Below are 288,358 nucleotides of genomic sequence, written 5' to 3' on the forward strand. Positions count from 1 at the left end.
TGGAATGCTTTGGTAGGTGGGGAAACAAAATTTGTTTATTGCACAACTGATGTTCAAAGGCAATCCAAACATTAAAAGTGTATCATACGAATCAATTTCTAATAATAATTAGAGACAGGCTATTTCAGAGAGAAGGAAGAGGGAATTCGGGTGTTACATTAGGACAAGTGCAAAATTATTTTCCTGATGTAAAACACTTCTAAAGAGAAGCCCTGGTCGGTTTCTGACAAAAGTTAATGTGGCATGACATAGCATGGCCTAGTAGCACATGTCAATAAGTGCACAGAGAGGGTCTATCCTGCTCCCAAAGTCATAGCAAAGCTCCCCTCAGCTCCAGTTGGCACAGTATAGGATCCTCAGATAGTTCCATGCAGATTACTTAGCCTCAAATTTCCCCTTAAAGGGCCCAATCCTGCAAGGTGCTGGCATCCTCAGCTCCCCACTGACTTGTGAGGTATGGCGCACCGGGCAGGATCAGGCTCAAATTACATGCGTTTCTAAAAGGATTTAAAGGAATAGATTCCACCACTATGCCCCACGCTACTGTGAAAAGGGGAGGTGGGGGAAGAGAGTGGCAATAACGGGCGAGTCCCTGGCCATGCGACTTCGTTCAAGAAGTCATAACGAGACAAAGAACATTGCTTAGGCCCAGGGTCCTCGCACCAACAATCCCTGACTCTGGTGACTCCTCCTTGCCATTTGTCTCCCTTCCCACCAAGTGGATCTATCGGGATCCACAGTGGGTTTAGAGAGTAAATCCTCTGGTTTCTTCTACTGGAGGAGGTCAAATCTCACTGGAGGAAATTATGAGGAAACTCCGCAAGTTTCAGTCTGCTGCATTTCCACTCCCTTGTCTCTGCACAAGCCATGCAGAGAAAAAATGTAGCTTTAACTTCAAAGACAGCCAGACTAATATGTTTCCAGTTTAGGTAAGAAGGAAGACTGGACCTCCAGAAAAGAAAACAGCTGAAAAACATTAAAGTTGTATGTTTCAATGGATTGTGTGAAATGTGGGCATTAATTCTGGATACTTGTGGGGAATGGAATCCAATTAGAAGAACAACAACAAACACTAAGCATAAAATGAAGAGGTTACACCAGCGCAGGGCTATATATGTAGATTTATGACATGTTCCCTGCATGATCTACAGGGGCCAACGGCCCACCTGCAACATTATTAAAGTGCTAGAAGAACTGGTGATGTGGAGAAACACTATGGGCAGGTCTACACTTAAAGTGGTGCAGTGGCAGAGCTGCACCCATGCAACTGTAGCACTTCAGTGAAGATGCTCCTACGCCAACAGGAGACTCTCCCCCATCGGCGCAGTTAATCCACCTCCACAAAAGAGGCAGCAGCTACGCCGACAGGAGAAGCCCTGTCATTTTCCTGTAGTACTTTCTACATGGGGCAGCGTTAGGTCAGTATAACGGATTTTTCACACCCCTGAGTGATGCAGTTATACTCATGGAAGTTTGTAGTGTAGACCTGGCCTATGATGCTAACTGATAACAACAACAACAGTCTAGAGACCAGGACGTTAGAGACTTGGAAATGGCAGAAGAAATGCAGGCTCAGTTTTTCCACTTTGAGGCTTTATGTCTCAAATGTAGGTAACAAATTATTCAGTGAATGGAGTGCCCCTAAGGAATCCTAAATGAATCACTGGTGGAAGAGAATGGCTCAAAGCTACACACTTGCTATTCTGTGGCCATAATTTTCTGGGATGGTCTGTTTGAACATTGTGTGACCCCAGGATACAGGTATTTGAAGGCAAACTTTTAAGTGCAACATAAATTAGCTTACATTATAAGATGTGCTGCCACACAAGAAGATCTTACCAGAGGATTTTAATCAAGCTGTAAGAAAGTTGAGAAAATAAACGTAAGTATTAGTAAAGATCTATGTCAACTTGGACTGACTAAGCTGCGGTGTCTAGAATCATCACATGGGAATGGAAAAGGCATCAAACCCAGCAGGCTGTATATTAGCATCAACCCAGATCTCGTACTCAGAAAAGCTGCTGAGTAAATCTGAGTTTTTATTACACACATCACAATGGCATATAGACACCGAATATAAGCAAGAATAGCATCAATTCTGCCTCACAGAAGAGCACAAGAGCTGCAGAGAGGCAAAGAATTATTGGATACATTAAAAAAAGCAGCTGATTACCTTTTTTGAGATGGGTGGCCCTGAATGGTACCTGTTATAGGTACATAGCCAGGACAACTGATGGGTTGTGTAGGTTTTCAATAGACAGCTGGTGTTTGGCTATCTTCAGTCTTTGCAAATATTTAAAAACAAATAGGGCATGCTCAGATACAGGAAAAATCCTTTTCATCAGCTGCTGTTGCTGTGAATAGCTCAGTCAATATGTTTGTAAGCACTTCTGATCCTGTTTGCCGATTCCTGTAATGCTCACCCTGAAGAATCAAAGATTTTTTAAAAATGTAATTGCAACTGATTGACATATGCCTGCTAGAAAGGCAGTTACTGATTGCTGTAGTTCTCACTCCACCACAGTTAAAAAGATGAACTAAGATTACTTGTCAAAATGAATGAAGGAGAAACCCAAACAAATACCCCTCAGCCATTCATTCTGGGGCAGACATTAAATGTCTGAAACGTGACGAAATAATCAGATACTTTTGGAAGCTGATAGATACCAAGCAAAGATAAAGGCCCATTCAGCCAATAAACTCCTGAAGCCAAGGTGGCCATAATGGTGGTAAGCAGCTTAAGAGTTCCTGAAAGCCCAACAAAAAGGGGTTCACTCATCAACTGCTGATCTTTAGATTTGCTTCTGACAGATACCAATGCAACCCTCAGGCTTCCAATATAAGAAACAGGAAGGAGCAATGCCAGACCAGTACCCCACTTTCTGCAATCACAGAAAGCTGGGCACGTGGGATACAACTCTGTGTTCCTTGCTTTAAGTGAAGGTGTGGCTAAAATGAGGGCTGACTAAAAGTGCAGTCTTCTTTCTTGGCAGACTTATTCCCTCTGTACAGTCCAGGTCATTCTACTGACTTCACTGGCCAGAATAAGGTTTTACTACTCTTTTCCCTGTTTAGCCTTGCAAAGCCTGTATAGGGATGAGAGAGGAGGCTGCATTCTGTTCTTACTCACCCATCATCCACCTAAGTGTTAGCTAAGTTCCAGTTGCAGAACGTTTGCTTCTGGGGATTACGCACAAACCAGAAAAAAGAAAACTAAGCAGTTTGATTTCCAGATTCTGGAGTGAATTGGGGATGCTGGCATTTAGAACAAAAAAAATGTTCTTACTTGTGAATTGATCTAACAAGGAGTCACTGAGGGCAAAATTCAACCCCATGCAGAGAATAATACAAGCCTTGCACTACTTTAGTCTCACTTAAGTGTTGAAAACATGGCTTACGAGGTGCACAGGCCTTGTACTACCTCACAGCAAAGGGGTGAACCTTACTTTATGATTCAAATACAGAACCCCATGATATAGCAGTGTTACACAGAAACCCTTCAGAATGCCATACTGATGGGGTGGCATCTTTTACCCTGTTGCGGTGGCATCAATGACTGCACAAGATACAAGACAATGGAGAGATTCAGACCCTTAAATCTCCTCAATTACCCTAAAGCATGTTGCGCACAGAAGTCCCTTACATTGTACAGTTCCTGAGCAATACGTTTCAGTTGTCAAGCCCCTTAGTCTTTGGTGAAAACACAGGTGCACAGACAATTCCCTGCATACACTCTTAATTATTTGAAAAACAAAACACTAGAAAGGTGCAGCAATTGGCACCATATGGGTGTTGTCTGACCATTTCAAATGCAAGCAAAAGGACAATCTATTTAGTAAATGTACAGAGCTATCACAGAATGACCTTTTCTTTCCGCCTACTGTGTCTAGGGCTTTATGTTAACCCCCTCAGCATGGCGTCTGAGTGCTTTGCAGAGGTGTCATAATTAGAATTGGCCAATAATGTGATTTTCCTCCCTAGTTCACCCAAGGCAAAATGAAAATGTGTTTTTAGAGAACTCTAAGTTTTATAGTTGAAAACAACCTTGTAAGTCATCTGTTCCCTCACAGGCTCTGCTGCACTCTCTATGCAGAGGATCATACTAAATCATAGAATCATAGAACCAGAAGGGACATTGAGAGGTCACCTAGTCCGCTCCCCTGCACTCATGGCTGGACTAATTATCTAGACCATCCCTGACAGGTGTTTATCTAACCTGCTCTTAAAAATCTCCAGTGATGGAGATCCCACAACCACCCTACGCAATTTATTCCAGTGCTTAACCACCCTGACAGGAAGATTTTCCTAAAGTCCAAACTAAACCGCCCTTGCTGCAATTTAAGCCCATTGCTTCTTGTCCTGTGCTCAGAGGTTAAGAAAATCAATTTTTCTTCCTCCTCCTTATAACAACCTTTTACATACTTGAAAAAGTATGCCCCCTCTCAGTCTTCTCTTTTGCAGACTAAAACCCAATATTTTCAATATTCCCTCATAGGTCATGTTTTCTAGACCTTTAATCATTTTTGTTGCTCTTCTCTGAACTTTCTCCAATTTGTCCACATCTTTCCTGAAATGTGGTGGCCAGAACTGGACACAATACTCCAGTTGAGGCCTAATCAGCGCGGAGCAGAGCAGAAGAATTACTTTTTGTGTCTTGCTTACAACACTCCTGTTAATACATCCCAGAAGGATGTTCACTTTTTTTTTGCAACAGCGTTACACTGTTGATTCATATTTAGCTTGTGGTTCACTATGATCCCCCGATCCCTTTTTGCAGTACTCCTTCCTAGGCAGTCATTTCCCATTTTGTACGTGTGCAACTGATTGTTCCTTCCTAAATGGAGTACTTTGCATTTGTCTGTATTGAATTTCATCCTATTTACTTCAGACCATTTCTCCAGTTTGTCCAGATCATTTTGAATTTTAATCCTATCCTCCAAAGCACTTGCAACCCCTCCCAGCTTGGTATCACCCACAAAATTTATAACTTTTTAACGTTTACTCTCTATGCCATTATCTAAATCATTGATGAAGATATTGAATAGAACTGGACCCAGAACAGATCCATGCGGGACCCCACTCATTATGCACTTCCAGCATGACTCTGAACCACTGATGATTACTCTCTGGGAATGGTTTTCCAACCAGTTTTGCACCTACCTTATAGTAGCTCCATCTAGGTTGGATTTCCCTAGTTGATTTATGAGAAGGTCATGTGGGACAGTATCAAAAGGTTTACTAAAATCAAAATATACCATGTCTACCGCTATCCACAAGGCTTGTTACCCTGTCAAAGAAAGCTATCAGGTTGGTTTGACACTATTTGTTTTGACAAATCCATGCTGACTTACTTATCACCTTATTATCTTCTAGATGTTTGCAAACTGATTGCTTAATTATTTGCTCCATTATCTTTCCAGGTCCAGAAGTTAAGATGACTGGCCTGTAATTCCCCAGGTTGTCCTTATTTCCCATTTTATAGATGAGCACTATATTTGTCCTTTTCCAGTCTTCTGGAATCTCTCCATGACTTCTCAAAGATAATCTCTAATGGCTCAGATATCTCCGCAATCAGCTCCTTGAGTATTCTGGGATGTATTTCATCAGGCCCTGGTGACTTGAAGACATCTGATTTGTCCAAGTAATTTGTAACTTGTTCTTTCCCTATTGTAGCCTCTTCTGGTCCTACCTCATTTTCAGTGGCATTCACTATGTTAGATGTCCAATCACCACCAACCTTCTTGGTGAAAACTGAAACAAAAGTCATTAAGGACCTCTGCCATTTCCGCATTTTCTGTTATTTTCCCCCTCTCATTGAGTAATGGGCCTACCCTATCCTTGGTCTTCCTCTTGCTTCTAATGTATTTGTACAATGTTTTCTTGTTACCCTTTATGTCTCTAGCTAGTTTTGTGCCTTGGCCTTTCAAATTTTGTCCCTACAAACTTGTGTTATTTGTTTATATTCATCTTTTGTAATTTGACCTCGTTTCCACTTTTTGTAGGACTCTTTTTTGAATTTCATATAATTGAAGATCTCCTGGTTAAGCCAGGCTGGTCTCTTGCCATACTTCCTATCTTTCCTACGCAGTGGAATAGTTTCCTCTTGTGCCCTTAATAATGTCGCTTTGAAAAACTGTCACCTGTTTTCTGTTGTTTTTCCCCTTAGACTTGATTCCCATGGAATCTTATGTACCAACTTCCTGAGTTTGCTAAAGTCAGCCTTCTTGAAATCCACTGTCTTTATTTTGCTGTTCTCCCTCCTACCATTCCTTAGAATCATGAACTCTATACTTTCATGATAACTTTCAACCAAGCTGCCTTTCACTTTTAAATTCTCAACTAGTTCCTCCCTATTTGTCAAAATCAAATCTAGATGTAAATGTAAATATTCATGAATACTTTCTCTAGCCTGCTTCTGAATATTTATAGTCAGGATATAGGCGCTTCCAAGGCTGCCTTCAGGAGACTAGTCCATGTTCTAGAGGAACAGCCGTGTTAGTCTGTATTCGCAAAAAGAAAAGGAGTACTTGTGGCACCTTAGAGACTAACCAATTTATTTGAGCATGAGCTTTCGTGAGCTACAGCTCACTTCATCAGATGTTTACCGTGGAAACTGCAGCAGACTTTATATACACACAGAGAATATGAAACAATACCTCACGAAAGCTCATGCTCAAATAAATTGGTTAGTCTCTAAGGTGCCACAAGTACTCCTTTTCTTTTAGTCCATGTTCTAACTCTTTATGAAAACTTTCCTAATCTCAGCTTATTAATTTCCCCTTAAGGAATTTCTTCTCATTATTCATCATTCTCCTTGCCTTCACCATCCTGAACAGGAGGACTGGTTGGTCCATCAACACCTACTAGCCAAGAAGGGCAGGGATTCAACCTTGTTCTGGGTGTCCCTAAACCTGGCTGCCAGAAGCTGGGACTTGATGACAGGGGAAGGATCACTTGATAAATTGCCCTGTTCTGTTCATTCCCCCTGAAGCATCTGGCACCAGCCACTGTCAGAAGACAGGATACTGGCTAGTTGGACCATTGGTCTGACCCATTTTGGCCATTCTTACAGGTGTTTGCCTTTCTCAACCCTGATACCTTTCAGAAATCTATAAGGCTTTCATCATGTCACTTCTTCCTATCCTCTTTTCCCATCAATACACATGCAGTTCTCTTCTTCTATCTGCATATGTCAAGCCGCTGTGAGGATGTATTTCTTGTATTGTATCCATCAGCTGCAAAGAGGCTGTGTCAGCAATAGCAAGTAGGACAAGCTAGTGCACAGCACAGGAGAGCTCTACTGCTTCATATATTGCAGGTCTCAGTACTCTAAAGCAGTGATGGGCCCATGTTGCAAAGTTTGCATGCAGATCCAGATGTTCCTATAGTTTGAGGGTTGTTTGGATGTGGGCTCATGGTACAGGCCCCATCTTTACCTCTGACAGCTGTTGCCTCAACCTTCTGCATTGTTCAGGCAACTGCAAGCTCAAAAAGCACCCTCTGATATCTGTAATGAAATCCAATGGTTTTGCATTTTCAGATATTTGACAGACTTTGAACGGAGAATTTAAAATCCTTATTATGTATATCAGGTTACAATACAACATGATGGTTTCTGGAGTAAGAGTTAATTCAGGAGTGGAAGCTGAACATCCATCAATTCTGTGCATTTCATATATTAGCAGAACAGATGCTGAAGAACCATAACTGTTTTGCATTAAAACAAACAATCTATATTTCTGAGGTTTTGGAGTTTATCCACTGTAAAATGGAGCTCTACTTCAGAGGGTTAGATTTTCCCAATACAGGAAACACAATAAATGCTAGAGAATTGGGATTTTTTCCCTCACTACTTTACACATTTAGGCAAAGCTTTTTATAAATTCTATATCTGACACTGTTTATATTTCTTGACATTCTCTTGAGTTTTTTTGTCTTAATTTGAAAATACTTAGGGACCAAAAGGTAAATCCAGCCCTAGAATAAAAGCAGGTAAACTTCCATTAAGTTAATGGAGTAGGACCTGCATATGCCAGGGATGAATTTTGCCCTATTATAACCCATTAAATTATTAATATGTAGAGAGAAAGTACTTACCTTCTCTTGGATCGAAAAATAAGAGCATGAACTGCACTTTGGCTGGGATATGACTTTGACTATACTGTGCTCTACCAGGTGGGTGATTATTAGTTGAGAAATTGTGAGTAAAAGCTATGAATAGAGGTTATGAGGTAGCAGAAAGAGACTGAATGCATCCGATGAAGTGAGCTGTAGCTCATGAAAGCTTATGCTCAAATAAATTTGTTAGTTTCTCAGGTGCCACAAGTACTCCTTTTCTTTTTGCGAATACAGACTAACTTCGGCTGCTACTCTGAAACCTATCAGAAAGAGATTATTGTTTTCATGGTACAGTTAGGTTGGGGTTGCACTCAACACTCTTAGAAGCCCTTCTTTTATCTAGCAAGCAAATAAAGAGAGTGCTGATGTTCCTATTACAAATACTGCCTCTAAAAGCAGTCCTGCAACCACTTAAATTACTTGAAACAAGACTGAGGCAAGCCGTAACTCTTGGCCTGGATGTAGAATGGGTTCGTTAATACAATGTTAATTTCAGTGGTCTCAGAGTTTATCATATTTTTCTTTGTCTGTTAAGTTCAATAGTTTCCTTGTATTTTTTTAAGTTTACTTTAGTTCCTGATCATCATTTACTGAAATCCCCTGCTCTAACCTTTCTCCAGCATCAGCCTATTTCTCTACAGCATGCTCGAGAAGCAGGGTTTGCATTTTTAAGCAGTTTAGCAGTAAGTGGTTTTACATCATTAATGGGATCTGAGCAATCTTCATGAAACCTGACAAGTTTACCAGTTTTATTCACATGGATTGGGGTGGATCAAATACCCCCATAGTATATCCAGTTTCCTCCCAATAACTGTAATCCACTGTTCCATTCTCCTAAAGAGCCAGCCTGTCCCATTCCCACCACGCTACTGTGTTTTCCCAATCATTCCACTACTCCGAACTGGACATCAGTTAAAGAAGCAGTGAAGTGCCTGGAGAAATGTAATAAATTAGCATTTAGAGGAGCAGACTAAGATCACAGAGCAGAGCTACAAAAGACATATTTATGTATAGAATTAAACTTCCTTACAGAATACCGAAAGAAAAGTCTGTTCTCCAAGACCAGATGCCCACTCCGATAATTACTGCCTACCCCTCTTGCAGGCTTTGGTCCTTTAGGTAATTACAAGACTATCACACTCAGTCTCTTCAGAGAGAAACAATTTTCCATCACGACTGACCAGAGATGGATTTTAACCAGGTGCACAGAGCTGAGCAACTCTGTGTCCAATCCCCTCCGATTGTACAATTGGAACTGGAAGAGGAGAATGACAATGGAGGAAAAGATTTGAGCTATAATTATAATTTGCCAATTGATTTTATTTATTTCTAGAGATCAGTTTCTTGTCCTGAGAGGACGAATAAACCAAAACAAGTCCAGTAAATTAAGTGAAACTAATGAATAGGGAAAAAAGTGAATTATTGCATTTTATTAGGAGAGGGAATTTGCTTTTGACAAACATAAGTACTGTTTAACTTATTCTACTTTGTAATACTGTACAAGTGTTAAGTTGTCCCCTCTACTGTGATTAACAGTATAGTATTTTTACCATATTTAGACCTGTCTAGCACTTGTCAGTAAGGGTAGACTTTTTTTTTTTTTAAGATTTGTTATTTAAAGAGTTATATTTATACAACTTTAAAACAAAATAACATATCTTAATACAAAGAATACGCAAGAAATAATCTTTACCCATTAGGAACTTTTGAAGGAAACGGATTTGATAGTTCTTTTTAAATTATTCTGTAGAAATGTGTGTGCAGTTAAAACACAGGAGCCAAAACAAGCTGTTCTTCTGTAACGTGTTTTCTGGGAAAGAAATAAGCTCAGTTTTGGAACAGTATCAGAGGAGAAGGTTGTTCCAATAGGTTTTGCATCACTACCCAAAGTACTGCTGTAGGTCTAAAATGAGGAGCTTTTAGAATCTGGAAAAAAAATTGGCAAACGAGAGAAACAGGAAATTTGGGAAGATAGGAAGGATTGCAAGTTAGACTAAAAGTGTTTAGGGGCAAGAACCTCTATGGCTGTACAATACATGGTACAGCCAGAACCTGAGCTCAATTGGGGTCTTTCGGTGCTACTATAATATAAATAATAAATAGTTTGAGCAGATGCCTTTCCTAACTTGATTTGAAACATGTTCAAAAGACTGGATAGAGTCCAAACTCTTCCCCTTCCTGGGGATTGGCTTTACTAATAAAGAAATTAACATTACATTCATCATGGTCTTCTCTTGCAGGCTTGGCTGTTTCTAGGGTCCCTCCTTCCTTCTTGCGCAGCCCAAGTACGCTAGATCTTCTCTCCCTCCAGCTTGCTAGTATCTCCTCCTTTATATCTGAAAGAAGTTACAAGTGAGCCTTAGTGAGTCAGGAGAATGCACTTAACCCTTTCCCAGCAGAGTCACCCCTGCTAACAGGGTGGGATATTTCAGGCTAACATTGTCAGTAAAATCCAGATATACACAACACAGCAAGTAATATGAACACAAAATAAATGATAAAACTTTTTAAAGAAAGCTTTCCCCAGCCATAATTACAGCTCATATTGAAATAAGCTGCTTGCACTGTCATCTTAAATTAGTTTGCATTTTAGTACAAGAAGCTATATAATGAACACAGATGGAATTGACTTCACCTTAAGGCAGGAACATCTAGATAATGTTATCATAGCTTAAGGCTTGTTGAGAAATTTGCTTAAGAGAAAAAAAGCTTTGTAGGAAGATTTAGTTTGTTCTGTCTTGCTACTCAACAAGTCATCAGAAAGCAAAAGGAGTACAAGAATTAGGGCACCAATTCACTTTCCAAAATTACCTCTCTGAAAGTGCAGGCTCTTGCCTATTAATGATGCTGCTCTAAATTAACCCCAGGAGTTGGGTGGTTGTTCCACTCAGAAAGATTAAACTGTATCTCAACAAGCTAGTCACATGTTGCTCTATCACCTAACCTCAGCAATAGTGCCGAGATATTGAAAGGCAACAACAAAATGAGTCATTTTCTAATCCCTTGCTCGACTTTACAAGCGATTTGCACCCAATGAGCCTTTTAAAAAAGGGACCAATTTGTGACACGAGTTAACTGTAAAAGAACAGTAGAAACACAGTTGCTCCAGCATTGCTAAGTCAAAGATGCCACTTTCATAGCTACTAAGGAGGCTGGTTCTTATAAAGTACGTTCTAGGCAACGGTGTATTGTACCATGCTGGATTTCACTGTAAGCTCTAGAAAAGTGCATTCTCTACCAGGGCAATCTCTGAAAGAGGTAGTACATTTAAAGATTGTTCTAACACAGTTTAACCATATTTCTGGGAGTGCTAAAACACCATTCTCTAATATGTTTAAGCTTGTCCACAGAGGCAAATGCTGTAGTAGCCATGTGACTTAAAATATGGTCAAAATGTGTTGAAGTAATTCATATTTGTGATGTAGATGAGGGACCTTTCTCCAGGGAGGCAAGTCAGACAGGACACTGGACTTGGACTCAGGAAGGCTGGGTTCAACTCCTTGCTCAGTGGCATGCTTCCTATGTGACCATTAGCAAATTAACATTTAATCTCTCTACATCAATTTTCCCATCTACAGAATGGGGATAATACTTCCCTACTTCAGTGGGTACATGAGTGCTAGGCTAGCATACCAATCCACTAGAACACAACATGATCACGTAGGAGGGCAGGCGTCAATGCAGTGCTCTGTTAGGAAGTGGTCTACGCTACAAGAAAGTTTTAGAACCGCAATTAAACCTGTTTTTTAATACAGAGCTTCAAGCACTGCCCTCAGGAGACCTCCATAGATTCTAGCTGTTCTTATGCAGTTTAAAAAAAAAAAAAAGACATACTTCAGTTAAGAACAGAGGCAAGTGTGCTTAAATTATTAATGTTTACTTGCTGCAGACCACTGGATAATTAGGAAATGAAAGCTTTGCATATTTTCAAGGCTCTTACTGTGCAGCCCTAATGGCTGAGAGTCCATTTGTACCGAACAAAAATCTGAATCTTTCCATTATACCTCAATTGCTTTTCAGGCAAATATCTCCAACTACCCTTTCAATTATTTGTTTGACGGTACAAATCAGTATAGATCCGACTGGGGTGAAAGACATGGACTCAAGATCTGGACTGACTTTGTGCATCTGCCACAGACAGCCTTCATATTTTGAAGTGCTCAGATATAACAGTACCCACTGCCATAGGATAGCTTATAAACAACACAGAAGTCAATTTTCAGTGGGTTTAAGAGGTTCTCTCAAATTCAGAGACTATCTGAAAATGTCAGCTGTAGCATCAAAGAACATGGTCAAAGCATCTTTTCCTAATTTTTTTTAAATCCCTTGTTTACAACAACTTTCCATAAAATGTAATCACGCTTTTCCTCTACAGCTTGTAGGGCAAAAATGTAGCTGGAAACCTATGGCAGCTCACTGACTGACGGGAGTTTCCATTAAAAGCTGCAAAGGTAAATTAATGGAGGAGGGAAGATTTGAAATTAAGAGGTAGGATGTCTGTGTAGATTCCACCACGTTTGGCTGAGCAATGAACCTTCTTTAGACATAGGATTTACCCTAGTAATTCGGATCTGTTCGACCCACAATCCAGAAGTAGCTCTGCAGCTTATCGAGTGGGATTTTCCATTCTTAGACTTGCATCCTTTCTCCAGATAAATTGCCCCATGTACTTTTTCGTTTAAAAATAATTATGCTCATGACAAACAGAAAATAGATTCTCTGGACGGTTAGAAATAGCGAAACTAATGTTTGTAAAGTAACATGTATTGTTATATGTCAAAACATTGCTTCTACCTCTGTTTTTAAGACTGCTTTGGAACAAATGAGATGTAATATGTGGTTCCACAGGTTTTCCATTGTGAAAACCATTTTACCGTTTAGAGCTGGTTTCTTTTGCAGTCATTAATGAATAATGACAATAATAATAATAATCTTCAAAGCTCACAATGCTAGAACCAACCTTTCCTCTGAGCTTATAATTAAGATGTCAGAATTAATTTGTCTCAGAAAGTTGAGATTTTTTTCTGATTGATTCTAAACTCAATTTTATAGATATCAATCCTCAGCTCTTCTACATTAGCTGTACAGCTAATCTTCACCGTAAAGAACAAAGCACTGGAGTGGAAACAAGGATCTGTTTGTTCTTTTGATTTATGTAGATGTCAATCTGAAAATGTCAGACCTTTAAAAAAAATCATTCTTGTTAAAAGAAAAAATCTGCAATCAACAAGGACACAAAGAACCTCCACTTTCTTAGACACGTTAAATGATTTTGTTGCAGACTAAAAGAATACGGTCATCTGGGCTTATTTTTTATAGTTATTTCCATGTTCTATATTCATTCTGAGAGTCTCTTTCTCTTAGGAATTCATGAAGAGCTATTCAGCATAGTATGTAGGGTCTATACAACTAAACTAAGACACATACAAGACAGACAAAAGTGGGTTCTGCTCCCATCTTTCTGGGGTTTAGCTGCTTGCACTTGGATCTTCATGGTTCTGACCAGACATTTTTATATTCATAATATATCTATTGAAATATTATTGGGCCAGATCCTCAGCTGGCATAAGCTGCTCCATGGCACTTAATAGTTCAATAACTAAATGAACTCTGAATCCATGAGAGATTTTAGGAAGTGGTGTAATTGCACACTTTGAGGTGGGAATATTCTTGTTTCACTTTTGCTGGGTTAGTTATTTGTTCTCAGTATAGCTGAGGGAACACAAGAATGGTAAATAGGGATTGAAAATTATGGTTCATCGTTTAATGGAGATGAAAGGGATACATAGTAAGAGAGGCAGCTTGGTTCAGCAGATATGGCTCCTGAGCCTAGTTCAGTGTCCTGTGTTTACTTCTAGCTCTGCCAGTGACCTGCACTAACACTTTGGGCAAGTCACTTCTCTCTCTGCCTGTTTCCCTCACCCTCTCATCTTGAAAATGGGGATGAAGATACCTGCCTTCCTTTGCAGAGCACTTTGACGTCTGCAGATGAAAAGATCTATATAAGAATTGAGTATTGTTGTTATTCCATGTTTTATGTTCAGTGATATTCCTTGGACCATCTATGAAATTGCACACTTTCTACTCTCCTCTTATGAGCACTTGCATTCTACTTAAAACTACTCATGTAATAGCCTTAACTTAATTGCAGTCATGAACCCTTTTCATTGTAAATACTGTGCAATCACATTCTTATGCGCCTGTACTTCTGCTAATCTCAGTCATTTGATTTCCCTGGGTGATCCTGAAAGGTTACTAGCTCTTTCTTACACATTTATTAAGGAAATGACTTTTGTTGTATAATGCTGGAAAAAACAAACTCTCTTTATACCATAAAATCCTGACTATGAATCAGACTTCACAGAAAATCTCCATCTCTGCTCCTTTCACCATTCTGGGTCAATTGTTCATCAGTGATTTTTTTCCTCTAGAATTTGGAATTCATCTCAACATTCACTCCTTCAAACAGTGCAGACTACTGCACTCTGAACACTTCTAACTAAGCCTCTGTCCTTTTCAGAGTGGGGAGCTTTCATTCACAGTTTCTTTATTCTGTCAAATATGAGGTCCCAAATGACATGACATATTATCACAATTTATGTTCTTAATATCAGACCTCAAGAAAATTCCCTGTGAGCAGTGTTAACCAAACAGCCAATTACTGTCATTTTCCTTTGTCCAAATGTTTTTCTAGCTAGACCTTAAAATACTCCATGAACGGGACAAATGTTACTATAGCCATACAGGTATACAATGGGTTTTGGATCAGCCCCTGTGAAGTCAAAGGGAGTTCAGGACCACATAGCTAGTCAATGGCAGAACTATGAGTTCCTGGATCCCTTTCTGTTGCTCAGTCCACTAAAACAAGACAAAAAAATAAGACAAGCAGATGGAGAAAGAGACAGACCTAACTGATCTGATCTACCGAAGGAGTCCATGCACACAACTGAGAAAACTTAACAGTTGACACATAAAAATCCACTTGCCCATCTAAAACTCAAAGCCAAGGGTATTTCTGCCATGTTGTTGTAGCTGTGTTGGTCCCAGGATTCTAGAGACACAAGTTGTGTAAGCTCAAAAGTTTGTCTCTTCCACCAGAAGAAGTTGGTCCTCACTCATCTTGTCTCTCCAAGGGCATTTTTAAGCATTTGGTTCTGGATTTGTTCAGTGCTTAAATGTCTTTTAAGAGACCCAACAATTTAACATTTCAAAATCCCTTCTCCCTGCCGCATTCAATGCTTGTTTTCAAAGTAATGTAAAGATCAAAATGGAAGCCCATAATTTTGCTAAGGTCAGGAAGGCTGAGCCAGTGGTCACAAGTCCATAAGAAAAGAGAAGGTCAGCTATTGAATGGATACTCTGCGAGCATTGGTTTGCTTGGATAATCTAATGCGGCACGCGAGGGGAAGCAGTAACTCATAGACAGAAGAACATGAAGGCAGACCACTATAACTAAGGACATATCTCCACAGCATGACTAGACAGACACAGAAGAAACCTAAAATCATAGAATCATAGAATATCAGGGTTGGAAGGGACCCCTGAAGGTCATCTAGTCCAACCCCCTGCTCGAAGCAGGACCAATTCCCAGTTAAATCATCCCAGCCAGGGCTTTGTCAAGCCTGACCTTAAAAACTTCTAAGGAAGGAGATTCTACCACCTCCCTAGGTAACGCATTCCAGTGTTTCACCACCCTCTTAGTGAAAAAGTTTTTCCTAATATCCAATCTAAACCTCCCCCACTGCAACTTGAGACCATTACTCCTCGTTCTGTCATCTGCTACCATTGAGAACAGTCTAGAGCCATCCTCTTTGGAACCCCCTTTCAGGTAGTTGAAAGCAGCTATCAAATCCCCCCTCATTCTTCTCTTCTGCAGGCTAAACAATCCCAGCTCCCTCAGCCTCTCCTCATAAGTCATGTGTTCTAGACCCCTAATCATTTTTGTTGCCCTTCGCTGGACTCTCCAATTTATCCACATCCTTCTTGTAGTGTGGGGCCCAAAACTGGACACAGTACTCCAGATGAGGCCTCACCAATGTCGAATAGAGGGGAACGATCACGTCCCTCGATCTGCTCGCTATGCCCCTACTTATACATCCCAAAATGCCATTGGCCTTCTTGGCAACAAGGGCACACTGCTGACTCATATCCAGCTTCTCGTCCACTGTCACCCCTAGGTCCTTTTCCGCAGAACTGCTGCCTAGCCATTCGGTCCCTAGTCTGTAGCGGTGCATTGGGTTCTTCCGTCCTAAGTGCAGGACCCTGCACTTATCCTTATTGAACCTCATCAGATTTCTTTTGGCCCAATCCTCCAATTTGTCTAGGTCCTTCTGTATCCTATCCCTCCCCTCCAGCGTATCTACCACTCCTCCCAGTTTAGTATCATCCGCAAATTTGCTGAGAGTGCAATCCACACCATCCTCCAGATCATTTATGAAGATATTGAACAAAACCGGCCCCAGGCCCCTGCATATGTATCTACATGCACGCACCTTTCCTATCATGGCAAATGTGTGAAATGTGCTCCAAGGAAAAAGGCAGCTCTGAGATTACATTTTAACATATCTCCCTTCGTACACCACAGTCACGCTGTCAGTCTTGCTGGGAGGGAAAGAGACAAGCAACTATGTAAACCCAAGCACAGCCGAGTCCTGGGTCAATGATACTCTTTGAATAGGAAATGCTTTTGTGTTGTAATGTCTTTCCTTAGCTGGAATCTAGCATGCACTTTCCAGGTAGGTCCCTTTGTCTAATCTAGATGGGTTGACTAGTCCCCACCCCACCCAACAGCCTCATGCTGCTGCTAACAGATCAACCCTTAAGAGCATCATCCAGGTTACTACTCTCCATTGCAGAGGCAGCAGCCAAATCTTGCTCACTTCAGCCACTCATCCCTGCAGGACCATGCCTAGCCTCCAGTGACAGCTGCCATCCAGCTTCCCAGCCTCTCCTCATTAACACTCCCTGCTGTGTCCTTTACGGTCTTTCAACTTCTTGCTCCCCATTCGTCCTACCTCTTGGCCCCAGTTAGACAGTGACCGAGCAGCGCCATTCTCATGACTCCAGCTGTGTCTCTGCAAGCCTTACGAGTCTGGGCTGAGCACAGGCCACTAGGATCACGTATCTGTAATGTGGCCAGATGATTTTTAAACCTGAATCCCTGGAGGGAGCAGGATACATCACCTTCAGTATGTTTTTTAATTATAGTTGACGGAAAAATCTTGTGCCATTAAAGATTGAATTTATTATATGGACGTCCAAACACCAAAGTAACCTAATTCCTTCAATCTACTTTCTGCTGTCTCATACCCTGTGGGAATGTGGCAAGATATTACCCGTCTAGGCAAGTCTAGTTGTACCTAGGCTCAAGCAGACCAGATGTGAGCAGACAGAGTGCTTAAGGAACAATTCCCATTTACCAAAAGAGCTTTTGAAATCAGCTCCCCAAGCTCATCCCCCTCATGTGAAAACAAGTGTTAAGAGGATAGGATGCATTCTGCATTGTAAGACATTAGGAGGAGCTGTCAGTGTTTCACTGGATGGCGAAGACATTGTAATCTTTTTGTGGAGATAAGCAGCTTACTGAAAATGGTAGAGAGAAAGTACTGTATGTGCAGACAGACAGAGAAACGGACGTGTATGTTATATGTAAGAAGCAACCTGAACAAAGATAGAGAACAACCAGCACTCCAAAGGGAACAACTGTGCCTAGATAGGAGAGAATGTCTATCTCTAGCCCTGCAGTTGTTACTTGCTCACTAAAAATATTTTTGGTGGACAGGTATCAGTGATCATTGCAAAGGGCAGGAAAGTAACCTGACAACCTTGCAAGGCTGTGAAGCAAAGAGCTGAGTTGTTGAGCACGGCTCGGCAGGATCTGGAGACCTCAGGAGGCTGATAGGCTTATGTTGAAAATACAAAATTAACCCCTCTTGGGAGGCCGACAGGCAGGTGATATGCATTAGGGACCAATTTTAATTCCCTGCACTGAGTACAAGTAACTGGCCTGAGTTATGAAGATCTCCCCTTCCCTGGCTGTGGTGCAGCAGCAGAGCTAAGACTGGGAACCTCCCATTCTTTCAGAGGTAATAGCTGGTGGACCAGGCTGTACACAACTGCTGCACATTCCAGTAACGGTCAGCTCTCTATGGAATGGTGCACAGGGAGCCTCTGGCTAGCTCCCAGAATCTGCCTGCATTGAAAACCCCTGCACCCAGGTCTGTGATGGGGAGGGAACAATGGGATTTGGTTCCTAACCTTCTGCCTTTAAATTTAACAGATTCCTGTTCTAAATTTTATATTCTGCGAAAAATAAGCTCCCCAGGGCAATTCTTCCTTTTTCAAGAAATGGAAACCCACTAAAATCAGAGCTGTGAAATTCAGGTTTGGAAAAAAAATTTAAAACCAACTTAAAGCCAAAGTCTGGGATACTTGCGCTGCTTGGGACTCATCTCTCCCAGACAAGTTGAATTCTCAGACATCTGATGAAGTGAGCTGTAGCTCACGAAAGCTCATGCTCAAATAAATTGGTTAGTCTCTGAGGTGCCACAAGAACTCCTTTTCTTTTTGCAGACATTTCAAGCTAGCCATGAAAACAATCAAGTTATTTACAACAGAGTGGCCACTGGAAGATCCCTGCTAGAAAAAAGCTGGATCCAAACACAATCTTCAGGACTGAAATTCACAGCTGTTTACAGGGACAGCACGAGGCCTGCACTCCACTTATGTCCTCAAAATAAAGCTGGAATGGTGCCAGGCCTCAGGTTAGGCCTCAGCACAGGGGCGCATTTCACCCTTAAATGCATTAAAAAGCCCCAGTAAGAGATCATAGAATCATAGAATATCAGGGTTGGAAGGGACCTCAGGAGGTCATCTAGTCCAACCCCCTGCTCAAAGCAGGACCGATCCCCAATTAAATCATCCCAGCCAGGGCTTTGTCAAGCCTGACCTTAAAAACTTCTAAGGAAGGAGAACAAACACAAGCCGCGCGCCGGGGGGAGGGGGGGGCAGGGTAGGGGAGTATATCTCAAAGGATGTCCTTAGCAAATCAAATATTCATGTCATCTTACTTCTTCGTGTGTGTTTTTATTACTAACAGATTTTCAGCTGATAACATACCACGTAATAAATTATTTAACCTAACTTACTAACTTCTACTCCTTAATTTTTCCAGTACACTAACATACTTCTTTCAGAGGAACAGCCGTGTTAGTCTGTATTCGCAAAAAGAAAAGGAGTACTTGTGGCACCTTAGAGACTAACCAATTTATTTGAGCATGAGCTTTCGTGAGCTACAGCTCACTTCATCAGATGTTTACCGTGGAAACTGCAGCAGACTTTATATACACACAGAGAATATGAAACAATACCTCCTCCCACCCCACTGTCCTGCTGGTAATAGCTTATCTAAAGTGATCAACAGGTGGGCCATTTCCAGCACAAATCCAGGTTTTCTCACCCTCCACCCCCCACACAAATTCACTCTCCTGCTGGTGCTAGCCCATCCAAAGTGACAACTCTTTGCATAATCAAGTCGGGCTATTTCCTGCATAGATCAAGGTTTTCTCACATCCCCCCCACCCCCATACACACACAAACTCACTCTCCTGCTGGTAATAGCTCATCTAAACTGACCACTCTCCAAGTTTAAATCCAAGTTAAACCAGAACATCTGGAGGGGGGGGGGGGTAGGAAAAAACAAGAAGAAACAGGCTACCTTGCATAATGACTTAGCCACTCCCAGTCTCTATTTAAGCCTAAATTAATAGTATCCAATTTGCAAATGAATTCCAATTCAGCAGTTTCTCGCTGGAGTCTGGATTTGAAGTTTTTTTGTTTTAAGATAGCGACCTTCATGTCTGTGATTGCGTGACCAGAGAGATTGAAGTGTTCTCCGACTGGTTTATGAATGTTATAATTCTTGACATCTGATTTGTGTCCATTTATTCTTTTACGTAGAGACTGTCCAGTTTGACCAATGTACATGGCAGAGGGGCATTGCTGGCACATGATGGCATATATCACATTGGTGGATGTGCAGGTGAACGAGCCTCTGATAGTGTGGCTGATGTTATTAGGCCCTGTGATGGTGTCCCCTGAATAGATATGTGGGCACAGTTGGCAACGGGCTTTGTTGCAAGGATAAGTTCCTGGGTTAGTGGTTCTGTTGTGTGGTATGTGGTTGTTGGTGAGTATTTGCTTCAGGTTGCGGGGCTGTCTGTAGGCAAGGACTGGCCTGTCTCCCAAGACTTGTGAGAGTGTTGGGTCATCCTTTAGGATAGGTTGTAGATCCTTAATAATGCGTTGGAGGGGTTTTAGTTGGGGGCTGAAGGTGACCGCTAGTGGCGTTCTGTTATTTTCTTTGTTAGGCCTGTCCTGTAGTAGGTAACTTCTGGGAACTCTTCTGGCTCTATCAATCTGTTTCTTTACTTCTGCAGGTGGGTATTGTAGTTGTAAGAAAGCTTGACAGAGATCTTGTAGGTGTTTGTCTCTGTCTGAGGGGTTGGAGCAAATGCGGTTGTATCGCAGAGCTTGGCTGTAGACGATGGATCGTGTGGTGTGGTCAGGGTGAAAGCTGGAGGCATGCAGGTAGGAATAGCGGTCAGTAGGTTTCCGGTATAGGGTGGTGTTTATGTGGCCATTGTTAATTAGCACTGTAGTGTCCAGGAAGTGGATCTCTTGTGTGGACTGGACCAGGCTGAGGTTGGTGGTGGGATGGAAATTGTTGAAATCGTGGTGGAATTCCTCAAGGGCTTCTTTTCCATGGGTCCAGATGATGAAGATGTCATCAATATAGCGCAAGTAGAGTAGGGGCTTTAGGGGACGAGAGCTGAGGAAGCGTTGTTCTAAATCAGCCATAAAAATGTTGGCATACTGTGGGGCCATGCGGGTACCCATAGCAGTGCCGCTGATCTGAAGGTATACATTGTTTATAAACAGAGTACTTTAGCCTGCCTCTGCATTTGGGTTGCTGCCTACTAAAAGGAATCTCTCTGTTGTCTCTGGGAGGCAAAGGTGAGACTCACCCAGCTCAGAGTGTAGTGCAATTGATAATTTGCCCTTTCAGGTTCTTGCCTGGAATGAAAATGATGGAAGATTCTCTCTCCAGGAGCTTGTTAGCCTCTGGTACAAAGGAAGTTAAACAATGAAGAGACGTACAGACCGGTGATTAGAGGCAGGACTCCCAGGTTCTATTCCCAGCTCACCCATCCTTTATGTAGATTTGCTCTGTTTTCACTGTGAACCACTGGGGCAGGGACCTCTTAGGGGTTTAAACTACCAGACATGTTTCTGGCACCACCACCACAATAAATCCCTCTTTCTGTCTCCTGATATGTGCGATGAGACTAGCAATTATCTTTGTACCTCACAGGGGGGTTGTGACGCTTAATTAACTCATGTCTTTAAATGCTTTGTGCTCTCAAAGTGCAATGTATTTAATTCAAATGTTAGCGCATCGTTACTATATACTTATTATTATTTATTTGTACTGTAGCAGTGCCCAGATGCCCAGAGGAGAGCAGGGCCCCATTGTTTTGGTATTACACAGACACAGAGTGAGAAACAGCCCCTGCCCTGAAGAGCTTTTAGTTTAAATAGACAAAACAGAAGCAGAGAGAGAGGAAGGGACTTGCCCAAGGTCACACACCAGGTCACTGGCAGAACTGGGAACAGAATCTCGGTCCCATGAGACCTAAGCCAATGCCCTGTCCACCAAACCAACTGGCTTCCTTCATATAGAATTAAATTCCATCCCTCATACCAAGCGAATATAAGCAGAGGATGAACAAACAGAGGAAGAAATAGCCTCCAACATGCTACCCTTGGATACTAGTACAGCAGTCCCAGTCCCACCCCATGGCCCTACTCTAAGAAAGAAATTCCAGCGGGTTCATGTAGCAATTTCTGCCCTCCCACCTTGATTCTCATGAGGCAGAGAATACATGCAGAGCTGAGCTCGGTGACACACAGGGAGTATGGACCACTGCCTCTCCATGTGTGCTCTGCAGCTTTTGCTTCGCCCCTTCATGCCGCATTACTTCTGTGACAGGTTTCAGAGGAACAGCCGTGTTAGTCTGTATTCGCAAAAAGAAAAGGAGTACTTGTGGCACCTTAGAGACTAACCAATTTATTTGAGCATGAGCTTTCGTGAGCTACAGCTCACTTCATCAGTGAGAGCTCACTGATGAAGTGAGCTGTAGCTCACGAAAGCTCATGCTCAAATAAATTGGTTAGTCTCTAAGGTGCCACAAGTACTCCTTTTCTTATTACTTCTGTGGTTTCATTGCATCTGGGACTGTGTGTGACCATAGAGAAGCATGCAGGATTTGCCCTGTTAGCACATGGAAGGGGAGGAGGCAGGAGGTCAGCAATGAAAAGAAAATAATAAACGCAAGCTAAAACTACTAGGTATCCTGTGGAAGAGGGACTGGCCCATCATGTCCTGCAGGTCCTCAGCTGGTGCTAACGTGTGCTGCAGGAAAGAAGGGAGCTCCTGGAATGCACTAAAAAGCACTTGCTAATCAAGGCAGACCAGGAGCAGAAGCATGGCAGGGGGGCCAGAGCATTCCTGTTCATCCGGCTGTACCTCTGAGCTGCTGTGTGACCTTAGGGAAGTCTCTTCACTTCTTTGTCCCTGTTTCCCCTCCCAGCCTTCACCCATCTTGTCTATGACTGTAAACCCTTCAGGGCAGGGACTGTTTTTTGCTATGTGGTGTCAGCTTCCTGCAGCACCTAGCACAACGGGGCCCCAATCTTGGCTGCAGCCTCTCAGTGCTACAGTAATAGAAACCCCAATGAAAACTCACCCTTGATCACACAAGAGAGCCCTGAGGAGTGCTGCTGTGAGGCAACGAAACTGTGTCAGTGTCAAGGAGCTGCAGAATGCTAAGCGGGCGTTTGAGGCCTCATGCAAACCACGAATGTCTAGTTCTACCCTCTGAAGAACCACACCGGGCTTAAAGCTACAGTGGCCGCTTGGAGATGGTGGTGTACCCAGCTGATCCAAGGTCCCTGGGTATTATTCTAGCCTCAGGAAGATCAGGGTCAGAGGTGCTCTTGGAACTCTCCAGCTGGCAGGTTTGGTAGCTTTCCCAAAGCAGGAGCTGGCAAGGAGAGACAAGGGCTGCTCTTTACCCATAGAAAAGAGCCCAAATGGAATGAGGGATCTAATTGCTTCCCTCAGGAGACTAGACCCATCTCCCCAGCTAGGGTTTCTGGTAATAGAGCTCTTTACCACCCTGAGGTGCATTGCAAATATTCACCCGCCCTCAGCCCTGTGAAACAAGCAGGTTTCATCATCCCCATTTTGCAGACAGGACAACTAAGGTGCAGAGAGGTGCAGCGACTTGCCCCGGGCAGTGCAGTGAATCAGAGAGCGTGCCAGGACTGCAAGCACCAGCCCTGCACTTAAACCCTCAGCTCCTCCGATCACTTCCTATCAGCCAGGGACAACAACAAACTGGTGCACATGGAGATGGTGAAGTACGTGCCTAGCCTGCCACCTACAGGAGATAGCCCTGGCCATGAATTGAGCCTCTGGGGCCATGGAATGAGCCAGCTGCCCCTAGCACCCCCACACACACACACCTTGCTTCATTACCATGGGCAGGGCCTGAGAGGTAAATGGTTTCCAATCAGGCACCTCTAGCTGTGCAAACTGTATCTTAGGCAGCTCACCCCTCCAACCCTGCCTGGATTTTGCAGGAAGTTTTTAAACTCAGCAGTATTTCTGCAGTGGAATCTACAGCTATAAAAAACAAACATTTAAATGACACCACCCTCTCACAGCTCGATGCCAAAGTCTGTGTCAGACACCAACCTTCTGCAAAGAATCCAGCTGAGTCACAAGCAGCCTGGCCCTGCCTTGTTCTGAATCCATACAGCATTTCAGTCCCCGGCACAGGAACCCACTCTCCATACATATCCCTGCTCCACCACGGTTTCCATCACCCCAATTTTCCATTCTTTTGCTTTAAAGAGGCACTTGCAACATTTTCCCCTCCTCTGGAAGGGAAACCCTATTGTTGTGAAGAGTATAGCTGCACCATTCTAGTGAAGTCAAATGATGATGGGGCATAAGCAAGACCCTGCATTCCACAGCTCTCAAATACGAGGACAACCTGTTTTCCCCTCAGAGTAGAGCATGGATGGTTCTGACACCTGCAGTCAACAGTCCAGTAAATGTGCCTGCTAGATTTAACTGACAGCTTCCTCTGACAAGTGTGTGGCTATGGGGCCAATTGGATGAGCAGTTCACCCAAATATGGCGATCAGCTGAACCCTGAGCATATGGGCAAGATTCACCAGCCAGATACCCAGGAAAGAATTCTCTGTAGTAACTCAGATCCCACCCCATCTAACATCCCATCATAGGCCATTTGTAGTAACTCAGATCCCACCCCATCTAACATCCCATCATAGGTGGGATGTTATTTGGGGTCGGGAAGGAATTTTCCTCCAGGGCAGATTGGAAGAGGCCCTGGGGGTTTTTTGCCTTCCTCTGTAGCATGGGGCACGGGTCACTCACTGGAGGATTCTCTGCACTTTGAAGTGTTTAAACCATTATTTGAGGACTTCAGTAGCTCAGACATAGGTGAGAGGTTTATTGCAGGAGTGGGTGCGTGAGGTTCTGTGGCCTGCGTTGTGCAGGAGGTCAGACTAGATGATCATAATGGTCCCTTCAGACCTTGACATCTATGAATCTAAGTAATTATACCAAGCACAGACTGCAACATAGGAGGGTTGCCCTCCCTTCTGAGTGCGTCTGGAATATCAAACTGCGGCATCATCATCTAAAGGCGATAATATGCTAAACCTATTGCCTATATCAGAGCTGACTGCTTTAGAATCCTTGCTTATTGAATGCTGCACAGGGATTCCCATTCATAAGCTCTGTAGCTGGTGCTAACAATTGCTCATGCTGTGGCAATTCTAACTCGGAGCTCAGAGTGTCTCTGGACACTTTCAAATCCTGATTCAGTCCTGTGTCATTTTCAGAAGCTTTAAAATGAAAAACAAAACAGTGACATTCCCGCACCACCTTTCATTCTAAAGGATCTCAGAGTGTTTTACAAACTTCACAGAAATATCACTCACCCGTCACTGAATAGCAGCTTCCTTTGGGTTGGCACACAGCAGCCATTCTGGAATGTGATTGCTCAGAATTAACAACGGATTGTTCATTCTGCAATATCAGAGCGAAAAGTCACTGAGTGGGACAAGAACCTTTATTGGTTAGCTTGCAGCATCGCTGCTACTGTAAGAAAGATATCAGTCTTCATTTGCTCCCTACACAGGTCATGCAGGTGAATGAACTCCTTGTGCTTTTGCAAAAGCTGAACAAAAGTTGTAGTACTTTTTCATTCTATTCCAGGCAATGTGGCTCCTACAGACTGAGAATCTGTCACTTAGGAAGATGACACATGGAATGGGGCAAAAACGTGTCGGAAACTTGTTTCCAAAAGAGGAGGAGGGGGGAACAAAAAACTACACACACTAGAGGAAAAAAAGGCAGATTTGGCAACCCAAATATTTTGCAAATTCATATTACTTTTGCTGAATTGTTCATTTCAAAAACAATCAAAAATCTAAATGTTTAATTTTGACATTTTCAAAACATTTTTCAGTTTGAAATTACTTTGTTTCAAACTTTCCTTTCATTTTATTTTAAAAAAATTTAAAACATTAAAAAATGGTCAAAATAAAAGTTTAGCTTGACCCAAAGTGACTGAGTCACCAAAATTTTTCATTTATGGTCCAACCCAAACAGATTCTATCCACCTTTTAAAAGTTGCCAACTAACTGACAAATCCATTATTCGCATGGCTTAATCCACACCACCAGGCCTGACTGGCAATAATATGTCCGGTCCTCTTGTATTTGGGCCCAAATTGCTGGTTATGACCATGCTACTGAAATGTACTATTCTTGACATGACACAGAGATACCCTGTGCAAAGAACATAATTAGCACACATATTTTACACACCTTTTTATACTTATAGTAAAGCTGCCAACTTTGCTGCAGCCAGCAATTGTTGAGAATGAAATGTTAAAATCCTGCTAGCAGCTCTGCATGACAAGCCTGTGGGTCAGGCTGAAAGGGAATGCTTGGTTAAGGTGGGATGTCATAGCAGAAGCTGTAAAAAAAGAAATAGCAAAGACTCCAGCTGCAAGGTGGGAATCTGCTGCTGTTTTGGAAGGTCTGATTCAGCTCAGAGCTGAGCACCTTCCTGCAAGGCACTATGCATTTCCCACTCCCTTGAGCTTTAACGCTCAGCATCTTACAGGCCCAAGTGACAGAGCTGCCCTTTTAAAAGATGACACCTGTATGTGAGGGAGATTAGCCCAACAGTGTATGGAGGATGTGATGCCTGGAGGTAATTCTAAACCAGTGCTTATCTGAAGACAGCCTTAATGCTTAGCTGCTTATTAAAGACCTATCAAGACAAAAGTTAAACAGGCCATTAAGCAGCACTCCAGTGGATTAACGTCAGGCTGTCTCCCTTATGTTGTAGGTTTTCAAAATTCCTTTGAAGTTTGTGAATTAGAAAATCACTTTCCAAGCCACATAACTTTGAACCTTAGATGTTTCCTAGCAGCTCCGTGGTGGAGGAACAGCTGACTAATCAGTTAGGATTTAATGAGGTTAACAAACACACACAGTTTTGTATGGGCACTGTAGGTGGTATTTTGGTGATTAACATGAAAAACAACAACAGAGTGCTACAGAGATCAGTCAGAGGAGGGACCAGCTGTATAGTTTCTGCAGAAGATGCTCTCTTCCCCCACAGGACACTTACGGGGAATCTGCTCTCTTCCTCCTTAAATAATAACGATTAACAAGTCAATAGGATTCTGCATTTCATTTCAAGGTGTTCATTTTTGATCTGTAAACCCCAATATATAGTTTGTATCCTGACTAAACCAGGAAACCACCTCCCTTCCCCCACGTACCAGCACGACAGGCGGAGCATTTACACTGACAGCCCGTAGCGTTTAGCATATGGGAACAGGCGGGGTACAGAGTAGGGCCCCTGACTCCGGGACTTGCTTCCTGCTGTGAGTCCATCAGAGCCTGAATCTACTGGCTTTCAGAGGATGGCGTGAGACTCCGTGCATCTGAAGAAATGAGGTTTTTATCCATGAAAGCTTATGCTCAAATATATCTGTTAGTTTTTAAAGGTGCCACCAGACTCCTTGTTGTTTATCTATTCATTCAGACACTCAGGGAAGTGAAGAGAGCATAGCAAGGGTACTACTAACATTGAGCTATTTCAATTCTGGACACCATTTAATTTGACATTGTTAATAAGCTAGGTGTTATTTATTTAAACTTCTGCAGATGTACTTAGAGCTTGTTAGATAAGTTTAGAAGTCCATAAATAAATGATTGGGCTTAGAAAACAACCAGCATTCCCTTGTGGGGGTATAGGCAGGCTATCTGGAACTTATAGGAGGGACGTATCAGTGCCTTTCCCAGGTGCTTTTGGGATGTTTCTTTGACATTCCAGCTGCTGGCAGTACATTCCCTCTTCAGGGGACAGGTAGACTGTTGCTTCCTAACCTGCAGGTGGAGTGGGAAGACAATGGACAGCCAGTGATTTGTCTGCATTCTTATCTGTTCATTCAGGAGCTGTGCAAAGCAGCCAGTGAAGTAACTGCTTCATGAGCTGGAGGCTGTACGATGAACTTACCTTGATGTTTATCGTTGAAGTTGGAGCGGGAGTCATGTAGCTCACGAAAGCTTATGCTCAAATAAATTGGTTAGTCTCTAAGGTGCCACAAGTACTCCTTTTCTTTTTGCGAATACAGACTAACACAGCTGTTACTCTGAAACAAGTTGACACAAATTCATTAGGATGGAATTACAGTGATCAAAACTTAGGCTGCCCCATTATTTTTAGCAAGGAATTAACGAAAGGTTCACCTCAAATGCTGCCTGATGCCACAAATCAGGTTCAGAGGGTCCTCTGAAGAGTGCATTATTTTATGAAAGCCCAAAACTCCCAGGTGGGAGAAGGAAGGCAGGATCAACACAATAGCAGACCAGGGAGTGACGGTTTTGTTTTAGTGGAAGGTGCTGGTCTGGCCTGGAAGAAGCCAACCAGCAATACCTGCAGCTTTAGGCATGTAGAACAGAACACCTGTCTTGATCACCTCCCTGATGAGAGAGGGTTAGGGGACACTCACCACTAGACTGCCCCCTAGTGCCAAGGTGTAACCGTTACATTGCAGGCATCCTCCTCAGCTCCTGCACGTCCTGCAGGCTGTCTGCCTCTGTCTGGGTCCTCCATGGCCAAGCCCTTCAGCCAAATCACATACAAGTTCAAAGTTCAGTCCCCTTCCAAGGTACTTAAAATGTCCATCACAAATACTCAGACTAATGCTTCTTTTGCCCCTCCTGGGCTCAACTCACAGCTCTTTCTGGGCTTCTCTCCAGTCCCCTGGTCCTTATAGGCCCTAGCTCTGGGCTCTCACACAAAAGGAGCAGTTCCCGGTCCCCATTCTGACCCAACAGCCCCAGGACTGCCTCCCTGGATGCCTGGCCCCATGTGCCAGGGCCTCACCACAAGAGCTGGCTCTCCTCGTGTGGCTCAGCTCTCCAGCCAGCCCACAGCTACTGGACCTTCCTCACCACTCTCCCTCCAACTGAGTTCCCTCAGCCCAAGGCCCAGGTGACTCACAGCTCATTATCTAGTTCTGCCCCAGCCGGGAGGCAAACAATCACCCCAGATGTGTGTGGAGCATGCCTCTTACTGGGGTTTCCCCTCCTCTAGCAGGGGATAGGGAAAGAAGCCAGGCGAACTGGCAGAGCTGTGTTGGGAAGGGAACAATGCTTAGAGGAGTTTCTGGAAACCCCGGTTGTGGGTAGCTTATGGGCTCAGACCTAGCCCATGAAGGTTGTTAGAGTGCTGAAGGCAGGGTGACCAAGTACATAGCAATCTGGAGGGAGGGATGAGCAACAGGGATAATTCACTGTAATTGGTATTTAAAGCAAAAAGAGAATGCTTTTTAATTAAGCATAAAATGAAAAGAAAGAATAAAAGGATTATTGGAAACTCTAGTGCAAGTAAGGTTCTTAGCTATGACAGTCTCAGCCCTTACAGACAACATCCGCTCAATTACTATTCCAACAAAGAGATTTCAGTCCCAGCTCACAATGTGGATTCAAGACCAATTTTCTGCAGGTAAGGAAAACCCGAGTAGCACAGCTGTTCTCTGTTACTGATGTGTAATCAACACTGAGCCATGCCCATGCTCCTGGAGCTGGAGGGGCCATGGAAGTTAAAGCATGTGTGCGCAGATGATACGAGTCTGAAAGGTTCCTGCAAGCAAGCCCTCTGCCTCTCCCACACCTCTGCTCTCTTCTTAACAAGGCAGCATGGGCAGGGTTCAAATGTCCTCTCTCCATACCACATGTGACTCTCCATACCATACCTGCAATAGGAACTAGAGCTATAGTTATAGTGAGTCATTTCAGCTGAGAGAGGGAGGTGATCATCTTAATTTCAGAAGACCTGCCATTATTCCCATCCATGACAAGGTTTCAGTCTCAGCTGCAGCATTAGCTATGGATACCTCACCATGGTGCCATAACAGATTCAAAGCCCAAACTGTCCATGAAACTTTTGGAACGAACGAAGCTTTCAGGCGGTTCCAATGTCGCTGGGGGAAGGGCCAGCCTATGGTGGGGCAGGAGCATACTGCAACTTTTGGGGATATTCTGTAGTTTTGCTGCAAGCCTTTACCCCACATCCTAAATTCTAAGAAGCTTCCCAGAGCCCTGTTGAGGCTGCTGCCCTAAACCTTGCACTGGAGGTTTCCTGATTAATCAAAACTGTTTAATTAAAACCATTAGATAAGGTAGATAAAAGGAAGCTCAGCTTGTTAAGTCTCTTCCAACAAGTCTAGATCCAATTAATTGACTGATCACCACATCCAGTGATCACATTAAGTGACTTCCATCGCAGTAAGCACTAATCCAGACTATTCCCCGGGTGGTTTGCTCTGACACAGTGAACCAGAATTTTCAGAAATAGGTACTGAGGGTTAGGCCCTAATTTTCAAAACTGCTCCAGCTCCTGTTAGAGTCAGTGGGAAGGAGGCTTATAGACTCAGCACCTCTGAAAATCCAGCTCCAAGAGTTCATATGTAGTCACCTAAATGAAAGAGCCTGTTTTTTTAAAACTGCTGAGTACCCACAGCTCCCAGTGAGCTCAGTGGAATCTGAGGGGTGCTCTCCACCCCTCACTTCCACTGCCACTCAGCACTGCACTGCCCTCCTCACCTCTTGCTCTGGGGTGGTTGTGGTTACAAACTAAGATGATAGATTTGCTTACTGGCCCATGGTGACTGTCATGGGCTCGTCAGAAGAAGCCTTGGGTTATGCTGAGTCTACACAGGGGGCCTTCCTTACCTGGGCATCAGACACTTCGAACATTGGGGCTGCCATTAGAGCTGGTCAGGGCACTCACCTGGGATGTGGGAGAGCCAGGTTCATAACCTACATCACACAGATACCCAAGCCTGAAAATGCACAAACACAAAATCAAACTGGGATCTGGCTGCTGATAGTAGTCCCAGCTCTGCCTGGCTGCCAGGAGCTCTTGTGGCCTAACAGGCATACAGACCAAACCCATCATCTCCCTCTTTTTAGCGCTTTGGCCCCTTTGATACGGGTGGTGGAAAATTCAGCACCTTCTGCTCTGAATTCTAGCATCTCTTGTAAAGAAGGAATTTGCAGCAGAGGATGCTCCTTGGCTGAGTCAGTGACTCTCTCCCCAGCCTGGTCCAGGGCTGCGATGTCCCTGCTGATAACTGCAGTGCCATGCCTCTCTCCTAACCCAGCTCACATTTACTCCTACTGTCTCGCATGCTCTCATGCCAGTCTTTGTCCCACTCACACTCTCTAGGCAGCATGGAAGGACGAGGCGCCAATAGCACAGAGAGAGGGACGAGGGGCCTGTTCAGCGCTGGAAATAAAGAATGGGCTCTTTCTTACTCCTGGGAAGTATGAGGAGTGCATCCTAACTGGGTTGAAAATTATTTCTTCTGCTCTATTGCTGTTTCATGACTAAATACCATAAATATTTATGATTTATTACAGCTGCTTTGGAAGAGATCGGCTTGTGACGGCTCATAGATCACAGTGGCACTAAATGAAAATAAAACTATGTAAACCTGCTTCCCTGTTGCTTATTTATAACCCTCTCCTACAGCTCATGCAAACCAAGAGACAGCGGCACAGGCTGCTGTGGGCTAGCTGGGCATCAATGGCAACGCTTCCCCTCCCCCACCTTTCCTTTACCTTTTCGTCTTCTAGGAAAAATTCTTTTAATTGGAGTTGAAGATTGCACTGGTCAGTTAACATCTCACTTGTCTCCAAGCCTTCAAAGACACTGTAAAACCTCACATGCAAGTCAAGACTCTGAGAGTACCAGCCAGACAGGTTCCAGCTGGCTGCAGTTATGTGATTCATTAATTAAATCTTGCAGGGTGTATTTACCACACAAAGGAGGGGCTGCTGTTAAGACACTGGATAGGGAGTTAGGAAATCTGGGTTCCAGTCCTGCATGACCTTGAGCAAGACACAATCTTTCTGGGTCTCAGTTCTCCATCTATGCAATGGGAACAATAAATCTTTCCTTTCTCTCGCCTTTATCCGTCTTTTCTATTTAGAATGCCAGCTCCTCAGGGCTTGGGCTGTAACCTACGACCTGTTTGTAGAGCACCTAGCACAATGGGGTTCAGGTCTGTATTGGGCACACTAGCTACTGTAACAAACAACAGGGCACAAAACCTTTAGGCTGTAACAGTCAAGTAATTATGGAAATTCTGCGCTTTGTTAAACAATAGCTGACAACCCCTTTGTGCCAGATCTGCTGAAGGCAGCTGTTCCTTAAAAATAAAATTCAAAACTCAGTGTTGGTAGCAGCTTCCTTACATAAACAAACAGGCATGCACGTCCTGGAGAAAAAAGTGTTTTGGTAAAGAACATTTTCAGGTTAAAGCTAGCTTCTATAGAGCTCTCGTATGCAGCGATGAAATGAAAGGGTTTTAAAAACATATGGGAAAAATACTTTGACAGTGTCCTGTTAAAATTCATTCCATTTTGGACTATAACTTATCTTGGGTTGGGAAAAAGGTGCAACAGCCAACGCAAAGTACAATGACGGGCATGCTATAGAGACAACCTCTGCATTATTCACCACCTCAGTGAGGCAAGTAGCCGAGGCTCATCCACACTAAGTGCCAGGAGAATACAAGAGAGAGATTTCAGAGTAGCAGCCGTGTTAGTCTGTATTCGCAAAAAGAAAAGGAGTACTTGTGGCACCTTAGAGACTAACCAATTTATTTGAGCATAAGCTTTCGTGAGCTACAGCTCACTTCATCGGATGCATTATGCTCAAATAAATTGGTTAGTCTCTAAAGTGCCACAAGTACTCCTTTTCCTTTTACAAGAGAGAGACACGCCCACAGACTTCAGACCAAGCAGCTCTCATGGGTGAGCTGGAAACAGGAGGAACGCACCCAGCAATAAAAGTTTGTGTGCCAACCGCCAGCCAGCTTGACTCAGATCCACAAAGGCAGGACCATTCAAAGCTAAATTACAGCTTTATGCAAGATGCCTTTGGGCTAGCCAGCACTGGTGATTCTGAGGAGTTTATACACCACTAGCCAATGTATTTCACTGCTGCATAATTCATGCCTTTTTTAGCAGAGGATAAAAACTTCTTGATTGCTAATGTGCGAGTGTTTATTAATGTGGAGCCTGTCAGAAAGACCTTGGATTTGGAGAGAGCTTTTGAGAAAGAGCCGAAGTATTTCCTCTGTAAGCAGCTTAGGAAGTCTCTTTTCAAGTGGATGCTATTTCCATTAGGTAACAAGCGCCAAGTTGTTCTCCAGAGGCAGCTATGCTACCAGGGCATCCTGGTGCTCCTTGAAGAATTTGAAGCATTGTGGAAATAAGGGAGGGGGGGAATTACTGCATTTTTTTCAGTGAAGAGAGGTGTCCGATGAGCCATCTTGTTCATATTTCTCTCTCATATGGAGAAATAAACTAAATACAGTTGGGTGAGATACGAGTGTTCATTCCTACGTATGTATTCCTGGATGGGAGGAGAAGCAGGTTGAAGTCATGCTCTCTATACAGCTCTTTATAATGCCTGTGACTATTTTTGAATCAGGAAAATAAAGGGCAGCTAAGTCCCAGGAAACCTGGAGGGTGCATATATTCACAGATGAGCAAACAAGAGTGGACACACGGCCTCCTGCATCCAACAGAAAGGAGCCTACGTCAGAGCTATCTCTCACCTTGCCTTGAACATTTCCAAGGTCGGGGCCAGAATTTCCCTGCCAGGCAAATAAACTGCATTTGAAGATTATCCATTATGATGAGAAATTTCAGAGTAACAGCCGTGTTAGTATGGGGTGGGGGGGATGTATTTTTTCATGCTTTGTGTGTATAAAAGATCTTCTACACTTTCCACAGTATGCATCCGATGAAGTGAGCTGTAGCTCACGAAAGCTTATGCTCAAATAAATTGGTTAGTCTCTAAGGTGCCACAAGTACTCCTTTTCTTTATGATGAGAAAGTTCTTCTGAGTCTGATTCACTGTAATGGAAAACTATTGATGCAGCGAAACTCCCTTCCCAAAGGCGCTGGCCAGGACCGACAGCAGCTTTAGGAGAGATCTGGGTGTGTATTAAAAGTTTATAGCCAGAAAACTGCTCGGCTTGTTTCACTAATGTCCAGTAGTTCTGGGCAGTGTCTTCCTGGATGCTAGAACACCGGCCGAATGCTCCTCCAAGGAGGGATTAAATAAGATGCAGCTCTAAAGGAACTAGCATTTGGGAGCTGTGCCCAGCCCACCAAGATGCTGGGAAATGCCACACTTGACCAAGAAACCTCCATTTATAATTGCCTCTGAAATCCTGAGTCTGGTGCAAGAAGGAACAGGGGTGCCCTTGGAAAAGAGAACACTGAGCCCCAAGGCTGCAAAGGAACCTAGTCACACAACACAGGCACCACAAGCAGCAAACCCAGGGACATGGAGGCAGGGATGGGTCTGCTGCTGGTATAGGCCAAAAAAAGAAAGACATTGTTTACTAACTCCGAACCTGGATACACAGTGAGAATTCCATTCCCAAAGCCAGAAACTTTATCGCCAGCTTCTTGAACATGTCGTAGCCTAGTTATGCTCATGGTGTAGGATATCAAGACACCTTGACCGAGTTACAGCCCTGTAATAAGAAAAGGAGGACTTGTGGCACCTTAGAGACTAACAAATTTATCTGAGCATAAGCTTTCATGAGCTACAGCTCACTTCATCGGATGCATTCATGTATGTAGCTCACAAAAGCTTATGCTCAAATAAATTTGTTAGTCTCTAAGGTGCCACAAGTACTCCTTTTCTTTTTGTGAATACAGACTAACACGGCTGCTACTCTGAGCCCTGTAATGACTCTTTCTAAAGCCCTTATCAGAGAGACTCCAACAACTGGATATTTAGCACTTAGCAATTGCACTGCTACAGGAAAATGGCCCAGCTCTTCACAACTGCTCCCTTTTTCCTGAGCAGAACTGGTTCATACAGAGGTCAGAACTCAGTCTGGAAACTTCAGCAGATAGGACCCTAGCCTCCTTTAAAAGAGACATTGTCATTTCCTCAAAGGTTGAGCCTGATCACCAAATTGAAGGAATTAAAAATAATACTATAAATCCCTTAAATTAATTGGATCCATAAACACTTGGCTGGCAGTAGTAATGCAGTGTCAGTATATATATATACACACAACATTACTGATTAAATAAGTTAACTTTGCTCTGTAAATTAAAAAAACCTTATTGAAATGTAGGCTGATTAGAAGGCAAATTTCTTTGCTCTAATTATCTTAATTACAGGCTTTTAATGGCAAGTAGCTGTAGAAATAAAAACATGTAAATGGCAGCTTTTAATGATAGCTGCACCTGGCAGCACTTCTGCACAGTTGATGGGGTTAATTAATGTCCTGATTCTTGTTGAAGCAGGAGGGATAATGTATATGAATAGAGGAAGGCTGAGTGCAAGTATGTGTGTGCATGCCTCTAATGTGAGGTCTATGATAGGACCACAGGGAGATTCCACTGTCGTGTCACCCAGCTATTAAAAATAAAAAAAACTGCTATGCCAGCAGTTTTCAGAAATCCAGTGTGGGTCCAGTACAGAAAGAACAGTCAAAGGAAGAGTAACTGGTAAATGCGTCTCTGCAGAGAAGATTTTCCCTGCCAGTACTTAGATTGTAAATTCCTGGGGCGGGAACCGCCTTTGTTTGCATGTCTGTGCAGCACCTAGTGCACTGGGGTCCAGGGCTAGGTGACTAGGACTCATAGGCACGACAGTGAAACAAGGGATTGATAGGTGGATGGCAGTGAAGGGACCCAGCCCTGAGCTCTCCCACACAGACAACAACACTGCATTCAGCAAGGGCTATTGCCCTCAGAAGCTTGGTTTATTTTCTGCCCAGCACGCTCCATTCTTTCCCAAGACTCAGTTTGGTTACTCCTCTCTCTCCCCCACCAGCTGATTGATTTGGCAGAAAATCTGGTGTCTTGGAAAGGTGTTTATTTCTGAATGTCCTATTTTGCATACAGCAGTCCAGACCTGGGGAGCTCGCCACTAGGAAACAGGAGCAGCCATCTTGGAGTGAATTGGGAAGCAGTTAACAGGCTGTTCCATTAGTTTCTTCCTCAACGTTTTCCCCTGGGCATCCTGCTGACCTTTTAACGTCTTTCTCCATCCTCATACTGCGTTTTGTACTGTGGGTGATCCCAGCAGCAGGGTGTACAGAATAGCACGTGTCCCTCCCTACCCCATTTCCCAGCTTGCCCAATGCAGGGAAGTTGCAGAGGAGGAAGAAGCTGAAGGGACAGATCCTCGTGTTCCTTTCCTCTGTTGAACTCACACAGCTTCTCCACATTATTCACCGTTCGCGCTGATCTGAAAATGGATTTTCCACCCTGTGAAAAATATGTTGAGGTTTCAAAATCCTAAATTGGGACAAACTCCCCCCAATTTTGAAAATTTTCACAAAATGAAGGTCCAGAAAATTTCTTGTTTTGGGTCGATCAATATGTTTTGATAAATTAGAAACATTTTGGTTTTATTTTTTTAAACATAAGCAACCATGCCACAGAGCTACTAAGCGCCCGCCCCTCTCTCTAAGAGGGATAAGCTTTCACTTGCCCCTGTGACAGGATAAGCTGGGCTCAACATTTTACTATAATTAGCTAATTAATTCATCATCTCAGCCTGACTAGCGGGTGCCCTGGCATGGATGCCGCAGCCTACCTGGTGGAAACAAGGCCATGTGACCTTTTGGCAGCAGAGAGGAAAAGTGTCATTTTGCTTGAGAATTAAGTACAGATTGAATGCCCTCCCTGCCCTATTGCTGCACGGACTCAGTGGGGCCCTGCCAGTCTTGTTACTGTGTCCTGAGTAAAAAGTCACTTTTTCTGCACTGATTGCTAGGAGTTATCGCAAGTCAGCTCTTCTCATTTGCCTCAGCTGGGGATTTGTCATACATGCCATGTAATGTAGAAATGTCGTTCCCCCCCCCGGCCACCATTTCAACTCCATGGGCTGCATCTGGGGTTTGTGGCAAAGTAATAAGGACGTAAGGGTGCAGCGAGGCAGCCAGATCTGTTTGGACTATGAAGAAGCTTGAATATTAATGGATTCCTGGAAGTAAATAAAACTCCCTCGTGAGTCAGCTCCAAGGCAGAGATGTGAGTGAGGGATTCTCTCCCAGAAAGCGTCCCACGGCGGAGTCTCCATTTGGATGTTCCTGTTGTTCTTGGTGCTGGCTGGTACCCTCATCCCAGTGCAGTATCAAAGGAAAGAGCCATCCCTCTGTTATTTTGGCCTCCATTGCAAATGTTGACAGCCCATGCTGTACCAATGATATTTCAGCTTGTTGGATGGAGCCTAGCACATGGTCCATAGCAGTTTCTCAAAGATGAACGAATGGATCAGGATAGCTCCATTTGCCCCTCCTCTTCCTGACCTGAGTGCTGTATTCATAGCTTTCCTGGACACTGCTTGTATCAGTCCCCAACCTGCATGGTCTCATTGTCACCCTGGGAGCCCAGGCAGATGGTTCTTATAAATAAACTGTCTGTAAATGCTCCTCCAATCTGTCACAGATCACACCTCCTAGAGTTTTTACCATCAGACAGCAGTAGTCTAGCAAGGCAAAACCAATTCTTCAACATGCGGTGAAGCATTCAACACCTTGCTAGGGCTTCCAGATCCTGGGGCAAAGAAGCAGGACTCGGAAATAGAGTTGTCACTAAATGTTCTTCTGGCTTATTTTCCCCCTATGACCATCTGCCACGTCTTCCCTAAAACATCCCAGCCTGTTAAGCAAGTGCTGATTGTACTTAGAGATGTCTGAGTGAGTTTTGCTGACTCACCAAGTTAAGGGACTCTGATACACAAGAGGTGGAAGTACCTGGAGGATAGAGAAGATGTCGGGTGTGGGCTGAGCAGTCCTGAGAGGAACATTAGGAGCAGCCAAACGTGGGAGAAGGTTTAAGTTTAACTGCATGTTGGGGTGGTGTTACCTGTGAATTTGAATCTTTCTTGCACCATTGGCCCTTGCTTAGGGCACACATTGCTCCACCATCCCAGGCTGTCTGGGGCTGCTCTTTGCAGGTCCTTTTTGCTGTTAAGTCCTGAAGGTTTTCCCTCTCTGAATACTGTTTGATGGGAGGGGGGGGGTCTTTTGCTTGTCCCAGCTACGTTTTGTCCCTGCTGCCCCATGGCATACCTGCCATGGCAGATCTACTGGCTTCATTCTTGACATCTGCCATATTGTTACTTCCTGTATTAACAGCTCAAACAGAGCCCAGAGTTAGGGCTCTGCGGAATGAGTGGAGCAGAGTGCATTTAAGAACAGGTTGGGAGAGCGACTTACTCGTGCTCTCTACCCGAATTCCAGAGAGAAGCCTGTCAGATCCTGGCACCTTACAGCTGCTCGGGGTCTTGTTCACCATCCCAGTGCAACAGAGAGCTCCTGTAACATTCACGTTCCTCATTTGGAAGGAAGATGGATTTCTATCCAGGGGCCCGTAGCCATTAGGTGGGTTCAGTTCTGAATGAGGCAGCTTGGGACATGGACACTTCCATTTGATGTGGCATGTTCTTGTTTTGTAACTAAATTATCCTCTACCATCTCTCTGGGGCCTTTGACTTCTGCATTCACCACCTGCGTCTGACATACTGGAAAATTTCCTGATTATTTGTCTGTGCTTTCTTGTGCAATTTTCATTTTATTCTCCGCTTTAGCTCCTTATCTTCACACTCTCTTAGCTTCAGCCTACAAATGGCTTTGGGTTATGTGCTTCTCACAGGCTTTTTTCTTATCTTTGAAAGAGAAAATACAAAAAGTAATCATTGACTTTAGCCTATTGCTGCCCCCGTGGCTAGGCAGGATTGGCCTCACTTTGGGATAAGACTTGGCTGATCGGTGGGTTGTTGGTTTTTTTCGTTTTTATCATTTTTTAACTGCTAATGAAAGCGCAAGGCTGAGGACGTGGGCTAGAGCCAGGGATAATGCCTACACGCACCACAACAGCTTCCCTTGCACAGGTCTGCCAATGCACCACGGTCCTCATGTGTAGGCCCTCCTCCTGTCCCAGTCCTGGGCCTCACCCCTAGCTCTCTCAATGCGCCTCAGTCCTAATCACTAGCAGCCCTGACTGCTCTAGCCCTGTGTCCACTGCCCACTCTGAAGGTTCACCTCACGCCTGTGCTATAGCCTTTCCACCTACTCCTGTCCTACCTCCTTCCTCAGATCTGAACCCTGCTCTTCCCGTCCCGAGTCGCACACTGCCTGGGTGTATGCGCTCGTGGCCAAGTGCAATAAATCAATCTGGGTTTGAAAGTGCCGCAGCAGCACAGACCGAGAATAAGGGATGGTGCACGTCGGAGTGCCAGGACGAGGCCCTTATAAGAGCAAAAGTTAAACAGCAACTGCTTTTCATACACAATATTCCCCAAACGGCCCTGTGAAAGGCTAGAGGTGATTTTCAAAAGGGCCTAATTGAGTTAGGAACACAAGTCCCATTGGAAAACGCACCTGTAAGTCCCAGGCCTACCTTTAAATCGATACTTAGGGAATATTTTAACCTACATCCTAGACCCACTGAAGCAACCTGTGGGCCCCCTTGCCTGGCTCCACAGAAGCCATTACCTACCATGCTCTCAGAACAACGCACACTATTGCAGCTATCACCATGAGCGCCGAGGCCAGTGCCAAACAAGCCAAGAAAAGAAGCAATGCTACCGTCAACTCCATCAGATAAATGGGGCAGAGGAAGATCCCTCTGCCTGCCAAATGGAAAAGGGCCAAGCTGCCAGACTTGACACAAAGTGCTGTCAAATGAACAAAGTCACTCAATGAAACAGTTTTTCTCTCTCTCATCTTTCAGTTCTAGTCACTTTAGGTAAAAATATTCCCAGACAGAAGCATCACACAAATTTACAGTGAGCCTCTAGAGCCTGTCTGTACTGGCAAAACCTGGGACCAGGACTTCACCGCTAGTAGCGCAGGCTGCAGCGCAAGGCTAGAGTCATCTACTAACCCTTCCAAGCACCGCGTTAAAAATGCCTGAGCCCCTTCTACTCGAGAGCTCCCATTGGTGGAGCTGCCCTCATCCAACGCAGTTGGTGAATATGGCTCCCATTAGACACAGAACAAGAAAAAAAGCCATAAATAAATATCCAGGCAGCCTGGATGGCCCCACACAACAGCAATGGAAAAAGCCTTATTTGCAGACTGGAACCTCCCTCTGCTTTAAATGCAACTCCATGCTCCAGAGGTTCCTGGAGTGTAACTAGGAGAGTTAAAGGGAGCTTTAGTTCCACCTAGGAATCTATTCTTGCTTTGCTGTCCTGCCACATGACTGGTCAGTGCCAGGGGTTAGCAGTCCTGAGAATGTACCTAGTGTTGGGGTGGCTCGCCCTGCGTACCGCAGTGCCCAACACTCTATTTTAGCACTCTAGCTTGATCAGAGTTGAGCGCAGGCATGTCTTTGTGTTTCCAAAGCAAACCTGTACCATGCCAGACAGGAGAACAACTCATCCACGAAACCCAAATAGCCCAGCTGGCTGCAGGCTGAGGAGCCAGAAACCTGCATGTCACTGAGCAGGACTTAATGACAAATGGACATTATGGTCCAAAATGAAAAATATTGTCACAGGGGCATTAAAGATTCCCAGCTGGTGTAATGCAGTGCAGCTCCATTGAAGTTAAGCTGATCTGCACCATCTGAGGGTCTGGTTCACTGGGAGTTCAACAGCAGTTTTTATCTTGCAGGTTTTAAAGATTCACATACATAAGATTCAAATACAAAATATTCCAGACTGCCCTGGCTGGTGGGGGCACTGTAAAAGGAATTCAATTTGGGGTTAAAACAAACCATCAACAAGGGCTACTCTCCCGATTACACGTACTACGGGAGGGAATGCCACGTTACTCAGGTGATCTAGCCACAGAATGCAGGTTAACTCGCTGGGCAGGGCACAACCTGTATCCCTACAGGGGCTCCTGGAGGTTGGGTTCTTCCTAAGTAGGTGATCAATAGCAGCTCTAATGAGAAGCTGTTTGGGACCTAGCTTTATGAAATGAAGCCAGAGGTAAGAACTAAGATAAAGCAGCAGAGAAATAGAGAGCTGCTGAATATATTTAAAGAGTGTGTACAGGGATGGATCCAGTAGAAAACTCACGTGTGCGTGCACCCACATCTGTGTGTGTAAGAAATATCGGAAGGGAAAAGGTATCTCAGGCACGTGTGCAGAGATTAATATTGGCAGTGAAGAAACTTCCCCTAAATCATGTTATAATAACCACGCCAGAAGACGACAGCAGCACCATGCCACAGGTGGCTGCTGCTGTAATAAATGGCTCCGCTACCTGAAGGTGCTGGAGTGTGACAGTCATCAGTTACAAGGGCTCAGTTATTCTGTCTGCAGAGGAGCTGGTTTCAAAAGCAGAGAAACATGCCAGGGTCAGCAGGTGCAGGATCCAGGTGGGTTCTGGTGTTGGGATGGCAGGGCGCATGGAGAGGAACCAGCCAGTCAGGCATCCTTGCCAGCTCTGTGGGAGTGGACCCAAAGCGCTCTTGGCTGGCACAGAGTTGCCGGGTTTCACTTAGGAGAATATGCCCAGAGCCGAGCCTCAAACCAGCTATGCTAGCACTGAGAAAACAAAGCAGTCACCAGCAGCCAAATGGCTGTAGCTGCACATGGCCCTCCCCGTTCCAGCTGGAAGCTTCGGTGTTGCATGTGTGCCTAGTGGAGAGGAGCAGCAGCACTGACCTACAGCCAGAGACGGGCTACAGCTGCCAACCCAGGAGTCTTTCTGCCTTGCTCCCATCCCTGCTCACTGCTCCACAGTGCACATCGGACACCTATTCACCACACACAGGTCAAGCCAGGCCAGCTGCACCACTGGCCTCCTTACGCAAACCCAGGCAATGTCAGATCCCTCACTTTGTGTGTCCTGCACCTGACCAAACCCATGGTTATCCTGCAGCCAGAGCTACAGCCAAAAGAGTAAAACGCAGGAGAGTGCGAAGCTGATAGGAAAGGTTATTTGTGCTGAAGAAATTAACCCTACAGACTCAGAGCTGCCTGCACTGTTGTATTCCCCATGTTCCTTCAGGATGGGGTGCTTCCCACACAATGTCCCTGAAACTGTGAGAGGTTTGGGCAGGAGACGAAGACTACCAAGGGCAGGGGACACTGGTTGGCAGTATCACCTCAGCACCTCATTCCCCTGGCAAGCTCTGGTGCCTGTAGTGTGCCTCACTCCCAGGCAATAGGAGGCTGACAGCATACCAGGGGCAAATGCTCCTCTGTCCAATTCAAAGTGTATGCAATATTTGATGGTTTAGGTTATTTTACCCCTGGGGGGGAAAACACTCACCCACACTCAAACACCACTCCAAAACATCATAATAGTCATTAATAACTAAGCACGGCTTTCCACTGCCACTTCCCCTGATATGGGTGACCCACACGCTGATCATAACACGCTCAACTGTACACTGTGCTCCAGGTAGCAAAGCAGTGTACATGCTTTCACGGCTACAGCTGGCCTATAAAAGGTTTATGGCCCTGCTCTATACTCATCAGTCTTTGACAGATTTTCTAGCTGGTAACAGGATTGCCCTGAAACCTTTTGTGGGAATCTCATTTTTCAGTTATAATAATGATGTAGATATTTAACTTCGATTACATCCTACAGACATCGAGACAGTATTCTTGTACCTTTTCCAGTTAGTCTGCATTAGCAAGACTACAATAATGTACTTTTAGGCTCAGGAAGGTAGCAAGATTCATTCCCAGTGCACCTGATAAAGCCATTAATATTTCAGAGGCTTTCTTACAAATGAAACTAGAGCACAGATTTGTGGTGGTCTGGCAGCTGAGACTTTCTGCTTAATGAAAGTCAGAATTTCTCAACAACACAAGAAATATTAGCTGGAATAAAGTCCCTCCCTGTTCACAGCTCAGTCTCTCCCAACAGTGGGAGGGCTACAAAATGAACCCCATTACGTTGCATGTACACACACACATTCAACAATTTCCCCCCAAGAACAAAGAGTTTAATTTCTGCAAATAGATGCAGCCAAACAGCCCTACAAAAAAGCTTGAGGAAACTAGGAAGACTGATCTATACAAACTCTGGATAAGCATGGGGTAAACTGGAACTTCATGCAGCTTGTAGGGGAAGTAAGTGTGGTAATGAGACCTTCATATGTCCCAGTCTCCTGCTGAAGGTAAGCCAAGAGCAAGTGAGCTATTGCTATTATTATTCTTTATTTGCATTGCTGTATAACTGGTTACTATATTCAACACTGCTGCCTTCTTCCATGGAAAGTCAGCTCAGTCCCTCTGCAGGTATGTTTTCACTTGGAACTGGGTGTGTGATTCCCAGCTCCAGGAAACATACCTGTGCTCTGACCAAGCTAGCCTGCTAAAAATAGAATGTCCCTGTGGCAACGTGAGGGGGTAGCAGTCCTGACTACCAACCTAGTGTCTTGGATGCCCTGAGTATGTACCTAGTGTTGGGGTGGCTCGCCCTGCCTACTGCTGCCCCAAACTCTATTTTATCCCTCTAGCTGGGTCAGAGTGAGCGTAGGCATGTCTGCTCAAGCAGGGTATCACACGCCCAGCTGCCGATGGAGACATACCCTTAGGAGCTCAGATTACATTCCCGACATGGGAGTGGCATGCTAGGAAGGGGATTTACCGCTGCCCACAAAACCAAGCAACCATCTCACGAGAAGATGCAAAAACATCAGTATGTGTGTGGCCTGTGCAGGACTGGGGCCTTGGTTAGCAAAATCTCTGCTGATCTGGGACAGTCTCCAGGCCAGATGAGAATTTGTGTGTATAGTGTATATGGATTTGAATCTGTCCCTGTGCTGATGAGAGCTCGAAGCTCAGGTTAGAACATGGAGGTGGTTTACCAAGATCCTCTTGCTCAGCCTTCTCTCTTGCAAAGCAGGTCAGTAAGGGAAGGATGCACTGGCAACATGCCTAAGACCATGGTCTTCCTGCATGTCATTTCTCACCTTGACAGGTCTCATTTATGGGCAGGTCTTCTGTACCACAGTTAACATGACAGTGCTGCGAAAGTGCTGTACAGTCACTGGTAAGAACTGTTTGCTTCACTGCATATTGCCAGGCCCAGGGATACTTGCAGCACTCTCCTGGGCTAGAAACGCCTGCAAGAAGATCAAGTGCCAATCCTGCTCATACTACTTCCATAATATGTCCATCAGAAATCAGCGGGGTTTGTTTACATGAGTACAGAGAGTCAGCTTGAATGGTTGCACTGTTGCAACAGCTGTTCTAACTGGTACCTCTTTCTGCTTAGCCTTGATTAGAAGTTAAAACTTTTTTGTTAAGGAACCCAAGTAGTTCCTTCATGAAAAGGGAAAAGTGTTCTCTCTTTGTTAGCAGCACAGATGTAGTTTCTGCAGTGTATGAATAAAGCCTATGTTGAGGATTTGTTTTATTTATTTATTTCTAGTGTTATGCAGGCATGAAAATTCTTGCTCACCAGCTATCCATTAACCTTGATGCACTATGAACATGCAGCTCAGTCAAGCATTTGAAATACTAAAAGAATTAATGGCAAAGTGCTTTAATGTAGATATTTTCATAGCAGTCACATACATGCACTGCTTGATAGCCTAAAATACAAGATATATCCAAGGATCTCAGCCTTGTCTGAGGGCCAAAGGTCATCCGGCCCAACTTACTGGGGCTCCACTAGGCTAGATAACTAGCTACCCTGGCCTAGCTTGAATTTATTCTAAAGTTAAAAATGTATTGCTCATGGATTCAGAAATGTGTGCTGTATATTTACATTTCTCAACTCGATGTTGATGTTAGTTTGTGAAACAAAACAACGAACAATTCCTAAAGTAAAAGATGTAAAAATGTGAAGCCTATGCTTTTTAAAAAAATCCATGTTGAAATTCTTGCACAATCAGCATTCATAGGGTCTGGGAGGCACAATTTTCAGCTTCAAGAGAAATATGACAAACCTTGCTAGATGTTCCTACAGGTCATCAATCAATGTCATGTTGGAGAAGGGAACTTCCTAGGCATCATCCTTCAAGCTGTTCTATCGATTATGTTTGCAGCAGAAGCCTGAGTATATACCAGTGAAGCCTTGACTCAGAGCTGCCCAGGTACATTTAATATCCTATTTGCATTGTTCAGTGGCTGTACACAGTGTAGCAAGAGAGCAGCACTGGAGTCCATCAGGAAACTAGATCACATTTGATTTTGTTGACACTAAGAAAAACAGAAGAAAAACTAAAAATAAAGATCTGTTAGGCAATGCTTATTTTACAAAAGAAAAGCTTTAAATCTTCCCATACAAGTTACATTTTATGGCCAAGATTTTCAAAAGTGACTAATGATTTTGGGTATCCAAGAGGAGACACCTAAAAAGGGACCCAACTTTAACAGGGATAGTGCTCAGTACTATGTAAAAATGAGAATTCATTAAGGAGTCAAGATGCTCCCCCCCAAAAAATGGTGGTGCCTTGATTTGTGTTTAAAAGTCTGTGTGTGTGTGTGTGCGCGCTGTGAGTAGGAAGAAGGGGCACTTAACAGTTAACTAAAATATTTGGTAAGCTACATGTGAATCATTCATTTCTTCAGAGATAACTTATTTGGCAGGGTAATATGTTTCTAGCAACCAAACCACAGCCCAAAAATTCTGACAAGTTTTTGACAGTCATTATTTTAAAAGGATTTTTTAAATATTATGGCAAGTTTTAAAAATTCCTTTAAAATAATGAATAAACTCAGTCTCTCATTAGAACAACAACAAAGCAACATTCTGGAGATGTGAGAGTAACTGGCTCCAGCACGTCTGTTCATTTGGACGGCAAATGATCCCTCTGTTCCCCAAGCACAGAACAATGACAATGTGTGAGAGTCTTCAAACACACAGAGCCTAACAGAGTTGAATGAAGTTCCTCTGCTGTACCTCAGATCCCTGAAAACAACCCTGAGCACTGTACATGGCTTGGGAATGCACGCTGAACATAATTAGTCTATGGTGAGAGCAGAAGGGCAGAAATTGCTCTAAATCTGCCTCAGATCTGAAGGTGGCTTTTTTTCCCCTCCTTTCTCAACATATGGATACAGGAAATCTTTGGAGACCCTGAAAGAGGAAGCTGGCTTGCTCTGAATTCCTAAACTGACTAGGCGTCTAAGGATAGACTCTAAAGGGAAACTCAAGACAAACAAAATATAACACAACTCAGCACCTTCACATGCTGTGCGATACTCTTGCAATTTCAGAAGTAAAATATGATACAGAGCAAACAATGATGAAGCATGTGAAGGACGTTTGGAGGAGCGTGCTATTATGTAAAGAGTGCTAGGGATAAGGTTAGTGAATACCATTCCTTCCCCTGGGAGTTTTCCTTCTGGAGGAGTCATTAATGTACCAGAAGGATAACAGATGCCATTCTCTAATACTCTAGGTCATAAGCAAATTAAGATAGGAAAGCTGATTCACCATTAATCTGCATTAGGCATGGTTGACCAGTTCACCCGTTTGATATTCACTCCGGATATGCATAAATGGAAGGGTTTAGGAGGTTAGGGCTTGGAATGTAAAACCCTTGTCACCTTTACCCAGAAAAATAATCTTTTCACCTGACTGGTGAAAAAGGGAAAGAGAAAAGTTTCTAAGGGCTTGTCTGCACAGGGAAAATTTCCTGGTATAGTGCCCTGTGTGGGCACTCTTATTCCAGAATAGAAGCGTGGCCCACACGGGGCGGTTTCCAGCTGAGCCAGGTTCTCGCCACATACAATTCTCCTAACTGAGACTTACCGCATCACCTCTTTACAGACCAGCTGCATGAAGTGTTTCCACACTTACGTGCCCTCTCCACTCCTGCTATCCCTGCCTATGCACGGATCAGACTGCGGGATTGGGTCCTTTCACAATCAGACACACACACATACCTACTCATTGCTGTGTGTCTCCTTATTAGCACCCATTATTAGCCACAGACAGGGGGCTCTGCACACAACACTGGCTGGCCCTTTGAACATTTACTCCTGGTTAAACAGCAGTTTTGGTGCCAGCAACACATTCGGCAGGTCTGGCTCCCCTCAAGGACTCTCCGTCTATAAAAAAGGTAAAACAAGCCATTCTCACAGGCTAACATGGAGTCATCCTGGAATGCCATCAGGATTTAAGCCTGTTTTTCCTCTGCAGAAAACAGCCCTTAATCCCTAAGAGCTTGCAGATCTTAAAGGGACAGGGCTATGAAACTAACCATCCACGTGATTGTGAGAAAACTCGGAGTCTGGGCAGGAGGCTTTCAAAGCAGGCCATCTCCCTCCCTGCGTGGGTGCCGAGCACATTTAATAACCAACAATATAAACTGCTCAATGGGATTAAGACAACCCACTCACTGGCCAGGATTAAAAACAGAGTTGTTCTCTCCTGCACAGATTCCCAGCTGCTGCCGGAGAGGATTCGGGACATGGGAGTACCTAGTGAAGAGAGATTTCTGTCAGGACTGAGAGGCAGAGCACTCGTGTCTGTTGGGTGCAGTGGAGCGGGGGTGCTTCAGGAGTGCTCAGTACGAGCGAGGTCCAGATAGATGGAACAGCAGGCCACGCTAGAAATACCTAGCACGGTTCCTGGGGTTTGTAGAACCAGCAGAACGTGGGCACTGCAAACAGCTTCCAGCAAAGCACCTTCCTCCTTTTGGCTCTGCTCATCCTGCACGGGGTGGAGGGCTGTCCCGGGATAATGCACAAACACTGCTGACCCAAGGACCACGTCACGTCTAACTTGCATAAAATGGAGCGGGCTCTCTTCTATCCCAGTGGCATGGGACCATGGAGATGGAAGAGCCCAGTATGCAATGCTTCCAAGGTGTTATGCCAGATCAAGGTGGGACATTTCATGAAGGGAATTGTCTCCATAGGCCACAACTTCTTGCTGAAGAGGAGGGCGTGCTTGGGCCCCCCCACAGAGCCCTGCAGGCCACACCTCGGCCACTCCCTGCAGGAGGCAGAGAAGCCAAGCATAGCTGCTGCTCAGACGGGGGGGAGTGGGCTATGAGAAGCCTGGTCCAAAAGTGCCAGCCTGGCTCAAAACAAACAGAAAAACCAATCACATCTGTCTGGCTCCCCAACAGCATGAGATCCTCAGGCCCCGCGGCCGTGTCTGCGCCACCCATGTGGGGTCTTTGGTCCGTTCTAGTAGGGGGCCCACACGGACCACCCGAGTCTACTGCCGCTGCTGCCAGCAAAGGGTGCTACTTCTTTCGCTCACGCGGTACTCTCACTATTGAGACTTTCAAAGCCAACCAGACACAAACTCCTATTCAAATTACAGGGTGCTCTAGTCACCACTGAAGTCTCAGCCTGCCCACGCCTTTCATGCCGAAGGACCCAAGCTGAAAACCTGCGCCAGCCCAAGCAAGTTCATTACACATGCAGTGGGAGGAGCTACCATCGAATCAACACTCCATGGGGCCATCCCCTTGCTGTGAACAGAGATCAAGTCGGGAATAAAGAAACAAACCCAACCCTCATCACAGAATCACTCCTGTAAGGAGCAGCACCCGATAAACCCATAGGTGGAAAAATATCCTGCTTGTCATTTCGGGGCTGGCCGATTGCCGCCTTGTCTTTCCTTCCTCTGCTGCAGCCTGGCATGATTCCCCCTCCCCTCTCCACACAACCAGCCATTTCCTTAAGCTTCCAAGCCACCAGGAGCTGGGACCTTTGGAGGGTCATTAAAACCAAACCAGCACACAGTTCATTGTATTGTTTTCACTTTGAAAAAGGGACAATCTTTCTTTTCCTTTTCCCGAGGTTCCTCCAATTATCTCCCCCTGCACTTCGTGTGGAACCCCTTAATCCCCTCCACAAATCTGCTAAGAATGGCAGAACCAGTTTCCAACACAGTCACTGTCCATGAAACCTCCCGAGTCACATTCAAAATGAAGGGGGGGGGGGGAGAATCTAAAAAAACAAACTAAAAATGCAACCACACACACGCACTTCCACCACCAGTTCAAATTCTTCTTTTAATCTCAATACAATACAACCACCTCCCCAGCCCAATTACTTGTCTTGCCACAGACATCACAATATTAAACTCCTAAGAACTAAACCACTTTGAAAGTATAACCTACTTTTAAAGGCGATAAGATTTACACTAGAAGTATTTACTTTCTAGTCCCCGGCACTGTCAAAGCCACTGATGCATAATCAGCAGCCCTTTAAATGAAGGCTCCCTAAAAAGCATTCTACACAGCTCTTGTAAGACTCATGTGGAGTTTGTTGTTTTTTTTAAAATGCTAATTGATTGTTAAATACACATGTATTGACACTGGATAGCTGCAGCATATAACAGGCACCTATCTGTGAAAGAGGTGTTCATCCTCCAAAGGTTGTGGTTTTATTTCAGATGTAGAGTGAATTTAGCACTGGTGAAAGAAGTCCGACTGACAGCTCTGGAAACCAAAATCCTCTCTCTTTATTCCTAAAACAGGAGTAAAAAGGAAGCAGTTATATAAGCTTCCCTCACCCCTACCACACCTCATCTGTGACTCCGCTCTCTGCAGCCAACTCAGACTTTGGATTCTCTGCTGAGACTGCAGACAAGAGCCCAGCTGTGATATTGTCTAGAAGCCAAACATAGCAAAACAACTGCCAGCTGGTAAATCAGATTGCAAGCGTCTCCAGGCAGGGACCAATACGCCTTGCTTGCAAGGCGCCATGCCCCCCAATTCCTACCAACAGACAGTACTGCAACAGCTGTTGGTCTTTCCCACCTTGTCCAGAGACCTAGAGATGAAACATTCCATACCCAATTCCCTAGAGCCACCCTGTCACCCTTAAGCCTTGAGGCCTCCTTCATGCATGACAGTTCACCCAGGGTATGTTTTCTAAGACATTTTTAATGACTAACAAATGAGAACAGGCTCCAGTGGAAAGACTGAGGCCTCAACCAGCAGCCTCAGCATTTGCAGCATCTGAGAGAGAAGGAACATATATTACTGCTGCCCGACAGATTCTGGCGACGCTGTAGAAAAAGCCCCTTCCCTAGTGCTGTGAAGCTGGGATGCTCTGTTGCATCCTGGTTTGGGGTACTTAAGGACCGCTGCTGGCTACTAACCCCAGAAAAATACCTAGCCCTGTCGCTTCCATGGAACCCAAAGCCACTCTTCACTGCTGCAGTTCATGCAGTGGCTTTGAAAGGTCACCCATACACAAGGGGATGCCACCTGATTTTATACTTTTTCAACAAGCCTGTCAAATCCGGGAAGGTAAGGAGCATTTCAGAGCAGAGAAGTTTTCCTCTGAACCTGCTATTTTCATTCCCAGGAGCTACTAAAACAGCACAAAACTAGTCATCTCTTTGCTCTCTCTGCAGTTAAGGTGCCTTTCTGCATGACCTGACAGCTTTTTGAATGCTCCAAGCAGTAAAAACAAACAAAAAATCACCTTATTTTAAAAAGCAACCCAAGCCCCAAAATATCAATGAACTTGCTTGCTGAACATATGTGCATTGAAGCGCTACTTCCCCAGTGCCTAAAGACAGATACTTTAGCAAAAGCAGATACATTCTGGAGTATTTACCATGGGATGCAGACAAAGGCATGCTACAGCCGAGTAGAATGGCCTGGATGTTTTCTGAAAGACCGTAAGACAGGAGAGATCCCGGAAGATTGGAGAAGGGCTAAGGCAGGGCCTATCTTTAAAAGGGGGGGAAGGAGGAGCCAGGGAACTACAGACCTGTCAGCTTGACCTCGATACCTGGGAAGCTACTAGAGCAATGTATAAAACATTCCATGTGCGAACACCTGAAGGACGAGGGGTGATCACCAGCAGCCAGCCTGGATTTACCTAGAATAAATCCTGCCAAACCAGCTTGATTTCCTTCTTTGACAGGGTAACTGGTTTGGACTTCAGCAAGGCTTTTGACACAGTCCCTCATGACATTCTGATAAGTGAGCTGGAGAAAGGCGGGCTCGGCAGAACTACCATTAGGGGGTACATAATTGGTAAAACAACTGGAAACAATGAATAGCTATTAATGGAATGATGTCAGATTGGAAGGAGGTTTCGAGTGGGGTTCCACAGGATCTGTTCTTGGTCTTACGTTGTTTAAACACCTTTATTAATGACTTGGATGTTGGAATAAAGAGCATGCTGATCAAATTTGTAGTGACACAAAGCTAGGGGGAGAGTTGCAAATGCATTGGAGGATAGACCTAAAATTCAAAAGGATCTTGATATATTGGAGAACTGGACTCTAGACAACAAAATGAAATTCAACAAAGACAAATGTGAGGTGCTACCCTTAGGGAAGACAAACCAAATGCACAAATACTGAATGGGGGCTAACTGGCTTGGCAGCAGCACTGCTGAAAAGGATCTGGGACTCAACCTCAATGAGTCAATATTGTGATGCTGTGCCAAAAATTCAAAGGCAATTTTAGGTTGCATTAACAGAGGCACAGCATGCAAGTCCTGGGAGGTGATGATAGTACCGCTCTACTCGGAGCTGGTGAGGCCTCAGCTGGAGTACTGCGTCCAGTTTTGGTCACCAATTTATAGAAAGGATGTAGAGAAACTGGAAAGGATCCAGAGGTGAGCAAAGGCTGAAGGAACTGGGTATGTTTAGTTTGGAAAAGAGGAGATTAAGGGGGGACATGATATCGATCTTCAAATACTTGAAAGGCTGCCATAAAAAAAGATGGAGAAAAGTTGTTTTCTCTTGCTACACAGAGGGCAGGACAAGAGGCAATGGGTTCAAACTATAGCATAGCAAATTTAGATTAAATCTCAGGGGAAGACTTTTTAATTGTAAGAACAGTAGGACAATGGAACAGACTAGCTAGGGAAGTCATAAGCTCCTTCACTGGAGGTATTCAAAAGAGAGGCTGGAGCCATCTGTCTTGGATGGGTTAGACCCAACAAATCTTGCTTCTTGGCAGGGGGTTAGACCAGATGACACTTGCAGTCCCTTCTAACCCTATGGTTCTGATTCTACACCACAAACCCAACAGTTCTCCAGGAGGTACTGTGGGTTCTAGAAGTACTCACATTCCAAATGGTGCCCAATTCTTTTGCTCAACATAACCAGAGTCATCTTTAGTCAGACAACAGGGACCTGACAACCTCTCAGGAGTAGAGCAAGTAATTTATAACTTAGATGAATTTAAACTCCTTTCATTCATAGATCCGCTGACAGACTGCACTTCTCATATTTATTCATTATTCATAAAATTTCTGCTAATTATTTGTCTACATGCAACTTGTGAATATTTAATGCTCAAAATGTGAACTTTTTCACTGGACACAGTTCACGATATGTTTCTGTTATCTGATTTGATGTGCATAGTTCTTAAGAGCAGGTTTCCATTGCAGAGCTGCTTTGTAACAGTCACTTAAAATTTATCTTGGTCCTGTGAACAGACTCATACATTAGACAGCTTGTGGAAAACTCACACAAGAGGAGCATGAATGCAGTCAGAGCTCATTAACAATCTGAATGAATATTCACAATTTTATTTTTTAAGCAGCAGTCTCCTGGGTTTCAATTCTGGTTCAGCCATCCATCACCTCATCCTCAGAACTGCAACCCCACCTACAAAGAGTTCACTCAGATATCTGCTCTCTAACACTGGGCTTGCTTGGAAGGTGTCAGGCATCGGAAATATTAATTTAACCTTCCAGTCCTTTATAATAAGGAGGTTCCAGGGCATATTCAAGAGAAAGCTGACCAAAGAGACAGCAACACATTACTCGGAAGCAATAGGACACAACTACAGATAGTTATGCCCTCTACTGAGGGAAACAATTCACTTCTGACTAAATAAAATGAGAAGTCAAATGCTCGTAAGTCAGGCTTTCATTGATTTTTTTTATATAATCATGTTACATTACAGTGCCTGCCTAATCACTTGCAATAACCTAGGGGATGTGGTGGAGACAAAACTGTACAGTACAATAACTTACATTTTATAGCATGTCCATAAAAAGGCAGAGCAAGTACAGCCGGCCGTGGTGGTGCTCCTGTGGAGAAAGTGCAATTGAGGGCAGTTGAGGAGAGAAAGGCAAGATAAGTAAAAGAGTTTGGAGCTGCAGTGAGAACTCACTACCATCCCTGTGCTCATTCTCCCACTGTACTGGTGTAGATACATTTTAATCCAGGCACAGGATTCAGTGTAACATCTTCCCCCCGGCAGGCACTTAAGCTGGATAGCAGCAGGACGAGGGGCTCAGTTAAGCAAGAAAAAGAGTTTGCAGAAGGGATATAAACCCGCCTGCTTCCAAGTATTAGCCAGGGTTAAGAAGGAGCTTCCCCCCTGGGCGGGTGTGCCATAACTTGTACTGTTCCCTGAAGCATCCAGTACTGGCCATTCACGGAGTCAGGGTACTGGGTTAGCTAGATCATTAATTTGACCTCATACAGCAAATCCTCAGTGAATTGTCCCAGTGGTGTCAACTGAGTCCCAAAGACCCAGTCAGTAGGACTCCTTGTGTTAAAGAAGCTTTGCTGGACTGGACCCAGACTACTGGCATTAAGTACTGTACATAGAGGCTGCTGTCCCATGTCTCATGGGACCATAATGTCACCAAACAAGTCGATCGATAAAACAACCCCTTAAGACAAACAAATGAGTTGAACATTCAGAAAAGGGAGTCATCACCTGTTTAGATTTAGAAGAATGAAGCAATCACTAGAGACAAGAATAATTTTTACTAGCTAGCCATTTGTCAATATCGATTCCACTCATGAAAAAGGAAGAGCTTCCCTGGCTAGACGGGGGATGATTTATACTCCTGTCCGTTTGCTGAGTAGTAGAAGGTTTTGGTGGCTGGCAGGCCAGTTGCTCACTGGGGGAGAAATCGATGATGTAGAGCCAGGTATTGTCTTAGTATGATCTTAGTAGATGTCTGTCTCCCTACTGCCTGATACAGAGGTGGTCACAAATGGTGCAAAGGCAGAAGAAACCTCAAGTCAGGCATCACTGCCCTGTTCCCAGAAGCAACTGTCCTGCCTCTGTCTCTCAAGTCAATCTTTTCTTCCTGCACCAGCCCCCGAACTGGTCACCTAGGAAACATTCCTAGCCCAAAATGCTTTACTGGGGCCACTTGGCCTTCAGAGGTAAGTCTGGGTATCAAGCCTCACATTCCCTCCCCCCCCCTCGCCCTTCCCTTGTGCAGCTACTGTGCTGTTCAAAGGAACCTCAGCGCTTTACCTGCTAGAGTGCTTTAGCCCACACAACTTCCTTAACAAGGGGGTGTGTGCTCAGAGATCAACCATCCCCAGTGGGCAAACTACTGGCACCTTTCACCACCACCACCAGAGCTTTTCCATCTAGGTCAGTAGGCTAGGTTATTTGATGGTTACTTCCTCCCTCTTTTTTATTATGACAGGCCGCAGAATAAAGGAATGGCCATTCCTACCCTCACTTTCAAATAGCTCCCAAAGTCAAGGCTCAGCAATTTCCAATGGTACTTCTCCTAAATGAGCTCTAGACGAAGTTTGCTCGGATTATATAAAAGTGAAAGGCTTTATGGTTCAGGACAGAGGTTCCCTGAAAAAAGGAACTGCATCCTAGTATGACTACAAGAAACTTTACTCTTTTGCAAACCTTCCTTTAATGTCACAGTCACTTCTAGATTAATGGCAGCCTGCTGTTTCTTTACCAATAATAAATAAATAAATACGTACAGACATACCACCTAATTCTTATGTCTGCTCTCACATATTTACAAGCTATTTACCAAAATAACAAATAGACTCTCACAGAATCTGGACGAGCAGCAGCTGAGAGAGCAGGCAGACTTTCGAAGGAATTTCAGCACATCGCTCAAAAGGAATACAAATTCTCTTTATGAGTTGCCCTCGTCGACTATAAAAAAGCATTTGACAGAGGAGATCAATGCAGTGCTGAAAGCTTTTGCAGAGCAGGGCATCGACACAAACGATATCAAACTACTAAAGGAAGCAAACTCTGACTGCACTATAGATATAACCCTATTCGATACTCCCCTTCACATCCTAGTAAAAAAAAAAGGTGTGAAACAAGGAGACAGGGTTTCACCGAAACTCTTCATAGCCTGCCTCTAAATGGTAATGAGGTGAATGAACTGGAAGGGTGGTATCAGCGTCAACGGTGAACATTTAAAACCACCTCAGATTTGTGGATGATATCATGTTGATTGCAGAAAACACTATCCAACTACAGAAAATGCTGTGAGAACTCAACACAAAAAAGTGGTCAAGTCACACCAAAAATGAACTGCTCTAAACGAAATTTGTGCGGTCTGATGCCTTGCCAAAAGCCCAAATAATAGTCAAGGGAGAACAAATAGAAGAAGAAGTTGAACAATGTGTCTGTTTGGGCCAAGAAATTAACATGCGTCATGATCAGGAAGGCAAAGTCTCGCGAAGAAAGAAAGCTAGTTGGCGTGCATTCAATTCTATCAAGGATGTCCTCCACAGAAAAATCAACAAGGCAACACGCACCAACCTCTTCAACTCTCATAGCAGGGTTGCGAGGCTGCAACATTCATTCCCTTTGCATCAAACATGAGGTTGGATAAATGCTAAGTTACCAACCTCCGCCTGAGTGAACCGCTGAGGAACCCAGCCAGGAGCAACTGGCTGAGGAAGGGCCATTGCAAACAGCTTTGAAACATTCCCATTTCAAAAGGGGTGAGGAGTCAAGCTCCTGCTGTGCAGAACTCTGGTTTCGGAGAGCCCACAATAGCCAAAGCCAAGGAATCTGGCAGAGAGAGAAAAGACCCGACACTTATACTTCTCGGGCATGACCCCTTCTAGAGGCCCAAAGCACGAAATAAGAACCAATCCCTATTTCCTAGGAAGTGTAATGTCACCCTTATTTTACAAAGGACTGAGGACAGAAAAGTTAAAAATATGACTTGTGCTAAGGCCCACAACAAGTCAGCAATGGAGCTGGGAATCTAAGAGTCCTCATTTCCCTGTCCCATGCTTTAACCACTAGATCATGCTCCCTCCTAGGGCAGGGAATAGAATCCCAGAGTCCTTGGTCCTCTTCCAACCACTAGGTGCCATTCCCTCCTCAGAAAGGGACCATGATAGATTTGAGATAACAAAGGACCAAAGACTCTTGGAGAATTCTAAAAGCTGGTGCTTTGGTTTCTTTTCAAACTGGAGTTTACCAAAGCCTTCATTTTCATCTGCCAGGTTTTTCCATCACAGACAAAGCAGCTGCTCTCAGTAACAAGATTTCAAAGATCGTTCAGGAGAAACACATTCCTGTGAGGCAGTCAGTCCCAAGGGCCTGTGGAAAAATGGATCAATTTAGGTAAATGAGGAACAAGAATTCTCCAGCATCACCTGTGCACCTGAGTCTAACTGGGCTGCAGCTGCTGACTGCACTGAAGTTTAAAAAACAAACAAAAAAACCCCACCCTGTCTCTTTTCTGCTTCTACTGGCAAAGAGCAGGGACTTAACCACTAATTAGGCATTTCCTCCACTAAATTCCCACACTGTTCCTCATTCCCACTTTTCCCCTCTCGGATTTGTAAGGCGCTCCAGAGATCCTTTGCTTTTCAACAATCCTGGAGACAAACTCACTTTTATTAAAGTCCTGGTTTTTTTTTAAAGGAAGTGGATCAATATGAGTAAAGCAGGTGTGTACGCGTGTGTATGCCAGTGCCTGTGGTACTCCTGGGGGAATTCAGTGCCAAGAAACTAAAAATTCTGTGCACAATATTTTAAAATGCTTCATATTTTATTTGTCAAAATAACACAATATAATCATGCCATTTCAATTATTTTGGTAAGTTATTTCAAAATGCCTGTCAGTAATTATGTCTGTAACAATACAGATAAAAAAGGTTCAGGAAATGTTTTGACAAATAGATTCCTTATGAGGCATATTAATAAAGAATTTTGAGTAATAATTCATTTAAGCTACAATACAGAAACTTATTTCCCGCACCCCTCAGAAGTAGTGTAAAGGCTTGGGGGAGTCCGCGGTAATGGAGGAGCTGATAGAGAGGGAAGTAATTGCTGGAAAGTTGCCTGGAAGTGATCCTGGAGGATTGTTGGATGTGGGTGGGAGAAGTATGGAACAGATGGGGGGGGGGAATGTTAGGGAGTTGGGGAGCCTCCCACATGCAGACCGTGACTGACCCCCTAGCCTCTCCCACTCAGTCAGGAACATTTGCCCCTGTCCCCATATGACCCTGCACCCCACCCAGCCACCCTCCTCCCCCTGTGGCTCTGCACCTCCCCTCCCCATACCCATGTGTTCCTGCATCCCCACTCCCATTCAGCCCCTGGCTCAATGCTGTCACTCCACTCGCCCCTGTGCCCCCACCACCACAGTCTGTTCCCCCCACTAGCCCTTCTGAACCCCAGCCTATGTGATCCCCCCAGCAGCCCCGTGTGCCCTGCTCTGTCCAACCCCCTCATATTCCGTGCCTCCTCACCTGGCCCTGTGGGCAGGGTGCTGTGAGGCAGGCAGGCAGCCTCTCCCCCTCTCCACAGCTGGCTGCTCCGGTGGTGAGGCAGCTGCCTTCTCTTCTGGCACCACATCAGCCCTTAGTGGGCAAAAGGTGTAGTTGCAACTCCTCCCTGGCAGAACCTATTATTCTGCAGAGAAAAAAATATCTGTGGGGCACATGAATTCTGTGCTTGTGCAGTGGCGCAGAATTCCCCCGGGAGTAACATGGGCACATGTGTGCTCCTGTTAGAGGCTGCATTTCAGGGCGACAGCTGGTACTATGCATTCTGTGTTATGGAAGGCACTAAGCAAGCTTCAAGTTTCAGAACACATGACAACTGCAGTTACATTTTCTTTGTTCCCTGCCACCAGGTGAAGTCGGGCCGGGACCCGTTGGCTTCACCCCGCACCAGCAGCAAGCTGCGCTCTGAGAGGTTTACAGAAAACCACTACCCAGGTGTGGGGAGTTCGGGTTTCATAATACCAAGATGGCAGCAGCACTCAGCATGCCAGATACCGAACAGGTGACATGTTCCCTGCCTCACAGAGCTTCACAACTAAACAATGACCCACGAGAACACCACAAAGAGGATGAAGAGGGGATATGGGGGGTGGGGTGGGAAGTGTCCTTTAGTTCTTATGCACATGACTTGGTACAAAGAACACATTTCCAATCCCATCCCCAAAGTCTCCTTCCGGGGCAAGCTGCCCCCTCACTCCACACATCCCATCCTCTGCACTATCTAGCTGATCTCTGTCCTCATCCACATGGTCACTCCAAGCCAGTCATCCTCAACCTCTCACAGTAGCCAGCCCCTTCCCTTAGCCCAGCTCCCCCTGCCCCCCACATTGCTCCTGATGGGAGAGGCTCTGACGACTCCCAAGGCTGTTTCCGTCTTTCCCCGGCACCCAGCCAAGCTGCCTGAACAACAGACTTGTTGGCTGCGCTTCTTGGGCTGGGACAGTCTGACCCTTCACCCCATGAAGAAGTTGTTCCATGGTCTAAAGAGATTTCACAAGACCTGGGCTGGGCTCTTCCTCTCTTCCCTCCTAGTCTCCAGTGGGTAGGGAACGCTGGCTGGGTTGAGCTAAGAGCTGGCAAAGGTACCAGCAGCACTGGAGGATGAGCCCTGTCAATATTGCCAAAATTTGGATAGTGACAAGACCAGTGTCCTCTTCCCACTCTGCTCTGCTGCTGCACCTCAGTGCAACTGCCACCTAAAGCAAAAAGAAAAGGCGTACTTGTGGAACCTTAGAGACTAACAAATTTATTTGAGCATAAGATTTCGTGAGCTACAGCTCACTTCATGAATGCATCCGATGAAGTGAGCTGTAGCTCACGAAAGCTCATGCTCAAATAAATTGGTTAGTCTCTAAGGTGCCACAAGTACTCCTTTTCTTTTTGCGAATACAGACTAACACGGCTGTTCCTCTGACACCTAAAGCAAGACAGTGCAGCCGGGCAGGAACCAGATATTCCAGTCTGTTTCCAATTTTTAATCCTTTCAAAACAACAAAACCAAAACAAATAGAAATTTCATGCACAACAAAATTCTGAAAACGTTTTGTTTCAAGTTACTGGAAATATTTCACTGAGAAAACCATATTTAGTTCCAATTTCATCCTTTTAAACTTTTTAAAAGGTTCATATAGATTTAAAACAAAATAATTTTGTTCAGAGAAGTAGTTTTGAAATGAAAAATCAAAATGTTCTATTGCAAGAATGTTGAAATGGGATGTTTCAACATTACTGAAACACTTCATTTAGTTTTTTTCTAAATTAACTTTCATTAAGAACGTAAGAATGAACATAAGAATGAGCATCTAGCCCAGTCTCCTGTCTTCCGACAGTGGCCAACACCAGGTGCCCCGGGGGAATGAATAGAACAGGGAATCATGAAGTGATCTGTTCCCTGTCGCCCATTCCCAGCTTCTGGCAAATCCTGAAATTGTCATTTTTAATAAATGTTTTGAATCTCAAAAATGGCATTTTTCTTAAAAGAACCTATTCAGAGGAACAATTTCTGACCAACCGTTCAGGAATAAGTCCGCTGGTGCCAGCTGTGGTGGTGAAGTGAACACCTGTCCATCAGGTTTCAGAGTAACAGCCGTGTTAGTCTGTATTCGCAAAAAGAAAAGGAGTACTTGTGGCACCTTAGAGACCAACCAATTTATTTGAGCATAAGCTTTCGTGAGCTACAGCTCACTTCATCGTATGCATACTGTGGAAACTGCAGAAGACATTATATACACAGAGACCATGAAACAATACCTCCTCCCACCCCACTCTCCTGCTGGTAATAGGTTATCTAAAGTGATCACTCTCCTTACAATGTGTATGATAATCAAGTTGGGCCATTTCCAGCACAAATCCAGGTTTTCTCACCCTCCGCCCCCCCCCCACAAACTCACTCTCCTGCTGTCCATCAGTAACACTGTTCTGGTCATTAGCTACCAGCCTGGAGCCTGTCTGAACTGGCCACCTAAGAATGAATGGCCAGGGCACAGACTGGCTGTTTAGCCCTCCGTAGCCTGGGCATCAGTGCTGGGTCCAGGATTTCCATCCCTACGGATTGGAATTTGGGATTTTTTACTTCGATTTATGAACTGTGTCCGGTTACAGTGCACCCTAAAGAGCAATACCACGTTAATTTCCAGAGGAACACTGCAGTCCTGCTATCTGAGTACACGCAGAACCAGCTGACAAGGAGTCTTGCAAATACATTTTAACCTATGTGAAAGCTGGAGCATAATCCCCTCTGCTTTTAGCCCATCTCTGAGATGCAGCTAATGCTGCATGAGGCAGTGTGCAAAAGGCTTTAGCATTCCAAACAGCCTCATTATGACACAGATGTAAAGCTCAGGAACAGCTTAAACATAAAAGGGGAAATGTTTTCCTTGGTGCAAGCCAAAAGACCCTAGACAGCAAAGCAGACAGCGGTAGCCCCAGTACACATTTGTCTGGTCTGGTCCCTAATTAGATTTTACTGTCCTAGCCTAAATGGATAGGCATTAACTAACTCCTGAACCAAGGTGCAATTAGTTGGGCATAAAAGAACACTGAAGGGATACTAATTACATTCTAAGAGATGAATGGAATTGAGTCAGAGAAGCAGAAAATTACCTTTGTGGGAAATCAGCTTAATAGTTTAAACTGAAGCAGCAGCAGCTGCATGGACACCACTGAGATTCAGTGCTATCTCCCCACCTCCTTATATTTATTGGCTACAAAAGCCATAAGCCTGCATCTAGGGAGAGCCAGGGCAACAGCAAGGGCTGCAACAGATGTTGCATCTTGCTGGCGTGTCACACTGCAGCCACCTCTCGTTAGTGGGCACGTCATCATTCTGGCATCTTACCAGCACAGCTCACAGGCAGTCAGGTTCTAGCCACACTGCAGACTGTTTGCTAAAGTGGGGATTTCCCACCCATGCGTAGGGAACCCCATGCAATTGTCTCTGTTCAGGTGCCCAGGATATGAGGAGATACGAAACACATTTCTCAGCACTGAAAGAAAAGTCCTGCAAACCCGTATCTGTACCTGTTTGTGAGAGACTGTTCTGGCCTTGAATTAATGAAAATGAAAGTTGTTTTTTCTGCACGTAGAACAGAGGACTCACCCACTGGCGTGTCCCTCATGATAAGGCATGGAATTCCAGGCTCTTTTCCCATTTAATGCCCCTGCCAACTACTGGTTCAGCCCTGCTGAGGTCTTTCCTTCCCTAACTTGGCCCTCTGGCAGTGTCATGATTGGTTTCCAGCCCTTCCAGAGTCACAAAGTCGTTTACCAGGTCCAATGGAAATATAAAGTCAACTGAATCTTCAGTCCCAATTGGGCCCAGCTGTCTGCTCCTTTGTCTTACAGGCGGGCCTCACCTATGTCCTCACCTCTGTCAGGCTCCATACCTCAATCCGCCCCATAGTCTAGGACTGGCACTGTGCTCAACCTTCCCAAGATTTCATCCAGCCTGCTCTCCCTCAGAGGTTTCTGATCTTCCTGCAGCCTTGAAGCTCAGCTTAGGAGCAAACCATCTGCTCCTCTGCCCTTCCTACCTTCTATCAGGCCCCTTCCCAGACAAAAGGCACTCTCTACGCCAGCAGTTCTCAAACTGTGCGTCAGGATCCCAAAGTGAGTAGCAACCTTGTTTTATTGGGGTCGCCTCTGGTCTACACCCTCACGCTTGGGTCTCCTCCTCCTAGCTGACCTCTAGTTTCACCTCTTGTAAGCCCATCCCCTTCACCTGGCCACACCCTTCCCAGGTATAATCGGTGAGGTTACCAGCACTCTCAGGTTTCTTTAACCCTTCTGGTGTCAATATGGGGCCTTCACCCATCACATGTAGGCAGAAAGCAGTTCTCCAGGAATGCTGATAATATTTCTGTATGTGACAGAGTCACAAAAAATTGTTATCTGCCTCCAAAGCTGTATTTGAAATGCTAATATTTCTCTCTTCATTAAGTTTGCAAAAATACTTATGGGGTGGGGAAAAAAGGGGGTGAATTTTCACTGCTCATATCTGTGGGCATCTACTTAGCTCAGGTGTTTTCTCATTCCTCCTCATTGCCATCACCTGAAGTATAAACCCAGATGAGATTGTCGCAGGCCTACGGTTTCACTGGAAAACACAGTCAAAAAATGCTGGCTTGTGTGCATGCAAAGTTAAAAGGAGAAAGTTTTTTTCTTTAAACTTTGTGCCACTGAAACAAAAGCCTGAAGAGGCCAATTCCTAACCTCTTGTGGTAACGACAGCTTCTTTTGACGGAAAGAAGAGAGTTCCTGGCTTTTACTGACCTCATTCATGACTTTGCATTTGAATCAGGAAGCTTTGCAGCCCTCTTTCCACTAGCAGCAAAACCGAAAGCACAAGAAAGACTGAACTCTTGCTCTTCTGGAGCAGGAATGAAACTGCAAAGGGGTTTGGGGGAGGATACCTTTAGGAAGGTCAGGTTCCCCGTTCAGACTCATATCGCTGTGGAGATCCCCCATCTGGGAAGTTTTCCCATTTACTCTATTTCTGCTGGTTATTTCTTGGTACAAGCACTGAACCAAGAGCTTTGATTTGTGTAAATCCATTTGATTTCAATGGAACCAAGCCAAATTTGGCCTTTTATGCCTTAAAAGACGCTACTTACCAGCTGCTTTTTCTGGTTGAGCCATACCCATTCCAGCAGCTCACAGGGCATTCACAGATATGTTAATACCCCAAGTCTCTAATACAGATAATTGCACAGTCTCTCTCCCCCCCCTGGAAGTGATTGTAGTTCAAACCTGCACTTGGATAGCGACTCTTTACCACCCTCTGCCACTAAGACTATCAGGGTCTGCTAATAATCTGTTTCACACTGGATCTGTATGTTGCTCTTTGCAGGGCTTGCTGGGTTTCCATGTCATGAGCACAGAACAGCTTTAATCTCAACATGTACCACTGCTTTCCTGAATGAGGTCATTTGGGATTCTTGTATGTATCTGGATGAAGTGAGCTGTAGCTCACGAAAGCTTATGCTCAAATAAATTGGTTAGTCTCTAAGGTGCCACAAGTCCTCCTGTTCTTTTTGCGGATACAGACTAACACGGCTGCTACTCTGAAACTTGTAGGACTGAGTAATTCCAGCCAAAGCCACAGGCACGAAACCAGAGCCACCACCTAATGCTATCGACACTCACCAGTACTTCAGCCAGCTGGATCCTGAGCAGGCTCTCCTTCCTTCTCCAGATGCTCAGTATCAGCCAGATGGCTGGGCTGGGCTCTTGTGGAAACAGCCCTTTGCGATGGGTGCTGGAACTAGGAGTGCTGGGGGCACCCCTGGCTTGAAGTGGTTTCCATCATACACAGGATTGAGTTTGGTTCCGTGGCTCTCAGCACCCCCCTGTACGCAGTGTTCCAGCACCACTGCCCTTTTGCGAAGATTAAATGGCTCAGCTGGCCACACAGCAAAACCGATGATATTTTTTACGGCAAGGAACAGAGGAAGAGAGCTGGTTCCAGGAGGTAAAAATAGGCTATGACAGCAGGGCCCAGTGGGGAAGAGCTCAGGAGGCCAGGTTTCGTGCCGTGGCTTGCATGGCCTTGGGCAAGACCCCGCATCTCTCTGTGCCCCGCCCCTCAGCTGACACACTCCGGAGAGCGACACTTCCTCCTCTCGTTCAAAACCATGGAGACTGGTGGGAAGTGCTACATAATTCGTATCATGCAGAGCGTGAGCCAGGGTTCTGTGTTCTTATTCCCCTCTACTCAAGGTGTAGACAGAGCGCCCCTCACCACAGGAGCTCGGATTATGAGTCCAGGCTTAGGTGGTGCAAAAGACTCAAGTGCTACGCCCCTTCCTTATATACAGCTGCTCTGCAAGGACTGGGCTGACACAAAGAAAAAGGCATCAGAGGGGGCTCTGTCTGCTATCAGTATTGGGGAAGTGCATTTTAACAGCAGAATGCATACAGGATAGGCTGTCCTCATTGCAGTTATTTACAGCAGCCCTTTTAATTAGCTGTGCACTGCTAAATAGCATGTGCTTGTAATGCAATGCCCAAGGCATTAGGCACACAACTGCTGTTAACACCATGAGAAAAACACTGCTAAAGCCTGATCAAATTGACATTCTATCCTTTTCTGTAGTACAGATTCAAATCCATGGGACACTAGTTTTCCACATTTAAGTCACTGCTGGCTAAAAGCCAGCCAGTGCCAGGCAAGGGGATGAAGACAGGGATATGAAATTTTATCTTAGGTCTCTGGTTTTAATTTGATTCAGGGTGATCTCAGCAAGCATCTAGGTTCTTATGCCATGCCCATCACCATGGAATCTGCATGCTCACCATTGTAATGCCTTCTCCAGCGGGACCTCAGTCCAGACCAATAACCATTCTCCACTGATGGCACCCTTCTCGGTAGTGTGAGCAGAGGGCTTTGGGGATATAGACAGGGCTTCATGCTACAGGGATGGAAGTCTGACAGCTGCTCAGCACTAGGTTTGATTTACAGACACACATTAACATGAAGATCAGCTAGAATGACAGTCAGCTAAGGACAATGTGCACAGAAGCATACACCACAGAGCACGCCGCCTGGCCACCCCTTCAGCTGGAGACCTGCGTTGTGCTCTGAAAGTCCAACAAATGCAAGCTCGACCAGACCAATGAACCGTGCATGGTGGAGAGAATTGTGAGGAAACTGCACCCAGGGATCGTCATTTCAAACTCCCCGGCTGACCGTGGCTCCCGGGATGGAGCAGAAGGGGCGAGGTGCGCTCTCAATCAGCCACAACTGAAAGCATGGAAGGAGTCACAGACCAAAGTCAGCACTTTGAACCACACCCAGAATTAACTGGAAACCAGGGCAGCCTCCAGAGCACGTGTCACCTGCTCCCTGTTTGCTTTGTGTAACGACATCCCTGGCTGGGACACTGCAGGGACCTGGAAGCAGGAGCTTCTGGTGCTTGAGCTAAGGAGGTGGCAGCAGACTCGTAAACCTCTATATGTGGCCTAGCCAACAGAGGGAGCCAGACAATGACCCACATGATGTCAGTATGGCTTACAGCTACTACAGGAGGTGAAGCTTGAGTGACCTCCACGGGCAGCCCCACATGGAGGGCACTGCAATGACCCAACCTGGGAGGTGACAAGGGCAAAGAGGAGAGAGGGAAGCGAGAAAGAACATCACTGCCAAGTGCAGATAAAGAACACTCCGAGCGGCTGCTACTAACGACAGATCCAGGAGCGGCCCACAAGATGGCTCTACGGCAACCCCCATTAATTGCAAGGCATCCCTCTCTCTGGGAACATTTCTTTAGTTCCTCTGCAGTCCATTCATGCCCCAAGTCAACTCCATCACATTCCTATTTGCATAAACCTTCTTGTATTAACAGCAATGGCAGAACAGTTGGACATGAAAAACCCACTTCAGAAGCAGCAAAATCAACAGAGGAACAAGGTTCCTGGTCCTCCTTGAGTGAACATTACGTCCATGGCGATGGGAGCATTATAAATTCTTAATGTACATAGCCAGCCTGAGTTTTAGTCAAGCAAGCTTTCATCTAGTCACTGGGAGAGTGTAGAGACCCCACTACTTAAGTGTGCTGAACAAGGGGCAGAGACAGTGCTATCGGCATTGCGGTAATTCTGCTAGAATGTCCACAGGGCTTAGGTATCTCGGAGATAGAAGGAGACAGGCTCGGTTTTAAGATTTGTTGTGATGAGGGTCTGCCCAGCATACAATCATCTCCTCTGACGCTGAGGCACACATGCAGGGCTCTAGGACATTTGTGGAATTAAATGTAAAAATAGAAACTAAGCTAGGCCTTCTCTGTAAAGGCTGATCCCAATCTCCTGGAATGGAATTGAATTCTATACAGTAGCCTTTGTCACAGGCAGCACGGGGGTCATTACTTAGTCCTCCAGGAAGAAAACAGATATTTCAGGTCGAGCAGAAACTACATACTGCATAAAAATCATAAAGCACATCCCAGGAGGTGAGGAGGGAGGGAAAAGAAGAAGAATTTTAAAGATGATTTAAGAAGGAAATCCTACAAGCACCCTTAAGGCAGATATGTCCGAGTGTGTGTTTTCTAGAACTTTTCATCTAAACCCCACAAGTGCAAATCTTAAGTCTTTCTTTTAACAGTTCACAAATACCTTGACTATCCCCTTTTGATTATTTTTGGAATCCTTCCAGAATTCTACTTAGCCCTTAAGTATTCTCTAACCATTTAGCAATATTCAAAAAGACTAAGATGCTGTGTTCACACTTTTCTAGCAAACTTCCTGATATTAGCTCTTAGCACCTTCCTGGCTGATAATTGCTTGCAATAATGGCAGCTAATTCTTCACAAATGAAAATCTCCTGATTAAGACTCATTTAGAGATCACAGGCAAGTAGAGATCCAGTGTCATCAAGTTTCCTTCATAGGGAGTTTCTGCCAAACAAACCCAAATCCTCAAAGGTTTGCCGCTACTTAACTGTGCTGCCACTTAAGAGCCATCCAATCTACCAGCTGACCATCTAGCCATTTTTTACCCAAGCATTGCACATGTCCTATGGATCAGCCATGAAATACCTGGATAGCAGAAGAATCCCCTGAGCTACAGCACACAAGGAGCATGCTGTGGGGACAGGAATTCCAAAGCAAACTGCAGTGCGTCCTGGGTTTATTGAGCACTAGGAATGCTCTGACTAGGGATCTTTTCTGTATGGTTTGTTACAGGAGTGCTCTGTATCTGTACATACATAAACAGCTAACCTGCCACTGGATGGCTCTGAAGAATATAGAGCACAGTGCCTGGGGTTTGTAGGACCAGTAAAACACATGGTTGATGTGCACTGCAAATAGCTTCCTTCGGTTGCTATTTATACCAGCTCTTACTGGGGTTTTCAAGTCAGAGACATGGCAGAGGGAGACACCACAACACTTTCCATTTAATCATCCTGTTGGGTTGGTCACAGCTGGAGCCATCAGGACCATTCCCGTGTCTCGTACTGCAGAAGAGTTCTACGTTGCCTGTAGGCAGAACTCTAATCAGACACCATAGGTAAAATCTCGGCCCTATTGAATCCCCCCATAACTCCACAGGGGATTGTGCCTACCCTTCTCCCACCTTTTACGATCTACGACATCCCCATCAGCACAGCAGCTCTTCATCCAGGGCCATTCCAACTCTCAACCCTTGGTTCCAGCACTCCAGGGCCTCCTTTGAGGAAGGGGTGTAAGAAGCAATGAGGTCATTAGCACTCAGAACAGTTCTGCTCCCTCTTGGACCTGCCAGATGCAGGACTGGATTTCCCCATGCAGAACAGAAGTGGGAGGCAGAAGCTGTGCAATCCAACCTGCCTCTCATGTCGTGCTCCTGGGCTAGACCGCACGGGAACAATGCTGCTTTAATGCATGCTGTCACATGGAGCAGATTACAGGCATCAGCAGCAGTTGCCCCCAGGAAGACAGCACATTGTACAGTATGGTTTTCTTGGGCATATGCTGGTACAGTAATTAACAATCCGCTTTGCTTGACTCCATCTCTAAGAGGCTACTAGGGTCTGACAGATGGGATTTGGAGCAAAGCATGTTACCTAGTTGGAAGTGCTTCCTAGAGAAGACATGAGTGAGGTTGGCCTCTCTCCTTTTCATGCACAGACTTCACCCTGTGCAGAGCTCTCAGCCCAGTTCTCCAGCCTGGGGGAGAGGTCCCTGTTTCTAGGGTTTTGGCAATTAGGAATTACATTTAAATGCAGTTACCAGAGTTGGGAATTTCTCAGGACTTTGGAAGAGGGTTTGAGATACAAGCCCTAGCTTTGCACTCTTCTCCTCTGCATTCAGACAGACACAATCTTTATGTTCATATTAAAGCCTCTGGCTGATTTGTGCTTATGTGAGACGCGCATAGTATTTGTTAGGTTTCAGAGTAGCAGCCGTGTTAGTCTGTATCTGCAAAAAGAAAAGGAGTACTTGTGGCACCTTAGAGACTAAAATTTATTTGAGCATAAGTTTTCGTGAGCTACAGCTCACTTCATCGGATGCAAACTAACAAAAAGAATTTATAAAGCAATCCAGGAGGTGGTGATCTCCTCGGCACTGCTGCCACTTGTTACCTAGCTGCATGAGACCAGGGGCAGCTGCAGTTCTGATGTTTGCTCCAGCCCTGATTCACATGCTGATTTTATTTATGGGATGCATTATTTACTGCTTTGACATGCTGCTAATTTAAAAATCAGATTTATCAGCAAAGCACACTGCTTCCTTGCCATGCCAGGGAGCAACTTGTTCAGCAGAATGTTTCCAGAGCATGAATGCTGAATAGGCAGATTCTATCCCAGTCCATCACTATTTGGCATTGAAATCAGACTAAGTATAGATTGTATCTGAGTCAGAAGAGGCGAGGCTGCACTAGTACAAAATCAGGTTTGTGAACTGACTAGAAGGGGACCTGCACTGCTCACCCCCTCTGCTCCTACACTGGGTCTGAAGGAAATTCTCATTAAAAAGATCAAATGTGACTTTTGGAGAAGAGTAGCCTGTCTGCTCAGTCAGACCCCCTCTGCCCGTTGCTCACTGGGAATGTCCGGGACAGCTGTGTGCCTGGGGTGGCTAGCTGCTCCTCATACCACTGTGGCTATGCTCCACCTTTAGGGTGCTAACTTGATCACAGCTAGTGCGGACACATCTCCTTGAGCTGGGAATGCCAACTCCCAGTGGAGACATGCCCACAGTCAGCGGGAACTTTGCCCCAACCCTGGCAGGGGAAGGGCTGATCACAAGCTCCCACATTCTCCTGTTCCTTTCTGGGCTTGCAAGCCCAGGAGAATGTACCATCTTTGCTCTAGCGCTCATCACAGGTGGAGAGAAACAGAGGTTTTTAATATTCTTGGCATCTCCTCAGGGGCTTTATGTGATGTGGACACTTTTTGCCAAGGACTGAATATGAATTCCCTTCTCAGCGCCCGCTGTGGTGGGATGGAGTGACTTAATGGGGCCATGCCCACCAGCTGCTTTTGCTGCATAGTCAGTATCCAGGGAATTCAGCCCAACCCTTTCACCAGCACCCACTGCGCTGCTCTGCCCCCTACAACACACACGTGTTGTTTAATCCATTTTTTTCCAAGGTAGGAAATGCAGAGGGGAAGAGGGAGAACCTTGAAAAGTCAGAGAAATACTCCTCTGCAGAGACTCCAGGGGAACAGGACACTCTCCAGCAGGTTCAGTTATATTCCTCCCTCCTGAGGCTCCCTGGCACTATGGTGACAAGAGAGTCTGTACATAAATAAGTACATGGGCTTGATTTCTGCTGCTCTTGGAATGGAAGATTCATGACCCAGGACATAGAGTTACACCAAAGAGAGGGGTTCTAATAAACTGGAAGAAATAAAGCTTCGTTTGCACCATCTCAGAGAAGTATCTCTCAGACTGGAGCGTCCAGGTATGGTAACTCACATTTATCTGAGGAGTCGTAACAAAGGCAGCGGGAAGGCTTAGATGTGTGAGGTTTATGACTTAGGAGGGATTTTCCCAACATAGGAACCAATTCCACATTAACACACAGCATAGGCCTTGAATATTCAGGCACCAGCATGCTGCAAAAGCCTCAACAGATGTTCTAGCACATCAGTGCACGGAAATTTGAAAATATGGTTACTGACTCCTCCTGTTCTTGTCTGGATTCCAGTAGTGCCTGCAAGCCCCATGTGTGACCAGGGACCCCTGGGGCTAGCAACGTACACACATGGACTACAAGACAGGCCCTGCCCCGAAGTGTTTACAGTTTCAACAGGCAAACCAGGCAAAGGGCAGGCGGGGAAACCGAAGCAGAGAGAGGGGACATGACTTGCCCAAGGTCACCGACCAGGTCAGTGGCAGAACTGAACCCAGGTCTCCTGAGTCCCGCTTCAGTGCCCCTTCCATTAGGGCATGCTGCCTCCTGTGTGCTCTAAAGGAAACCAAATGACGCATCTACAGAACAGTGAACCGAGTTTGGGAGGAGTTTACAACATGGTTAAAGTCCATTACGGGGAAAGATTGCATGCTAACGATTGATAGCTATGTTAACCTGCTAAACGTAGATTCCCCCTTCCCCATTACAAAGGAGAGCTTGTCACCAGGCCCTATGGCTCCTTTGCTATGACCACAGAGTGTAACAGATCTCCCCAGCCTGTATCTGTGTGCATGTGTAGGGAATGGGGGGGCAACAGTTAATATTTCCCCGCTAGGACCTAAACTGTGCCCTCTGTCCCCAGTGGCTGTGATGACAGGACCCCCCACACAGAGGGTTCTATGCACAGCTGCCATCAACTCCGAGGAAAGAGGGATGAGCAGTGGGAAGGTGAGCTGCCCATTAACCACAGCAACTGTCTATTAAGAGAGGGAAGACAGACATTAACGATGCACCTGGATGACATCAGACAGTTGTGCAGAAAGCTGTAGCAGGGAGTTATTTATATACATCCATGTCACATAGGTAGGGCCCTATCAAATTCACGGCCATGAAAAACATGTCATGGATGATGAAATCTGGTCCTCCCCCCCGCGAAATCTGGTCTTTTGTGTGCTTTTACCCTATACTATACAGATTTCATGGGGGAGACCAGCATTTCTCAAATTGGGGGTCCTGATCCAAAAGGGAGTTGCCTGGGGGGGTTACAAGGTTATTTTAGGGGGGGATCCATGATATTGCCACCCTTACTTCTATGCTGCCTACAGAGCTGGGCGGCCAGAGCACGGTGGCTGTTAGCCCAGCACCCAGCGCTGAAGGCAGTGGCCCAGCAGCAGCAGCGCAGAAGGAAGGGTGGCGATGCCCTACCAGGCCACCCTTCCTTCTGCGCTGCTGCCTGCAGAGCTGGGCAGTTGGAGAGCGGCAGCTGCTGACTGAGGGCCCAGCTCCACAGGCAGCAGCGCAGAAGGAAGGATGGCGATTACCATCCCAGGCCACCCTTCCTTCTGCGCTGCTGCTGGCAGGGCTCTGCCTTCAGTGCCGGGCTCCCGGCCAGCAGCTGCCGCTCTCCCGTTGTCCAGCTCAGAAGGCAAAGCCCTGCCAGCAGCAGCGCAGAAGGAAGGGTGGCCTGGGATGGTAATCACCATCCTTCCTTCAGCGCTGCTGCCTGCGGAGCTGGGCCCTCAGTCAGCAGCTGCCACTCTCCAACTGCCCAGCTCTGCAGGCAGCAGCACAGAAGGAAGGGTGGCCGTACCGGAACCCCCCGACAATAACCTTGCAACCTCCCCCCACAACTCGTTTAGGGGTCAGGACCCCTACTATTACAACACTGTAAATTTTCAGATTTAAATAGCTGAAATCATTACATTTATCTTATGTCCGTGAAATTGACCAAAATGGACCATGAATTTGGTAGGGCCCTAGACATAGCGTTCCCCCATCACCAAGATTCATCTGTTCCCATCTTCCTTATCTATCCCCCTAACACAAAGGACCAATCCAGAGTCGGACAATTCCCATTTAACAGTAGGTGGTTCCCCTGCCCCCACCTCACATGACAACCTGTCAGCAAACACTTCAGAAACCGCTAATATGTTTCCTGTACTTAATGCGTTATCAGTCGATACAACATCCTTCAACTGAACAGCCCTGGAGGTATATAGTCTTAGTGCCAAGAGGTTTTTAGTATGCAGCAGGGAGTGTCAGCCATTCTACAAAAGAGGCCACTCTGCATAAAGAGTTGAATGCAATCAGAGCTCATCAAGAAATATCCAAATCTATCTAGCAACTGGGGTGCCATCTCCCCTCTTCCTTTCCCCATCTGCTGACCCCCCCTCACCCCAATTCTTTTCTCATTCATACATGAATCCTTTTCACCATTCATCTTTCTCGCTTAAAAATAGAAGCGGCATTATCAGATCAGAGCAGGATCCTTTCTTGCTGTGATCCCCTTCTCTTCCCCAAAGATTTGCTGATTGCCTCCTTTCATGCTGCCATCTGCTATGTACCAGGCAGATGCAGTCAAACACCAATAAAATATAAAGAAGATAAAAAAATCTCCTTTAGGCAAACAAACAGCTGTTGGCTGACAAAACCTGCAGCCTCCACTGAAGCCAAATGCTGGCGATGAGCATTGGCTGGAAATGGAAAGTCGTCCAGCTTGGGCAACACTCCTGACCAGCTCCAGGGAGAGCCAAAGGGAATGGCACCCACTGGGCAGGATGAGAGGAGCTGAACCCAAGACTGAGACCCCACTCACCAAGGGACAAGGTTTTAGCAACACATCACTCACTGCAGAGCAGTACCCAGCCTGGAGTAACTGAACCCATTTTCCTATACACCACTTGGAATGCGAGAATGCCTCCCCGTCCTCCCCATGTGTCCCTTTCCTATCCCTCTCCTCTTTGGTTTGGTCTAAGAAGAGTCTGGCTTAGCTGGCCAAGATAGCATATTTTGCAACAGTGCTCTAAGCCAGTACAAGTTTGCCAGGCTGTGGAGAGTCTGATCAGACCATGTGCTGGGCCTGTGTTTCTCCAGCAGCGAGGCTGCAAATGAGAGTGAACACCAGAGACAGAAGCTGTATTTTCTAGCTTTGCTGTCCCCCCCCTACCCCTTTTTGTGTGGGTTTGTCTTGTTCTTCATTCTAGTAAAGGGCACTGGCCTTTAAGAAGAGCAGCAACAGTGACAGCTCCAGCCCATCTCAACCAACGTTTTCTCTTTCCCCCAAAAAGACCGTTCTTACGCTGAGAGACTGTCAAACAAGGGGGACTTCCCTTCTCAAAACTCCCTCCAGCTAGAGGGAAAGGGAACAGGGGATGTTCTTGTTAAACCAAAAGCCTAATTTAATACTTTACATTTCAAATGCTTTAACTTCTTCCTTCTTTTCAGTGTCTGTAACAGAAGGCTAAAGAGATACTAAGCAGGCTGAGGTCTCTGTATCCCAAACCCTGAACCTTGTTTAACACTGTTTAATGTTGGACAGTTACAGGGATACCTCTGACTCTTCAGGCCCTTTATTCTAGCTATCTGAATCAATACAGGAAGACCCAGCTAGGTCCAGGCACACAGGGTTGAATTTCTAGCACTGGATGATGGACTGACGCATGCTGTACATGCTTGTATGCAATTGGAAGTGACCATGTCAGGGACAGCCACAGTTACTAGACCCACTGGCAAGTACCGGCCTGGCACCTGGCACTTCAGAACTAAACAAAAGCAGTGGGCATGGAGCAGATGCTCTATCCCAGCTGGTAAGTCACACCACGGATGAGCTCTTTCTGGCCAACAGAGGCAGGACACTGCCCACAGCATGCTCCCACAGAACGGGCTGTCATTCGTTGCGCGTCCTGAACCTGAAGCCCAATGAACAGCCCCAGCAAGACTGGCTGTGGGGCGCCCTGCCTCCTCCATGTCTCTGCTCAGCGAGTGGCAAGCAGCTCTTGCTCCTGTCTGCACGCGGGTCTGTCACACCGGAAATGGTGCACATGGCTCAGGCGTGACCCTCACACCGAGGCAGCAGAAGCATTAGCCAGTCTCCTCACCCTGCTCGCCTTTCGCATCACAGCATGTGCTCGCTGACTAGGCAGAGCAGCTTAAACATGGGCACAGGGAAACGGGGCTGCTGAGTTCTGATCCCAGCCCTAGAACTGACTGCCTGTGACCTGGGCTTCGTCACTGCCTCTCGCTGTGCCTCACATCCGCCACCTGACAGCAAAGGCCCACCTTGCTGGGCGTATAACTCCCCCCCATCTGGCCACACCTCCCTGAGGGGCAGGATGGAGTCTTTTACACTGTGATTAAAGTAGGGGCTGAAACAGGAGGGCAGATCCCACTGCACCAGGCCAGGAGGAGCTGGAGTTGGTGGGCATTTACTCACACTCAAGCCAAGGAAGGGAGGAGCTGTGGGGGTGGAGCCTACGGCTTACCCTCCCCGTCATTTTAACCCCTGCTTTCAGATCACAGCCTCAGGGGCTGTTATGGCTAAAATGGCCGCCCACCACAGCCAGTCTCCATCTCTCCCGGCGGGTGGCTGCAAAAGGCAGTTTCCCGCTGGCTTGAACTGGCCTGTGCCTTGCACTGCAGCCTGCACACACAGCCCCACATCCTCCCTGCCAGCACAAGCAAGGGGCTTGGGTTAACACTTCCTTACTTGAGGGAGGAATAAAACCCTCTTCTCCACAAGCCCCCTTGAGTCAGCCCGCACTGCAGCTCCATAAGCCAGCAGCACTGGCCATGCTGTGGATACAACAGGGGCACAACAGAGCTTGTGCGCCCTTCCAACGTCCTTGAAATGGGTCTCATTAAAGGGTCCCTGCCAGAGTCACCATAGTGAGGCAATCAGTGCCTCTCAGCAAGATGCCCAGCTCTGATTGCTAGCCTGCTAGTCATGCCCACCACCCAGTCTGCATTAGCCTGAATGGACCTGAATGAAACCCTGACAACGGAGTCCTGACCTGTTCTAGCCTGAACATTTAAAATCTCTCTCTGCCAGGAGAGAGAGGGGGACGGCACCTCTGAAGAGAGTCGAGGAGGAGGTGAGAATCTGACACTGTCTTATTCTATTCCACTCGTTGTCTGGAGTCTGCACAGCACGCCTGTGGGGGGTTATTTTCTTTTACATTTCAAAGAAAATGTCCAGGCTACAGCAGTCTGTGGAGAGTTTTAGGCTAATTGTCAAGATTTTGCAAGCTAGCAGCCTTGGGAATGAGAAGAGAGAAGCCCCGGAGCACTGCAGTTATTTTCATTCCCACCTCTTTCCCCTTGTCCTCCTAGCCCTAAGACAGAGGCTACTTGCTAGTGGGAATGCTCAAAGCACTTTAGACTCAAGGGACAGGCTGAGAACATTACTTCAACAGCTCCAAAGCTCTGGGGCACGATGGGAAGGCTGGCTGCGGAGTCTCCAGGAAGGGCTCGGTCCAGAGGTCTCAGATCTCTCAGACTCAGGCTACAGGCACGCTGGGCTAAGCCATGGAACCCTGCAGGAGGGACTGCTGAGGAACACAGGCTGCTATTACTGCATGGTGGCCTCAATACTCTCTGTACCCAGAGCATTATTTTGCCTGGAATCACATAGGCCATCCTCAAAAGGAAAGCAGGGTAGCTATCAATGTCCTTAAAGAAGGATGGGGAGCACAACACAGCCCCATGCCCACCAAAGGTCAAACAGCCTCGTGTCACCAGCTCCTCCTCCTCAGCCAAAGGAAGCAGCAGCAGCCAACCTGCAGTGACCCGTAGCCCAGTTCCTGCTGGTCCTGTCCATCATGGGTCTTATCGTTGCAGCTGGGAAGATTCCTTCTGCTAACAATGCCACCTCACTTGTCTTCTGCTAGCCTGAGATTTCTTGACCTGTACTTGGGTTGGGTGGGTGGAATCTGGGGTGATTTACCCCAGTAGCCTTTTCCAGACCATTGGTCATCGTTACTTACTGGACAAGGTAAGCCTGGGGTCATCACATCCAAGACAGTCCATTCAGAATGGCTGCATTATTCATATCCAAGGTCACACTGATGCATCTAATTGCACTGAATCAAACTGAAAACTGAATGCCAAGTGCAATTTAAACTATTACTGTGAGTTCCTCTTGGCTAATTCACCTTCTTCAGCACTGATGAAGAAAAATAAATCACAATCATCATTCGATCCCAAGCAGAATCTAGTGCATTATGCAGAGGCAGGCACAGCAAGGGGGGGTCAGTGTGAACAACTGCAGAGAGCAGTGACTGTTGGACGTAGGCAAGGTGCAGCACCCACCCTTCCTCCCCAAGTAGCGATGTGATACCCCTCCCACCCACTGCAATACCACTCATAGTCAGGAGTGGACAATACATTGCTGTTCGTCAATTCCCTGCAATAACTCCCACCCTGTGTCAGGCACCTTCCAGGTCTGAGGGAAGGGATGGCACTGGCCCTGGGGAGCTCACAGTCAGAGACAGAGAGAGGTCAGAGCAGAGAACAACACAAGGGGATTTACTCTAGAAGCCAGCAAGACTCACTCTGGGCAGCAAGTCAGTAGTGGGTCTGCAACAGAGACTTATAGGTACTCCAAGAAGGGGCCTTGTGGCAAGCTTAGGGAGGCCGTGCCACACTGTGCCTCACCTCACAAGTTACAGCTGGCATTGCAGCAGTGCCTAACAGCTCTGAATCAGGACCCCCCTGCACAAAACACACAATGCGACAGGCCCTGCCCTGGAGAGCTTCCATCTTTTCTAAACACCTGGAATGGCATCTCTGCCTCTGTTCATGGCAGATTGCCCCCCGTGCTCAGGGCCGACGGAAACTTGCAAGGAGGAGGCCAACACAAGACAGGCTCCCTTTTTTTATACTATGCTGTGGGGGAAGTGACCTTATTTGCAAAGAGGCTTTGCTTCTCCCCCCTTTGGACATTTACAGTCCCGGTTCATTTGTGGACTGGGTGGTTTTCTTCCTACTTGCTATCTCACTGGGGACATCTGGCCCCTTCTGTTTAGTTTCATAGATCCATAGGCCAGAAGGGACCATTGTGATTCCTGGGCTAAGAAACTCCCCCAGTGGATCTGTCAGTGAAACCCTTGATTAAAAATGACAATGATGATTCTCTCATTCTGAAAAGGTTATGACACCAGCCAGTCCAATTTGCTCACAGAAATGTGAGTCGCAGCTCCCAGCTCCCTTCTATCCAGCTGCTTTCCTGTAAAATACCACACTGAGAAAGCACCAGAAACTTTGGGTGCTGTGAGATGAAGGCAAGATCATGAAAAGAGGAGACCGATGGGAAGGGATTTTTATCTGTTCCTTCCCCCCAGCCCACCTCTTTTCTCCACTGTCTGAGCCACTTCACTTTGTGTGTAATGGGAAGGAGATTTTATGATGTTTCCTTGGCATTCTAGGGCCTGTATCGATTTCTTTATAATTGCATAAAGTCTGAATGGCATGATTCATGATCCCATAGTCTCTTCTGCACCAGATGGGAATTTCATAGAACTCCCATCACAACTTTAAAAAAAAAGTTTACAGTATGAATTGTTTAATGCATTAAGTGCCTGCAACAGAAACACGACCAAGGGCAGAACAAGCAAAGGCTGTGGTGGAATGGATCCACACATTGGCCTCTGAGTCCAAAACCATTCCTAGGCTCAGTGCCATCATTCACAGAACCCAGTTCTACAGCAGCATCGCTGCCATTGGTCCGTCTCAGACTGACAGATAATGTTTCTCCAGCTCTTGAGTTTCCTGAAGAGCGCTGCAGCTCTTAAGAGTTCCCTCAAGAGATTTCCAGTCCCCCTACTTGAGCTGAAAAGCACACACAACAGGCTCTCTCCTAGCACACCAGCCCTTCCTCGGCTGTTTGAAGCCAGACCATGCTGGGAATATATACTTAACCTTCAGAGAATGGTTCCTCTTATTTTAGCTGACGGGTCCCAAGAAAGCACATTGGGACCAACGGAGAGTCTTCAGGGCAGAAATGTGCTCAGAACCATATAAATGACCTTAATGACAACAGCAACAACCCAAACCCTTCTGAACATACAATTAAAGTTAGAGAACCTCTTCAGACTGACCCATTTGCATTGCATTTGCAAAAGCAGGAATTTGTATGGTGCTTGTCACAGTGGTTTGTAGGTGCCACTTTACACAGTCTGGACTGGGAACAATGAACCCCAAAGCAATAAATGAACAAAGAGCAAATTCACCATGACCCCAGCCTCCTGCACTAGAACCCAAAGGGCAGACATGGAGAAACATCAGCGATTTCAGAGCGCTTAGAGCTGAATCTGGGCAGGGAGTGGAGAGTCTTTCAATGCATTCTAGATATGGCAAGGTTTGGGCTAAGCCAGGTTTCCATGGGGGACTAATTCCAGAAGGAAAGGCCTCCTGCTGAGAGCACTCTAATCTGTCTCTCTCATCTCACTGTTTACAATGCCATGCCTTTCACCACCTGTTTAAACACCAGCAGCATGGTAACCATGTTCAGTACAATTTAAATGCATCAGCTCCGATAGCAAATATTTGCCTTTGCTGCATCCTTCACTGCCTGTGGCTGACTAACAGGTGCTATTACCCCAACCTGAGCTGGTCGTGGCTTGGTCATCTCTTGCAGGAGTCGTCCTTCCTGATGCAGAGCCAAATTCCCCAGCAGTGGGAAGACTGACAAACTGCCCAGAATCAGCAAGTCAGAGTCACCAACTTATTTGCCTCACCCCTCCCATGTGGTGCTCAGGGCAGAGGGACAGGCACATAACTCGCACTATGCACATCCAGCCTGGTGTTTGGGGTACCCGCACTGACGCCTGCTTTGCACTAAGAGCTGCTGCAGTGCGGGAAGTCCATGGCCAGAGGATTGGTTCTCTGGCTCTTGACCTGGATAAGCAGCAGTTTCACATTCTCCCAGAGCAGCATTTTATCATCAATAATAAAAGGCAATTTCCCCATATAGGGGGTGGAGATGTGTGTCCATTCATTCTCTTCAGCTGTTGCCAACAGGATGGGGAGGAACTTTAACAAGATGCGATTTGACAGTAACACGAAAACAACAACAACATTAAGGAAAGAATAATGGCAAAGGCAGTTGTCAAAAACTTCCTGTTCTGTAACAGTGAGAGTGAAATCAGCTGTCAGGCTTAAGTAGTGAGTGAAGGGCAGCCAAAAGGAAAGGAAAGATCATGCAGGAAAGGCCAGGTACTACCAACTGCAAGGAAGAGAAGAGCACTTAGGATTCCTGTTCCCTCTAGCATGACAGCATTAGCAGCAGGAGACACTGCAGGAGAATTCCACTGTGCTCGGTGGAAATCTCTCCCTGATGTGTACTAACCCTGAAAAATCTTCCTATAAAACGTCCTTCACATCTCTAGTGCCTTCGTCTCCAAAGATCCAAAGGGATGTTCCAGTGATATACACGCAGTGCCACTGAAGCAGTCAGCTCTGGGGTAGACGAGTAGCAGTCAGACAGCACAAGCATCACATTGTGCAGGGAACAGGTGCTCTATGGCTTGGCCTCCTAGGCAAGTGTCACTACCTGGTGAGTAAGAGTGAACAGAGGAGCAGTGGAGCATGAAGCTGAGAGAGCTAATGCCTTGTTCACAGAAGGACTGGACATTTATATAGATTATACCAATATCCAGAGACTGAGCTGTAACTGTTAATGTTTAAAAACATTTTGGAAAAGCTGTAACACCTCATGATTCCGGGGTTAAGAATCTGACTACTACAGATGAGGAGGATCCCTTAATTCCACATCTCCCCACTCTACAGTTCGTGCACCTTCCTTTGGAGCATCTGGTGCTTTCACCATCTGAAACAGGCTACTGGGCTTGGGTCTGACCCAGTCTGGCTACCACTGCGTTCCTCTCACCTCTTCCAAATGCCCTAAATTCTGTGCCTCTGGCCCATTGTCAATTTCAGCCAACTAGACGTTAGACCCTGTGCGAAGCATGTGGGAGGAGGGCAGCTTTTGCTGGTGTGTGTTTGAAGCACCACAGGCATTGGGGCCTCATTAGCCATTTCTTGGTACACTGGGGTTCCTAATGGGTGTTGGTTGAAGCCATATAGCTAAGAAAGTCCAGCACTCAGGTTTCTGATCACTCTGCATCCCACCTTGCTACCAGCCAAGGCTGAAGGGACAGAGACGTCATTGTATTTAAAAGAGCTTTAGCAGCAGTAGCATTTGCTACTAGACCAGTTGAATGAGTCAGCACTTCCCACCTGCTTCACTGGACCCTGGAAGGAGGGAGTGAGAAAGTGTGGGATGGAAGAAGAGGTCAGGGAGACGTGTGATGTCAACTAAGACACAACTAAGGCCTTGAATCTGGGGTATCATCATAGCCGGTAATTACACATGGAACATGCTTCTCCTCCCACAGAATCTCTCTATAGATCAGATTATTGCTAAGTAAGTAAAATCCGTTTATTCACATCTGAATATCGGTGACATCACAGCAGAATTTTTGGAAACCTTCTTGACCCAATCTGTAGCTTCAAGCACTCAACAGCTGATCTCCCAGTGGCCCACCACACATCATCTACCCATCTCCCTCACCGATCGTCCCCTACAATGACCTGCCACCATTCCTTCCATGATAATTTTCTCAAGAAAGTTATTTCCATCTCTATGCCTGATGTAACTAAAGTTTGTGCCTGTTGATTCCCGACAGCAGGGTCTGCTTCTTTCCAGTAGTATTTCTAACATACATTTGTTTACTTTTCCATCCAGGCGATAAGCAAGCATAGTCACCAGCACTAAATCTCCAAAGCTTCAATTTTCTTCTTGCCAGCAGCATCAGTTTCCCATGATTCACATGTATGGATTGCTATGGAAAAAATTAAGTTTTTTACCAGTCAAATCTTTGTATGTTTTTGGAAGTCATGGTTTTTCCAGAATTTCACAAGGGAAGCCCTTATTGAGCAAGCCATCCCTTGTCTTCTACAAAGGGATCTCACTAAACTGAGTGACTGGTAATAAAATGGCAGATGAAACTCAGTGCTGATAAATGCAAAGTGATGCACATTGGAAAACATCATCCCCAATTATACATATAAAATGATGGGGTCTAAATTAGCTGTTAGCACTCAAGAGAGATCTTGGAGTCATTGTGGACAGTTCTCTGAAAACATTCACTCGATGTGCAGCTGCCGTCAAAAAAGCAAATAGAATGTTGGGAATCATTAGGAAAGGGATAGATCATAAGACAGAAAATGTTGCCTCTCTATAAATCCATGGTACGCCCACATCTGGAATACTGCGTGCAGATGTGGTCACCCCGTCTCAAAAAAGATATATTGGAATTGGAAAAGGATCAATAAAGTGCAACAGAAATGATTAGGGGCATGGAACAGCTTCCGTATGAGGAGAGTTTAATAAGACTGGAACTTTTCAGCTTGGAAAAGAGACGACTAAGGAGGGATATGGTAGAGGTCTGTAAAATCATGACGGGTCTGGAGAAAGTAGATAAGGAAGTGTTATTGACTCCTTCTCATAACACAAGAACTAGGGGTCACCAAAAGAAATTACTAGGCAGCAGGTTTAAAACAAACAAAAGGAAGTGTTTCTTCACACAACACACAGTCAGGCTGTGGAACTCCTCGCCAGAGGATGTTGTGAAAGCGAAGACTATAACAGGGTTCAAAAAAGAACTAGATAAGTTCATGGAGGATGGGTCCATCAGTGGCTATGAGCCAGGATGGGCACGTATGGTGTCCCGAGCCTCTGTTTGCCAGAAGCTGGGAATGGTCAACAGGGGATGGATCACTTTATAATTCCCTGTTCTGTTCATTCCCTCTGGGGCACCTGGTATTGGCCGCTGTTGGAAGACAGGATACTGGGCTAGATGGACCTTTGGTCTGATCCAGTATAGCTGTTTTTATATTCTTAATTTCTTTGGAACAGTCTCATTGGTTGGATATGTATGATCCCAGATAATTTAAGAACAACTCAAATCACACTCTTTTTTTTAAGTTGTGATGGGAGTTCTATGGGAAATTCCCATCTGGTGCAGAAGAGACTATGGGATCATGAATCATGCCATTCAGACTTTATGCAATTATAAATCAATACAGGCCCTAGAATGCCAAGGAAACATTGTGTGTAATGGGAAGGAGATTTATAAAGTGAAGTGGCTCAGACAATGTAGAAAAGGGGTAGGCAGGGAGGAAGGAACAGAAAAAATCCCCTTCCCATCTCTCTCAGGACTTTCACTTCCATTACATAGGAAAGAACAGTAAGTTAGCCATATCTGGTTAGCCATTTGCAGGATAAGAGCAATGGGACATTCAGTGATGCTGGAAGACAACAGCAGTAAAATTGGTAAGAGGAATCAGACACAGTGAACATGTGGAACTCTCTGCCACAAGGTATCACTGAGTCCAGGAACTTGGTAGGATTCTTTAAAAGAATAGGCAGGTGTCAAGATTAGGAGAACACAGAATCATAGAACTGGAAGGGAACTTGAGAGGTCATCTAGTTCAGTCCTCTGCACTCGTGGCAGGATTAAGTATTGTCTACCATCCCTGACAGGTGTTTAACTAACTTGTTCTTAAAAATCTCCAATGATGGAGACTCCACAACCTCCCTGAGGCAATTTATTCCAGTGCTTAACCACCCTGGCAGGTAGGAATTTTTCCTAGTGTCCAACCTAAGCCTCCCTTGCTGCAATTTAAGCCTATTGCTTCTTGTCCTAAACTCAGAGGTTAAGAAAAACATTTTTTCTTCTTCCTCCTTGTAATAACCTTTTACATACATGAAAACTGTTATGTCCCCTCTCAGTCTTTTCTTTTCCAGACTAAACAAACCCAATTTTTTCAGTCTTCCCTCGTAGCTCATGTTTTCTAGACCTTTAATCATTTTTGTTGCTCTTCTCTGGACTCCCCAGTTTGTCCACATCCTTCCTGAAATGTGGCGCCCAGAACTGGACACAATACTCCAGTTGAGGCCTAATCAGCACCGAGTAGAGCAGAAGAATCACTTCTCGTGTCTTTCTTACAACACTCCTGCTAATACATCCCAGAAAGATGTTCGCTTTTTTTGCAACAGTGTTACACTGTTGACTCATATTTAGTTTGTGGTCCACAATGGCCTCAGATCCCTTTCTGCAGTACTCCTTCCTAGGCAGTCATTGCCCATTTTGTATGTCACTTAAGAAAGGACAGAGTCTATATGGGGATATAAACCTTCCCATCTCAGGGTATAATCCAAATACTGCCTGGACAGGGGTCGGAACTAACTTCTACGGGCAAGGTTATTCTGTAATCGTTCAATAGGGCGTTTTCTTGCACCCTCCTCTGAAGCATCCTGTACTGACCAGGGACAGGAGACTTGGCTACACAGACCAGGGGTCTGATTTCCTATGCCAGTTTTTAGCATTTGGGGGTTTTGCACTTACACCTTAGTGTCTGACTTGCTCTGTGCTCCAGGAACACTGCCTCTCTGCATTATCAAAATGCAGCAAGTTCGAGCACTCAGCAAGAAGCAGCCTATCATCCCTGAGTGACCTGGGGTTTCATAGCTTATGTGCAGTTGTACTGGGAGAGCTCCCTGAAGTTAACAGCTGAACATGCTGCAGGCTCCTTATGGAAGAGAGTGGCAATGGCATAGGAAAAGAGCCAGTATTTTCATAGATTCATAGATTCATAGAAGGTTAGGGTTGGAAGGGACCTCAGGAGGTCATCTAGTCCAACCCCCTGCTTGAAGCAGGACCGATCCCCAATTTTTGCTCCAGATCCCTAAACGGCCCCCTCAAGGATTGAACTCACAACCCTGGGTTTAGCAGGCCAATGCTCACCTTTGGGAGTGATTTGCCAGAGGCCACAGGAAGCAGCAGCATAACCAGAGAATGGCACCTTCTATAGGATTTACAAGCCAGGGACAGGAATGCTGATGAGCTCTGCTCAGGGAGCTCTTTGTAGGTTCTCGTCTACAGGTGTGGATTTCATGCTGGCTTGATAGCCCTAGACACTTTCCCAGCACAACCCCAACACAAACCTCCCCCTCCACAAACTGCCCCGTCAGGTGCCTCAGTAACCTCAAGCCAGCCACCCTGGTCTTTCTGCTGGAACTGTCAACAGTGCCAGCTAGTACATCAGTCTGAATGGCACTAAGGAGCTGAACTGAGACCCTCCACGCTGCAGAACAGCCATCCTCAAAGGGCAACAACATTCAGGCATGGCCAGTTTGGTGACTAAGCAGCCCAATCTCTAAGCCATCCAGTCCAGCACTGGTAACGTTGTCTTGCATCCCAGCACCTTGCGGTGGAGTGGGCGACGCCCTAGATACAGACATTTAAGGGAATGTGCACAGTTAGCACCACCTAATGCCAGAAGCGAGGGAAGTCAACGTGGCAGCGTGCCAGTGGCTAATGGATGCAGATCCCTCGGCCTGGCCATGAGAGTGGAGCAAGAGCCTTTGATCAATACCGAGCACTGGGAAACAGCATTTGGAAAGTGACCTTTCCATCTGGCCTTCCGTCTGAGCAGATGCTGTTACTGTTAACGCCTCAGCTCACTCTGGCTGGGCTCAAGCCAATTAGACCCAACACAGGCTTGCAGGGCACTCTCTCTTTAACAAGATCACTTCATCTATAGAGGTTTGCATATTCCCCACCTTTAATTTGATCTGATGTCAATGATTCAGTTTTGCTCACAAAAACCGTTGTGTTAATAATCATACTGTGGAGAAATCTATCACACAATCAGAGCGCTGAGCTCATCATCTGAGAGAACTACCCCCTTCACTGGAATGCAGATGAGCAGGCTGCCGCCACACAAAGCACTACAAGGAACTCTACAGATAAGATCTCGTTAAGATTCTATTGTCTCTCAAAATTTATAATTAAAAACTGAGGGCAAGTGACTGAGGCCCCAGCACTGACTAGACTTTTTTTTTTTTTAAATACTATCAGCTGCATTTTATGAACCACTTTAGTGCACAAACACCAGAGAAAAAGGATTCGGAGCCCTTGGGTAAGCACCCTGCCATGAAGAAATGCTGGAGCGTTTCTGCATGACATAAGCTTCTTTAAAATCCCTACACTAGGCTATTGTGGTAAAAATGCTTCCATCATCGGACTTCAGCAAATCCCCTTTTTTCCCAGTGAGGGTGCAGGAGCCCAGTTAGGGGCAATGCGGAAACCTAGCACCATATAGAGAGACTCAGTTCTCCACCAGACAGGATTAGCTTTAGAGCAGCAACAGGGTTTTGAGACAGGTGATGGCAGTATACACAGTATGCACTGAGTGGGCTAAGGGCAGGTTGGAAGCTAATGTGGGTCACTATAGGTCTAGTGGCTTAAAGGAAGCTTGTGGATAAGGAGGCAGGCGATACTGCTTCCCCACATCACCCGCTCCAGCACATCAGGACCACAGGCAGGTTTCTAAGTGGAGTGAGCAGGCAGTGGTGTCCCATGGGGGGGGGGGGGGGGGGGCCCTGCAATTCTGGGCCCCCTCCTCATGATCTCACACATACAGCTCAGCATGACCTCACATGTACGAAGGATGCCATTGCAAGGCCTGGGCAGCACTGAGCAGGACAGAGCAGATGACACCCGACAGCCTGGATGGGCTGCAGGTACCGAGTGCCATCACTGTGGGCGGGCAGAAACCATCCAAGCCAGAGACGCTTTGGTTAACGTTTCATGTGCATCACTCTGCTCTTTTCACTGTGACTGCAACAGAAAGGTGCACAGCACACAGGGACAAGTGGTTATTGGACACGAGAGCAAGTATTTTAGAGCAGGGTGCTCCTTAGCAGTGAGGCTGCAGGAGAACTCAGCCTCAGGAGTGTAACAGGATTTAAGTAATCTGAGCACCTGTTGTGAGAAGTTTCGGAGTAACAGCCGTGTTAGTCTGTATTCGCAAAAAGAAAAGGAGTACTTTAGTCTCTAAGGTGCCACAAGTACTCCTTTTCTTTTTGTTGTGAGAAGCACACTGAGGTGCTGTCTAGAGATAACAGTGTCCCCAACACAATCGTGCCAACACAGAGAACAGCAGGTGAAAAAGGGGACAGTTCAGTGATCATGGATAAACGCACCCAGACAGGACAGACCAGTTACAAGCTGTTAGAAACAGGTCTTAGGAGCTCTGACAGCCTCCTCAGGCAGGGACCTGTGCCAAAGTAAAGGACGATATTAGCTCCCAGACATGTCTACACAGCAGTGGTTTGCAGATAGCTAGACAAGAGAATCAGTTTCCAGGGCCCGCAAGTCAGATATTGGATCCCAGTGGGATTGGTAGGCTCATTCCTAGGCTGGGCACACATGTTCCACTTGAGTGTTTGCTATCACGTCAGGTTACGCTACAGCTTGTTGCCTTCATTTACTTTGCACCATGCTGAATTTTAACATGAGTTACTCCAGCACTATGGCATCAGTTACATAACTCAATAATTAACATTTCAAGAGAGCACAGATTAAGGTTTCAGTCAGCGAGGCCCATTCAGTGAGCAACGCTGTCCCAGGGACTGGGGAAAGCCAACAGGAGAGCCCACAGTTACGCTGCATCCCTTCCAGGGGATCAGTCTGCCAGCCAAGACAAGCTAAACGAGGGTTCCAGCTGGAGACCTAGTCCCTGATCTTTCAAAAGAGGAACATCTTGGATGGAGGAGAAGTGACCTTGGCCTTTGGCCACTCATCTCCCTGCTCACTCTGTAATTTCCTCTCTCCTTCATTCTGTGGACGACTCCTTGGGAGTAGTGCTATTGGTCCTCTAACAGTTATTTTATTGAATAAAATAAGGTGTTTCTTCCATCCAGTTGCTTTTGGCTATACAATGCCAACAGCCACTGGTTTGACTTTTGCATAGCATGGCCCAGGCCTGGACAGAGCTGGGACCTCTGTCTTCCACGGAAGTGGCATACAAGGCCCTCTGGCATTGCACACTCACTGCTACTGTATATTCGGTGGCATGGGGCAGAACTTACTAGTTAGTGTCATTTTGGAACTCTCCAGTGAACTAAACAGCAGCAGCGAGAAAATCTGCACCTCTCTGCAAAGGACGCAGTGAGGAGCCAATGCCTCAGGCCTGGAACATGTGGAGACCAGGGACTGCCTGCACAAAGCTCCTTGCTCTGTGTCAGAGGGCACTGCAACCCTGAGATGATCAGGAAAGTCTGTTGGTAAATGGTAGACTATGCAAAGCAGTTTGTTCAGATGTCTGAGCACAAGAGACGAGGAGGGAAATGCAATTCGTGCCTTTCCTGTATTTTATGACCAGGGTGAAAAACCAGGCAGAAGACAAGTTTCACTTACAAGGCCATCACAAGCCAAGGCTCTATTAGCCCAGAGATTATTTCATTGCCTGGAAGCAGAGGCTAGCAGGGAAATGTCCTCTGGAATTTGCCCAGGAGGGGCTGGGGTCTATCTGACCAAGGTTCTTGTTGGTCCCATTGCCATACACATCTCACACGTATAGCATTTACCCTTACAACCTCGGAGGGACTGGATAGCGCTATGATCCCCATTTCACAGATGAGGCACAGAGAGGTTAAGTGATTTCTCCAAGGTCTATGGTGGAGCAGGGAACTGAACCTGGGTGTCCTGGTACCAAGCTAGTGCCCTAACCAGCGGGATGCTGTTCTCTGAGAGCAACAGGGGATGGATCACTCGGTTACCTGTTCTGTTCATTCCTTCTGAAGCACCTGACTCTGGCCACTGTCGGCAGACAGGACACTGAGCTAGATGGACCTTTGGTCTGACCCGGCCTGACCGTTCTTATGTTCTGTGCCGTAGAGTTGGCTCAATTCCAAACGAAGGCACATCGGAAAATAAAGATTCTGCCTCACAGAGTGCAAGGCCGGAAGAGCCCGCTTTGGTCACCCTGTCCAACTCGCTGCCTAACACAGGCCAGAAAATTTCATCCAGAGAGTCCAGCAGCAAGTCCTCTGCTACGCAAGTGAATACTGGAGCCCAGTAACTGTTTGGTGGTAAATAATGTAGGTGAGGAAACAAGGGGAGTTTGGATTTAAATCCTGTTTATGCTTCTCTCTCAGGTGCTTCTCTGGCTCCCAGGACTGCACACGCTGAATGCCTCATAATTGTTAACATACTTACCTACCCAGCACTGGGAGGCAGGGCAGTTCTGTCATCCCCACTACACAGCTGGAGGAGCGAGGTAGTAAGAGGCTAAGGGACATACCCAAGATTGTTAAGGTGACTAAGAGTTTGGGCCGGAGTTGGAAGCAACTCTCAAAAGGTTTTTTCCTGGATGTCTGCAGGGTACGAGCTAACAATTCACTCCTGAGAACAGCTCACATAGAGTTCTGCTGAGCGTGAACCTAGCTCCCGAGCCAGATTTGGTCTTGTCTACCAGACCCTAAACCAGAGCTGATTGCCTCCTTTTCACTATTCCCCGGTGAATTTCTGCATGACAGCCACTGCAGGAGAAAGATTTCCACTAGCAGGAAAAGTTAGCCTAGCCCAGGGTTGTTTAAGATGTTAACACCAGTCCGAAATGTAGTCTATGAAATACAGCAAAGAGTTAAATGGCTCACATGCCTTGCAAGACAAACAGGGCTTAATGAAATCTTTATTTGTAAAATATATTTTTTAATTTAAATGCAAATGGGGTGCTGCATTGTGTGCAGGTCACTCATGCCAACACGCTGCGCAGTTAGCAAGGCTGCATCTCAGGAAGCCAAGACTGCTAATGGGCCAGCACTTCCTGTGCATTTGTTTTAAGTTAATTAAATTTTTTTTTTCAAAAAGGGATGAGTCTTGCTTTGCAAAATACGTTCCTGACTCCACTGAGCGAAGCCTCCCCCAGCCAACAGTGGGGTCAGGGACAAACGCACAGCAGCCCATTAGATATTAATTGAGCGGGACACAATGATTTCTGTATCCTGGAAAGTCTTTTGGCGAGCCACCAATCACAGCCCAGTGGTCGATACAAGCTCCCAGCCTGGGTCCTGCAACAGTCAGTGCCAGATGAAATGTTATGGACAGTAAATCTGAGTAAGGCTCTGGGAGACTTTTCTAAATACTAGGATGAATTACATATAAGTCTTCTAAAGAGACATTAAACATAATGTGAAACTGCACCTTAAAAGTGATGAACAGGCCAGTTTAGCAGAGCAGTTATTCCTAGGGTTGCACATAAGTTATAGGAAAGTTAATAAAAACCCCTTTGAAGGAGATTTCATCTGAAGAAAATCTCTCTGTACCAAGAAAGATGAGTTGGAATTGGGTCATTATGATCCATGCCCTTCAGGGACGTGCTAGAACTTACAAAGCCTCAGATGGTGTTTAGCTCTTTCTTGCTGGTTCAACTCTGCTTTACTGCTGCCGCCATCATCTGCTGAAGGCACCTGGACCTTCCAGCAGCATGGGAAGCAGTGAGGAACTCATTAATAGCGGCCAAGAGGCTGCAGGAGCACTCTGCTCCCAGCCTGTCAAGCATGTGCCAACAAGCAGCTGGTGGAGTTCGAGCAAAGCAACTGAGGTAATGTATATTTACAGGAATGATCTGAGTCATTGGCAAAGGGTGGCAAGGGACTGACTCAGTGAACTGAAAAGATTTGTGTTTATGGCTGTTGGAAATCACACAGCAGCTCATTTTAGTGCTACCATGAGGGCCTCAAAGCCAAAGGAAGTAATAAGGATTGTAAAATTACCGCATAAGCAAATACATCATCTTTATAATCTATGGCTGCCCCTCTGCTTCTTCTCCTAGGCCAATTTGCTTGGGAAATTCACCTTGTCCTGGGACAGGCTGAGGAGGGAAGTTCTGCTGGGAATCTGAACATGCCGCAGAGTCCACACCATCCCCTACGCTCCCATGACTTTAGAGCACGAGGGAAGGATATTTGGGTCTCGTTCATAAATCTGACAGTTGTAATGGATGTGTGATGGATGAGATCTTGAAACATTCTTGAGCATCTCACATTAGAGAGAAACTCATCCACATGCAACAGAGCCAGGCTCTCCTTCTCCCTAGCCCAGACATAGGCACTTTCTAGGGGGTTCACTGGGCTTCAATTTCTTTGCTAATCTTTCTCACCGGTGCAGAATCAAGCAATGAGCTCTGCTGAGCGGGGACATACTGCACCACACACATAATGATGAGCTGCTAGTCATATGCTGCCCAGTACCCCAGAAACCTCAGGGACACATCAGGTACAACCCAGGTTATGGGACCGAGTGGCTTAGGGGACTGCATACTGAACCCTCCTGCTGCTCCAGGACATCAACTCCAGCCCAGCCTGGGTAGGGACTGGGTGGTGTTACCACCTCCCAGTTGGCTCCTGGCCTGTGTGGAGAAAGCTGGTAGCCTCTAGCACCTGCCCACCTGGTAATACTGTCACTGACCTTGAGTGCCTCCTGCTGCTGCATGCAGTACGGTGGCCCTTGTCCCACTCCTGGTGCCCCCTGCAGGTTGACCACCTCGCTTAGTGGATCTTAAGTGACTCGGCCCTCTGGCTGGGTCACCCAGTCAAAATTAACCCCTTCCAGGGTAGCAAAAGGGTCAACAAAACCGTCTACCATCACCAGAGTCTTGAGCCCCAACTCTGTCTGCACTCCTTGGCTCAAGCTTCCAAAGCAGCCTTGTCCCCTTCTCAGGGCTTGGTTTAGGCTTGCCCCCCCTTTCCTGGGGTTTACACCACTTCATTGGTGGCTGGGGAGGGGGGAACCTGGGCTCACCCACTACTCTGGGTTCCAACCCAAGGACCCTATGAACAGCAACCTCTTGCTGCTTCTTCCCTGGGCCTCTTCCCATCTGGCCCTTCATCTTCACCCTTAGCTCAGGGCTGAAGTTCTTAGGGCCTCGCTTTTCTGCCTTATGCAGAAGCAGACAGAACCAAGCTCTGGTTGTCTCTTGAGTACCTGTGGCCAGAGAGGCTAGGTGAGGCAAGGCACGGCCTACCCTGCCCCACCCCTACTCTCTGGTGCCAGCTCAGAACGGTCTTGCTATCACCCTGCAGCTCCTTTTACCAGAGCCTGCTGGGCTCTCATTGGCTGCTTCCATAAGGCCTCTAGTCAGACCTGCAGGCCCCACCTCTGTTGCTCCTTTCCTGGGGTGGGATGTAGTAGGACCATAGGGCTTCCATCAGGAGACACCCTGTCACCAGCCCCGGTGGGCTGCCTCAGCAGGGAGTGCAATGACTGCCTAGCTTCTGGAGGCGGAACCCGCTCCTGGGCAGGGCCAGACACACTGATGGGGCAGAGTGGGCAAAAGCTGTATTTGTTCTGTAGCTAAAAATACAGAGAGGGCTTTGCTCTCAAGCCAGCAAATCCACCAAGCACTGAATTAACTGCCAAAGGCACAGGCTCACAGCTGCAGCGTCATCTGCCCATGGAGATTTTCACATTCTGACTAAAAATCAGGTATGCCACACCTGTATTTTGTGCAGCATTCCTGCTTCAGTGACAGCTCCGCAGTGAGCTTCACCAGAGACCAGCTGAGCCCATCTCTAGGCTGTGAGGAAGGGGATTAGTCTGTTCGCACCAAGCTGTTCCCTTCATTTACAAGGACACTTACCATGCATAATCTACATACGTACTTGCTGTTTAAGGAGCTGCTTTAACTGGAATTCTACAGAGGCTGTTATTGCTTTGCAACAGGCACTTGCCGAACGGTAGTGGTCTTGTTCCAGAAGGGAATTAAATTGGGATTTTAGGGAGAAGAATGTAGGCAGAACCACTCCTCAAAGGGCAAGAATTCCTCTGGTGTAATGATTTAACTATTTGGTCAGTTCTGCTTCATAGAATATGAGAGTTGGAAGGGACCTCAGGAGGTCATCTAGTCCAACCCCCTTCATGCTCCAGCAGCTGCTAAGATGGTCACTCGGATTGTCAAGGCCACAGATTCAGGGGAATTCACAGTAACACAGGATGAGTGAACAAGTGAAACACCCACTGTTTCTCCCCCTGGGAGAGACGCCGAAGCAGCAGGCAAAGATTAGCATGGTGGTTCTTTGCAGGGCGTTGATACTCGTGCTTCCCTGCCCACAGTATAAAAGCAGCGAACAAGTGGGAGAGCGGTGCACATGTATCACCTAGAACGAAAGAGCTGGAGGAACTCACACCTTATCCAACAAGGGACCGTAAGGGCTCTGACCTAACAGAGCATCAGGCAGATGAAGCAACAAAGTCACAGTATTACATAGGGGGCCACACAGAATCCCCAGCTATTAGAGCATTTCACGCCACTAGCTGCTGCAATTTGTCATTTAAATATTTCCCACAAAACACTTCTTAAAAGACAAACTATAAGAGAGAAGCCAGTGCAAAGACAAGGTGTCCCCCCCTGGGGCTGGGAAACACCGAGACAGAGGCTAACTCACCATCCTTCGGCTCTGCTGTTTCCTTCTCCTGCCCTGGCAAGCATGCAGCCGACAGGCTCACCTTGTGGGTTACACACAGCTGTGATACTGAGCTAGGGGTCAGTCTGGAACTGTGAGAAAGTTGGTGCTGGGAAGGGACACACCAAGTCCGATGTATGCTGTGGACAGGAGAAAATGATACATCACTCCCCTCCCTAATGCAAACTCATGGAGCATTGCTAAATACAGAAAAGCAAAAGCCAGCTCAGAACTCCAGCTGGAGGTCACCAGCTCTGCTAGGCTTTGTAATTAAGCACGAAGACGCAGCACACATCAACCCAGGAACCTGCTTGCTAACAGACACTTCGTCGGCTCAGAACAAGCTTTCTAGACACAGTGCCATCACTCACCTAAACAGCCCCAGGCAATTTGCCTGCTCCCATCACCTGGGTTGCACCCTGCCTGCTGCCAACACCCGTTAGCGTCTGTACTGACAGATGGGTGCAGACCAGTTTGACAATTCCTTGAACAAGGAAAAACAAAAAGCAACAAGTAGCCATTGGGACAGTCATGCTCCACCGCCATGGAGTCACTGTCTGGTTACAGGCCACATCGTAACAGAGTGACCATGCAGACTTCTCATTGGCCAGAGCATTGGAAGTCTCTGTGTATCCAGTGTCATTTAAACTCACTATTCTGGGCCTCCCCAGTCCAGCACCAGGTTCCCCTAATGCTACACAGCTGCCATCTGGCACCACTCCCGGTGGAATTCAGCCTGCAAATTCAGTGAATGCACCTCAATGCCTGCTGCTCAGAGCAGAACATGGCTGTTACCAGTTCAAAGCCTGCTCCTTATTCTCCATGGGGAAATCCCAAAAGAGAATACACTGACAGTGCTTGTATCCTGCTGTTCCACTGAGCAACAGCTACACCCTCTGCCAATGGGTTGCAGTGAAGCCACAGGATCCTGCTGACCCTGGGCCCAATAGGTTCCACAGAAATGCCCTGGTGCTTTAGTGCTGCATGGGGAATGTGCTGAGCTTTGCTGGATGCTATTTGAGTGGCTTCTCTCCCTGCCTGCAATAACAGTGAGTGCCTCTTGGCTCAGGGGATCCTGAAGCAGCAGGGAAGCCCCGGTCCCTGGGGTGGAAGAGAGCAACCAGAAAAAGGAAGAGTAAATATTAACCACTGGCACCAGAGCTAACCTTGACCCTGACAAGTAACGTCATGGAATCTTTAATATCCAAGTAGTTCAGAGAGGGCCTCATGCAGCAAACTGCTTAGAGCCCAGATTCTCAGCCCCATATACTCTGCTGGGATGCAGGCCTGCATGTAGCTAGACAGATGCTGTGCCCACTAAATCATCCCACCCAGCTAAGTAATTCCCCTATGCTGACGGCCTGAGTCTCTGCAGTAAAATCTGCCAGCTGCTGCACATCTCTAGTGACTCAGCTATCTGGACTATTACTCACTAAGGGACAACTAACTTGTCCAGCACTCAGCTCAAAGAGTGGGGCCAGGTGCCGTGCAGATGTGCATGGATGGGAGTGAAATACTGCAGAGATTGCTCCAGCCCAATGGCTGTGGAGCTGCTCCATGTGTGGAGGACAGAACGATGCACATGGCAATAGAGCTCAGCAGAGAAGGGCATGCAACCCCCTGCATCCTCTCCCTGGCCTGTGCAAAACAATTGCACCAGTTCTGGTGCAAAGTGGGGAAATCTGCTCCTATTGTGGTGGCCAGGTCTATCGAAATCCTACAAGTCCAGCTGTTGGGAGCACAGCAATGTGGTCTGCACATCAGGGCACAAGGAAGCTGCAGCCCTTCCTGTCCTCTGTGTTTGGGATTCTGCAGTATTTATCACTGGAGGAATTGCATTCTCTCTCTCTCTGCAGGACAAAGCGGCCATCTGCCTGTGAGATAAACCAAGCTGTGAAAATGTTATTGGCTAGAAGGGAAAGCATGAGCCTCAGAGCCCTGCAGCAGTGTCAGCTCTGAGCAGAATGGAGAGGAGGCTGAGAAGAGAGCACTCTCTCCAGCACATACAGATCCACCACACTGTCCTGTTAGCGCTCATCAATAAACATTTACAGTTTAATCAACATACATCCCTTTATGGAGCAAATCAATAGTTGCTCATTGGGAAGAAAATGAGATAAATAGTAGCCTTAAGAGCATTTCTGTTCCCTGGTCTGGGTCCAACCCTGTGCTGCTGGACGAAATGAGACTTAAAAAATTAAGTACCTGGACTTTGAGCAGTTCTCTGTAACACTGTTTGATGTTCTCCCATTTCCGGGGACTGTTGTGATTCTGCTCAGATGCTAAGAGGAAGAAACATTACAACTTCAACAAAGAGCTAAGTTTCAACCACGGACTAAAAGGAGCAGCTGTGGTCTATGGACTGACTATTCTGGTGGGACTCAGGACTCCTGGGTTCTAATCCTGACTTTGCCATGCCCTTGTTGTGATCTTGGGCAAATTCCTTACCCTCTCTGTCTCCACATCTGTAAAATGGGCTAATGAAGTTCATCCACCAGGATAAAGCACCTTGGGAGTTACAGATGAAAAGTGCAAAGATATACGATGGATTCTGGTACCACTCTTAGCTTTGTGACAGCAGGGCATGGCTGTACCCTCTGTGTCAACTCCTCACAGATCCTTGCTGTCTCCTCTTGATATGCAGTGCAACCCATTCACACTGGGCACTCTGACCGGTTTCCAGCTCTTGCATATGCACTTCCTGCCATCCCATTGCTCCACACACTCCTGTACACCCACTCAAACACAGACATATATGTACATGACAGATACAGTCAAAAATCAGGGAGCTTTCATGATGCTGCCATCTGGATTCAAACAGCTGCATGCTTTCCCGGGTGAGGAAATCTGGTCTCGCATATTTTGCAGCTCTTGCTTCAGGGTAGATGCCATAAAAATGAGGACTTTTGGTTCAATTTGTTCAGTACACTTTTATCTAAGAACTGTAGTTTCATTCTGAAAAAGGATTGTGTCTCCCTCCCAGCTTCCCTGTCAGGATGGGCAGGAATGGTGTCCCTAGCCTCTGTTTGCCAGAAGCTGGGAATGAGTGACAGGGGATGGATCACTTGGTGATTACCTGTTCTGTTCATTCCCTCTGGGGCACCTGGCATTGGCCACTGTCTGAAGACACGATACTGGGCTAGATGGACCACTGGTCTGACTCAGTAGGGCTGTTCTTATGTTCCCCTATGCGCAGAGTAATCGCGCTGGCCCATGGGGTTTTAGTGCACCTCCACAGCCCAGCGCGGTATGTAGAATCTCACAAAGATGCAAGAACAAATTCCCTCCCCAGGTGGCAGGGGCTGGATTCAGTCTACTTCTTCTCTCCTTCCATTATACTCGCTTGTACCTTTTTTATGAAGGAGATGGCCTGAAGGACTTGGAAACCTGGACTGTTTTGGGTACAAAGGCAAAGCTGTCATCATAAAGAGAAGAAATTTCTCCTCCATTCTTTCAATAAGAATCATCACTAACTTGCAAGGATTCCACAGTCAGCAGCAGCAACTCCCTCCCGCCCTCTGGCTACTGCTGAGAATAGGCTACATGCTGGTGAAGAGGGGGCAAAACCTTTACAGATGATTTGACTGAGACTGGGGGCATCTCCCCCAGTCTCACCTGCCCCACCAGGAGGTGGACAGCTGCAACATGCATTTCCCAAGGCAAGCTGAGGCTCAGAAGCATAAACTAGGGTTAGTGTCTGTTAGGTTGACCAGATAGCAAGTGTAAAAAATTAGGACTGGGGGTAATAGGCGCCTATATAAGAAAAAGCCCCCAAAATTGGGACTATCCCTATAAAATCAGGACATCTGGTCACTCTCGTGTCTGTAGAGAAATATGAGAGCTTATTCCCCTTTCCTCTGCATTACTACAGTTCCTCTAAGCCTTGGTCCTTTCCCCTCTTCCAGCTATTTCCTCCTTTGGAAATGCCCCGCTCAGTGTTAAACTGATTTTTCTTCCCACATTATTTTACTGTGGGGTGCTTGGCAAAGATGGAGCCCATGTAATGAACTGCCCCTCTAAATCATCTATCACAGTCAATTATTGCATTCCCAATGCTAATGTGCCATCTAGGGGTCATCCTGCATAGAACAAAGTCCCTTACCCATGGAGATGAGCTAAAGTCTCTCTGACAATTAATGTCCAAAAATAAAGGCATGTGGTGGTCGAGGAGGAGGGTAGATAGAGGATTAATGAGCACTGTAGCTTCTACATTTAGAGAAGCTTCTGAAAGGGACCATAAAATTTTGTAGGGATAAATAAACTCTAGCAGCCAGAAATCAGGGAGAAGAGAAGGAGTTCTAATAAAAGATCCAATTATTTTCAACCACTGGAGGAGACAGGAGCTGCAACAAAAATCCAAAAAATGAAATAGTCATTAACAAAACCCCAGGTGGATGCAATTGTTTTCCTCTTTGGTGGCCCAGTTTTTTTAATCTCACCCACACCAGGCTGCCGTGTTAATTTTAAAATATGCTTGGATAACAGACTATTAACTATTCATGATCTTCTCTTCGATAATTTTTGGTTCTCTGTCACTACTTCAGGGGCTAACCATGATGAACAAGCAAGCTCCTAACTTGCTAGGGAAGCCACTATCAGAACACATTTTTTTCAGGCTTTCCTTACAAGTGTGCTAAGGTGGGGCTCTTCCCAACTGAACTTGGTTTATGAAGCGAGGAGCTTGGGGATACAACACTCAGTACAGGGAAGTTCTTCTAACAGTCGGGCAGTTCTACTCCAACTGGGACAGTGCAAAGTCAGCCAAGAGAAGTTAGAAATAAAGGCTTTGGAAATGGCACTGTGGGGACCACACTCGGAGCCAATGCCAAGCGTTGCTTTCTTCTGAGTATCTCAAAGCGCTACCGGTCAAGCAAGTCTACGCATTTTTCAGACACAAACAGCAAGAGCATGTGAGGGACTGGCAGTCAGGTATAGAATCAGGAATCCCTACACCCAGGCCTCTGCTCTGACCTCTAGTGGTTTGTAGCAGAGGCCTGCCCCTCATCTGCAGCACAAAGCCGCACAAGTCCACAAAGGCAAGCAAGCACCAGAGCTAACAGCATTTATTTGCTCTGGGTTTGGGCCCCATTCTGCTCTCCTTTTTCTCTCTCCACCAGCTTTGTACAGACCTATCCCAGTGCATCCACCCTGATGTTTAGTTCCCTTCCCAATAGAAAGCTGTGCCTTAGAGTCCTATAGGCACCCCTGGGCACTGAATGAGGCGTATGTAAGTAGCAGAGCTCAGCGAAGCAATCACACAGAGAGCCTACCAGGTACACTACAAGCCTGCACAAAGTGACAAGGCAAGAGCAGTAGCTAGCTGATCGCCCTTCCACAGCTGCAAAGCCTCTTTCAACAGCTGGCAGCCAAGCTGGGCCTCCACGCGGGTCAGCTAGTGCTCCTGGAAAAGCACAGTGCAGAGCTCAGCATCTGGGTTTTACTCCTGCCACATTAGTCCCCTGGGTGACTCTGCAGCAGCAGCAGCAGCAGCTGTGTGTGGGGGAAAATGATAGAGGCCAAAGGTTCCCATATGTCACACTCCCACAACCAGTGACATCCCAAGTGACTAACACAGTCATGCACACCAACCACTGCTCTTCGCGACTAGGGCTTTGCTCCTGCAAACTTCAATTATAGGTCAGAGCAGACCTGCAGTAACTGGCAACACCCTGCTTTGGAGTAGGGGCTAGATTTGAGGGTGGGATTTTAGCACAAAGATGAGGGCAGATGAAGTTAGAGCCCGGCACAGAGCTATGTCAAAGCAAGTGAACACAGAAAACAGCAGCGTACAAGATGGAGCATGGGGAAGGGGGACAGAATGGTTAAACATTCCTTACCAGAACAAGGGACAGTGCAAGAAGGAATATATTGAAATAAAATGGGTAAACTAAGCAAAGAAAAACAAAAACCTACCACAGTTCTCAGAGAAAGGCTGGCACAGCTTTTTGGGAGATGTCCCATCTCCCCCTTCTGTAATGAACAGCTGGGGGCTTGCTCACATCACCAGTCGTAGGGACACCTGGCTACTAGGACCTGGAATGAGAACACCAGCTCATGTCAAATCAGCTGAGTTGCCAAAAGGAAACCATTTGCGGTCACTAGTGGGATATGCATGTCTGACTGGAAAACAGCAGCTGAGTGGCTTGCACTGTACAGGTAGCCTAGACATGGCAGGTACCCTGAGCCTTGTGCACACAGCCTCCCGCCCCAGGGTAATGCTGGGGGAGTTTCCTACTAGAAAAGGAGTTACAAAATGAAGATGACAAACAAAATGTTTTCTTCCTCCACTAAAAGCAATTTTAAAAAACAGACTGAAAAGATAAATGGTCTGAAATTGAAAGTAATTCACTTTTCCAGATGGAAGGCAAGAGACAGGAACAAAGCTGGTAATTAAGAATCATCTGCTATGAATACTAAACGCCTGCCACCGCATGCACAAGGACACACAAGCCACGAGGCTGCAAATCTTCCAAAACCAGATCATTCTAGTTACATCAGATCAGACATTCTAGTTACAATGTCTGAATCTTGCTACTGGCACGCACCTTGCTGCAGAATTCTCTTGGGACCTTGTATGAATAAGCCATTAGCTAGCCAGCTTCAGCTAGATCATCTCAAATACCTTTTCCTCCAGGAACTCTTTCCACAGGACTGATACCATAAACATTAGGAAGAGTAAAAACTTCCCATGCATCAAGGGTTCTGCACATTCTCTTAGAAGAGATGGACTCTCAGTTTGACCAAGGACACTAACAACTGACAAGTAGCCTACGTATCTGTTTGGACACTTAGATCTAATCTGATTTTTAGCTATGATTTGCTAACAATACATTAGAGATTGTATAATCATGTAAGCAGTTGTACATATTATGAAATATCAGACTAATTCCAGTTCAGTGTTTGACCTGTTCGTCCTTGCTATTTGAAAGGTTTATCTTGAATGGTTATCCTTGGCCAAGCACTGATGGCAAACATTAGTTGTGCTTATTGTATTGACTACTTTCTTGCGGCTCAGCAAGAAAACGAGCACCTTGAAAATGCCTGCATCACTGCTAGCCTAGAGTACATTCCTGTCCTCTTACCAGGGGAAAAACACAGCCCTGGTTTAGCTTCCACAGGTGAGAATGGAAGACTGAAATACTGTAACAGACTATATTAAACGGGGCATGTGTAGGAGCTACCCCACTAGTAGGGCTTGCAATATACTACATCACTCCAGTGCAGAGGCTCTAGATGAGGGAGGGCTGCAATAGGATATTTGTTAGAGTCCATGAATCCTTTTTCAACCCACTACACTAACTATATCCTGTGTTAGGAATAAGTGAATCCTTGTGCCTTGATGCCTTGTGCCTCTCTCTGTCTGATGGCCTGTTAGGCTGTCCCTACAGCATTCGTGCTATGTTGCAGTTTTAATCTATGAGCACGAAGACTACCACTTGCAGTCATTTCTTCCCAACTGATCCCCACATTCTTAGAGATGGAAGTGGATTAAACCACTCACCTCCCTCTAATGCTGTGTTAAGGCTGCAGAATGAATCAGCAACTGGCAGGATCAATACCTCATCTATTGAGGATATGGCTTCATCCCAATAGAGCAGCCAGCTGCCACTCTGCTACCATATATGGAATCCAGCTCCGGAACCAGGCTATGTCCCTTATCCAGGGACAGAAGGGATGAGAACCGCTGAGGACCCAACACCCTTCCAATTGTTCAAATCAAGAGTATACTCATGATGGTCACTTATATATGAAGAAACATCCACCTTTCATAGTAAGAGAAGAGTAAGTCCCTCTCCCCCCTTGACTGTCACTCATGTGGAAGGACCTAGTTTTGCTGCATTTTCTCTGGAAGATTTAAAAATAGTCTTTTATGAATGTTGTGTGCCTGTATGCAATGGAAGCCACACCAGAGACTCACACGGTATGTAGTGTTTTATTGAATGAAAGTAAATTACAATAGACAAAAGTATGTTACACATGCTATACAAAATATACATTCTTATAAGTGAGAAAAATAGAGATACTAGGAAAGAGCAACAGTAAATGAGGGCAGATCTGTAGACAGTGCCTTAGATACACTCGTTATTAGAGCTGCTTCACTTTGGCATTGATTGACAAAGATGGGTACGAATATGGGAAACAGAATAACTTCTGTTATTCTCTCCAAGTTAGACAGATCTCTTGGTAAACAGATGGGTGAATGTCTTAGCAAAACACAGGTAGCTGCATCATCCTGTTTCTAACTGTGTAATTTAGGAGCTGTTGCTCTTAAAACTGCAGTTGGAAACTTAGCCTGTTTTTCAGAATGCAAAAGTAGTACATTGGTAAGTAGCTTGCCCAATTAAAAGTCAAGGCTACGTACAACCAGCTTAACACCACTTTAAAGAGGCCACTGTTTATGCCAGGACACTAAATAAATCTTTTCTGTTGCAGGTAGCATAACTTACAAGCCTTAGATCTGATTCTGCACACCTTACAAGACAACACTGCCTTTGACTTCACTGGGTGTTCTGAATACCAGGGCAGATCAGGCTCCCTAACCTGTCACGCACACCAAGTTAGCATCAATGGGTTGCACAAGCAGAGGAACTAATGTCATGTTGACTTGTGCTCCATACAAAATAGAAGGAGGGGGAAATAAATGTTTGCCAAATGGAAGGAGAAAAAAGCACAGCAGAAATGAAGTGTTATATGTCTGCTGCCAAGAGATCATGGTTCTCAACATGCTGTGGACCAGCTATGCCACATTGACCTTTACCATGTATGACCAAATCAGGCGGAAGCCTGGAATGATGCACGCTTTCCATTGCAGCAATTTCATAGCTGGCACTTCTGACGTTAATTTAGGCTACTAGGGTACGTCTACAGACTTTTGGAGCGAGCCGCCCAGCCCAGCTCAACAGACTTGGGTTGCAGGGCTCATGCTAGTGCTCAAGAAGTAGCTGTATAAACAACACTCTGAAGTCGCAGCTTGGGCTCTGATGCTTCCCCACCCCCCTCCCCCACCCACCCCACCCCTCCGCCCCGGCTTTAGGGCCTGAGCCGTAACTTCAAAGTGCTGTCTACACAGCTACTTTCAGAGAGCTAGCGTGAGCGTTGAGCTGGTGTGGGAGGCTCACTCCGAAATACTGTGGAGCTGTACCCAGACACAACAGCAGGGTCCTTCGGCACAAAGGTGAGCTCAGGTCTTAAAATGAACAATGTGCCTTCCTAGATGGAGTTCAAAGAGAAAACTCTGCGTCCCCCCCCTGCCCCCCTCCAAATCAGGTACTTCAGAATTCCCCTTTGAGCTGTAGTGAGTGTTACATTTAATAACCCCAAAATATTGAGAACTTCAAAGCACCAAGCGACTAAAATGCCAGTGTTTAGTTCTACATTATTTGATCAAAAACAACTGACTCCCCTCCACAGTACAGCTGCTGGACTACCTTACGGTTTGCTTTAACAACTCTGGGATAAGTGCCACTGCTGAATCTTTGGTCCTTGTTTGCCTGGATCAGTCCACAGGCCACGCCAGAGAAGGAAAGTAACGGATATTTTCAAATATGTTTGAGGAGCCTCACTTACCCTGTAGGTGAGCCGATCTCTGACTCAAGTAAGTTCTAGCTGTGGTCTCAGAAAGAAGGATTCACCTGAAATGCCCCAAACCTTACAATCCCATCCAAGAAGTGAACAGCAGGAGAAGTCACTAGTTCTTGCAGAGTTCTATCTTTTGGTTTGATGCAAACTGCGTTTTTCTTTCTAAAATTGAGAGTCACGGTGCTGATTCTACTACTGATTAGTGGATTTTCTATAGACTGAACAAAGGCATCAGTGATCAGGAGGAAAGCCCTGGGGATCTTATTTACTGGAGACAGCATACATCAGGAAGGATAGCACCACCAAATGCTTTAGCTATAAGCTCACTGTCCTTGAAGATGCAAAATTGATGAAAATTAAAAAAAAACACTGTAAAATGAGCATCTCTACCTAGATAATTTACCAGAAAGTGACAGCTTTTTAGGCAGTGTAGGATGATATTTCCTTTGAAGCTTATGAGATGTCATCTAGTGTTATTGGTGACGCTTCTCTGACTATGCTGCTGGGGAGAAGACAACATTCATTGAATGGTTCTGTTGCTAACACATCGCACAGGGAACCTCAGCAGGGAGAAGAACTGCTTTCCAAATCTAGGGAAAAAGATGGCTAGTAGTGGATTTAAATTTTAATTTTACTGATTTTTCATAGATGAGTGCCTTACCCTTTAAATACTTAGGGTGAAATCCTGGCTTCATTAAAATCAATGCAAGTTTTTCAACTAACGTCCATGAGCCAGGATTTCACTTCCAATATTTTGACAGATGGGATCATTAGCTTTCAGAAGTGCATATTCACCACTGGTGTGGAACAGCTTACTAGAAAACCCACATAATACAATACACCATGACATCCAACACTTCACCATGGACATCCACTTCACAGTTTGCCCCCAGTAATCTAAATGTCTAAAATGAGGAGTACTTGACTGCTGCATATTCAGTACTCACCCTTTTGCAATGGATTGGGGATATTCAAATGTGTTAAGGGCTATTATAAAGAGGATGGTGATTAATTGTTCTTCATGTCAACTCATGGTAGGACAAATAGTAATTGGCTTAATCTGCAGCAAGGGAGATTTAGGTTAATTTTTGGGAGAAACTTTTTAGCTATAAGGGTAATTACAATCTAGAACAGGCTTCCCAGGGAGGATGCGGAATCCCCATCATTGGGGGTGTTTAAGAACTGGTTGAACATCTGTCAAGGATGGTCTAAGTTTACATGGTCCAGCCTCAGCGCAGGGGGCTGGACTTGATCTCGTGAGGTCCTTTACAGTCCTAGATTTTGTATGATTTTATGTCCAGCCCCAAACATATGGGGAGTAGCTGGAGGTTTCTGGTATGGCCACCACCAATGATATGGCTGCATTTGTGATCAGAATTGGGCTTCGATGTTGACACCTCACTGAGATGAGAGGGGAAATTCACCCTTGATCTTTTTTTGTAGACTAAGGTCTTGTCTGCACTGGATATTTCAGCCATCTGTGACCAGTCACTTGTGCAAACACCTCCTCAAGACAGGAAAAAATGCTATAAGCCATGATTTGTACACCACTTTCAAGTAGAGAGAAAGTTGCACTGGTGCAAATAGTTGCCAAGTTGTCGGTCTACACTAAGCTGGTATTTGCATTGGTGCAGTTTAACTTTACGTGAAAGTGCATGACACTAGGTGCCTTTATTGGTGCAGCTAACTGATGGCTGGCCATTGCTGGCTGTAACCAGGGCAAACTGGTCCTACAGGGAGACCTAGGGACCAGTAGCAGAGTATCAGGTCATCCAGCCAGAGCTCTGCCATATATAGCGTAGAAAGGCCTTTCTATGCTATGACATTTTAGATCTTGGCAGAGGCTAAAGACAGTAGCTACTCAGAGCTCATTGATTTTTCACACCTAACACTACTTTCCCAGAGGTCTATGAAGAAAAGTAATTTTGTATATTCGGGACATTGCCAAGGTATGTCACCATTTTAATCTTGTTTTGCTCGCTGCTTACAAGAACTCCTGCGAAAGTAGAGATTAGGCTCTGGTTTTTTACTTCAGGGTTTCTCTGAGGCTTCATGCTCCACGGAAAATGGAAGTAGTGTTTCATACAAAGAATTACAGAACTTTTCAAACAGATGTAAGTGGGTCACACTTGGGGCCCAAGAATCCTGACCATGTAACGAAGAGGGAGCAGTTTACATGTATACTGTCAAGCCAGAGGCATACACAGCTGTATGTAAATCAATGCTATTCACTAGGGTCACAATTTCACTGACATGCCTACACATCCACTTCTTCCCAACATGAAAGGATAGATCTATCCCGGAAGAAACAAGCTTTCAGATCCACAAAACCAAATCAGAACAAATCTTTATGGTTTGATAGCCAGTTCTCAAGATTACAACAGGATGTTACAGTATTTTTGGCATAATAAAAAATATTTACATTACAGCCAACACATTTATGTGTGTCGTGTATACAAAATATTTATAAATGCAAATTTATTTACAACTAGAGCAGCAGTTCTCAAACTGTGGGTCACGACCCCATTTTAATGACACTTGCTGGGGCCCAGGGCCAAAGCCCAAGGGCTTCATCCCTGGGCAGTGGGATTAAGGTTACAGGCCTCCTGCCTGTGGCAAAGCCCTCAGGCTTTGGGTTTGGCCCCCCGGCCTGGGGCAGTGGGGTTTTGCCCCCCCTCTGGGTAGCAGGGCTTCAGTGGGCTCAGTTTCGGTCCCCCCTCCTGGGGTCCTGTAGTAATTTGTTGTCAGAAGGTGGTCATGGTACAATGAAGTTTGAGAACCCCTGAACTTTACTCATAGGAGCACTACTTTACTCATAGGAGAAAAAACAACCTTCCAAAGTTACCCGTCTGACAATGATGCAACTCCTGCTAGCAGACTAAAGGAAGAGAAAGCTGGCCAAGAGCTGTATGTTTGCAATTACTGGAGAATTCTATGGGGAGCATGAAACAGCTAAACCTTTTGGATAGAATTTTCAAAACAGAGACAGCCTGTGTTGATAGGACATCAGAATGCTCATGCCTTCCAATACTCTTGTAGTGGAGTTCACTTCATTCACCAAAATTGTCCAACCATAATATAATGCTGTGGATCCCCATCTTTCCAACACAAGTAAATCCAAGAGACAAAAGTTTGTGCCATCCTCCCACTCCTAGCTGAGAGAGTCTGTCTTGGTCCACTCAGCTTATAATTGTAGATGTGTATACAGCATCTTTGGGCAAGGGGTTAATCCTGAGGTAGAAAATACAAAGTCAGTTGACCTGAATTTGCTTCCAAAGCTTCACTTTGCTGTTTATGTGGCTTCACCAAATTCCTGAATGTTCTGAGTCCTGTTAAAATCAAAGTTATGTTCACGTAACCTGTGGCAAGGTCTGGGTGAAACAGCCTGTTCTCGGTCACCGTCAATGGCTCCCTCACTTCGGAGAGCTTGAGGGGCCTCCTCATGGACTGACTGCTGCTGTGGGAAGCGTGTGCGCGACAACCCTACGTCTCTGTTTAGTCCCCACAAGGGTAGCTGAAAAGGTTCTGAGAGAGAAGAAAAATGGGTAGGCATTTGAGTTCATGATAAATGCACCAGAATTCTAAACAAGGATTCTTTAATCTCCATGTGATTTGGCAATATGACATTCTTAACAAGATTATTTTCTATTTAGCTTTGAGGGCACATTTTACTGGAAGCCTTCCCACTGTAGCAATCTGTTACTATAACCAGCTACAACATGTCTGCAAGTTTCTCCAAAGGTTCTCTGGAAGAGTCACAAAAAACCTTGATTCTATTAAAATCGACAATGTATTTTTTTCCTCAGGTGCTTTGAAACATTAGGAATTCTATTCAGTAAACACATAAAAGTGCTATTTGGATTTCCTGCGGGATATCTGTATGACTCTAAAGCAAAGACAATGTTGGCAGAGAAACATACTTGATAATATTATATATGCACAAGACATTAAGTCTCATGAACTTTAAAGAGAGGAATTATAGGTTCAAAGATGCTGCTTTTATAAACAGGGAGTAACCAGGAGCATTTGAACATTTGGTGCAAAGCTTCAGATTTCTCTTCATTCAAAGTGCAGTCTGGAGAGGAAGTGTTCAGTGATTAGATTAACTACCCCACACACAACAACTTGACCAGAAAAATTGGATTAGTCCACTACCAATATATAAGGTAACAGGCAGGCCAGTATCTGGCTTGTGCCGTTGGACTGGAAGAAGAGGATGAGTCATGAACTTACCATTATTTGTCTGCTGGGCTGAGAATTTCTTCTCATTTATTCTGTCATGATGGGTAAGAAAGGCAGACATTTCTCTGTCTACTATAAGACGATCCAGAGTGCTGGCTTCATGTTGTGTGAGAGATGGATAGGTCTCCTTGGGCACTTGTACCATGAGACTGGACAATGTATGATCCAGTGAGTCCTCTTCTGTGATGTATGCATAAGGACAGTATTCACGGGTCCTGGAGTAGATGTTTGCATTGTCATAACAATCTGAGCAGATCACTAATGGCCCTGTGCCACCTGACACAATGGGGGAAAACAAAAAATATTCTTTGTTTAAAAAAAGAGTAGGGATGTCTGGTCTCTACAGTTGCTTTTATAGATAGGTATGATCATGCAATATCACCGTGTCATAGTGAGAAAAACACTGACATAGGATTGGTACTGAACTCCACAAAGCATGCTTGCTTCTTTTGAAAAATAAGCTACAGGAGAAATATGCCATGTTCACATGCATAGCTACCCAAATTCATGTAGCCTTGTAACTCAGAACTTGCCTGGGAGAACAGAAGCTTAATGTGGTGTAAAGCAACCTCATATTGCCTTGTAAGTTCTAAGAGCAAAGGGGTTCCAGTATCTAACTAACATGCATGTCTTCCTAATCACATTTGTATTAAAACAGTTCCTTACCCTATAATTACTGTGGTTCTTCGAGTACTTGTGTCTATTTCCCATTCTTGACGTGCATGCTACCCATGTTCTCCAGATCAGAAGCTTTTAGCCAGGTTTTGTTGGGGTCACACCTGCATCTTGAGTGCCCTTTGCGCCCCACCCCCCAAAATCTGAGAGCATGACAGGTGGAGTGGAGCCAAACATCTCTCAGTTCCTTCACTAAAACAGAATACAGGTCCTGTAGTAACAGGGCTGGAGGACAGGCCATGGAATAGGCGTATATGGACAACATCTTGAAGAACCATAGTTACTGTAAAGTAACTGCTTTTTCTTTGAGTGCTTGTCCATACATATTCCACTAGTGGTGATCTTAATTCCTATCTAGCCTCCTGTGCTAGTCCTGTGAAGTTTGACACTTCATGCCATTTTATAGACTCAGACTTGGCAAGGAGTGCCTGGTAATTGGCAATCCTAAAGTGGAGGCTGACAGAGGGCAGAGTAGCTCTTGGTTCAGAGGAGATCCAGGCATTTGAGCTCCTTTAGGTGTTGCCTTGCAGCTCTTCTGTTCTGTCCTCTCCTGAGGAGCAGTGAAAACAAGGGACCCTGGTGTAGGATGAATGTAAAAATACTAGAATGCCAAAGATGGTACCTGGGACCTTCTGTCTGCCTCTTTGGATGCTGGGGGAAAGCGATGCGGGTATCTGCCTCAGGAGCTGTGCAGCTGCTAACTGTCCCTTGTTTATGGCATAGCTGGCACGGAGGTGTACAAGACGCTTAAATTTGTGGGATATCTCCTGCCCTATATCAGTTAGAATCTCTAATGTCTCTGCCATTAGATGAAGGAAGTCAAATTTTTAAAATTAAGATTGAATCCTATTCTAAAAGATCTGCTCTAGGAATGGTTTCAAGGAAGTTCTAGGGCCTGGGTTATACAAGAGGTCAGACCAGATGATCGCAATGGCCTCTTCTGGCCTTGGAATCTAAAAAAAGCATTGTAGTCATCAGGGTGTGATGGAACAGATGGGACAACAGCATGATGGGACGATGAAATGGCAGCAGGGGCAAGTTCAGCTGACTGATGAACTTCAGAGACTTGCAATTGTTGAGAGTCACTAATTGACACCTGCAGGCTGATGCTGTTGGACCCTCCTGGACCCTATCAGGGAGGGAGATCTAGGCTTAGAGGGAGCCTAGGAGTGATATTTCTTGTCATGATGGAAATCCCTCGGTGCCCAGTATAGCCATGAATGAGGGCTATACACAAAATGAATTGGGAATCACAGCAGAGTGTAGCAGGAGGGATGTCTCTGTAGATACCTTGTATTTATCACAGTAACCACAAGTCCTGGATTCTCTATATAAGGATCATAGAAAGAAGCCTTGGAGTAAATAGCTGAACCGCCCCCACTATGGAGATGAGAGGAATATTCCTCTTCCATTGGTGGAGCTGATGTAGTAGGTCTCACAGAATCATAGGAATAAAGGAAGGGACCTTAAGAAGTCAAGTCCAGTCCCTTGCGCTGGGGCAGGACCAAGTAAACCTAGACATCCTGACAGATGTTTGCAAAACCTGCTCTTAAAAATTTCCAGTAATGGGGAATCCACAAGCTCCATTGGAAGCCTGTTCCAGATTGTAATTATCCTTATAGCTAGAAAGTTTCTCCTAATATCTAACCTAAATCTCCCCTGCTACAGATTAAGCCCATTACTTCTGGTCTTACCTTCAATGGATATAGAGAATAATTGATCACCATCTTCTTTGTAACAGCCCTTAACATATTTGAAGACTGTTACTAGGCTCCCTTCAGTCTTTTCTCAGGACTGAACATGCCCAGTTTTGGGTTTTGTTTTTTTTTATTAAAACTTTCCTCATAGATCAGAGGATAGCAACAAAAGGTTTAGAAAATCTGAACTCTCTCCAATTTGTCCACATCTTTCCTCAAGTGTGGGGCCACGCTTGGACACAGTACTCCAGCTGAGACCTCACCAGTCCTGAGGAGAGTGGGACAGTTAGCTTCCGTGTCTTCCATGCAACATCCTGGTAATACACTGCAAGATAATATTAGCCTTTTTCGCAACTGCATCACATTGTTAACTGATTCCATTTGCGATCCGCTGTAACCCCCAGATCCCTTTTAGCAGTACTGCCACCTAGCTAGTTTTTCCCCATTTTGTAATTGTACATTTGATTTTTCCTTCCTAAACGTAGTACTTTCCATTTGCCTTTATTGAATTTCATCTTGTTGAATTCAGACCAATTTGTCAAGGTTGTTTTGAATTCTAATCCTGTCCTCTAAACTGCTTGCAACCCCAGGCAGCTTGGAGTCATCTGAAAATTTTATAAGCACATTCTCCATTTCATTATCCAAGTCATTAATGGAGATATTGATTAGTACTAGACCCAGGACTGACCTCTGCAGGACCATATTAGATATGCCCTCCCAGTTTGACAGCGAACCACCGACAACTATTCTGAGTATAGTCTTTCAACCAGTTGTGCACCCACCTTATCAGTAATTTCATCTAGACCATATTTCCCTAATTTGTTTTTATGATATGTCATATGGGACTGTATCAAAAGCCTTAGTAGGTCTGGGAAAAATCTTTTGTCGGTACCCTACACACACCTTGTGCCGAAGAAACAACAGTGATTAATATAGCTAGGGGAATGTTTACTGTTTATGATAATGGTGAGTCAGAAGACAGATGCTACTAGATCTGGTGCTGTGCATCTCAGCATCGAAACCATCAGTACCATAAACAGCAACTGCGAGGTGGATGGGACAGAACATTTGTGCTAACAGAATCTATACCAAAGTAGCTGGTGCTGGAGCAGAAAGCCTTGGTGTCAGTATGGAGTGCTCAACAAGCAGTGTTGCAGAGAGAGACAGATAAAAACTGCTTGAGGGTGCTCTTTGGCCAGTACTGGTATATGAAGAACAGCGTGCAGAGGAACCCAACTTGGGTCCTGTGCTACCCTTGTGAGAGGAAAGTTGCAGTAATCATGCCTCTGACAGGTTCTCAGACAGAAAGCCTGTTCTTCTCCAGAGAGAGGATGACTGCATCCTATTGCTTTCAGCAAATGAAGACTATTTAGAAGTGGAAGCAGTAGAGGAGTCCTTCTCAGAAGCTGGGGCTCTAGAGGCAGCCATAACATTCATAGTCAACTGAGTACTTCTGGTGGAGAACTGTTCAGATCTGGGTGGATATTGTTTACTCTGCTCAGAAGCTGATCTCACTAACTTGTCTAGAAGATAAGTTTTAGGCAAGCTTCCCTTGCCTAATGGGTTCTTTTAAAAAAAGATACCAACAAATGGAGCATTTATCAACACTATGCCTCCCAAGAGATACAGCACACTTACATGAAGGACAATACATGAACATCAAAGATTTTTGCTCAGCCATAAGGGCTGAAGCCCAGTACCCAGAAAAGCTATCCGGAATAGAACCCTAATACATGACTATCCAAAGCGAATCACTCTCTGATCTACCCTGCATAGATAACCATGTACAACCCATGCAATTTGTATGATTGCAAGGGACAGGAACATTGCTCTCAGTCCTGTTCCGCAGCCATGGGCTTCTCCACCCTTTGTGCCTCAGGGAGCCAGGAGGGCATTCAGACACAGACACAGTCCCAGGGAATTGTCACAGATTCTGATCTTGAGCATGTGGGGAGCAAGCACCCCCAAAAGTGGAATATATATATACACACACACACACCAGCACTCTAAGAGGTAGGGTTTTTAAATTTAGAGTATAGAAAATTCTAAAATTTCTAGAGTCTTCTAAAACATTTAACCTTCAATGCTAATGCCATTACCTATTACCCTGCTTTGTGTAATGCTGCGATGCAAAGGGGCATACTTACCATCTGTTCCCTTGTGCACATAGCCATTTGCAGGAGGCATAAGCTGTTGATGGCTTCCTGCCTCTGAGTTGCTGTAGCCTTCTTGAGGTTCAGAAAGAGTTCCTTGGGAGGATAAATAACTGGGAATATCTGCAGGTAAATTCATCTCCTCTGAAAGAGAGAGACAGAGATTAACATTGACTACCTCAACAGTAAGTGATGCTATTCAGCAGACTAATGCAAACATACTGAGAAAAAAGAAAAGGAGTACTTGTGGCACCTTAGAGACTAACCAATTTATTTGAGCATGAGCTTTCGTGAGCTAAAGCTCACTTCATCGGATGCATACTGTGGAAAATACAGAAGATGTTTTTATACACACAAACCATGAAAAAATGGGTGTTTCTATCCCCCCACCCTACTCTCCTGCTGGTAATAGGTTATCTAAAGTGATCACTCTCCTTACAATGTGTATGATAATCAAGGTGGGCCATTTCCAGCACAAATCCAGGTTTTCTCTCCCCCGACCCCAAAACAAACCCACTCTCCTGTTGGTAATAGCTTATCTAAAGTGATGGTTAGTCTCTAAGGTGCCACAAGTACTCCTTTTCTTTTTGCAAATACAGACTAACACGGCTGTTACTCTGAAACCTGTCATTATGCAAGGCACTGCATTTAGCTGTATGGAGTGGAAATCAACTGCATGAAAAAACTTGTACAGATACAGACAGACATCTTCCTTTCCAAATGCAAACAGATGGACATCGTACCAAAAGGACTGAACGTAAAAAATCCATTACAATCTACATATCACACAGACTATGCTGACAGCTTGTGCCACACACTCTCAAAGAAACTGCGGAACCACCTGATCAACATCCTCTACAGCAAACAGGGAAAGATAAAGAATGAGCTCTCATAAATGGATAATCTCTAAAAAAACCAACCTTCCACACAAACTTCCTCGTGGCTGGACTTTACTAAAAATAGACAAGCCATTTACACCACACACTTTGCTTCTCTACAAAAGAAAAAGGACACTAAACTTTCTAAACTACTACATGCCAGAAGGGGCCACAGCAATGGCTCCCTCAACCCACCCAGCAATATTGTTAACCTATCCAACTATAATCTTAGCCCAGCAGAAGCAGCTCTCCTATCTCGGGGCCTCTCCTTCTGCCCCTCCACCCCCACGAACATGAAACAGTTCTGTGGTGACCTAGAATCCTATTTTCGACGTCTCTGACTCAAGGAAAATTTCCAACACACCTCTGAACAACATACTAATCCACAGAGACCTCCCTACCAACACTACAAAAAGAAGGATTCTATGTGGACTCCTCCTGAAGGTGAAAACAGCAGACTGGACTTCTACATAGAGTGCTTCCGCCGACGTGCAAGGGCTGAAATTGTGGAAAAGCAGCATCACTTGCCCCACAACCTCAGCCGTGCAGAACACAATGCCATCCACAGCCTCAGAAACAACTCTGACATCATAATCAAAAAGGCTGACAAAGGAGGTGCTGTTGTCATCATGAATAGGTCAGAATATGAACAAGAGGCTGCTAGGCAGCTCTCCAATACCACTTTCTACAAGCCATTACCCTCTGATCCCACTGAGAGTTACCAAAAGAAACTACAGCATCTGCTCAAGAAACTTCCTGAAACCTGAAAAAGCACAAGATCAAATCCACACAGACACACCCCTGGAACCCTGACCTGGGATATTCTATCTACTACCCAAGATCCATAAACCTGGAAATCCTGGGCGCCCCATCATCTCAGGCATTGGCACCCTGACAGCAGGATTGTCTGGCTATGTAGACTCCCTCCTCAGGCCCTACGCTACCAGCACTCCCAGCTACCTTCGAGACACCACTGACTTCCTGAGGAAACTAAAATCCATCGGTGATCTTCCTGATGACACCATCCCGGCCACTATGGATGTAGAAGCCCTCTACACCAACATTCCACATAAAGATGGACTACAAGCCGTCAAGAACACTATCCCCGATAATGTCACGGCTAACCTGGTGGCTGAACTTTGTGACTTTGTCCTTACCCATAACTATTTTACATTTGGGGACAATGTATACCTTCAGATCAGCGGCACTGCTATGGGTACCCGCATGGCCCCACAGTATGCCAACATTTTTATGGCTGACTTAAAACAACGCTTTCTCAGCTCTCGTCCCCTAACGCCCCTACTCTACTTGCACTATATTGATGACATCTTCATCATCTGGACCCATGGAAAAAAAGCCCTTGAGGAATTCCACCATGATTTCAACAATTTCCATCCCACCATCAACCTCAGCCTGGTCCAGTCCACACAAGAGATCCGCTTCCTGGACACTACAGCGCTAATAAACGATGGTCACAAACACCACCCTATACCGGAAACCTACTGACCGCTATTCCTACCTACATGCCTCCAGCTTTCACCCTGACCACACTACACGATCCATTGTCTACAGCCAAGCTCTGCGATACAACCGCATTTGCTCCAAGCCCTCAGACAGAGACAAACACCTACAAGATCTCTATCAAGCATTCTTACAACTACAATACCCACCTGCGGAAGTGAAGAAACAGATTGATAGAGCCAGAAGAGTTCCCAAAAGCTACCTACTACAGGACAGGCCTAACAAAGAAAATAACAGAACGCCACTACCCGTCACCTTCAGCCCCCAACTAAAACCCCTCCAATGCATTATCAGGGATCTACAACCTATCCTAAAGGATGACCCAACACTTTCACAAATCTTGGGAGACAGGCCAGTCCTTGCCTACAGACAGCCCCCCAACCTGAAGCGAATACTCACCAGCAACCACATACCACACAACAGAACCACTAACCCAGGAATCTATCCTTGCAACAAAGCCCGTTGCCAACTGTGCCCACATATCTATTCAGGGGACACCATCACAGGGCCTAATCACATCAGTCACACTATCAGAGGCTCGTTCACCTGCACATCCACCAACGTGATATATGCCATCATGTGCCAGCAATGCCCCTCTGCCATGTACATTGGTCAAACTGGACAGTCTCTACGTAAAAGAATAAATGGACACAAATCAGATGTCAAGAATTATAACATTCAAAAACCAGTCGGAGAAGACTTCAATCTCTCTGGTCACTCAATTTCTGATCTCAAAGTGACTATCCTTCAACAAAAAACTTCGAAAACAGACTCCAGTGAGAGACTGCTGAATTGGAATTAATTTGCAAACTGGATACAATTAACTTAGGCTTGAATGGAGACTGGGAATGGTTGAGTTATTATAAAATAACTTATTTCCCCTTGTTTATTCCTCCCCCCCCCCATTCCTGAGACGTTCTTGTTAAACCCTGGATTTGTGCTGGAAATGGCCCACCTTGATTATCATACACATTGTAAGGAGAGTGATCACTTTAGATAAGCTATTCATAGAATCATAGAATATCAGGGTTGGAAGGGACCTCAGGAGGTCATCTAGTCCAACCCCCTGCTCAAAGCAGGACCAATCCCCAATTAAATTAAATAAATATTACCAGCAGGAGAGTAGGGTGGGGGGATAGAAAACAATTTGTAGTGATAAACACCCATTTTTTCATGGTTTGCGTGTATAAAAACATCTTCTGTATTTTCCACAGTATGCATCCGATTAAGTGAGCTGTAGCTCACGAAAGCTTATGCTCAAATAAATTGGTTAGTCTCTAAGGTGCCACTAGTACTCCTTTTCTTTTTGCGAATACAGACTAACACGGCTGTTACTCTGAATACTGAGAAAAGGATTTCATTCATGTGTCATCCCCTTTCTCTTGAGATTAAAAATCCACATACCCGGCTAAGAGAGACTTACCAAAAAAGCTAGCAGAACCAATCAAAATCTTACTCGAAGCCTTGCAAGTGTTCTCACTCAGACATAAATTTCAAATTCTTATTTACTCTCAACTTTGTGAACTTCATTTGTTTCCCTCATTTCAGAAGTGCACCACGATTGACAAGGTAAAACGTGTTTAATGTTAAAGAATGCACATTTGACAGACAAACAGACTCGAAACCCTGCATATATCCAGTTGACCCTGTATGTAAACCAGGAGGCATTCTGCTGTGACAAACAAAGGCTTTCCCCTCCATTAGGTCTCTTACTTTAAGAAATTATTTCAGTTAGTCATAGGTTAAAACACAACAGAAGTAGAATCATAGAATATCAGGGTTGGAAGGGACCTCAGGAGGTCATCTAGTCCAACCCCCTGCTCAAAGCAGGGCCAATCCCCAATTAAATCATCCCAGCCAGGGCTTTGTCAAGCCTGACCTTAAAAACTTCTAAGGAAGGAGATTCTACCACTTCCCTAGGTAACGCATTCCAGTGTTTCACCACCCTCCTAGTGAAAAAGTTTTTCCTAATATCCAACCTAAACCTCCCCCAATGCAACTTGAGACCATTACTCCTTGTCCTGTCCTCTTCTACCACTGAGAATAGCCTAGAACCATCCTCTTTGGAACCACCTCTCAGGTAGTTGAAAGCAGCTATCAAATCCCCCCTCATTCTTTTCTTCTGCAAACTAAACAATCCCAGTTCCCTCAGCCTCTCCTCATAAGTCATGTGTTCCAGACCCCTAATCATTTTTGTTGCCCTTTGCTGGACTCTCTCCAATTTATCCACATCCTTCTTGTAGCGCGGGGCCCAAAACTGGACACAGTACTCCAGATGAGGCCTCACCAATGTCAAATAGAGGGGAACGATCACGTCCCTCGATCTGCTGGCTATGCCCCTACTTATACATCCCAAAAATGCCACTGGCCTTCTTGGCAACAAGGGCGCACTGTTGACTCATATCCAGCTTCTCGTCCACTGTCACCCCTAGGTCCTTTTCCGCAGAACTGCTGCCTAGCCATTCGGTCCCTAGTCTGTAGCGGTGCATTGGGTTCTTCCGTCCTAAGTGCAGCACCCTGCACTTATCCTTGTTGAACCTCATCAAATTTCTTTTGGCCCAATCCTCCAATTTGTCTAGGTCCCTCTGTATCCTATCCCTGCCCTCCAGCGTATCTACCACTCCTCCTAGTTTAGTATCATCCGCAAACTTGCTGAGAGTGCAATCCACACCATCCTCCAGATCATTTATGAAGATATTGAACAAAACTGGCCCCAGGACCAACCCTTGGGGCACTCCACTTGATACCGGCTGCCAACTAGACATGGAGCCATTGATCACTACCAGTTGAGCCCGACAATCCAGCCAACTTTCTAAACACCTTATAGTGCATTCATCCAGCCCATACCTCTTTAACTTGCTGACAAGAATACTGTGGGAGACAGTGTCAAAAGCTTTGCTAAAGTCAAGGAACAATATATCCACTGCTTTCCCTTCATCCACAGAAGCAGTAATCTCATCATCGAAGGCGATTAGATTAGTCAGGCATGACCTTCCCTTGGTGAATCCATGCTGGCTGTTCCTGATCCCTTTCCTCTCATGTAAGTGCTTCAGGATTGATTCCTTGAGGACCTGCTCCATGATTTTTCCGGGGACTGAGGTGAGGCTGACTGGCCTGTAGTTCCCAGGATCCTCCTCCTTCCCTTTTTAAGAAAGCTGGCCCTGTATTTTACCTACCTGTGTTCGTGATGCTGTAGTCTTCACTTTTCCTTCGCATGTGATATATAACTATAACCCACACTAGAGAGGTGCCCACAACGCAGCAGACTACAACAATAATCACAATGCCGACTGTCGTCCAGCCATCTTCCTCATGTAAGATACCACTCTGGGAGGAATCACAATTTGGGGAAGATAGAACATTTAGGTAAATATGGCCACGCTCTGTGCCAAGTGTGTTGGACATAATGCATGTATATTTCCCAGCATCCTCTAACCCAGCATCCACAATGATAAGGAGTTGATTGGCAGCAGCAAAGAAGTGTCGTTCTGTTACTGTCAGAGGCCCATCATCTTTAGTCCAGTTCAGGCGAGGGGCTGGACTGCCACCAGCTATACATTGCAACACGGCCGTTTCTCCTCGGGTTACTGTCCTGTCTTCTAGAGGCCTAACAAATGAAGGAGTTTCTGGATATGGTGGAAAGGAAGAAAAGTTATTTTAATATTGTAAAGTCAAATATAATTAAAAAGATAATTGCACAGAATCTCAATTGCAGCCTTCCTATGTGTATCAAATGATATTTAGAATCCAATCCCACAGTTTGAAAATAGAGATGGGCAAAGGAGAACAGTGGCCAGGAAATACTGTGACAGATCTGATGTGATGGAAGACACTTCCGTGAATGGTGGACTCACTGGAACTGATCTGGACAGAGCCTTGCTGAATACACCGAAGGTAAGACTGTATGGGGTGATATGAAGTCTTTTCCATTTCTATAGTTTATATATGACCTTAATGTAAAAAAAAAAAAAAAAGGGTAGAGGATCTTCAAAAAAAACAAAAACAAAAACACCACACCAAAAACAGCCCTTCTGGTGGTATTTCCTTCCTATACCAGCTCAGCATAGTCCAGGTCACCTGTGATTAAGTTCAGCTCCCTGAGTTAAAGCTGGAATTATCAAATCTATAAAATCAACCTAACCAAGAAGCGTTCCCATAATTCTCTCTTCCCAAACCCATACCAAAATGTACAGTAAATGAAGCTGCAGACTAGCTGCGCAGCGAGTGACTGATCAGAGGTTATTTCATGATGCAGACTGATATGGACAACAGAAGAAGGGCACAGCATTAGAAACTGTTTCCAAGTTTGGCATTCAACTTCCCCAAGATAATGCGAGCCAACAATAGGGAACTCTGCTGTAGCCACACACATTAACAAAATACATTTCTTCCATTGTTCTTTACCGCAAAACGCCACCTACAACCAGGTAAGTCGAACACTGGTCCTTTTATAGCTTTGACCCATCTTGAAAAATGTGATTAACTGCTACCTACAATCAGAGAAACATGCCACTCTGGTAGCACATTAACTCACATCCAATTCATTTAGATTCCCTAGCAACCTCTCATGTAAGTCAGCTACCATCATCACAAAGAGAGATAAGTGAAAGGATCTGTACAGTCCCAGAATTGTGCTTTGCTTACCTAATACAGTCAATGTGGCATTTGCTGATAGACCTCCTGCGATGTTTTGTGCCATACAGCTATAGATTCCCATATCTTCTATTTTTACATTTGCGATGAAGAACACATCGTCTTCAGGCATAACATGCATTCGCCTCTCTCGTGCTGCAGGGAAGTCTGTGCCACCGTCTTTCTGCCATGAGATCTGTGGAGGGGGGTGGCCCTCGGCGGCACACTCAAGTCGGGCCATGGCCCCAGTACGGATAGTTAGATCCATGGGGGTTTTCAGAAAGGAAGGCAGCTCTGCAGTGGAGGAGACATTATGGACTGAATGTGAAAAAATTTTCAGTTCAGGGCATATAATGAAGTTCTTCTCTATACTAGAGGAGTCTCTGAACTGCAGCAGATCTTACAGACTGCTGCAATCCTTTTAAAGGATTGTAGGAATTATACAAATGCAGTATATTCTTTTATTTAAAATTCTGTAATGAAATAAAGAAAAGGAGTACTTGTGGCACCTTAGAGACTAACCAATTTATTTGAGCATAAGCTTTCGTGAGCTACAGCTCACTTCATTGGATGCATTGTGAGCTGTAGCTTACGAAAGCTTATGCTCAAATAAATTGGTTAGTCTCTAAGGTGCCACAAGTACTCCTTTTCTTTTTGCGAATACAGACTAACACGGCTGCTACTCTGAAACCTGTAATGGAATACTAAATCTGCAATACTCCATTAAGATCATCTTAGTGGGGGACAAATGTCCCAACCACTACCTCTCAGTAACAGGTGAAAGCAGGACGGCTTAGCTTAATTCTCAAGTCTTTATTTGCTCATACTTTTCTGTCCCCTGTAAAAGAAGAGGTGAATTATAGCTTAATAGCCAACAGCAGTATCATACATGGCTCTGCTAAGTGCTCACAAGCTCTCTACTTATGAGGAGTCAGCCAGTGCCTCTGGAGCAAGCCAGACAAACTCGTGTCTCCTAGAATGGATTTCTGCTCTGGACGGACAGTCCCCTCCACTTACCTAGTGTTCTCTAAAGGCTTGGTTTAACACGGGGTTTCTTGGCCACCTTCTTTCAGATCATGACAACAGAAGGCTTAAATGGGGCTGAAATACCTCAATACAATGGTTGTTTCCTCAGTTTTATGTGGTAGATCTACTTGTGTCTCTGTCCCTCAGCTTTGCAAGTGTTTATAGGGGAAGGGTGGGTGGCTCACTCAGCCAACAGGGGGAGCTTTCAGTTTAGAAACAGTAACACTGTACCCATTTTGCTGGACTAGAGAGAGAATTACACATATTGTGACTAGAGCTTGGTGAAATGTTTTATGTTTTCAAAATTTTATTTATTTTTGCCAAAAAGTGTTGCCAATTTTTACCACTTATGGAACGGATAGGTTTGATAACTATGATAAATGCTGAAAATATCATGCAAATTTTTCAGCCAGCTCTGGACATGACTCCTCTCCACAGACCCATTATAGGAGTTTTGTTCCTGCTTTTCTGAGCCTCTTTATGGAGTCTGAACAAACATTGGAACAACTTCAGTGAGGAGGAAATCAAGCTTTTGTAAATCTCAACTAGCTTCAAAAGCATTTTTCTAGATAAAAGTTTAATTATAACCTCAGATGAAAAAAAATAAAGCTTCTCTTTTGTTAGCATAGCTGCTTACCATTGACAGTCAGTTTGGCTTTGTTGGAATAATTGGAACCAAAGTGATTGGTGACAATGCACTGGTATTTCCCTTCATCGGTGAAATTCACGTTGAAAAGATGCAGGACTGTGGTGTATTCAAGGACCTCCCCATCTTGCTGCTGATACCTGGCAAAATTCTCAATGTCTGCATCATACAATACTTCACTGTCTTTACGCCATGCAGTGGATATTGGTGAATCACTGGTGCTTACTGCAGTGCAAGTCAAAGTCACATTCATGCCTCTTAGAGCAATTGTGCTCTCAGGATGTACTCTTATCTGTGGTTTAGGAAAGTCATCTGAAAAGGGATAGCAAGATTAATCAGGTTTTCCCTTCAGCATGCAGCTGATGTTGCAAGAAAAATATTGAAAAGTATTTTATGTGGAAACAAACAGTGCTGTTTGTATCGTAGGTAACATCTGCTTCCACTGCTTATTCCCCGCATTAAATTATCTTGAGTTTGACATCAGTCAGCTGATGGAGAAACGAAGCTGTGAAACAGGATTATGACAACAGATGGGGGCCACAGAGAATAAGCAACAAGAACAGATGAGGTGAAAGACACCTCAAGGTCTTCACCAGGAACCTCTATTTTCCATAGTTACCTGGATTTGTTGCAGATTTTATACACAGATGCATAATTGTGCTGCATAATCTAATTTTATTTTGTAAGGGATAGAAATTCTCATGGCAGCAAAGACATCTTTACAGGCATCACACGATGTAAACTGATGGCTTGCTGCAATATGTCTGCATGCAAACAACCTAAAGAAATCTCTGAGAAACATGAACTGTCCCATTCCTCCCTGAAGAGTGCTGACTGATGACAATTTATATGTCAACATACCTATTTCAATGCTTATTGTTTTTAAGCAAAAAGCTTCAGTTGTGCTAATCCATTGGCAGATGTTAGGTTGGGAGCACTGAGGTAGGAATGAGGAGCTTAAGACCCACCAAAGATTGCTACCGACCAAAAAAGGAGGTATGGTGTTGGGGAAAACAGACATGTGGATGGATAAGGATGACCAGGTGGTTAAGGTGCTAGCCTGGAACCCAGGACACATGGATTAAATTCTCAGATCTTCGACAGAGTCCCTGTGTGGCCATAGACAAGTCACAGTTTCCACCTCAGTTTCCCCATCTATAAAATGCAGATAATAGCACTTTCTTATCTCACAATTCTTTTGCAAGGATTAACGCGTTCAAGTTTGTGAGGCACTCTGTAACACTTATTTGGGTTCCTTTGTCATAATATCACTCTCCAGGATGCCCAGACTATCCTGTGCATACAAAAAATTTAAGCTACCCATGCCCTCCTAGGTACTAAGAGAACCACTATTACAGGGTTCAACCCCTTCTACAAAGCAGACAATCAAGAATTTGAGCCACATCAAATTTTTATAGTAAATTAAAGGATCTTGTCACAGGACTTCCCCTCTTATATAATCATAGGACTGGAAGGGACTGTGAGAGGTCATCTAGTCCAGTCCCCTGCACTCATGGCAGGACCAGGTATTATCTAGACCATGCCCGACAGTGTTTGTCTAACCTACTCTTAAAAATCTCCAGTGATGGAGATCCCACAACCTCCCTAGGCAATTTATTCCAGTGCTTAACCATCCTGACAGTTCGGAAGTTTTTCCTAATATCCGACCTAAACTGCCCTTGCTGCAATTTAAGCCCATTGCTTCTTGCCCTATCCTCAGAGGTTAAGAACAATTTTTCTTCCTCCTCCTTATAACCACCTTTTATATACTTGAAAACTGTTATATCCCCCTCAGTCATCTCTTCTCCAGATAAGCATACCCCATTTTTTCAATCTTCTCTCTTAGGTCATGTTTTCTAAACCTTTAATCGTTTTTGTTGCTCTTCCCTAGACTTTCTCTAATCTGTCCGCATCTTTCCTGAAATATGGCACCCAGAACTGGACACAATACTCCAGTTGAAGCAGAATCAGCATGGAGTACAGTGGAAGAATTACTTCTTGTGTCTTGCTTATAACAATCCTGCTAATACATCCCAGAAAGGTGTTCACTTTTTTTGCAACCGTCTTACACTGTTGACTCATTTAGCTTGTGATCCATTATGACCCCCATATCCCTTTCTGCAGTACTTCTTCCTAGGCAGTCATTGCCCATTTTGTATGTGTGCAACTGATTGTTCCTTCCTAAGTGAAGTACTTTGCATTTTTGTCTTTCTTGAATTTCATCCTATTTACTTCAGACCATTTCTCCCGTTTGTCCAGATCATTTTGAATTACAATCCTATCCTCCAAAGCACTTGCAACCCCTCCCAGGTTGGTATCCTCCACAAACTTTATAAGTGTACTCTCTATGCCATTACCTAAATCACTGATGAAGCATCTCTTACAGTAGACTATACAGTGCCTCAGTGCAACAGAAACCAGGGAACTTGGGAAAAATATATAGCCATAGAAAGAGCCAAACCAAAAAGCAATGGTAGGCCAAGTGATGCATGTACACACAAATTAATTCTTTGTCTCCATTACTTAGCCCAATAATCTCCTTCAATTCAACATGAATGTCTGGTTTCCAAGAAGGGTGCATTTCTACTTAGGTACTGCCATACCCCTAAGTCAAAGTCATTAAGAATACAAACCACAGACAAAGTCTTCAGGATTCACATTGAGAATGCTTTGTCCAGCTAACCATTCAGGGTAAGCACAGCTAACATTTACAGCCTGTTGTAAATGGCTGTCAATGAGCCACTGAAGCAGCCATTTCAACTGGCAGTCACAGAGTAGGCTGCTGGTGTTCAACATCCTGCAGAAACAAGGTTAAAAAGGAAGAGTCATTCATTTTATTTACTTATTTCACATCTCTGATATTGTGGTGACAAAGTAGCCGAACACCACTGGCACATACATACAAAGCACCCACCACCATTGTATCTGGATCTTAGGAGATCTATCGGCTGCTGTCAGTAAATGCCATATCAGGAAGTCTTTACTGGACTGAAAAAAATTATTCACCCCTTCCGGAGAGTGAATCTGGGGATTAGTGAGTTAGAACCAGGAAGGGCATGTACCAAAGAATAAAGGGATTCCTTTCAGCAATATCCACTCTTGTCCATGAACAACCACCCCCATTTTAAAAACATACAAGATAGTGAATAAAGTCTCACATGGGTGCCTAATATAGAAAGCATGTCTCACTACCTTCCTTCTCTCAGCGAAGCTTATGTGAAACTCAATAATGGCCCATCTGGCCAGGATTAACTAAATTGATAATTTTTTTTTAAAACAGATTACATGATATTCAGACCTCATCTTCTATAGAGCTATGAATTATATACTCCCATCGAATATCACTAGGTGTGTGGGTCTCAACATTATATAACGTTCTACATGTTTGCTGAAGTTTATACAAGGCCGGGGGGGTCAAAACATGATGCTAGTCAAGCCCCCTGGAAAGATTTGTTTGGCCATTTCTCCTGTTCACTGGCCAAGTTCCAAGATGTTTTGAATTTTTTATATGGGGAATATCATCTGAGGCATTTCGTCTCTTAATTGTCTGAAAACCAGGCTAGATTTTTGAGCAGACAAGTCAACAGCTTTAATTTAGTCTCAGAGGGGCCACAAGAAGCGTTTAATTTTGTAATAAAGGAGTGGGGTACTGCTAAGAGCCACATTAATGACCATAACAGCATCAGTCTGCATGTTGGACCATTAAGGAATATAAAGACTTCCTCTGTGTTCTATTTCAAAGCAGACATGCAAATATTAAAACCTTTTTTTTTAAAAAAATTCCCCCATTCTAAAATGTTTTCAGAACATTCCTCCCTTTACATTTTTAGTATATATTTTACAGCAGAGAAATTTGATACCACCAACCCTGGTAGAATACAGTCCTGATTTGCAACCTGGTTCCATGCATCACAAGGGATTGTCAAACAGAGAAATGCAGATAAAAATTTTCCAACACTAAGTGACAAAGCCAATTATAGACGCCCAGGAAGTCTTGGCTCCTGACATTGTGGGGATAACAAAAGCTAACCCCAGCTTTTTATTCATCAGAGCACTGCTTTAAACACCCAGACCCCGAAGCAAGAGTTCTCATGAACTGCTCTCAAGATGAAAGAGCAAAGGAGTTGGAAAATCACTGCAAGGAAGTATTGTAGTTTATAGTAATTATCTTCAGGAAGAGAAGATATAAATTTTAGCAGGCATTAGATAAACCCTATAGCCATGGATAAAAATTTAATTTTTACATAGAAATTACCACCACTAATGCCTACTTTGTTGTATTGATATTTTGTAACAGAGGTGGAACATATTTAAGCAAAACTGTAGGGAAGTCTATAAGGGACACAATATAGTCTAACTTGTAATAACGAAATATACTTACAGCTCAGTAAAGTGAGTCTGAGCAAAAGCATTTTCTTGGATAGACATTATTGCATTGTTGTTCAAATCTCTGTAAATTAAGCAAGAAGAGTCACAGTGGGAAAACTTCATTTCATATTCTAACTCTGAACAGTTGTGACATTTGCATGTTTGAAGAAGAGACTTGTCTGAGATTGCTCAACAGAAAAAGCTACAAGAACTACAAGACAAAGTACTTACAGATGTTCCAGTGCTTCAAGGCCAGAGAATGCTTTCTTTGTAATTGATTTGATCTGGTTTCCTTGCAAGATTCTGAAAGACAACCCCCCACCCCACAACACAGAAGACTTTAACAGACAAAATATTTTAATACAATATAATGTAGTGTAGCGTCGGCCAATGTGAACAAGGGCTGCTAGGTCTCTCCTTATCTGGATGCAAGTTTCCCATTAGTATGAAGGAGTTCTGCATGCATACCAGTGACACCCCCTCCCAAGAACATGGTAACTGCTTTTCCAAAAAGATTTTAAAATAAAGTCAAATATTCTGACAAGAACCTGCTGAAGTGAACCAAAGGGCACTAACTAGTAGCCCTTTCAAAGGATGAAAGCTTTTACCTGAAAATCTACTGGCACTTAAAACTTTCCTTAGGTATAGCCCAGACAGTAATTTTAGAAAGCATAACAGACTTCAGGTCTCAAATCATGTTTTCTGAAATGATACTGGAAGTGATTTTATCCTACAAGTACTTCCATCATTCTCAATACTAGATCAGAGACATCCACTCCTGAACACTATTGCCAAGCAAGAGTTCAATTTCCTAGCCTTAGTCTAAGTTACTTAGTACAGGGACTATACTGAATACAAATGCTCTTAACAGAAAAGGCTTTTCTCAGACTTAATTATATTTGTGTTCATACTATGCACCATTAAAAATATTTCTGGCTTCACTTCTATTCTAATGCCTTGGAAAGAGGTCACTTCCAAGGCTTGTAATACATACAATTTGTTGAGTCTGCTGAGACCTGCAAAGGCTTCATTCGAATCTTCTATGGCCCAAGAGATCTCGTTGTTCCGCAAATCTCTGCAAGAGTAGAAAGGCCTCATTTACATGCCTGGGAAAAATTATATTCATCATTGCTAGTTACTAATGACTGGGGATACAGAATTTCTGTGCGTTTAAGTAGTACTGTGCTACTGCATAGTACCTTCCAAAAGATTCTTAAAGTGCTTTACAAACACTGAGCCTCAACATCCCTGTAGAAAGCTAAACACCCCATTATACAGATGGGGAAACTCAAAAGGTTCAAGGTGGGTAAGTGAATTGCCTGAAGTCACAGCATCACTGGCTGAATCACAAAGAAAACCAAGGTTTCAGAGTAGCAGCCGTGTTAGTCTGTATTTGCAAAAAGAAAAGGAGTACTTAATTTGTTAGTCTCTAAGATGCCACAAGTACTCATAGAATCATAGAATATCAGGGTTGGAAGGGACCTCAGGAGGTCATCTAGTCCAACCCCCTGCTCAAAGCAGGACCAATCCCCAATTTTTGCCCCAGATCCCTAAATGGCCCCCTCAAGGATTGAACTCACAACCCTGGGTTTAGCAGGCCAATGCTCAAACCACTGAGCTATCCCTCCTCCTTTTTTCTTTTTTTTTTAAAAGAAAACCAAGAAGCTCTGAGGTACAGTCTCTCAACTGGCTATTAGGTAAAGACCAATAGTCTGGCTAGTGATCACCATGTGACATTGACTATTTACTAGAAACTGGAAGGGGCTCCTGAAGTGAGTTGGTTTGTGTAAGTGAATTAAGCAATATGTTCATAGTGTTAATCTTCCAAGTGACAGGCTTGTGATAACATTAGCATATTAAAAGATTACATACAGGTTGTAAGCGTAGGGCTGCCAAGCATGAAGTAGTAGATTTGCAATACAGTGCCGTGTTCTGCTCACAAATCTTGTTACCAGCTAATGGGATTTTTGCTTGACCCTGGCACAGCACTTCTGCCCTTACAACTTAGTCTGCTGTTCTATACTAAAGCCAATACAGCACTCCCTGGTTCAGGAGGGATTATTAAATGATTCACTGAGGGGTGGGGGGAGGATAATAGATTCAGTAAAGTTCCTTTTAAACTAAAAGTCATAGATTTACCTAGAATTTTTCCTTTAGAGAGAGACTTCTCATCTGCCTTTTAATATGGCAGCATATAAAGGTATTTGCAGATATACCACTGAGTTGTGAGGGAGAAATATTAATGCAAAACAATTGATGTTTCATTAAAATATAAACATTTATCAGTCCGACAGCGCTCATGTGCAATAGATCAACTGCCATAAGAACACTAAATAAAATTAAGAACAATAGTGAATAGGCCTCATTTAATATAAAAAAAATATTTCTTTTGCTGTATTTATGGTGAAACAGAACCATTTTTAGCATTGCTTAGAATGGAAGTTTTACTTTATAGACGTTAATATACTGAAACAGACCAAAAGTCTACCTAGTCCAGTATTTTGCCCGTGGCAGTAGCCATTCTTATTCATTTTGTAATACTGAAGTAATTGGTTCAGCACCTGCAGAAACACGTTCCACAAGTATGAACCATCTATTAACTTTCCCTTTTAATCCACTTTAAACTTAACTTTAATTCAGGATGCCCAGAATTCCACCATTACTAACGAAGAGCTAGACTGTGCAACTTTACTTACGCTGACGAGTGCTGCTGCACACAACAGACCCACCAACTGCAATGGGTAGCAGGGCTCACCACTAGGAACAAAGACTGCATAATCTAGACCCAAAATAATTTTGATGCTAAATTAGAGAATTTCCCTTTGAAGACTTGTTTAGGGGTAGGCAACATATACATCCCTAAAGTGAGGTTCTAATCAGAAAGTTGTACCAAGTAAGTGACACTGTGGTTACATGGGAATAAATGTAGCACAACACAGTAGTAGAAATACTTACTTCTGGAATACTCTCTAGGTTAGCTGAGTTTACAGCTTTGGATGGTTAATGCCCAGTCAGACATAATATTATAAAGTAAACAAGGTGATAAGATTTAAGACTTTGGAACTTTTGTTCTGTTTTTAGATATAATCTGATTTCTATTTTGCACATATTCTTAATCCATTGAATTTATAACCCATATATCATCTGCAGTTTGTGTGTGGTTACCTTACAAGTTTACTATTTTTAGAAGAAGCATTTAAGAGATTAGGGTACAAAGAATAATACTTAAGTCAATCTTAACACTAACACACTGGATAGATGGAGGACTAACAATGGAAATTATTTTAACTATTAAATTGTGTCTTGGTGACCATATACCTGTGCTATTTGGACCAATTTGGTGTTTTGTTTTTGTTGGTAAAGCATCAAGAGGGAAGGGAGAGGGGAAATAGAACTTCATTGTATGAGCTGATAGAATTTGCTCCTCATGCTCGGTGAGGCATGAATGTTCAGAGCCTTGTTAATCACCATTGCTCCCTTGTCCGCGACATTCCTGACCCTGAACCAAATGGCCTGCCTGTTAACTGTTTGACGCCCCTTAAAAACCCAACAAAACCTACTAATTAATCTGCTCTTGTTCTTTTTCATGCTACTCTAAATTTAAGAGATTAGTTTTAATTGTTTCATTAAAAGGTTGCATTAAGGTTAACAGAATATGACTGCTTACATAAGTGTCCAGTGATTTCACCTAAATAGGCGCTTTCTTAATGAACTGACAGAAGAGTTATAAACTTGCACACTTTTCCAACTAATTTTGTGTGGAACCATTAGAAGTGTTCAGCTTTGAGGATGTTTTTAGCAAGAACCAGGATTGAATCCTTTTTGCTGGATAAATCCAGCCATAGTTACATGTATTAATGAAGCTCTTAAAATACGTGCAGTTATACCTTAGAACAGAGGTGGCAAATCTTTCTGCACTGTTATGTTATATATGCATTGTGAAGTGAGCATATGTGGAGGGCAGAAAAGGGGGAAGGCTTAAACAGTAATTTTTATGGCTTACATGTTTACTCCCATGGTACCCAGTCACTGTGAACTGAGTAAGTTACAGGCAACATTTGGGCCCAAGTTGACAAGGCATCCTCACATCTGATACTTGTGTTGACTTACTGAATGAAAAGGAAAAGGAGGACTTGTGGCACCTTAGAGGCTACAAATTTACTACAGCATTAGCTTTTGTGCACTACAGCTCACTGCATCGGTTACATCCGATGAAGTGAGCTGTAGCTCACGAAAGCTTATGCTCTAATAAATTGGTTAGTCTCTAAGGTGCCACAAGTCCTCCTGTTCTTTCTGCGGATACAGACCAACACGGCTGCTACTCTGAGACCTGAATGAAAAGGGTGATTAGACCACCTCCAGTGGCCCCGGCCGGGAGGTAGCGTTTCCAGAGCAGGTTTTCGAGCACTCTGGTCAGATGGTGTGCACTGACTCTTGCTGTTGGTTAACAGGATATTCTCCAGGGCTAACAAGCTGCTGCCTGCCACCAGCACTAAAAAGTCAGTGTTTTTTTTTTGTTTTGTTTTTTTAAAAGCTTAAGTCTCTGGGCAGCAATTACTCGTACAGACAAACAGCTCCCTCAATCCTCCCATCCCTTCAAAGGCAAGATGGCAGCACAGCAGGGACTAAGGCTCCTATTGAAGGCTTTACAGGCTCACACGGTCAGTAGCAATCATAGCCCTTGCTTTACAACTAAGGAAGCTAGCAGAAGTAAACAGGAGTTTTTAAATTGGAACCTTTCTGCACTTACAGAGTTTGAAGATTTGACAGCCATTTAAAGACACCATCGGCAATGTGAATGATTCTGTTGTCACCCAGATTTAATTTCTCCAATAAGCCAAGTCCCACGAAGGCAGACTCATCCAGGCGGGTCAACTGGTTGTATGACAAGTCTCTGGAAACATTAAGTGTACACAGTAAGGGAAGACACAAGAGAGACTTACTGAAGGCAAGAATATCAGACGATGAGGTCACCAGAAATCAAGACTCCCTGTTCAGATTTATTTTCACTTAAACATTCTATTAGAATGTTTTGACAAAGGCCGAGCAAAAAGAGATGCAGCATTTTGTATGGATGTTCTAGCCAATCTGTTCTTGGTAACATCATGAAATCCCCACTGAAATGCAGCCCAGCACTTACAGTTCAGAAAGTCTTTGGCAGAATTCCCATGCATCTGGACTGATCCTGTTAATGGCATTTTGGCTAACGTAGAGTTGTCGCAACGTTCGCAAGCCATACAACCAGCCCTTGTTTATTTCTGTCAGGTTATTATGTTCCAGTTCTCTAAAGATTTAGAGAAGAAAATGTTTTCTAAGTAGACATTCAATGAGGAACACATTTTTACAGCACTTCCCATCAGTTGATCTTAGTGATTTGCTAACATTAAGCCTTGTAGAATGCATGTGCGATAGACAAGATTATACCCTTGTTATAGAGGCCAGAGGAGTAAATGGATGCCCACAAAAAGGGTAAATGACTGCCCACCGTCACAGTGAACCAGTGGTGGAGTCAGAATCCTGGCTTCTATCCTTAACTCAAAATTCTCTGTTCTATCCACTAGAACATACGGCCTCTTGTTTTAAATCAACTCTATTAAAATCTCTTGGTAGCACTGCTTAGGTCATCCAAACACTCATATACCTTCTGTGTCATCCAAACACTCAGACACTTAAAAGTCAAGACCTTATAGTTAAGCCACTAACACAAAGCAAGTCCAGGATTATTAGCACTCTCACTTGTACCTAGGTATTGTAAGAGACTCCAGGTCGCTCCCCTGGCCCTCCCCCGTCCTCACTCCCGTAACATGCTATGGGAACACATTTTTAATGAAGTAGTTTGCACAATTTCATTTCTTAGTTCTGCATATGATGGCAAGAGTAGTAAAACTGAGTGAGTCTGAACTTGAGATTCCCTTGGAAAGTTTCTGGGAGACTTCCCAATGGACACTGAACTTACGGGGACACCAAGCTTTAATATCAATCATACCTTAGTTGGAAGGCAGTCCTGTCTGTAATGCCATCAGATACCCAATCAGAAATGATGGTTTCATTTCTATATTCTTTGGAGAACAATGGTTCAGGGATAGGTTGGGAAGGCAACATGCATACCTAATCATAGCTTTGACACAGCACCAATAGCTGGGGCCACAGTAACAGGTTGAGGCTGTCAGGTTTGATATGTAACTGCCATAAGGATACAGTTTACTCAATAGCTGTGCATTACAGTGAAAAGACTGGAGAAATCTTAATATGGAAACAGATTCCATCAATGGAGTAGCGAGAGCGTGACACTTTCTGAATCACCTTGGTGGATGGAGCTAAGCTGGTAGAAAGGAGAGAGACAGTAATATCTTTATTCCTCTTTGGAGTTACCATGAAAGACGTGAAGCCGTAAGCTTCCCCAAGGAAGAACAGAAATGCAAACATTTTCTGTACTTCTCATCAACTATTCCAGTGAAGCCTGGCATCATGAGAGGCACAGTGAGGACCCACTTTCCCCGTTGGTGCCTGAAGAGGATATCTAACAAAATGCCATGAGCAGCCATACTTACAGTTCTTCCATATTATCCAATCCAAAGAATGCTCCATCCATTAGTTTGCTAATCCCATTGCGCTGCATTTTTAATGATTTTAAGGATTCCAGACCCTGGAATGTAAGACTTTCCACTATTTTAATCCGGTTCCTTTTAAGTTCCCTTAAATAAAATAAGTTAGCCATAAGTGTTTAGATATCTTTCACTAAGAACACATTCTCAAGCAAATGATACAATTTTAAACATGGTTCATGGAGTTTAAGGGACATCACTTACAGGAATTGCACATGAGGCAATTTGAAGATCTTTGGTGGAATCATACTAATTCTGTTTCTGTTTAGTTTCACCACCACTAGAGAACTGGACAAATTATCAAAGCAGCCTGCTTCTAGGGTAGTTATTCTGTTGTTACTCAGATTCCTAAGAAAGGAGGAGAAAAGATTTTCTCAACATGGAACATTCTACTTTAAAATTGCATAAGAATGTCAAACTAATATTTGTATTAGAATTAATTTCTTATAAAGTTATTTGGTCTCATCAAGTCTCCAGTTTCAGGAATTCAAGTTCTGGTTTCATAGGTGAACCTATTTAATCCCAAAAGGACAACAGGCAAGAGCAGGCATGACAAAGACAATCAAATGACCTGGCCAAGATCAGCAAAAACTAGGGTACACAAGGAAGTAACCCAACGCTGGCTGTCAGACACAGGCATGTTAGTGTAGGAAACAGTCACTGCTAGTGTAGATGGGACAAAACCCTTTTCAACACAACCTGAGAAAGCATGATTATGACTAGGTACCATTGTGTGTTAAGTCATTTTGTCCCATCTACATTATCAGTTGTACTATTCAGAGGGACACATTGCTGTATGTAATAGGTCAGTACCCTACTATAGATGGGACCTTTCAGTGTAAGGCTCTTTGAGGCAAGGGATCGTGATTCCTATCAGTATGTAAAGTACAAACACGTTTATAACATTGCCTACATAAGCAGCACATGGCTAGTCAACAATTCAGCCTGGGTGGGGAAAAAGAATCCTTCTACTCTCAACCCCTGCCACTGGTTCTCATCTTTTTTTACAGCGGGGGAAAAAGGTGATGTTAGGTTGTACTAAAACTATGCACTTTTAGCACACTACAGATCAGTTACCTCATTATACTTACAGGTACTTCAACTGCATTCGTGGGAACGAAGAAGCTTTAATTTCTGATATGAGGTTAGAGCTAAGGTCTAGGTTCTCCAACGAAAGGTAGAGTTGGAGCTGCTCAGCATTTATCTCTGGAATTGTATTGTGAACTCTGCAAACAAAAGAAACAGCAACGTGAGGACGATCACCAGGCCATCACTAGGGGTGAGCACCACAGCTAGCTATACTGGGGGTCCAAGGGTTAGGGTTAATAACCCACGTCCGAGTTAAAAAGAAATTAACGTACTGTTCTGGGTGTTAAGATCGATAAAACCTTATTTCAGGTCCTGGCAATGTTGGAAGTCCCCTTCCCACAACCATCTTGACAGTAAAGGTGGTTTTTCCAACAGTCAGATTTTAGCCCCTGGGGGGCTGGAAGTAAGCGGTTTCCTGTGTGAGTCCTTGAGTCTGGAACAGACACCCTCCCCCTTCAGCCCTCCCTCTTCAAAGCGCCTCAGGGCTGTTTATAAGAGTGCATGGCAGAAATCCCCCACTTTCTGCTCTCCCCACCCCCACCCCGCACTCCCAGTAGCTTGCATTCACTGGTGAGTTACAGTTACCTTTTGGTCAACTGTGTTACTAATGTCTTTTGTGGGGATGTGTGCTTTAAAAAAAAATAAAAAAAAGTGCTGTACATCTGCCTTGAAGCATTTTAAACAAAAAGATATTTAAACAAGTTTAGCTTTTAAAAAATTAGCTGCTTTCAATTCCTGTGAGACAATCTTTTTCACTTGCTTATAAGAGAAAGCAATTTTTTCAAGTCTTTAAATATTTACTTACAATGAGAGAACAGTAATATTAGAAGTTGGTTCTCCAAAGTAGGGAATTTCACTTAGCTCATTGTAATTCATCTTCCTGAAAAAGAGATTTCTTTACTGAGACTTCAAAAAGGGAAAAGCCATTCTAAACAGCTGAATAACTTAAACATTTCTCTTGATACTATAACGTTGTGAACATTTTATCTACATTAATGACATTTTGCAGTGGACAGTGCTGGTAGACTCCCTAAAAGCTAGTTTAGTAACAAAAGTTTGGAAGATTCAGCAATCCAAAACACAGAACTGCTTTAGGTAGTTAAATTAATGTTATGGCAACTAAAAATTAGCTACATTCAAAACAAAGTGATGCCCTGTTTCTAATTTAAAATAATGGAATGAGTACTAGATTTCTATGCTTCCTGCTGAAATGTGGTTCTGAGGGTTGAATATATCTCTGCCTTACATGTACTGTGCTACTAAAATAGGACTGTCAATTTCTGCTACCTTGATTCAGATATTTTTAGTAATTCAGACAATCCTGATGTGCCTTAGGAGTCAGAGCTTAGAAATTGACAAGTTAAAATCCTAAATATGAACATGTAAGAACTCTGCAACAAAATGTTTAAAATAAACAATGATAACTTAAATTAACTTACACTTCTTGCAGTGTGTGAATAGACAAACCAATACTCCAGTTAGAGGACTGTAAGTGATTATGACTTAAATCCCTGGAGAATAAAGAGAAATAAGAGATTATTCTATAGTCTGAACCCAAGTAGTTGTGTACTCTACATTACAAGTTGTTTCATCTAAAATTCACAAGCATTTCAAATCCATTTTCATAGTTTTTGGAACATATTAGTCATATTACACCAAACAATAAAAAAGGTTTCCTCAAGCTTACTATATTAATTACTTGGGAAAATCTAGCTCTTTATGCCACTAATGGACTACCTCTGTTTAAAAAAAAAAAAAAAAATGGGTTGACAGGTGAAGAGATCATATGAAATATTTGCTATGAGCACTTTTTGGAAGTTTAATGGCAGTTTTCCAAAGCTCACTAGGAAAGGCTCCCCACACCTTCGAAAGATGTATTGACAACACCCTTTTAAAATTCCAGCAATGCCTCTGAGAAGGTTTTTGCAGTAGTGACCCTGTTTTCTCACCCTCCCCAAGGGTAAAACCCTTGACAGATACATATATCTTAGCAGTTAAGGAGAGTTATTTTAAAGAACAATCCCTGCACAAAGAGCACATAAGCAGGAGTCAAACAAGAGGTAGGAAAAAAGGAACTAGGGCACACTCAGAAGCACTTTTTAGCTCCAGTTTGTTTTTGTTTACAGAGGACACTAATGATGAAAAGGGAGGACAAATGGAACAGTAGGAAGGGAATGTAAGAGTTTGGTAGATAAAGAGACAGGAAAAATTAAGTCTTATCCCAATTCACCTCACATTTTGTAAAATGCTCTGCTTTTGTCTCAGACCTAACACGTCAATTGTTATACAATGGGGCCTACAAACCCAAACTGACATTGCAGCCTCATCATGCGGGACATTGTACAAGCATATAGTAAGACTGTAAGCTCGCAGGGACTATCTATTTTGAGGCTGAAGAAACTTACAACGGTTACCAAAATCATGCTGACAAAAGAAATGTGGTTCTAGCCTTAACTATGGAGAGAGAGAACGTTCACTCCATAATAAGGTTGTATTAAAATATTTTTTTTAAAATCCATCTCATTAATGCATTTTGGCTTCTATCCAGGGCAAAGATGAAACCCAGGTGGCTTGTGCTGACAGCCCAAACACGGTATATTAGAACAGGACTGGCAACAGCAGCAATTTTGTGAAACAGTAAAGATAACAGAAATGGGTAACGGTTTATCTCACCCTAGCAAGCACATCAGTGACATATGCCTACATGTTTCAACAATGTCTTTACTAAAATAGAAAGTTCTGTTTCACTTAGCTTGAGTGACACCTGCCTATCAGGGAAGTATTGGATACTTTCACCCTGAACTTTCATTATAGCTTTACCATGATACAGTTAAATTAAGGTGGTATCAGCAATAGCAGCTCTCCTTTTGTGGAGCTCCTCTGATATAACACACACAGTCACACTTTAAGTGATTAACAGAGGCTACAGATATATTACAGACATAGGCTGTATGAGTTATAAGCACATCAGCAAGAGGTGGCGCATATGGTTATAAGCAATTTGATCTATGGAACAAGCAACTGCTTAGTTTATAAATGGTGGTCTAATGGCTATTTCTAAACAGAACCTTAAAGTGCAATCACACATTCCATGCTTAAATTAGGCTTGCACATTAGTAGCTAAGAGTGGGTTTTGTTTTTGTTTAAAGAGAAAGGATGATTCTCTTTATAAAATACCAAATTTGAATGTAAAATGATTTTCACCATTAAAGTGAATTCCATGATTTCACAGTCCTTTAGCATTTTAACAACTTTCCGGTTTGAGTGAACTCACATCTGAAAACTCATTTGTTAACTTTTCCCTACATCACAGAAGATAGTTGTCGTGGTCACTAACCTTATTTCCGTCAATAAAGAGAGATGGGATAAACACCGGATGGGATCTTAAAATCCTTATTGGATTCCCCAGAAAGAACTTCTGTGCTTAATTTTATGCTAGAATCTGGGAACAATTTTTATGCTTCAACAGTGAATGGGACACACTAAGATGCGTGTAAGAGATGCATGCACTTGCTTGAAAACCTGGTTCTCTCTCAACTCAGAATTTAGTTGAAGACAAAAAAAGGCATTATCTGAAATTATGCAGCTTTTTTTGAATGATTGAGACTGCTGCATCCAAAGACAACAGCTGGCCTTAAATCATATGGGTACCTGCTAGAGAATGGGGAGGGCAGGGCATGGTGCACACAATGTCACTAAACACTTAACCGTAAAACAAGCACATATCACATTATATAGAAATATTAGCAAGTGTGGGGGACGTCAGAAAGACTGATAAGTGCACTCAAGCAAATGGATTTTTCTGGCGTGCAAGCTTGTCAGAACTTCCTACACTCAAGCTAAAACAAGTGCAAATAAGTTCCAGTTGCCACACATGGAAAAACTGACCACATTTTTGCAGACTGATCAATCACATAGTGATCTTTACCATTACTTCACTTCAATTTTCTCATGAACAGAGAGTGAAAATGCCATAATCATTGAATCAGGAGGGGCCACAGCAGTTACAGAATAATTTACTTATTCTAAAAGGATAGCCTCTCTCTCAAAACTGATGTTTACTGGCTGTTTGTGCTCTGACCATCAACATCACATCCCCTGTGGACTAAAAACTTCCCCAATTGTTTGCTAATTCAGGAAGCCAAATGTGCCAGAGGACTAGAGATACAATAGATAGTCTAGCTGAGTATCCTGAGAGTGGCCAGTCCCAGCTGCTTCAAAAGAAATTTCAAGGAACACCATAAATGAGAATTATGAATAACTGACTCACATGGGACATTACATCCCAAATCCAGGTGCACAGTGGCTGTAACCTGAACCATGATGGTGTACATCTCTTACAATGTTTGTACTCCTATCTAGTGTAGCCGTGGATGTTTCATGCCAAATTTTTTTAATCCTGCTAAATTCGTGGCCACGACACCTTGTAGTCATGAGTTCCATGTGCCCGAACTCACCACACAGATCTCAGCACCCTTATTTAAGCTTCTAAGTATGCTTAACCTGCCATAGCTGTCTCAGGCATCTTCCTCTTCAAGAGCTCCTACAATGTAATCAATATCCCTGATGAATTTAGTCCTTGTAACAACACTAGATTGTTGCAACATAGACACTAAGTTACTAATGAATCTTAATTTCTTTCACCACTCCAACCTCTAGAAACCCTGATGCTATTCGAGTATTAATAGAGTGAAGAAAAATGGATTTTAGTGTTAAGAAATCAACTCCTAATCATGCTAAATCATCTATAGTGACACAGGTGTAAAAAAAATGACTTCTAAAAATTCTAGATATCATGCAGTCAGACATGCTGTTAATGTCGCTCTTTAGTATCACTGGGATGCAAATAATTTAGATAAGGCATGCAGAAATCCAAACAGGTTTGTGAACGAGAATTTGGTGCTTCAAAAAAATTCAGAGGTACCCTCAGAAATAGATGAACAATACAAGTGACATTTTTCTCCTTCTGCAGAGCCAGTGAAGATGAAATACAGGTGAAATCCTGTCCACATGGAAACCAGTAGAAAGACTCCCCGTCAACTTCCATGGGGCCAGGATTTCACTCTTCATTTGTAAGAGAATTATAGAGAACACATCTGTATCCAGCATTTTGTAGCATTACTTGAATACTAACTGAAATGCCAGTGGCTCCTGTAAGAGAACTCTCCTTTGCAGAATTGTTTTCACATGGAGTTTCTGCAACACATGTTGCTTGTCAATAGTAAGAGTGAAGCCACCACCATTTAGACCTTTTCTTTTAAAAAAAATTTAAGCAGCAAAATATTAAGAACTAGATGAACTGCCTTTTCTTCCATCTGATTTGTATGGAGTGCAACTCTCTCTGGCACTAACAGGTATGCTCATCACAACAGTGCTAAAAACAACACAGCAGATGAATTACAAACATTTTGATCATGGCAATTACACATACAATGGAAGAACGGCAGAAAGCAGACAAATTCAGTCCTGTAGGTTTATCCACTCATTAACCTTGTACTCATAGGGTGAAATCCTACTTTTCAAATCCAGTCAAGAAATTAAGAATAGTCTGGAAATTGGATGGTTTGAGCAACTGATACTGGGTTAGAACCTGTTGCTCAATTCCAGCACAGGTCTGTGGTCACCTAGAGCTTTATGAAACGTGTTCAGTGTCTGAAAGAGGTCTTGTGGCTTCAGTCTGCTTCCAGACAAGCAGAGTTCACACACAAAAGCCACCACTTGAGTGGCCATCAAAGACAAGGAACCAGGAATTGTCTAGGTCATGGGAAACTGAACAAGTCTTGTCCCTTAATTTCAGGCATATTTTAGCAGTCATTACCATTAGTTTCTGAAGTCAGAGATTATGTTTAATGTCATTTGAAATCTGTGCCTCTACACTTTCAGAGAGGACATAACTACAGCACTGGTTCATAGTGCTAACAGCCGGAGATAGTGACTGGCACAAATGATAATCAGAAAGATGTGAAAAAGATCCTACACCTTGGAAGCACATTATTTTACAGCAGAGTTTAAAATTTACTCTTTGGGCTACTGGTGTGTAGAGAGCTGCCTGCTCACATGTTGCTACCTCTGCATTTCCATGCTGTAACTAATATTAGTAATAAATAACTTTCTAATATCACCTTTCCATGTCAGCAATTGTTGTAGTTGCTCTAGAGAAGTTTTTCAGTCTTAAGTAGGATGGGAAGAGGGAGATCACCACAACATAATCTCTGTATTAGAAAGAGGGCTACTTTATGAAGCAGTTTGAGTACACGTGTCCTGATGGTTTACTTCAAGTCTTACTGGTTCCTCAAACTAGCAGTGCTTTCTTGGCACTGACAGAACTGGAGCAAGCTCCAGACCTTGTATTTTTTTGTTCTCTGGGGGATTCATGTGTTACCATGGGAATGTATGCTAATTTCAGTTAAAAGCTACTCTGAAGCTGAGACTCTGTTAGATCAGTACATGGCATATCTAATACTGTGCTGCAGCTAAATAAAATCCCCCTCCGCCCCCCCCAAAAAACCCCAACCCAAACCCACAACACAGTTTCTGTACTCATCTTACACCGTACCTACAAGCGTGAGAAATTCTAGGAAAGCCACAGTCCAAAGGAAGCTGACTAATTCCTAGTGACTTAAGAAATGAAAAATTAGGATTGTCGCCCTAAGCCCACCGCATTCTAAAAATACAGATCTTTATTCTGCACTTGAGGAAACCTGTGCTGTAAGGAGCATAACCTATAGTTACCAAAGACTAATGGATAAGGAAAGTAGAAACCAAATTTCTGGTCTCATAGGAACCAGCTTACATTTCCATTGAGCTCCTGGCTGCAGATTCAGTATCCTTGTTCTTTTAACATAGACTATTTCACTTATTTTCAACCTTTGCCATTGGACCATTGAATTCTCCCAGTCTTGGACAAATATGCCAATCTACAGCAGATTTTTTTTGCTTTCCCATCAGGAACCATCAACAAAATCCCTTATATTCAGGAGATGTGAAAAGAGTAAAAAGCCCCTGAGATGGAACAAAAAACCTAGCCAGGTATAATCCAGTGTATCAATCTTGTGGTCCAAGAGTCCAAGGTACTTCCTGAGCTTTCAATGCCAGGATGCAGTGGATTAATCATTTAGAGTAAGCCAGTTCAAAATGAACATGGGCACTGCAGAATGGCCTGGTTAATTAATAGCCACAACTTGCAAGCAAGCTAGAACAGTTCATGAAATAACCAGGCATTGAGAAAAAGCATCTAGGAAAGCATCAATGTGGATTTACCCTGCTTGGCTAGGCTGGAAAACTCTAGCCTTTCTATAGATTTGTGTAGTTCATCAGTGACTAAATATGTGAACAGAGACTTCTCACCTACTGTTATGCTATCAATGATACTAGCTTGAATCATTCCTCACTTCATTAAACTCTCTTAATTTTTATATTTGATGAAACTAATTAAATGAATCCTGGAGTGCCAAAGCAGGAAAGTTTATGCTCATAAAGTTATAAAATTTAAGGTAATGACATATTCAAATGTTTAGAATAACTATATTCCAGCAAATAATTCAGAAGATATTGACTGCAGGAATATGTTGGGCCTTGCAGCAGGACAATAAACTTGCATTATAATGGGCAGAGGAGATTAATTACAGCATAACAGCAAATAGTTTATCACCTTGATTATTAATATATAATCTGACCCTCAACAAAGCCCATAGTTTAACTAGTCAAATTCTAATGTCTGATTTGTCTACCAAATGATATTATGCTGAAGCCTCTCTCATTAAGATTACTGTGAAGATATAAATGTAAAGTTCTAAAGCAAGGTGTTTTATTAAGAAGGAGATCCAAATTGCAAAACAGGTTTTCACTGACAAGATACTGAAGTAAGACTACCTGCTTTTTCAAGAACTTTTGCATTTGGTGCATTAGAGCATAATTTTGGACACTGTTTATAACTAGTCACCAACTATTGCTTATGCCATTCATTTTCAAACGGATCATTTGGTTTTTCTAACATTTTACATTTAGTGATCAAACAAGTCTGACTTTCCAAACAAGGGGACAAATTATTCAGTCACACAGGTAAGACTTTCTGCTTCTTTCATCCTAAACTCTAAGTATAATTTGTATTTTCTTGTCCTGAAAAAATCTGCTTGGATTTGCACTGTGAAGTTCCTGTTTCGCAGCATGCACATTGCTCTGTGTAATCACTGTATTTTAAAGTTTCATCTTGTGTGGTATATAAGTCATCTAAACATTCACTGTGAGCTGAACGATTTTTTATCTGTTAAGTAAATAAGAGGAAACGCACATACCAAACTGAAAAGGAGTACTTGTGGCACCTTAGAGACTAACCAATTTATTTGAGCATGAGCTTTCGTGAGCTACAGCTCACTTCATCGGATGCATACCGTGGAAACTGTATCCACGTGCAGTTTCCACGGTATGCATCCGATGAAGTGAGCTGTAGCTCACGAAAGCTCATGCTCAAATAAATTGGTTAGTCTCTAAGGTGCCACAAGTACTCCTTTTCTTTTTGCGAATACAGACTAACACGGCTGTTACTCTGAAACATACCAAACTGCTGCCTTTATAAGCCCTGGAGAACGGTCCAAATCCAATGTAACTGAATAAGTAGATGCTGGAGTTTGATATGACTACAATATTCCCATTGCTTAAGTGCATAATGTTTAACATCTAATATCATTTAATGATATATCAAGATACAGTCTAAAGTCCATACAGTGTGGAAACTGCACTGTAAGCTTGATCTGATCACAACTATATGAACACGCTATACTTTAGATTCACCCTCCAGAAGTGTAGTCTCCAAATCTTCTCTCCAACAATAAAATGGATAGGTATGTCAGTTCACTTGTCGGATGTCAAATCTAGATTACCTGTCAGATGCATTCCACTAGATGGCAGCTCCATGGGTGCCTCCCCCAGCCCCCCCAATAGATTTTAAGGACAGAAGGAATCACCACTGGGATCATCTAGTCTGACCTCCTGCATAACACAAGTCATAAGACTTCACTTAATTAATTATTGCTTCAAGTCCAATAGCTACAGCTGAACTACAGCACATCTTTCAGAAAACTATGGATGCTCTTATAAATCAGGTTTTAAGTAATGGAAAAACCACCACGGCAACTGGTAACTTACCTTGACTTAAAAATGTGTACCTTATTTCTTAATATGTAGTCTGTTTGTCTAGCTTCAACTTCCAACCATTGGAGCTTGTTATATCCTTTGTCTGTTGGATTGAAGGGATCGTTATCAAATTTCTATTTCCCATTTAAGTTCTTATAGACTAATCAAGTCACCCCTTAACGTTCTCTTTGATAAGCTGAATGGACTGAGATCCTTGAGTCTTTCACTATATGGTATGTCCTTTAATCTCTTAATCACTCTGTGGCTCTTTTCTGAACTCCCTCTATTTTTTCAACTTCCTTCCTGAGTTGTGGACACCAGAATTGGACATACTATTCCAGCAGTGTTTCACCAGTGCCATACAGTGGTAATAAGATCGCCCTGCTTCTATTTGATAGTCCCCTATTTATATAAAATTCTTTGATGTTAGTCCTTTTAGTCAGAGTCACACTGGAAGCTCATCTTCAGCTGCTTATCCATCATGACTCCCCCTTCCATCTTCTTCAGACTCTGTCCCAGGATTGATCTTCCCCCTCCCCGTACATATGGCCTACATTCTCTGTTCCTATATATGACCTTGCATTTGGCCACACTGAAACCAGAGCTGTGAGAAGAACCAATTTTTTAGCTTGCTGGCAATTCTGAAAATTCTAAAATAAGTTGTTTCAAGCTGAACTAAAAAAACAATTAAAAAAAATTCAGTTAACTAAAGAGTCAAAAAATGTGTTTCAGGTCATACAAAATGTTTCATTTTAAAAACCTAAATGTTTTGGCTTTGACTATTTTTATATCTTGATTTTTAATACAATTAAAGAAAATTTTGAAGTGAAATTCATTTCAAGTCCAAAAACATCAAAATATTGTGTTTTGAAAAAAATGTACAAATATATCCAAAACAACATTTCCTTTTTTCCTGACAAACAAGTCATTGAAATTGATAAAGACACAAAATGTTTTGGTGTTGCCAAACCTGCATCTTTCTCCCAAAACGTTTTGGCTGAAAAATGTTACTCAGCATTCATTGAAAAAAACCTTTAAAAAAACAAAGCCAAACCCTGTTCCCAGTTTACTGAGCAGCGACCTGTCTTCATTATTTATCACTCCCTCAGTCTTTGAGTCATCTGCAAACTTTCAGCAATGATTTTGTCCCAGCTCATTGAATAAATAGTGTAGGGCCCTACTAGAAACATACTATCCTAATGAGGATTCCTCATTTGCCATTATATTATGAGATTACTGCATTGTCCAGTTTTTAATTCATTTAAGGTGTGTCTCATCTCTAGTCTAGTTTCAGAGAAGCAGCTGTGTTAGTCTATATTCACAAAAAGAAAAGGAGTACTTGTGGCACCTTAGAGACTAACCGATTTATTTGCGCATAAGCTTTTGTGAGCTACAGCTCACTTCATCGGATGCATTCAGTGGCAAATACAGTGAGGAGATTTATATACACACAGAACATGAAAAAATGGGTCTCTTGATTTTGTCTCATTCTAGTTTCTTAATCAAAGTGCTGCACGATACCAAGTTAAATGCCTTACAGAAGTCCAAGCATATTAAATCAATACTATTCCTTTTATCAAACCTGCAATCTCAAAATGTGATAGATCTTATCAAACTATTTCCCATAAATCCACATTGATTGACATTATATTACCCTCTTAATTATTGATTAATGGAGTCCTGAATCTGCCATTTCATTATTTCCCCCCCTCCGCCGCCCCAAGATAGGCTATCAGGCCTAGGTAGCTGACCCTGTTTATCCTTTTTAAATACTGGAATAATGTTAGTTTTCTTCCAGTCCTCTTGAACTTCTCCAGTGTTCTGAGAGTTCTAAATGGTCCCTACCGCTCCTCCAGTAGCTTTTAAAGCTCTTTGGTAAGAGTTAGCTGGACATGCTGATTTAGAGATCTTTAGCTTTAGTGCTTGTCTTCCACACAAACTGTGGAATCTAATCAATACTAGGGATATTGCATCGTTGGTAACCATGTTTTTCCTCCCTTATGTCCTAAGAGAAACATTTGGAATGATGGTTTTCTGAACACTTCATCACAAGCCCACATTTTAGGACTGACTCACTTACCCAGAAAAAAAAAAAAGCAGCCTACTGGAAGCTATATCTGCCAATAGTTTGCATAAATTTTTCCCAAAGAATAAGATAAGAATTTCTGGTCCTTTAAAGCAATAAGGGGCAGAACTGATGTCAAAGTGCATGGGTGTTGACATTTATTTCGTGTTAAGAGATTTAATTCTTAATTTACACAACAATGCAGGTAAATAACTGAATATTAAATGGCTTTTGTGCATTATAGCTTTTTGTTTCGACCAAGAACATTTAGAGTAGTTGTGGAAGTAGTTATGTTCCCCACCCCAGATGTTTTTGCGCTAAACTCCTGAAAACCATAACAGAGAACATATACTTAATTATTGTTTACAGCATTTGTCAGATTGCACAATCTTGCAAAGGAGCCAACAACACTTCTTCCCATTGCATTCTGTATGAAAGTTTTAAACACACCCCTTTATCTGCTTGGAGAACGACATAAGTACTTTCGTAAGCTAGAAAATCTGCCCTCATTAAATAAAACAGATTTTTTTGTTTTGTTTTTGTGATTAGCTACCTGATGAACTACAAAAAGAAAAGGAGTACTTGTGGCACCTTAGAGACTAACCAATTTATTTGAGCATGAGCTTTCGTGAGCTACAGCTCAGCTGTAGCTCACGAAAGCTCATGCTCAAATAAATTGGTTAGTCTCTAAGGTGCCACAAGTACTCCTTTTCTTTTTGCGAATACAGACTAACACGGCTGTTCCTCTGAAACCTGATGAACTACAGTTATTCTTCAGGAACAGAATATTTTCCTTGGAGAAAGTCTGAGTTAAGACATTCCCAAATAACACTGGCAGAGGTTTTCAAGGTTTGTTAAATCTTATAATAGCCTGGTTAGCAGGCTGTATTTGCGTGCTGAATTCAACTTTGTAGCTTCCCTTTATCAGTTCTTATTGTTTATGGCAAGGAGGGAACATACCTTTTGTGTTGCATTACCCACCTACAGGATAGTGAGCGGAAGACAGAGCATGTTAACTGAGACATGCCCTACTTTTCACAGTTCAGATCCTTGTTTCCTCCCAAAGCTACAGCTTTTCACAGGCAATTCCTGTTTATGACTATATACATAAGCTATGGGATTCCAGAACTTGGGATTCCAGTTATAAATATCTGAATATGGGTTTTGCATTTATCTTCCAAATGGATGTTAAACAGTTTTGAGCATCTGAATTCTCCTTTCATCAATCCAATGCAAGTCAACTGGGCCTAATCTACATAGGGAAATACATAGAGATGGTTTTGGTCCAAGATAAGGTCTGCCCGTTCTTTTATACACAAGGGCATTTGATTTCCCTCAAACTCAGCCCCAGATCCACAAAAGTATTTAGGTTCCTAACATCCACTGATTGCAATCAAAGTTAGGAGCCTAAATACTTTTGTGGATCTGGGACTTTACCCCTTCTCTTCCAAATAGCAGCAAGTGTTATGCAAAGGTTGTTAGTATTTATGTTTAATACAGTGGTGTCTAAGGATAAGACTTTCAAGGACATAACAGAGCAGTCCCACCCACCCCCAGTCTGACACATTCTGTGTTGTTAAGGAGGATGAAAGTCATGTGGAAGGAGAACATTAATCTGGAGTGGAGGGAAACCATCCCATAGTTGGAACCCTCCTTAAAGATGATGTGCTGGTACCCTCTCCCACTAAGGATACCCCTCCTGGGGAGGGAACCCTAGTTATTAGGAAGAGCCAGGTAATAGTAATTAGGGATTTGATCATTAGAAGTATAGATAATTGGGTTTGTGATGACCAGGAGAACTGCATGGTAAATTGCCTGCCAGATGCAAAGGTTGTGGATCTCAAGAGGCATCTAGAGATATGTGCAGTGCTGGAGACGAACCAGTGACATTGGGAGAGGTAGGAGAGAAGTCCTGGAAGCCAACTTTAGGCTGCTAGATAAGAGATTGAAGTCCAAGACCTCCCATGGGAGCATCCTCTGAACTGCTTACAGCTCCACATGCAGGGTCAGAAAGACAGGCAGAATTGCAAGGTCTAAATGCCTGGAGGAGACGATGGTGTGGGGAGGAGAGTTTTAGATTTTTTAGCAACTTTTGGGAAAAGGAGGAGCCTATTCAGGAAAGATGGGCTCCACCTAAAAACAAAAACACAAACACAAACACATCCAGACTGCTGGCATGTAAAATTGAAAAGACTGTAGGATATTTTTTAAACTAGGGGAAAGCTGACAGGTGTGAAGGAGCATATGGTTCAGGCAGAGACATCTCTTGGAGAAGAATTTATTAAAGGGGGAAATCTGAAGTAAATATGAATATGAAGTAAAGAGGATAGGAAAGAAGTTGGTAATGTACAGGTAGAAGATAGAGTGGAACAGTCAAAATGACTGCAACACCACACCTATGATTGCATATGTTGCCACCTGAAGTGTGAAATCCATGCAAATTTCATATAGTCATATAATCTGTCTAGCTTTATAGAAAATTTATAAACTCTTACAACCTATACCAGAGGAATTTGACACTTTTTGGCTTACCTAAAACTATCACTTTTAAACTAATCACAGATACTAGCAAATACCTTGATTAGCCAAATAAAAAATTAAGCAGTTACATTTTCACTGCGCTCAATATTAGCTGCCCGTTAAAATCTGTAGATGTCCAAAGAGGATGTTCCAATAAAGAAGTCAATTGCATTTCTATAATACCTTTAAATCTACAACTCACAGGATCTCAGAGCTTCACAAAACATGTGCATTCAGCACCACTGAATTGCAACCACTAACTAGCACAGGTGGTGCAGGGAGAAGAAATAAACTGGCAAAGAACAAGTCAAATCCAATTCTTTAGAAAGGACCAGTAGCTTTCTAATATATTCACATGGACTACACTGGACCCCAGGTTACAAGGTGATATTGAAAAGTTAACTGCATGAATCTCAGTTTCTCTCTTTCCAGAAGATGAAGGGCAGAATCCACTGGGATCAGAACTGGCGTTTCAAATCAAGTCATTACCTCATACCATGGACTGTGAAAGAAAGATGTTATTAAACAGTTTGGAGCATTTAAATTCTCCTTTTATCAATCCAACTGGGCCTAATCTACATCAGGAAATTGAGACAGTGTTTTGGTCCATGATAGGGCCAGCCTATTCTTTCACAGCTAATGGCATTTATTTCCCCTCAAACTTTGGCCCAGATCCACAAAGATATTTAGGTTCCTAACGTCCAGTCTTTTCTCGGTTAGACTAAAACCAGAAACTTTGCACAACACACCTCTCTTGGCAGTCAGGGAAAGCAAATTTGCACTTTATACCAATAAAATACTATTGATTAGATTCACTTTCTCATCTGCAACAATACAATGATATTGTTCCTTTCCCCCAGATACCAGATTATATACTTTATGGTTCAGTTTCTCCGAAAGCATTACCTCAAGACATCTCTTTCTATTGCTAAACTATTCTGTAGTACATACTCTACAAGAGAAAAATTGCAGTTTCATTATATAGTTTGGAAGATTAGCTGTCAGTTAAAGTCAATTTCCAGGCTAAATAAAGATCAAGAAGCAGGACACATCTGAAAATGACAGCTTTCAGAAAAGGAAGCCCTATAGAACAGGGATGCTTTCCCAAAACACATTCTGCTTACTAAAGTTTATTTCATTTCAATCAAAAGGACAGAAACAGCCACCTGCTTTAAGAGCGGACCTATTCAACCTAACGTGCAGCAAGAGATCGGTCTCCTGCCGAGCGCTCAGCAAGCCCTGCCCGCCCATCAGAAGCCGCGGACAGGTTCAGTCCAGACCCGGCTAGCCGCAGGCCCGCCGAGCTTCACAGCGTATCGCCCACCTCGAGGCGGCCGGAGCCGGACCTTCCCTTCGCACCGCACGGGCCAGGCCCTCCGGCAGCTAATGCCCCAGACCTCAGCGACCGCGGCATCAGGCGGCTGCGTCCCCGCGAGGGCTCTGAGCGCCAGGGCGGCGGCGCCGGCGACCCACCGGGACGGGCTCTGCCCCCGCCCTCGGGGCCCAAGGGAGCCGGCCCAGCTCACCTACTTCGCCACCCAAGAATCCGCGGGCGGGAACGACGGGCCCGGGGCGGAGGCCGGGGCCGGGGCGGAGGCCGGGCCGCGCCGAAGCCCCGCGGGCCGCGCCCCAGGGGGCCCGCCGGGACCGGGCTGTGCGGCGCCGCGAGCCCCCCAGCCGGGGCGGCCTGGCGCGCAGGGAGGCGGGGCAGGGCCAGGCGCCTTGGCAACCGGCCCCTAGCAACGGCCGCCCCCCCCCGTACTCACAGGCCCGTGGTGCCGGCGGGCAGCGGCGGGATCCTCCGGCGGCCCGCGCCCGGCCCCCCCGGCAGGCGGAGGCGGCTGCAGTCCAGCAGGCCGCGGCGGCAGGAGCAGGGCGCGGCGCAGGCCTCGCCGGGCGGCCCCCCGGCCGCGCACAGCCCGCACAGCAAGAGCAGCAGGGGCAGCGCCCCGCGCCGCCGCCGCCCCGCTCCTCGCATCCTGCCGGCCGCGGCCCTGCCCCAGGCGGCTGCGGGGCGCGCGCAGGCCGGCGGAGCCGCGAGCCCCGCCCACCGCGCGCGGCGTCCGACCGGCCAGGTGACAGGCAGCAGGGGGCGGGGCTACGAGCTGGCACCTGAAGGGGGCGGAGCCAGTAGAGGGAGGTGAGGCGACAACTCGCGCGCTCTAAGGGGTGGGGCTAGAGCGTGACCGCTCACGTGGGAGGAGCCAGCCTGGGGAGGGGGTGGGGCTTCTGTCCCTGGGCGGGTTCTTGGCTCCCGCGTGGGAGGAGATTGAGCCGGGCCCCTCACGGGGGGAAGTGGGGGCGCCAGAGCCCGGAGCGCTGCGGAAGATGTGGCCGTGCTGCCGCTCCTGCTGTGCCTGGTCCGGGGGTAAAGCGAGAGCGCGCTCGCCAGGGCTCGTCCTCCGGCCCCGCGCACCAGCCAGAAGCTCCCGGGACGTGTGTCATTAACGCGCCATAGCAGCCAAATGTAAAATTAAAATTGAATGCAACTTCTAAAGCAGGGGACAGGGGAAAGAAAACACAAGACTCAGCCATTGAACAAAGCTCTTCTTAAAACCCATCCAGGCAAAGGGATGGGGGAGGGGGGTTTCTCATAGAGCAGCTGGGAGGGGGAACAGCATCTGGAGTGTAGGAAGTTGTGATTTATTATTATATTATGGGCACATCCAAAGGCCCAAGTTGCTACCTTTAAAATGATATTTCATTTGTATAGCAATAATCTCCCCCGCAGAAATGCTGAGCTGATCATATGGTTGAAATGCAATTCAATCAGTGGGATATTGTCAACTTAAAAACCGCATTTCCATCTGAAAATTTCCTTCTATCTGTCGTTACAAAGAACCCCTAGGATTTCTATAATGAAGAAAGGTCAGAGAGACTTCTCTATTTTTCCCTACCTTTTTTCAATTTGTTTACTTTATGGATGGTCTACTACACTGTTTTACAGATGGTCAGTTGCATTTCCTGTCTCTGAAGTGGATTGGGGCTGTGCCTTTAAGGACTGTGGTTCCCAGACTGGGAGTCTGGGGGGTGGGCTGTGAAGCTCTTGCTTTTATGCACAGTCAGTTGGAACCAGACTCAGAATAATGCAGATCTCTTGCAAGCATTTTAAGCATAGTGATCACTCATCACCACCTCATACAGTAGCACCATGGCATCACAATACTCATGCTCTGTGTATGTTCTTCCTCTGGCTGCACAAGCGGGTGTAATCAGTAATTGTAGGGGGCACAGTGCCCATCTATAAAAAGGGAAATAAGGCCAACCCAGGAAATTACAGACCAGTCACCTTAACTTCAGTACCTGGAAACATAATGGAGCAAATAATTAAGCAATCAGTTTGCAAACATATAGAAGATAATGAGGTGATAAATAGCAGTCAGCATGGATTTGTCAAGAACAAATCATGTCAAAGCAACCTGATAGCATTCTTTGACAGGGTAACAAGCCTTGTGAATATGGGGGAAGCTGTAGATGTGGAATATCTTGACTTTAGTAAGGCTTTGGATATTGTCTCGCATGATCTTCTCATAAACTAACTAGGGAAATACAACCTAGATGGAGCTACTATAAGTGCATAACTGGTTGGAAAACAGTTCCCAGAGAGTTTCCACTGAATGCATCCGATGAAGTGAGCTGTAGCTCACGAAAGCTCATGCTCAAATAAATTGGTTAGTCTCTAAGGTGCCACAAGTCCTCCTGTTCTTGTTCCCAGAGAGTAGTTATCAGTGGTTCACAGTCATGCTGGAAGGACACAATGAGTGGGGTCCCTCAGGGATCAGTTCTGGGTCTGGTTCTGTTCAATATCTTCATCAATGATTTAGATAATGGCATAGAGAGTACACTTATAAAGTTTGCGGACAATATCAAGATGGGAGGGGTTGCAAGTGCTTTGGAAGATAGCATTAAAATTCAAAATGATCTGGACAAACTGGAGAAATGGTCTGAAGTATATTGGATGAAACTCAATCAGGACAAATGTAAAGTATTTCACTTACGGAGGAACAATCAGTTGCACACATACAAAATGGAAAATGACTGCCTAGGAAGGGATCTGGGAGTCATAGTGGATCACAAGCTAAATATGAGTCAACAGTGTAATGCTGTTGCAAAAAAAAGCAAACATCCTTCTGGGATGTATTAACAGGAGTGTTGTAAGCAAGACAGAAGTAATTCTTCTGCTCTATTCCACACTGATTAGGTCTCAACTGGTTGCCAGTTTTGGGTGGGCATATTCCTGGAGGTTTCTTCAGATGACATAATCTTTAATTAAAGATTAATCTTTTCATTCCCCTGGAGATGCCAGGACAATCCTGGAAGGCTGGTAACCCTACCAGTTGGCTGCAGCCCAGCCCTGCAGGGAGAAACTAGAGCTTCTAGGGGTAACCCACACTGAATCCGGCAGTTGGATCTCAATACAGTTTCCTATAGTTTTACAGGTTGTTGGGCCTTATAGGTCTGCAGCCATTATATGTTGAGATGCCTGTATAGTTCTCAGTCCCAAGAAGGAAAATAAGTATTTGTTTATACAGCAATGGGCTATAGTTAAGGGGATAGGGAAGTCTGCTGCTTGCCTACAAGGCTGGTGCCTTCCTCTTGTTATTCTAGGAAGCAAGTTTAGAATTAAATAAGCAGGGCAGTTGTGTTTGTATGTGTATAATTGAGATACAATGCAAACAATTCATCCGAGTGCAGAGAAGGGTCAGTTAATCTCTCAGGGGAATATGTCTGTCGGGTATTCAGAGATAAACACCATCCTCCTGTAGCAGAGGCCCTCACTTTCACCTCTCTTTAGGTTGAGGGTACATCATGAAGTCTGTGCTAATCCATCTGTGTCCTGAGCTGACTCCTAAGAATGGAATGGATTATGTTATCACTGCTCCTGGGATATGTCTATCCTGCTGTGGCCTTATTAGCCTGATGGTATTGGTGGTAAAGACAAGAGTGCCATCTAGTGGCACAATTGGAAAGCTACATCTTGCATAGAGCAGTGCAATTAGAAATCATTAGTACATTCCCTGATCTGAACCTTGCTCCCCTTGAGTACGGTGCAAGATCAGCCCCAGGGTGAATTTAGTGCTGGTGAAATTGGTAGCCCACGAGACTGAATCCTCTGTTTATCCAGAGAACAGCTATAGATGGACAGTGGCAGTGCAAGACTCCCACATTCACCTTCCTTTGCCAGTGCCTCTCCCTGCCCTGCCCTCCAGACACTCATTCCATCTTTGACAGGTTTCAGAGGAACAGCCGTGTTAGTCTGTATTCGCAAAAAGAAAAGGAGTACTTGTGGCACCTTAGAGACGAACCAATTTATTTGAGCATGAGCTTTCGTGAGCCACAGCTCATCATCTGATGAAGTGAGCTGTGGCTCACGAAAGCTCATGCTCAAATAAATTGGTTCGTCTCTAAGGTGCCACAAGTACTCCTTTTCTTCATTCCATCTTTGTGCCTCATTCATTCACAGGCATTTCAGCAGGGGGCTTACCAACAAATCAGCACCAAATTAGATGGTGGCATTTGTGGATGCTTGGCCACTAGGAATGGTACTGAGCGGCCCATGGTGCTGCTGCTTGGTCACTACAGACTTGGGCTGGATTTGAGGTGCTGTATTCCATGATCAGTTTGGCAAACTCTCCCATCCCCTATAAGGGATGCTCTTTAATCTGGCACCTTTTGTAACACTTGCTGAGTTCTCCCCTGGCTCTGAGCAGTTGCTGCTGCCAGCTCGTTTTCATACAAAGTGGCAGTACAGTCTATTTTACTCATTGCACACACACAGAGTCACTGTCGTTAGCAGTTACACATTTTATCAGGCAGCCTGAGAAATAAGTGCTTGTGGCAGGTTCTAGTGTGAAGAAAAATCAGACCAAATAACAGTTCCATTACGATATTATTTCCTAAATGGACTCATTTCTGCCCACGTATGCCGGATACATGTGTTGTGTTATTGTTTTTTTTCCCCCTCACATCTTAATTGGAGTGCAAGCTGACTACATTTATACTGTTTATGTTAAAACAAGAACAAATCTGCTTGATAACAAACCCACGCAAATGGAGATGTTTCTTTTCCCAAATCTGTCTTCTGCCCCTCATTTGAATGATTTTTAATCTAGTTATTTACAGTCTAGGAGCAGGTTTCCAAAGGGGCTCAGTACACTGGTACAGAGTACATATGAAAAACTGGCACCAGCTTTGCTGAGCATTTGAAGATCTAGCCCTGGACTCTTGCAAAATTGGACTCCACAGACCTGATTCTCCACTGCCTTGTATTTTGTGTGGTCACTCACACCTGTATAAAGTGAGTGTAAAATGCTACCCAGTCAAAATAGCTGTGTTTGAAAACAACTTTGAACAGCTGTAAATGAGTCCTCAAAGGGCCAAGGCAAAGGAGAATGACACCATTGACTTCAATGGGAGGAGGGTCAAGGCCTCAGTTTGTAAAATCAGGAAGTGGCTGCAATCTGCAAAGAGCTATTTAATAAACTGATGATAAAACCAGGGACTTTTTTGAATGCATCCGATGAAGTGAGCTGTAGCTCATGAAAGCTTATGATCAAATAAATTGGTTAGTCTCTAACGTGCCACAAGTCCTCCTTTTCTTTTTGCGAATACAGACTAACACGGCTGTTACTCTGAAACCTGTTTTGAAGAACTGTTTTTCTTGAGAAGAATACTATTCTTGGGAGAAATTTCCCAACCCAGAGAATGAATTCCAGCTCCTGACCTCTTCTAGGACTAGAATATGGAACTCTTCCCCTAGGGCCAGTACTGGGTGGGCATTTTGCTTGATCATTGTTCCCTGAGTTCTCTTCTCTAAGTCACACAACACAATGAATGCACCCAGCCAATCAGAGCCATTGAATTTGAAGAATGGGGCCCGCCTGTTATATCATATCTCCAAATTATCTCTTGGATCCATGTCCACATCTGACACAGTGATTAGCCAATTCACCATGAGCAAGTCTCCTGAACTGCAGTCCAGTCTAGGGCTAATTCCTAGCCCTTAGAATGGCAAACAGGCAGTCCTTTGTCTGCATTCATGCCGTTCATTTTTCGTTGGTGGTTTTCCCTTTAATTTCATTGGTTTCTCCCTCCATTTCATATGGGAATAGTTATGAGAAAAATATCAATAATGGGTCGCACTCATGACAGCATCCTTCCCGAGGAAGCCGGGGGTATGTAGGCTGCTGTCTGCCATCAGTCTCCTTAATTAGCTTTGCACTACAACCCTGGCACTTTCCAGCCATCTTGGAGGAGAATAATGGGAGCTGTCATGGAGCTTTGTCCATGAAGTACCTTACATCCAGTTTACTTTAAAAGAGTCATGATTCCTTACAGTTAGGGTGATATGTATTTGCTCCATAGAACCTCACCTACTCCTTGGAACTAAGAGGCTGGACCCTGGCATTCCACACATGTTCAGTCTTGGCAGGAAGCTCTTCTGAAAACCTGGCTAGGCCCCAATTGTGGGTGCTGGGAACTTCTGACTGGCCCATGTCTGGGAGTGTATGACCTAGCAGCAATTGAACCCACAGCTCACAAGTCCTAGTTCAGGGCCTTACCCACAGGAGCAGCCTTGGCTGGCCCTGCTTTGGCTGTTGCTATTGCTTAGGCTTTGGAGGCAGCCACAGTCCAAGAGGATGCAGAAAGCTCAGGTTCAGGGATTGTAATGAATGTGCTGCAGGCAGAGGGTGCCTCTCACATTGTTCGGGGCACCCTTTGTCATGTGCCCTAGCTAGGGAGGAGCCCATCCTGGCAGGCAATAAAAAACATTAAAGATATAAGTAGAAATAGCTGCACCATCATTCCTACAAGGGCTGGGAGTGTCTCTTGGAGGTTGGTCTCGGTTGCTGTAGCATCGCAGAAGGCAGAGATGGAAAAGTGCTAATCACCTCTCCCCTCTGCCTGGAACTCAGTGCAGGAGTATCCCCTGAAGTGTATTTTCTAAGGCTTTCTCCAGGATAGTGTTAAGGCCAAAATCTTCAAAAGTGGCTTCTGGGTTTTGGGTGCCTCCATTTTTGGAAAGTGCAGAACACCCACAGCCCCAAACCCATGCCTAGTGCTCAGCACCTCTGAAAATCAGGCCCCAAACATATCCCCAAATCAGCGGTCACTTCTGAAAGTGTGGTTATGTGTCTAGCAATTGGGGGGCGTGGGGGGGGGGGGAGGTTCCATGCCCATGCCTGAACCGCCACCTGATGGTCATTTGGAAATGACAAGCTGGTGAGCTCAGGTGTGTTTTACAGTCGGGGCCTGATTCTCAGGATGCTGAGTACCCACGGTTCCAGTTGAAGTCAATACATCTGTGCTCAGCACCTCTGAAAATCACGCCACCTGTCAGTTGCTCTCAGAGACTGGCATATTCACAGCAATCTCTGAACATGAACAGGGTCCGTAGCTGGAAGGGAGTTGATTCTGCTAGTTCCTCTCTGGTGCAATGGACAGGTGGCTGTTGTAAACAAGCAGGCCTGTGTTGTCAGTGTCCCTGGAACTGCCAAGGAGAAGAACTGTGTTTACAGAGCCTCTGGGCTCTGCACACAGAACTTTGGACAGGCAGCAACCTTGTGATTCACTGTTCGAAGGAAGCAGGGTATTGTCAACCACAGCCCATGTTCAGCAGAAAGGTGGTGGGATAGTGCTGGTAAAAGCTCCCTTCCTCCTTCCAAATGCTGTCTCCAGGGATTAGGAACACAAGAAAAACAAGCCCTGTCCTAATGCCTCTGCCAGTCTGGACCCTGCTGCTGACAGAACACCCACAGTGACTCTTTGCTCAGCCTGGTTTTGCCCCGTTCTTGCAGCCCACAGGGTGCATGATGGACAAACAGCACCTGCTCTGGGTGCCCCTGACGAAGGGCTGTGCAATGTCCAGACCCATAGGATGCAGTCCCCGTTACACTGCTCTGCTGAGTCTCACCCACCTGAGATGGAAATGCAAAGATATTTCATTTTGGGGGTTCTTCTGGCTCCCTGAATTTCTGTGATTTTCACACCCCTGCCCTTACTTCCCTTGGTAGCTGAGCACGGCGTGTCGAGGTGCAGATCGCATCAGCACCTCTCCAGGCTGAACATGCTTCTCCCACAGCACTCCCTGCTCCTCCAGCCTGTGCAGCGAGCATCTCCCCCCAGCTCTGGGCACTCTGTCTCCACAGCACTCCCTGCTCCTCCAGCCTGTGCAGCGAGGATCTCCCCCCAGCTCTGGGCACTCTGTCTCCACAGCACTCCCTGCTCCTCCAGCCTGTGCAGCGAGGATCTCCCCCCAGTTCTGGGCACTCTGTCTCCCCAGCACTCCTAGCTTGCCTGGGATGCAAGAGGCACACTAGAGTTCAGGACTGTGGTTCCCACCAGCCAATGCACACACCTCTGCATTCACCGGCCAGTGATGCTTTGTCATAATCCCCTGGCTAGCACCTTCTACTGGAGCTCACTTGGACTGTGCCAGTCTGGGTGAGGGTTTACACTTGATAAACTCTGACTCTTCCTCCAGCCGCAGGAGCCATTCAGATTTCTGCTTCTCAGAGCAACATGAAACACAACACTGGCCATTCCCAGCGTGTAGGTTATGGGTCGGAAGACCATGATCTGAATGGAAGCAACCCTGAACATTCAGAGAAAAGTCACTGCAGAGGGTGGTTGAGTTCATTGCTCCTGGCAGGTATCCTAGATCTATGCAAACCTGCAGATCATATTGCAAAGGCAGGAGCTGCTCAGGGAGGGGCAAAGTCTTCTCTGTACCAACTAAGGAGTTGCTGAAACTACTTGGCTAATCATTCCAGGTTTCTCAGGCTGTTGGAGTCTCACAGAAAGAGCCAAGTGGGGAGGGAGGAGAGTCTGGAACCAAAGCACAAGGAATGCAGGTCTCTTTAACAACCCTTCCCTCCAGGATTTGCATTCACAAGAGCATTGCCATGGCAGCAGGAATCTACATCTTAATGGAAACCCATTCCACATGTTCAGCTGGTCCGGACCTGCAGGATGAGAAATGGGACTGCTCTTTTACACCAGCAGCTTTAGTCTCAGCTAAGCCAGTTGTCATCAGAGGCCCTGCCTCTACACAGGAGTTTTTCAAACAGAACAAGCCTGATTCTCCTCTCACTTGCAGTGGTGTAAATCAGGAGTAGCTCCATTGATGTCAGTGTAGTCACAGCGGCATGAAACCTCCATGGGAATTTTGCAACTCTGGCTTCGCTTTTTATGGCAGGCACATTGGTGCGTAGGATGCAGGGTTGGGGAAAACCAGCAGCATGGCTGGCTGAGGATGTGCTTCCCAAGCCCCTTGCTCCAGATCTAGTCCAGTGCTGAACTTCAGGAATATCTAACAGCCCATGCTCAATGTATAGGAATGAGGGGCAGAGCATGGAAAAGCCAATCTAGCCGGGAGTGTGTCTTCATGAGAAGAGGTGCAAACTGAGCCCTGGTCTATACTGCAGATTTAAACTGATGCAAGGCAGTGTCTGTCACCCTAACTCTGTAAACGTCTACACTAAAATGTTGCTCCCACTGACATAACTTGCCGTCTAGGCCGACTTATTACTTCCACTGCTGCGAGAGGTGTGGCGCTTAGGTTGGCGTAGTTAGGGTGATGCAGTGACTTGCTGCCTTTTGGAAGCCGTCCCACAGTGCCCCACACTGGCAGTTCAATTGGTGCAAGCGCTCCTGGTGAGGACACGCTCCGCCAACACAAGGAGTGTGGTGTGGACGTGCAACCGCGATTTAATGACTGCGGTGGCTGGACGTTGACAGAACTTAGGTTGACATAATTGTGTAGTGTTGACATCCCCTAAGATAACTGTAACCTCACCCGAGAAGGACCCAGCCTAGAAAGCTCTGTGACTGCGCAGTGTTAAGGGACAGAGCTGCACCTTGGGCAGCAGCTGCTGGCTTTGCTGGAGGCTCCCTGTGTAACCTTGAGCCAGGCATCCACTCGTCTATTCGTTATTCTCAAAGGGAGCTGAGTACGTGTGGAGATCCAGCCCTTTCGTGAAGGTGTCTGTGTTAGAGCCGCGCTCTAGAGCCAGCTCTGAAGCGCCCTGCCTCAGTTTCCCCCATCTGTAATGTGGGGATAATGCTCCTTCCTGACCTAGGAGGGCCATTGAGAGGATGAATACCATGACACTGTGAGTGCCTGCGGTGTGGGACCATGGGAGTAACCAGACAGAAACCAAGGGTCTGATTCTCCGCTCATGCTGACACTTGTGCAGCTCCGTTGGCTTCAGTGGCGTGACTCCTGATGCACAATGATGTGAACGAGGCTGTGTTTCAGAGGTATGTATCTCCTGGGAGTGGACCTGGTTTTTACATCCAAAGGTGGCATATGTGCTGCCCTTGGAGATGTTGGTTAGCGCCCTGCTGGGCCAGGTGCTCAGCTGGTGTGATCGGTGTAGCTCCAAGGAAGTTGACAAAGCTACAGCAGTTCACATCAGGTGAGGATCTGGCCTGATAACTGCGAAACCACTGCTCTAGGGCAGTGTTGTGAAGAGTTGGCCCTTTTAAATAGTTGATCAGAAGTCCAGCTGACCCCTTTGTGCCCCCCCATGACTGTTCCCTGCCCCTGTGTCACTGTGGCCCAGGGTTCTTGTTTTTTCACTCCTGATCTCCTCAAGTGTTTGTGCTGTTGCCGATATTGACCTGTGCACATATCTACTGGCATCTCCCTTGTGCAGGGCACTCTTGTCACAGTCTGTCCGCGGTTGCACCTCCGTCCCCAGCTGTTCTATGGGGCCCTACATGAACGTGCGTCTTGCTGCCTGCCTCGGCCAGTTGGAATGACAGACAAGGCTGCACTAAAGCCCCCGGCAGCCCATCTCTGCCTTTGCTCTGGGCCTGGCTTGGTCCCACTGAGACGCACTGGGTGTCCTGCTTCCCCTGTCTCTGCCCCAACCGCACCTTCCTGGCTTCCCTCTGCTCTGGCTCCAGCCTGCTGTGGTGGGGGATGGATGGAAAAGGGACCAGGAGGCATCCGTTGCTGGATTTGGGGGGTTGTTTGTGTCCCTCGTCACATTTTTTAAAAGTGGGAGCTGCCATCTGTGTGACTTTCCACACTCAGGACCCTTGAAGTCCCTGTTCGTGTGAGATCCTGTCGACCTCCATTCTCCCTTTGATCCAGGCTGCTGTCAGACGCGCTGGTGTCAGATTGGTGGTGGGCACGCTTCCTTTGTGATAAGTGGGGAACTGTCAAGGTTATGAGGTGAGCCCACATGGGGGACCCAACACCCAGGGTGCCTTGGAAAGAGAACCTTCCAACTGACCTGAACATGGCTCGTTTTCCTGCCTCCACTCAGGATGTGCGCTTTGGATGAGGACTGTGCATTCTAGCTACACACAAGAATGAGCTCTGAGTGACCAGCCATCACCTCAGGAGGTACGCACCTCCCACACTCATGCTTGGGAAGGGGCAGACTCCTGAGGGTCACCGAAATCTCCGTCCTAACTGATAAGCGAGCTGTGTTAGAAGAGCTGGGCAGGTGATGGAAAGAAGGGCTTGTGGAATGTTTTAATAGGGACACTCATCAAATTAATTATTTAGGCCAAGATTTCCAGGAGCAGCTACTGGCTCCAGGCATCTTACGGGGTTTTTCAGTGGTGGGTACTCAGCACTTGCTTGAAATTTGATCCCTTTCAGATGTCTCAAGCTGGACACAAAAACTGAGACTTCCAATCCACTGGTCACTTTAGGAAATCTTTACCTTGATGCTTTTTATTCAGCCAGCTCTAGTGAGGGCTGCTGGTTTACTGAGGCTCTCGGCAGATGAGATGCTTGCTGGGTTTAGTGGGTGGTGGTGGTTGGTGATGTACAGGAGGTCAGACTAGAGGATCTGCTCGTCTCTCCTGCCCTTAAACTCTGTGACTCTCTATGGACTCCCCACAGCACTGCCCTGGAGTATTGTTGGACATAGTCTCACATCGATAGCTAATGCATGAAGCCAGTCACACCTGGGGAAGTGATGAAGTGAGCTGTAGCTCACGAAAGCTTATGCTCAAATAAATTGGTTAGTCTCTAAGGTGCCACAAGTACTCCTTTTCTTTTTGCGAATACAGACTAACACGGCTGTTACTCTGAAACCTACTAGGAACTAAGTGATACGTTGCATGTAAGAACACTGGCCGTGGACACATTCCAGTTAACAGCGGCCATGCAGTCACCTGGCTGTGCCCAAGGAGGCTAAGGTAGGCTCCTGTAGGAAATATGTGAGTTCGAATTTCTTTGCTTATGGGGATTTATACTCTTAGCCTTCTGGAGCCAAATCAAGTACAGAAAATGAAGTATTTGTTGTACTTGACACTTCTCCATTCCTCTGAGCACCACTAGGTGACGGTAGCATGCTAAAGTTGATGGGGTGCGTGAGGCCATGCAGACAGCAGCTGCCTCATACTGGCCTCGTTTATTGCTATGCCCATTATGATGAAAGTTAGAGAAAGCACTTTCCATCATCCACAGAGCCTGCAAACAGCCCTTTGACACAAAATAACAAAGTTCAGTGAAAAGAACCTACGTGTCTGAAAAGTGGCAACCGCCTGGCAGGGGAGCTAGGTAACTCTTTTAATTAAAAACAGCACCAAAATATGAAATTTGTATTATCTCCACTTCTGATCCTGGGACTTTTAAGAATGAAATTTGGTTTAAAGGTCACAGAATAAAAACATCCCAGTGCCTGAAATGTCTGGTCTCAGTAACATATGCAGCAGTGGTGTGTGTAAAAAGAAAAGGAGTACTTGTGGCACCTTAGAGACTAACCAATTTATTTGAGCATGAGCTTTCGTGAGCTACAGCTCACTTCATCAGATGTGTGTGTGTCTCTACACATGCGTGTGGGTTTCTTTACAGTACAGAAGCTTGTGACTAATTTGAAGCACACTTTTTTCAGCTGGATGCAAACCTGAGGCCCTGACATTTGTGGGCAAGAAAGTTTCCCTGGCATTTGCTGCAACAGTTGGAGTGTTGTGTTCCGGACAGATGCTGATATTAGTGAGATTGAGGGAGGCAGAATTGTAGTTTAGAATAGATATTTGGCATTCTTGTTCACTTCTTGTGCTAAATGGTTGTGTACCCTGAATGCTGTTAATCAGCTTCCAGCTCAGTAGGGTCTGCATTTCAGTGGTGGGCCATTGATTCCTGTGCATAGTTTGTATGTTGATTTGGATCCTTTGGGATGAACCTGTATATTATTAGCAGTAATTACCTGTAATGAACGAGAGGTTATGAAGGAAGCAACCTGCCTTGCTCGTTTTCCTGCTATGTCCCAAGTCCATTCCTCGACCCTTCCTGATTTTAGCTTAGCTTCTTGTACACAAGCCACCCACATGCTGAGATCAATACGCTTTACAATATCTGCATTGATTTAATCTCTCAAATGTTGCCCATATGCTCAGGATTCAGCTGATCGCCATATTTGGGGTCGGGAAGGAATTTTCCTCCAGGGCAGATTGAAAGAGGTCCTGGGGGTTTTTCGCCTTCCTCTGTAGCATGGGGCACGGTCACTTGCTGGAGGATTCTCTGCACCTTGAAGTCTTTAAACCATGATTTGAGGACTTCAGTAGCTCAGACATAGGTGAGAGGTTTATCGCAGGAGTGGGTGGGTGAGATTCTGTGGCCTGCGTTGTGCAGGAGGTCAGACTAGATGATCATAATGGTCCCTTCGGACCTTGGTATCTATGAATCTGTGTTTGCTCATTGTCATTCACTGTGTCTTAAATTAAACATGACAGTCTCAAATCCTCTAGCCTCTACCATTTTCTCTGGCTAATGACCTAGCCACTGGAATCCCTTTCTGTGACTAGCACCGCCCAGCCCTCAGCAGTGACTAACCACTGCTCCAAGGCACAGTGTTCCCAATGGAGTTCCGGGGCTGCTTTTCCCAGAGGATCATTGCAACATGCAAGTGTCAGCTGGAGCTTTGGAGCCCAGCTTAGGGTTTGCAGAGGTATGGTCTCCCACTCCAGGAATGAAGTATGTTCACTTCCTCGAGTGCTTGGCATTCACTGACCACCGTCAGCTAGAGTCAATGGAGTTGTACCAAGGAAGAATATGGTCCAGCATTTTTCCAAAAGGCACCGGTGCCGGCAACAACATACTGAAGAAAGGCATCTAAAAGCAGAGCATCTCCCCCAGCAAAAAGGCTTAGCAATAAACCGCATTGGTCCTGGACATGGGGGACAAAGTGCCTGTCACAGGGCGCTGCTTCAGCTACGCTGCCTCGCCTGTTTTCATGGCCCCAGTCACAGACGCGCATGGGGCTTGTCTACACTCAAAACGCTGGCTGTCGTGCTTCAGTGCAGACGCCACCTACACGGCCGGGAGGGGCTCTCCCATCGCGTGGGTAACCCACCTCCCCGAGGGACAGTAGCTAGGTCGATGGAAGAGCTCTTCTGACGAGCTAGCGCTGTCTGTGTGGGGACTTAGGTCAGCTTAACAGTACCACGCAGGGGGTGGATTATCACTCCCCTGACTGATGTAGTTGAACAAATCTAATTATCGAGTGTAGACCAGGCCACAGTCTGTTACTTTTCTACCCCATGTATCTTTAATCCTCTGTTTGCACACAGGGTGGGACTTGGCACACATATACAGTGGGAGGGGTCTTCTGCACAGGTTCGTTCCTCCACCCACCTCACCCTCTGAGCCTCCCGTTCCTCCCAGCTCTATATTCCCCCAGTTACTGAGCCAATGGTCCATCAGCCCAGCAGTGTCAGGAATTCCCCGCTAGGAACAGGTTAAGCCTGCAGCCTTCTTCGTGTTGCAGAACCTTCAACAGCCAGCACCCTCACAGTGCCCACGATCCCACATGCAAACCTCCGCTCTCCGGGCACAGACACAGGTGAGGCTGTGAGGACGCCAAACGTACACCCCTTCCCTTCCCCCCAGGCCTGCTCCGAGAGGGTATGGTGCCCGCTGGAGGAGGATATTTTTTCCCTCTTAAACAAACAGGCGGCTCTGAATTAGTGGTCTAGTTATTTTTAATGGTAGGGACGGCCCTCTTCAGAGACTATGAAATTAAGCATTAACGATCTGCCTAAATTAGATTTTATGAGCAATAAATTAGGAACAATTTAATATTTATCCCAGTGCTGAGGCCAAATACAGTGATAAATTTAACAGTAAAACGTGGCCATTATTTTGTAATCTTTAAACGATATTTAAATTCAGTGGCACTTCAGGAAATTAGTCTTTAAAAATTAAAAAAACCCTTTCATTAAAATTTGCATTTTCAGCTCCAAATCAGGCAAAGCATCTTTTAAAAAATTTATTTTACGGTACTTTTTAGACTTCCGTACATGGTTAGGACCCATGGTTCTGTGTTTTTGAGAGGCGTTCACCCTCTGACACATGGGATTGTGTTTTTGACCTACCAGGTTGTTGCCATGTGCCTTCTTCCTCGTTATCAAAGATGATTTTGGACTTCAGAAATGGCCCTTCCCTACCCCTTCCTCCCCAAATCTGCTCTTTTGATTGGATCCTGCAGTGAAGTCAGAATGTTGGATTGGTGACAACACAATCATTTACATAGCAACAAACTGTGGTGTCATCACAGGATCATCATTCATCGCAGGATCTGGCACGGGAAGGAGCCTAGTTCAAGGGAGACATGCCCAGCCCGGGGCTTTGCTCGTTGGATAATCGTCTCTCTTTCCCCATTTGCCGCAGTCTGAAGGTCTCAGTGTAGGGATACAATGACTGCAAGCCCTCCACATGTCTCAGCTGTGCTGAGGCAGACCCTGCAGTTTAGGATTTGTTGGGGATGCTTTGAAATGACACTAGCCCCACTTCTGACAGGTTGTGGATGAGGGTGTGTGGGACTGGTTGTTTCAGGGAAAGGAGCATTTAATCTTAACTGCAAACAAAGGTGGGCTTTTTGGGGGGCTTTTTGTTAGCAAAAGGCATTAATCCTACTGGCCCTGATCCTGGTCCCGGGGAAGCCAAGGAGAGTTCTGTCGGCAGCCTCCGAGGCAGCAGGATCTGTGGTTTGAAGTTGCCTGAACCTGGAACCGGATCCAAAGGCTGCACCTTCCTAACTGACATAAAAGCTGGAGCAAAGTCCAGCAAAACAGAGCGTGGGGTTTGCAGGGTAGAAGGCAACAACAGAAGCTGTGTCCATTATCTGCTAAAGGACAGGGCAGCACACACAGTGCTGGCCTGATAGCCTCTGCTCCTCCCACCCCTCTCTGGGCCTCAGCCTGCCCTTCTGGAGAACGTGGGCGGCACTCCCACAGGGCTAAGCCTTAGCCAGGGAACAGCAGGTTTGCTCTCTAACCCTGTCCCTGCTGGTGCTGCTCAGAGCCAGACAAGCTTGCAAGGCTTGTTCAAAATGGGTGTAGTTCTCTGAGCGCAGCAGAGCTGGGCTTGCTTTGCTAGGAGGGGGATTCCCCTTCCCCGGCCAAAGGAAAGCTCCTTGACCTGACCTGGCAATTCACAGGCTGCAGTGCCCAAGTGCCCACTTCATTGACGTTTTCCTCCACTTAGAGCACTCAGACACTGGCAGCAGCTGCCTCCTGCTCCCAGTGACTCCCACATCCAGCCCCAGCTGCAGCCATGGGAAGCAGGGCCTCTCCACTTTGCTCCTGACTGCTACCGGAGAATTCCAATACCAGATGAATCTTTACACCCACAGGTCAGGGAGAATCTTTACAATTCACAGGCAGGGCCAGGCGGGAGGCTGGATCACCTTTTGCACCTTTCTTGCCTCTCTCAGCTGAGGCTGGAGCTGAAATAGATGTGTGGAATATGGCAGGGAGCCTCCCCCAAATGCTGGAGTCGATAGTGCTGGAAAGACAGATCACTGGACCCAGTGGTTTCTATCATAGGGTCTTATAGTGCTGCCCATCACCACAGTATCTGGGCACCTTCCACATACAATCCATAGTAATAGCTATGTTCCTAATGAACTTCATAGGGTGTCTCACTCTTCTCCCTTCTCAGGGTAAAACCTCAGCTTGGGGCAGGTTGGGGTCAGTGGGTGAAAGAGGCATCTCTGGCATGGCCCTCAGTCTTCTGCAGTGCTGACCTCAGGCTGCAGATAAAATGCAGAGATAATAAATAACGACAGTGCAGCACCGTGCAGCTGGCAGCAAAGGAGCTGGAACTGGGCTGTAGCCTGGTCCATCATTTGCCCTGTCCTGTGGTGGCATCTGTGCTCTGGCATGGCCGGCATTGTTCTGATAGCCACAGGATGAACTAGCACAAAGTCTCCCTCCTACACTTCTTGGCCTTGGCGTTTCACGCTAGCGACGCTTACCTGGTTTAGATAAAATAAGAGCAACTTGGACATGGGCCTGGAATTCAAACCAAACCTCTCCTGGGTCATTTCCCCCTTGTTGTTTTCCATTTTGGTACTGTCTCTGCTCTCCCTGTTGGTGCAGGGAGTGGATGGGCCCCAAACCCCACCATGGAGCCAGCCTGGTTTTGCAAAGAGCATTTCTGGGTGTTTCCTCCAACCAAGCCCTGGAGCATTCTGTAGTTCATCCATCAGTGTGTCTGAACCAGACTGTGAGGCTGGCTTGGAACAGACTTCGGTCTCTTGGCAATCTAGAGTCCTCGATCCAGGACTGCGCTTCAGCATGTATTTAGAATCATAGAATCATAGAATATCAGGGTTGGAAGGGACCCCAGAAGGTCATCTAGTCCAACCCCCTGCTCAAAGCAGGACCAATTCCCAGCTAAATCATCCCAGCCAGGGCTTTGTCAAGCCTGACCTTAAAAACCTCTAAGGAAGGAGATTCTACCACCTCCCTAGGTAACGCATTCCAGTGTTTCACCACCCTCTTAGTGAAAAAGTTTTTCCTAATATCCAATCTAAACCTCCCCCACTGCAACTTGAGACCATTACTCCTCGTTCTGTCATCTGATACCATTGAGAACAGTCTAGAGCCATCCTCTTTGGAACCCCCTTTCAGGTAGTTGAAAGCAGCTATCAAATCCCCCCTCATTCTTCTCTTCTGCAGGCTAAACAATCCCAGCTCCCTCAGCCTCTCCTCATAACTCATGTGTTCCAGTCCCCTAATCATTTTTGTTGCCCTTCGCTGGACTCTCTCCAATTTATCCACATCCTTCTTGAAGTGTGGGGCCCAAAACTGGACACAGTACTCCAGATGAGGCCTCACCAATGTCGAATAGAGGGGAACGATCACGTCCCTCGATCTGCTCGCTATGCCCCTACTTATACAAGTTTAACTCAGTGGGACTTCATGCTTAAGTGCTGTCCCGAATAGGGATCGACTTACGTGTGTGCTTAAAAGCTTTCCTGAATCATGGCTAGGTAAGGAATTAGTTTATCCAATCTTGCCATCTTCGCTTAGGCAAAAGTCCCAAAGAGGCAAAGGAGAATTTTGCAAAATTGGGTCCTTAGGAAGGATGAGAGATGAGACCCGAGGAGAGCTGGGGGCCAGTTAGTGACCTGAGACAGCAAAGGAATAAGCGGGTGAGCTGTGATGAGCGATGCGAGCAATGAGGCACAGCCAGCTGGGACTGTGTGCTGGGGAGACATTCCCTCTGCTGTATTTGCTCTGTGTAAGCTCAGTGTAGGAATCTCAACAGTCAATTCAGAGCTGTGGGAAGCAGAGCAAAGGCAGAAAATGGATTTCTCGCACAATAAGACCAAACTGTGGTTCTCTGGTGCCAGAAGTAAGGAGAGGTTTCCGTTATTACTAGCATTATCTCCAGTACAATAGCATCTGCGGGTCCCAGTGAGAATGAGGCCATATCGTGCTAGGTGCTGTACACACAGGGAGCACGAGACAATCCCTGCCCTGGGGCACTCACAATCTAAAGAGACACAGCAAAGGGAAAGTGGTCACTCAGCAGATCAGTGGAAGAGCCAAGAACAGAACCCAGAGCGTCTGAGTCCAAGGCCAGTGGCTGATAATACTGCTCTAAGAAGCCACTGAGCCAAGCTCCTACTCTGATCCTACACCCCACTGGAACAGATTTTTCAGCTCCGCCCCCCAGGGGCACTGCATGTGTTGGGCAGAAGGAAGTGCTGTATGTGGGAGCTGCCCCAAGGACTTCAGGGGCAGAGAGAACACTGCACTCAGTGTGTTCAAATGCGCTGGGGCTTTGGTGTGACCATGAGTTTGGTGCTTGGTCTGGGAAGCTTGAAGAGTTGGTTTGATGCTTGGAGGCATGTTCCTAAAATGTTAGCATATGTCTGAGAAACGCTGCCGTGGCCCTTGTATCATGGCGCAGCTCCCCTCGCCATCTCTGTGTGCTCCTGCAGCACGGGGTGCTCCTTTGAGGGCCTGCCCTGGAATGAACCAAGCTGCCCAAGGCAAGGCCTTCCAGCAGGCTGGCGCACAGAGAGCAAGTGTGCGTGAGCATCCATGTGTGCGCGCTCAGGCCAAGACACCATCTTCCACAGGGCTTTGTCCACACCATCACTAATCATATCAAGGTGTTCTGCCAAGTTCCTTCCAGTGAACCTGGGACTTTATTCAAAATGACAGGGGATCTGATTTATTATACTAACGAGCCGGCGATCAATAAACATGACCTCAGAGAATCCCAGTCCCACAATTCCATTCTTGTTCAGTTCCTTGGGGGAGATGAAAGGTTTCTTACAACTTCCCAGTGCTACCCAGAATCTCCCCACTTGATCTGCCAAAGCCTTTTGCTGCTCTCGAGCTGGGCGTTTGATTGAACTGACAGGAGCGTCTTATTAATTGTACTAATGAGGGGCTCCGCAACACGGAGCAATGGGCAGAGATGGAGAGAGTCCCGTGTGGCTAATACAACGTGCAAAGCTGAACGGAGCACCAGGTCATCCTGTTGCTACGCTACGAGCTAAGCCGCCTGTAGGACTAATATGTGAACCAGTAGGTGACTGGGAGAAAAATTGCTCCGTAGCTCACATAATTAATAGGACAGTGATGCTTTATTTTCTCAGATGGAATATCGAATAGGGAAGTTGTGACTGCACATGTACCATAAACCTCCGCGCTCTGACCCCAGTACAGCAAGAGGTTAGATGCTAACAGCAGAGGCTGGGTGGGAGCTGCACTGGCATGCACCCACATGCCAGCTGGGTTACATTCACACTAGTGTCGGGCCAGGCCTAAGTGGTTCTGAGGTTTGGCTCAGAGAGACCAGTGACTAACTCAGCACCAGGGATCTTGTGATCACAGGTTCTCTGGTGGCATTTTGGCACAGGTGGTGAGGGGAAGTGCATTGTTTCCAGACCCCAGGGGAGGGCTGGAGTTTGGTGTTCAGACCCTGGCAGCCAAACTGGTTTTCCCAGTTCCAGTCCAAAGCTGAGGTGAACTTCCCTAGGTAGCGTCATTGACAACGGATCCACTCCAGAGTCAGCGGCCTACAGCAGCTGTTGAGTGCAGAACTGGGCCTGGTTTCCCTTGTTAATTTTTCTCCAGTGCTGCAGAACAGAGAGGACACAGAGAACATCATACCTCCGCATCACTGCAAAGGGAAGGAGCAGTAACCGCAAGCGCTGGGTGACTTGCAAAAGGATCAGAATTCTGGTTCACATTGGATAAGCTTTCAGGCTGGCTTTCACACAATTTTACTGGCACTTCTGGTGCTGGCTGGAGAGCCTAGGGGGATGGCTTCCTTTAGGGCTTTCAGCCGCTGGGGCAGAACGTTTCTGGCCCTCAGGAGTGGCTTGATCAAAACTAGTTGAATCTTTCTAATGACTGGGCTCTAGCTCCACCAGCAGCCCTGGGCTGGATGCAGGTGTCGCTGCGGGAGGTTCTGGCCTGTGTTTTGCAGGAGGTCAGACTAGGTGATCAGAACAGTCCCTCCTGACTATTAATAATCTCTGACTATTGAGGGGTAGGATGAGATTTTTCTGGGGAGCAGATGAGCCCACGTCTGCCTGCTGTGGGGTTCTTGAAACTTCCTCTAAAAGCATCTGGTGCTGCTCCTGTCAAAGACAGGATACTGGGTGGGACGGACCCTAGTCTGAGCCAATCTGGCAATGCCTGTGTGCCAGAGCAGGTTCACTTTTGGCCTGTGTCGTGTGTTGGCTTTGATGGCATATTAGGCTCTGTCTACAGTACAAGCTGCGGCGCTGCCATGGCGTGCTGTAGTGTCAACGCTTGCTGCAACGACAGCGGGGGCTTTTCCGCTGCTGTGGTAAATCCACCCCCTCAAGAGGTGGTAGCAAGGTGACTGAAGAATTCTTCCATTGACCTAGGGGTGTCTGCACCAGGGCTTAAGTTGGCTTAACTACGTCTCTCAAGGGTCTTTCATGCCTAAGCAGTGTAGCTAGGCCAACCTATGTTTTAGATGTAGAGCAGGCCTTAGGCTTTGTCTACAGACAAGCTTGCACCAGTTTAGTTAAACAGGTGCAACACCCTGTGTGGACACGCTTATTCTGGTTTAAGAATGGCTTATTTTAGTATAGATTAAACCTGTTCCCAGTGGTTTTAAACTAACCCGGAATAAGCCTGGCTTAAAAAACCTGGTTAAATTAAACTGGGGCAGCTGTGCAGTTTGCCAGAGGGCCCTGAATCCTCTCTTTGGCCTTGTCTTCACTAGGAGGAAAAGTGTGTTCTTGCCTTGTGTTCGCTAACACGTGGTAACTAACAGGAGGAGAAATCCTAGTGAAGATACAGCAGTGTGTAGTTTTCACATGATCAAGGCAGTCCGTAGGCTCCCCATTGTCCTTTACCTTGACCTGTGAACTGGAGAGAGCAATGGAGGGTCACGCCCAGGGACATTAACTCTGCATGCCGCTGCGTCAGCACCTCAAGTCTCACAGACAGACAGAAAGAGGAGAAGGCCTCTCCCTCACTGGCCCAGTTGCCAGGTCTGGAAGCACATGCCGTTGTATAATACCAGGGCAGTGAGCAATGTGGGGCTGGGAACATGGCCATACACACCTGTGGTGCTGTATAAATAAAACAGCTTTAAACTGGAAACTACTCCTATGTCCCAGTTTGGTGAGGCTGGTTTCCACCTTCCTGTGGACTTCTCCGATGGCCAGTATACACTGCAACAATGACTGATCCAGAGGAGCTGGTTACAGTGGCCAGGAATTGTAGTGTAGACGGCATCTAGCTCCAGCTGGGGGGCTGGGTTAAAGCGCTGGACACACCAAGGCTCTGGCACTGTTACAGGCATCTCGGTTCCGTCTGTGCTGCACCTATTGGCCATGCTGTTCCCAGGCCAGTGGCTGCGGTACTGTAGACAGGAATAGGATCCAGCTGTGTCTCCACCACTGAACTTCACAGCCTTGCCCTGTCCAGGGATTTAACCAGGTAACAGACATGGCTAGGTTCCATCTACATTAACTGTTCGAAGGATTTGATGTGTGAATGGAAAAGAAGACAGGACCTTGCCTCTTCAGAGCAAAGAAGCAGCTCAGTTCCCGTGGAACCACTTTATATGTTGTTAAACCATCTCATCTGATTTCAAGAAATGAATTACAAACAGGAAAAAATGAGAAGGGCAAATTACATGGCTTTATGTGCCCTCCCTCCCCCCCGAAGAATGGAGAAGGGGGCTGGAAGCTGGGGTTATCACCACCCAGTGCTTTTTCACAAGCAGCTCGCTGAATTTACGAGCAGCGTCAACAGTTCAGTAACGGCATCCGATAAAAAAAGGTTAATAACTGCATCTGTTTCAGATGACACGTTGTGGCATGCAAGCTGATGGGGGACTTTAAATAACCAGTGGCAGGAGCAAACTGCCAAGATACACTGGCCTTGGCTTATGCTGAAATTCCCACATATCACCGCCGCACGAGGTAAATCAGGCTGACCTGAGCCAGCAATAACAGCCCGTTTCGCCAAAAGGACAAATTGCGGAGCTCTCCTAAAATATTAATTCCTACATGGAGCTTAACATGCAGCACGTGCAAATTTACAGTGATAAACAGGAATATTCCTGATTTGTCTAGGGAGAAAAATGGAAGAGTGACAGAAAATTCTAATCCCGGGTCTTTTTCTTTGTATCTATTTTTAGACACCCATTTGAGGGCTGGATCAGATCTCTCCAGACTGCACTCTGGAGTGGTAATGTTTTCTGCTCAGGTTAGTGCCCACAATCCAAGCTAGGCTTTTAGGTTTGCAATGATACCTTTGGCAAAGGCAAATATTAGAATTAGTCCAGTTATTTTCTTGAGTGCTTCATGCCCCAGCACATGGGAAACCTGGGACAGGAGCTATCTGTACCCACTCCCTGTCAGTACCACTAGTGTTTTGGGGATGATTCAGGAGGTGAGTGGGAAAAAAGGAATTAGCCATAGGCCATGCTGCTCCTGGAAACCTGGGACTGGCCAGCTACACAGGTGATTTTGCTGACAGAGTCCTCAGGATATGTCTGTCAGAGCCTCTTTCCCCAGGTAGGCATGTTCCTCTGAGTAGCTGCTGTTACAGATGAGAGAGAAGCTGAGATTATAGGGGGACTGCAGGCAGTCCCAGGACCTGTATCACTGCCTCAGAGCAGTGAGAGACACCCTGACATACACCCCTGGGGGTGAGAAAGGCTTTGACCCAGATACCTGGCAGTGGCCAAAGACATCTGCTGGGTCATTAAAGGCCACTCTGCCATCCAGTTAGTGTCTCATCACGGCACAGACCTAAGGGGCTTCACCCATAGCATGGCTGTGTCTCTGTACTCAGTCTGGGACCCTCCCTCCTGACTCAGTGATACGGGAATTGTGTCTACACAGCAGCTCTCCGCATCATACATGGGGCTGAGTTAGGACTGTGCTGACAACTGCGCTGCTGCTAAGCCATAGCAGTGCATGCTGGGAGAATCTGGGCAGCTCCCCCATCATGCCTTGGCAGGACACAGTGTCCAGAGACATGGACACGGAGCAGCCCTGTGCTCTGGGATGTCCTGCCGCACAGAGAGCTGGGAGGAAGCAGGTCCTGCCAACCCATCATACAGACCTGCTCAGGGTCCCGTTGACACTGCAAAATAACAGGGTGTGGAGTCAGTTACGGAAAGACAATATGGGCCTTGGGCAGGAGTGACACACTGGTCGCTGCCAGGGTTATGTGCTTGGTGTGCAAACACAAACAGCCTACATGCCACTAACTAGTGGCCAGTTTGTTTAGAAGTCGTGGAGTGGACAAGACCTCAGAGATCTGCCCTGAAACTTACTCCTGTATTTTTCCTCTGGGTCTGGTTTGGAGGGCGCTCATGTCCTTATAGCGGAAGGCCCTGTGCAGACAATTATCCCCAGTGGTCTAGCGAGTTTACCTGAAAGAAAGCCGTGTTGTAAATGGAATACGGTGGGGCAGGTCTGTTGTGTGTGATTCTATTAGCAGAAGCAATACTGTGTCTTCCACAAAAAGTTATTGTCATCAAACTATTTTATTTTCCCTTCTTAAGAAAAGCACGGCTGAGTCGTCCCTGGGCAATGGGAGCAGACAACAGTAATCTATAAGCAACATGAATGATATGCTGATTACTCAGTGAAAAGGTCTCCTTTCAAAAGGCTTCTCATTAGTGTCAAAGGAACAAAATGATGTGAAATAGAACAGTTTTGCCCTGCAATGAAATCACCAAGGTTTTATCAAGACTTAGCAACAAGGCCACACCAAGCCAGCGATTTCGGATGAGAGAGAGCTCTTGTCATAATTTTTCATTCATTCCAATGACTTTGTTTCAAGTATTTGGCTGGACAGGAACAAATAACACAAGAAGACTGATAATTCCATGTAGCAGCAAGGCAGCAGCTGGGTCTGCCCTGGGTTGGGCTGACTTGGAGAGGACGGGCTGGCTAGCCCGGGCAGAGCTGACCTTGTGTCTGCCTACCAGAAACCAAACTGCTTTCCTCATCACACCATTTAAAAAAAAATCAGTTTTTATGAATAAGCTGGTTTCTGATTAACCTTTTTTCATCATCCCCAACTTTCAACGGCAAATGAGCAACAGATGGTCAGTAATGTGGGAATATAAGATTTGCTCGACCAGACTGAACACTGGCCCATCCAGTACATACCCTCCGCTGAACCCCATAGTACATCAGGTCAGCTGTGCAATGTGCATCATAGGCAAAATGAGCCCGTGTGTGCCTTCTATCTAGGGGTCTCCAAATTCTTTATAGAGGTGGGTAAGAATTACTATCTCCATTTTACAGATGGAGAAGCAGAATCACAGACCTGCCTAGGGTCACACAGTGAATTGGTGTCAGAGCCCGTTCTCCTAACTCCCAGTCCCCTGCTCTGATCATTAAATTATACTTCTCTTCACATGTATAGTGCTAAGTGTTATTAGTGCTGATAAAATTACCCAGCCACTTCCTAATCCCTGCCCCATCAGCTGACACAGTCTCCTTTTGGTACAGCAATCTTGGAACAACCACCGTGGTCTCCATGCAGCACCTTAGCAAGCAGCATGCCATTCATTTGCAGCTTCCTAGCACAGTCCTAGTGTCTCAGTGAAGTACACACCTCCCTTTGTGTATTGAAATGTTGGCCCTGGACTTTGATACCAAAGGTAAAAAAGAAACCAAACTCTCAGCTTTAAGTTAGGGGAAGGAGAGTGACTGCCCTTTGTGGGTTGGCCAGACCCAGTTTGGGCACTAAGGGGTAACCCCTCAGCTAGAAAAATTTACTGCTACCTCGTTAGGCCCCTATCTGATGGGCATTGTGATGCGTGCAGACCAGGTGCCAGCTCTTGCCATGGCTTTAGGCTTCAGCCGAATGCTGACAAATTTGTTGCTGGACCCCAGTCCAGCTCACCGGTGCGTTAGTAAAGTTAAGCTTGAACTTGTGATAATGTGTTTAGTGTTTAGACTTTATGAAATGCTTGTAAGTTGCTACATGTATTAATCCCACTTATAACATCTATATCCCACTCTGTAATGGAATACTTATGTGCTCGTGCTATAGCTGTAAAATGTGTGTTCTGAACTAAGTCACTCACAAATAAGAAAAAACTTTAGCTACTGCAAAGTGGTAAATCCCTGAGAAAGGTACTACTTCTTGCCCATCACAGTGTTGCCAACTCTCACGATTTTATCATGAGTCTCATTATAATTATTGTTTTCCTTAAAGCCCCAGCTCCTGGAGTCAAATGGATACGTGATGATTTTAACCTTCTTTCTTAAAGAAAAAATAGGTTTCTAGCCCTCGTGGCTGTGGAGGAAGCTTCAAAATGTGACCCCAGGGCACCCAAAAGGCTCAAAAATCAGAAGGCAAATGAAAAGAACCCCAGATCTGTTACTTCGACATAATCTCATGATTTTAAAGCCAATCTCATGATTTCCAGGGAATCTGACTCACGATTTTTGATCATTTGGGGTTGACAATACAGTACTGTCATCAGGATGAAATGGGCCATTGTGGGGCATCACAATAAAAAGACTTCGCTAATTGTCATTGCACACCCATGAAGCAGCCATATGCAAAAGGGCTCATCCCATCAGCTTGAATTCTGGAAGAAGGAAATTAAAATAGCGGACAAGACATTTTTTCATCTCCTTGACTTGTTGAACTCTCCCAGGGCTGGAGCTAGGAAACAGAAGCAGCAATCCCCAGGGTCAATCCTAAAAGACGTTCAGTGCTGACAGATTACTGCAACTCTGTCACCTTTTGGAACCATAGACTGTAACTCATTTGGGTAGATATGTTTATGTGCTTTAACCTGTAAATAACCATCTCATTTCTTTTTCCTAGTTAATAAATCCTTAGATAGTTTACTACAGGACTGACTACAAGCATTGTTTTTGGTGAGAGAGGTACAAATTGACCTGGGGTAAGTGACTGATCTCTTGGGGCTGGAAGCATCCTGAATATTTTATGATTTTTGGTGTAGGGCAACCAACCATCACGACGTGCCGCTTGCCTGGGGGACAAGAGAGACTGGCATGGCCAAGGGGACTCTCTGTGACGCCACGGCACGACTGTTGTTCTGCTTCAGGAGTTCACACTTGTTACTGCGTTGGTGACAGCCAATTATAGACCACACAAGCCGCTTGGCAGTCTGCCTGGAGGTTGGCATTCACGGTCATGAACCACCCCAGGCAGCGTGACAGCCATCAGCAGGGTGGCTGGAACTGCTGGAAGTGGTGCAATTTTTCTATAGTATGTAATGTTGAAATGTTATCAGGCATCCAATCTGAAAAATACCCACAAATCTAAGAAAGGGCCAAGACTCACAGAAACATAGTTTTATTTTGACAAAAATTGTCAGAAAACTTCTAAATACAATTGATAATGTAGGTGAACACCCAAACCACTGTGCTATGGAGGGCTTCATACTCTTAGCATTTGCTTGGGCCCAATCAATAGTTAATTAATGGGGAACAGCTTCAACAGTAAAGGCTAAATGCCCATGTTATTCTAAGCTGGCCCAAGGAGAGAACTTTGCCAGGGACAGAATTGCAGGGCCTGGCCCAGCATGGATACCCCCATGGACAAAGGAAAAGAAAAAGCCACCAGGAAAGACTGGGAGGAATCTGGAGTCTTTAAACAGGTCCATAAATGCTTCTTCCTTTCTCAGTGGTCTCCTGCATTGGGCTGAATGGAACCCAGCCACTAAACCACAAACGGAGAGGGAGAGCGCCTTGGCTTCTAAATACAATTGATAATGCAACTGCATACTCCAAAATAGTACTGCTTTGGAAAGCTTGGGAAATAGCCCCCGGTGATATATTTTATGCATTTTCCTGTACTTTTGCCTTTGGTTAAAGTAAAAGTCTATAGTCACATGACAGTATGAGCTTGTTTGTACCATGTAATACATCAGAATATTTGTCATTATTTGTAGAATGGTTTTGAGAAACCATTCTGAGAAACCAGAATTTGAGAAATGTTTTTCTGCCTGCTATTTTTATGAAGTTATGCAAATAATAAGAGCCCTTTCTAACTACTTATAATGTTATCTGCTTAGCCAGAGAGTAAGTCTAAAGCACACATGGTAATTATCTTCTTTCTTATTATCACTGAATAAATGATAGTACATGTAAATTACTTGTACACCAGTAATGCATTGGGGCTGCAGAATGGCTTGTATGAATATATTGTGTGAATAACAAAGTATAAGCATATGCTTTTCTGGAATCCCTGCATATAACCATGAGCTACTGAACGTCTCATGCAACACCCCTTCAAGGTATATTGGCTCACAGAAATAGTCACAGTAATTTGCAGATTGTTGAAACATTTCTACTCCCCTGCAGAGTCTGTGTCTGCTGTGTTCATTAGGGTATGTCTACACTACGGAATAAGGTCGAATTTATAGAAGTCGGTTTTTTAGAAATCGGTTTTATAAATTCGAGTGTGTGTGTCCCCACAGTAAATGCTCTAAGTGCATTAAGTGCATTAACTCGGCGGAGCGCTTCCACAGTACCGAGGCAAGCGTCGACTTCCGGAGCGTTGCACTGTGGGTAGCTATCCCACAGTTCCCGCAGTCTCCGCTGCCCATTGGAATTCTGGGTTGAGATCCCAATGCCTGATGGGGCTAAAACATTGTTGCGGGTGGTTCTGGGTACATATCGTCAGCCTCCCGTTCCCTCCCTCCCCCCGTGAAAGCAAGGGCAGACAATCATTTCGCGCCTTTTTTCCTGAGTTACCTGTGCAGACGCCATACCATGGCAAGCATGGAGCCCGCTCAGGTAACCGTCACCCTATGTCTCCTGGGTGCTGGCAGACGCGGTACGGCATTGCTACACAGTAGCAGCAACCCCTTGCCTTGTGGCAGCAGACGGTACAGTACGACTGGTAGCCGTCATCGTCATGTCTGAGGTGCTCCTGGTCGCCTCTGTGAGGTCGATCAGGAGCGCCTGGGCAGACATGGGCACAGGGACTAAATTTGGAGTGACTTGACCAGGTCATTCTCTTTAGTCCTGCAGTCAGTCCTATTGAACCGTCTTATGGTGAGCGGGCAGGCGATACGGACTGCTAGCAGTCGTGCTGTACCATCTTCTGCCGAGCAGTCATGAGATGTGGATGGCATGCAGTCCGTCTGCTGCCAGCCAAAGATGTAAAAGATAGATGGAGTGGGTCAAAACAAGAAATAGACCAGATTTGTTTTGTACTCATTTGCTTCCCCCCCCCTCCCCTGTCTAGGGGACTCATTCTTCTAGATCACACTGCAGTCAAGGTGCAGCGAGGTAAATCTAGCCATGTATCAATCAGAGGCCAGGCTAACCTTCTTGCTCCAATAAGGACAATAACTTAGGTGCACCATTTCTTATTGGAACCCTCTGTGAAGTCCTGCCTGAAATACTCCTTGATGTAAAGCCACCCCCTTTGTTGATTTTAGCTCCCTGAAGCCAACCCTGTAAGCGCCCCTCCCAGCGTCAGAGCAATGGCAAACAATCGGGCATCTGAGAGTGCTGTCCAGAGCAGTCACAATGGAGCGCTCTGATGGGGCTAAAACATTGTCGCGGGTGGTTCTGGGTACGTGTCGTCAGGCCCCCGTTCCCTCCCTCCCTCCGTGAAAGCAAGGGCAGACAATCATTTCGCGCCTTTTTTCCTGAGTTACCTGTGCAGACGCCATACCACAGCAAGCATGGAGCCCGCTCAGGTAACCGTCACCCTATGTCTCCTGGGTGCTGGCAGACGCGGTACGGCTTTGCTGCACAGTAGCAGCAACCCCTTGCCTTCTGGCAGCAGACGGTGCAATACGACTGGTAGTCGTCCTCATCGTGTCCGAGGTGCTCCTGGCCGCGTCGGCTGGGAGCGCCTGGGCAGACATGGGCGCAGGGACTAAATTTGGAGTGACTTGACCAGGTCATTCTCTTTAGTCCTGCAGTCAGTCCTATTGAACCGTCTTATGGTGAGCAGGCAGGCGATACGGACTGCTAGCAGTCGTACTGTACCATCTTCTGCCAGGCAGGCAAGAGATGAGGATTGCTAGCAGTCGTATTGCACCATCTTCTGCCAGGCAGGCAAGAGATGGGGATGGCTAGCAGGCGTACTGTACCATCTTCTGCCAAGCAGCCATGAGATGTGGATGGCATGCAGTCCTTCTGCACCGTCTGCTGCCAGCCAAAGATGTAAAAGATAGATGGAGTGGGTCAAAACAAGAAATAGACCAGATTTGTTTTGTACTCATTTGCCTCCTCCCCTGTCTAGGGGACTCATTCCTCTAGGTCACACTGCAGTCACTCACAGAGAAGGTGCAGCGAGGTAAATCTAGCCATGTATCAATCAGAGGCCAGGCTAACCTCCTTGTTCCAATAACAACGATAACTTAGGTGCACCATTTCTTATTGGAACCCTCCGTGCAGTCCTGCCTGAAATACTCCTTGATGTACAGGCACCCCCTTTGTTGATTTTAGCTCCCTGAAGCCAACCCTGTAAGCCGTGTCGTCAGTCGCCCCTCCCTCCGTCAGAGCAACGGCAGACAATCGTTCCGCGCCTTTTTTCTGTGCGGACGCCATACCACGGCAAGCATGGAGCCCGCTCAGCTCACTTTGGCAATTAGGAGCACATTAACCACCACACGCATTATTCAGCAGTATATGCAGCACCAGAACATGGCAACGCGATACCGGGCGAGGAGGCGACGTCAGCGCGGTCCCGTGAGTGATCAGGACATGGACACAGATTTCTCTGAAAGCATGGGCCCTGCCAATGCATGCATCATGGTGCTAATGGGGCAGGTTCATGCTGTGGAACGCCGATTCTGGGCTCGGGAAACAAGCACAGACTGGTGGGACCGCATAGTGTTGCAGGTCTGGGACGATTCCCAGTGGCTACGAAACTTTCGCATGCGTAAGGGCACTTTCATGGAACTTTGTGACTTGCTTTCCCCTGTCCTGAAGCGCATGAATACCAAGATGAGAGCAGCCCTCACAGTTGAGAAGCGAGTGGCGATAGCCCTGTGGAAGCTTGCAACGCCAGACAGCTACCGGTCAGTCGGGAATCAATTTGGAGTGGGCAAATCTACTGTGGGGGCTGCTGTGATGCAAGTAGCCCACGCAATCAAAGATCTGCTGATATCAAGGGTAGTGACCCTGGGAAATGTGCAGGTCATAGTGGATGGCTTTGCTGCAATGGGATTCCCTAACTGTGGTGGGGCTATAGATGGAACCCATATCCCTATCTTGGCACCGGAGCACCAAGCCGCCGAGTACATAAACCGCAAGGGGTACTTTTCAATAGTGCTGCAAGCTCTGGTGGATCACAAGGGACGTTTCACCAACATCAACGTGGGATGGCCGGGAAAGGTGCATGATGCTCGCATCTTCAGGAACTCTGGTCTGTTTCAAAAGCTGCAGGAAGGGACTTTATTCCCAGACCAGAAAATAACTGTTGGGGATGTTGAAATGCCTATAGTTATCCTTGGGGACCCAGCCTACCCCTTAATGCCATGGCTCATGAAGCCGTACACAGGCAGCCTGGACAGTAGTCAGGAGCTGTTCAACTACAGGCTGAGCAAGTGCAGAATGGTGGTAGAATGTGCATTTGGACGTTTAAAGGCGCGCTGGCGCAGTTTATTGACTCGCTTAGACCTCAGCGAAACCAATATTCCCACTGTTATTACTGCTTGCTGTGTGCTCCACAATATCTGTGAGAGTAAGGGGGAGACGTTTATGGCGGGGTGGGAGGTTGAGGCAAATCGCCTGGCTGCTGGTTACGCGCAGCCAGACACCAGGGCGGTTAGAAGAGCACAGGAGGGCGCGGTACGCATCAGAGAAGCTTTGAAAAACAGTTTCATGACTGGCCAGGCTACGGTGTAAAAGTTCTGTTTGTTTCTCCTTGATGAACCCCCCCGCCCCTTGGTTCACTCTACTTCCCTGTAAGCTAACCACCCTCCCCTCCTCCCTTTAATCATTGCTTGCAGAGCCAATAAAGTCATTGCTGCTTCACAGTCATGCATTCGTTATTCATTCATCACACAAATAGGGGGATGACTACCAAGGTATCCCAGGAGGGGTGGTGGAGGAGGGAAGGAAAATGCCACACAGCACTTTAAGCACAGCACTTTAAAAGTTTACAACTTTAAAATTTATTGAATGACAGCCTTCTTTTTTTTGGGCAATCCTCTGTGGGGGAGTGGCTGGTTGGCCGGAGGCCTCCCCACCGTGTTCTTGGGCGTCTGGGTGTGGAGGCTATGGAACTTGGGGAGGAGGGCGGTTGGTTACAGAGGGGCTGCAGTGGCAGTCTGTGCTCCAGCTGCCTTTGCTGCAGCTCAACCATACACTGGAGCATACTGGTTTGGTCCTGCAGCAGCCTCAGCATTGAATCCTGCCTCCTCTCATCACGCTGCCGCCACCTTTGAGCTTCAGCCCTGTCTTCAGCCCGCCACTTACTCTCTTCAGCCCGCCACTTACTCTCTTCAGCCCTCCACCTCTCCTCCCGGTCATTTTGTGCTTTCCTGCACTCTGACATTATTTGCCTCCACGCATTCGTCTGTGCTCTGTCAGTGTGGGAGGACAGCATGAGCTCGGAGAACATTTCATCGCGAGTGCGTTTTTTTTTCTTTCTAAGCTTCACTAGCCTCTGGGAAGGAGAAGATCCTGTGATCATTGAAACACATGCAGCTGGTGGAGAAAAAAAAAGGGACAGCGGTATTTAAAAAGACACATTTTATAAAACAGTGGCTACACTCTTTCAGGGTAAACCTTGAAAGTTAACATTACATACATAGCACATGTGCTTTCGTTACAAGGTCGCATTTTGCCTCCTCCCACCGCGTGAACGGATTTTGGTTGAATGCCAGCAAACATACACTGCAATGCTTTGTTCTACAGTGATTCCCCAGTACGTGTTGCTGGCCTGGAGTGGTAAAGTGTCCTACCATGAAGGACGAAATAAGGCTGCCCTCCCCAGAAACCTTTTGCAAAGGCAGAACCGCAAATGCCAGGGCAAAGTAATCCTTTCACATGCTTGCTTTTAAACCATGTATAGCATTTTAAAAGGTACACTCACCAGAGGTCCCTTCTCCGCCTGCTGAGTCCAGGAGGCAGCCTTGGGTGGGTTCGGGGGGTACTGGCTCCAGGTCTAGGGTGAGAAACAGTTCCTGGCTGTCGGGAAAACCGGTTTCTCCGCTTGCTTGCTGTGAGCTATCTACAACCTCCTCCTCATCATCTTCTTCGTCCCCAAAACCTACTTCTGTATTGCCTCCATCTCCATTGAAGGAGTCAAACAACACGGCTGGGGTAGTGGTGGCTGAACCCCCTAAAATGGCATGCAGCTCATCATAGAAGCGGCATGTTTGGGGCTCTGACCCAGAGCGGCCGTTCGCCTCTCTGGTTTTCTGGTAGGCTTGCCTCAGCTCCTTCAGTTTCACGCGGCACTGCTTCGGGTCCCTGTTATGGCCTCTGTCCTTCATGCCCTGGGAGATTTTCAGAAAGGTTTTGGCATTTCGAAAACTGGAACGGAGTTCTGATAGCACGGATTCCTCTCCCCAAACAGCGATCAGATCCCGTACCTCCCGTTCAGTCCATGCTGGAGCTCTTTTGCGATTCTGGGACTCCATCATGGTCACCTCTGCTGATGAGCTCTGCATGGTCACCTGCAGCTTGCCACGCTGGCCAAACAGGAAATGAGATTCAAAAGTTCGCGGTTCTTTTCCTGTCTACCTGGCCAGTGCATCTGAGTTGAGAGCGCTGTCCAGAGCGGTCAGAATGGAGCACTCTGGGATAGCTCCCGGAGGCCAATACCATCGAATTGTGTCCACAGTACCCCAAATTCGAGCCGGCAACGTCGATTTAAGCGCTAATCCACTTGTCAGGGGTGGAGTAAGGAAATCGATTTTAAGAGCCCTTTAAGTCGAAATAAAGGGCTTCATTGTGTGGACGGGTGCAGGTTTAAATCGATTTAACGCTGCTAAATTCGATCTAAAGTCCTAGTGTAGACCAGGGCTTAGTCTGTTGCTTGCTCATCACCACCCCAGTTGCATACATCAGAGCACCCAAAGTCTTCCCTGTTGCATTTGCATCTCCTTGTTGCATAGGTACTCCTACAGCTACACAGGTGCAGGACCATTATGGTAGGAACAAGGTGTCATGCTATCTATGGACCATCTGTTGTTGTCAGGGGACGCTTGAAGATACTAAACTGTTGCATGATTCCCTATGAGTGATTGATAACTTGCATGTTTCAGGTGCTGACTGAAGGAGAACAGTGTTGGTGGCAGTTTCTCACTTGTTGGTTGGTTCTTAGCAAACAACTCACAGGGTACACTAGCTGGCTGCAGGGGGCAAAAAAGTGATTCCTGTTTTTTTAAAAGTGCCCCTTGCTGGCAGATACTTTTCCATAAGCCCTTCATCTCCCCAGGCACAGAGGGGAATAGAACTGACAGCTTTGACATCCCAGGTGAACACCCAAACCACTGTGCTATGGAGGGCTTTATACTCTTAGCATTTGCTTGGGCCCAATCAATAGTTAATTAAAGGGGAACAGCTTCAACAGTAAAGGCTAAATGCTCATGTTGTTCTAAGCTGGCCCAGGGAAGAATTGAACATGGGTCTCCACCTTCTTGTGTGGTTACCCTAGCCACCATGCTACAGAAGGCTTCTTACTTTTGACTCTTGATTTGACCTAATCAATAGTTAATTAAAGTGGAACCACTGCAACAGGAAAGACTGAGGGCACCCACTATTCTAACAGAAGAACTGAACCCGGACCTTCAACATCTCAGGCATACACCCTAGCCCCCAGGCTACAGAGAGCTTCTGTTTAGCTTTGGCCCAACTAATAGTTAATTAAAGCTGAACAGCTTAGACTGAGGGGACATGCCATTCAAACCTGGCCCAGAGAAGAACTGAACTACAGTCTCTACTATGGCACATACTTACCCTTGCCACTGCGCTACAGCATGCTCCTTAGGGCTGATACTTGCTTGGCCCTAATCAATAGTTAATTAAAGTGGAACCACTGCAACAGGAAAGACTGAGGGAGCCTCACTGCAGAATACCTCAAAGTCCAGCAGTTAGGCCATTCAATTGCCATGCACGCTTCTTAAAGCCCCTCAGAAAGGGGTTGAACCCAACTCTCCCATAGTCTAGGTGAGTGCTCAAAATACTGAACTAGAGAGCGATTCGTAGGCTCTCTGTGGCCCAATTAATGTTTAATTATTGAATTAAAGTGAAACAACTTCAATAATAGATGAAGAAGAACCCACATCAGAACACTCCTAAGGCCAGTGCTCAGAGCGCTCACTTGAAGAAGGAGAGACTCCATTCACAAGGGAAAGCAACACAAAGCAAGTTCCTCTATACCCCAGCTAAGGTCCCTAACCACTGAGCTAAACAGGAGGTGGTTTCTTCCTTCTCCATCTCCCCTGACTGTTTTGTGTGGTGCTGGGCAGGTCCTTGACAATCTTCCAAGAAACAGTTTGGGCACCTAAGTCACCTGACTACAGGAGAGGGGCTCCTGGCTTTGGCTCTCAAGCAGAGATAGAGACCAAACTCTGTGAAAGGCCGGGCTGATGACTGAAGCCCCACAGATGTTGGCTTCCCTGAGGATTTCTTCAAGCCCACTTTCCTGAGTCACACTGCCTATCTCACCCATGAAATCCATTGCACTATGCATGCCTCCCTTCTCAGGGGGGCATTGTCAACTTCACTTTGATTTCTCCATTTGATCAGCTGTGCTTTGCGGCAGACTGCTTTGTCATAGACAGCACAGGTCCAACCTTGGCCCAGTGACAGGAACACATCCTGAAAATATTTCATCGCAGTTACACAGTCTTAACATCAGGTTTCAGAGGAACAGCCGTGTTAGTCTGTATTCGCAAAAAGAAAAGGAGTACTTGTGGCACCTTAGAGACTAACCAATTTATTTGAGCATGAGCTTTCGTGAGCCACAGCTCACTTCATCAGATGTGTACCGTGGAAACTGCAGCAGACTTTATATACACACAGAGAATATGAAACAATACCTCCTCCCACCCCACTGTCCTGCTGGTAATAGCTTATCTAAAGTGATCAACAGGTGGGCCATTTCCAGCACAAATCCAGGTTTTCTCACCCTCCACCCCCCCACACAAATTCACTCTCCTGCTGGTGCTAGCCCATCCAAAGTGACAACTCTTTACATAATCAAGTCGGGCTATTTCCTGCATAGATCCAGGTTTTCTCACTTCCCCCCCACCCCCATACACACACAAACTCACTCTCCTGCTGGTAATAGCTCATCTAAACTGACCACTCTCCAAGTTTAAATCCAAGTTAAACCAGAATATCGGGGGGGGGGGGGGGTAGGAAAAAACAAGAGGAAACAGGCTACCTTGCATAATGACTTAGCCACTCCCAGTCTCTATTTAAGCCTAAATTAATAGTATCCAATTTGCAAATGAATTCCAATTCAGCAGTTTCTCGCTGGAGTCTGGATTTGAAGTTTTTTTGTTTTAAGATAGCGACCTTCATGTCTGTGATTGCGTGACCAGAGAGATTGAAGTGTTCTCCGACTGGTTTATGAATGTTATAATTCTTGACATCTGATTTGTGTCCATTTATTCTTTTACGTAGAGACTGTCCAGTTTGACCAATGTACATGGCAGAGGGGCATTGCTGGCACATGATGGCATATATCACATTGGTGAATGTGCAGGTGAACGAGCCTCTGATAGTGTGGCTGATGTTATTAGGCCCTGTGATGGTGTCCCCTGAATAGATATGTGGGCACAATTGGCAACGGGCTTTGTTGCAAGGATAAGTTCCTGGGTTAGTGGTTCTGTTGTGTGGTATGTGGTTGTTGGTGAGTATTTGCTTCAGGTTGCGGGGCTGTCTGTAGGCAAGGACTGGCCTGTCTCCCAAGACTTGTGAGAGTGTTGGGTCATCCTTTAGGATAGGTTGTAGATCCTTAATAATGCGTTGGAGAGGTTTTAGTTGGGGGCTGAAGGTGACGGCTAGTGGCGTTCTGTTATTTTCTTTGTTAGGCCTGTCCTGTAGTAGGTAACTTCTGGGAACTCTTCTGGCTCTATCAATCTGTTTCTTTACTTCTGCAGGTGGGTATTGTAGTTGTAAGAAAGCTTGACAGAGATCTTGTAAACTATTAATTTAGGCTTAAATAGAGACTGGGAGTGGCTAAGTCATTATGCAAGGTAGCCTGTTTCCTCTTGTTTTTTCCTACCCCCCCCCCCCCCCCAGATATTCTGGTTTAACTTGGATTTAAACTTGGAGAGTGGTCAGTTTAGATGAGCTATTACCAGCAGGAGAGTGAGTTTGTGTGTGTATGGGGGTGGGGGGGAAGTGAGAAAACCTGGATCTATGCAGGAAATAGCCCGACTTGATTATGTAAAGAGTTGTCACTTTGGATGGGCTAGCACCAGCAGGAGAGTGAATTTGTGTGCGGGGGTGGAGGGTGAGAAAACCTGGATTTGTGCTGGAAATGGCCCACCTGTTGATCACTTTAGATAAGCTATTACCAGCAGGACAGTGGGGTGGGAGGAGGTATTGTTTCATATTCTCTGTGTGTATATAAAGTCTGCTGCAGTTTCCACGGTACACATCTGATGAAGTGAGCTGTGGCTCACGAAAGCTCATGCTCAAATAAATTGGTTAGTCTCTAAGGTGCCACAAGTACTCCTAGTCTTAACATCAGTTGCCAGTGCAGGAATCATTAGACAGTTAGCCAATATTCATAAAATATAAAATAGCAGACAGAAAAACTCTTCTCACATCAGTCCATTATTCAACTCATGACCAATATTCTGATGTATTACATAGCACAAACAAACTCGTACTGTCGTGTGACTACAGACTGCTGCAATGTAGGCAAAAAAGAACGGGAAGATGCATAAAAAATATCGCCTGGAGCTGTACTAGTTTGAGTACATAGTTGCATTAACAAATGTATTTAGAAGCTTTCTGCCAATTTTGGTCAAAATTAAACTCTTGTTTCTACAAGTTCTGGCCCTTTTTGTGATTCACTCCTTTCTCAGCCTGCAAGCCCGATAATGGTTTAACTTTACATGATACAACAAAACTGCATCGATTCCAGCAGCTCCGTCCCCATGGAGACAACCATGAGATATGTGCCCAACGTGTGACAGCCATGTCATTTTTCTAGCTGGGGTTACCCCCACCCATGAATAAACCCCTTTTTAAATCTGGCTGGTAGAGTACAGGGTCATGATAGGGTGAACAGACAGCAAATATGAAAAATCGGGATGGGGGGGTAATAGGAGCTTATATTAGAAAAAGACCCAAAAATCGGGACTGTCCGTATAAAATCGGGACCTCTGGTCACCCTAGGTCATGGCCATGCTGGTGGGAGAGCTGCATCCTGTGTTGGGCCTCTCAGGAGGTGCAGCACAGAAAGCACAGCCCACGGTGGGGGCAGGTGGCTTCACACCACTTTGGTATGTCCCTCCGGGCTCCTGTAGCTTACGGCAGCCTTGTCTGGCTGCCCATAGGCTGCTCTGTCCATTCCCTCTCAACTCCCACCACACTGCCGCCTACCCTGTATGCCCCTCCACCAAGGATGGTGGCACCAGCCCGGAGTTCCCCAGGGAACTATTGTGGCCACCATAGCTGGGTAAAAGGGGTGCAGCAGGGGCCAGAATCTGGCCTAATATTTCCTGACACTGGTTTGAGTTCTGCACCCTCCTGCAGCCAGGGCCTGCCAGGACCTGCCAGGCAATTGCTCGCTCTGCATTCGCGCCTTACGAGGGGATTGCAGGACCCTTTGCTCCTGGGAGAGCAGGTGACCTCACCCTTTGTTGCTCCTTTTAGACATGGCCCTGAGGCAGCTGCCTATATCACTGGGAAGGACTGGCACTTGCCTTCACTGGTGGAGGAGAGAGAGCTGGGCACCCAGTCATGCTACCACAGCCTATGTGACACCTGCATAGCGCAGGGATGCAACACCCCACCCAAGCACCTGGAAGGAGGCTGTTGGGAGGGTTGCCATGAATCAAAGGGTGGGCATGGGGTGAGGGCAAAGGGAATGACAGCTAGCATCAAATGTGCATTGTTCATCGCTGTCTCTGGCTGCAGAACAGTAGGAGGGGAGGTGTCAGGGATGCGGGATGTGATCAGCGTGGGGTGGAGGGTGGCAATTCTCCAGGTTCTTATCTCCAGGCTCCTGCCAGAAAATGTCAGCATCTCCTATCTCTCCCCTCTGCCCCCCTGGCATCTCTCTTCCTGCCACAGAGCTCTCTCTCACTCTCCTCCCACTGGGCTTCCCCCCTGCTCTCTTCACATTCTCCAGCTCCTGTCCCTGCTGGCTGGTTCCTTTCCAGCTCTTGGTCGCTCTCCAGTAACATTCCCCTCTCCTCGCTTCCCTTGTTGAGGCAGGATCAGAGCTGCTGCTGCTTTTACTAGGGATACGAGATTTGCTTCCTCACTATGGAAAAGTGATTTCTTGTCTTGTAAATGGTTCCTGTTTTTTCACTGACTAAACTAGGGTCACCAGCCAGCAGCTGCAACTGACTCAGAAGGATCCCAGGTAGTTAGCCCAGAAACTCCATTGAAAGAAACCCCTAAAAGCTTCCCCACCTCCCATCCTTCTCAATCAGCCTTGCATCCCCGGCCCCACACCTCCCTGCAGCTTCCACGTCTTGCCTTTCCGTGGACTATCCAAGGAGGAGAGGCCTATAAACAAGCAGACCCCAGTGCTAGCTGTTATTTCTTCTATGATCTTTGCACATTATAGTCCTGCGAGCCACTAAAATGTTACAATGGAAGCTGCAAGGGATCCCTGGCTGCCTTTCCAGGGAGAGAACTTTGCCAGGGACAGAATTGCAGGGCCAAAAGGAGGGGCAGCAGCATGAGGAGAGAGTGGGCAGCTGCGATAATTTATACAAAAATGTGGTGATTGCTTCTGACGATTCCTCAGCCCGAGGTCTCTAGGTCAGGGGACAGAAAGCTCTGGTGTGTGTTACAGTCTGAGGCCTGGCCTGCATTGGGGATTTCTCCGTTTCTAGCTGCAGTGGAGCAGACCCCTGGTGTAGTGATGGTAAGATCCCGGCCCTACCCCATTGTGGCCACTGGCTGCACAGGGAGCAGAAGCAGGCCTGGTCCTGCTGTTGGCACTGGTGAGGGTTACTCCAGTTTCAAGCAGGGGAAAACTGCACCAGTGCAAAGAGCAGGGTGGCCGTCTGCACTCGGGGTTCACACTGGCGCAGCTGGAGTGATGGCTGTGACTGGAGCAGACAAGCAGGGGCACTGGAACAATTTGTACAGTGGGGGGCGCTGAGAGCCAGTGAACCAAACTGTAACCTCTGTGTATGCCCGGGGGTGCAGCCACGCCCCTCATTCCAGCACCTGGGCAGACAAAGCTCAGACTGGAACCCTTTGGAAGTGGGGACTGGCTAGTGGGACGTGGCACCTTTCGAATCCACCTCCATCTCCTGTCTCATGGAGCTTCTGTAGCAGACAACAATAAAACTCCTGACATGCTGGGGAGGAAGATAGGGCTGCATCTGTTCAACATTGCACATGTGTTCCAGATCTAATTCAGCTTAACAGAATCGGCTTCTGCAAAGAGAGCAATACAGTAATAATCATGACTGAAGCAGCATTAAACTGAATTAACTTGAGTTCAAATTGAGCTGAATCTGGCTTGAGGTCAGGCTGGTCACTGTATTGAGCTGAGTTTGAATTGAGTTGAGCTGCAACTGGTAGTGGCTGGAATTTCCTTCCCCCTGCTTTGGGATAAAATGCCTTGCAGGCTGGGCTCTATTCTTCGATTTTTTATGCTGCAGCTCAGCTTGTGGCAGCCAAGACGATATAGGTTTTCCCAGCTCCCCCTACCTTTCCCTGGCTGCTTCCTACCTCTGCTTAAAGTTTGGGAATGGGCACTGTCTACATAGGAAACACTCAGCTTCCAGCACCTCACCACCTATTTACCATCAAAGCACCTGGACTTTCCAGGTATCTGTAAGAAAAAAAGGAGATTTATTCCCCTCCTGCCCCCACAACCCTCATTGCCAGAATGTCACTAGTTCTGACTTCCCACCCCACCTTTTCATCCTAAGTTTGTATTGTGGGGCTTCCGAGTGCTCAGGAAAGAGGCTAGCTTCAGGAGAGAGTCCCCTCTGCCTAACCTTTGCTGCCATCAAAGAGCAGTTTGCAAAAGGCCCTTCGGAAAAGAACTGGCATAGGAGCGTTACCAAACTAGGTCACTGCTCACCCTTCCAAAGCAGGCAAGGCATGACTACTCTAAGACCCTGGGCCCTGAAGTCCATATTCCATTGGGGGAGGGGCACAGTGCTAATGATCTTCATTGCTGGTCCTAGTGAACTTCCACCTACAAAGAGAATTTTTTTGAACCTGGCAGGAAAACACTTAATCAAAACATGAGCTTGGAGCCCTTTTAGACTGTTTACTCCTGTCTCAGTCATTGGCCAGGAGGCCAAATGCCAGACAGCAGGTTTCAAGCAAGTTAACTTTGGACCAAGATGATAACAAATTATCTTCCAAATACACATTTGAAAGCTCAGTGATGTCAGCATGTTTAACTTTGCATTAGCCTCTCCTGCTCTAATATTCCCTGACTTTTTATACCACTCAATACATTTCCTCCCCTCCACTGAGCTAACCTTGGAGCCAACAGGATTTAGGCCGTGGAAGGAGACTTTATCTTGAGATGCAACATGTCTTTCTCCTTGGAAATCTGAGCTCTCTGAACATTAAATCTCACCAAATGCGGGTAAATCCATCCTCATCATTGTATCCACGCATTATACTTCACACCTGAACATAGCCATTATATGAAAAACATACCCCCATATCTCAATGTCTGTACTTTGACCCGTTAACTTTTTACCTCCAATCGGGGATATTGCAGATTATAGAGTAACAGCTGTGTTAGTCTGTCTTCGCAAAAATAAAAGGAGTACTTGTGGCACCTTAGAGACTAACCAATTTATTTGAGCATGAGCTTTCGTGAGCTACTCATGCTCAAATAAATTGGTTAGTCTCTAAGGTGCCACAAGTACTCCTTTTCTTATTGCAGATTATGTATTCCTTATGCCAGTGCTACTCAAAGTGGTGGTCCACGGACCGGTGCCGGTCTGCAAGCCATCAACTGCCAGTCTGCGCGCACATTGGGAAAAAAATTGCCGGTCCCCCACATCAGATAGCTTGACAAGCACTGCCTTACGCCACCCGATCCTAAACTGAACTTTGCACCCTTTGATAATTTGTACCTTATTCCCCGATAACCAGAAACTTCTATGCTTAAACTCTGTACTGTGTTCTTTTTATTTTAACGTCATCTTAATAAAATTATTAAATATGAAGTTAGGTTTGGGAATCAATAGGGAAGCGTATATTTCTTACAGCAGAAACAGACAACTTTATTAACTATTATTAGAGCAGAGTGCATAATTCAGAGTAAATAATTGATCAGGCCTCTTTAGCTTCTTCTGCATGTGGAATATTCATGAGTTCCTCAAATTGTTACTGAATTTATTCAAGGGATTTTCTTCGGAATTTCTTTCCTTTATGAATGGGTCACAAACACAGCTCTGCGTTCATTAGGCATTCAAGTATTTGAAATTCCAGCAGTGTTGCTCAGTTGTGACTGGCTAGGTAGGTCAAACAACATTGTATCACAAGCATTTCCTGCACTGAATTCTTGAGCATGTGATTCACTAATTTGCTTTCTGTGAATACTCATGCCTACTTAGTCACACCAATGTTTGTGTAAAGTGAACACAAAAGGGGTGTGAACATGAACTGAAGCAAATTCATTAAACATGTTGGGTAAACATTCACCCACACCTTTTGGCAGGTATTTCTCCAACTCTTGTTATCATTTACATTACACTTGCCTGAAAACAGCACTTTCCAACAGACAGAAGATCCCCTACAAAGCAATGCAGCCCCAGTCTTGACAATCTTGCAATCTAAAGACATCAGTGTAGAAAACAAAAGGAGCAAGGAGAGCTGAATGGTTGTTACTACTGGCTGGGAGGCCTGACAGAGAAGCATGGGTTTCAGATGTGAGCTGTGGGTGTGGAGCCATGGTTGGAAGTGCTGGAAATCAGGAACAGAGTGTGGCAGCAGCCAAAGAGGGCTTAGTGTTCTGGTACGGTGGAGAGAATGGAAAGGAGAAACTGTGGAAGGACGTAAGAAAAAGCAGTAGGATTTGGGAGTCCAAACACTGTCCTGTCCCCTTTCTGGCTCCCTTCTAGGGAAGGCCCCTTCTCTCTACAACACTGTCTTCCTCATTTAGTGCAGGACCCTAGATATTTTGATTGCAGGACACACACACTCCAGAAGAATGCCCACACAGGGGGTGGTATCACCTGAGTTGGGAATAACTAAAGTAAAGGATAACTGCTGAAAAAAGGACAAGGGACTGTTGGCCTCTGAGCTCCTCAGGCCAAAGCAGAAAACCATGCCACAGGTGGAACCATGCGTATATATGTGTTTACACTTCCTACGAATAGATTTAATGTTATCAATGGGCTTCTTAATGTGACTGGGCTCAGAACCCATGTCAAGCAGATGGATGACCCCAGAGGAGGATATCTGAGCCTTCAAAAGGATAATACATCTTGTAAGAGATTTTCTAGGTCAGTGCAGGCCTAACTATGCTCCCATGGTCAATGGTCCCATTGAAGTCCCATTGAAATCAATGGTCAATTCCCACCCTCTTTGGCGGAGACAGCATTAGGCTCACGCTGAGCACTTGCTTTTGAAACTCTTACCTCTTGTGTCTCAAGGAAACACGCTGTCACACGGATGACCAGAGGTGCATGAAGGTGCAAGACCCAGGCCCAGCAGCAGCCAAAGGGGAATGGAGGATTCAAAACAGCTGGTTAGGAGGAAAGGGCTCTGCCCCAGGACACTGCCCGACTCACTGCTGGCCTGAGCCAATGCCCACTGAGGTCAATGGATGAAATCCTGGACACTGAAGTCAATGGCAAACCTCTCACTCAAGGGGAGTCTTTTGGTTTACTTTGGTGGGTGCTGGATCTGGCCCTGTGTTCATCCAGGCAAATGATCTGAGTCAATCAGCTGGGGTAACAAGTGGGTCACCCTGACACTGGCCCCTAGCTGAGTTTTCCCAGGGAAGCACCTTGCAACCTCCCCAGTGCCATTGTCTCCCCTTTTGGTTCCTCTCCACTGCATTCCCACGTGTCCACTCTCTGCAGACCTTCCTGCTACTGCCTGGGTCTCCTGCCTGTTGGGCTTTGCAGAGACAAAGTGTTACCTGTGGAATGTTTAGCTTGGCAACAGAAAAATAACATGTGGAAGGCAACTCTGGCTTGCCATTTCCATGTGAGGTGATGTTTATTATTCCTGTCAACAGTAAGTATGCGTGGCCCTCTGTGTGCTCCTCTCCAGGGATCATTTGTTTAAATGAGAGCCCCTGAGCAGAGCCTCTCAGGCAGACTCTGCTCCCCTCAGCCAATCTCTGCTCTTGAGAAAGGGTCGGAGTGAAATGTTTGGAACAAGTGAAAGGAATACAACTCACACATATACAACCTACCGGCTGTGAACGAAAGGGTCAACACAGTGGCTGTAACTGCTGAATCCTGCTCATGCTGGAGAGAAGATTTTAATGGCAACACAGATTGTTGCAGCTGTGCCACCCAGAAGGAGTACTTGTGGCACCTTAGAAAGACTCACCAATTTATTTGAGCATAAGCGTTCGTGAGCTACAGCTCATGCATCCGATGAAGTGAGCTGTAGCTCACGAAAGCTCATGCTCAAATAAATTGGTTAGTCTCTAAGGTGCCACAAGTACTCCTTTTCTTTTTGCGAATACAGACTAACACGGCTGTTACTCTGAAACCAGAAGTAGTGTCCACACAGCATTCCGACCAGGTTCCTGTTAGTCCTGGCTAGCTAGGAGAGTGCCTCGCATGCTCTCGTTCACTTGCAAATCTGCTGGTGTCCAGCGCAGGTGGCTGGGTGGAACTAGTGGGATGGGCACTAAAGGGACGGCAGAGCACAGGGCTGTGTGGTGGGATAACATGGCAGGGTCTGATAGTCTCTCTGTTCCTGTGATGGGACAGGGATGAGGGTGAACTTGGGGTTCCGGGGATATGAAGTTACCGTTGTGTTTCCTGTTGTCTGGGACTTTTCCCAGCTCAGCGTGGCTCTGACCTAGGCACTGTTTCCCACGCTCCCCTTGAGTCCTGGGGAGCAGAGCATTGTCCTAGTAGCACTATATTCTGACCCAACTCCCAGCTACCCAAACCATCTCCCCTGTCCCTGGGGTTGGGAGCAGAGCGGGCACAGAGCCCATATACCTGCGGGGGAGGCTTCCTGAGGAGGGGGCATTTCCACAGGACATTTCTGCCCCCAAGGCTTCTTCACACATTGCCAGAGGGCATAATGGGGCCCCAGTGTAACTGGGAATCTAGCCCCAGAGGTACAGGGGTATAATGTGTGATGGGCCACAACACAAGATCTGGCTGCCTGGTAGAGAAATCAGGAATGGGGCATGCAGGGGAGCTGGTGTGCATGTTGCATAGAAAGTGACAAAGGTCCCCTCTCCAAGCAGCATATTATTGTTAATGATCTGTATTACCATAGCACTGGGCGATGCTAATCATGGGCAGCCCCTTGGGGTGAGTGGCAGCTTCCTGACAGCTTAGCTAGTGAAGCTGCAGCACTGGGACAGAGGTGCCCCACATGGGCAGCTCACCAGAGGGGCGCTGCAGCTGGGCTTTCTTCCAGGCCTAACTACGCCACAAAGTCTGGCTCTGAATTTTCCCAGAGTTTGGTTCCAGGATTTTGGATTGGGCCCAGTCCCCGACACTGGGCCAAATACAAACCTGCTCTACGTGGGTGCCACTCCACCGACTTCCATAGACCAAACGGACCAAACCAAGCTCCGCTCTGCCTATCTCAGGTGCGTCGGAAATGACCCTCAGAGTGCTGCAGTGTGCTGTGCTTTCTCAGCAGAGGCTGGAGGAATGGTGGGGCCCGCACCTCTTCCCCAGAGTGGTACTCAGCGACAGCGCCGGTTGTCTGTGGAGGGGAGTGTGCACTGGGCTGCCTGGATCTGCATGTGCAGCCTGCTTTGCGGAGGCCTTCATTCCCACAATGCTGCCAGTGGCATCATCTTTATGCACCGCCTCGTGCTAGGCATCAGGATTTCCCCAGACGTGCAGAAAGAGCAGGCTCCTGGACGCCTGTGACCCATGCTGTTCATGTTGGGAAACCCCAGCTGCCAGCCAAGCATGTCTGGCAGGTTGCAGGTTTAGAAATACTTCAGAAAATAACCCTTCAGCACCAGCCAGGCCAACAGATATGTGGGTGTTGCAGAGCAACACAACAGAGGGATTTGTGTTTTCTAAGTGCTCTGCAGGCTCCAGTTCTCTCTGCCATTATGAACTGTCCCATCTGCTTGCTGGGGGAGACAGGGAAATGGGCAGAGTTAAGGGAGAGGATCACTTCTTGGCAGTGCAAAGGATGTGCCCAGCTTTGGCTGGGGAATTTGGCTGGTTAGATCTTTGTGGATTTCCATAAGCTGCAGCTCCCACTCCCTGTGCTCCCATGTTAATGGGACTGAGCAAGATCTGTCTGCTGACTCAGTCGGCAGACAGCTCGGGGCTACTGCAAAGTGTGACTTCCAAATCTTCTGAGACTTAAATATTTATCTGTATTCCCACTGATAAATGCAATTAGGGGATTTCCCCTAAAGCAAATGGTTTTCTTTTGTGTGCTCACCACAGGGAAGAAGGCAAGAACAAGTGAGATGGGTTTTAACCAGGTAGCAACTTTATCAGTCAAATTGCATCCCAGGTTCCCTGTGCGGTCCCTTACACCCCATTCATCCCTTGCCAATTCTTTGAGTGCTCCCACCGCAGGCAGAGTCAATCATCAGACTAGGAGGTTTTCTGGGCACCTTCAATTGCCCATTAGCATCCCTCCCCCTTTCATCCCTTTTGAGGCAACGGGGGACCTCAACAACCCCACTAGCGCCATGGTAAAGCATATGGCGGGCAGTCCTGCCAGGGTAGTGTCCTAACCCATGGTTCACATTTTCCCTCAGGGATTAGATACGTTGCCCCCTTTTGTACGGAGGTGCCCTTAGGATGCAATTGTGGATCTGGAGCCTAAATGAGAGAGTTCCTGGTCCCATTGCATGCAGTGCCTGCCATGCCAAGAGAAAATCACAGCCTGCCTGAGGCCCAGCTGCGAGCACCTTGCTGAATTACACGCTCTCTTGTAAGCCCAGTGCTGTGCCTACAGCTGCATACCCTCAGCCCTGGGGATGCTGCAGTACATCCGAGGTGACAGATGGGGGAGGTAAGCAGACACGGTTAAAACCTGCTGTGCTTATGGCCCACTACCTGCCTTGGCGTCCCATCAGGTAGCTGCAGACAGGCCTCATAGGGCCTGGAGCACTAGTGTCCTTTAACCTCAAATGCACTCAGCCCCTGTGTGCAAAGAGTGGGAGTCATATTCTCCCAGTGTCGAGCCCAGAATTACAGCCCTTTCCTAAACACTGCCATGAACTGGAATTTGGTAAGGAAGAAACAGTCCCCGTGCAGGAGCTGGGGACCCTTATGGGGTGGCTACTGAACTGCATATGCCTGCAATGCCCGTACAGGACACAGGTCCCCCTCACCAGAGCGTTGCAGAGCCTTGCTCACCCCAATTTGATCAGTTTTTGATGTGGACTGTGAGCCAGAGAGAATCATCGTGCCAACCCACGTCCTGTAATTTGAGCGTCCACCCTGAAGACTTTCCCTGGGCCGAAGGGCTCACCCACCCGGAAGGGCCTGAAGAAAGCCAATGGAAAGGTTGCTGAGATGAACACAGCCTGGCTCCCCCACATGGCAGCTCTGAGATCTCATCTCTCTGTGTCCCCGCTGATAAATGCAGTGCGGGGATTTCCCCCTAAATGGAATGGTTGTCTAACTAGAAGCACATGTAATATGGTTGGCTATGGAGTCACTCTCCTTGTGCTTCATTGGGAAGTGTCTGGTCCCGGGCTCCAGGAGCGGGTGCACTTGGCTCTCGGGACTCTGTGATCCGAGTAAGCAGAATGGCCCTCCCTAGTGTATCCACTCCAGCCTCCAAGTCAAGGCAGCCATTTCCAGCCTGGTTCCTCATTCCTAGGCCACACCAGCACATTGCTGTGTAACCCAAACGCCCAGGACTGGGGAGCGGGGACGGCAGCCGGAGAAGAGAGGAAAATAACGACATTCCTCTGAGCCTTGCAGCTGGAACTCAGGGATGCCAGGCCCTGTTGTCCAAGCACAGAAGGGTTGTGTGAGGTGGGGCCGGAGCAGCTAGTGGCAGGGAGTTGCTTCCTGTTCTGCAAGGAAAGCCAGAGGAAGGCAGGTCTCCTGGAGAGCGGCTTTGGCAGGCTCTGTGCTGGGGGAAGCAGAAGCCCTTATTGTGGTACTGAGTCTTCTACAACAAATCCACCTGCTTGCTCTCTCAGCTGCCCTGACTCCCTCTCTATTCTTCCCAGTTTCCCGCCTCACATCTCCCCTTTCCTCTTGTCACCACTGCTGATGGCTTTCTTTTCTCAGCCCTGGCCCCAGTGACGGGTCTTTCATCCTCTCCTAGGGGTTACACCTTTGGGCAGGGGTGGGGTGGGAGGAGGTGGGGGGGGGGGAAGAACTGTAGGGACACTGACATGCTATCATGTGAATAGTTAATGCAATTTCATTATTGAGCTAATGTGCATATTTGTGGATACCTGAATTTCAGCATAGAACAAAATCGTGCGTAGATGTGGCACTGGTGCAAGGTGGCAGCTCTGGTGAATAAAGGTCTGTGTGAAGATTCAAGGTGCATCAGCTGGACAAGTGTCTCAGATACACACTGCCCTGCCAGGATGCCTCAACCCGATTATTGTGCTGGCAAAGACAGAGAAAAACCCATGGTGAAAATGGTCCAATTCTCATTCACACAGTACACACACTTCCCTCTGCCCCCAGGGCTGATGATACTCATCCAATTCTGCCTCATGTTCTCTGCACTGAAAGGTGCAGCCAGAAATCTGTTCCTGCAGCTGAACAGGGCTCTGACCCATGTAGGGGTTGCTGGGTATGAGGAACCTCCTGTGGCACGTTCACGCACTCTGTTGGGCTCTAGGCTTCCTTCACTATTGGGTGCCCAGCCGGAGACACCTTTGGGGGGAGTGTCGGGATGCTGAGCACTTGTGAGTGCAGCTGAAGTCAGTGGGAGTTGCAGGTGCTCACACCTCTGGAAAATAAAGTTCCAGGTGTCTCAAGTTGGCCACCAATATCTAGAGCCAATTACAAAACGGCTTCTCTTTCTTAGTCCCTTTGACAAACTCCCCAAGGATGAGAAAGGACCAAAGGATGGAGAGGGAGATTTGTCCGATAGCCCAAAGAATAACTGCCATGGGCAAGCGGGGAAGGAAGGATGCTGGCTGGAACAGCAGCCCGGGACTCTGGTCTGTCCTTCACTGATGTTATTCCTGTGATCTGCACAGGCCACATGTGCGATCTGGCTAGAGGGACTGGAGGAAGAAATGCACTGGGAGACTAAAGCAGGTTTTTGCAGGGCAGAGGAGGAAGAACCAGTGACCATGCAAGCAGAATGAAGAGAACGGAAATCACCCCCAGCGGAGGAGCACAGCTCCACGAGACTGGAGCTGCAAAACCTGGAAACAAAGTTGAAACAATAGAGTCTATGCTAAATAAATACATGAGCAAAGGACTAGACACTGCAAAGCATATACAGCTCAGAAGATGTAGCACAGAGCATGACTCTGATTGCGGAGAGCTAGGTCCCCCTTCCAGGCCTCAGAAAATAAATCTGAAGGACTGGAGAATCGGGACTGTCATCAGATGAAAAGGTTTCCCCAAAGGTCTTGAGAGGGAAACAGCCTACTCAGCTTCTGGCAATGGGGTGAAAGAGGGTACAGAGAGACAAGGGGCTTGTTCACTGGGAAGATTTTGGAGAGAGCAGAGTTCAGCAAAATGCAATAAAATAACAAGACATGTGTGGCTGTTCTAAAGGTGGTTCGCCCCAAGCGAGGCATGACCAGTAGGACCCATTCTGATTTCAAGTGACCAGAAAAGAGGTTACTCTGCTCTGGAAGGTTCTGTATTTCTGACGGTTAATCTGCCCACCCAGACCAGTGTTTCCTGCAGCTGCCAGGGGCGCCAGCCACTCCTCAATGGCAGGTATTGTCATCCTGATCTGGGGAAGCTGCCCTTGACTCCCATGGCTGTTACACACACAGAGGCTGTGAATGCCTCACCAGAGTTCAGCTGTATGCATGGCACGGTGCCCAGTTACTGCGGTATTAGCCGAACTTCTGCCCTGGGGTTTACAGCGGGTGTCAGTTACTCCCTAGTGCTGCAAATGTCAGGCAAATCTCTGCCTGCCTGGAGGCATTGGCACCAGTTGCTGCCTGCCCTTTGAAGGCGGTTGGCATGCGTTTGCCAAAGGGAGCATACTTAGCAGAGTGGAGGACTCAGAATTACCAAAAAGATATGCTACCAGGCATACAGTGGGAAAACCAGCAGGAAGGGAAGGGAAGGAAGGAGTCACAGCGTTGGAACATGTGGCTCAGTGAGGGAGTATAGTCTTCATGCTCCCTGAAGAGCATGCTGGCAGGGACATGGAGCAGTGAGTGGGGAATCGTTGCTAGAAGAAGGTGGGTGCACCATCAATTTCCTGTGACAGCCACTGTATTTTGTTTTCTTATAAGCGTTTGGGCAAACTAGGACACCTGGTGAGGTTCAAGGGAGGGCACCGGGTGCATTTATCACAAGAACTGAGAAACCTAGTGCCCAAGTGTAACTTTGAGTGGTGAACTAATGGGAGAGTGCAATGCCCTTTCAAGTTTAGTTAAGACAAATGTGAGATTTCTCTATTTATGCTCAAGAACTCTAGGCAAGATCACAGAGTTGACTGCCTTTCACCTAGCTAGTAAGCTACTGCAGTCAGACATACCAGGTATGTCATAGCCATTAGGATACAGGATAGTAGACATGTGTAGTGGGGGCCATTCTTTCCTGTGTGTGTCTCAGATGCATCAATCATCAGTGGAGTCCATCTTCCTTAAGATGCTCATCTGATGGTGACAGAGTGACAGAAGACACTACTGGGGTTCCTGAGAGAAACTGAATGGAAATATTTCCTTATTGCTTAGGTACTTTATACTATCCTCCAAGTGGATGTATTGTTGTCTCACCATGTCTTATTAGTCTGCGGTCACACCATCCACATGCAACGGACTTTAATGAGGAATTAGCTCTATCGTCACCATTAAACCCTGGTCAGCATGGTGAGCATGCAGAGCAGGTATGAGAAAAGCACTTACAGATAAATCTCTCAATCACCAACATAAAAATTGCCTGGTTCAGAGATCACTGCATTGTCAGCATCTGCATCTAGAGACCCAGGGCTATTTTGTGGGGATAAAATCTCTCCAAGACCTGGTTTGCTGCCTGGTTTGAGCCTCTATTATGTTGTTTTTAAAATGTTTCCATGCAGCTTGCAGGCATTTTACTCTTCTGACTGCTCCTTTTAATTTCTGTTTAACTAGCCTCATTTTCTGTAGTTCCCTTTTTTGGAAGTTAAATGCTACTGCGGTGGGTTTCTTTGGTATTTCCGCCCCCCGTAAAGATGTTAAATTTAATTACATGATGGTCACTATTACTGAGTGGTTCAGCTATATTCATCTCCTGGACCAGATCCTGTATGCCACGTTAGTTGAAATCAAGAATTGCCTCTCCCTTTGTGCATTCTAGGACTAGATGCTCCAAGAAGCAGTCATTAATGGTGTCTAGAAATGTTATGTCTATATCCCATCCTGAGATGGCATGTTTCTAGTCAATCTGGAGATATCCAAAATCCCTCATTATTATTGAGTGAAAGATACAGTATTAAAAATGAACCTTCCTTAGCTCTTCGCTAATTGGTCTAAAACTTGAACAAGAATAATTAAGACTTTACAGTTGGAAGGGAGATATTGAATATTAATTGCTAATTTAAGCATTGTATCAGCAAACACTTTCTTCCTCCTCTGATGCTTTCTAAAGCAGATTATTTTCTGTACAATCAGAGAGGTTGTTGCACCACAATCACCCTATACAATATCACATCTTTACAATCTGATAAGACAGACTCAGAGGATTCTCTGTGGATGATTTATTAATGGACTTAATAAAGAACATTTTTGACCAATTGGGTGGATTGCTACTATGAAGGCTGAGCCTCGAAAGGTTTGGAGGCTCAGTTACATTGAAATTGTAGTCAGATGCCACCAGTGTGGTGCTCCGCTCTGTTCAATGTTGATAACAGTCAGCTGCATGAGTGTGTTCCCTCTGTGTGCTGCCCCTTCTCTGCACATCGCTGGCACAGCAGACCCTGAGAGAACCCCCAATGACCACAGACGCTGATAAGGTACGAAGGCACCCGGCCAGGTTTATTGTCAAACGAAGCCCAGTTCCCCGCAGACACTGCAGGACATACTACGAATATGTGCCCCCTAGCAATGGACCGGCTCAGTCAGTGGGGGGGACTCTCCACTGCCCCCTATGCCAGACAAAGATACCGCCCCAGGGATGCATTCTTATACACAGGTACAAACAAGTTACACACCACTCCTGACGTATTGAGGTACAACCCCTTTACGTAGCAAGGTGCCACCTCTCACCTTGTACATGTTGGTTCGAACAAAACAACTCTATCCATCAGATTGTCCTTCTGACCCTGTCTTTAGGATGTGTCTGCCTGTTCCTTGTTATCTCTGTGGAATGTGTTCGTACTGGGATGTTCTGATATCTAGTGTCCAGTACCTTTTAGGTATGTATCTTTTTGCAGTATCAGCCCTTTCCTTGCCAGCTTCTGTGAGCAGGGCCTGCTTCCAGAAGTGGTTGCATTTCAGTGGAGGAGGATTGGGTTCCCATTATGATAATTAATAGAAGTAATACCTAGCTCTTCTGTGCTTTTCATCGCAGATCTCAAAGTGCCTCACAAAGGAGGGCACTAACCTCATCCCAATTCTATATATGGGGAAGCTGAGGTAGAGAGCCGTGAAACAATTTTGCCCACATTCAACCAGCAGGCCAGTGTCAGAGCTAGGAATAGAACCCAGATCTTCTAAGTTCAGCCGGTGGTCTGTCCACTAGGCCATATTATTATTTCACATCACATCATTATTTATTATTGGTATTCTGGCAGGAGATGGAGACCTCAATGTACTAGACACTGTATACACGCACGCACAGAGGGTGAGACAGTGCCTACCCCAATGAGCCTGCAATCCACACAGGAAAGACAGACAAAGGGTGGGACCGGAAACAAAGGCACAGAGTGGAGGAGGTCGCTCAGGAGCTCAGTGCTAGGAACAGAACCCGTGGGCCGTAAACATACGGCGCCTCCAGTGTCACTGCTTCAGAAGGAAAGGTACCACAGACACACAAGGTGAAGGGATGTGTTGGTAAGCTCAAAGCGTCTCCTTTTCTAGCTCTGGCACATTTTATCTTCTAGCAAAAAGCAGTGCTGGGGGCTAGGATGAAAACTATCCCTGCTTTTTAACCCACACAGATGTTTAAAAAGTCTGTTCAGCCCACTAGCTCTTCAGTGTCTGCTGAGTGTCATTTTAGGAGGTGAATGGAATTGTTATAATCTGTGCATGTAGTACTATTTTCTCTTATGAGGCCCATTCAGTGCCTTGACATGTACAGAGTGCACCTGAAGTGAGCCTGCTGTTGTGATGGGGGACAGTGGTTTTCTTTGGTGAGAAAGGGACTTAACCTCTTTTGGCAGCTGCTCCATTTTCCATCTGTTGAGAATTCCTGGTTTGCGCTGTGTTCTTTCTGAGTCAAACTGAACCATATTTCTCACTCATCTAAAGAAAATTACCAGCTATTAACAATTTAACCCATGACACAATTAACTCAATTTATCTCACTATGGTTCCCCAGAATAGCTCCATGGTTGTCAGAAGGTAAGTAACATGCATGAGGAACCCTGTTGATGGGGATTAGCTCTCTCACAATATTTGTGACAGGTCCCAGTAAGCACACAGGGAATAAGGGCTATTTCATGCCTTGGTGCAATAGGCAGTTTCCATAATGGGGTAAGCAAAGCCCAACCGATACATAAAGCTATGAAAACATGAACTCTTGGCTTTCTTATCATTCCTGCTGGCTGGCAGTCATATCACTGATGATTTAGCAGCACTAGGAGATGCAAACTTCATTAGGCTAATCCCGAACACCCAGCAAACACCCAGCCACAGGCTGCTGCTGCTTTGGGAAACACTCTCTCTGATTTCCAGACAGAAGAGCTTCATATTTATAAAGAACATTTCTGACCAATTGGGTGGATTGCTAATATGGAGGCTGAGCCTTGAAAGGTTTGGAGGCTCAGTTACATTGAAGTTGTTGTCAGATGCCACGGGTGTGGTGCTCTGCTCTGTTCAATGTTGATAACAAGCCAATCTATCACTTTGGAGTAATCACTGATACAAAAGGGAATCCCAGATATTGTATGTCACCAGGTTCATGACAATAAAATTACTCACTCAGGTTATCTGCAGTAAGCAATTTTCCTGTGAATATGTGAGCACTGTAGTCAGGTTGCATAATGTTGAATATCTTTTAAATGAAGACGTTTTGCTGCATTACCCACTCACATGGGCCTCACAGCAACAACAAGAAGCTACATGAGCACAGAAATTGAAAAATGTACAGCTCAGCCCTGAAATGTGCTGAGCACCCTCACCTCCAACTGAATTGTCACTCACTCAGTCTGAGCATTTTAGGCCCTGGCAGGACCAGGCTCTTTGACTGTAATCTCTTCGGAACAGGCATTCCACAGTGAATTCTTTAAAGTGCAGTGTAAATGTGCAGAACTATATCACTGTCACATAACAATAAATACTAATTATGACTCAGATGACACTGCTATGGGCAATACGGAGACAATTCTGTAGATGACCTTTTTGCACTAGTAGCCACATCTCTCTCTAATTCATATTCTCAAATATGATTTTCTACAGCTCTAGTGACCAATATATGCCGGCTAGCACATAAATGTATATCAATCATATATATGTATGTATGTTAGCATGCATTAAGCACCAATACCATGAAGCACAAACATTGTACCAGTGATGTAGCCTAAACTGGCCTATCCCATAGTTTAGTTCACTTATGATAAGTTTCCCATAATTCCTTGCACTTGCTGGAGTAAGCATTTGGCGTAAGTGGATAGGAAACTGGGCAAAATCAAGATATATTCGTCCTATGTCTTAGTACAAGCTAGCATAGTACCTTCATGGACAAGTACCTGGAATGCTTGTAAACAAAACGAAGATAAGGAACAGAACAAGTTAGGGAACTGGGACAAACTGATGGGTTGAATTTTAGTGATGTGTAAAGAGAGATGTAACTTGTAAAATCATGATATAAATAATACCATCTGAAACACGTAACTTGGGGGAGCACAGCTTCTGTGTAAGGTGAATGTAACATTGTTCCATGGGATGGCTCCTCAGAGACTGGTATCACATAGAACCTTTTCCAGTACCATATTAATAAACCTGACTGACACTGGTTATTTGGTCTCTTGAATATATTTCATAATGAACCAAAGTGTGGTCAAAAAATTGACTATACAATTTATCAACACCACCTCTTCCATCACAATTTCTATTTTTCTTTAAAATAATTTATTTTAAAAAATATTTTGTATGCATTTTTAATTGAATTGTGTTGGATAATTAATACATCTTCTCCTCCTAAAACCACATTTTTCGCTTTAAAACAATCCTAGTGTGCCTCATATTCTTAAATATGTATAATACTACCAACTGGCGAAGTCACCCATCAGGGATGAGTTGTGTGCTGTGACATGCAGTAATCATGAATGGACTTGAAATCATTAAAAGACACAATCAGGTTAAAAATTATAATAAAAATTCTTACATCCATTACTAACATCACTTCAGAATATTACAACTAAATCATTGGAAACCTTGTATACCTTCTATTTTTGATCTATTTCCTCATCTAAACAGTAGAAAAAGTCAATACTACCTTAAAGAGGCCATTAGATGGGAAAGTATGCCTAAAATGCAAAATTGCTAATGATGGTTGAGGGTTTTTTTTGTCTCTGTGTCCTAGAAAGAGAGCCAAGACACTTCCCCATCCTGTGTAACTCCTAGTTGGCAGAGACTTGCTAATGGAATGCTGGAATTTTTGCCCTCCCGTTAGGGGAAAGCAGAAGCTTTCTCCTGAAAACTGGACAAACTAGATAGGAGCAAGTTACAAGTGGAGCAAAACAAGAAGCCAAAATCTAGGCCTGCAACAAAGTGTGTGAGAGAGAGAGAGAGAGAGAGAGGAATAAAGCTGTAAGTGAAATTCCAAATAATACTACAGCCTTTTAGAGCAAAAGTTACAAGTGCTGGAGTATAAAACATGTAACAAAAGCACTGGACTCCTAAGTGCCTGGATACTACGGTGATACACTTATTAGAAATGCCATGGATTAGATCAAATTGGGATCTCTAGTAGGGAGGAATGGATCAAAGTCACAGAATTTATATGCAAGCTTACTGGGGCTCCATTTTAAGGAAGAGTTGTGTGGTGCTTCAGAGTGCCATGCACTTACCTCCTCTTGTTGGGTGGAGACAGAACTTAGTATTAACAGGTAAGGCCCCCATCTTGAATGATCAAGAAATTATTAGCTGCAAAGGAAAAACAGAGTGAAGTAGAAAAGTTTGAAAATTCTGTTTTTCCAGCACCTCAGAGCAAAAGGTGGGAACAGACTGATAAAATAAAACACACTGATAAAATAAAAGAGCTCAAAGGTACAGCACAACCAAGGCTCTGAAAACAGATGCATTGAGGTAAAACTTTCTTGCTTTTAAATGTATGTTATATTGTTTTTAGTTTCCTTGTAAATAAAGACAAACCCCAGACAGGGGTTGAGCTATGATACCAGCAACATGTCTGAGCTGCATTTGGAGCACAATGGGATAATCTAATAATTTAATAATCTAATCTTCCATGTAGAGAAAAAATGGCAGAACAATATCATTGCCTCACTTGTTGCTTATTCATGACATTTTATTTTGTCTCTCTCCCATTTCCCTCTGTTCTTCTACTTAGACAGTAAGCAAAGACCTTGTCTTTTACATGTCTATAAAGTGCCCAGCTAGTTGCAGATAATATACAACTTAAAAAAAAATACTCGTATGTTCCATGGACATTTAACAGACATTTGAAGTGCCTCATGGCTAGCTAACATGTCGTATGCCATTAACATTGAGGGATGTAACTAGATATTAATATAACAGGGAATGAGGTATGCTGATTCTGATGAGGTAGTGGAAGCATTAATCTTCCTTCATTCTAAGTACACAAGCCCGATCTGGTCCATTTCCGTGCAAGATGCAGATCCAAAAAATACATGAAGTGCTTTATTTGCTGACAGGTAATATTTATGCATTCATAATTAAACTATTAAAAATGAAGAGTCCTTAAAGCCTTTTGTTCAAACAAGCCACTGGAACACTTCCCACTGCTTACAGTCATCTCTTGAAAGGTGCCCAGTTGCAAATTACCACATAGGAGTCCATTGCCCCCCAGTAGAAGACCAAACCTGGAAGCCCCCAAATGAGCAATACAGCCCCTGGTTTGAAGGCGGGAGGATGATTCTGTGGTCTATGCAGCAGACCTGAGATGTGTTGTAACCAAAGGTTCAAACACCAGCAGGGCTGGCTTGGCTCCCCATTCTGTCACACAGCTAAAATGATTAGGACTGGTCAGGAACGTTTGACTAAAAGTGTTTCCATGGGAAAATGCCAATTTGTTGAAACTGAAACATTTCACAGAAATATATCCGTTTCGACAAAACTTGTGCTGTGAAATGTTTCTAAGGTCCATAATGGAATTCCTGGTCAAAGCAAGAGAGAAGTGAGACCCCTGAATAGTCAATGGCCCAGTGGCTCTGAGACCAGGCAGAACAACTGGGGTCTCCCACATCCCCAGCGTACAGCCTAACCCAGTGGCTCTCAACCTTTCCAGTCTGGAGTCTGCTTTGTCTTGTATACCCCAACTTTCACCTCACTGAAAAACTACTTGCTTACAAAAATCAGACAAAAGTGTCACAGCACACTGTTATTGATAAATTGCTTGTTTTCCCATTTTTTACCATGTAATTATAAAACAAATAAATTGGAATATAAATATTGTATTTCCATTTCAGTGCATAGTATACAGACCAGGATAAACAAGTCATTGGCTGTATGAAAGTTTAGTTTGTACTGACTTTGGTAGCGCTTTTTATGTAGCGTGTTGTAAAACTAGGCAAATATCTAGATGAGTTGACCTACCCCCTGAAAGACCTCTGTGTACCCCCCGGCCGACAAGTACCCCCACTTGAGACCTGCTGCCCTAACCGTAGGGCTGTTCGCTCTCACCAGTGGGGCTCTTTTGTGCCTGAGGTTGTTGGTTTTACAAAAAAGGCCAGAAAGTTTCTGTTCCCATTCCACATCAGAACGAAAAACAAACGTGCAACTCTCCGAGCGCCTCACCGGAGGGAAACGTTGTTTTGCAGCCAGGCCCAGGCCACAAGCCCTGTGCCCGGCCAGGCGGCTCTGCAGGGGCTGCCCCGTCAGCGCTGGGCTCTGCCGGGCGGCCTCAGCCCTGGCCCCGCGCGGAGCCAGCCGGGCCGGCGGAGCCGCGGGCCTAGGCGGGGGCCACAGCGCCGGGGGCAGCAGGGGCCCAACCGGGCCCTCACCAGAGGCTGGAGCAGACCCGCGGTCTGTCTATCCACTTGCCCCGGGCGCCGTGCTCGGCGTTTCTCACGCTCTGTTCTGGAGTCTGGACTTTGGCTCTGCCCTGACCAAGAAGTTTGGACCCTGACAAAAAATAATTGGCCCGCGCCCTGAGGGGCCGGGAGTGGGCCGCCCCCTCGCACCGGGACATTCTGGGGTCACAGGAGCCTGGTCCCCCACAGCGCCTCAGCGCCCCCCCCCCGCAGGCCGGCAGCCCTCAGCGCCCCCCCCCCGCAGCGCGGCCGGCAGCCCTCAGCGCCCCCCCCCAGGCCGGCAGCCCTCAGCGCCCCCCCCGCAGCGCGGCGGGCAGCCGCCGCCGCCGGGCTGGGCTGGCCCCGCCCCTCGGAGCTGGCCCCGCCCAGCTGCGCTCCCTGCGCGCGGGCGCCCGGCCGGGACCTTAAAGAGCCGGGGGGCGGGCGCGAGCCGGCTGGGAGCGGATCGGCCGGCGGGGACCGTGTGCACAGGTAGGGCCGCCGCCCCTCCACGTGGCGGGCTCGGGGCTCGGGGGTCGGGACCGGCCTGAGGCGGGGGAGTGTGAGAGGGGTTGGAAGGGCTGGAGTGGGGGTCACGGGGAGGGGTTACCAGTACTGGGGTTGGGGGCAGGATGAGGCGGGGGGGTCACTGGTGGCCGGTGGAGGGAGTAGGGTTGCAAAGACTGGGGTTGGGGTTAGGATGGGATGGGGGGGTCACTGGTGGGGGGGAAGGGATGGGCGGGGATAGGGTGGGGGAGGGGTTGCAAGTACTGGGGTTGGGGGCAGGATGGGATTGGGGGTTACGGGGTTGGGGGAAGGGGGGTCATTGTTGTGCGGGAGGGGTTACAAGTACTGGGGTTGGGGGCAGGATGGGAGATATGGGTAGGGGAGCCTGATGTGGGGGTGGGTCACAGGAGACTTACAGGCACTGGCGGTGGGGAGGGCTATGGAAGCCTGATATGGTGGAGAGGGGGGTCACTGGAGTGGGTGCTGTAGGTTTCTGGCTAGGTAAGAGCTCACTGGTGGGGCGTTTGAGCTCATGCTGGCTGATGGATGAGGGCCCCTATCGGGGATGCTTGCTCTCTGTGGCACATGGCCTTTCCTCTCTAGGGCCTCAGTTTTCTCTAGTCCCAGGTCAGGGGGCACTAAGTGGCTAACAGGGCTTGTGGGGAAGGACGTGGGGCCTTTAGCTGCTAAGGCATGTGTTGGAATGGGGTTTGGGAGTTCTGGGAAGTGTATTAATAGGGGACTTTTTGCCTCTAAAGGTATTCCATTACAGCCCCATGCTGGGGGGACTGGCTTTGTTTGGGAGGAATGGGAGAATCAGTCCCCAAGTGGGGATTGTGTGTGGGAAGGCTTTGCTGATGCTTCCCATGCTGTACCTTTGCTACATATGGGCAGAAACAGAGGATTTCTGTTTCAGGGCTATTAATCTGGTGCACTGTACTATCATCAAAATGTTTGTTTTAATGTAGTTGGTTTAATTGGCTGTGGATGACTCTCCTTAACTTTGGCATAGATGTGCTCACTGGGATGAAAAGCATAAAGTACAGTTTCAGCACTTGATACATTACAAAGTTTCCAGGAGGCAAACCTCACTTTTTGGGTACGTTGCTGGTGTTCCCCTAGGAAAGAACTTGTGATTCCAGGCTGCAAAGCAGTGCTAGCTTCAAAATCACCAATATGGCTCTTTTTAGAGTAGGTTTTTGATCGCTGCAAGGGATGTGCTCTGGGTTAGGTCAAATAAAGTTTCTCCATATACTTTTGGAAAGGATTTGTCTAGTGCATCTTCAGTTCTGTAACAGTCTGAGCTTTTGAATTACTGACATTTCCTGACAAACTTTGAAAATGTTCCCTGCTTAGACACCATTCTGCTGAAATCCTATATTCTGTGTTGCTTTCTTCAGTAGTAAGTGTGGTCTAGCAGTTCTGGGTTCTACTCCTGGATCGGCTACTGACTTGCTGTGGGCTGTAGGCAAGTTGCTTAACCTCTGCCTCATTTCCCCCCATTTAGGGAAACTACTTGCCTATATCACAGAGGCACTAAGGCTTAATTTTCATAAAATCCTTTCAAATCCTCTGAAAACTATTACAGAAGTCAAATGACTTGTCACTTAAAAAATGGGACCCTTGTTCTTTAGGTGCTAGCTTGCTCCCGGAGGCCTGAACTCATAATTCCATCTAGTAATGATATTATTTTTTTAAAGGGGAAGAGATACAGGAAAAAATGATACAGTGTGGAATCATCTCTCCCTATGATAGAGCAATGGATGTTTCGGCTCTTCATTTGTCTACTGTACCCGACTTGCTAATCCTGTTTCTCTCCTAAATTCATTTTTAAATCTGCTGGATATTTTGGAGGGTCTGCGCACTTACATCCTGAAGCATTTAAAGTGTTGTATTTTTCTTGTCCCTGATTTCTTCCCTTCTTTCTTACTAAGAAAATCTTTGAAACTTTTAAAAATACAAACTTTGCTATCTTAATTTTTTTCTGCTACTCTAACTTAGGACTAAATTTAGGTTGATATAGGTACGATGCTCCAGGGTGTGCAAAATTCACACCCCTGACTCTGTAGCTATGCAGACCTAACCGCTGGTGTGGACGCACCTACATCAACAGAAATATGCTTCCACCAACCTAGCTACCATTGTTTGGGGAGGTGGAGTTTCTCCTTCTGTTGCTCTAGTCTGCATCTATGCTATGAAGTTGCAGCAGCACGGTGATGGCTCAGTAACTATGCCACTATAGCTTCTGAAACCTATAGCGTAGATATGGCCTTATAATTGACACTTGCTAGGAAAGAGCAGAAGCCCTTTTCCATCATGTCTTTCCTTTCTGTGCCAGTCAAACTCAGAATTATGATTTGGCAGCTGAAAGTTTGTTTTGGGGACTGGAAGGGAGAAGCCCTTATTATTATACAAAGATTTGCAACAACAACAAAGGGGGATACCTGGCTGGCCGCTTCCTGTGAGCAGAATGTTGTGTGTGGGTCACCCTGAATGGTAGTTCCTGTTACAGCCTTGGAGTCTATGGTGTAAAGGATTTCAATGCTAAAACTTGCCTCACTCTACTACTGATTAAGCTTGTGGTCCTAGCACAATGAGGCTGGTTAAGTTAATGATTTTTAGTGGTGGATATTGGCACATATCATTGTGGGGTTGTTACTTGCTTCTCTCTGTACTTCCCCTTTCACTCCTGCTGATGAAACACTGCACCATTCCTGCACCTCAAGGCTTTCACTGTAGCAATAAGGATGGGTGGACAAGTGAGGGGACTGCTTCCTGCAGCTAGCTATGTCACTGGGGACTTGTGAATTTACCTACTAGAGGGCTCTTCCAAATGAAGAGCGCGAATGAAACATTTCTAAGAATTAATTTAGAGGAAGTTAAAGATGCTCTTAAACTTTTGCTATTTTTATCAGGAATACCCTGAAATGCAGAGTGCATCCTGCTTCCTGATTCTTTGCATTTAACCATGTGCTTGTATCTGCTCTATTAATATAATACTGTAATATAAGGCAGTTACTGTTTGTCTAGATGGCACAAGACCTTGCCTCTGGAAGGGCACTTCAGCTGTTCATGTTCTTGTCAATCTATGGAGTTGTTGGGAGCAATGCTTGACACTGTCTCTCATGACTGTGATGCAATCCAGGGAACAGCACTACAGTCATAAGCTAGTAAAATGTGACCTACTTTGCTTAGTGGCTAATGTTGTGTCCCCATCTGTAAGGGGAGTACAGGGACCTAATTCTAGTTAGGAGTGGGTCTGCACAATATATGCAAACTTCATTTGTACTCTTCAGGGGTCGTTCATTCTTGTCCTTCTAGGTCATCTGTACCCAAAATAACTGCCAATAGCCTCTTTGATTCCCTGTACCAAAAGAAGGAAAATATTGCTGGTTTACCTTTTCTGGGGTTGAGATTTATAATAAAAAATTTCAGGCTTTTTACTGACTAACATAACATATCACAGAGCATCTCTTCTGCTTATGCTTGTCTCTGGTCTGAGAGCTCAACCCCAGAGGTGAAAGTAAGCCGGTATGCCCCGGTACGGCGTACTGGCAAGAGCTGGTGCATTGTACTGAGGCAGCCCGGCTTCCCCGGGGCAATTTAAAGGGCCTCCAGAGCCCTGCTGCTGGAGCCCTGGGGTAGAGGCTGCAGGCCTCCAGCAGTTATTTAAAGGGCCTGGGGCTCCCATTTCCCCAGGACTCTGGCAGCTAATTAAAGGACCGTGGCAGTAGAAGCAGGGGAGCCCTGGGCCCTTTAAATAGCCCCTGGAACCCTGGGCGGCTGCTGCTGCTACCCCAGTGGGGAAGGAGGGAGGGGGCTGGCTCTGGCTCTGACCCCCCTCAGCCCCGCCCCTTCTGTCCTAGGCCCCACCCCTTCCAGGGGCCAAAGCTGGCCCCAGTGTACCAGTACCGTAAGTCGGTTGACTTACTTTCACCCCTGTTCAACCCCTCCAAATAAAATTCCCACTGACAAGCCTGGTAAGTTTAGGTTTCAAGTGTGAGGCCTTTTAGGTGAGTTGTATCTTAATATCTTGTATGTGGACGGAATGGAGCCCTTTTAGTCCACTTGCTGTTACACCCACAAAAAAAATCACTGGTGATTGCACTCTGTATCTCATTATGTACTGAAATGACCTGTGGAGTAGAGTAGAACTTTATTACTGTACAGACATAGCATTTAACTGGTTCTTTGCACTCTCATGTGCTCCTGGTGCTAAAAATGTATGGCCTGATTTATTCATTTTTTTTAAATAGCTGCAGAGCTTCAGGATTTTGCTGAATGGCAGGTGCTCAGTAGTTCTGAAATCAGACCATTGTAGCCCAAATAAACAGTTTGAACCAGATCAGTACTCCCTAAGCAGATCTCAGCGTTTAGTGTTTGTTTTTAACACCGCAGGATGTCTGATGTGCATGTGCTATTGCTTAGGCTGTTTGGTAAGAAACGGCTGCCACTCTGAAACCTGGTAAGAAATCTTTTATCTTAAGAAAATGTAGGCCTTCATTTTCTAAGTAGCTAGCCTAATTTCTACATACAGTAAAAGAAAATGGCTTAAAGCAGGGCTAGTCAATAGGCAGACTGCAGGCCAAATCTGGACCGCCAGATGCTTTTGAATGGACCCTGAAATCATTTTATTTACTTATTATTATCATTGTTGTTTGTTTGTTTTTTCTCTGGAGTCTAGACCTTGACTATACTTTGACCAAAAAATTTGGATCTTGACAGAAAATAATTGACTGCCCCAGCTTAAAAGTGACTTAACGCAAGTTTTAAAACTTCCGACTTCTGTTGGTTACACGGTAAGAATTAGTCCGCTTTCTTTTTGTACACTTTTAACTTGGTAACATAAAGTATTAGTGCTTCAGAGTGATCTGTTTTTTATGACTGACAAATTGCAAGTGTTAGCTAAATGGGCAAGACTGAATTGTAAAGATCAAGCCAGAGTCAACTGAATTGTCATATAAAAATATTGAGCTTCACCATTCTGACCTAATTGCACTTGGGTTTTTTCTTTTAATGTCCTTGTGCCATTTTATAGCCTTGATACTGAAATTGCTAAAAGGTAATAGAAGCTTGTATGGGAGGAGAATACAAAGAGTGGAGTCCTATCTGTTTTCTTGTTGACTAGTGTATGAATTGGCTGGCTTATTTCCAGTAGACCTACAATAACTCAAAGAACTCCTAAGCCATATAAGGTCTACATTTTTAACAATCAGAGTAATTAACCAGCGGAGCAGCTTACCAATGGATTTGCTGGTTTCTCCATCGCTTGCAGTCTTTAAAACAAGATTGGCTGTGTCTCTGACAGACATTATTGGACTTGATATAAGGATTATTGGGTGGAATTCTGTGGCTTGTGTTATGCTCCTCTGGTCTCACCTCCTGCACAGTGATTCTGTTCTGGCCGTAATGTGCTGTAGATGGCAAACAGTTCATAAATTTGGAATAATAATCTAGGAGCCAAGTTTCAGAGGTGTAACTCTATGTAAACTGTACAAGTTCACTGTAGCTGTCCCATTTCGCATTTCATCTTTGTCTCCTATGACCCACTTGCCACTGCTGTATTTTTATTTGTATTGCAGTAGTGCTTACATGTTGCAGTCATGGACCAGGACCCCATTGTCCTAGGCACTGTACAAACACAACAAGGGCTGTCCCTGTCCTAGAGAGTTTACAATCTCAGTACAAGACAAGAGATAGCAGGTGGATACGGACAGACAGACTGAAGCCCAAGGAACTGCTAGTTCTCATTGCTGTATTAAATGAGTGTAGAGATGGTGTTTATGCAGCTTGTCCTTTCCTGGAGGCAGCAAATCTGTTGGATGACCCCATTCAAGTGTGGAGCTGTTCCATTGAGGTCCAGTTGCTGTTCAGATGTTTCTACCATTCTTCCATGCCTTCTCAGATTTGGTGTGACCATCTCCTGATGCCAGTTCTAGCTGATAACCCTGAACGCTGATCAAGCTACTTCATAGAAAATCATAATGAAAATAGCTGTTTTTTTATGAAAAGATGTCTGAAATCTGAATGTAAAACAAGAATTTTACTTTCATTGCTGCCTCTATGTACCTGAACATGTCTTATATAAGTGTAAGAGTCCCCTGCTCATGCTAAATTACACCTTTTATAAACCAATGAATAAGGCAGTTCAATGCAGGTTGTCTGTATTCTTGGGTGCTTTTGTACCTTGTTGTTGGAAGACATGGTATGTGAGGCTACCCTACTGTCTGGGCATAGTATGAAGTGGGAAGATGAATGGAAGATGTGCCAGTTTTGGTTCTGAACGCATGATACTTGTGATGGAGTGTCTGTAATTTAGATCTCTGACAGCATAAAAGAGGAGAACTCTATTTTGCTCTGTTATTTGCAAGGATGGGGGTGGGTGGAGGGTGTTGTCTCATGCTTGAAATCTACATAACTAGATACTGACTTAAAAATTAAATCTACAGACCAATTGCATTGGGCAACTGCATTATATGCTCCCCTATGCTGCCCTGGACATGATCTCAACCTGTCCTGGTCCCTTAGGTACTGGACTAAGAGCATCAAACTTCTCAAAAGCTGCACGTAAGCTAAGGAGAGATTCCACTGCAAGTTAAATCTAATTAAACATTGTGGCACTGGTTTTATTGTTGCACTTGCAGCTTTTATGACTTTTTTCTCCTCCTCCCCTCATGAAACCAGCTTATATGAAGTAGTTTTACAAGGAAATGTGGGTCTCTTCCCACCATTGTTAGTATGACTCATTTATGAGAGATCATTTAGAAGCTGGCAGAGTACAACTATGTAAAATTCAAAGATGTTGTGTGCAGGGTTATATTTAACACTTGGAGCCACTTCTGATCAAACATTGTCATATAAATGACTTTAAAACACTCCCTGATAGTCTAAAGCCTCATCTGTGCTACTATGTTGGGTGAACGGTAAGTCAGCTGGGGTCAACCTATTTGTGCACACGTCCGCACTAAAATTTGTCTCCCGTTGACGTAAGAAACGCAGTAAGACCATCTCCCTCCATGGCACGGAGCCACCCACTGAGCTCGAAATGGTGAGCATTGATACTAACAATTTTCTAGTAGCTGCCCCATAATGCCCATTCTGTTACAGTGAGCACACTGGTCACTATTGTGAACTCCACTTCCTGGGGTCACAGAGTCTGGAAGCCACCTCCATCCCCTTAAAATAGCCTGTGTATTTTTGAAATGCCTTTTCCTGGGTGCCCAGCTCGGCAAGCACACCCAGCAGTACTCCCTTGTTGTGTGCAGCTGGCCGTGCTGTCTCCATGCGCTAGACGTGCTCCTGTCTGGGGCAGGCAGGAGGTACTAGATCTCCTCCCCACAGGCGCAGAAGAGGTTGAGCAAGAACAGCTATGGACCAGCCATAGAAATGTGGATGTCTGACCAGCCCTAGTGCAGTGTGAAAGTGAAGAAACTGCATTAGGCATACTGTGAGGCCAGGAGCAAAACAATCTGCTTTTGATTATTTCTGCCTTGCAGAGATCTGGCTCTATGCTTGTTAAATACAGTAATTAAATTGAGGGCCTCATATAGTTACTTTAGCAAGCTCTGCAGTGTGGACTGGGGACTCTATTTCCCCTAGTAGTGATTTTTTTTTAGTGGGGGTGGGTGGGTGGGTGGGTGTGTGTATGTGTTTTAAATCCTGAAGATATTTTATACCTTTTTGTCGTGTGATTTGATTCCTGTTACTGGCTTGGACAGACTTTAAAGATCGCTTAATATGAAACTTTTATCTCTGTGCAGTTTAACAGGGTCTGATGTGAAGTCTCTGCTATTAGCCCCTCACTTTTTTCTGTGCTACTTCACCTGCAATGTCCTCTACAACCACTAAACTTTCTATTTGCTGAGCCTGGGGAATCTGAGTAATCCACTCTAGTCCCCACCTAGTTAGAAGGCAAATTGGCTGTAGGTGAATTCAGGAAAATGCTTGTTAACAGGAAGTATTTTGGCCAAGAAAGTGTTTCCTCTCCGAATCTTCTGGTGCTCTTAAAATTCTGCTGTAAACCTGCTCTCAACACTCCTTGTCTGACTCCTCACCTGTCTGGAACGAGGGATTGGCAGTTGTGGTTCATAGTGTTGGTTGTATTTGCTGGGTCACCAAACACTTGACACACAAAGGGTGCTCTTTGGCCATGTCATAGAATCATAGAGATCACAAGGGTAATCCAGTCTAATCCACTCCCCTTTTTTCCCCCTTCTCCTACTAGGAGGAGCTGAGTCCGTCTCCCTGGTCTATGAGAATCTTCTGAATCCGCATCACAAGGTGTGTGAGCCAAGGAGTGTCTCCACAGGCAGCAGATGCTCAAATATAAAAAAGCCTCACTTTTTTTTTTGTGATACCATCCACTCCCCTGTTCCGTTTCTGAGTCGCTCCATTTGCCTCTTACAGTCCCATCACAGACGGGACACAATAATGCATGCAATCCAACTCTCTGACCACATGGAGTCTCAGCCCCAGCAATTCACTCTCCCCTCACTAGGGACTGGGGTAGAGTCCACTTCCACGTTTGACTCATGAGTTCTAGCATGTTTCCCTAGGACGTCCTTCAGAAGTTTATTCCAAGCTTAAACAACATCCTGCCCCCAACTGTGATTGGAGAGATTTTGCTATAGCCAACACCCATCGGCTATTTTAGTAAGGGATGGTATAAAGTAGGCAACAGATCAGAAAAGGAATCTGTGCCAATCTAACAGCTGGCCCTGCATAAGGATGTGAGGGTGAGTGGGCAGCTCCAGTACTTCTGATGTATATAGTTTCGCTCTGATAATAGTATCACAGCTTCTGGAGGCTGCCTTTTTGGACTACAGATAAGAACATCTGCTATCTAGTCTGTTTTATGAGTATTGGGTGCTGCCTTTGGGCATTTATCAGTCTGTCACCCTGTGGTTTGCGGATTGGAGTGCATCTCAAGAGATGCTGGCCATTCTTAATATAACAGTAGGCCTGGCTGTGGGTGAGTTGGGGGTGTCATGGTACTACCATTTACTTGTGGGACAAACTAAACTGTTGATAGTATGAAACAATGAGTGTTGTCTGCAGCTCTTTCTGTGGGTTGATGTCCTTAAGTTCCCTGATGCCTGCTGCTGACCTTATCTCACCCCTTGCACAAATACTGTGGCCGAGTAGGTCCTCAATTGCCCATTGTGTAGTGCAGAGCCCTGGTGAGTCATATATCCCATGTGCAGCTGGGTTAAACCCCCAGCTAGGGGTACGGAGTGGACTTTTGTCCCCCAACCTAATTCTCTAAATCCGCTTAAAGCCAGCAGAACCTGTTTCATTAGCTTGCAGTGAGCCCTAATTCAGCTCCTTCCTGCCCAGGCAAGGACTGTTGACTTTGAAGCAATAAAAACCACTTCCAACTGGAGGAAAGGCCTGTGAGTTGCTCAGGAGCATGCACTCTTGTTGCAAAAGGAAAAATGCTGTCATAGGGTTCTTCCAGACTAAGCTTATGGCTGGGGGCAGAATTCCCACCTGAATTTACACTGTGTAACACTACCCCTTGCTCTGTGAAGTGTACTGCCTGGATGATAGGAAGCGATGTAAACTGATCTAGTGATGCAGAGGTGGTGTGGGGTCAAGTGCTTTGCATTCTGCTAGAATTGGGGTGGTGTTGTATAATGGGTACATTGATTAGAAGATTCAGTGTTTAACAAGTATTTTCCACTGAATGCATCCAATGAAGTGAGCTGTAGCTCACAAAAGCTTATGCTCTAATAAATTTGTTAGTCTCTAAGGTGCCACAAGTACTCCTGTTCTTTTTAGTATTTAACAAGTTACCACAGAGTACCACTTCCTGTAGCTCACTTATTTCTTGCCTGATCTCAGATGTCACTGTTTTGTAACTGCTAATAGCAACCATTACACAATCAGACTTCCCTGAGCAGAGTCCAGATAGTAACTCATCATATTTCACAGCCGTTAGACTTGGCTTTGGTTCTTTAGTGTTTAGTAGGCCTCTGTTTCCATCCTCATAGGAGACGCGCTAGCCCTGGGAATGAGTTTGGGTTGCTTTGCGAGCTCTTTATAACAGAGGAATGCATCTGATTGGGTTCTAGCATGTGGTCTGTAAATTAAGGTGGGATAGAGCATTCTGATACTTGTAGTCTCTCTAGGCTACAAGATGAGGGTGGTTGTAACTGGTTCATTTTATTCAATATGGGGGATGTGCTATGGGTGCAGTTTTTTTGTGGGGGAAAGGGAGGGCTTGGGGCAGCTGGCATGGTAGAGACTAGTTGTTTATGATACAGGGAGGGAAACTATCAGATGGGACAGATTCAACCTCTCCTGCCCTCTCGCCGGGGGAGGGCAGCAGAGTGTGTGTGGTGGGAAGGGAGCCTGGGCTGGATCTGGCGGAGGCTGTGTGCACTTGGCTCAATTTGTCATTCTACGAGAGAAACTAAATTGTGATTGAAAATAAAGGGTAAGGTTTTCAGAAGTGCCCAAGTTTCTAATTTGGACATGTTAGAGATGCCTGCTGGCTCCTTTGGAAGAATGGGAGTGCTTTTAAAATGCTGCCCATGGAGCATGCAGATGGCAGTGAGCAGCAGGAAAGAAGCAGAAGATTAAACCAGTTGCATTTTCCATGTGCCTCTCTTCCAAAAGACTGGCTCTTCCTGTCCAGCTCCTGGTGCTGTTCTTAAGGAGCAATTAATGCTACACTTTGCTGCTTAGTATACTCTGAATGGAAAGCAGAGCAAGGCTTGCTGAGATGGCTACGCCTCTGCTAATGCCCAGATCTACTGAAAACACCTGTCTCTGAAGCTCCAGATGCCATGTGGCTATTGGACAGATTAAGTTAAACTGGAGGCAGCTGGATTGGCTTCTGCAGCAGCAGGAAGAAGCAAAATATTTCCCAAATGCATGAGGATGTAATCAGTGGGAAGACAGATAAACATAAATAAAGCCTGATAAGAGCATCTTACTCGGGAATTTATTTTTAGAACGCTGACCATGGCTTCGGTAATGGGTCAGTGGCATGCCAAATCTTACGGCCCAGGGAAAAACACAATGTTTGGCTTTAGTAGGAATAGTAGGTAATCCTTGTTCCAGGGGCTGTGGGTTTTTTCTTGTTTCCTCTGAAGTGTAGACACTGAGAATTGGGTTCTGCTTTGCAGTTAGTGCTACAAGGGGAGACTTTCTAAAACAGCAACAGGAATAATTCCTGACTGCCAGCACCTTCTGACACCTTGGGCCAGTCACTTCACCTGTCTATCCCTTCTCCGTCTTGAGCTAGCTTGTGGGTTTAGATTATAACCACTGTGGGGCAGGGACTGTTTCTTGCTGTGTGTTTAGACAGCACCCAGCATACTGGGGCCTTCCTGTTGGCTGGGACCTTCTGTTGCTACTGTATTACAAAAAAATAGGTAAAAAGTAAAACACTTGTGTCCAAACGCTGTAAAGCATGTAAAATTCATGTGAATCTCCACCAGGGAATTCTGGGGAGGGAAATTCCCATTGATGGGAGCTTTAGTGGAGAAAAAGGCCTAGCAGCTTCTAGCAACGTGCTACTGTGTTACTTAAACCTTGCTCCAAGCAGTCTTGGCCTCTGTTTCTGAAATAGCGTTGAATGTGGTTTGTCTGAATTTGAAGCAGATTGGTGCTCAGAACCTGTTCAACTGCATACCTATTGTCAGTGACGGGTCACGGGCTAGTCAGACAGCTCAGAGCAGGGTAGGGTGGCATGGTAGTAAAAATCCTTGTCTTGTCTACACTAGAGCTTGTGATGAACTCTGGGAACAAAGTTTTGGGTCCTGCCCACTTGAGGCTTTGTCTTGTTTGCAAGTCAGAAGGGTGGAAGTCTCTCTTTTCAGCCTTCATGGATGAATTCTGATAATTGCTCAAGGTAACATCCTCCACAGCAGAGGCGGGCAAACTTCGGCCCGCGGGACTGTCCTGCCTGGCCCTTGAGCTCCTGGCCTTGGAGGCTAGCCCCCGGCCCCTCCCCTTCTGTCCCCCCTCCCGGGGAGCCTCAGCTCGCTCTGGGCGGCGGGGCTGTGAGTCCTGCCGGACAGTGCGGCAGCATGGCTGGCTCCGCCAGGTGGCACGGCTGCCAGTCCTGCTGCTGAGCGGCAAGGTAAGAGGGCAGCGAGTGGGGAGGTTGGTTAAGGGGCAGTGGGTACCGGGGGGAAGTCAGAAGACAGGGGGCGGAGGTTCTGGGGGTGGGGGTGCTGTCAGGGGACAAGGAATGGGGTGGGGTGGATAGACGTGGGAGTCCTGGGAGGCCTGTCAGGAGGTAGGGGTGTAGAGGGTCCCGGGAGGGGGCAGTCAGGGGACAAAGAGTGGGGGGTTGGATGGGTCAGGAGTTCTGAGGGGGGAAGTCAAGGGGCAGGAAGCGGGAAGGAGCAAATAGGGGTCGGGGGGCCAGGCTGTTTGGGGAGGCACAGCCTACCCAGCCCTCCATACGGTTTCAGAACCCCAATGTGGCCCTCAGGTAAAAAGTTTGCCCACCCCTGCTCCACAGTGATGGCTTCTAACAGTTCAGCAGATGTGGAAGATGAGATGCATGCTTGCAGGATTATAATCTTATACAGAAAACTAACAACAACAAACACCCACCCTGAGCACTCCCTCCTGGTCCTAGCTGTGCAAAGGCTACTGCTGTGACCTTCATAAAGGGGCATTGTAAGGAGATTTTGCGAAGGGCTTGCTGCAGAAATATTTCATTGCATTTTGCTGTGGTCTCTAAATGAGAGCTTCTGTTTTTGGCTGTGGAATTCTGCCAAGCTGGGCTTTTCAGTATACAGTAATTTACTGCGTGGTAGAAATACACATCCTGGATATTCTGCTTTTATACCTCTAAATAAAACAAAAGGGGTGACTATAGCAGTCCGAAGGACCTGGTGCTAGCTACATGAGGGGACTAGATTCTGGCTTGCTTCCAGAGTCTGCAGCCCTGCATGCCAAAAAGGAATTCAGTCTAGCTCTTATACCACATTTGCTACAGGGGAAGGTGGCGTGCAGGGAGAAAAGGTTGCCTGAGGCGATTCATTCCTGGGATTTATAAAGAGTTTACAACATAGAAGATGCAACCCTTGCAGTCATTGCTTGGTCTCACCAGCCTTAATTACTTCAAATGTGGCTACTTTAATGCCTAAATAGGGCAAACTGTAGCTGACTGCTTGGCAGCTGTGAATTTGAGTTCTAAACACGTCTGACACGTAGCAGCTATTCCAAAACAGAATTGGAAGTGTCATAACTATTACTTGGGTTTTGGGGAAATGTTTCATGTTGAACTGACTCCTATTTCTGGGTGTGGTTCTTTTCCTTCGGCTGAAATTTCTTCCATATGAGGGTAGGAAAGAAATAGGAAAGATAAAACCTGAAACACAGTTGAGAGAAGCCTTTAAAACTGGTCTCCTCAGTGGCTGGAGGGAAAATGTAGCATGCAGAATTGGTAATGTAAATCAGCCCTAATGGTCTCGTCTGGCACTATTCTCTACGAATTTTGCTTTGTGATTTCAGATCTAGTGAAACTCCTACTTCAATCTAGTGTTAGCAGTGACTTGCAGTTTGTAATTCTCTCTTTGCTTAGATTTAAATTGGGAGGGGGGAGAAATAGCCTACTGAGATTTCTGTTGCTTATCAAATGATGCAATCTTAGTCTGTGCTGGGAAGGGGAGAGGGTTGCTGGGAAAGGGCAAACGAATCCAAGTCTGAGTAAGATCAGTCAACTTAGTTTTCCTGGAGTGGGTGAAAGATTGATCTCTTCGTAGCCTCGTCCTCAAATGTTGCACTGGACTAGTCCAGAATTTTGGTATAACAGCAGCTGAAAGGGGAAGTTCATTGATCCTTATGAACGCTCAATATGACTCTAAAAGTAGGAGATTGCATGCACTAGTTTCCAACTATCTCCTCTGGAAAGTGACGTTAACTTCTTAAATCATACATTTGTTTAGATGCTATTGAAAGAGTTAAATTGTACAGAAAAAGCTAACAATCCTTATGGTAGACTATCTGCTTTTGGTATTGAGAGTGAAAATGGCCTAAGATGTGGTTTCTAGACATTTGTGTCTTACCCTGCACAGGGCCTTCTCCTACCCTCTCTGATCTCCACTCTGGTTGTAAGCATGTCTTGTCAGCCACGTGAGTATTTAGTCTGAATAGCACATGTCAGTTGCTAGCCAGTGTGTAGCATCTCATTTTGCTGGAGAAGTGGGCCATGAATCTGTAAATCCTGAGCTCTTTCTCAAATGCCTGTGTGCTTTAATCTGCATTAAAGCTCCAATTTATGTGACTTTCTCTCTGTATTGAGTGAGCTCAATGGAAGCTGCAGTCACCTGACATAATGAGAAGAAACACTCCTTTTGGGCTTGGGAGCATAGTTAAACTAATGGGGTTTATTTAGGGGGAATACGTTGTAAATGATTCTTTTGTCAGAGCTACAGTGTGACTTGGTTCTGCTCGTGATGGTCATGTGTTGGCCAAAAAGCTGTCTAAATATGTTTCTAGCAAAAAAGAAATGAGTGGTGACGGTGTCAAACAGAGACTAAACGAGTTTTAAAGGTTTAATTAAAACAGTCTCCAATGCTTTGTTTCCTCTTGCTGCTGCTGTATGCTGGTTCAAGGCACAAATGCCTGAACATGAACTAGTATTTGGAGGTGAGGTAGTCAGAAGCCACCTGTTTTGATCCAGATTACACTTCCATGAGATCACCGTTCATGGTACTTGGCGTGATCAGCAGAAGGTTTCTTGATCTTCAGGAGTCCTGGCTAGTGTTCCCGAGGTACTTCTCAGCTGGGGTGAGTAGACCCAAGGTCCCTTGTAATCTGCAGGTGGATGGAATGAAATTCTGCAGCAGGGTTTCTGATGCTTCAGGCTGCCAATTCTGCATCAGCTTCATTTAGATTAAATAAAAGTTTTTTAATTGATCGTGTATGAAAATGAACAATATCTTCTGTATAGTGGTCTCTTCTATCTTTAGGTGAAATTTAGTCTATATTGCATTGTCCCTGCACTTTCAGTTCTTGATATGACTCATATTGATGATGTTGTAGGAGCCACTGGAGGTGAAGCTGGAGGTTTTGGCCACCGGGGAAAAGGAAGTTGAGACTTTTGGCACTCTGGCGGGTATCAAGGCAGTGTAGGACAGTGGAATAAGCACACTAGCTGGATGCTCATCCTAAATGAGGGCAGGTCTACACTACAAGAGAAAGTCGATCTAACCTACGCAATTTGAGTTATGTTAGTAGCGTAACTCAAGTCAACGTAGTTTAGATCTACTTGCCACAGGGTCCACCCTATGCTATGTCGATGGGATACGCTCTCCCGTCAATTCCCCTTACTCTTCTATTGACTCTACTACTCCACCGTAACAAGGAGAGCAATCTGCGGTCGATTTAGCGGGTCTTCACTAGACCCACTAAATTGAACCCCCTGATGGATTGATGGTTGCAGCCTTGATCTACCCGTAAGTGGAGAAAAGCCCATAGTCATATGTGAATTAATATTCACAGTTACCATTGAATGAATGCATTGCTACAAATAGGGCCATTTGCCCCTCTTGGAGCCATTGTTTCAGGCTGCTCACAGGTTCAGGAAGACAGTGCTATGTCTGTTTATATCCAGTCAACCTTGAAAAATCGCTAACTACAGACGAGAAATTCTTTCCATCTTTTCATTTAACATCTAGATTGTGGAGCACAATTGCTCAGCAAGGGGTAGATGCTGTGCCAAATTCTGCAGCAGCAGAATACCTGGAACCCTCTCCTCACGAAGTTAATACAAGATGCAGTTTGCCAGAGTAGGATTAATCTCCATATGCTATCCTGCCAGGCCATGCTTATGGGGTCCTGGAAGAGCTTCCCAGCCCTGAGATGCCTTCTTTACAGAGCGTTCTGTTATCACTGATATAGTTGTTCTGCGTTTTGGGTTTGCAACAACTCAGGTGCAGTAACTGTGCTGAGACTCATGGGCCAACTGACAATTACCTGATTTTTAAGGAAGCTTCTGTTTCCTGCTTAAAGCTGCACATGCTTCTGCATTTCCTCCATGGTGACTTTCAAGAGCCTGTCTTGCTGTGGGGTGGGGAGATAAGTGCTCACAAGATTACACTGTAAATCCTTAGCAGGTCCCATGTGCATGTAGGAATGCCTGCTATGTTGTATGTAGCAAAGCTGTTGTTTGAAGGGGCAGGCTGGTTAGATTGTGGTTCCTGTCTGGGGTGCTCTAATTGTCTTGCTCTGTATCCTGGGTCTGAAGGTATTGGGTGCTGTTTTGAAATGTCAGTATAACTGCAGCTAAGCATGTCAATAGCACTTGCGAATGTATAAACAAACAGCATTTGTCCTTGGCTCATCTGCTCCTTTCAAGTTCTTCCATCCTCTCCCTGCATTGTTGCAGTCAGCACAAATGTTCAGCACTCGCTCTTGTGCATGATCTTTGTTTCAACTGCTGCTTGTGGTGAGAGGCATTCAGTCAAAACAAGGCCATTTCATAATATGAAATAGCTATGTCCATCCTACAGCATGGAGCTCTACCTTCCGCATGACGTCCTCCCTGCAATCTGTTTGTGAGCAGCTCTTCCTCCTTTAGCAATGCTTACCGTGACAAAAGACCAAGGGAGAACTTTAGGGATCTTCAGTCTGTTTGGAGATACAGAAATGTGTCTAAATGCTATTTTTCTTTGACTTTCTTGGGCTCATAATGGAAACTATCTTACAACTACACATTGTAGTGTTATGGCTGCACAGTGAAGTCCCAAGTCAGTTCAGTTTGAGATAACAATCAAGGTTGCATCCGATGAAGTGAGCTGTAGCTCACAAAAGCTTATGCTCAAATAAATTGGTTAGTCTCTAAGGTGCCACAAGTCCTCCTTTTCTTGTTGGTATGAGTGTAATTTTACTCAGTGTGGCCAGCCATAAGCATTGAAAAACTATGACCCTCGCCCTAAAATAACATGAGACTAAAAAAAATACATTCTAGCCTCTGTATTTGTCTGCTGTTTCTGAGCCTTTGGCATAAATTTGCTTCATGCATTCAAGCTTTTCTCTGCAACCAGGCTGGCTAGAAATGTACTACTTTAAAAATGAAAGTTGATATACTTTGTAACTACATGATTCCAGGAGCTGGGCTTTACCGAAACCAACGAATAGCATGAGATTTGTGATGAAAATCCTGAGCATAAGACAGCAGCGCTGCTTTCCACCCCAGGGCCCAACAGAGGGGGTGATGGAGTAGCAGAATTGTATTTAAGGAGTGGGCCAGAGAGGAGAAATTGGGAAGGATGAACCAAATGCCTAGAAACTGCCAAAGACTAACTGGAAAATCTTGCAGGAAACCTTTGGTGGTTTCAGCCTGTGAAATTAGACTTTAAAGCACCCTGAATTATATGTAATGGGATGGCCTGATAGTGAAGTTGCAACATGAGCTGCATCAAAGCAGACAAGAATTCAAGCCCTATGAATTCTGTGGCAAGCATGTAGGCACCTATTGAAACTTTCCATTGTTATCAGTCATTGCTAAGTTTAGCTGCATTTAGTGACCTTCAGAGATTGCTTCACGCACAAGCAGAATAGAAGCATTGACATGGTACCTAGCTCAAGGAGAGACGTCTGTTTCTTCTCTGAGAGGCACATTTTAGTCATTTGATATTATTTCTCCTGTCTCTTCCCACTTCCACCTGCCATCCCCCCTTTTGATGGTATTAAAATCTGACTCTTTGGATATAAGGGGAGAGTCCAGCACTAACTTCTAAAGCAATTTCCTTTTAGTAAGGGCACTAGGGGTGGTTGTTTGGCTGTACTTTGTGGTGGTATTTTGTTATGAAATATACGCAAGAGACCAAATAATCAATGTCAGTCAGGTTTATTAATATGGTACAGGAAGAAGGTTCTGTATGATACCCAATTTCCAAAGAGCAGTCCTGTGCCGTGATATTCCCCTTATGCAGAAGGTGTGCTCTCCAAAGTTACATCTCTAAATCCATCCCTGTACACCCTACTTGTTTACCAGTAAAAGGTACTGCATATGTCATTTGAAACTGGATTTAATTAATCAACTATCTATCTTGTTTGTTTCTGGTATCATGGTGTACCCCTTTATCTTTTGTTCTGAACCCATGCATTCCAGGTCATGATGCTCCCTTATTTTTGTTCTGAGCTCATAGATTCCTGGTACTAAGGGGCATGAAGGCACCTCTTAGATTTGCATGGGTGACTCCTTTCCTGTTGCTATGAAGACATCTGTCCTGATACTGACAGTTTTCCTATCTACTCAAGCCAAGACTTACTTTAGCTAATGCAAAGTGTTATGGGATACTAAGCATAAGTGTACAGGATTATAACAAAGGTACAGGGCAATCTGGGCTATATAACTGCTACATTAATACTTCAAATGCTTAGAATGTGTATTGCAAGTGGTATTATCAGCATAATATATGGATGCTAGCCAGCATATATTAACTTCCTATAGAAAACGAAACCAGCTTCCCAAATTATTTCACACTCCAGTCACTTTTTAATTTGCCCTGACCACTGCTCTAACACTGTCCTTCTCTGTGGTAAGATCGGTACCTCCCAAGGCTAGTCTGCATTTCCTGTGCTGCCCTACTTTTGCAGGAATATATCTTGTCTTCCCCCTCACTGTGATAGATAGTGAACTGATAATGGCTCTGTGAATGTTAAAGCTTAGAAGAGGAAGTGGATACTAGCCAGGTTGGAGGCCCAAAATAGTTAATTTGAAAAAATCCACATAACAGTATTTTAAAAAATAAATGACAGTGCATGATTGTGTTTGTACAGTACGTTCCTTGCAAAATCCCATGGTTCTACAATAACTGAACAGCATGCGCAACCCCTGCACTTTCCAGGAGCAAGACTTTCAATGCTGCCAATAACTCAGCACTGCTGACCAACCCCACAATAAACCTGTGTGACTGATCTGTAGTTGGCAAGGAAGCTGCCTTCTATTTTCAGCTTTCAAAGGGTTATCTATGCTTTTAATTCACTGCTTATAAATATCTTAAGGCAAAGCCCTTCAAAAGCATCTTTTGATTGACTGTCTTGACACCTTTCAGGAGCCTGAATTTCTGAAAATGCTGAGCACCCACCCTCTAAAAATCTGCTCTGTTCAAGATGTTGCCGGTTGGGAATCTCAAAAATCAAGGCACCTGGAATTGTTAATCGCTCTTGAAAATATTGCCTTTTATTATTTTAAATGGGTGGTGGTCTTGATCCTTGTTGAATCTCTCAGGTAACCTCCTTGCCCCCATTCTAACGCCCTTAAACAACTTCTGAGTTTCACGTGAGTGTTGCATCTATTTCTGATCCATCACTGATGGGGAATTCTTCTGTGTGTTAGGGGAAGCCAAGAAGGGCGACAGTTGGACAGCTCCAGGGACCTGCTTCTTCCTAAAGACTCTAGAGTAAAATGCTGTTGTATTCTTTACTAAGTGCTGATGTCTTGTGTTCTCTGCAGATCTTTGAAACCCAGCTTAATCACCACCAACTTCACTCAAGATGCCGCCAGCAATTGGAGGCCCTCAGGGATACACCCCACCAGAAGGAGGATGGGGATGGGCTGTGGTCATCGGAGCCTTCATCTCCATTGGCTTCTCCTATGCATTTCCCAAATCCATTACTGTGTTTTTCAAAGAGATTGAGGTCATCTTCGATGCATCTAGCAGCAAAGTCTCCTGGATCTCCTCCATCATGCTGGCTGTTATGTACGCAGGAGGTAAGCAAGCAGACGAGAGACAACAGGGAGGTGATTTAATGGTCTCCTATTGTATTGCCTTTCTCCAAAACACGAATAGGGACTGACTGTTTCCCATTTGGGTGAAATTTTCTAAACTGGTTTGTTTGGAAAAGTTTGGCGTAAACTTTATTTAATGCCCAAAGTGTGAAAATGAGGTTAATCTGTCCTGCTCCTCTGCAAAGCTATAAGTAAAATCTTTCCAAGGAATTAGGACTTGCGTAATTCTGCACTTGCCCTTGTTAGAATGTACCTGTGACATTTTGTCTGCTTCTAACATCTTCTGGAAGGCTGGCATACGAAGCTATGGTGAATGCAGGAGTCCCTACAGAGAGTCGTCATAGATGAAAGAAATTACAGCTTGCAGAGCTGATTCTATACCCAGCAAATCAATAGAAGTATGCACTGTGGTGTGGCCAAAGGTAAAGTGATAGATCTAGGAACAAAGAATGCAGACGAGGATTTGGGGGTCATGGTGGATAATATTGGAACATCAGCTCCCAGAGCACCACTCTGGCCGAAAGCGCTAATGTGATCCTGGGATGTATAAATGGGAATCTTGAGTAGGAGTAGGGAGGTTATTTTACCTCTTTCTTTGGCACCAGTGTGACCCCCTACAGGAATAGTCTGTCCAGGTCTGATGTTCACTGTATAAGAAGGATGTTTAACTGGACAGGGTTCAGAGAAAGGGCATGAGAATGATTAAAAGACTGGAAAACCTGCCTTACAGTGATAGACTCAAGGAGCTCAATCTATTTAACTTAACAAAGAGAGGGTTAAGGATTGACTTGCTCAGTCGGTAAGTACCTACGTGAGGAACAGATATTTGATAATGGTCTCTTCAGTCTAGCAGACAAAGGTATGGCGGGAAGCCAAAGCTAGGCAAATTCAGATTGGTGATAAGGCTCAAATGTTTAATAATTAGGATAGTTAACCATTGGAACAATTTACCAAGGGGCTGTAATCTACTGACAACTTTTAAATCAAGACTGGATATTTTTCTAAGAGAGGCTCTAGTTCAAACAAGAATTTGGGGAGGTTCTATGTCCTGTGCTCTATAGGAGGTCAGACTCGACTATCAGTGTTCCCTTTTGGACTGATCTGTGAATTTGTTCCAGCTGAGGATCTGGCCCGAACACTAACAACACAGCTGCTCTTCCTTTATTTTCTTTCTTTTCAGTGTGTTTCTCACTTGTAGTGCTGAGAAATCTGACCTGGTCAGAGCGAGTCCTGGTCCTGGGCTAACTTTAGCAAGGGCATTTTGCAAACCTAGCCAAAAGGATTGTCTCAAACTCCCCTTTTAACAGCAGAAAGATGGCAGCAGGGACCAAAAGTATAGGAAAACAATTGGACAAGGCAAACAGCAACTTTTTTTTTTTTTAAAATGCTGGTGAAGCCCCCCTCTGCCACATCTTGGGGGTTTGGACTGATGGGGGCAAGACTCCAGACCACCTCCAATCTTACATTACTTTCCTTAAATAGGTAACTTCTGATTACATGGGGAAGGTGGGTTCTTACCACCGTCCTCACTTCCTCAGTATTCTGTAGCAGCCTGTGAATGTGCGTGGTAAACTACGTGGCTAAAAGAAGCTCCCACTGTGACAGCCATAGTGTCCACCCTTGAGGCAGCTCTGAGTATTGGTGATTGTCGTGCTGCCGCTGTCCCAAACTGGCAAACCGCCTGACGCATATTTGCATTTGTGCATCAAAAGCAGCTACCGGCAGGAGCTGGGCATGAGGCTTTTCCATGGGGGAACAGTCCCTGCTTTGTCCTAGCTCAGCAAGTGAGGCAGCCGGCACATTTCCCTGCCTCCATGTTATAACAAGCTTGTAAACTGTAACTGACTTTGTGGGACCTGATCTAGGCCATTCCCTGTCCGTCTCTAGTGGTCCTGTGAACGTGTTCTCCTGAACGCTCTTGGGAGCCTGTATGCAGAAGGATCAGTAATGGCTAACAGGGACATGGCAAGACGGAACCAGTCACCTGCTCTTGGAATGAGAAACACTTATTAATCTTTTTCTAAAGTGATTTGCCTCCCTCTCTCAGTTGCCAGGTATTAGGGGAGCTCCTTCACAATGACAGCTGCAGAAGTCTTAAAATCCCAACAGCTCACTCGTGCCTGGTCCTGCAAACTGGTTTGTTGATGTGTACGTGACCTAAGTGCTGTTTTGTGCTATGGCCCAAGTTTGAAACTATCTAGAATTTTCCAGAGCAGGAATGCTCCTCTGTAATAGCTTTGGTGTTTCACTTAGGGGTGGCACAAGTACACACAAGGACTGCATTACTGCTTTCAGGCTTTCCACAGCTTTTTACAGTATGGGCCAAGAGCTTGTAAAGAGATAATTAAGTAAATAATAAACTGTGTTGCCTAGAGTTAAGCGTTAGTCACCAGATGTGACATCAGTCCCACCCTCTTTCCCCAAGTAACTCTTTTCTTGTAACCTTAGGATGTCTGACTAACTCTCATTCCAGGAAGCAGGGGTGCTTTGCATACAATATCTGCTTCTGAATATATCTTTGGAGGAAGTTCTGTGTGTGTGTGATGTTTGCAAAGGCAGCTCCTCATCCTCCTGCCACCCCCACCCCAGACAGACTGTACTATTGCTCTGCATGCTTTTTCACAAATCTGCAGAGAGAATACTAAACTCTGCTTGGCTGAGCCTTTGTTGAGCAGCCACAATGCATGGTCTGTTACTCCCAGACTCATTTGGATCCTGAAAAGCACATTCTTGAAGGAACTCAGTTTTCTTCATGGTGTCGAAAGGATGCTTTATTCTGGTGAAAGCTGCCAGATTGACCAAGTGACATGGACTTGGTCTAGCTCTCCCCAGAATAAGAGGCGAATGGGCAGCAGCAAAGCAAGGCCTAATTCTGAACTCTTGCTAGTTTGACACTGTTGTGACTCATCTGAAGTTAATGGTCTACTGTATCTGTACTGTATGGTGTACTGTATCATGCACTACTGTATCTGATCACTGTTTACTTTGGATTAGGGTTTCTTGTAATGAAGCATTATCTTAATGGTCAGAGGATAATTGGGCCTATGCTGGGGAGGGCACTTGAGTTCAGGTGCTGGTTTGTAGTTGTTGCTTTTGATTTTGGTACAAGTGAGTTAAAGGGACACAAGTTAATAATTTGAAATGACCTTGTCTCAGTTACTCCTAAAATTAGGAAAAAACAGATTTTAATTTTGCTTCTTGCTGTCTTTTCTCCACACTGAAAATAGACTAGTCAGTATTTTGTTAAGTTTGTGGCCAGTTTCAAAGGTGTATGTGCTACAGTGCTACCACAATCTTTGAGCTTTTGTTTAATCAAAACCAAAGATCCCCTTCCCCATTGTGAGGATACTTAAGCACTGCCAAGTGTCTCATCCAGAACAGAGCACTTTGGATCTGGCTCTTGCCCTGAGCAGTTTTGGGTTTTTTATGAAGCCTAAATTTTGGGCCCAACTTGATATGAACGTTGCTTTTTGCCACAGTAAGAGCTAATGTCATGAAGCCAAGCTTAACATACTGCTCCCTGACAATATATTAGCAGGCCTTCAGTCCTACTATTCCCTGGTATGTTGCAGTGCTGTCCTTAGGATCTGCTCCAGGAACATCAGGGAGTGGTTTCATGTTCAATGTGCAAATCTTTCAAACTTTGCTAAACTCCTGGTGTGTCTCTACACAGTGGGTGGGTGGGTGAGGGAGGGAGCGTCCCAGCCTCCAGATGCAGTGCTGCGGATGTGAAAAGGAAGAGTCAGTCCTTACGGATTTGCATGGGGCCTTGGCTCAGTTGCAGAGGTTCCTTACGGGAACTGTACAGCACTCTGTGCCTGCTGGGAAGTACCTGCACGGGCCCTGCGTGTGATGGAGGGCATAGGCCATTTGGAATACCGCTAGGATTTCTGAGTGCCTTGGCTCCAGGTAGGAAGCCAGGCTGCTGACACAGCCACTGGACTCTCTTCAAACATTTTCTAGGTTCTGCTCAACAAGAGGTGAAATAGTCAAACCACATCTGAGTAGCCAGGAATAACACGTTGACCTTGCTGTCTGTTAATAGTGAAACCAGATCTGTTAATGTTCAATGGGTGCTCATTCAGTTTATTTAATTACATTTTAGTGTCTGTAGAGCATGCACTACTGTATCTGATCACTGTTTACTTTGGATTAGGGTTTCTTGTAATGAAGCATTTTAAACTGTGGGTGCACACAGCAATCTGACTTCTCAAACATTGGAAGAGTAATTAAAATAACAAATGAACAAAAATCCCTCCCCTGCACATGAAATATTTCTGCTGGAGGGGCTTTGGAGCTGTGGCTACTCCCTGGTTGTGCATTCAGCACACAGCTAGTCTGTGCTAAACATCCTGTTGTTTTTGTTACCCATCTGTGCTCTACCACCCGATTCTGTGTTTCCTCCTCATATTACGCCTGAGCTGTAAGCCCTTTGGGGGCAGGGATGGTTCCTACATTTCAGAGTTCCTGGCATAGTAGGGCCCCGATCTGGCTGACTCCCTTAGGTTTTACCACAAGATAAACGATAGATCAAATTTTGGATGGTTGAAAACAGGATAGACCCACATAACCCAGTTTGGAAAACTGCAGTCTGATCTTCAGGACAGAAATATCCCTAAAGAGTGGACAGCATCACATGCAGCACAAATAAACACAAGCTCTCTTGTTTCCAAGTAGCTGTGGGAAAGTTTCTTTACAACTGCTCTGCATCCCCACTTCTCTGCCCGTCACTTCTTTTCCTGGATAGCTATAATGAAAGTTCATGTTACTATTTTCTTTGGGTATAAAGGGGGGGGGGGATTTTTCTTGTGCTGCCCTCCAAGCCAGAGGAGTAGAGTATGTACAAGTTTAAAAGGTTTCTCCTCGGACACACACGAGCACATTTCACACTGCTGTAGAGAAAGATAGTACTCTGCGCTAGTGCGACTAACTAGTGCAGGGGATGAGTCATGCTGATGTTTCAGAAGCTCTGCTGGTCTGGCGGAGGTGGTCACAGCTAGCATCACAGACTGAGTCAGATGTCAGTTGGTCGAAGGCTTTAAAGAGCAACTGATGACTCTTGAAAACTTGGGGAAAAAACAGTTAGTTTGGGGACCATCCTGCTTTTTCCTTTCCTAGATTGGTAACATGCATGCAGACAAGATCTCCATGTGACTGTGGCTTTTGATGTGTAGAATTCCAGTGGAAAATAAGGAGCAGGATCTAACAAAACCAATCATGGTATCACACTATGGTCTCTGGGGCACAGTGGTGGGATGGCTTGACTCAAACATTCAAGTTTCCATCGGGCTTCTGTGGCTGAAGCAAAGTGAAACTTTAAAACCACGAAAAAACCCAACATTGACTCAATTTAAACTCCAGTCTCACTTGAGCTCTGTTCTTCTTTCTGTTCTGACTCACTAAAGCATTTTACAAAATCCCTTCAAATCTCCCTGTTTCTGCCCCCACATGCACTTGATATTTTGGTACCAACAACATCTAAAAGTTACTAGAGAATCTTATCCAACATACAGGCTTTTGAAAATATCCGTTCTGTACATCATGACCCCCTCCTGAGGGGAAAAAAATGACCAGCTTGTTGCATGCAGCATATTCATGGGTGTTTGTGTGGTGGGTTGTTAGAGCCACGCCCAGAATAGCTAGAGTTTGCATTAGGGTTCAGAGAATAATAAAAATAACTAGCTCCTATATAGGGCTTTACATCATTAGCTCTCAGTGCTTTCCAAAGGAGGTCAGCATGGTACCATCACTGTTTTATAGATGGGGAACCTGAGGCAAAGGAAGGGGAAGTGACTCATCCGAGGTTACCCAGTTGGCCAGAGGCAGGAATAGATCCTAGGAGTTCTGAGTTCCAGCCTAGTGCCTTATCCATTAGGCCACACTGACTCCAAAGGGATGGGTGGGACCAGATCTTGTGTGTCAAAGCTATTGGGACAAATTAATCTGTGGTATAACACCACTGAATTCCCTGGAGTTACACCAGGGCCTAATCTGTCCCCTTGTGTCTCTATAAACTTGGGGAGGCAGAACTGTATCCATTCATATTTGTGAGGCTCTCTGCAACCCTACGGACTTAAAAACTTTCTCAAGCTCTGCAAAAAGCAGAGTAGACAGGCTCTTACGGGGAGCCAGTGCGATGTTCCACTGTGAACTGTTTCAGTCTGGATTCTAAACCGCCTGGAACATGGTGCTCTGGAGTGAGATGTCCGAGCACTTAACCCAACATGGCCTTATGTCATCCACCTTGCTCTCCTGCGCTTCTATACCACCCCCCTCCTCTTGACAGGAGAGCCATGGCTAATGCTCATCTTGATCACCCATGCCCAGCTTTCACGGACTCCTGAAGCTAAACCTCTGTGCACTCCTATTAGTGTCCATCTGCTTTGTAGTGCATGCATACCACCCAGAGATGTCTCCCCTTTGGTTAACTCTCTTTTGATCTCTTCTAGGTCCCATCAGCAGCATCCTGGTGAACAAGTATGGCAGTCGGCCAGTAATGATTGCTGGGGGCTGTCTGTCCGGGTGTGGCTTGATTGCAGCCTCTTTCTGTAACACTGTGGAAGAGCTCTACTTCTGTGTTGGGGTTGTGGGAGGTGAGCGGTCTTTTCATGACTCCTCATGTTTAGGGTTAGAATCGTAAAAGTTCATCTTAGCCTTGTCCTAAGTCAGTATATAAATTGCTATATATCTATACACGCTCTGAATCTGAAATCCTCCTCAGCGAAGGATGTGTGTATCAAAGGATGTGTGTTCTGGTACTTGGACATCCCCATCTTATCTCAAATCAGACTTATTTCACACTAGTAAACTTCATTATCTCTTGTATCCTGGAACTCCTTCAATTCTGGCTCTAAAAAACAAACCCCCAATAGTTTGCTCACTAGCAAAATTGGTACCTTCTTCCTATATCACTGAGAATCTGCAGTAACTGGCCAAATCCTGCCATTAGTTACTCCCTACATAACTTCTGAGATCAGTGCAAGTTAAATTTAGTATAACATGAGAAGAACTCAGCCCAGTACCCAATCCATTAATCCCATAATCTACAGATGTGTAGAGATCTCTCATTTTTAAACTCACATGTATGTATTCTCTTATTTTCCAGGTCTTGGGCTTGCATTTAACTTGAACCCAGCCTTGACCATGATTGGCAAGTACTTCTATAAGAAACGTCCATTGGCCAATGGATTAGCTATGGCAGGTAGCCCTGTATTCTTGTCTACACTGGCCCCCCTGAACCAGTTTTTCTTCAGTATATTTGGCTGGAGGGGGAGTTTTTTAATTCTTGGTGGCCTTTTGCTGAACTGCTGTGTAGCCGGATCTCTGATGCGACCTATAGGCCCCAAGCCAGATCAGCTGAAGAAAGAGGTCTCAAAAGAAGTATTGCAGGAAGCTGGGAAGTCCACTGTGAAAGCGGATGAAGGAGCTGGCGATGCCAGTATGGACCTTATTGCTGGAAAGACGAAGAAGCAGAAGCTCACAGTTTACCAGACTATTAACAAGTTCTTGGATTTGTCCCTGTTTACACACAGAGGCTTCTTGCTCTATCTGTCCGGCAATGTGATTATGTTCTTTGGACTGTTTACTCCCTTAGTCTTCCTCAGCAATTATGGCAAGAGTAAAGAGTTTGGTAATGAGTCGTCTGCCTTTCTGCTCTCCATTCTGGCCTTTGTAGACATGGTGGCTAGGCCTTCCATGGGACTGGTGGCAAACACGAAGTGGGTTAGACCGAGGATCCAATATTTCTTTGCTGTCTCTGTGGTGTATAATGGAGCGTGCCACCTCCTGGCACCCTTCTCCACCACCTATGCTGGGTTTTGCGTCTATGCTGGGTTCTTTGGATTTGCCTTTGGCTGGCTCAGCTCTGTCTTGTTTGAAACATTGATGGATTTGGTTGGGGCTCAGAGGTTCTCCAGTGCTGTCGGGTTGGTGACTATTGTGGAATGCTGCCCTGTGCTCCTGGGACCACCTCTCCTAGGTAGAGTATTTTTATGTATCTCCTGGGGTGCCTGTGTACTGTGAGAATACCAAGGTGGGGAGGGAACAACTGCTGCTCCTTCCCAAAGGGCACTTGCTGGGAAGGCTGAGAATTGAAGGCACAGAAGTGCAGAAAGGCATGAGTGTAGCCAGAACACACATGGGAGGGCTCTTCCCAACAGGAATGGCCAAGTGATTATAGACATACTAGAGTGTGTGTGGATTATATCCCAGTGCAGGGAGGGTCTTCCTGCAAGGAGAGCGTCCACACTCTTTTTCTATATGAAATTTCAGGGTCCAAGGAAAGTTTGAGTTTTTCCCCTAGAGCAAAGCAAACTTTGGCTTTTAACCTTGGGGAGATGTGACTAGAGGAAGCTACAGTGACAGCTTGGATACCCTGGTCAAAAAAGAATGTCACCTGAAAAACAGGTTTTCTAGAAATTCTGGGGGACTCCTAGACAGTTTTGGAAAATGGCTGGACTTTTTGGTCTACCCAAACCATACCTGAACAGCCTCTTCCTAGTGGGTTTGCTTTTAAAATTTAAGTGGACATTGATCAGAGCTTACTGCCATGTGCATTGCCATTTTACCAGCACTGCATTTGATCAACACTTAGGTCAAGCTTTAAAAAACCTGAGCTTTTAAGCAGAGATTGTTCTTGTGGCCAGGTGCATGTGCATGCACACACATTACGGGTTAGACATCTGGGGAGAGCTTATGCATGTTAGCTTAGAGTGATTCCTGCTGTATAATGGGAGATGGTCAGCCACATAATGCATTGTCCTCTCTGGTCCATCAGGTAAACTCAATGACATGTACGGTGACTACAAATACACATACTGGTCCTGTGGAATCATTTTGATCGTCTCTGGGATCTACCTGTTTGTGGGAATGGGCATCAACTACCGGCTGCTGGAGAAAGAACAAAAGGCAGAGGACAAGCTGAGAAACAAAGGGAGAGAGGAGGAAACCAATATTGATGAGGCCGAGAAACAAAAAGAGGCTGAGAAACAAAAAGAGGCAAACAATGATGTGGCTAATGTGCCGCAGAAAAACACAGAAGATGGCATAAAAGAGGAGGAGAGTCGTATGTGAGGGACTGATTTTAATCCTGGAGGATTGGAGGAAGTGCTGTTCCTCTAAAATAGTGTCTGGGGAAAATGCTGTGCTGGTAGTGAGCAGTCATCAGAAGTGTATAAACCAAGTGTTCATTTTTAAACAAAGCTCTCAGTTGTTTTTCCATCTGGATTCAACAGAGGTAACAGCTAAATGTGCCATATCCTCTTACGTGGGTGGGAAACTTTTTTATATTCTGGCTTTTTTAACAGTAACATGAATGTACTAATAGGTGCCTTAAAGTTTCCACCTCTAGACTACTCTGGAAGAGCCTTAATACCACTCTGTAAACCATGTTTTAGTTAAGTTTTTTGTGATCTGTTTAGGGTATGTCTTTTTTTAAAGCCACAAAAAAGGCTACTGGATATTTTGAGGCTCAACTGGCTTCAATGGGGAGTCTAAAATGAATACTGCTTCACATACTTCTTAACTGCCAGATTCTTAGTGGAAGTTGGGATATTTTTGAGGTGGGTTAGTGGGAGGGGTGGTCTTAAAATATGACAAAGTCCAAACTCCTTTGGATGACAGACACAACCTGGCTCTATTTGTAGGCTTTTCTAGCACCTCTTGAAAACATTTTTAGCTACTGTAGTTTTTTAAACCTCCCCCCTTTAGTTAAATTTTCATGGAACACTTGGGTTGGAATTGATGACTGAAATTAGTGGAAGGCTTTTTTTAAATAACTATCTTCACTCCACTCCTTTTGGGGTGGATCCTCATTTTATTGTGATCATCCCATTTTCATAAAGAACACTTGCTGATACAGGAAGGATTCAGGGTTAGATCATCCCACTTTTCCTAGGCAAAGAAATTTCCAAACTCTCTTTGTGATGCCTCTCTTCAAAGTAACACTATGAAACCAAATGGGTACAAATGCAGAAAGTTGAGTTGTTTAGTTAGGAACCTGCTTTAGTCAGAACTAAAGGAATTGATGCTGGTACATATCGGGTCTGTGCATCCATCTTTCCCATCCTATTACTGAGTTTGGCTTTGGAACTGGAAGTCTTCCACTGCTGCTTCATTTAGGAAATCAGCATCTCTACCAGTGTTGGCCAGTACTATGTCCCTTCCTCTTCCCTAGCCCTGACCCTGAGCTTCCTAAGAGGTGGCTTCTCTGTCCTGAAGCTTCCTTTAGATTGTGCACCCCTCCAGGAAAATAGAGTATTCTACTCTTCATGGAGCTCTGTTCCAAACAAGATGTTGCAAAGGCTTGCTGGTTTTCTAGGGTGGATGCAACTCACTTCAGTGGGAGTGGAGTTGGCTTTTAGCAAGAGGGTATCAGTTGTGTTACATATTCTCGGAGTCTGTCCTGTGTTCAGAGCATGACTGGCTCCCTTACTGGTATGGATGTGGTCTTGAGTACGTGGCATATTGTCCTGTGCTCTGAGGCCTATTATTTTGCACACTAAATGGGGCCAGATACAGTCAAATACTCTCATATGCCCATGAGGTAAAATAGCTAAAGCTGCGTAACTGCCCCCTCAAAAAACTCTACTTGCTCCTGTTTAAGTGAGAATTTAAAGCAATTTCTAACTGCTCAGATCAAAGACCCTTAAAGTGGGAAGGGGAGGATATCTTCTGTTTGTACATATTTATTTTTTTAGCACTGGTAAATATCACAACTTGCGTGAAGAGGGTTAAGCAGATGGCCTGTGACCCGTAGGCTCCTGGTGCTTGTGTTTTAGTGAATGTTAAACAGATATCCTGTAAGAGGCATAGGTTTTTGTTTTTTTTCTCTAATAAACTTTTGTATAATTCACCCATCAAATGTTGTTTTTTTTCTTTTCCTAGTCAAATATTTTAGTATGTTTCATAGCCACATTCTAGAGATGTACCAGTTGGTGTGTATTTGGTAGGTTTTTAAGGGGAGAAGCATGTGGGATGTTTGAAGTTACAGATTCTTCAGGTTGGCCTGTAAGAGGTGGTGATGTAATGCAGTTCACCTAATCCATGAGCACTTTCACAGAGAAGCATGTTGGGGATCATCTGAGCTGCATTTCTTGTGAGATTAAGTCAAAGCAGAACAAAAACAAAGACTTGTAGTTCTCTGTGTGTCTGGAGAGTACAACACACTCTGATGCAAATTCAGTTTACAATTGAGATCCAGAAAGCTCATTGGAAAGTAAAAACACTAAAGGAAGTGTTCCATTCCAGATACTGACTCTGTAGCTCCACTGAGGGCTGAGTGTGTTCACACACCTTAAAAAAAAAATAAAATTAAAAGTATTAAGAAGTCTCCTCAACTGCAGAAAGAGGTTTTTTCTATGTGGGTAGCTTGTAGCCCCAGATGGTCAGGGACTCCGCACACAGTGATGCCACTGCCTTACTTGGTTTTAGAGAGGAGTTTTTAGGGCTTGTCTACACTTACCAGTGCGCGGCCATCAATGCATCAGCAGTTGATTTAGCAGGTCTTGTGAAGACCTGCTAAATTGACCGCAGATCACTCTCCCATCAACTCCTGTACTCCACCAGATCGAGAAGAGTGGGGTCGACATAGTGCAGTGTGGACTCCGTGGTGAGTAGATCTAAGCTATGTTGACTTGAGTTACGCTATTCACGTAACTCAAATTGCGTAGCTTAGATCAACTTTTCCCTGTAGTGTAGACAAGTCCTTAGAAGCCGTTCATACTGTCTTGGCTTGTTAAAATATATAACTTAAGTTTTAAGAAAAAGCCTAAATATAAATTTCTTAACAAAAAACCTAAATGTTAAATCAGACAGCTGAAGGATAGGGTTTTTTTTATGAAACTAAACCTCATCTGGTTCCATAGTTCTATTAGCGTTTCCTCTCTCCATTGTCCTAGGTTTACCTGGTCAATTTCCATATTGAAGAAAGAAACTTTAAGCTATAACTTTGCTGAAGAACTGAGTTTGCACAACATAAGATGCCAGACAAACAGTAGTGATGGTAGTTCATACAGATCTAGGGCTAGTAGGAATAAAGTTGAAACTATTTTTTTTTGAGACTTTACATATGTACAACATACAGCAGGTGGCCTTTGCTCTGTCACTTGGCGCCCCAGACAGTATTACATAATGAACTGTGAAGTCCTCTGCCCTGTTTCCTTGGCTGCTGACTTAGTGAGTTGTTTTTGTTTGTTGTTTAATTTCAGTCTATTCTAAACCTACAAAAGGAACAGGTCAGGGTGTTTTCATACTCTAGAATAACGTTATAAACCCAATAGAGTATTTTGTATAAACAGATTTTCTTGTACTGTACTGAGCTGTGACCTTGTAAAACCAAGATATTGTATGTTTATAAATTTCTTATGTCTGTCATAGTTCACATTGCAATAAACTAACCTTAAAGAGCTGCAGGTGTGGTTGCTGTTCTCGTATATACGAGGAGACAAATTACCAGCTGCTACATATTCTTGCACTTGGTTTGTCCTTCCATTGACTGCACAATGGAGTCTTGCCAGGTAAATTGGAAACCCTAAAAATGTCACATCAGTGAGGTACCACATTGACCCCTGGAGACTAGGTTCTGTCCCCAGCTGGACAATCTTCCCCACCAATGAGTCTCAGCCATAACCTAGAGGGACTAGTTTTATGGGGCATTGCCTGCCAGGGACCATTCAGTCCCTTACGCTTTCCACAAGGTTGCCACTCACGGTGATGTGAACACCTAGAACTGGATCACTAAACAGGCATATAGTGACAACTCTTGGTTGCTGCCCCTGACTGGAGACTGGGGCTGGGCTTGCTGTGGTTTCAGTGCTTTTCTCTTGATTGTAGGAGCTGTGACATGGCTGCACTGTGCCCTTTTGCAGTCTCGGCCAAAGCAGTGTGTTTTCTGTATCTTTAATCTTACACAGTGCCATGAGTACTAGAGCCTCTTAGGCGTTGTCGTCTTTGCCAAAAAGCTTTTGGGGACTGAGGTGGTGGGTTTTAAACGGGATAATGCAGGTTAGCGACCCCGCTGTAGAATCCTAGTGGACAATAGGCACCATAGCTCTTCCCATGAGGTGACCCCACTGCTTGAGGTGGAGCTTGCCTAGGTTTACCTAGTGGTAAAACGACAGTGCCGTGCCTCCTAGGACTGCGTGGTGGGATAGCAAATGTGCACTGGTTAGCACAGTGAAAACCTACTTCTAGCTAGAAGGAGCCCATGATTTTTAAGGAGCTCTTGGCAGATGGGGGTGGAGAGCCTCTTACAGAAACTTACTGTCCAGACCTCAGGAAATTTAATATTTAGCTAACGATCGGGCTGTTGGACTTCCTTGTGGGATAAGGCCAGGCTGCTACCTCTGCTCCCATTTCCCAGCACTGGCTTCTGCTCCCTGCGTTCTCATTCTCCCAGGTGTTCTTCCACCGAGATGTCCGTAACCTAGTCAGTGAGTTGGGCCTAGTCAGGCAAAGCACCTGTGCACAATAGAAGTCCCTGTAAAGTCCATAGGGCTACTCCTGCTTAAGGGCTTTGCTGTATCCGGGCCTAAAACATTTTTAGCCTAGAAACTAGCTGAAGATGGAATCTGTGTAGATGCATGTAGACTCAAGATGCTGAGTCTATTTCACTTCACAAAGAGAAGGTTAAGAGGTGTCTCGATTAGTCTACAAGTATCTACACTGGGAACAAATATTTGATGATGGGCTCTTCAGTCTAGCAGAGAAAAGGATAACATGGTCCCAGGGCTGCAAGCTGAAGCTGGACAAATTCGGAGTGGAAATAAGGTGTAAATTTTTAACCAAGAGAGTAATTGACTATTGGAACAACTTTCCAAGTGTGGTGTGGATTCTCCATCTGACCATTTGAAAATGGAGATTGGCTGTTGCTCTGCGACAGGCCTATGCTCATGGTCCTAATCGGCGGCAATGAGCAGTGACTCGACCTGCAGTAAGCTGAAAAACAGCGATGGCACATTTCTGCAACATGCCAAGGAAAAGTCCTGCCACTGTCCTCTAGGCCCTTTGTTTGGAGGGGGTTGTATTTGGTTTAAGATTTCCCAGGACTTAATTTTTTTATAATAATAAACGAACTTCAGTTCCCTTGACTGCATGCCCGGGTTAAACCTGGGTGATGGGGGGTGGAAGAGGTAGAAGCCACGAAGGTCCCTAACAGTCAAATCTCTTCATGTGTCTCCACCTCTTCCACTTCCAGGCCCATGTGGCTGGGGACATGGCAGCGCTCTCCTGCCCGAGCGGGGAGCGGAGGCTTTCTGGAACCACTTGTTTTTAGGACTTGTGCAGTGAGGTATGCAGACGGGGGAGGTGTGAAATCGTCCACCATGTTGCTTCACTGTGACGGGCAGCCTTGCGCTTTCGCTTCGGCTAGGTCAGGAAGGTGCGATTCCTCCACGCAATAGAAATAGTGGTGCTGGACTAGCTCAGCTAGCCGCACGAGTACGTGCGCAGGGGGGCCAGCTGGGTGCGTATTCAGGGGCCTAGGCCGAGCTGCACTGCTATTTGTAGCATGCCAGCTGGAGCAGAGCTCGCGAGGGTGTGCCTGCCCGGGCTGGGGATCGCTCCTCCGAGCTCAAATGCAGAACAGAACCTCGGACTACTTTGCTCTTAGCAGAAACACCTGGATGGAATCAGAAATATGGTGCTGGAAGGGACCTTAAGAGGCTCCCAGCCCCCTGCACTGAGGCAGGACCAAGTAACTCTAGACCATCCCTGACAGCTGTTTGTGCAACCTGTTCTTAAACCCCTTCTGTGAGGGGGATTCCACAGCCTCCCTTGGAAGCCTGGTCCAGAGCTGAACTCCCCTGAGTTAGAAAGTGTTTTCCTAGTTAATAGCTAACCTACATCTCCCTTGCTGCAGGGTAAGCCCATTACTTGTCCTGTATTTACTGGGCATGGAGAACAATTGATCCCTGTCCTCTTCAAATATGTTAAGGACTGTTCTGAAGATTTATCAAGTCCCCCTGGAGTCTCCTTTTCCTAAGACTAAACATGCCCAGTTTTTACTCTCTCTTCACAGGTCAGGTTTTCTAACCCTTTGATCGTTGTTGTTGCTCTCCTGTGGACTCTCCAGTTTAGCCACTTTTCCTTAAATCTGGCACCTAGAACTGGACACAGGACCCCAGCTGGGGCCTCACCAGTGCCAAGTAGAGCAGGACAATTCCCCCCATGTCTTACATATGATGCTCCTGTTAATACACCCCAGATTATTAGCCTGTTTTGCACCTGCATCGCATTGCTGACTCTCATTCAATTTCTGATCCACTGTAACCACCACATCCTTTTCACAGTACTAACATCGTGGCAGTTATCCCCCATTGTGCAGTTGTGCGTTCGATTTTACCTGCTTAAGTGAAGTACTTTGCAGTTGTCTTTGAATGGCACCTTGTTGAATTCAGGCCAGTTTTCTGACTTGCCATTAATTTGTATGTTCATTTAATGCACTGGATTTTAACATAATCAGTATTATCCTATGCTTGAAGGGTCTGACAGTGGGGAGAAAATTGGTGGTTGTTTTTTTTTTTTTTTTTTTTAAAAAAAGCTTTTGTAACACCTCGGACTGAAGAATCTTGATTATCCTACATGTTTGGGAGCTGTCCAAAGAGTGCTTCTAGCTAGTTAGACCAAGCAATTAGCTGCTGCCAACTGGAGGCAAGCATGGGTGAGTTTTCAATAGCCAGATGCATCCAGCCCCCATTTGGCCAAAGGAAGAAGCCCTTGCAGGCTGTTAGAGATTTCCTTGGAATGCTTTTTCAGGCTTTCCCCCTCCTTCTTGCCTGGCGGTAGCAAACAAAAATTCTCTTCATAGCAGGCACAATTGTAGAAGTAGCTGGAAATTAACTCCCGCATGGTTTGTTTTCCCAATCTTCTTCCGGGCCGTCTGCCAGAAATGCTTTCACAATGGTTCTGTGCAGGGCAGGTCAAAGTGTTCTGAAGCAACTGCCCACGCACTAGCAGCGTCTGGGCGCAGGCCGGACTTGCCAGTGCCTGGCTAAGTCCGGCCATGCAAACGGCTACAGTAGCCCAACAGGGTAACCCGGCCAGAGTGAGGCTGAGTCTGCATGCACCTGGCACTGGAGGCAGGGGGACAGCTGTGCTGCAGGCTAAGACTGACGCTGTACAATTATGTCTTAATACACTGAGCCCAGGTGACCGGTGTTAGTGTAACAGCACAGGAGAGCGAACGTCTGTTGCTGCAGCTCAGAGTGAGTTAGTCCAACATGCATGTTCCTATGCTGCCCCTTTCCTGCATGTGTCAGCTCTCGTCCATAGGGGCCACACGTTAGCCTGAGATTAGTCCAGTCACTGTGGCATGTTCCGGATGTCACCTGACACAGCCACCACGGGGGGGGGGGGAACATGAGAGAGAACCACAATCTTGAGGAAGTGGACAGGGCCCTATTTCACTTCACACAAGCTGCCACTGTGTCTGGCTGGATATAATTGCAATGCATGCTCTCTGGTGCAGCTTGTCTTCAGATGAATAAATGGTCCTTTTTTAAAGCATCAGAGCCTGTTCCATAGCACTGAGAAGGTCCTGAATATATTTAGCTTTAACAGCTGAGCTGTGACAAGAAAATGTCTCTAAAGCAAGGCCTTCCAAAGCTCATCAGCTTGCTGTCCGTATGTGGCTAGATGGAAACTTGGCCTTGTTGGACCAACATTGTGTGTGCACAAGAGACACACACACACACATTCAGTCTCCTGGCTAGTTTAATGGAATTGATAAATAGTCCCAACTAAACTTCTCTCTCTCGGTGCATGGGAAAGAATTTTGGGGATTAAATCTGAATCTCCCAGGCCAGTTCCCACTGGAGTCACTGGACAGGACTCTGATGTGTGGCTGGGGAATGTTTCTTCTCTCCGCTCTCTCACACCCTGAAGGCATGTACTAGAGCACGCGGTACAGCTGCAGCGGTGGAGAATACATGCCAACTCACTGCAGCCGTTAAGGCAGCTGAGTCAAAAGTAACCTTCTCCACTCATTAAACCCGAACATTTTTAATTTTACAAGCAGCAATTTTACTTTACACCACTAGATTTTTACCTGACTCTTTATTTATGTAATAAAATGAGCTGGAAACTGATGGCTCCTCTATAAAACAAATGGCCTTGCAGCTTGCCATTCTTGCAAAGAGCAGCGAGGAGTCACGCGAGCACCCAGAGGAATTGCAGATGCTGGGCAGGTGGCTTTGTTCCTATACGCCTTATCCACATTACCCTGAGACACCTGGTAACAGGAGTGGGCACATGGCCATGCTTCAGTTTTACCCTACTTTCGGGTCACTTTTTTCCTACCTTCTATTTGAAGCAAGTTATCATCAGTGTGGGCAAAACAATTTTCTACTATCACTGCCATAGCAAGGCTGGTACAATGAATCTGCCTTAGTGATAAAACGATACAGAGCTGCAAAAGTCAAGAGAGGTGAAAGCTGCTTTCCCTCTCTGCTGCAACGCGCAGCACAGCACAGATAAGGCTAGCGTTACAGAGAAGGGGGCCCACAGAAAAGCAACAGAAATGATAAGGAGCCTGCAAGAGATTGAAAAGAGGGTCTGGTGCCTTAGAGGGGACATGATAAAAGTGAGTGATCTAGAACAGGGTGACTAGAGGCTTCTGTTTTCCCTGTCTCCTAACACCAGAACAACTGGAAGGTGGCAAATTCAAAGCTGACCAAAGGAAATCCTTTTTCACATGATGTATAACTAGACTGGAATTCACTGCCACAAGTTGTCATTGAGGCCAAGAACTTTGCAAGCTTCGCAGAGGGACTGGACATCAATGGACAACCAGACTATCCAGAGCTAGAGTAGTTTATGCTAAGAAATTTTAGAAGGGAGATAAAACTTCCTGCTTCAGGGTTTCCAATCTCTAACTATTACAGACCATAGGGAGACCATCCTGGGGGTTGATTATCCCACATCTGCCCATTGCAGGGGTTCTCTTTCTGAAGCAGCGACTGCCTTTGTCAGAGACAGGATACTGGGCTAAATGGCCCCCGAGGTTGATCCAGTCTGGCCATTCCTGGCTAAGCTCACCTGGCTATCAGTGCGGGCTCAGCCTCTGCAGCTGGTTCTCCTGCCCTGCCTGCAGAGCATGGTGCCCACACCCAGGTCCATTCCAGCAGGGACGGAGGCAGGTTGCAGTATAAGGCAGCCTCTTGCCTTGTGCCAGTCCTGTTCTTCTCCCACAATCCCTGGAGCTCGCCCACACCGAGTCATTCAGGCCACCGTCAAATGGCCTAAACCCTCCATAGCGCACTGCAATCCACGTCCGAGACAGATGGGTTCAGCCCAAGTAGCAGAGCTCATTCGTGTGGTGGGCTGGAGGAGGGGAGCTGCATCCCTCCCTGCTGCCCTGCTCCCCAGCTCTGAGTTCAGGGCAGTTTGTTCCGATTTTCCAGGGCATTGGAGCTCTGCTGTGTCTGCAGCTCTGCAAACACTCGTTTCTATTCCAAATGCCTCTGTGGAGATGCCAGAGTGAGTGCCATGGAGGAGCGCAGGGACATGAAGGGTGAAAACACCGCTTATCCAGAGCTCAGTGACTTGGAAAAACAAGGCCCAGGAAACAGAGAGACATGCTGAAACCCAGCCTCAGTGGCTAAGCTCCCCTCTCAGCCGGCCTGTAACTACCCAGCCCCAGAGCCATGTCCCCCTCAGCCCAGTGCCTTTGGAGGTGCAGCACAGATGTTCAGGGCAGGGGAATGTGCTGTGGCCCTGCGGCTCTTGAGAGGAACTGCAGGGCCCCAAAGACATCTGGAGGGCATGGGGCGGGGGGGTCACGCATTGGGCTGGCTGAGCCAAGGCAGCGCTGAATGGATCTGAAAGGGCAGGTGGGCATTGGGGGCCGGGTAAACCTGTGGGGTTGCCCTGGCAGTATTCTAACCTAAAACAATGGCAGGCCATGAGGGTCCCAGGGCAGCGGATGACAGCCAGATGGCTATCCAGTCAGAGTACCAGGAACCCAAGTGATTCTTGTGCCCTGACCTGGGACACGGCAGCTTTTCCCTTGGGATGCATGTTGCAGTGAACACATCTGTAGGAAAAGAGACAGCCCTGGCCCTGGTCTGACACTGATATTCCACTGAGTGTCCATGCGGAGCAAGGGCTTTGTCTTTCCTGATCCCAGCCCTGTGCGACTCTGCCTCTCCACCCCGTCCTTTCCCTGCACACCCCTCCCTGCCACATCTAGCAGTGAGGGCATCATGTGCACATGACATCATAGTCTGTTGTCATGAAAATGACTGACTTCACAGTGCTGATTTCCCTGCAGGATCCAGTGCAAAGCCCATGATGAAAGGTCTTTTTCTGTGGCTAAAAAAAGGTTTCCTCTCCCACCTATTAACTGCTTGATGCTTTCAACTGAGTCTGACTGAAAAATCACATAGTCATGTCCTGCATGGGAATTCGCGTCACAGCAGGAAGTGAGGCAAGTTTTCCCTTCAGTGATGATGCACTCAGACCTCACCCTGTCCCCCAGGGGCAGGCTCTCATGTGACTATGTTCCCCAGGAAGTGGAGCTGCAAACTGCCAGACTGCGTCCTCAGACAGGGTCAATGAAGCCCGTTTCCTAGTGCCTCTGTGGCAAAAGCAATATTTAAAGCAAGCTGCAAGGAAACCTGGCACCGATTCTCTGCTTGTGCTGAATCCAGATGGGCAGGGAACGTGACGCCAGCCAGCACAGAATTCTAAGCAGACAGCTGTGTTTGCTCCTGCCTGGTTAGAAGCTGTGTGGAGAGAGGCTTATTATCTCCTGTAATATATTAACAAAGCAGTGTCACCAAGGACAGATAATTGCTGCAAAATGGCCATCAATGATTCTCACTGCACATTATATTCTATGAATGAGAGTCTGCACTTGTGTCCCACGTCCATTATGAGCGGTAGACAGATGCTGTGTGCCTAGTGCCGGGCAAGGAACAGCGATTCCACCCATCACCACTTGCTTCCCCCTATTCTGGACAAACGGGTTTTGGTGGCTCGGTGCCTCAGCAGAGGGAATGCAGGAGGGTGGGTGCCCGAAAGGTCTTTGTTCTTGCTGATAAGCCCCATGGATTCGTTGTGCTTCCTGGGCAGAACTTTGTCACCCTGCAGCAGAAGGCCTGTTTCCCTGGCCTGAAGCGCTTCTGGCAGTGCATGGCTCTGGGTGGGGAGCATGGGGGTGATTCGTGACCTGCCACTCGGGGCTGGCATCTGCAGGCAGTGTAAGCACAGTGGTGCTCATTACGATGTAGCACAGAGGCCAAGCCTTGGGGGAAGCCCTATCCCTTCATCTCCGTCTCCGGCAGGAGAGCAGGCATGTGTCAGTGGGTGAGGCTGGCATCATGGCGCCAGGCCGGGTGCAGACATGTTCTGAGCAGCTCCAGGCCCAAGGAGCCAGCGTAGGTGTATGTGAGTAAGGCTAGCCTGAGGCTCTGCTGGGCGCAGGCATGTCCTGCATGGTGCCTTTTCTTGTGTATCCTGGGGGTGCATGTAACTCACTGCTCACCTGCTCTCTATTTCAGTGCCAGCCGTTAACCCTTTGCGACACTGTCTGGTTCTGGGCTCTCACAGCCCAGCTCCCGCTGCTGTGTCTGGAACCGTCACATTCGAAGCATTTTGCTAGAGCACTGGGCTGTGGGACGTAGCTCCCCCGGAGGCAGCGGTGGCCTGACCCAGCTCCACGTCTCTCTGGTCAGTGACAGCAGTGAGCAGTGTGTTCTCCTCCCAGAGCCAGTCAGTTGCAAAGCTTTGCATGGAAGGTGAACTAGGGAGCAGCAATTCAGGGTGAGATGCAGCACCCCTGTGACTGCAGTCTGGGGAACACCCCATTTCCCCCAGATCCGCTAATGCCCATTGGCCATGGGACCTGACACACAGCTCTGCCCATCTCCCCCCACCTTCATCGACAGCAGCAAGGCCAAGTGCTCGCAGCTGGGATTAATATTGGCACACATCCTGTATGCAGCTGAAACAGACACTTCCCCAGCTCCTCCCTTTGAACTCAGCCGGCTCTGGTGCAGCTGGTGTGGCCAAAGTGGCTGAGTACCCCGAGGCCGTGCCTTGGGCTGGTGTGCGTGCCCACCCCGAGGGAGGGCAATGCTGAGTTACAGCACATAGCACGTACAAAATGCTGTATAGCACTGACCAGTCCATCCTCACGTCCACTGGGGAGTTCCCTCCAGCCCCCTGGGGCTCTGCTCTCCCCAGGGGAGGAGGGGAGCTGTGGCCGTGGCTCATTCTGGGCATATGTAGATCGCCTCTCCATCATGGCGATGACTGAACTTGCCGTAAATTCCCCCAGCCATGCGGGGAGCTTTCCCCAACTGAGGCCTGTACACAGAGAGTCCCCGTCCATCTTCCGCTGTTGGCCTCTGGGCAGCAGCTTTCTCACCAGCTGTTCCGTTACATTCCCTGCTGTTTGATGTGAATTGATTTATTGCTATTAATCATGGCCAGTGATGCCAAACCAGTGACTACAGAGCTAGCCACTGGGCTTTCTCGCCAGAGCAGCTGGGCGCTGTTAGAATGAAGGTGAGGGGAAGGTGTCCGGGACCTACAGCCCCCGACCCCGACCCCCATAGGCTCACCCTCCAGAGCAACTAGCTAGTCAAGCAAGGAAGGTTCCTGTCCTGGGGGTGGGAATGGAGAGGGGCAGGGACTGGGAGGGGAATGAGCTGTGGGGATGTTCTAGCACTGGGAGGTGCCAGAATGGGACGTTTGCTGCACCAGGGGCAGGGGGGTGGCCCTCTAGGGAATGTCATTGTATTGGGGGAGAGATGCCTGGGGGATGGGCCATGTGACCGTGTCCAGCCCCAAATGGAAATGCCCTTACAGGCCCTTTGGTGCATCTGAGCCTTTTCCCCCAGAAAGGCCAGCGAAGGGCTCACTGGCCCTGCAGCTGCCGAGTGAGAAGGCTGGGATGCCCTTGCCTTGGCCCGGGGGCGAGGTCTCCGTACTTCACAAGACGCCCCAGTGCTGCTCCCATACCGGCAGCTGTGCCAGAGCCCGAGACATACCCCTGCTGGGATGGACGCTCCAGCCACCCACAAATGGCCCCACTGGCCATCCTGTGAGTCAAGCTGAGTATGGGGCCTGCTGAGCCCTGGAGCGCAGTGTGCTTTCCTGGAAGCAGGGAGGGCGCAGGCTGGGCTGCGATGTAACTTGAAGCTAACTCATGCTCCTAACTCAACCAAACGGGTGTGCGCTCAGCCAGGTTTAGCCGCATGGGCTGCAGCTCCCAGCATAAAAGGCCCCACTCGCAGTGTGTCAGGGCGTGGTCATTTGTTGCTCGCTCTCAAAGAAGCCTTTGAACCTCACAGCTAGGGCACGTCTGCCCACTGCAAGGCACGGCTTTGCAGCCCGCGGGAAAGGCTAATTAACTGAGAGGCTCTGGTGGGTGGCTGTAGCTCAGCACTGGGTGAACCCTGAGAAACGCTTCACGGCAATAGTCGGGGGAGTTCGTAAGAGAATTTGCTTCATTCATGTTCAAACCGCCTTCTTTTCCCACAATGTGACCAAGTTTCATTGGCACAAATGTTCGTGGAAACTATTTGTGAAATCGGCTCATCCAGGTATTCAGAGAGGACGGGCCTGTGTAAGCCATTGGTCCAGCATGTCACATGCTCACCTCTAGCGTGCGGTTCACACTGAGGACAACAGCCTACAGCTGCTGCAGCCTAACGGAGTTATTCATCCAGCTCAGGCTGCTAGTGGTGAAGTGCCCGGCATTTACACACCCCTCTGGCCCTCAGAGGTGGTACCACTGGCATGTTTGTCCATTCGAGGAACAGAACAAAACACCATGTGACCTAGCATTTCAAATGCTTTATGGGAGACCCTCAACAGTCCAAAAGTGAACTGTGTTGCTTAGTTGCGATTGGCTGGATATTTGCTGAGTGGATGTGGATGTGATGCTATTATTCCAGCAGGAAAAGGTAAAATTCACTGAACTAACGATTCAAGTTGAATTATCCCCTCTGCTTTCGAAGGGGACTGGCTCCCTTGCCATCCCCAGGCATCTTTCCTCTGACGAAGAGAGAAGCAGGTAGTTTGGGGACCTATTATTGTCTGTGGCACTGACGACCCCACACCGCTCAGGCCCTGTTGGCTGGACCGGCTGATCAGGGGGGTAGGTGAGAGGCAGCAGCATCAGACCCCCCCACTCGCATTGGAAAAATGGGAGGAATTTGGTTTTGGAAGTCAGGCAGATTTTGCTCCGGGATCTCCCTGCATCGGGAGATGGATTGTCATCAGTGGCCGGATGACTGAGCACAAGAAAGGGCCAGGGCCAGGGTCCTGGGGGAGCTGCAGGGAGCCCAGGTAATGACAGCTCAGTGCAATTAGGAAGAGAAGTTACTTTCCCCAAGCATGATGGCTTGGTACAACGCAGCAGTTTGAGCGCCCTCTCGTGGCCAATGGCTTCAACTTCACCTCCCAACATCTGACTCGTGCTGCAGGCTCAGGAGCAGGGGGACGTTTTCTCAGCTCACTCCTGCTGCTCCTGCGTCCCGTCCTGGCAGGTAACATTCTGCACGGTTTGCTTATTGCAGAGCTGGCGCATGGACCAGGCTGGGCCCAGGCTCCCGTGGGTCCTTCTGCATGCATAGCAGTGTGTGTGAGGCTGGGAATGAAGCCAGGAGAAATGGCAGGTCCCTGCCTGGAGGTGTCCCAGGCGGAAGGGCCCCATAAGAGACGCAGAGCGCTGTGTGCCCCCCTATAGCTCACACCTGCCTGGGGCATGTGGAGCCTTTGCTGCTCCCAGCCCAGGGGGCAGCATGAACCTGGGACAAATTCCATCGCCTTCTCAGGGGCTGTGCAGCAAATGGCTCCAGACACAGCTACCGTAGGGCAGGGTGACTCTCCGTCCCGGGCTGGCAGGTCTCCGTTTCTTGTTTTGCCACCTTGTACAGAAAGAGGAATCTGAACATCTGAATGCTAATGCAGGGCTTAGCTTGGAGGGACTGTTGCTGCATATAGTTAAGGGATAACCACAGATGCCTTCAAGAGGGGGCAGAATAAATGGCTCCCTGGCCCCCAGCCTCTTTGTCTGTGGGTTTGTGCAGGAGAATGGCAGTGGCTGATTTTCTCTGAGGCATTTTACAGAGTTGTTCTTCCAGTGGTGTGGGGGATGTTTGCTTTAATTTGCAAGGTGGATAAATAAAGATCCAATGGGATATTCCCAAAGATGTGAAGGGAGGTCTGCTGCCCAGGGCTTGGATCACTGCACTGGAGCCCTGTGTGTGTGTGCTTAGCTCACTAGCTTTTAGTCGTCACATTGTATTATACAACGTGGCGATTAACTCAAGTCCTGCAGCATTTGGAGACAGGAACTTCCCTGTCTGGAAGAGCAAGGTTGAGGGGCATGGGCGAAGAGCCCAGGATGGAACAGCAGGGGAGGGGCGGGAATACAGATCAGCAGGGTATCAGCAGAGCTGTGTCTGTGTGGGAAGCCTGGGAGGGAATAATGAGGGGCTGGGGGGGGGGGCACACTGGGTCAGGACTGAGGGGCATTGCTGGGCCCTACACAGGTATGACTTTTCTTACTTTGTTGGTGGGCAAGGGCATGTAGAGACGGGACTCTGTGGGGATCCCATGTCACTTTCATCTGAGCGTCTCGGAACCAGAGCCTAACAGAACAGCAGCATGGCGACCGGGCTCGGGAGAGGTGATTGCCGGAGGCAGGCACACAGTGGGGGCTGGGGGTGCCCTTTTTGTCCCCACGTGGCTAGAGGCTCTTGCAGCAGCAGCAAGTTGGCCTCCATTCTCTGGCTTCTGCCCCATTTGGAAATGGAGATTTAGAAAGAATTGTGGCAGGACAGGTGGCCTGTGGGCTCTTCCGAGTGGACCAGAGCGCAGACATCTCCACTTGTTTATGGGTCCTCCCCTACAAAGGCCAGTGCGGGATTGTCCCCTGCGTGCAGGTAGTGGGTTCCCCAAGGCTTTGGCGTGAGATGAACTCACGAGTCACATGCTTCTAGGGTAACACTCCGGTCCTGGAGAATCAGCCTCCACCAAAAAGTTACTTCCTGAGAGCTGGAGACTAACTGTATTAGGAAAAAATAACACTACATAAATCAAAACAGTATGATCCCGGTCATAATTAACAAAGTATTAATTAATGACTTACTTGCAGAAAAGTTAATTACTTTTTACAGAAAATTAAGGGGGGGCAGAGAAAATGAAACATGTTTAAAATTTAATTAGCACTGGCACGCTGTGCATGAGAATGAGCCTGTTTCTTGTGAATGTAATTGTTTGCAATTAAAGATCAGTGTCTCATTTTCATCTCCTCCCTGTCAGGCAATTAGCTGCATCCCTTCTCGCACAGCTCTGTACATCCATTTCGCTCTCCTTTCGGCTGGCAATGAAGCAGAGCACACAGCGGCTGATGAGTATCGAGCAGTGGAGCAAGTGAAGGGGAACGCTGCCAGCTCTCACCGGACTCACTGCTTGGCAAATGTTATTGCTGAGTAATGGCATCACCTTTCTATGCATGAAAAGGCTTACCATAGCTGCATAAACAAACCAGCTGGGCAGGAGTCTTCAAGACAAGCAGCAGATTCACTGGACTGTCCAGCGTGGCTGGGAACATGCCAATCTCTTGGGGGGTGGTTACAGGTGAGCCATTACCGAGAAGAAGCTGGAGCAGAGCCGGAGCCGGGTTCCTGTGTCAAAGTCACAGCAGCACTGCCCCCAGTGATGGCGGTTCTATTGTTCCACTTGTTAATTAGCCGTACCCTGTTAATTAGCCCTACCCTGCCCCTCCACCTCTGACCCTGGGCAACTGGCTGTTACCTGGCTGTGGGATCTCAGAGGCCTTGCTCTCATGGACCGAGAGAATCCCGGCCAGCCCGTGATAATGGCATCAGGCTGCCCATTTCACCTCAATGCCTTGCTCTGGCACAGATTTATCAAACAACCTGCACGATTTCTCCTTCCACTCCGTGCGGCCATCTCTGCTCCCCCCGTGCGGCCCCTGTTCTGCTCCGGTGCTGACAGAAGGAGCAGAGGGGAGTCTCCGTTCACATGAACAGGGTCCAGGTAGTTTAAGGGGCATTTCTCACGCTGCAGGAGGTGGGCGGTGGGGAGACCACGCGGGAGGCCAGCAGCGCCAGTCAGACCCTGCGCTCACTGAAGGATGGAGGCAGGAGGGGAAGGATCAGTGGTGCTTTGTCATCCCCGGGGGAGGTGCACTCTTCCCATGTCACTTTCATCCAGGGTGCTCGGCTGTCCCTGCAGCCTCATTTAATTGAATTTGGGGGCTGTATTTTAACCAGATTTCTGCAGGCTGCAGAGGGCAAACTTGCTCAGGGTGATGAGGCATGGCTCACGCAGGGCCCCTTCCCACTCCCAATGGAAACAGTGGCACCTCCCCACACTGCGGGACAACACTGAATACACGAGTGGGAGGGGAGAGAGGCACAGACAGCGATTAAGGAGGTAGGAAATTCCCACACTGCTTGCCACAACTCCCCCAAAATCTGTGCATCACAAAACTAACAAGACAGCATGGATTCAAACACGCTCTCCTGCCTCGAAGTTAACAAAAAGAACTTGTAAGACTATGTGTAACAGTGCCATATAGTGAAACCCACCATAACCCTACCTGTGGGAAGCATGACCTGATATTCAGACTGAATTTACGTTTGCCTGATTTCATCCCATTACATTTAGGATGAAGATTAAGCATTGAGGGTAAGTGGTTCCGCATAGGATGAATCTTAATCACTTTGTGCTTAACTGTGTTCCATACAGAGATCAGCTATTGAGTGAGGCATAAAAAGCAACAAGCTGCACACCCCTGTGAGATAATTACCTCGCAACTAGGTGTCGCTCTTACATAATTGTTTAACATCAGCCTAGCGAAACTCATTCAGAACAAGCTGGCATTTTAACACAGAAAACAATCCTATTAAATCTTAGCTGAGTGCTTATTTCAGAAACTCTATGTGTAAGCCCAAAGCCCTTCTAGCCGTGCCCAAGCAGACTAATAATCAATGGGGAGGAAATTAGCTAAGCAACCTCAAGGATCTAGTCTGATGGAGCAGGAATTAAGAGAAGATGTTTTAAAGAAATATTTCAATTTACTCTCAAGACAAGGGGCCTCATTTGGGCCTCAGTTCAATTTTCCTTTAAAGTCGTCTTAATTGCATGGGTGAGGAAAAGCTGCTTTTTCGCTTTGTTACACAGAAATATCATTGTCAGTACCATTTTCTTACAATTTTTCTCATCTCCTGTGGTTTTAGAGGACTCAGTGGAAAGCCGTATTGCCATTCAATGGTCTTTAAATGATGATAAGTCCCTCACACTCTGCTTTGGTGTCAACAAAGCTAAGGACCTCAGTCATAGCCCCTTCTTCTTGTTTCCCATGAGAAAGGATCCAGGAATCAAGTACTGAACACAGCTTGCATTTGCATCTTCTAGGGGGCTGGTGCTAATAAACAATAATAACAATAATACTTTATGACCCTCAGATGCAAAGTGATGTAGAAGTGCAAAGTGTTTATGCTGAGATACTGCCAGCTTTAGCAGCAAGTAACTCCCCGCTGAAATCAATGGCTCACTGGGATAGCTCGCAGCAGCAGGTAGCATGGAATAGGCATCACGGTGGTAAAATCAGCCCTGTAGTGTTTAGAGACATTCATTTGTTAAACCTCACAAGGGGACAAGTTCATTCCTGGTATCAGCCGGTTAGAATATGTGAAGAGAGACCAGGGATGAATGTGACTCAACAGACCTGTCAAGTATGGAAATATTATACCCATTTTCCAGATGATTAAATTGAGGAACAGACAGTCTAACTGGCATAAGCAATGGCTGGAATAGAGCTCAGCTGTCCTGATATCCACCTCCAGTTCTAACCACTGCATCACACTCCTTCCCAGAGTAAGGACTAGAGCCCGGGAGTCCTGACTCCCAGCCTCCTTGCTCTAACCAGTTGGCTACTATCTACCCTGACTTTTAGATGACAGATGTTTTAGTGCTTTGCTGAACTGGCACCTATATGACTCTGGTAATTAGGGTAACCTGGATAAGGGTTGTCTCTACTTGAGAAACGGGACCAAACTAGCTGCTCCATTCCTTTGGCTGGCTACCAGTGGAAAAGTGAAGGTGCTGAGAGTGGCCATGCCTGCTGCCCACCCGGCTGGTCTCGTGGCCTTTTTACAATGCAGTTTGTTTACAGCAATTGTTTGCTGCGTTATTATGCTGCCTGGTGCAGTGCCCATTAAATGCTGGGCTCCAGTGCACAGGAGAAATCCGTACGTTCTCCATGTTCTGCTGAGCTACCAGCTCATCCACTCAGAGCAACAGCGAAGCAGCCCCGGTTCCGTTAGAATGCATGTCCTTAGCTGTGTCTGTTTGATTCTGGGGAGATTACATTTTATTGAGTTTATTTTTCCAGTAGAAGGAAAATTCTGGTGTTGACCAAATTGTGAGCAGTTACTTTCAAAATAGGAATTCTAGTTAAGGCATATGGAGCTTCAGAACGGCACTCCCTGTGCCAGCCCTTCCCGCAGGCCAATAGGGTTTTCTGTGGCAAGCCGACCAAGAGGGATTTCTTGGGTCTTATTGCAGCTAAACTGGGGCACACAGGAAGTCCGAGGAATACAATGAGTCCTATGCTAAGGTGCCATTTACCAGCTGTGCTCTGGAGTTATATATAAGGGTTTTGCAACCAAATAGTGTCTGAATTGTTTTGATAAGCACCTGTTAAAGCAGAGCAGTCACATGAAAGCCAGGAAGGGCTGGCTAACTGACCACTTTTGTCAGTAAAACTTTTGTGGGTCAGGGGTGTGAAAAAAACACACCCCTGACTGACTTCAGTTTCACCGAGAAAAGTGCTGGTGTAGACAGCGCTATGCCGGCAGGAGAGCGTCTACACATGAGACCTTGCAGCAGCACAGCTGTAGCGGTACATCTGTGCTGCTATAAGGTCCGTAGCCTTAATTTAGTTGGGAAATAAGTGTGGTCCTGGGCTGGAGCTGGCTCGGTGCATCCTCTGCAGAGTCTGGGGCCTTGCAGATCAGTTTCCTGTTGCAGGAGAAATCAGTTTGTTTTTTAGTGTAACTGGCTTATTCACACCAGTCCTGGAACAGAGGTGGTCACAAACAGCATGGAGGGAAACCCCACCCCTCAGGAGTCTCAGCCCAACAACAATGCCAGGCTTCAGGGAGCAACTCCACCCACAACACTGACTAGTTAGGGAGATTGGGACAGAGAACAAACCCGCTCGCTTATTGCAACAGCTCCTGTAAAGAAACCACATCACATCACAGCATTTCTTCTCACATGCTCATGAAACGGTGTAACAGCCCATCTGGTGACTCCCTCCATAGCACTGTTACACTCTCTCTGTGTGATCCCCACCGCCCAGCCCCTCACAAATGGATGGGTGAAGCCTCCTCTGCTGCCTGGCCCCAGCTGACAGGCACAGCAACAAACACAGCTGGAGCTGCCCTCTGCACGCAAGCAGGGACAGCTGCTTGGGGTGTGTCTGTGTCATGAGGCTGGCACCCACAGTCAGCTGAGAAATGAGGGCTACCCTGGATTGCTGTTTTATTTAGCTCCTAACATTTTAAATGTATCTCCGCTCTGGTGGACAGGGCTGGACTGGGAGCCAGATTCAGCTCCCAGCTACACTGGTGCAGCCATCCTGGCGTCAGGGGAGGGACAAAGGTGTAAGAGCTCAGAATTTGGAGTCTCAGGGTCTCCTTAACCACAGACCAGTCCCTTGGTCTGTGTATCTCTCTGGGTTCGTCTATTGCACCTCCAGGCTCACTCTCAGGGTCCCTCCACATTATGGGGAAGGACCTTGCTGCTGCCTGTGTCACACCTGTTCTGGCTTAATGGAAGGGTGCTGAGACCACCAGCTCTCTGAACCTGTCTAGCCTCTGGCCAGCTGGGAAAAGAAAAAGCATTTCTCCTTAAAGTGAGACTCTGCTTGTACACAGATCGCCTCCACGCTCTGTTCTGGGCTCTCAAGTCCTTCCTGAGGCGTGTGCCGGCGGTGGCGAATCGCCCCCCTGGCCTGACATTAACAAGCCATCTTCTTTACAGGCTGTTTCCTTCCGAATGTTCTCACTGAAAGACTTCTTGTCTCACATCTTAATGAACGAAGTGCCCTGGCTCTCCTGGTGCTAATGCTGCTGGTGAGTGCTTTGCTGACCCCTCTCCTACTCCTCTCTCTTTGATGTCTGTCTAAGGAGAGCGCGGTGCCTGCAGACAATGAAATGCTAAAACCCAACCAAGCTTTGAACTACAATAAAGTGTGTGAAAATGGAATCGATTCGGCAGCCTGATGACTCAGTAATGAAGAGTCAAGTCCCACACAGCAGTGTGTCACCTGTCTGATATCTTCATCGCCTTTATCTGCATGGAGGGAGCGGATCCCCCCCCCCAATCACATGGCCTGGTGAATAGTCTCTTCCTGCCGAAGACCTGAAGGTTAAGCCCTTGATCGACCTCCACAGGTCCCAGCTGTGCAAGCGAAGCTCATCCATGCAGCACTAGCTTCTCTGTGGTAGCTGGAACGGGTGCCCATTTGTACCTCGGGGCTCTAGACACATTTATACAGGGAGCCACTGGGCAGCTACGGGTGGAGAAGGGGGGAATGTCCTGCCCAGGGAGGAAAGGCCATGGAGGAAAATTAGACTTTTAAACTTATCCCTTACTTTGTTGCCAGGTCTGGTGGAAAATAATATCTACATGACAGGGAGTCAAAAGCCAGTGTCAGGACACCACAGTCACTAAGAAGGGCCCCTGGTGAGGTATGGAAGCCATCCCAACTGCCCTGCTTTACAGCAGGGTCACGTCACTGTTCATCCTTGGGGGCCATGCCTTGTCCCAGGTGACGGGCAGGCAGAGGGGAATAAAATAATCAAAAGAGCATAGGTGCCTCCTGTAAACTTCCCACAGCATATTCTGGAGCCGGTCCCCCGACTTATTTGTCGTCCTCGTGTATTTACTGCTCTCTGTCTGGCTCCTGCTCACATTAGACAAGCCACAGCCTCTTGTTTCCCACTCGGCCTCAGCTGGATGTGTTCAGCAGGCCCCGACCTGGCAAAACCAAAATGTTCAGTCTTTATCCCTGTTTGCTGAGCCAGCCCCTGTGCTGCCTCGGCAGCTGAGGACAAGAGGCTGCTGCCAGACTGGCAGGGTTTGGTGGCATCGCTGCGTTTCTTGTCACAGTTTCTAGAGGGAAAGCTCTATAATGGAGCATGATGTTTCCCAGCTTCACAAGGTCATTGTGGTCTCTGGAAGAGTTAGTAGCAGAGGTCTGAATGGGAAATCCTCAGGCTTGGGAATAATCAATCCCTGAAGATGTACCAGGGAATTGTGCTGGCTCAGCTACTCAGGGAGACGGGACCTTTCTCATCTCAGGCTGGGCTCACATATTGCTAACTCCCCAGGAGGATAAGGAGCATCTGGGTCACTGGAAAGCTACTTAAGAGCCCTAATCATGAATAATAATTGCTTCAGTGCTCTTTGATTCTGTGGAAATTCAGGGTAAAGCTCACCCCCATGCAGAGGTCTGTGCACCACTCAGGTCACACTGTGAGGGCTTAATTGGTGCATAAGTCTCTGCACAGAGGTGATTCACCTTAGAGAGGGATTCCGGGATGGGCAACCCAGCTACCCCCAATCCAACAAGCCAAACTGGAATCCAAAGCAGCTGAAGTTCCATTGACTGATGGGGTGGTTTCACACAGCTGCCTGAAGCCCTGGCATAGCCACACGCAGCCAAACAACAGAGTGAATGCAAAGTGACAGCTTTCCCTGCTGCTGCCTAAGAGAATGATTCTGTGTGTGTGTGTGAGTGAGAGAGAGAGAGGTATGTGTGTGTGTGGGGGGGCAGGGGCACATGGACAGGCTTTCTGGTTCTTTGAATGATGGTGATGGTGTAGGGTGAAAGAAGCAGTCACTGGGCCCAGCACAAGGGTAACTGAGTGGAATAGAATGGCCTGTGTCAGATGGTGTCTGGTGTTTAGCTCTATGAATCTAGGACAGAATAGCTTTGGTAGGGCTGAGTCTTTTTGGGGTGCGAATTCACCTGGACATCTCCTGGGTAATATTGACATTCAAGTTTTTGATCATTGGAGTGCCTCTCTGCCAGGTGGGATGAGGGCTCTACGAGTCAGGGATGAAAACAAACATTAACACTCGAGAGGAGACCTTGCGCTGTGGATGATTCATCTTTGGAAGTGACGGGGAGTCAGCTTGCCAGTGCTAGGACCATGTGCAATTTCCCACCGACGAATGCAGAGGAAGAAAAAATCCTTTGCACTGAAAATCCTCTTCCCTCTCTACTGGTGCCCGAGAATGCATCCTGCCCAGCACCTAAGCCAGGGCCATAGACACCCGAGCCCCCTACCCTACAATCACCACCCCCCTGCATACAAGCAGGGGAAGACCTGGGGCCGGGTGCTGGGAATGTGTGCTTCCTATTCCGGCTGAGGGAGCGTTCAGTCTGATGCTGCAGCCATTTGCCTTACTCCCGTCTTCCCTCTGTGGAGTTCACATCCTGGAATAGCAGGGCCCCCGTGACGGGTGGTTCCTGCAGCTGGCTGAGGTGTAGCTGACTGGCCCTTGGCAAGCAGTTTGTTTTGTAGCCTGCGTGGCTTCGAGGCTGGGGTGGAGTTAGCTAGGTGTGTCGATCAGGCCAGACGTGGGTGCAAGTAAAGTTGATTCGTGACTGGTTGGTCCTTTGGGGTGATGATGTGGGTCCCTGGTCTCCCCTATGCTCCAGCTTTGCTGTTAAATGGCAAATCAAGCACCCATGTGCCAGCTGTACCCAGCTGTGCACCAATCATTGATCCAGGTGAAGCGCACCCTGCACCCCCGTGCACACAGTTGTTGGCTCTGTATTTATTTTTCACAGACTCTTGGCACAGGCTCTGCTCGGCAGCATTGCCATGGCACTGATAAATGGCACACTGCAGTCTGCAGCGCTGTGGCAGGCCTGACCTTCTCTCAGTGTAATTCAGTGTGATCCATCCCTCTGAGGGCCAGGGTTAGATCAGGAAGCACATGGATGAGTGCCTTAGATGTGCTTGTTTATTTAAGATCCACAGTGCATTGTGGGAAGGGATGGATGGTCACTGGACACAGAACTTGGCATCTCCCGTAGCCAGGACTTGGGGTGTTGGCTTTGACTGGATGCTAATCGTTGGGGTGCATGAGAAACATCCCTCTGCTTAACTGCGGGTACAAGGTGGGTGCTGGGCAAGCTTCCTCCAACACCGTGCCTGCCCCTTTGCCAATGTGCCTCAGCCGCGAGTGGGGAAACGGAGCTGGGGCTGCGTGACCCATTCAGTCCTTGGCCTCGCTCTCTGGTCCCAACGAGTGGGCCGATTGCCAGGGTGCATTTCCGGCATGTGGACACTGTTGGGGGACACTGGGCTGGGATCCAGCAAGACGTTCTGTGTCTGGCACAAAACAGCTGTTGGTGGATTTTTCAGGCTCTCCCTGAAATGTGCTGGCGTCTTTAAAGCGTGTTTAGTTTCCTCCTAAGGCTGGGGGTTTGCTCTAAGTGTGCAGGTCAGTCTGGGGGCACGGGGAGACAGTAAGAGGACGTCAGGGAAGCAGAGAGGAGTCTACAGAAAACATGGATGTGTTTGCCCAGCTTCCCTGCCCAGCCCCAGGGCTTTCCCCGGAAAGTCGCCTGGTGCAATCCCTTACGCAGCTTTGCTCACATGTTCCCCTGTGCCAAGGATGGCAAAAAGTCACCAGACCGCTGCTGTGGCAGTGGGCTGCTGGGGGAAGATTGTCTCATACGACTTCAGTGGTGATTTGCCATAAGAGAAGGCAAAGCAGTGGGGCAAGCCAGCTCACCCTGCTCTGTGGGGTAGAAGTTGAGGCAAGAGTGACAGCCACTCCGAGACTATCTGCAGTGATTTATTGGAACTCTTAGCCATGTGCCATCAACAGTAATAAGGTCAAGAAAGAAAAATGGATTTCCTAGGTGATATAATAGACTTTCAAGCACATGTATGGACGCAGCTGACTTGAGCTTCCATTAACATTTGATTAACGTCTAAATAATGAACAATGCTTCAGAAACTGACCAGGATTCTCCCCCAAAAGCCAGAGGATCAGTCAACTGCAGATATTAAGATCTATTGATGTGATTCTTTGCAATACACAGGAAATCCCCCAAATGGAAGGGCAGGCCTCAGCTCCAGCTCCTCTGGCAATCAGCCACCCCATGCCTTTCAGGGCACTAGTTTTTGTAGCCGTTCTGGCATGGGAAGGGCATGCAGGAGGCTCCGGGGTTGTGGGCAGCACTCAGAAAAGGCACAGCTGAGAGAGTGAAGCTGGTGCCTGAGAAGCCCTGGGGGCAGAGACTGCAGAAGGAAAACACAGCAGTGCCTGCGGACTCCTGGCTCTGGCTTGTGCAGGTTCTGGCTAACGCTGGGCCTTGGCCTGATGACTACAAGCTCTGACACACTGTGTCTTTAGGGGTCTCGTACATCAGACGCTGTGGGAGAACTAGAGGCCTGGCAGTCATTCCTTTCCTCCCACACCCGGCCATTGTGCTTTGTGAATGATGAACAAGATCCGCCCTCCGTACACACTGCCCGCGGGGGCCCTTCTCTCTCCCCTGCCCCCCTACAGCACACTAGCTATCCAGCCTTCTGGAGTTTAATCTAGAAGAGGTGTGTGTTTAATCACACTGGTGTTTTTAGCATGTTATGCTTTATTATATGCACTAGCTCATACCACATGGCTTTCAAACGTGGCCTGGGAAGAGAGACCATGCATGAGAAACATGAGAGCAAAAGGGGTTAAAACCCACAGGAATTGCTATAAATAATGTACTCAGCTAATTTCAAACTTGTTACAGTCAGTGATCCTTGGGCCAGTGAAGAGCAAAGTGATCTAGACACATCTGCTTGATTAATCCTCAGAATAGCCCTGTGAGGCAGGAGCGTGCAGTCCTGATATACAGATGGGGAAATCAAGGCACAGAGAATTGATGTGACTTTCCCCAGGTTGCATGATGAGTCAGGGGCAGAGCTGGGAATAGCACACAGCAGTCCTGACTCCCACACCTCTTCTCTAACCACTAGAGAACACTGCTCAGTGAAAGGACAAGATAGGAAAGGTGAGAGACATGCAATAGGAGTGTGAGGAAATTAATCTGCAGTATCCTTAACATTCCTGAATACCTCTCCTCCCTTCCCCCCCGCCCCCACCCGCCGCTAGAGAGCAATGAGGGCTGAAAACTGCAGCCAGACAATTGTTTCTTACAGACCTATGGTGGAAGGCACCTGTACAATTACCTAGCATGTGATTGGTTTCAATATGGCCCCTGGGCATCACCTTTATTTGCAAGAAGAACTACATCTTTGATGCTAACACTGTCCATCCTCCCAGCCCCCCAAGGAATGGGCGGTGTGATCAAGGTCAGAAAACTCATCAGTTCAGGTCCCAGCCTCTGTGCACACACTGGCATCTGAATGCCATGATTCACATTCGGCAATCTCAGGTGGTTCCCCTTTGGTTTAGAGTAAACTGGGACCTTCAGCCAAGCAGGAGTGCCCAGAGGGAGTCACCCTGAGCTGGTGAAGCAGTAAGCAGAGAGCAGAGCTAGGGGCATGCCCCAGGAGGTAAGAAAGGAGAGTGTCTCACAAAGGCAAGTGGGAGCTCAGTTAGTGTTTCCAATCTTCAATGCACAAAAGCAAAAATGCAAATGGCATGAAGGTGCCCGACCTTGCTGCCTTCCAAGGGGTTAGACACAGAACTAGCTCCATATGGTCCGGCTTCTTTATTCATGAGAACTTGTTCTTGAGCCCAGCACTGGTGGGAGCCGGTAAGCCCAGACCTGAGTGCAGACACGCTGGTGGAATGCTAAGAACAAAAGAGAATACTGCTTCCTGTTGTTGTAAGGACACTGCTGAGCTGGAGAAAGCACACAGCATGGGAGGTCAAGACCAGTGTATGCTCATCAGAATTTCATGACATCTCAGGAAATGGGGTGCAACACAGTTTGCTTCCTTTCAGCTCCCTCCCCATCCATGTGGGAAATAGTCATGGTAAAGTAGCCTTCTTGAGAGTCAGTTAAAAGCAAAACAGTCTTCTGGCTTAGTTAAGGGTCATTAAAAATCAAACCGAGATACACCAAACAGGCTGAGCGAGAGCTGAGCACAAAGGGGGTTTGCAGAATCCCAGATACTGCAGCTGCATTGAAACCTACTTCAGAATAGCACTATGTGCTGGAGGGGTTTTTATAATTATTCCATTATCAGGCGCTCCAGCCCCCTAAAATCAATATCCAGGAATGATACTGTTGCTGGAAACATCAGCTCTTGACTGCTTACCTTCAATGTCAGTATTTTATTAGCTAGCATATAATTACCCTGTGGAACTCCCTGCTGCAGGAGATTATTGAGAATAATAGATCATCTAAAAATTTTGTTTTAAAATGTTACTACTCACACAAACAACATTTGCAATTACATGAATTCTGCTTTCAGGACCTCACACTGCAAAACCTTCAGTGTGCAAGATGGCAATTTTAGTAGCTGGGGAAAGGAATATGCTCCAATATTACTGTGATAGGTATCCTAGACAGATATTGTCCTGCTATGGTCACTGTATTCTCTCACTGTTCCAGTCTGTCCTCAAGACCTCACCTGTGAATCTACAAGAAATTAGCCAGCTAATAATCACTAGGAAGCAGGGGGTGGTTTATGCAAAGCATATTGGCCATCACCCTGCAGGTATGGGGCATCCTCTTCCACTCACCCTCTGCTCGTTATTTGTCTTCCACACCAAGCCAGTCAAGCTGCTGCAATTGTGTGCCAAACATTAACGTGCTAAACACAATTACAATGCATCAACCTTTCCAAGGAGCTTCCTGACCAAATACACAAAGATGCATTGACTGCACAGCCAGAACCTTTGAACATCACATGCTGGCCAAAGTGAGCACAGGATCTGAGGGAACAATTGTAAATGTCTATACAATATTGAGAGGCATGGTCTTACACGGCTGGTCTCGCACAAAGAGAATGTGCTATAGAAACCACAGTAAATGGACACCCTGAGACATGGCGTCTGAACTCCAAGCTGCCAGAGCAGACGTGTTGGCTGTCGGTCTGTTGCCAGTCACCTCGTTAGTGTTTGCAAAATGGCCTTTGATGTTAATTTCAAATATGTATGAAGAAAACAGAAAATCGATCTTTGTGGAGAGTAGTTTCTTTAAGATTCTGCTTGTGGAACATGAAGGAGTATCTGATGCAAAGCAGTCGGCAGGGTGGCTGTATTGTGAGGTTGGCACAATGAATGTATTTAACAGGGGGGTGAATGCTCAATAATTCAGAAAGTTAACTAAGTTGTAGTTACCGCTGAAGTATGTGAGCCTTCGCTATTCCTTGCGGGTAAGCCTGTTCCTCTCACAGCGTGTGCAGCTATCCGGCTTGAGAACTGCATTCACTGCCCCTCCGCAAGGCAAAGACCCAACAGCAGGGAATATTTTACAAGGAAGACAGGAGTGCCACAGAAAGGGCAGTCGACACCATGCTTCCTCCTGGATGCCCCTGGCTCACAGATGGTGGGGCCTGGACATTTCACCAGGGTACCTCTATTTCTGGGTGCCCAGCCGGAGATGCCTTAGGTCTGATTTTCAGAGGTGTGAGGACCTGAAGCTCCAATGGACTTCAGTTATGGGTACTCAGCACCTTGCACTGGGGATATGGAAACAAACAAACTAAATGGTGGTGATATTTTTCCTGTAGCCTTCATGTGTCACCACCTAGGATGCACTCAGTGCTCTAGGAGTGCGGCTTGAGGCCTGCACTTTGCAAGGGTTTGTGCAAGATACACAGTCTCCCCAAGGAGTGCCACGAGTGATCTCAGCCTCCACCAAGCTCAAAATTCCAGGGCCAGGTTCAAAGAACAGGGCCAAATGAGTTATATTCTCTCACTGATTTCAGATTGCTGATGAAGTCAAATCAGCTAAAATGGTGGAGGATTGTAGCAGGTCTATGAGAAAGAAAGAAAATAACCCATGCTATAAAATAATTCCTTAAGTTGGAAATTCACCCCAGTGCCAGGCCCAGACACCACTTAAGCCCTCCAGAGAGGCCTTAAGTGAGACTGAAGGGTGCATCAGCCTTCTGTGGGCCCCATGCAACGGTTGAATTTCACCCCAATGAAAAACAACTGATTCAGTGGGCCATCCTTGACCAGAAAGAGCGCTCAGCTTGGAGTGAGCAGCCTTGTCGTGTTAGCTCTTAAGCTGGAGGAACCAGGGGGGGTCTTTTGTTGGATCATATTAAAGAAGTTCTATATTAAAATCACAAATGAGTTTGATTCCCCATAGTTTAAATTCTAGGGTATTACTAATTAAGAGGTCTCTTGGTTTTTATACTGTTTCTCTCCCTCTCTGTGTGAAACTTGCAAGCTGCTAATTGTGTTAGTACAGATTTAATATTCTAAGACAGAGTCTGTTCTCAAAGCAATTCTTTGTAACAACAACCACTCACACAGAGAGAGACTCAAAGCAATACTCTGTAACAACAGAAACAGCACCCAGAGACTCCCCGCCCTTTTGTTGTATTCATCTTGCTTTGTTAACAATTGTGATTAAAATAGAGATAGAGGATGTATGTGGATGGATGCTTGGTGTGGATAATAACTGAATGATCAGGGAGGGGCCAGCCTAAGAATCCAGTGTCCATCGGCTGAAGAAGGCGTCAAGTGGAAATAACCAGAGGACCCCCCGGAGGGCAGACTGGAATCCACCCAACAGCCTTAATGATGGGAGAACCAAAGAACAAGATAACATCTGGCAGCACGGAGCGGTCAGGAATGTGCCATCTGCTGATTGATTCAGCAACAGCATGATGAAGCAATTCCCATAGACTGGCATAGGAAGAAATTCCTATAAAAATGGACTCTAGAAACTGAGAACTTTGGGGTCTGATTCTGCAAACCAACTTCCAGGAGCATCAGATGAGCATCTGACAAGGCCCTGCTCCCTCCTCGTGTCCAGGCCACCTGGCCAGTGGCTTGGCATGAGGAACTCTAAGGCTGGTAACTATGATAACAACCATGCAGAACCTGTATGTGTGTGTGTGTGTGTGTGTGTGAATGAATGTGTGAATAAATATGAAATTGAATGGAATGTTATAGCTATAACTAACTGCTTACTATGATTCTTTCTGTATTCACAATAAATGTGGTATTTTGCCATTTCCCCTTTAATAAGATCCTGCTGGTTTTTATTTTATTCGTAAACACTTTTGATTGCTTTAGTAATCAGGATAAAACATGAAACAAAACAACTCCTCAGTGCAGGTCAAACGGTTAAGGCCTCTGAGCTTTGGCAATAATCCCTTGAAAAGCACTGGTGCTGCGCAGAATCCATTCTCACCTCACGACAGATTTGCTTATAAATCCTTATACTTTGTAACTTTGACTTTGCAGGTATTGAAATTGTGTCTTGTGGCCCGCTCTGAGGCTGAGTGACTACTCCTAATGGAGCTGTAAAAGGGATATAGACATTAGGCCCTGCCACAGCTCAATGTACGGCTGTGTCAACAAGAATAAGACCACCCATTAGTTCAGACCTCAGTTCTGTCCTGTCCTAGCAACGAGATCTTATCAGGTTTGATTTTAAGTAGTTAATGAATAGCATACAAGTTAGAATAAACCTAAATGCACTTGTGATAACAAAAGCCTTTCAGGCTGTATGGGGAGTTAACACACTGCAAATAAAAGGCAAGAAAAGCCATTATCTTGCAATGTCTGGTTCTTACTCAGCCAAAGCACCATGAAATCATTATTTTTAATTATGGGGTCTTACCCTAGAATACCAGCCTTATTAATTATTTATAATGATTTGTGAGCGCACATTACAGTCTCCTAGACAGTTCAAGTTGTCACAGGCAGCTGCAGCCAGGTTTGGTTTCCTTTTGCTGGGCACTTATTTCTCCCCAAGCTATCTCACTGGCTGTCTTTATTGTTAGACTGACTCAAAGGCCTTTGTTTGGTGAGGAAAAGCTCTAGTATCTTTTGATTCTGTCACTCCTACTATTCCTCGGCGTGAAATGACTTAAAGATCCCTGGGATTCACCTCAGAAGTTCTTAGAGCAGCCACTTTGGGCCAAGCTGTGTTGAGATGGGGTATTCAGGCTGTGGCAGCGATCTGAAAAATAAAAAATGGCCCCTAAGGACAAATGGAAGGACAGCAGGACCTCCGGCAAGGAGGGGGAAAGTTTCACTGAATAGTTAGTATAGCTGAGCTGGATTCATTTTTTCCAAAGCCATTGTGGATCCATACTCAGGGCTCTCCAAGTCTCATATATTCTGAGGTGGAGTTAACTTCCATTTGTCTTTGGGCTAATTCAAAACGCCAGCCAATAGCACGTGAGTGAGTCTAAGTAAGTGGTCAAAGCAGTGGTGTCTGTAAAACTGACCACCCCTCTGAAAGTCAGACAGCTTTCTCCCTCCTGCCCTGGTGAATTACACTGACTTTGATTATTGGGAGCATATTTGATCAACACTTAGTGTTTATTTATTTTTAAAGGCAAGTAGTGTTTTCCTCAGGGGAATTCATTTGAAAGAAGCTCTTCTTTCCTTCTTTCTTTCCTTCTTTCTTTCAGTTATTAAATGGCAAAATGTTATCAGACCCTACACTGAAGAATAGAGCTGGAAAGTATGTTTTATGAAAAAAATTAAAATAATTTTCTTGACATGTTTTGCAATGAAAATTATATTTTTCTGATTTTTCCCTCCTCTCTTCCTTTTCATACTGAAAATGAGAGAAAAAGTAACAAAAACAAACAAATAAACCAAGCAAAACAAAACACCTAACCAAACAAAAAGCAAAACAACTCCCTTCTAAACAATCTCTCAACAAAACAAATGAACAAACAAACATCCCTAACAAAACAAAAATATTTCATTTTGGGCTTCTGAAAATTGAAAAATATGTAAACAATTTCAGGGAATTTTTTCAACTAAGTTTGGAATATTTTGAAAAAACACACAAAAAAGTCATTTTTTGGAAAAAGGCCATTTTAATGGGAAAATGTTTAAAATGAAGATTTTTGACCAGCTCTACTGAAGAATTTGAAACCTACTGTACTGATTCTCCAATAAACCATCATATAGACAGCTATAAGAATACCAGAAGGATGAATTCCCAAACTAGGGCAGAATCTCATGCTAACCTTTAGCTAGTGGAATGCCTTCCCAGTTCCCCTATGCGCTTTTCTTGATGCTTCCTTGAGATGGTCAATCCAGGCTTACACAGTGTTCAGTTTACTCCTTTCCATGCATCCCCTATCAAATCAACTCCATTGTTCTTGGTCCATCAGATGTGATTTAGCCTAATTTGCTTTCTCATTGCAGGTGTTAAAATTCTCAGCATTCTGCAGTTTTCAATTTTGCCCTGTTACTATATAAAAGTCATATAGAGTGTTTGCACAAACGCCTTGTGTATAAGGACACTGCAAAAACTGGGAGCAGGATGCTCTCCAGATCATTCCTGCCCTTTGCTAATTCCCCAGGGCTACATCCAAAGAGGCCTTCCCATTTCTTTGTTTTAATTGCATTGCTGAAGAGAGACTCATGTTTTACCTCCAGAGACACTCGCCCTGTCTTAGTCATTCTCCAGTAGACATCAAAGTAATTGCAATTTCATTTGATCAATGTTCTTACTTTTTTTTTTTAATAGGCTTCCCTAGTCTGCATAAATATTTCTTGTTCTGATGACTCATCCTGTTTGAGACTGAAGTCTTTCTCATAGCCATGTTTGATGGATTATTTTAAACTCTTTCCCATTACTCTCCAATCGGCTGTGATTGTCACATGCCATGTTTGGCCTTATTCATAGTCACCTCAATAACCTTAACTATCATTTTGGGTGCTGGCTTAGCCATGGATATTGTACCTCCATTCTCAACTATCCGTCAGTCTCCTGATTTATCCAACTCTCTGCTGCACCAATTAGCCCCTACTCCCCTTCAGAGTAGGGCGGGATTAACTCACTTTGCCCAGCTGGGGCTCCAAGGTTTGGCATAAAATGTTGTAGTGTTCATTTCCCATTTGGGAGGGACAGGGAAAGAGCCTCTGAGCAATCCCCTGAAAAACAATACAGGGAGCCTGCGAGAGAGCAGATGGGAGCAAATGGTAAAAGAATTCAGAGCCCTTCCCCTTGCCCCAGGCTTTGCTTTTTGACTGGAGGTGGTTCCTTTATATTCTGTGCATAGCACAGGGGTCTTCCAAGCTAAAAAGCCCGTCTTTAAAATAGAGTCACCCCTGGGGATCAGGAAGATTTTAATGACAGGAAAAAAGTCTTGGAAATTCAGAGCTGAGGTATCACAAATCGGTCTGTGAGGCCATATGGGATTCCCCCCTCCACTTTGATGCCATCTAGTTCTGAAGGGGAATTTGGCTCGGGTGGAAAGGGCTTTCCTGACAGCCCCAATGGTCAAACTTCTCCACTTCGTGCGCAGGGCTTGTTTATCTTCATGTTCTCTTCAGATTGCATGGTGCTATCAGCTGGACTTTTGTACTTTTCCTAAGAGCCTCCACCCCCAAAACTATTTAAAGGCAAAAGTCCGTTTTCTTCATTACCTGGAATCCCACTGTAACCATTTACAGGGCTGCCAAGTGGGTGAAAACTGCTCCAGCCATGTGAGTGAGCTGAGCATTCTTTGTAAACCCACACAGCCCAGAGGTAAATGACTAGATGAGATCCAAGGCGGGGGAGCAGCAGGGCCCAAACAGTAGATGTAGCTCAGTGTCTGCAGCATGTCTGCCTACTTGGGCATATCTCCACTGTGGTTAAACAACCATTTGTTTTAAAAAACATGTCCTCATGCACTTGCAAAGCCCATTGAAATTGAGAATGGCAGCAGTTCCTGAGAGAACAGCTGGCATCTTTTGTTGGTCTATCTGCAGACGGTTGAATCTTGGCTTCAGAATCGGAGCTACTGTGTCTCTTACATCATTTCAGGTCATGTGTGCAAGACAGCAGCAGCAAGAACCAACCACTGGGGTCTTTCTTGCCTTACTAGGCCTGTGCTTGTAGGTTACAAACCTGAGGGGATGTCCCAGATTGAGGTGTCAATAGAGGAGGTTTCGGAACAAATGGACAAACAGCAATAAGTCACCAGGCCCAGATGGTATCACCCAAGAATTCGGAAGGAACCCAAATGTGAAATTGCAGAACTGCAGTATGTAACCTATCACTTAAATCAGCCTCTGGACCAGAGCAATGGAGGGTAGCTAATGTGACAGCAATTTTTAAAAAAGGCTTCAGAGGTGATCCCGGCAATTACAAGCTGATAAGCCTACACTGGAGCTGTCAGCTGGTTTATTTGGCAGAGGAAGCCTCGATCTATAATAATCTATAATCCCAACTATACATATACAATGATGTGGTCTATATTAGCTGCTACCACTCAAAAAAGAGATCTTGGAGTCATTGTGGATAGTTCTCTGAAAACATCCACTCAATGTGCAGCGGCTGTCAAAAAGGTGAACAGAATGCTGGGAATAATTAAGAAAGGGATAGATAATAGGACAGAAAATATCATGTTGCCTCTCTATAAATCCATGGTACGCCCACATCTTGAATACTGCGTGCAGATGTGGTCGTCCCATCTCAAAAAAGATATATTGGAATTGGAAAAGGTTCAGAAAAAGGCAACAAAAATGATTAGGGACATGGAACGGCTTCCGTATGAGGAATGATTAATAAGGCTGGGACTTTTCAGCTTTGAAAAGAGATGGCTAAGGAGAGATATGATTGAGATCTATAAATCATGACTGGTGTAGAGAAAGTAGATAGGGAAGTGTTGTTTACTACTTCTCATAACACAAGAACTAGGGGTCACCAAATGAAATTACTAGGCAGCAGGTTTAAAACAAATAAAAGGAAGTATTTCTTCACACAACACACAGTCAGACTGTGGAACTCCTTGCCAGAGGATGTTGTGAAGGCCAAGACCATAACAGGGTTCAAAAAAGAACTAGATAAGTTCATGGAGGATGGGTCCATCAATGGCTATTAGTCAGGATGGGAAGGAATGGTGTCCCTAGCCTCTGTTTGCCAGAAGCTGGGAATGGGCAACAGGGGATCAATCACATGACGATTCCCTGTTCTGTTCATTCCTTCTAGGGCACCTGGCATTGGACACTGTTGGAAGACAGGATACTGGGCTAGATGGACCTTTGGTCTGACTCAGTGTGGCTGTTCTTATGCTCTTATGTTCTTATGATCTGCCCATCCCAGTGTGGAGGGCTCTAACAGGAGGAAGAGAGTTGCAATTTCCTCATGTAGAACATTAGAGAAGGGCTGAGAGCCAGACCCGCAGATCCTAGTCCCCTGGAACATTGGTGTCAGTTAGGGCTGGCTCTGGATTTTATGGCTGGTTCTAATGGGCAGAACCAAAACCCAGGATCCTAACACCAGTGCCATGTGGGGAAGTTTGGATCTAGCTCAGGGTCCATCTCTATACTAACCTGAATTTTTCCACATACTTGGGTAGCAAAAAGTGCAGCATGCAACAAACTAACTGCTGTTCCCATGACTCACCTCCGACAGCCTTCATTTAAGTAATGAATTTAATTATTTATTTTACAGATAGGCATTTCTACAGGATACCTGCCTGGGCTACTTGCTCAGAACTCATGAGCTGTGTGAAACTTTTGGGCCCATTTCAATAGCATGAATCCCTTTGTAAGTTTGCCCCTTATGGAAAATCCCCTGTTGAGTGGGGAAGTGTTACTGCTTTCACACTGACCTCAGCTTTTCACAGTGGAACAACTCCCTGCTGCCCCACCAAAAAGTGTGTGGGGGGGAGTCACATGGAAAGCAAGAATGAAAAATGTGCCCTCTGCAGCAATCTGAAACACGGGTACTGGGCTTGCGGGGTTCTGCTCATTCTGCCAGTGGTCAGAATCTCTTCACGTCACCAGCTGGATTGTGCTTTGTTAGCCCAGCAGAAACCTGGAGGAACGCCATTGTCCTCCCAGGTGTGTCTGGCCCAATGCTCATGGACCCATTGAGCTGTGCGGACGATGAATCAAAACTAGGGTGTCAAAATATTGACTGAAAAGCATCATGGACAGCCGCAGCTGCCCTGGGGGGTGGGAGGGTTCTGGTCTGGTGGGACTGGGCCCCTGGCAGAAATGTTGTCTCTGAGCCTATGAATTATGCACTGCATGCAGCGGAGCTCACAAGGAGCTGGAGCTGACCTTTGCTGTGGTTCTCCTGGACCAAGCAAATGCCCGACACCTTCTTACTGCAAGGGAGTTGAGGAGTGAAAGTACAAGAGAAGGAGGGGCTGTGTGGAGCTGAGGGTGGGAGTGCAACCTGTACGACTCCAAACCAGCAAGAGGACCGGGTGTGGAGCTGTGGAGGCTTATTTCTGAGCCATTTTCCCTTCTCACTTAGCTCCAGCTGCTGGATTCTGTTTGTTCCACCCAACGCGGCATCTAAAGCAGAGTAGTGTTCCCCTGAGCTACCTGCACCTCTGTGGGGCTGGGGGTTCAGTGATCATGTCACCTCTTCCTGGAGGAAACCCAGAATCCTGGGGTCAGGACTAGACTGGGAAATGAATGATTGTCAAAGACTTTCTCTGACACTGTAGCTCTGTTTGCAATGCCTAAGCCTGCATGTACATTGGGGCCTAGATTCCATGGTGACTGGCATGCTAGAAATGCATAGATGGCAATTCTGGTGTTGATCTGGGATCTGAAACAGTTGTTTACATGTCTTTCTTTTCCAGGAAGGCTCTTTCTCTTCTTCCGGGCCGCTGCACATTCTCCATCCTCTGTGTTTCTCTCTCTTTCCTTGCCCTTTTGCAAAGTAGCTGCTCTAAAGTTGGACAAATTTTCTAAACCTCATTTCCCTTGTGCTGCTTGCATTTGCTCAACTTGCCACCCCATTTCTCTCACTGGCTTTGCACCCTGGGGCTTGTGTGTCTCTCTCACACCAGGACTGTGGTCTCAGGGGACAGAATAAACAGAAATCAGGGCTCTGTAGCCCTGGTGTTTGAATGTCAGCTCCATTTCCATCTCTCTGGCTCAGTCTTGCTTTATATTTCTTATTCTTATATTTCATTTTATCCTTTTTTCTTTAATTTCCCTTCTCTGTTGGTTCTGACAGAGCTGCCTTCTGTTGTCTAAGGTCTGACTGGTTCTTAGCTTGTCAGGCAGGAGACTGGCCTGAAAGAATAGCCCATTGTAGCAGGGTGAAAGGCCAAGGAAACATTAACTCCTCGTGTTCCTCCTCATAAACGCCTCTAACAGAGTCCTTTGCACTGGGAGACACAAGAGGGCAGTGTGATGTTAAAGCAGACCATTAAAGTTGCTGTTACCAGCATTTGCACGTAAATGTTACTTTAAGGGATGATTAGATTGGCCCCAAATACCTTAAAGGTGTTTGTTGAGTTGATTTAGTTGTCTAGTGGCAGCAGGCAAGTGAATTGTACTGCAAAAACATTTTAACTGGTGACTACGCTACGTGGCATGAGTGGGAGAGGGAAGAATGCAGCAATTCCCATTCGTTCACAGTGATGTTTAGGGCATCTAGTGGGAATGTTTTGTATTTCCAAGTCTCGTGATGATCACTGATCACATTGTATTTACAGAGACAGCAGCTTCTCTCAGAACTAGTGATTTGTAGCTAAGCAAGATTTATTATTGAGGGAGAACATTGGTGTGTTTGAAACACACTGTCTGCTTATTCCAGTCCTCTGGTTCATTATTATTAGAGGTAATGGCCAACTTTTCTTTACACTCAAAAGTCAAAATACAGGAAAAAAATACTAGTGATCTAAGTTTGGCAGAATGAATGATACACACAGGGATCATCATTTACCTGATTGTATCATGCTACCACAACCGTGCTGCAAATGCATTCAGCCGAGTGCAACCTTACCTTACACACACACACAAACACTGTCACTCAGCAAAGGCCTATGATCAACACAATGTAAAACATTAAAAAACAAAACACCAACTCAGGAGGAAGTCAGTCAAAGCCATCTGCCCTCGTGTCACTAAGGAGTAGGAATTCTGGGCACCCGGCCTTAGGGCATCCATTCACCCAGGAGTTCACGGGGAAATGAGTCACAGGGCCTGTCTACCCTGGCGCTTCACAGCGCTGCCACTTTCTCGCTCAGGGGGGTGAAAAAACATCCACCTGCGCACTGCAAGTTTCAGTGCTGTGAAGTGCCAGGGTAGACAGTGCCCCAGCGCTGGGAGCTGCGCCCCTCGTGGAGGTGGGTTTTTATAGCGCTGGGAGAGCGCTCTGCCGCGACTACACAGCCACGTTACAGAGCTGCCATGGCAGCTTTAACATTGCTAGTGAGGACATGCCCATCGTTTGAATCATACCGGAAATGTCCGGGTGCTCCTCCTCTGTGCTCTTACCGCGGTGTTACGGTGCCCACGAGTTTGCTCATTGCAATGCAGATAAGACATGACTCCTGCCCCCAGGGATCCCTGGTGATGCTGTAAGATGTTGGGGACGGGCCTAGAGGAGGATGGAAGGGGCAACCCTGGTAGGATGATATGTGGGGTAATTCACAGCCTCATGGAGTAAAGAAGTGCTCTTTCTGAGGCAGAAAACAAATAAATGTCTTAGCTAGCCATCCGTTCATCCAGCCATTCTCATATGTGCCCCTCCACACCCCCTGTGCATCCCAGTACATACCCTTCTACCCAACCGTCCAGCAATCGTCACACAGCTCGTTTCTGTATTTGTCCTTATGGGCCTCTGGCTCATATTTGAACCAATGGTATCGCAAAATGCAAGTTAATTGGAGGAGTCATCTCATATTTCAACCCATGGAACAGCATTATGTAAATGAACTGAGGACACAAGTCGGGAGTTAATGAGAGGCAGAGGGAGGGGAAGCGGTCTTGTACCTCCCCAGGAACAGCAAGACTCAGGGGAGGGGGGCAAGGCAGAGCAGCACCTTGGTACCAGCCTGTCCTGTGTATCTTTCTTAGGCTGGAAGGAAGGGAATGGCATGCAGGGTGTAGCCTTTCTACAGCCACAGCCTTTCCCCGGGGCCCCACAGCTAGCACTGCATGGCCAGAGACGGAGAAGGGCAGATGTAACTAATGGTCACAATGCATTCGCTCATCTCACCTCGGACAATTAAAAGGTGGTAAAGTCTGCAAGTCTGAGAAGCAACAGCGGCTGCAGCTCCCAGAGATGATCTGATTGCACAGCTCACATCCTTTGGAATAGAGAGGGTTAACTAATTTTCAGGATTTATGACTTCCAGGGCCTCCTAGGTTTTCTCCCCCCTCTCCTATTAATCAATAACCCATTATCATAACTCTTTGGAAATGATTTATTGTTTTTATCTTCCGTTTCCATCTTGGAGACAGTAGCCTTTCTGCATCAGAGCTTGCTATAAAACCTTTGGGCTATGAAGATGAATAGAGATAGCGAGTGTGTCCAGCACATAGGGGAAGAGATGATAAGATTGCTTTTCAGGGCAATGAAGTCATTTCTGGACTCTCGCATCCCGTGTAGCACAAAGTTGCATCCGGCTATAAATTGTGGCTCTTGCCTCTGTGTACAGTGTCAAGCAGCTGTGCATATTTTGAGGGTTAGGGAGGGATAGTTGCTCGTATTGAATGCCATTTGCAGAGGCTCTTAAATAGGCACTGGAAACAGTTTGGGGTTTGGTAACAAATTGAATGAAGAGTAATGGCCAGGTGGCTGTATCAGAGCCATGCCCCTGTCAGAGCAAGCAGAGGAGGGTTATTCAGCCAAAGCAGTGAGGTCTGCAATCCCTTTTCCAAATGCAAGGTTCCAAAGTTATTATTCTGAACGAATTGGTGCTGAACAGGTCCCGAAATATGGTCACATAGCTCAGGGATTGGTAACCATCAGCGCATTGCCAACAGGGAGCTATGATTATAAACAAATCCCGGGCATGCAATTGATTCCAGCCATCAAAGCCTTTTGCCTAAGCAGGCCTTTGCTTCTTGGATTTAGATTTCCCTACGGACAGCCTTGTAGCCGTACATATCTGACTGGCTGCTCTGGATCATTCATGAAAGCCCCCCTCCACACCTCTGCTCTGCCTACGGCTAGCTAGCTATCCAGCCAGCTATTCTGGGGAAAGAGGGTTTGGAATCCTGAGGTGCAGGTGGACTAACCCGAGACTGTGGGTATGTCCACATTGCCATTAAAAACCCGCAGCTGGCCTGGGCCAGTTGGTTTGGGCTAAGGGACTCTTTAACTGCGGTGCAGATATTTGGGATCGGGCTGGAGCCCAGGCTCTAGGAACCTCAGAGGTGAGAGGGTCCCAGAGCTTGGCTGTGGCTCGAACATCTATACTGCAGTTAAACAACCTGAGCCCTGCAAGCCTGTGTCAGTTGGCATGGGCCAGCTATGAGTGTCTAATTACAGTGTAAACATACCCTTAAACTGGTGTTCCTTCCTTTCCACCTCTCAGCTGCATTTAAGGGAGGGAGGGTTTCACTGCTCTCAGATGGATTCATCTCTGTGCTGGAGGAAGGTGGGGAGAGGATAGTCTCAAGCTAGAACTGCCCACAAGCAAGTGTCTGACCAGTCAGTGACAGAAATTCACCTTGTAAAGTTCATGGTGATGGAAAGAAAAATCAACTGGGCCTCAATTCACTCCAGTGCTTCCATGCCCCAGGCTCCTTGCTGGAACACACCAAACCTCCCCTGGTCCAGTCTCTCCACTGTGTCCGCCTGCCTACCACAGCTCTACCAGTCACAGGGATGAGATTAACCTGACAGCAGCGGCTGCTTGCTAGCTACTCTTCACAGCTCATCCAGAAAAGCCAATTCTCTGCTTCACAAAACAGCTGTTAGCATGCAAAGATATTAGAGGTAACGTGCCATCTACCCTTGCAATGGGGACACTCTCGAGAAGAGAACAGGAGTACTTGTGGCACCTTAGAAACTAAAAAATTTATTTGAGCATAAGCTTTCGTGAACTACAGCTCATTTCATCGGATGCATGCAGTGGAAAATACAGTGGGGAGATTTTATATACACAGAGAACATGAAACATTGGGTGTTACCATACTGTTACCATGCTGTGGCTCACGAAAGCTCATGCTCAAATAAATTGGTTAGTCTCTAAGGTGCCACAAGTACTCCTTTTCTTTTCACCATACACACCGTAACCAGAGTGATCAGGTAAGGTGAGCAATTACCAGCAGGAGAGAAAAAAAACCTTTTGTAGTGATAATCAAGGTGGGCTATTTCCAGCAGTTGATTAGAACGTGTGAGGAACAGTGGGGTGGGGAAATAAACATGGGGAAATAGTTTTACTTTGTGTAATGACCCATCCACTCCCAGTCTTTATTCAAGCCTAAGTTAATGGTGTCCAGTTTGAAAATTAATTCCAATTCAGCAGTCTCTCGTTGGAGTCTGTTTTTGAAGTTTTTTTGTTGAAGAATTGTCACTTTTAGGTCTGTAATCGAGTGACCAAAGAGACTGAAGTGTTCTCCGACTGATTTTTGAATGTTCTAATTCTTGACATCTGATTTGTGTCCATTTATTCTTTTATGTAGAGACTGTCCAGTTTGGCCAATGTACATGGCAGAGGGGCATTGCTGGCACATGATGGTATATATCACATTGGTAGATGTGCAGGTGAACAAGCTTCTGATAGTGTGGCTGATGTGATTAGGCCCTATGATGGTGTCCCCTGAATAGATACGTGGACACAGTTGGCAACGGGCTTTGTTGCAAGGATAAGTTCCTGGGTTGGTGTTTTTGTTGTGTGGTGTGTGGTTGCTGGTGAGTGGATGTGTCCTTACACAAAGTAAAACTATTTCCCCATGTTTATTCCCCCCTCCCCCCCCCCCCTTGGTAACCTTGATTACCACTACAAAAGGTTTTTTTTCTCTCCTGCTGGTAATAGCTCACCTTACCTGATCACTCTCGTTACAGTGTGTATGGTAACACCCATTGTTTCATGTTCTCTGTATATAAAATCTCCCCACTGTATTTTCCACTGCATGCATCCGATGAAGTGAGCTGTAGCTCACAAAAGCTTATGCTCAACTAAATGTGTTAGTCTCTAAGGTGCCACAAGTCCTCCTTTTCTTTTCGTGGACACAGACTAACACGGCTGCTACTCTGAAACTTCTCGAGAAGAGAGTCCCCCTTGCCACCCCATGAAAGAGGAGATTGCAAAGAAACACGTGGTTTGGGCTTGTTCAAACTTCAGCTGGACTTTGGGTCAGGCCCTAGAGAAGCAGTTGTCCTCAGGCCAAGGATTCACTGACCCAGCCCTCTCGAGCTGCCTCATATGATGCTGGCTCTACCTTTTGAACTGCTTTGCTCAGCATCAGCAAGACCAGGCAAGAATTCAAAACATCCAGCATGTCACTTAAAATTAATTGGCTGGGGGTTAGTGGGACACATACAAAGCAATATTAATATACACTACATGTGATCTCCTTCAATAAATCATGCTGGCTGTTCTGATGCATCTCACATGAAATATTTACAAATCTGTAAATGTCTTTCAGTTAAACAGTCACCAAATCTTTTGTTTTATCATATTTTAGCATAGGTCAAGCATGAAGCACCAGTTAATAGCTCCAGCAAAAAGGCTTTCTGGAGCTCTGTTGTGATGTCTAATACGCATGTACGTTCTTCCTGAATAATGTATAACCATACATAGCAGATTGTGATTTTATGGGCTAGGGACAGAGACCAAACCCTTCAGAATAACAGCTTCAGCTGCCAGGTGCAGGACCTAGTTTGGAAAAACTGCTTCATTCTGTTGAGCACAAGCAATGAAAAGCACCTTCTGTGTAGGCCGCTGCAAAGGTGCAGAAGACTTGCCATGAGGAGCTTGTGATGTTAGTGCAGCAGGAGGTCTCAGCAGCTGGCTGAGTTTTCTCCAGTCTTGGAGAGGTCTTTGATCAGAGACAAGGCATTAGGAGAAACAACTCCCTCAACCTTCCAGAGCACATCAGAGGACTAGGAATCACAGGCCCATAGACAAGAGAGATGGGGAAATACTAACAGGGCACCATGAGCCATTCCAAAAAGCCAGCGTTCTTTGATTCAATAGATTCCCCAGACAGGCTATCCTCCAGGGCTTTGCTTGATCTTGATTTATACCAGCAGGGCTCCCACCACTTCCCTTCAATAATGGTTATGGAGTTGTTTTAAGGGAGACATTTTTGTTTCCAACAACATGTTTCTTTTTCAGAAAGTGCTAGGGCTGGATGATGCAATTCCTGTTAGCCCAGGAAATGGCGACATACCTTATCCTGGTCAGACACGGACATGCCTGGGCAGCCGTGTGTTTGCTGATGAGACCACAGTACTCAGTTGCTGGCCTCTTGTCCTGCCATGAGCAAGTGGGGTGCAAGCTAGCTGCTAACACAGGAGAATTGGGCTGTATAAGGATCAACCACATGTCTGTTAGTTGGTGGCTGGATAGAGAGACTGAGCCAGTTTGTGGCAGGATCCGCAGGGCACCTGTCTTCAGTGCGTTTGTGTCCTGCACTATACCACAGTCAAGCCTCAAACTGGGCCCTGAGGTCTGTACGCAGCACAGAAGAGCCTCCAGCTGGCCAGGCTGGTAGCCATTGCTCTGAGCCCATCTTGGCTGAGCTGGCTTCATCTGCTCCACTCACTGGCTGAGTGGCAGGAGCGGTGCTTGGCAGCTCCCATTTACGCACCTACCTAAAGCAAGATTGTCGGATAAGCATTAAAAACCTGGCCCCACCCAGGCCCAATGCTTTGTAAAATGCATTTTAAAGCAACCCCAAGTCCCTGCCCCAAATAGTTTACAATGTAACTCAGACAAATATGGCAGAGCCCAAGAACCTGATCCAGATTCTCTGTTATGGAGAGTGGATTATGGTTGGGAATCTAGGACGATTCCTGAAGCTCTTCCTACTTCTGGCCCAAGATCTATCTTAAGGGGTTAATAGGCACCGTTTCTGCTATTGCTTCTAAAAAGACATTTTGCTGGGGTTGCTGCTTTGCTGACACATTTAAGGCAGCGTCGAGCACAAAAACGCGCCTGTAACGTCATAGGTTTGCAGCATATGTTATCACTAAAAATGAATACACAATCACCAGGGGTGCGAATTATTACAGCAAAATTTTGCAACTAAGTAGGTTGTTAACAAGTTGATTTAAAATTCATAGATGAGGGGGGAAAAGATAACAGGGCAGAGAATGGCAGGCTCAAATTAATTTAATATTAAGCTGTTTGATGAGGAATCAGTGATGTAGAGTATGAGATAAGGAGAGGGATTAAAGGGAGTTCATATTTAAAATCAATTTGACAGGGTGCCAGCTATCACTCAGTTCAGATGCCCTACCATTGTAAACCCTCGTCGCTGCTTTCATTAGCTCAATGTTTGCGACTTTAATTATCCATCCCAGGCAGACCAGCAGCTGACCTGATTTCCAGTCTCTGGGGATGGAGCCTGAGCCAAACCGGCCACATTTCACCCATTTTATTTGAGCTCAAATCACTGTGGCCTGGCTCACATGGCTGGGAAGATGATGGCTTTCCCCAGCAGGGTTCAACTAGTTGGCCCAGGGTGGGGGCAGAGACTCTGCAGTATCCTTTTCTGATAACGGGCAAAGTGTGTGCGACGGAGGGAGTGGCTGGCTGGCATGCAGGGGTGTGTGTGGTATAAACAGTTTGGAAAGCAACAGCCTGAGGAATGGTGGAGACACGACTGTATTTAGCTGTTGTTTTCCCATGGGGGGACGGTCACAACTAACGGACGTGGAGGAGGAAAGAAGGTGGGGCTCTAAGGACCTGTTTATTTTTCATGACAGACCAGGGCAGCGATATTCTCTCTCCACAGCACAGGTGCCGCCTGGGCAGTAGCAGAGCAAGGTTCCCTGAAGCACAGGAAAGCTCTGTCACATACACTGCTCCTTCCTGATGCTCCTGGCATGCTAGCAGTCCTACAGGCTGACTTATAAGCACAGACCTTGCTGGGACACTCATCGCTGTACTGTCTGAGCACCTGACTGAATATAGCCTCACAACCCTGCCTGACAAAAAGGGCTGCATTACCTCTGTGTTACAGATGGGGACACTGAGGCACGGAGCTTAAGTGACTTGGCCAAGGTCACATAGAAAATCTGTGGCACAGCCAGCAATAGAAGCCAGGTCTCCCATTCCCCAGTCTTCACCACGATATCGGTCTCTGCTCTGTGACTGGATCTCACAGCTTTGGCTTTTGCACAATGAATTACTTTAACATTTTTAAAACAGAGAATTTTAAGTTGATTAAAATAAGAGCCAGATTAATGTGGCTAAAACATTTGCCAGCATCAGTTCAGGAACCTTCTTTCTGTCCTGATCTGTCCCATGGCTCCAGTCCAGCTACTGTTCAGGAAACCATCAGTTTTATTTTTTTTACCCAGTCCTTGAGGGAAAACAGCTGGTGTAATTTTTTAATCTGTGGCTAAAACCAAGACTAACGTTATTATTTTACCAATCATTTAAGGGGTGGAAAAAAATAAGAGCAATCCCGCATTTCCTCCTTCAGGTTCTGAGGCAATAAAAAAGGATATTTGTGATTGGTGCATAAAGGTCAATCAGACTAAAAAATGTCCAGCCACAAGAGTAATATTCTGTAAATGAATTAGACGCAGGAGACACATCCAACGGAGTGAAATGAATTCAAATGCCAATGAGCAGTGAGAGGGTAGCGGCAGAAATGGCTGTTCCATTCTCACCTCTATGTATGGGCTGGTATTTTCCAATATAGCAACCTGAGGCTAGGTGGCGAAATGTATATCAAGGCGCATCTGCAGTGACTGATTTTCAGAGGAGCCAAGCACTCACACCTCTAGCCCAACATTGTCAAAAACAGACACTGAAGGTGGTTGCCTCCATTTTTAGGAGCCTGGTGTGAGGCACGTTTGCCTGCAGGCCACATGGCACTGTGGGTTCTTGGCAGTTCTGAAAATCAAGCCACTTGAATTCCGATGTCCCAAGGCTGTGACCCTGTGCGTAATTAATTTCACACCCATGACCCGTGTGTAGATCCACTGACTCTGATGACACCGCTCCCGGGTAGAATCAAGCAGAGGCATCAGTCTTTGCGGGGCTGGGGCCCAAGTGTGAAGACTTTGGCCTTGGTAGGATGCAGTGCTTAATTTGTGCCAGGGCTGAGCCCTGGGACCTCTGGGCTTGGCTGTTCATAGCCCTGACCCCTCTGGGCTTGCCGTGTCAGCTATGAAAGTAAAAATATTGCTTGAGCCCCGGCATGTTTTTCATTACAAATTAAGCATAGTTAGTTAGTTACAGCCCAAGAGCCAGGGCTTACGGTCTCTCCATGCTTATGTCAGAGCCCAGCCCAGCTGGGCCAGGGCCCCCTTCTCCATGGAACGCACTCTGTAACACCCTGGTCATTTCCCTCCCCTCAGCTGTCAGTCACAGTCACAATGCTCATTCTCATGGGAGCAAGTGGCCATCGCATTTCTCCCATATCTCAAGCCCATCACTTGCCCCAGCGTACAGGCTGGGCATTGCCCCCAGCAGACCCATTCCCCACAGCATGCATTGCTGTGGCTGCAGCAGCCTGACAGCTGTGCTCTAGGTGTGTCAATGAAAGGACTGGCTTGACACATTGGAGTTACCATGAGGCCAAACAAAAGCACCCACTGCATCTCCCGGGCAACATGTCAGCATGGTGATGTTGCCCATTTGAGGGCCTCCTCTCCCACTTGCTGATGGTGCTGCTCTGGGACGGAGGTTTCCAGTCTGGAATCCTCCCCCGCAGCTAATGTCAAGTTAACTGTCTCTTTGTTTTGTTTCAATCTGTGGCTTATTGTCTTGCCATCCTTTCCCTGCTGGACAGCCCCCCTCCTTCCTGTCCATCACTGCCTCTTTGAGATCTACAGGCAGCTAGCACATCACTCCTTTGTCTTCTCCCCTGTCAGTCAGTCGCACTAACTAACCTCTCCTCGTAAGTCAAAGACCTCCTGATTCTTTCATTATTCTCGTCACCACGCTCTGAATTCTCAGCACTTTATTGAGAGCCTTTTAATCAATCATCCCCCACTCTCTTTACATCTCCAGCATCCCAGCATGCCACAGACCCTGTGACGTGTTTTATGACAGCGGGTGAGAGGGGTTTTATAAATGCACAGGAAGGCTGCAGCTCACTCCCCTAGGAAGTGTTGTGGCTTTTCACAGCACAGCAACAAAAAAACCTTGGAGACAAAAGACCCATTCTGTTTTTTGGCCAAAAGCAACCCGTTCTGCCATGCACGCACAACACTCACGACTGGGAGTTCAGCCTGACAAGAGTGGTGCCAAATGGTCGAAGGGTCTCTGCTCCTTCAACCTTGTCTGGCCCTTGCCGTGCAGACGTCTCCCAGCTTCTAGCCAACGGGGCTGTGGCTGGTATGGAGAAGGGAAGTCTAGAATGTTTATGCATTTCCCATAAGTAACAGGTGGCAGCAGTCTTGATAAACTATTGAACCATGCATATTTTGCCTGCATTTTGGGGGACATTTCTGATGTCTGAGCTGGTGTTTTCTATTGCTGTAAGAAAAATGATCACTATTCAACAACCAAATTTTGTTTCAGTGCAGATGACTGGGAGGGTCTAGTGCTCAGAGAAAGTCCCTGCTCTGATACTGACTTGCAGCGTGCTGTTGGACAAGTCACTTCACCAGCTTGTGCTTCTGTTCCCCATCTGGGAAAAGGACATAAAAACACCGCCAAGCATGCAGGTAATGTTGGTAATGCTCTCTGGGGTCCAGGGATGACAAGCAGCATTATATAAGTGAAGAGTATTGTGCATATTGTTTTTGCTAAGTTCTTGAGCCCTTTGGATGCCATTTGTAACACGTATAGGGTCTTTTCATTTATCATGTTGGAGGCAAGTGCCGGCCAATGATAGTTTGTGAAACTACCTTTCTTCATGTGCAGGATATAACATCAGCTTTCTAAGAGCACTTTTCTGGTGTCCCTGATATCTTACCCTGCAGAAATTGCACAAGATTCAGAACAGGCAAAATAACTGAGGCAAGCTCAACACTGGAAATCAGCAGCAGAGGGGAGTATTCAAGGTAGATCCTGCCTGATGTAGCGTGATAGGTCTGGATGCTGAATCGGCCTTTACACACCATTTAACATAATTTTACAACATGAACTCTTCACAGTTGTTTGCTCTTCTCTCCATGAATCTGTTAACAGTATTTGTGATATAATGAAAGAAATGAATTGTTTGGTCTGCAGACGGCAGAAATAGCCTCTTACTAAACTGCCATCATTCTTACCGCGTGTATGTAGTTTGAGCAAAATCTGTGCAGTCTGCAATGCCATGGTAAGGTTAGAGGTGTGTCCAGTGCCACTGTCATGGTTCTGTCACTGCGCCGGCCTGTCTTGTCCGTAGGCACAAAGCTTGCATAGCCAACTGCAGGACCTGCGCTCAGAACATTCTCCAGAAACACAGATTCCAGCCAAAGCAGTTAAAAGGGTCTCACTTCACTCACTTTAGGGTACCGCATTGGTGGGTGTGCTACCAGAATAGAATAACATTAAATAGAGCAGGACTTAAGGCTAGATAGCTGTAGTGTATTCTACACAGGGCTGCACCCTGAGACCATCTGGAAGCTGAAGTTGGTACAGGGCTCACTTACTAACCTATAAGTCACTTCACGAAAATGTTGCACTGGCCTCCAGAAATCTGCGCGGGCTGAGAACAGGCTCCCGGGTGGAGCTGAAGGTGCTGCATTTAATCTGTAAAGCTATAATGGCTTGGGACACTGTTACCAGATGGGCTGCGCCTCTTTCTCACCCTGTGAGATTCTGGCCATAGCCATTAGTGGAGTGGCACAAGATGATAATTCTGTTTAAAAGAGAGGTAGCTGCTGGCAGGGAATGCTCTATGAGGGGCCCTTCCTTTGAGAAGTCACCCCTTCCCTGGGATCACCAGAGCCCAGATTTCCTATTCTTTTGTGATCCTGCCAGGCATCTGGGGAGGGGTGGCTATGAGCAGTAAGACATGGGGTTACTGTGTTTGTGATGAAGATAGAGGGTGAGTATTGCTGGGACATTGCATTGACTGCCACTAGGGATTTGGTTCATATGTATTGATCTCAACAGATATAACCCCCGTGGCTCAATGAGTGTGGTGTATCAGAAAGGATTGGTACATGTGTGTGTCTCTCTCTGGATCTCTGGGAGTTTTAGAATGTGGCCTCTGGATACAAACAGCGTATGTCTAAGTCCAGGTCTACACTAGAAACTTTGCTGACATAGTAATATTGGCAAGGAGTGTGATTTTATGACATTTCCACAGCAGGAAAAGCCTTCGTGTAGAAGCAGTTTATACCAGCGAAAATGTGCTTTTGATGGTATCACTTATTTTGTACAGGGAACCTATATAAACTATACTGGCAAAGTCACTTTTTTTTTTTGCCAGTTTAGCTTAGTTTAATATGAATCTACACTAGGAGGGTTTGCTGGTATAGCTTGCACCTTCAAGCCTTTCCTAGCATCGCCCTGGCTAGGGTCAGATTTCGCATTCCTGTGTGTTTGTGGTTTAGAGAATGATGGTGGAAGCTGCACAAAGAAGGGAAACCAAAGGCCAAATCTACTCCAGACAAGCAGCCACAGCGTAATGCTGACCTTGGTAACTGGCTTCAGAAGTCAGCCCTGTCTGTGTACCAACATTCCAAATGCTATTCAAAAGAATTAAAAGGAAGAAGTGTCCTTTTTCATTAGTAGGAGGAACTGTTAAAAAAAAAAAGAGGGTGAAAGTTAAAATTTAATTGGCTTATGCTCGGCACAAATTCCCATAATGGCTACATGTGAGTAATATACAGAAGCATTTTTATAGGCTTAAATGTGAGACCAAAATACTGCCACTTATTTTCAGGCAATCAATTGCATGCTATATTTTCTCACAATTGATTTGGAGTGTATATCCGTGTGTTTATACGTTATGCACTAGTGCAACCATACCAGCACAGAGCTCCCAGTAGCATGGAGTTGCTTTCATGAACACAGTGTATTGCAATACATTTTTTAAAAATGGCACATAATAAGTTAATTGCCTATTCTGCAAAAATAGGACTACATGATAAATGTAGCAAGCATGTTACAAGGAGGAACACAGACTCGTTCGTTACATGACAGAACAGTGAGATGGTGACAAGAAATGAGTCTTGATGCACTTAGAGCCAGAGTTGGGTGAAATTCAGTGATTTTGAGGTGCAAGGGGCTTGTGAACTTTGGTGTTTTGGTCTATGGAGATCCACCCTCCCTAACTCTCTTCCAAAGTTTTCCTTTGAGTTTCAATCTCAAAAGAACTTAGCAGCTTTGGCTGAATTTTTCTTAGCTTTTAAGTTTTACTGCAAAACTACAAGTCACCATTCAGATTCACTTGGTTTCCATCCCCATAAATACAAAATCCAGGTTTACTCTGAACTCAGCCCAGGACATTTTATAAAGGAGATCCAGGATTTAATAGAACCAGGAGAGTTCCACCTGATTTTGTGTTTCATCACAAAGTGCATGGCTCCAGCCATTAAATCTAGTCATGAGAGAAATAGAAAGCCTCCTCCAGACACTGGAGTAGATATTTTTGCTCTACAGAGGGAGAAAATACAGTCGTCAGTAAGCTTGTGAAACCCAGGATGCTGGTAAATTGCCTACCCCCCATTAACTTCCAGGGGAATGGGGAAATCATAGGCATGGATTTTTGAAAGCTGAGATGACTAAAGAGGGAAGCCTAGTCCACTGCTATGAGAGCTCCTGTCACTTGCCAACATCCTCGTTAGTTTTCTTTGTTGGAAGAATGAGAGACAGCAGCTTCCATTTGAATATGCCTGGTCAGGCTAGCCACTATTTATAGACTTAGCAACACCTGTTTTAGTGCTCTCCATGTTTATATTGTAATGAGCTTCCCTGTTCAGCCCTTCCTCAAAGGGCCGTGAGGCTGTAAACCAGTGAGTCAGGCAGATGCCAGGTCAGCAGCTCAGTTCCTCTGACCTTTCACAGAATACCAGGCAGTCGGACTTTGGAGTCTGAGATCAAATGCTGATGACAGAGATTCTGATGTGCAGGAGAAAACTGTTAATCAGAAATCTGCTCTCTGCATAATGATCTACCTGGCAATGGGAACGTCTACATTGTAAACCAACCTCATGAGCTTGAAAGTGTCATGTGGTGGTAGGCCATCTGGTGTGAATGTAATTCCGGTCATCTACAGAAAGATCAAGGAACAGCTGCGGAACAGCGGACCTGTCTGTCTCAGGGTGGCATAGCCGTGTTGAGGGTTGTGGCAGGCGCAGTATCTGCAAGTATCACAAATATGCTCAGGGGTAACCTGAATAGAGGGCAGTAGCTCATCTCCAGGAGAGGCCAGAGGTGTGTGGGACATGGGGCTTTGTGGGAATCAAGGTATAGTATTAGCTTTAGTATATTTTGCTGGATGGCTTGCTGGGGAGGTCGGCTACTTCTGGCTTTGTTCTTGATAGAGCATGTAGCCAAAGTGGTTGCCTAAAGTGAGGGAACCTGGTTTTCAACTGACCTTCAGCTGACATTGAGGTCTTGTCTCAGAAAATCAGATCACAACTTTATTTAAAAGTGCAAACCTCTGGTATTAGATGCCTCAGCTCCCAGGAGTGATACTTTGGTCTGTGTTCTTACTCGTTTCTCAGGGCGCCTGGATGGGTTCTGTGTCCTTGACATGTTTAAAAACAGACAAATGGGGGGAAAATGACTCAGCTTATTTCGTACCTAACGATGAGGCGAACCGTCAGCATGACTGCTTGGGACTGGAATATGGAAGCCTCAGTCGCTTTCAGCACCATGGCTGGAGCACAAGGGACTCAGAGGGTGTGTCTACACTGCTATTAAGCACCTGTGGCTGGCCTGGGGCAGCTGGCTCAGGCTGCGGGGCTGTCAAATTGCTGTGTAGATGTTTAGGCTCAAGCCTGATGGGGGGAGGGTCCCAGAGCCCAGGCTCCAGCCTGAGTCTGAACGTGTACACAGCCGTTTGACAGCCCTGCAGCCCCAGCCCGAGCAAGTTGACACGGGCCACCTGGGAGTGTTTAACGGCCGTGTAGGCACACTCAGCTTGAGCTGGTCAGCACGGGGAGTACGCAGGGCAGGTATTTTGGCCACTTGCTGGAGTGCTCCCTCCCCTGCTCCTACAGTCCCTGCCTAACCTGGACTCGGCTGCTCACTGTACGCTTGTTTTTTCCTGACAGAAATTCTGGGGAGTTTCAAAATGAAGTTAGGCACTTGAAATTATTTGCCTGATTTCCTGTGTCTGCATAGTGCGACATACTCACAAATACCGCCAGGCGATGAGACACAACCTTATTTATATTCAACCAGTTTCCCATTATAGTAGCCTGCTAGTTCCCCACCTAGAGTGCCTTTATCCACAAGGCCCTGTGCTAGGGATTGTCACCTTGTTTGTACTGTGGCATAAAGGATCAACAGACTAGCGTTAACTCTCTCTCAAATACCCTTGCGAAATCCAGGGCATGTGCTGTCCGGCAAGACAGTGATGGCCAATGCATCCTGTGCCTCCTCTCCCTCATTACTGTGTCTCCCAATAGCACGTTAAATACGCTTCCTGATGCACTTCATCATCACGCTGCAAAAAAACGTTTTCCCAGTTTTCCCGTGACAGTCTTGGTTCTGGTGACATTTATTCTCTAGTTAGAGAGACAGACTTTGGTGTCCCCATCATACTGCCAGGGTCACAAACTATCCCTTTTCCCAGCCGGGGTGCCTGCCATCGGTGGCTTGGCAATGCCCAGCACATGTCAGTCTGCTCCTTGTAAAAAGGGCTCCCTCCCCCGGCTAAGCAAAATGAGAGGTGTCTCCCATAGCCACTGAGGAGATGTTGTCAGGGGGTGAGCTGTGCAATGTCAACTAATGCCCACAATTCAAGCCCCACATACTAGGAAGAAACTCACTTTCCGCCTCCCCAAATAAAGACCTGCTCCTACAACCAACTCAAAATGGGGAAACATGAGTAAAACACAATTAAAAATATTCCAGCTTTGTTTTTACTCCTGGTGACTTGTCAGCTTAGCAAACAAAGGCACTTATAAACATTAATCATTTGGGCTCAATTTATGCTGGCTGACTCATTTAACTCCTCAGAAGGCAGGCCTGTGCTACTTTCATGGTGTGTTTAACTTCGCAAATAATTTATCAAACACAACACCCAATTAAATTGCCCTTCTGTATCCATTAACTATTATATTGATCTTCTTTTTTTGCTACCTTCACCACTGGCTGTGATCCCTGGTTTGTTTAATACCATAAATATTATTGCTCCTCTCCCTGAAATCCTTCTGATGACTCTTGGCCTATGGCGAGTGCCACTTTGCTTACTCCAACCTACTTGAGTCCAGCTATGAAATACATTTCTCCCCCTCTGTCTCTTCCCTGATCTGAGTTGGTGACAATTCTGCAGCATACCCAATAGAAAGGAGAAAAGGACTCACAAAAAAGTGGGGTGACTTGACAGCAATTAAACACAAGCATCTATTATGTATTACAAGCATCTATTTCACATGCACCTTTAATGCTCCCATCTCTGAGGAATCTGGGGGTAGAGAAAAGTGCCTATTTGCTACTTCTACAAGTGATGAGGAAGGTGAATGTTACGTCAATTCCATTGTTATTACATGCAGTTATAAGGTGCTCATCACTGAAGTATTTTGATGCGCTTATCACTAGACACCTATGAGGCCTCAAAGCATTCGCAGACATTTTCAAGCTACACAACATTCCTGTGAGGTGGGTAAATAACATTAATACCTGTTATTTTACTGCTGGGGAAGTGAATCAAAGAGAAATTAAGTGACTTGCCCTAGGTGGCACAATGAGATAGAGGTAGATCTTAGAACACAGATGTCCTAGGTCCCAGTCTCCGGCTCTAATCGCCAGAAAACACCACTTCCCTTATCATCCTTTGCAGCCAAATACCACTCTGACTGACTTCACCTCCATGTTCCCGCCCTGCTCCTGATCTCTCACAGTCCTCTTGAATCAACTGGTGCCCTCTGTCTTGAAAGTCTGTTTTCTAATGTGCCAAGGACTGAGCTGTGAATTTGGCCTCTCCCAGCATCGTTGGAGGCAGAGATCCACTGAATCAATCCTCGAGACTAAGAAATGCTTCCCCAGATTCATTATGACCCTGAGCCCTCTGACTTCACCCCTTGCAGAAAGGCTTAGAGTGGAGGAGGCTTGTTACATGGATAGGTATGGGGGGCAGGGGTTTGTAATGCTGTGGGATTTTGTGGCTTCTTGCAAACAACATAGTCAAGGAGAAAGCATGTACTGCACCAAAGCAGTGAACAGGCTGAGAATCCTGGGTCAATAGCAGAAATAATTAGAGTTATTCCAAATCATCCCCTGAATCATTTTCAGAAGGCCCTTTTCGTTTGATCACAGCTAAATGGAGGAAAGCTTTTTCTTTATATTTTTATAAAAGTCACACGCACACAAAAGAAAGCCCCTGACTTTTTGCAAGAAAATTTGTTTTTCTATTAAGCCCCTGCTCAGATCTGATCTTCTGAGGGTTACAGCATCTGCCCTTGCCCCGACTGGGATTGCTCAACTCCCAGTGGAATTCATGCTCCTTCAAAACTCCCAGCCACAGCTCCTCAGACATACTCCCCATGCATGGGTAACTCAGCCAGCACCGCATTAGTGTGACCACATTCGCAGAAATGGGGGGGGGGGGGTAGCAGGGATAGCTCAGTGGTTTGAGCATTGGCCCGCTAAACCCAGGGTTGTGAGTTCAATCCTTGAGGGGGCCATTTAGGGATCTGGGGCAAGAATTGGGGATTGGTCCTGCTTTGAGCAGGGGGTTGGACTAGATGACCTCCTGAGGTCCCTTCCAACCCTGATATTCTATGATTCTAAGTGTTTAGCACTTTACTGGGGAACCGAGAAACCTACAAAACCCAAACCAAAGGGCATCACACCTAAGTGTGCTCTGATTATTTGGAACGATTACTGTTCAAGTTTAAGAGGAACAGCCGTGTTAGTCTGTATTCGCAAAAAGAAAAAAGAAAAGGAGTACTTGTGGCACCTTAGAGACTAACCAATTTATTTGAGCATGAACTTTCCTGAGCTACAGCTCACTTCATCAGATGTTTACCGTGGAAACTGCAGCAGACTTTATATACACACAGAGAATATGAAACAATACCTCCTCCCACCCCACTGTCCTGCTGGTAATAGCTTATCTAAAGTGATCAACAGGTGGGCCATTTCCAGCACAAATCCAGGTTTTCTCACCCTCCATCCCCCCACACAAATTCACTCTCCTGCTGGTGCTAGCCCATCCAAGTTTAGTTACTGACGACGACACGTGGTAGCGTACTTGGAAACAAGCGCTGATTGACTTTGTAAAACCCTCGCAATAGGAGGCCTTGTGATAGCATGTGCTATTAGAAGTTTGCTGGGAGCTGGGGAGAGACGCTGCGCCCACCCCCGCAGGTCTGTGCAGGAAGTGGGAAAGCAGTGATTGTTTTGATTCCTA

General features: G+C 45.9%; 3 protein-coding genes and 1 long non-coding RNA gene across 10 annotated transcripts; 1 reads left to right on the forward strand and 3 right to left on the reverse strand.

Moving 5' to 3' along the window:
- Window positions 1-2,281: 2,281 nt before the first annotated feature.
- Window positions 2,282-146,060, reverse strand: LRIG2 (leucine rich repeats and immunoglobulin like domains 2). Of its 3 annotated transcripts, XR_007353467.2 has the most exons (22): window positions 145,954-146,060; window positions 131,910-131,981; window positions 131,276-131,350; window positions 130,473-130,607; window positions 129,586-129,729; window positions 129,328-129,471; window positions 127,917-128,060; window positions 127,527-127,670; window positions 123,771-123,851; window positions 123,008-123,079; window positions 122,790-122,858; window positions 121,042-121,205; window positions 118,400-118,720; window positions 116,749-117,030; window positions 115,281-115,730; window positions 109,700-109,849; window positions 97,273-97,392; window positions 93,565-93,641; window positions 91,342-91,499; window positions 25,216-25,303; window positions 10,335-10,454; window positions 2,282-2,424 (listed from the first exon to the last, which is right to left on the reverse strand). XR_007353467.2 is itself a non-coding variant. In XM_048826817.2 (18 exons), exons 3-18 carry the CDS (start codon window positions 131,344-131,346, stop codon window positions 104,231-104,233), a joined length of 2,889 nt encoding a protein of 962 aa, XP_048682774.2. In that variant the 5' UTR covers window positions 131,347-131,350; window positions 131,910-131,981; window positions 145,954-146,059; the 3' UTR covers window positions 103,269-104,230. The 3 variants fall into 3 exon arrangements, 1 of the variants encoding a protein (XP_048682774.2); XR_007353466.2 differs by lacking the exon at window positions 2,282-2,424 and having other exon boundaries at window positions 9,801-10,454; XM_048826817.2 differs by lacking the exons at window positions 2,282-2,424; window positions 10,335-10,454; window positions 25,216-25,303; ... (1 more) ...; window positions 93,565-93,641; window positions 97,273-97,392 and adding exons at window positions 103,269-104,463; window positions 105,172-105,456 and having other exon boundaries at window positions 145,954-146,059.
- Window positions 146,061-176,874: 30,814 nt separating this feature from the next.
- On the reverse strand, window positions 176,875-178,906 carry LOC142069735 (uncharacterized). The gene is made up of 2 exons (XM_075121935.1): window positions 177,968-178,906; window positions 176,875-177,579 (listed from the first exon to the last, which is right to left on the reverse strand). The coding sequence occupies exons 1-2, from the start codon at window positions 178,545-178,547 to the stop codon at window positions 177,038-177,040; spliced, it is 1,122 nt and encodes a 373-aa protein (XP_074978036.1). The 5' UTR covers window positions 178,548-178,906; the 3' UTR covers window positions 176,875-177,037.
- An 18,391-nt stretch (window positions 178,907-197,297) lies between these two features.
- Window positions 197,298-203,848, reverse strand: LOC142069738 (uncharacterized). The gene is made up of 2 exons (XR_012665689.1): window positions 203,447-203,848; window positions 197,298-201,595 (listed from the first exon to the last, which is right to left on the reverse strand). It is a non-coding gene; the product is annotated as an uncharacterized LOC142069738 (long non-coding RNA).
- Window positions 203,849-204,035: 187 nt separating this feature from the next.
- On the forward strand, window positions 204,036-236,282 carry SLC16A1 (solute carrier family 16 member 1). Of its 5 annotated transcripts, XM_048826820.2 has the most exons (7): window positions 204,036-204,153; window positions 208,853-208,967; window positions 212,393-212,448; window positions 223,601-223,858; window positions 230,326-230,469; window positions 230,982-231,854; window positions 232,653-236,282. In XM_048826820.2, the coding sequence occupies exons 4-7, from the start codon at window positions 223,642-223,644 to the stop codon at window positions 232,946-232,948; spliced, it is 1,530 nt and encodes a 509-aa protein (XP_048682777.1). In that variant the 5' UTR covers window positions 204,036-204,153; window positions 208,853-208,967; window positions 212,393-212,448; window positions 223,601-223,641; the 3' UTR covers window positions 232,949-236,282. The 5 variants fall into 5 exon arrangements, with proteins under 5 accessions (XP_048682777.1, XP_048682775.1, XP_048682778.1 ...); XM_048826818.2 differs by lacking the exon at window positions 212,393-212,448; XM_048826819.2 differs by lacking the exons at window positions 204,036-204,153; window positions 212,393-212,448 and adding an exon at window positions 205,144-205,267.
- The last annotated feature ends 52,076 nt before the right edge of the window (window positions 236,283-288,358 follow it).

This window comes from Caretta caretta, chromosome 21 (genome assembly GCF_965140235.1).
Source record: "Caretta caretta isolate rCarCar2 chromosome 21, rCarCar1.hap1, whole genome shotgun sequence".
Taxonomy (NCBI): domain Eukaryota; kingdom Metazoa; phylum Chordata; order Testudines; family Cheloniidae; genus Caretta; species Caretta caretta.

Excerpts from the sequence above, each read along its gene's own strand:
- LRIG2 (XM_048826817.2), bottom strand. The coding sequence starts at position 131,346 with ATGAATTACAATGAGCTAAGTGAAATTCCCTACTTTGGAGAACCAACT. Across the intron at positions 129,730-130,472 it reads CGAATGCAGTTGAAGTACCT|GAATCTGAGTAACAACAGAA; the intron begins GTAAGTATAATG and ends CTCCTTTCTTAG. Across the intron at positions 127,671-127,916 it reads TGCCAAAGACTTTCTGAACT|AGACTTGTCATACAACCAGT; the intron begins GTAAGTGCTGGG and ends TAATGTTTCCAG.
- LOC142069735 (XM_075121935.1), bottom strand. The coding sequence starts at position 178,547 with ATGCAGAGCTCATCAGCAGAGGTGACCATGATGGAGTCCCAGAATCGC. Across the intron at positions 177,580-177,967 it reads AGGCGGAGAAGGGACCTCTG|CTGCATGTGTTTCAATGATC; the intron begins GTGAGTGTACCT and ends TTTCTCCACCAG.
- SLC16A1 (XM_048826820.2), top strand. The coding sequence starts at position 223,642 with ATGCCGCCAGCAATTGGAGGCCCTCAGGGATACACCCCACCAGAAGGA. Across the intron at positions 230,470-230,981 it reads CTGTGTTGGGGTTGTGGGAG|GTCTTGGGCTTGCATTTAAC; the intron begins GTGAGCGGTCTT and ends CTTATTTTCCAG. Across the intron at positions 231,855-232,652 it reads CCTGGGACCACCTCTCCTAG|GTAAACTCAATGACATGTAC; the intron begins GTAGAGTATTTT and ends CTGGTCCATCAG.